This window comes from Lissotriton helveticus, chromosome 5_1 (genome assembly GCF_964261635.1).
Source record: "Lissotriton helveticus chromosome 5_1, aLisHel1.1, whole genome shotgun sequence".
Lineage (NCBI taxonomy): Eukaryota > Metazoa > Chordata > Amphibia > Caudata > Salamandridae > Lissotriton > Lissotriton helveticus.
The window spans coordinates 1,624,050,439-1,624,338,796 of record NC_136065.1 but is presented as its reverse complement, the minus strand read 5'-3'; the positions used below and the strand labels follow the sequence as shown (position 1 = coordinate 1,624,338,796).

General features: G+C 45.0%; 1 protein-coding gene across 1 annotated transcript; it reads right to left on the bottom strand.

Annotated features, from left to right (window-relative positions):
* Nucleotides 1-64,745: 64,745 nt before the first annotated feature.
* Nucleotides 64,746-275,349, bottom strand: LOC144755655 (granzyme-like protein 1). Its single transcript, XM_078644814.1, has 5 exons — nt 275,147-275,349; nt 234,552-234,702; nt 209,438-209,573; nt 109,889-110,143; nt 64,746-71,859 (listed from the first exon to the last, which is right to left on the bottom strand). The coding sequence occupies exons 1-5, from the start codon at nt 275,229-275,231 to the stop codon at nt 71,713-71,715; spliced, it is 774 nt and encodes a 257-aa protein (XP_078500940.1). The 5' UTR covers nt 275,232-275,349; the 3' UTR covers nt 64,746-71,712.
* Nucleotides 275,350-288,358: the final 13,009 nt, after the last annotated feature.

Genomic DNA, 288,358 nt, shown 5'->3' with positions numbered 1-288,358 from the left:
CGCCTGTGTCCCCTCGAAGTGTAGATTGTTTTTCAAAGTTCGGGAAGAAGTTCGAGACCTTGTTCAAAGTCTTGCCTGTCGCCTTCTTAGGCGGCATATGGATCAGGTACCCAGAGCATGCTACTCACCTGTGGGGGTCTCAAGGTGCTGGGGGGGGGGAAATGCAGCTCCGAATCACTCGAAACCGAAACACCAGGTCTTGAGGCTCTTCCTGGAGGTGTGCAGAGTGGGGGGGCATCTGATATTCCAGGTCTTTGCTGTGAAGTACGAGAAGGCACTTCCACTTGCTCTGGTTCTGAGGATGCGTGGGGTCTCTGCCAGGCCGAGGTCTGCGTAGCGGAGGTTCCTTTTCAGTATATGGAAGGAGACTCTTTCGTTGAGGTATTTGGGTCCGATGTTGTGGAGGGATTTGTAGGCATGGGGTCTTGCGGAGGATGCAGAGGGAGTTGAAGCAGGTGGAGGCAACGGCGTTGATCTGGCGGGTCAAGGTGAGGGAGAAGTCTAGTATGATGCCGAGGTTCTGGGCGTGGTCCGTCAGGGTGTGAAAGGCCCACCAGGAATTTTCCCATGCAGTGGCAGAGGGTCCAAGGACGAGGACCTCTGTCTTCTCCGAGTTCAGTTTTAGGCAGCTGTCGCTCATCCGGGCTACGATGTCTTTCATTCCTTCTTGGAAGATGAGTCTGGTGTCTTCGGGGTACTTCATGAGAGAGGATGAGGTGGGTATCGTCGGTGTAAGATACTATGCTGAGCCCATGCTGTCTGACGATGGCGGCGAGGGGGGCCATGTAGATGTTGAAGAGCGTGGGGCTGAGCGAGGATCCTTGTAGTACTCCACAGTCGATCTCTGTAGGTTCGGAGAGGAAGGAAGGAGTCTGATCCTTAAGGTTCTGCTGGAGAGAAAGAAGTGGATCCAGTCAAGGGTGGTTCCCCGTATACTGGCTTCATGATGCCTGGCTGCAAGAGTGCGGTGTGAGACGGTGTCGAAGGCTGCAGAGAGGTCTAGTAGTGTCACGACGTCAATGGTATATACCACTAACCTCTGAGAGATGTCAGCAGGAACGATGGATAGATGAAAAGCCCCCCTCCTCTCCAGAAAGCACAACACACAGTGTAAAGGGAAACACAACTATGTATAAATGCCCCCTGGGGAAAAGGGAAGTGGATAGAACAATAAAGGTTGTCCCAGAGAGGCTTCTGAAGATTTGCCAGTATGCCGTCCACCCACTCTCTCGCTGGTCTCTAAGAACCCCAGGTGGTATACTGCAAGTAAGGGAAGAACAAGAAACCATCAATTAGGAACCCAGCACTTCACAGGCATCCAAGAAACATCACAATTCCATATGGGTATATACTAACTGATGTGGTGGAATTCAGCTCCAGTATAACCCTCGGGGAATCAATCCATGAAACAGCAAAAATCCCAAGTGGAAACAATCAGCTTCCTCAAGATCCGCAGGAGAAACGATGGCAGTACAAAATCAGCAAGGAAGTTCCAACGAAACAAAATCAGCAAGGAGTAATAACCAAAGAAAAACAAAATCAGCAAGGAGTCTCCTTACTACAGCACGTACCGGTACCGGCACGCCAGGATTCACAAATAGTATTTCTCAGGAAAGAAGACCAGTGACGGAGACGACAACGCGCTCTTGCGCGGGTCTCACAAACGTCACCAAATATAGCGAGGCCGCCCGTCTTATAAATGCGGGGACTCGCTCACGTAACTGGAAGAAGAAATCGGTCTCTAGAAGTGCCGAATCCCAAAAACTTTCCGCTCGAGGCAAACAAGGTACCTGGAAATCAGCTCCGAGGAGCAGGCAAGGGCTCCGTCACTTTCTCACACAGGGTCCTGATTGACAAGCCCCGAGCCGTTACCTCGGAAGGCTTTTGACGACACAGCGCTTCCGCTTCCGTGTCTTCTGTGCCTCTGGGAAATGTAGTACCGCAAACGCCAGGCGCCCTCCAGTGGCGATATGCGGTTACTACAACGTCTGCCAAACACTGCAAGTGCCTTTCTGTTCCTGGCAACCCACGTAGTCGCTACAAGTAGGATGAGGCCGCAGTGTGGCCCTGGTCGAGTAGCATGCGGATGTCATAAGTGGCGGTGATGAGGGCGGTCTCAGTGCTGTGGTTGCTGCGAAACCTGGACTTGGTTGGTTCGAGGATAGCGTCCTCTTCGATGAAGGTGGTCAGTTGGGTGTTGATGATTCTCTCGGTGACTTTGGCTGTGAAGGGAAGGAGAGAGATGGGCCGGTAGTTCTTCAGGTCTGTCGGTTCGGCCGAGGGTTTCTTGAGGAGGGGCTTGACCTCTGTCTGCTTCCAGTCATTGGGGGAAGATGCCGGATTAGGGGGAGGAGTTGATGGTCTGGCCCAGTTTGAGTGCTATGGCGGTGGCAGCTCTCTGGTAGATGTGCGGTGGGCAGGTGTCCGTGGGAGCTCCTGATTGGGTGTTCTTCATGGTCATGGTGGTGTCTTCAGTGGTGGCAGGTTTCCAAGTAGTGATGGTCGGCTGGTTGTCGGTGGTGGAGAGTGGGGTGGTGTCCAGAGTCTGTTCGCTGAAGTTGTCGTCGAGGGCCTTGATTTTAAAGTGGAAGTAGGAGCTGAGCTTGTTGCAGAGGTCCTGAGATGGTGTGGCTTCCATAGCTTCGCTGGGGGGTTTGGTGAACTGCTGTATGACGTTGAATAGTTATTTTGCGTTACTTGCGTTGGTGTGGATTTTTTTCTTGATAAAGGCCTTCTTGGTGGCTCTCATGCATTGGTGGTATTCATTTATGGCATTCCTGTAGTTGTTCTGGTCTTCGGTGATTTTCCTGTTCTGCGAGAGTTTCTCGAGGCGTCTGCAGGAGCGCCTGGCTTCTTGGAGGTTGGTGGTGAACCAGGCATCCTTCACGGGGCGCTGTTTGATGGGGGCGGAGGGGTGCGAGCTTATCAGAACAGCTGGCGATCCAGTGGTATATTTATTTGGCTGCGAAGTTTGCATTGGGTGAGGCGGAAGGGGGTCGTGGAGGAGGGTGGTGTTGAGGTGTTCTTCTGTGATCTTGCTCCAGTTCCTTCGTGGTAGGCGTGGGCGGGTTTGGGTGCGGTGGTGGTGTTGAAGGTGAAGTGTATGCAGTGGTGGTCTGTACAGAGGGGCTGTGTGGTGTGGCTGAAGTGGATGTTTGTCCTTCCTGCGAAGATGGCGTCGAGGGTGTGTCCGGCTCTGTGGGTGGGGGTGGTGACGAGCTGCTTCAGTCCGAGGTTGGCTAGGTTGTCCAGGAGGGTGGTGGAGTCGGGGATCACTGCAGTTCTCGAGGTGGAAGTTCAGGTCTCCAATGAGAATGTAGTCCATTGAGGTGATGGCGTGGGATGCGACGAGGTCAGCAATGGTGGTGGCGGGAGAGGCGCAGGGTCTCAGGCGTTTGTAGACTTGGGTTCCGTGCAGCATGGTTCTGGGGCTGGTTTGGATCTGGAAGTGGAGGTGCTCTGTGTTGGAGAGGGGGTAGCTTGTGCTGGAGGTGGAGAGTCGGAGGGAGCTCTTGTGTACAATGGCGAGTCCTCCTCCTGTGCAGTGGGGGAGGTCCTTCCTTTGGATCTTGTATCCGTTGGGGATGGCGGTGGTGATGTTGGGGCGGAGGTGGCGTTGGTCCATGTTTCCGTCAAGAAGGTGACATCTGGCGAGAGGGTAGCGAGCAGGTCCCAGACCTCCGTGGCGTGTCTGTGGAGGGAGCGCATGTTGAGGAGGGTGCACGTCAGGGCTTCAGTGGTGCGGGAGTCAGGTATGGATTCATCTGTCGTGAGGGGGCTGTTGATGGTGAAGGTTTGCAGCAGTGTAGGCAGAAAAACTGGCCGTGGGTGGTGTTCGTCGTCGATCTCTGGCAGTTAATGTTTCTTCCGGGGTGGAGTGCGAGGAGTGCACTGGAGTTGTAGCAGTGGGGGGTTGTAGATCCAGGGTTCCTGGTGCAGGCCACGGTCGGGTAACTGACGGGTGCAGATGGGCTTTAGCGTCCACGCAGCGACCGCTATTAGGTAGGGGAGGGGGGTGGAAAGTGCAGCTGGGAAGCGAGAACCTGCAGGGGGAGAGGCCACAGGGGCAGCAGCGGCGGGAGGACACAGAGGCAGAAACGGGCACAAGAGAGACAGAGGAATAGAAAAAGGCACAAGGCAGACACGGGCACAAGAGGGACAGAAGCAACTGAAGAGGCACACAGAGAGACACGGGCACAGAGAAATAAACAGCTAGGTGGCACCAAGAGAAACAGAGACAACAGCGGCCAGAAGAAGAGCAAGGCTCTCCCACTGGACCACCAGGGTTGAGGCGCAGGCAGGAGCCTGCAGGTGGAGGAGGGCCTCAACCCCTACCTGGGCACTTGACATCGGAGCTGCGGGGGGAGAGCAGGTCTCTGATCAGGAGGTCAGGGGTCTTGCTCGCACTTCATCACAGCGCCCGGCATTAAGTAGGGGAGAGGGGAAAGCGCAGTTGGGAGGCCGGAACCGGCAGGGGGGAGGGGACACAGGGGCAGCAGCGGCAGGGAGGGCACAGAGGCAGAAACAGGCACAAGAGAGACAGAGGAATTGAAAAAGGCACGAGCCAGACACGGGCACAAGAGGGACAGAATAAACAGATTGGGCACAAAGACAGAAATGGGCACAGAGACATAAACAGCTAGGGGAAGATTGCGGTCGTTTGTGAGGAATTGGGAGAATCTAACCAATGAAGCACCCATTCTATAGGCACGGGCATCAACAGTTATGAATATCTCATGGCCCTCAACATAAGCTAGAAGTACTGGTGCTGTACTAATGTTTTGATGGATTAGCTCAAAGTTTTCTTATCAAACTGACATCCATAACAATTCTGCAGCTTCTTTCAATAATTCGTGAAACACTCACTGTGAGATCAAAAAGATTATTGATAAACTTCGAGTAAAATTCACAGACCAAAAAGTGAAATTAACTGATTTTTATCAACAGGATGAGGACCATTGACAATACCATCCACAATACTTCGCTTATGCTTCATATCTTCCCCTGAGAGCACATGACCTATATCCTCAATCTCATTCACACAAAATATATATATATATATATATATTCCACAAGTTGTTGCTCGGAGGGGTTCTGTACAACAAAGAGCCGACCCAAAAGAATGCTGGTGCAAATTCAAAATTTAATTCCGTGAAGCCAGCGCTGCCGCCATGACGCGTTTCGCCTCCAGGGAGGCTTGATCACATGACAAACTACACATGGTGTGTGAGGCTATTTAAAGTGACAGTGCAGTTAAATTTCATCATAGACATAGACAATAAACTATGAAATGAACACGCCGCTAATGTGCAAGCTGATCAAACAAATACCAATGGTACAACATAAAATGTATGTAGGGCTGACCGAAGCACAATCCATAAAGTCTAATAAAGCAGAGTTCATGGAGACAGAGCAGGTTAGTCGGGCAAAAGTACAAGTTAAACAAATAAAGTATTTACATGATAAGCAGTGTTATCCATGTAGCAACAATGTACATTTCCACAATATTTGTATAAAAAACCCTTAGACAAGATGCTCAAAGATAGATCATAGCAGCGTTTTTATCCGATGTCCTATGAAACTATTTCGCAAGAATAAAGCCCAAGTGGGCAAGTCACTTCAAGAGAACTTTAGATAGCCAACACAGTGCAAGAAACAATAGTGCAAATATTCATAAAGTGCTGATAGTGAAAGTATATAACAAGTGTTAAAATAGTTAAAAACAAATACCACAATGTTACAGTATGTAGTAGATTCAATTCATCAGTATATACAGTTTAGCAGTGCAGGAAGGGAGCATACCAAGATCAATGGAAAATTGCTATATCCGGACAGGTCTTAGACATTCTAAACTCCTTTCATTCTAAAGACAAGTGTAGAGATCCTCCCTATCATTGAGGCCATAGGGGTGCTTGGTGTTGAGCTCCAAGATGTATCTTGTCTCGAGGAGGCGGAGTTTGGCCTCGCGGTCACCTCCCCTCCTTGATGGCTCAACACAATCGATTAAGAAGAATAGGAGTTTGTCAGGGACACCGAGATGTTTCTCCTGAAAGTGCCTGGCAACCGGATAGTTCTGATCATGTCCCGACACTGCCCTTATGTGTTGGAGAATGCGTCTGTGGGCGGGCAGCTTAGTGCTGCCCACATATTGGAGCCCACAAGGGCACTCCAACACATAAATGGCGAACTCAGTTTTACAGTTCAACCATTTTGTGATGGCAGTGGGGTGTTGTTGAAAGGGACTTTGGAAGTGTGTTTTGTTGATGCCATAACGACAGGCCTTGCATTGAGGGCATGTTTTAAAGCCCTTCTTCAATGCCCCCCAAGTAGAGGAAACCTTGGGCTCTAAGGTGTTGCTCACCAGGGATTTGGACATAGATGGAGATTTCCTGAAAGTCAAGATTGGTTTTGTCCCTATTGAGTGGCCAATTATAGGGTCACTGCGGACCAAATTCCAATTCTTGTGTACAATCTTGCGTAAAGCACCCTGTTGGCGATTGAAGGCCAAAATAAGTCGCGGTGCACTCATTTCGCCCTTGTCCGTTGTTAAACCCGGATGGTTCCCTCTTTTGAAGTTGGGGATTAACGCTTCTTGCCTGCTTATGGAGTTGGAGCGTTTGATAGCCTTCATGATGGTTTCTAGAGAATAGCCCCTTGCGAGAAATCGTGCTTTGCATGCCTCTTGTGCGATGGCACATTCGGCATCAGTGCTGCAAATCCGCCGGATTCGAAGCATTTCCCCAAAGGGAATGCTTCGAATCAAATGGGCAGGATGTTGACTGTTGGAATGCAATATGGTATTGCCAGCACTGGGCTTACGATAAAGCCGAGTATTCAAGGCACCGTTATTCACAAATATCTCCACATCCAAAAAACAAATCATAGCAGAACTCAAATTAGCAGTGAAATTAAGATTGACATTATTTACATTGATCAAGTTCACAAAGGCCATGGCACTGTTCTGATTGCCTCTCCAAATAATAAAAACATCATCAATGTAGCGAAGATAGAGGGCGATATGCTTGTCTACCAATTCTTGGTGCTCTGTGGCGAGGACCTGCTCCTCCCACAGCCCGACGTGTAAACACGCGTAGCTGGGTGAGAAGCAGGCCCCCATAGCCACACCCCTTATCTGCTGGTAAATCACGCCATTGAAAAGAAAGAAATTCTGCTCTAAGCACATTTTAGTCATTTCAATCAACATCTTGTTGTGTGCTGTTGGATTAGGCAATTTGCTGTTAAGATAATGATCCAAGGCCTTGAGACCATCCACATGTCTGATAGAGGTATAGAGGGATGAGACATCCAAAGTCATGAGTACCATATCATCCTCCCATATGAAATTAGCGATTTTTTCAAGAAAATCAAACGTGTCTTGGACAAATGAAGACAAGTTCCTAACATGGGGCTGGAGAAAAAAATCAATGTACTTGGACATATGTTCCAAGGAACTGTCTATTGCCGAGATAATCGGGCGTCCCGGAGGTGTAATGAGGTCCTTATGAACTTTCGGAAGTAAGTAGAAGGAGGGAATTACTGGATGTTCTTTCTTGAGGTATCTGAATTCCTCATGTGTTAAAAGCCCTGCACTTCGCCAAATCTGGAGCTTGCCAATTTGCTCACTCCAAGTATTCTTCACGATCTGTATGTTACTTCTGCGATAGCATGATAAATCATTTAATTGCAGTTCCGCTTGTTCAAGATACATTGCTCTTGGCCAAAGGACGACATTGCCGCCCTTGTCGGCCTCTTTTACAATAACATTGTGATCACATTTCAGTTTCTTGATCAATTGGTAGTAACATTGATTTTGTTTTGAGATACAAAATTTCCTTTTGTTAGTGGCAGTGTATAGTTGTTTAATGTCACGCACTACAATCTCTTGGAAAGAATCCAAATTATCGTGGGCCATAATAGGCTGAAAAGTTGATTTGGGCTTGAAAGTTGTCATAAGTGTCCCAGGGGGGACGAGAGGGACTTCCCGTAAATTGCCTTCTAATGATTGTTGCTGTAGATCCCAGATAGTGTTGAAAGTGGCCTGGCTTTGTGTATTTGAGAAGGTGGGACTGGATACTGTAGTTGATAAGTTAGGATCTTTAGGATGTAGCTTAAAGAATTTCATGAGTTTCAATTTCCTTGTAAATTTATAAAGATCCATTCTAGTATCCGCATAGTTCATATTGCAGGGTGGGCAATATGAAAGACCCAAATTAAGTACAGATGTTTCTGCAGGCGTGAGCTTCAAGTTGGTGAGGTTAATTACTGATTTGATTTTGGTTTGCGATTGCGTTTTGGATTGCGTTTCCAATAGTTTTGTTTGCCCTGGTTGCTGTCGTTTGATGTTCCTGAACCAGCGTTTTCTACGTTGCCAGCGTTTGTGGTTTGCCCGCTGTTTTTTGGTGCGCGGGCTTTGTGTGATCTGAGTGTTTCTCGTCGATCCTGACACAGGCAATCCACCTCCTGTGCCAAGGAGAGTTTGGTAAACCCCAACGCTCCATCACGGTTGGGGTCCACTTCAGGATCACTTTCCACCGCTGAACTGAGGCTTGAAAAAGAAGTTGCAGGGAGAAGGGTATTGTCCCTTGCTTGTTGGTTGTTTAAATTAGAGCGTGTTTTGGCTTTCACTGCATCATACTTTTTGGCAAAAGTGAAAACTTGTCCATTTGCATAATCGGCTCTATCTCTTTCAAACTTGAAGGCTTTCCTTCTCTTGATAATTTCTTCTTCTTTGGCCAAGCGATTCATCATATCTGTTCGCATCTTGGCAATGACATCATCGGTTTCATGCTTGGCGATCTCATCCTCTAGTGCATCTATTTTGAGCTGGAGCTTAATGCGGTCGCTTTCGGCATATTTAACCAGAATGCGGAGATATACCTTAGAGCAGTCAAGGTTTGCCTCTGCCCATTCCGCTAACATTTCTGGGTCCGGGTCGTCGTAACTGGGGGCAATCGTGCTTCGCAACCCCCTTGGTACACGTCCCACCTCCAAGTAGCGGGAGAGAGATCGATGTTCCCACCACTTAGACTGTTCTGCACGCATTAACCGCTCCAGCTGTTTGAAGAGGTCCCTGACTGTGGATACTCCCGTTTCCTGCACTGCAGATGTGGCACTGATAGATCCCCCAGCCGGGGAATCGAGAAACATGGATGCTGCTGCCTGCGCACGATTGCGTAGTCTATCGGCGGCCATTGTATAAAGCGCTATAAGCTGTGGCTATTTCGTGGAAAGGCACCAAAAACGGCAAACGGGAAAAAGGAAATAAATGTCCTACCCGTTGCCGTGCAACTTCTCACTGCTCGTTCCAAAGTGTTCTCCAGGGTAGTCACGACTCGGCTCCGGTCCCGTAGCAGATGGGGGCACAGATTCCGGTCGACCACCAACCGAAACACATTAACGGCCAAGCAGGGGCACCGCGGCTTTCTCCTCGCCGGAGAACGTAATGGAGTCCCAGAAACCGGAACTACTGCTTCCTGCCGCTCGGCCCACGTCGAGAAGGGGTCACGCTCGTACCTGGAAAGCCTCGGTACCATGAATTCCACAAGTTGTTGCTCGGAGGGGTTCTGTACAACAAAGAGCCGACCCAAAAGAATGCTGGTGCAAATTCAAAATTTAATTCCGTGAAGCCAGCGCTGCCGCCATGACGCGTTTCGCCTCCAGGGAGGCTTGATCACATGACAAACTACACATGGTGTGTGAGGCTATTTAAAGTGACAGTGCAGTTAAATTTCATCATAGACATAGACAATAAACTATGAAATGAACACGCCGCTAATGTGCAAGCTGATCAAACCAATACCAATGGTACAACATAAAATGTATGTAGGGCTGACCGAAGCACAATCCATAAAGTCTAATAAAGCAGAGTTCATGGAGACAGAGCAGGTTAGTCGGGCAAAAGTACAAGTTAAACAAATAAAGTATTTACATGATAAGCAGTGTTATCCATGTAGCAACAATGTACATTTCCACAATATTTGTATAAAAAACCCTTAGACAAGATGCTCAAAGATAGATCATAGCAGCGTTTTTATCCGATGTCCTATGAAACTATTTCGCAAGAATAAATATATATATATATATATATATATATATATATATTACCTACTGGCAGTCGCCAGTAGGTATATATAGTTAGGATTTTTTCTCTATGGGATTTTTGAAAATTCTATGTCTAATAACTTTGGCGTTTGTGGACGGAATTGGCTGAAATTTTCAGGAAAATGGAACATTTTGTTTCTGAGCAGCCCCTGAAAATTTGGGGGGGTTTCGTCAAGGGGGGGCCGAGAAAAAAGGGGGGTCCCAAAACGTGTTTTTAACATTGAGTTTCCCATAGGGCGGTTGGCCTCACTTTTAGCCCGAACGGCTGAATGGATTTGCACGAAACTTGGCAAAATTGTAGGGACTGGTAGCCCGATGTGCCTTTGCTAGGTCTCAATATATGTGCTTCAGTGGATTTTGAGAAATTAAAGTTAAAAAAAAGATATATATCTGTAACAGCGGACCGGGCAGCGCTCCGGTTCGCGGACTTTTCGCGGTACGGAGCTTTGTGAAGCGAAGCTGATTGGTTCTCCGGCGTCTGTGAACATTCCAAACAGTCCGTAGCGGCCGCCATCTTGTCTCTCGGTAGGATCGAGAGACAAGAGGAGGCCAAAGCGAAGGGGCAAATGACCATAAGGGGGCATAGTAGATCCTTCCTGACCTCTTAGGTTTGATGTACCATTTTGCCAAGTTTGGTGTAAATCCGTTCAGCCAATCAGGCTGTAGACGTATCTAAATGTCCTATGGAAAATTGCATGGGAAAAACACATTTGAAAGTGTTGAAATTTAGAACCAATTAAAATGTTACTTTGGTTTTTTATTTGTGTGTGATGAAAGTTAATTGGTTATGTATATATCTCAAATGAGAGGAAACCACAGCCATTTTGTGATACTACTGTCTGAGGTACATTTGTGAGGAATTTTTGGTGGTGAATTTCTGGTGTTTGATTTACACAGTACTAACACTTCTCCTACTTTTAAAAAGGTGAGTTGTTAATTTGTAAATGTAAATGTAAATGTAGGTATACTTATATAGCGCAACCTGTCACCACAAAGGGCATCCTGGCGCTTGCCTAGGGAACCCGTCCTGGTATTCCCCTGTGAGAATCCCCGACAGGGTGTCCACAGGGTGAAAGTCAGGCATCCCGCCGCGAGGGGCAGTTGTGGAGATTAAGCAAGCTATTGCCCAGAGTCGCAGAGTGTGAACCCGTGAGTCGAGGAGGCACCGGGACGAGAATTATCGAGTCCGTGGAATTTTTAGCCCAAGACCCGCCGGGGCGGGGAATTGAACCCTGGTCCAGGACCGATCTCAGATTCCGGGTCTGCCGCCTCTAACCCCTGAGCCACACTTCTCTGTAAGGGGAACTATGTTGTACACTTGAAGATAATTTGAAAAATGTTTTCTGTTATTTATTTGCAGTCCTTCTGTTATACTAAATACTTGATAAAGTTAGTTTTATATTATGTATTACTAAAAACGATAAATGAAAGTGATAATTTTTTTCTGCAATTTACAGCAAGCAATTTCAAAATAAAATGGCTCACAATGAAGAGACCGTGGCAATTTCTTTTGAATTGTCCACTACATTGATTGAAATTGACAGCACCAATAATGAAATATTCTCACAAGGAGGAGATGACTTGAATGATTTTTTTGATCAATCTCTTGATGGCGAATTTATCGAATGTTTGGAGACCATAGAGTTACAAGAATCATCATTGCAGACTTTTCATGAGGAAATTCCTGATGAGAACATGTTACTAGTTCTTTCAAATTATGAAAATTCAGAAGATGTTGCCTGGGGGTGGGTCGTCAGTAGCAGTCTGTTGTGCGAATAGTTCGAAGGCAGCAGAACGCGCTGAAATCTAGATGGCACGAAGGTGATGTCTAGTAAGTTGCCGCCCAGCAAATAACGGCGTGGGGCGCCGCGGGGGTGAGTGAGTCCAGTAGGCACCACAGCTATTCTTACCGGCATTGCAGAATTACTGCTGGGGACAATGCCTGTGCTGTAGCAGGGTCACAGCAGAAACAAAAAGGATTCTGTTGAAGATGTTGTTGGTTTTCAATTTGAAAACAGTTCTGGTGTCAACTGCTATGCTAATGTAGTGGTTAATGTTTTGTTTTCTCTAGAAAATGTAAAAGAGGGGGAGGCAGTCCAAAGTTCTGGTAAAAGGGCAAAGGAAAGGATCGGTGGTTTGAACTATCAGTCAAAAAGGGGAGGGGGTGCAACAATTTTTCCTACCGGGTCACAGTGTGCTTTCACCGGAACTGAGGTTTGCAGGATTCTAGTAATTCAAAGTGAGGCTGGCGCCAGCATGGGAGCGCCGACGTCCCGCGGATACAGTTTCGTCACTCCACGGGCGATCATGGCAGTCATTCCCCATCGGGGGTGTCTGCGGGGGTCAGAGACTCCCGCGGCTCCTCTAGAATCTTCAAGGTCGTGGAGGACTACGGTGGTGGAGTCAACCAGTGACCGGGCCATTTCTTTATGCTGGGCCCGCTCTTGCCAGGTCGATCGCCATTTTGAGAGTTCGGTAGCTACTGGCGATCGCGGGGTCAAATGAGCGGACGGGCTCCACCCTGCCGGGCGAGACGTTGCAGCATCGCCACAGTGGAAGAACCCTTTTCCGGGCGCCTGGAGCGCTGAGGGTGCAGGTGGGAAGCCTCCACTGGGGAGGCGGGAGAGGCCTGTTCGCACCGTCTCTCCCTCCCAGTGCACCCCACGGCGTCTCGCTTGAGATTTGTTATGGCCGGACCGGGCGATGTGGACGAGGGGGGGGGGTCGGAGGCATGTGCAAGACATCCCCCCCAGTGTTGTCAAAGCCATTATTGAAGAAAGAAGAAATGTCCCGTCCGTCTTCGGGCCGGGCTTCCGGTGGATGTCGGCCGGACGCCCCTTGCTCTGGCCCCATGAACGGGTTCCTTGGTTTATCGGTTGCAGCCGGATCCCATCGGCCCCGGCCGTTGGTGGCCGGACTGGTAGAGAATGTGGCGGGACTACCTGCAACTCTCAAGGGCCACCGCGGCCGGACTGGGAGAGAGAGGGGAGGGTCGAGGACACGGACATTCCCCCCCCTGCAACTCTCCAGCGTTGTCAATCCCCCTGGCCGGGTCCCGCTGGCCTCGGCCTCTCCTCCGGCTACACCCTACGTGATGATCTCCTGGCCGAGGCATGGCAGCAGGACCCGCCTTATATGTGTTGCTTCCGGCTGGGCGTAGCCGAAAACCTGTTGCCCTTTGGAAGTTTCTAGAATGGGGCGGATGTCTGCTGACTTCTATCTTTCCCAGTTTGCCGTTATTTGGCCGTGGCAGGCGGTGGGACAGACACGTTTTGGGGCAGTGAGGGGCGATGTTTTCAGGTTTCTTATTACGGGCTTACTTCTAACGTTTCTTGTTTCTAGGACAATAATAGGTTTTATCATTACGTATTGTTATCGTTTCTTTGTTTGTTATTTAATAAAAAGTTCATCAGTGGCCTACTGATTTTCGTTTTCCTATTCTTTTCTTTCCAGGTTGTTTCATGCTAAAGTTTCTGTTAACAGGATACAGTGATCACTTCGTTATTATTGCATATGTCCTTTTCACTAGGGGTGCTCTCTTGTTGGGCCAGATGACCTATCTCTAGTAAATGGTCCGGGTGAAACAGGTGCATCAATCAGTGGGGAGTAGATAGGCATGACAGATTACAACGGGGGAGAAAGGTCCGCATTACCTACACTTTCACTACTTGCAAAGATTTTCCTACGTTTATTTGCAAACAGGGAATACCTCCAAAAAGAACTAATTCCCAAACAGTCAATGTTCGGACAATCAATCAATCAATGAGGAATGAAATAGGTACGACGTGTTAAAGGCTTGCGTTACCTACCCTTCACTATCTGCAAAGGGAGAGAGAATATTCCTATTCTTCCTCGTTTGCAGGCAGAGAAGATCCTTAAGAGAACCAACTTCGAACAATTCAATGCTCGATTCAAACAATCAACAAGGGGTACTGTGAACACAAATGAACGCCGCTTATGTACATACACATTGCTATTTTCAACAGGTTGTTCCTAATGTTTCTATTTTAGCGAGGTCAAAAAGAGATCCCATTAGTGGCCTACTGATTTTGCTCGATTCCTTTTGTTTTTTTACACGATTTTTCGCTATCTGCAAAGACTAAACAGAGTATTGCGACTCTGTGCTTGTTTGTAAATAGAGAATGAACCAAAGAGAACAATCAATCAAATGGAGAGAGAAGCAGGCACGACGGATTACAACGGGGGCAAAGGCCTGCGTTAACTACCCTTCACTATCTGCAAAGAGAGAGTACTCCTAATAGAAATGAGGGGTGGGGGGCAGCATTCAAAGCAGATCAGTGTGCATAAACACAAAAATGTTTTTACTTACCACGTACTTGACATTCGACAGCTTATGATATTTGCTATTAAAAAACCATTGAAATTCATTGAAAAAACCATAGGTTATAGACCATATATAGTTAGGAATTAGCATTTACAAAACCTTGAAAATTCACTGAAAAAACCATAGGTTATAGACCATATATAGTTAGGAATTAGCATTTACAAAACCTTGAAAATTCACTGAAAAAACCATAGGTTAGAGACCATATATAGTTAGCTGGACATTTTATTGACATAAAACCAATGAAATTCCATATATAGTTAGTTGCACTAACTATATATCGCGCACCCGCAATCCACTGCTGATGATGTCACATATTACATCATTCATGACATGGTCAGTGACATCACTGATGACATCACTGATGACATCTCAAATGACATCACTGATGACATCACTGATGACATCTCATTTGACATCAATGACCACATCACTGATGATATCATTCATGTGACAATACAATGCATCTCCTCACATTTTAATATAACCTCTGTTTCACCCAGTGTTAAATACAGAGTATAATTTTTGAAACCATTGACACACCAATACTAGTTACTACATACGCACTCACTGATTGCTACGTCTACACACACCTTCACTCATTCACCCATACAATCATTCATACATACAATCACTCATCTTTACAACACTATCATATGCACTCATACACCTATACAGGCACTCACAGTCTGCCACTCATCCATGGAGTTACTCACACACCTAGTCAGTCCTGTTCAGAATCAATGAGACTTCCATTTTCTTGTCTATACAGTTAAACATAGAGCACCTTACATTTTCAAACATATACTAACACATACTTACCTTCTTATACAATCATTGATACAAGTACACATTGATCTGCACAGAGTCACACACCTCCCAGCTAGCCACACACACACTCAGTCTCCCATACAAATACTTCGGCAATCAATCAATAACCCATATAGTTAGTCATATAGCTACTGATCAACACATGCAGCAGTTTACAGAACAACAGACATAATGATGCACAAATTAAGACAGTTTAGTCACTAACCCATGCACTCAGTGAGACACATTTAATCACTCACTCATACAGTCAGTCATGCACCTACTAAATCCTTCGTCCAGACACTTACACATCCACTCATTCTTCAATATGTAAGACATATTTAAACTTTACAGAAACAAAAAATCACTGGATGTTGTTATCAGTGATGTCATCAGTGATGTCATTTGAGATGTCATCAGTGATGTCATCAGTGATGTCACTGACCATGTCATGAATGATGTAATATGTGACATCATCAGCAGTGGATTGAGGGTGCGCGATATATAGTTAGTGCAACTAACTATATATGGAATTTCATTGGTTTTATGTCAATAAAATGTCCAGCTAACTATATATGGTCTCTAACCTATGGTTTTTTCAGTGAATTTTCAAGGTTTTGTAAATGCTAATTCCTAACTATATATGGTCTATAACCTATGGTTTTTTCAGTGAATATATATATATATATTACCTACTGGCGGTCGCCAGTAGGTATATATAGTTAGGATCGATTTCCATAGGGAAATCGCAACATTCTATTTGGAATAACTTTGGCGCCGGTTGAGCAATCAGGCTGAATTTATCAGCAACTTTGCCTCGCGGCTCTCCGCTCCTTCCCTGAAAGTTTGGGGGGGATTCGTCAAGCGGGGGCTGAGATAAAAGGGGGTCCCAAAACGTGTTTTCCCCATGTTAATTTCCATAGGGCGGTCTGTCGCAGTTTTAGATCGAACAGCTGAATGGATTTTCACCAAACTTGGCAAAATTGTAGGGACTGGTAGCCGATGTGCCTTTGCTATGTCTCAAGATATGTGCTCCAGTGGATTTTGAGTAATTTAGGTTTAAAAAAAATTATATATCTGTAAGCGCGCCCCAGTACGCGTACCGGGGAGCGCTCCGGGCGCGCCACGCGACTTGCGCACGGCAAGCTGATTGGTTCTCGGGTGTCTGTAAACATTCGAAACAGTCAGCAGCGGCCGCCATCTTGTGTCTCGGTAGGATTGAGATACAAGAGGTGGCAAAAATCAAAGGGGGAAATGAGCAAAAGGGGGCAGGGTACACCCCCCCTGACCCCCTAGGTTTGATGTGGGGGCCATAAAAGGGTCCCGTGGGACACATTTTTTTTTCTCGATTTTCACGGGGTGAGCGCCCATTACGCGCACCAGGGAGCGTACCAGGGAGCGTACTTAGGTGAAAAATAGTGAAAATATTAGTGTAAAATAATCATTTTGAGTGATTACAGGTAGGCTAGCTCTGAAAAGAGCTTTTGGGTTCTGTGGCTGTTTTAGGTACCTACAAGTGTGTCCCACACACACCCACATGCACACAACCCCACACCCACACACCCACACACTCCCCACACACACTTCACAAATGCACACTTCCACCCACAGTCAAACACCCCACACCCCCACATCGACACCTTACACATCCACAGCTACACCCACATCCCACAGACCCACACTCAAACACACACCTCACCCCCCTTCCACCACACACACACACACATGCACATACACACAAATATCTCACAGACACACCCCACACATCCCACACACACATCTCCCCCCAACACACACAGAGACAACTCACAGACACATCCACACATCTCATACATACATACACATCCTAAACACATACCTCCCACACCCACACACACCCCACACACACCTCACACACCCACACTCCCACCTACACTCAAACACCCCACACACCCACACCCACACACACACCTTACAAACCAATATCCCCACCCACATCCATATACCCCACACACCTATACACCTCATCCCCCCTAGACACACAGACACACACATACACACCTCACAGACACCCCCCGCACATCCCCCACACACACCTCCCCCACCGCCACACATGGGGAAAACTCAGTGAAACACTAAAATAATAATTTAAAGTGCTTAGAGGTAGGGTATCTCTGAATAGAGTTGTTGTGTTGTGTGGGTGATTTAAGTACCAACATGTAGGTACCAATGCAGAGTCTTAAATTCAATGTACACCGTTTACTCTGTAGATAATTTGCATGTTGTTATAGAAGTTATTGTGGTATATGGAATCCATACCATAGTCTGTCAGGAAAGCAGAAACAGATCCTTTAAGTACTCCCTGAGAAGACATACGGGATCATGGGTAGTCTACCCTGCTCCCTTATGATGTTTTAAAATTGCACAGTGTATTGTAAGTTTCACTTTATACTATAATATAAACATCATTATTTTGGTAGTACTTCATGAATTAGATATAAAAATGAATAATGTTTCAAACAATTTTTAATTATTAAATAAAAATTTATTGGTCAGAATTTTCATAGTTCAATAAAACTTCCAGCATTACATCATCTGGAATCTCCTCAAACATGCATGTTTCTATGTCTTGTAAACATTCAATAAATTGTTCATCCAAAGACTGATCCATAAAATCTTCATCCAAAAAATCTTCATTTAGAATCTCCTCAGATGTAATCTCGAAGGAAATATTGATATTTTCTTGCTTCCCTTCCATTTTTTTGCTGTAAATTGCATGAAAAATAACTATATCAGTAGATTTAGGGCAGTGTTGTGTTTAAGTTCAGACAGGTAGTTCTGTTTTTTTAACAGTTAAGTTAACTTTGGGTAGTGTATGGTAACAGGCAGGAAGAAGAAATAAAAAAAAGTGCTTGTGAAGAAGCGTAAGTAAATTCATATTTATAGCAGAGAAGCCTAAGTCAATCAATAAATATAACAGAGGAGCCTATCTCTATCTACAACTATAGCAGAGGGACAGTAAATAATTATCAGAAAACATTTTTACAAATTAACTTAAAGTGCCCCTTACAAATTATCAACTTACTTTAGAGAGAGGTGGAGAAGAAAAAATGCGAAAATCCTTTCAAGATGTACCTCAGGTAGTTGTAGTCAAAATGGCCGTGTTTCCCTCTCATTTTTCATTTATATTCATGTACATAACCAATCAAATGTCAGAAAAAAAAAAATAGAAAATGAAAGTAACATTTTAATTGGTTGTCAATTCTAACACTTCAGATGTGTTTTTGTTATGTAATTTACCTCAGGATATTTAGACAGGGCTACAGGCCAAATGGCTGAATGGAATTCCACCAAATTTGGGAAAATGGTAGGGACTGGTATGTAGTATTGCCTATTCTATATTTGGTGAATTTTTCTACAGAGGTTTTTATGTAAATTAACTTTTAAAAAAATTTGGGAGCGCTCACCGGTGCGCGCCCCGGTACGCGTACCGGCAGCGCTACGGGAGTCCTCCATTTTGTGTTTCGGTAGATTTCAGACAGAAAATGGAGGACAAACAACGTTGGGAATGGGTATAAGGGGGCATTGTAGGCACTGCTTGACCCTCTAAGTTTTTTAGGGGGTCTTAGCAGGCCGAAATAGACAAACAAGAAAAAAAAAGTTTTTATTTTTCGCGGGGGGAGCGCCCGGTATGCGCACCGGGAAGCATACCGGGGAGCGTACTATAGTGAAAAAAGTTAGAAAAAGATAATCATTTGAAGTGATCAGAGATAGGGTAGCCCTGAAAAGGGCTTTTGGGTTCTGTGGCTGATTTAGGTACCTACAAGTAGGTACCAATGCACAGTCTTAAATTCAGGAGGAATATTCTATTCCCTTCATCTGAGAAGTGCACACCATCTTCTCTGTAAATATCTTGCATGTTGTAACGCAAGTTGCTGTTGTATATTGAACCCATTCCATAGTCTCTCATGTAAGCAGAAACAGATTTATTCACATGTTTCCGTGCTTTTTCAAATTGTGGACAAAATTGGTTGGACCACTTCCATTTCTGCCTTTGGCATATATTGGATTATACCAAGGCAGTTTGTGGAAAAAGTGCCATCAATTGCTCAAAGGTGTCCTTTAAAAGCATTTCCAGACCTACCCCAGTCAAAGTGCCCAAGTCATTTCCTCCACAGTGCACAATTAACAGGTCAGGGTGTGGCAAATGCAAAAAGGTGTTCACCAATGGAATCAATTGGTGACATTTTAATCCTCTGTGGCCAATCCATTTTATGTTCACGTTTGATAAATCAAGGTTGTATAAATTTCTGGTACTAGCATACCTTTGAGCCCAGTGGATATAGCTATGTCCAATAATCCAGACAGAATACATGGTCAGAGGAGATTCTGGTGCAGTTAGATGAAGTGTGGAAAAGAAATGGCAGTTGGAATAATAGGAGTTTGCAAAAAAAAACCTGTGGAGTTTCAGTGCTCTTGAATCACAAGCAACGATTGGTAGAATGAGATAGGTGAAAACTGAAAGTTAGGGTGCATGGTTGTGTTCTGTGTAAGAAGTAATTTGAATGGTTAAAAAAAGTTATTTAAAGAAACCTTACACCAGATAAGCTGGTGTATTTGCAGGTCAAACATCCTTGCAGAGGTGATTTGCAACATTGTAGAATAAACTTTTAACCCTGGCAGCTCAGTGAGGAGGGAGTTGCTATGGTAACAGGTAGAAAGGGCTGAGGGGGGGAAGGGTGTTGGTTTGAATATAGAGAGGGAAGAGTTTTAATTGGTTAACAAAAAGGGATATCTGTGTAGAATTAGAGGCTTTCTGTGCCTTTATGGTTTGCAGTGCTTGGAGAACATACCTTTTGCTCTGCTAAAGAAATATTGGTGTGTGTATCTGACACTGTTGTGAATGTCATAAAGCATTTGTAAAGGTGAGTTATGATTCATTTAATATACATAGAGATTTGTATACTCTATGGAGAAGATTTGGAAGAAAATTGTGGTTTTTACATGTTGCTTTGTGTCATGCTTTTTGATAATGCTTGGTAAAAAGTTTTTACTGCATAGAGTAATTGTATTTTGTAAAATAGTGAATTTTTAGTCGTGACATGGAATGCTTCTACGTTGGACTTGTGCTGTGTTTTGTAAATGTGATGTAAAAAACGATTTTGGGGGAAAAAAATAGTTTTTACATTTTTTTTAAAAGGAATAAAAAATGTGTGCATGTTTAATAGAAATACATTTGACTCTTTACAATGATGTTACCTGTGTTAACTCAGTGTAGGAAACATATTAAGTTTGTTTGCATAGAGGAATTGTAATTTGTAAAATTGTGAAGCTTCATGTGAAAGCTTTTGCCTTAGTCTTATCCCTGCTGTGAGGCAGATGGTTGTACATAGGATCTGTGCTGTGTTTCCTAAATGTGATGTTAAAAACGATTTTGGGGAAATGAATGTTTTGTACATATTTGAGTATATTGTGGCACTGAGGTTTAAAAAGTGACGCATCTAATTACATGTGTCTCTTTTTAAATATGGTGCAAAAAGGTACATGTTTAGGTTTTCTTGGGGAGCGTATGTGGTGAGTCTTGTGTCTAAGAGTGCAGTGGACTAGGCTTCATGAAGCCTATCCCTGACTGCACTGTTAGACACAGGTGTGAATTTGACTCTTTACAATGATGTTACATGTGTTAACTCAGTGTAGGAAGCATATTGAGTTTGTTTGCATAGAGGAATTGTATTTTGTAAAATTGTGAAGCTTCATGTGAAAGCTTTTGCCTTAGTCTTATCCCTGCTGTGAGGCAGATGGTTGTACATAGGATCTGTGCTGTGTTTCCTAAATGTGATTTCAAAATCGATTTTGAGGAAATGAATGTTTTTTACATATTTGAGTATATTGTGACGCAGAGGTTTAAAACGTGACGCATCTAATTACATGTGTCTCTTTTTAAATATGGTGCAAAAAAGTACATGTTTGGGCTTTCCTGGGGAGCGTAGGTGGTGAGGCTTGTGTCTAAGAGTGCAGTGGACTAGACTTCATGAAGCCTATCCCTGACTGCACTGTTAGACACAGGTGTGAATTTGACTCTTTACAATGATGTTACATGTGTTAACTCAGTGTAGGAAGCATATTGAGTTTGTTTGCATAGAGGAATTGTAATTTGTAAAATTGTGAAGCTTCATGTGAAAGCTTTTGCCTTAGTCTTATCCCTGCTGTGAGGCAGATGGTTGTACATAGGATCTGTGCTGTGTTTCCTAAATGTGATGTCAAAAACGATTTTGGGGAAATGAATGTTTTTTACATATTTGAGTATATTGTGGCGCAGAGGTTTAAGACGTGACGCATCTAATTACATGTCTAACTTTTTAAATATGGTACAAAAAGGTACATGTTTGGGCTTTCCTGGGGAGCGTAGGTAGTGAGGCTTCTGTCTAAAAGTGCAGTGGACTAGGCTTCATGAAGCATAAAAATAGTTTTTAAATTTTTTGAAAGGAATAAAGAATGTGGGCATGTTTAATAGAAATACATTTGACTCTTTAGAATGATGTTAGCTGTGTTAACTCAGTGTAGGAAGCATATTGAGTTTGTTTGCATAGAGGAATTGTATTTTGTAAAATTGTGAAGCTTCATGTGCAAGATTTTGCCTCAGTCTTATCCCTGCTGTGAGGCAGATGGTTGTAAATATGATCTGTGCTGTGTTTCCTAAATGTGATGTCAAAAACGATTTTGGGGAAAATAAATGGATTTTACATTTTTGAGTATAATGTGGCGCAAAGGTTTAAAAAATGACGCATACATGCGTCACTTTTTAAATATGGGGAAAAAAGGTACATGTTTGGGCTTTCCTGGGGAGCCTAGGTGGTGAGGATTGTATCTAAGTGTGCAGTGGACTAGGCTTCATGAAGCATATCCCTGTCTGCATTCTTAGACACAGGTGTCAATTTGACTCTTTACAATGATGTTAGCTGTGTTTTAAAACAGTGTAGGAAGCTTATTGAGTTTGTTTGCATAGAGGAATTGTATTTTGTAAAATTGTGAAGCTCCATGAGAAATTGTTTGCCTCACTCTTATTCCTGTTGTGAGGCAGGTGCAAGATTTTGCCTCAGTCTTATCCCTGCTGTGAGGCAGATGATTGTAAATAGGATCTGTGCTGTGTTTCCTAAATGTAATGTCAAAAACGATTTTGGGGAAAATAAATGTTTTTTACATTTTTGAATATAATGTGGCACAGAGGTTTAAAAAGTGACGCATCTACCTACATGTGTCATTTTTTAAATATGGGGAAAAAAAAGGTACTTGTTTGGGCTTTCCTGGGGAGCATAGGTGTTGCGGCTTGTGTCTAAGAGTGCAGTGGATTAGGCTTTATGAAGCCTATCTCTGCTGCATTCTTAGACACAGGTGTTTTGAGGCAAAATCTTGCACTTGTCTCACAACAGGAATAAGAGTGAGGCAAACGCTTTCTCATGGAGCTTCACAATTTTACAAAATACAATTCCTCTATGTAAACAAACTCAATATGCTTCCTACACTGATTTAAAACACAGGTAACATCATTGTAAAGAGTCAAATTGACACCTGTCTCTAAGAATGCAGACAGGGATATGCTTCATGAAGCCTAGTCCACTGCACACTTAGATACAATCCTCACCACCTAGGCTCACCAGGAAAGCCCAAACATGTACCTTTTTTCCCCATATTTAAAAAGTGACGCATGTATGCGTCATTTTTTAAACCTTTGTGCCACATTATACTCAAAAATGTAAAATACATTTATTTTCCCCAAAATCGTTTTTCATATCAAATTTAGGAAACACAGCACAGATCATATTTACAATCATCTGCCTCACAACAGGGATAAGACTGAGGCAAAATCTTGCACCTGCCTCACAACAGGAATAAGACTGAGGCAAACGCTTTCACATGGAGCTTCACAATTTTACAAAATACAATTCCTCTATGCAAACAAACTCAATATGATTCCTACACTGATTTAAAACACAGCTAACATCACTGTAAAGAGTCAAATTGACACCTGCGTCTAAGAATGCAGACAGGTATATGCTTCATGAAGCCTAGTCCACTGCACTCTTAGACACAAGCTTCACCAACTACGCTCCCCAGGAAAACCCAAACAAGTACCTTTTTGCTCCATATTTAAAATTGATGCATGTAGGTAGATGCGTCACTTTTTAAACCTCTGCGCCACATTATAATCAAAAATGTAAAAACCAATAATTTTCTCCAAAATCGTTTTTGACATCACATTTAGGAAACACAGCACATATCCTATTTACAATCATCTGCCTCACAGCAGGGATAAGACTGAGGCAAAATCTTGCACGTGCCTCACAACAGGAATAAGACTGAGGCAAACGCTTTCTCATGGAGCTTCACAATTTTATAAAATACAATTTTATATAACTATATAACTCAATATTTTCTTGGGAAGCATAGGTGGTGAAGCCTGTGTATAAGAGTGCAGTGGAGTTAGACATAGGTCTGATCTTCTTTGTAGTTGTGGACAGAGCTGTCTTCCACTATATTTTTCAATACAGTCTTCACCTTTTGTGCACCACTGGAGAATCCTCACCTGATCTGAAACCCTGTATTGATCGTTTGCTTTTTGTCATTGCTTTGTTGTTTGGTAATAGTGGTCTATAATGTGCTACTGTTTTTCTTTAACACAGATTGAAATCGTTATTTGAAGAAAAAGCAAAGATGCCCACAAAGGAAAGGACAAAGAAACAACGTAACCGGGAAAAATCAAAAACAGCAACGGAATTACAGCATTCTTCCACAACAGATACTTCAAAAAACAGGAACAAAGCTCCTGGTAAGACAACTAAGTCTTTTATACGCAACATATGTACATCCAGAAAAAATAATGGACACCATGTAGAAAAAGAAAATGAGAGAGTAAAATTGAAAAGGAAGGAGAGAACTTCAAAGAATCCTAAAACTGGAGCAGGAGAGAATAATATGTATAGGAATAGAAGGCAGAATCAGTTTAGAGACATTCGTAGACGAATGTTTCGCAATAGGGTGGTTTTAAATTTGTTAAAAAACATTAGGAAAGGTAAACAGAGAGCTGCTTTTTATAAGAAAAAGAAAAGTGTAGAGAAGATTGTTGATCAGGCTTTTGAAGTTAAGAAAAAAATATTTATTTTAATAATCAATAGAATTAGGACACTTAACAAGACAATTGATGTTTTCAAATCAAACAGTAGATGGAAAAGAGTAATTAATCGGACTAATTTTTGTTAAGTTTTTTTCTGGAGAATGGATGCACAGTTCAAGTTGTGAGCCATTTTTTAATGAGGAGAGTTACTTCCAGGAGAATGATTTAGTGAATGCAGTTGACACCAGTGGTCGAGCGTATGAAGTGAAAGACGGTTGTCCGATTGAAAAAGAGAAACTTGTGCCTAGAGAACCAGAAGAGGTGTTATCTGATGGAGTTTTAGGGAGACGTACTAAGGGTCCAGTGTACACTTGGAAGTGTAGTAGTATTTGTAGTGTGCGACAGGAATCAATTGATTTGTGTAATTTCTTACGTACATATAGTAAGAAAAGTCTAAAGCAGAAAATTAAGTTGTTGCAAGACTTAGATCCTTGCAGAGTGAGAGGAATCACAGGTTTGCAAGGCCATTCACTGGCTTGTCTTTCTAGAAAAGTCTGTCAGAGTGTTTTTCATCATTTTAGGATGTTAGCAGTGCATCATACCAAAATGAGGAAATTAGTGAGAATGTTGTATTATGCAAAAAGTCCAGCACTTAAGCTTAAACAATTAAACAGTGCTCTTTTGCATGGAACAGAATTAGATGTGAAGAAGATTTGTGAAGAAATTGAGATTTGTTATTTTCGTGAGCAAGAGGACAGTGTAGAAATTGAGACAGCAATTTAAGGTAATGTGGAAGACAATGTACAGATTTTAAATACAGAAAAGTTTGAGAAGGAAATTACCAGGTTTAAGGTGAAATCAAGTGAAAGGCCGAATTTTACTTGTGTGTGTTGTCGACGGACTCATTATAAGATTCAGACTAGGTTAGTTGATTTATATGCAAAAAGTGAAAAGATGGATAATTATGAGTGGAAAGATTTAGCAACTTATTTGTGGGTGGAGAATTCTTTTGATTTGAGTTCTGATCAGCGTATTTGTAAATATTGTTATGACAAATTAATTCAAACCGGAATGCCTGCTAGAGCTGTTCATAATAATCTGGAGTTGATAGACATTCCCCGTGAATTGATAGATTTAAATACATATGAGTCTATTTTGATTCAATGTGTCCATCCTTTTCAGGCAATTGTTCGCATGGAGCCTAAGATAGGGAAATTGCCTCCTACAGATTTGCAGAGAGGATTAAAGGGAAGAGTTGTTTATTTGCCCCTAGATTTGAAAAAAAATATTGATACAATTGGTATAGAAAAAGTAGAAGAGGAACCTTTAGTCATTCTAGTTAATGGGGTTCCAACAAAGAGTTAAAAAAATCTGGCAAGATTTAGTGGATGTTAGGAAAGTCAAAAAGGCAACGTTGTATTTAGTCAAAAACAATGAGTACTACAAATATGTATGTGTTGCAGCAGAGGAAACAGCTACAGATGAAGACAGTGATTGTTCAGGCGGCCAAATTGAAAAAGTTGATGTGTCTAGAAGTGAAGAAATATATGAACATTATACTGTTCATCCTTTACATTCCAAAGAAGTAATGGGGAATGCAGTTGACTTGTTTCAAATGAAAACAGCAAAAGGAAGTCCCATTAGTGTATGGGAAGAAAGTTTGGAAGCTCGTTGTTTTCCACAGCTATTTCCAACAGGTCGAGGTGGACGATATGACGATCCACCACTTCAAATTCCTGCATCTGAATATCGAACTGTAAGATTATATGCTGAAGATGCAAGGTTTCGTCAATGCATTCCCTATTTGTTTCATCTACTGTATGAAAGTGACTTGTCTGGGCTTTCTTATGCAGTAAACCATATTCTGAAAAGTGGAGCACATCTACAAAATGTTTCGGCGAGGGACTTTATGGAGAAAGTGAATCTGCAAGATAATATTTTAGAATCTCATCTAATCAATCTCATGGCATGTCAGCGTGGTACAAATGAGTATTGGTACCGTCGCCATGGGGAATTGAAATGTATGCTAAGAAACTTAGGAACTCCTACATGGTTCCTCACTCTTAGCTGTGCCGAGTATGCATGGGAGGACTTACTTCAATTTCTACGAGAGGCCAATGCTAATATACAAAATATAGAATTCAAAACACCTGGAGAACTGTGCTCTTTGGATCCAGTGAATGTATGCAGATATTTTAATCATAGATTTGAAGCTATGATGTCTTTTATTACCAACAAAAAAAATCCTCCCCTTGGAGAGGTTTTGGATTTCTTTTGGAGAAAGGAGTATCAAGCGAGAGGTGCTCCTCACATACATATGTTGTTGTGGATTAAAGATGCACCCAAATTTGGAACAGATTCGGATGAGACAGTAATGAGTTTCATTGAAGAGTATTCAACATGTGCTGTTCCGAAAACTACGGAAGAAAACAGTTTAAGGCAACAAGTTTTACGCTTTCAATCCCATCGTTGTGGAAAGTACTGTCGTCAAAAATTCAGAAACAAGGACAAGTTCTACACAAAATGTTGTTTCAGCTTTCCACGACCAGTGATTTCTAAAGGAAGAGTAAATAATTTGATGTCTTCTCTGCGACATACTGTGATGAGGAAATCTCCAAAAAATACATACAATTTAAAAAGAGACGAAGAGTCCAAGTACATCAACGACTACAACCCAGTGATTTTGTCCATGTGGAATGCTAACTTGGATATTCAATTAGTTGCTGACAACTCTATTGCTGTGGCTCGATATGTGACGTCTTACATCACAAAAAAAGAAAAGACAGAACTAAAGGAAATGTAGGAGGACATTTCACATGAAAAGAGTCTAAGCAAGAAATTATACAGTTACAGTCTGAAGATGTTGTCGCATCGAGAAATTGGAGTGTATGAATGTTCTGATCGATTGTCATCAGCAAGTCTCTATGCCAAATCTAGAACCATCATTTGGGTGAGTCTAGGTCTTGCTGCAACACGAAATCGAGTTTTGAAATCTGTACAAGAGATAGAGTATTTGGCGGAGAAAAACCAGAAAGTACAGATATTTTGAAGACAAACATGTTGGATACATACTATCCAAATAGAAGTCATCACCTTGAGAACGCTTGTCTCTATGAAGTTCTGCAGAGATATATTTATAAGAGGAACATCAGAGAAGATATCAATAATGGAATATATGGAGTCATTGGATGTGAAGGATGTCTAGTGAAACAGAAAAAAGGTCATTTGATTAATCATCGCAAATTGAGTTGTGATAATCCAGATAAAAGAGAATTTTATTATTTGGCTCTTTTGCAACTGTTTAAACCATGGCGTGAAGAAGAGGAACTTCTTGGAGATTTTCTCTGTTATGAAGACTCCTTTAATGCAACGAAGGATACCATAGAAGTGTTTTTCCAAATTATCTGCAAATGTTGAATGAAGAAATAGAGCAAGAAGCCACAATTGCTGCAGAGATTGCGATAGACAGTTCTCAAGGCAGTCAGAGTTCTGCTTCATTGAGTCAGGATCCACTAGCAGGACCAATTATCCAAAATGAAGCTGCTACTGCCATGGATGAGGTGGAAAGAGCTATGGAACAAGGTCAAGATGATGAAGTTAACTTAGAAGATTTGGTGAAACAACTAAACCTTGAGCAGAAACAGATATATGTCGAAGTCACAGAACAGATTGAACATGGATTCAGTCATGAGAAAAAAGAGTGCCCATGTACATCATTTAAGCCTGTCCAACTGTACGTGAGTGGAGAAGCGGGAACTGGAAAAAGTTTTCTGATTAAAGCCATTGCAACTTATCTGCAGAAAAGGACTGAATCACCGCTGTGTAATGTTACTGCTCCAACTGGGCTGGCAGCACATAACATTAAAGGGATTACTTTACATCGTTTACTGATGCTGCCAGTGGAGCATGATAACAAATTGGAGTATCACAAGCTATCAGGAGATGCGTGTTCCGAAGTTTCGAGAGTCCTGAAGAAAATGAAACTTCTTATCATTGATGAAGTAAGCATGGTGTCAAATATCATGCTTGCTTTTGTGCATTTGAGAATGCAAGAAATTCTTAGAACAGACTATGATGTCTTATTTGGTGGAAAACATATTATTGTTTTTGGAGATCTTCTGCAGTTGACTCCAGTGAAAGGACAACCTGTGTTCAAAATGCTCACACATGAAGATACCAGGAAGTGCTTAGGGAGCATCGGAAACGTTAATATATGGTTAAACTTTAAATATGCAGAACTGCTTCAAAATATGCGGCAGGCAAATGATGAAGATTATAAAAATATTCTACAAGATGTAAGGATCGGAAAAGTAAGTCAGCAAGGGAAAGAAGCTTTACATGCACGATTAATTTCAAATTTGTACCCAAATGAAAACATTCTTCCAGAGAACATATTTAAGAAAATTAACGAGAAGAAATCTGGCATATGTTTGTTGCCAACTCTGAAAGAATGTTCCATGTTCAACAACAAAATGTTACAGTTAGAAAATGAAGAGATAGTGAAACTGGAAGCTATTGATAAAATAGTGCATATGGGAGCAACAATTATTTTGTCTGAAAATTTGAAATCAAAATTGGATTCATTAGAGAAGACTATATCTAAAACTGCTGGTTTTGAAAAGACTCTGAATGTGTGTTTGAATTGTCGTGTCATTTTAAGAAGGAATTTAAATGTTGAAAGAGGTCTAGTAAATGGAGCAATGGGTTATGTTGTTGGTTTTCTGAATTACAAAAATAGAGATGGAATTGAAATTTTAAAAATTAAATTTGATGACATTGATGAAATAGAACAAATTTGTCGTTGTTCAGCTAGATTTTTGCTCGTGAAAGACTTATATGTTCACCGAAAACAGTTTCCTATTTGTTTGGCATATGCGGTGACAATTCATAAGTCTCAAGGTTTAAGTGTAGATAGCGCTTTGGTGAACATTGGAAGTTCTGTGTTTAAAGAGGGTATGGCATATGTGGCATTATCACGAGTCAGAACTTTAGCAGGATTGTACTTGATTGAGTGTGATGAAACAAAGATTTGTGCAGATTTAGATTGTGTAAAAGAATACAATAGGTTAAGAAGAGAGTATGCTCCACATTTGCCTCAATATCCTCTGATTGAAAAATGTGTGGTAGGCCGAAAAAGAAGAAATGAGAGTAATTGCAGTGAGGTATCAGCAAAAAGGCATAAAGTAGATAAAAGTGTAATTGTAAAGAGAAACAAAAAGGATTCTGTTGAAGATGTTGTTGGATTTCAGTTTGAAAACAGTTCTGGTGTCAACTGCTACGCTAATGTAGTAGTTAATGTTGTTTTTTTTCTTCAAAATTTACAAAGACAGATTGTTGAAAATCGGGAACAAACATTGTGCTGTTTATTGAATTCTGTGTTAGAGAAATGTAGTAGTGATAGAGCTAAAATAGAAAGTGTTTCAGAAATTAGAAATCTTCTAGGTCAAAATCAATTTTCACAGAATATTCAGCAGGATTGTCAGGAATTTTTAATGTATATGTTTGATGTATTACAAGATGAAGGAGTAGATATAAAAAATTTATTTGGCCTTTCTTATCAATGGCAACATGACTGTGATAACTGTGCTTCATCAAGTACTACTAGAATAGACTCTGAAAGATTTATATATTTAACTTTACCAGACTGCAAATCAGTGTCTTTCAATAATCTAGTTAAAGCAGCGGATCACAATATGGTGTGTACCCAATGTAAGTCTGCAATGCGGTCCACATTATTTCTACAAAATTATGGTCACTATGTTATTTTAAGGTTCCAACGATGTAGACCTGATGGAACTAAATTGACAACTTCTATTAAAAATTTCGTGGCTTCTCAGTTATCGATATCAGGAAGAACCTTTGCAACTGTAGCTATTATTTTTCATGACGGTCCTTCTACAACATCAGGGCATTACACATGCTATTTAAAAAGTTGTAAAGGTTGGACCCAATGTAACGACAATCATTTGACTTTCAAACAACGTTTGGCTTTTGGCTTTATAAATTCATAGCTAGTGTTTTTACAGCCAACATTTAGGTAAAGGTAATTGGCCTATGAAGACGGGAGGAGTACTGATATATACTCATACATCTGACACTATTTGGCCAAATGGAAAGGTGCAGGAATGAGAAAAGAGTCATGACTGAAAAAAAGGAGTATATGAAAATATTGAAAATATATAAGATGTTCTTGGAGTTTTTCTTCTAGAAAGTCGATGAAATTGATTTTTTACTGAACAGCAAAGTACTTTGTAACGAGAAAAGAACCTCCATGATATACTATTTGGCCTCAAGGAAAAGTAAGTCAATCAAAGATTAGCGTACATTTGTCGTTTGTCAGTATGTAAGGTTTTTTTTAAAACACAATCTTTTAGATTGTGTTTTTTTTTCCCCGCTGTCATATGATGACTAATTTGAACTCACTGCTTTAAGTGAAATTCAATATATTCTGAGAACAGCAAAAATAAACTATGTAACATGCTGTAGAAATTATTCTATACTTTGGATTGTGTAAATTAAATTGTATTCCCATTCTCTGACATCCACTCTCCCTCGCTTATCTTTGTTTGCTTCTTACTTTTGACCTCTTCTCTCTATTTTTCGTTCACTACTTCTCTGTGCTCAGTGCCTCACTCTACTTGTGTTATTTTCACTTGTGTTTATCTACCTTCTATCACTTCTTTTACAACAACTTCACTGCTCCTCTCTCGTCGTTCTTCATCCCATTTCTTTTACTCTGGTTCCGTTACTATCCATCATTTCCTTTCTTTCAATGTCCTTCTCTTTACTTTCATCACCAAATTATTTTTTCTCAGTAGCACTGTTTTAGTCGTGTTCTCCTCTCTTTCCTTTTTTTGCTCACTTACTTTTTTCTTTTCTCACTCATTGCACTCCACCTCACTCTGTTTTTCTCTTAGTGTGTCTACCTTATAACTTCTTCAGTCCATTTCCTTAAATTGTTGTATATTATTCTGTCTCCCTTCATCCTTTCACTCTATGACTGTTCTTCACTTACTCTCAGTAATCTTCTATTCCTCATTCTTCTAAATGCATCATTAATTAGACTGTTTTCTGTCTCAGTCATTATCTTTTTACTTACTTGTGTTTCCTGATTTAGTTTTGCTAACTCACATTTTTTAGTATCTTTCTTACCTTCAGTTCATTTCTCTGTACTTCTCTCTCTTTTTCTTAGTGAATCTATATGCCTTACTCATTGTAATTTGCTCTCCTTCTATTTCTTTTTCCCTTTTTTTGTCCTTCTACCTTAGTTTATTTCTCTTTCTGTGTTCTTCACTCTCACTTTATTTCTAAATAGAGTGTTATGATGATTTTAGCTCTTCATTTGTATCTTTTAATTTAAAACATATGTTTTACTAATTATAACTTATATTTTTTTCTCTCTTTCACAGATACCAACTGTAATAAAAAAAATGATAGTTACATTTATTATATGGTAAGTATGACTAAAAAAATGTAGTTTGTTATCACCCTTTGCTTTAAGGTCACTAACATTTTCTCAATCTACCTCACTCCTGTGTTTTTACTCTGCTTCTCTCACTTATTTGTATTCTCCATGTTTACTCCCCTTTCATTATTTACCCTCTCATATTCAACTTCTTTTGATCCCTATTCTTTACTTCACTTACCCTCTGTTCCCTTCCTTTGCTTATTTACTCAATCTCTTTTTCTTAATTATTTACCTTACTCCTACACATATACCTCATCCCCCTCCCAACACATACACACACCTGTAACATACACCCCACACACACACCACACCTACACATCATACACACAAAAAAAACCTCCCACACACACTCCTCAAAAACACACACACATTCCATACACACACATACATCGAACACACATACACACCATACTCATACACTTCTCACACATATTTCACACACCCTCATCTCTACCCACACCAAAACACTCCACACAACCACACCCACAGACACACCTTACATACCCACACTTTGACCTACACCCACTAACTCCCTGTAAGTCATACACACTGCATTACTTATCTTTTTTTGCTGTTGTACTCAAGCCCATTCAGGTACTGTTCCCTTTACTCTCTTTGTCCTCTCTCTTTGTCACTCACCATGTGTTATCCTAATTCAATATTTCTCCCTCTATCACCCCTCTTTACTTTTACTATGAGTAGCGCACCGGGGAGCGTAACAAGGGGAAAACAAAGAGAAACAGTAAAATAATATTTTAGAGTGATTTGAGGTAGGGTAGCTGTTGTGTTGTGTGGGTGATTTACTTACTGCACTCCTTCCACTCCTTTTCTCAGTACCTCTGTTCTCACAGTTCTTCATTCCCTTTCACTAAGTCCGTCTATCTTACTGTAATTGTCTCTGTCTCTTCACTCTTTCACTACTTGTTCATTATGCTTTCTTCCTGAAGTTCAAGCACACTACGTTATTTACATTTCTTTGCTGCTTCAATTATTCCCTTTCTGTTACTTCTTCTTTTCTTCTTTTAGTTTTTTTCTCTGTCAATCCACATGTTTTAACTTTATTCGATGTTATCCATCTTATTTCATCCCTCTTTAGTTATGCACACTACTTTTTTCTCTCTCTCCCTTACCAGTGTTATTTAAATCTGGTTCCGTCATTACCTTTTATTTGTACATCATTTTTTCTCTTTCCTTTTACTCTTTACAGCCACTCACATTCTTCATGTGCCTCTGCTTTAGTATTCTTCTTCTCTCTTTCTTTGTTTCACAGCCTTATATTTTTTACATTTTCTCTCTTACACTTTGTTATATCTTTTACACTGTTTTACTATGTATTACACAGTACATCTGTGTTGCTCTCTCTTGCTGCCTGTCTCTTAACATTACTCTCTCTTTCTCTTTCTCTTTCTCTTATGCTCTCCTTCTCTTGTTCTTTTTTTTTTAATTGCGCTAACGGGGCGCTCTCCGGTGCGCGTACCGGGAAGCGCACCCATGAGAAAAATGAAGTGAAGAGTGCTAAAAATGTTAGTAATTTTTTAAAAATTGGAGGTAGTTCTGAAAAGAACTTTTTTTATGTTTTTGTTGTTTTATATTTTTTTTATTTTTCTGAACATTTTTTTTTTTTTATATTTTGAACAATTTTATGTTTTTTTGGTTTTTTTTGGGGGGAACAACGAAAAACAGGCATTAGAAAGGGCTCAACAGGAGCAAAAAAAAAAATTATTTCTTGGGGCGTTTTAAGCACTTGTGGTTTTCAAATGCTCTGTTTATCAAATTGATACTCATATTTGCACATGAAAGTAGGTCACCACAATAAAGGCACACTATCTTCATGTGCACAAAATTCTGTTGGATATTTGGGACCGTCTCCCTCGCCTCTGGTCCCGATAGAGATACCTGTGCCGATGTACTGGCCACAGGAGTTGGTGGGTTATCTCGGAGGTGACGCATCTCTGCAACGCTGTAATTGAGTGGATGCCACCTCTGCATATGGCGGTGCATAGTATAGTTACCATAACTATACTTTTTATCTGTACCTCTAGACAAAACATCTTTACAAATGAGGCATGTCACATGTCGGGCATTGACCTTTTTTTGGCCTTGAGGGTATGAATAAAATTGCCAAATAAAACTGTCTTTGTGGTGGGATTTCCGGGGCTCTTCACGTAAGAACTGCCTCCGCTCTACTTCCTCTTCCTCTTCTTCTTCCTCTTCCTCTAGATTTGGAAGGAACTGCGCAGGTGGTCCTTCCTTCCTAGGTGGTTGTGGTGGGGGTCCACCAGCTGCAGCTACTACAGATGCCATTATTTCAACAAGGAGAAACAGGTCTTCCTCTCACAAAGATGAAAGTCAGAGTGAGGAAAGAAGGAGGGGTTTTCATCATTTGGGAAAAAAAAAGTTCTAAACCAATGAAAAGTGTTATTTACAGGTCACATGACCTGTTACGCTTACGTTACGCGTCCCGCTCCGCGCCCGGAGCGCTTCCGGTCTGCTGCGCTTCGTGCCTCGTTCGCGCACCGGAGCACTTGCGAGTGCGCGAACGCGGCGCGTCATAAGACGCATTACGCGGTAACGCGATACGTCGCGCTTACGCGATGCGTCGCGATGTGTTCTCGAACACGGCAGTTGTGCAAACGGTACGTTTCCCGGTGCGCGGACCGGGTCGCGGCATAAAATTAAGCTAACGGGAAGCTACCCGGTGCGCGGACCGGTAGCGAAACTAAAAAAAATAATAATAATTATATACATAAAAAAATTATATTAAATACATATAAAATATATTTTTCCTTTAAAAGAAGAATACATTTAAAAGCTTTTAATATTTGCTATTAAAAAACCATTGAAATTCACTGAAAAAACCATAGGTTATAAATCATATATAGTTAGGAATTAGCATTTACAAAACCTTGAAAATTCACTGAAAAAACCATAGGTTATAGACCATATATAGTTAGGAATTAGCATTTATAAAACCTTATTTTACTCACACAAAACCATTGAAATTCGCATATATAGTTAGTTGCACTAACTATATATTTCGCGCACCCGCAATCCACTGCTGATGACGTCACATATTACATCATTCATGACATGGTCAGTGACATCACTGATGACATCACTGATGACATCTCAAATGACATCACTGATGACATCACTGATGACATCTCATTTGACATGACTGATCACATCACTGATGACATCATTCATGTGATAATACGATGAACTTCTTCAGACTCTAATATAACCTTATATACACTCAGTGTAAACGGACACTCACAGACTGTCACTCATCCATGGAGTTACTCACACACCTAGTCAGTCATGCAAAGAATCAATCACACCTCCATTTCCTCAACTATACAGTTATACACACCTTACTTATTCAAACAGTACTAACACATATTTACACTCTTATACAATCCCTGATACAATTTCATAATGATCCATACAGCCACTCACACATTCACTGGCTCTTATGCACAGTTATTTATATATGTCAACTCTCACATATACTCTGTTTTACATATGTCTTTACTTTGACATGTAGCACTGAGATATCCATTCACTCACCAATACACTCATGCACACAGTCAACCGCCCATACAGCTGTTTCCACATGCACTTTTGAACCCATACATCTAGTGAATCAACTGCTCACACATCTATGCACAGAGTCATACACCTCTCAACCACCCACACACACACTCAGTCTCCCATACAAATACTTGGGCAACTAATCAATAACCCATATAGTTACTCATATAGCTACTGATCAACACATGCAGCAGTTTACAGAACAACAGACATAATGATGCACAAATTAAGACAGTTTAGTCAGTAACCCATGCACTAAGTGAGACATATTTAATCACTCACTCATACAGTCAGTCATGCACCTACTAAATCCTTCATCCAGACACTTCTACATCCACTCATTCTTCAATATGTAAGACATATTTAAACTTTACAGAAACATAAAAACACTGGATGTTGTTTTCAGTGATGTCATCAGTGATGTCATTTGAGATGTCATCAGTGATGTCATCAGTGATGTCACTGACCATGTCATGAATGATGTAATATGTGACGTCATCAGCAGTGGATTGCGGGTGCGCGAAATATATAGTTAGTGCAACTAACTATATATGCGAATTTCAATGGTTTTGTGTGAGTAAAATAAGGTTTTATAAATGCTAATTCCTAACTATATATGGTCTATAACCTATGGTTTTTTCAGTGAATTGTCAAGGTTTTGTAAATGCTAATTCCTAACTATATATGATCTATAACCTATGGTTTTTTCAGTGAATATATATATATATATATATATATATATCCATCACACAGTTGTGCCTGCAATGAGGAGCCCACTCCGGTAAGTTGGATGGAGAAACGTCAATGTGCTTTTCAGACAAGTGAAGTTGTTAATTCGCAACCTACTAAGGAAATACTGATGTCACTAAGGTTCGTGCACGGAGGCTCACTTGAGGAACAATGCTCAGCACTACATTATCCATCAGGCCTCAGGAAGGCCACGCCCACATGGGCGGAGACACTTTGACTCATATGTAGGCTGAGGAACTTGCCGTGTATTGCAACTCATCAAAAGCCCGCTGTCCATGAGGAAGTGCGTTTGCACGAAACGCGTCGGACACGACTGGAATAAGGCGAAGCACTCATCCTGTTTGAAAAGCTGTTTCTACATTAAAGTGTTGGTTATTGAACTTACCGGAGTGGGCTCCTCATTGCAGGCACAACTGTGTGATATATATATATATATTCACTGAAAAAACCATAGGTTATAGACCATATATAGTTAGGAATTAGCATTTAAAAAACCTTATTTTACTCACACAAAACCATTGAAATTCCATATATAGTTAGTTGTAGTAACTATATATCGCGCACCCGCAATCCACTGCTGATGATGTCACATATTACATCATTCATGACATGGTCAGTGACATCACTGATGACATCACTGATGACATCTCAAATGACATCACTGATGACATCACTGATGACAACATCCAGTGACTGTATGTTTCTGTAAAGTTAAAATATGTCTTATATATTGAAGAATGAGTGGATGTATAAGTGTCTGGATGATGTATTTAGTAGGTGCATGACTGACTGTATAAGTGAGTGATTAAATGTGTCTCACTGAGTGCATGGGTTAGTGACTAAACTGTTTTAAATTGTGCACCATTGTGTCTGTTGTTTTGTAATCTGATGCAATTGTTGATCATTAGCTATATGACTAACTATATGGGTTATTGATTAGTTGGCCAAGTATTTGTATGGGAGACTGAGTGTGTGTGTGGGTGTCTGGGAGGTGTATGACTCTGTGCATAGATGTGTGAGCAGTTGATTCACTAGATGTATGGGTTCAAAAGTGCATGTGGAAACAGCTGTATGGGCGGTTTACTGTGTGCATTAGTGTATTGGTGAGTGAATGGATATCTCAGTGCTACATGTCAAAGTAAGTACATATGTAAAACACAGTACATGTGGTAGTTGACATATATAAATAACTGTGCATAAGAGCCAGTGAATGTGTGAGTGGCTGTATGGATTATTGTGAACTTGTATCAGGGATTGTATAACAGAGTAAATATGTGTTATTATATGTTTCAATAAGTAAGGTGTGTTTAACTATATAGTTGAGGAAATGGAGGTGTGATTGATTCTTTGCAAGACTGATTAGGTGTGTGAGTAACTCCATGGATGAGTGACAGTCTGTGAGTGTCTGTTTACACTGAGTGTATCTAAGGTTATATTAGAGTCTGAAGAGGTTCATCGTATCATCACATGAATGATGTCATGAGTAATGTCAAATGAGATGTCATCAGTGATGTCATCAGTGATGTCATTTGAGATGTCATCAGTGATGTCATCAGTGATGTCACTGACCATGTCATGAATGATGTAATATGTGACATCATCAGCAGTGGATTGCGGGTGCGCGATATATAGTTACTACAACTAACTATATATGGAATTTCAATGGTTTTGTGTGAGTAAAATAAGGTTTTTTAAATGCTAATTCCTAACTATATATGGTCTATAACCTATGGTTTTTTCAATGAATTTTCAAGGTTTTGTAAATGCTAATTCCTAACTATATATGGTCTATAACCTATGGTTTTTTCAGGGAATTTCATAGGTTTTTTAATAGCAAATCTTTATAAAAATAACACATTTTAAATCGAATTTTATATTTTATAATTTATTTTTTTTTTTATATTATTTTTGGTGCGCTCCCGGGGCGCGGACAGGTGAACGCACGGGTAAGCGCAATCTTGCGGCGCGCCCCGGGGCGCGTACTGATGCGCGTCCCGGAAGCGCTATTGCCGCGAACGAAAACAACATCGTGACGTATCGCGTAGCCGCCACGCCTTGCGTCATAAGACACGTATCGCGTAGCCGCGAGATGCGTCTTATGACGCACCGTGTAAGCGCACCCGGAAGCGCATACGATCGCGCAACGTAAGCGCCCCGATGCGCTTACGATACACGCCCGGGACACGCCCCGGGGCGCGTAGCGTAAGCGCGTCAAACCATGTGACTTTAAAATAACACTTTTCATTGGTTCAGAACTTTTTTATTTCCAAATTGTGTGAAACCCACCCATTTCTCTCACTATTGCTTTGTACTTGGAGAGAGCAAGAGCTGTTCTATCTACTCTATCTCCTACTTTTCTGATCTCCAGCAATGGCTGCAAGAGAGTCATCCAGCAGTGATTCAGATGGATTTTTAGATGAGGACCCTCCTCAGCAAAAGAAAAAAAAACATTTCATCTGGAAATTTTACGACATCCCTGAAGGACAGAAAAAAGTCAACGCTCCCAAAGTAACCTGCAAAATATGTGGGAGTAGTTTATCCAGAGGCAATCCTCTGAAAAAATATAGTTTTGGGAATTGTGGAAAAGTAAATTTTGCCATGTCATATGTGCCTACGTGTTCCCCATGTTATGTCATATGTGCATGATCGATATGCATGTATCCCCTTTCTGATCGATTAAAGACGCAATTACAGTTGTGTCCATCTCTAGTATGCCAGTTTCCAGTCTTCGTGAATACAACGAATATTAGGCCTATGTAAAGCTACGTTGCCACGTTTCACAGTGTGCACGTTAATTCATTGAATTGTCCCCGTTTCTAGGCCTCAAAAGGGCCCGGACTCAGATTCAGCTCCTGTCTCCTGAACCCTCTCCGAGGAGCGATACAGCCCCCACCTGTATCCCTGACCCTTCACTTACTTCATGCCTCGCAGTGCCCGGCCCGGCCTGGCTCTGCCTCCCAGTCTGCCAAGAGTATGTTATGATTCTAGTTATCAGTCCATCCCTCCTTCTCTGCATTCCTAAGCTACTGAATCACATCAATAGTTTCCGTCATGGTCTAGCCTTTATGTCTCCATGTAAGAGAAATACTGTATTAATATTCATAGAATATTCCTCGCACACGCACTACATATAGAATTATGTATGCACCAGTCTTAGTGTCTGTTAGCCTTTGCCCTGATAACTTTTGGATTCTATCAACATGTACTATAAACACCAGATACTAGATATGCCTAGGTACATGTCGCTCTGACCCTCCAGACTTTAGTCTCCTCTTCTAGGGCAGAAGTCATAGCCCCCAGTTCTCCCTGGTAACACGTCATTGCCAGTTTGCGCGCACCACTAGGTTAGAGGTCCCAGCTCCTCAGGTAGCCCCCTCCATGTTTCCGCCCCATTTCATGACACTTCTGTTACGTTCACATCACATGTCTATGTACACGCCTCTTGTTACACCCACTTTATGCCTTATCTTTCGCGACTGTTACAAACTCCGCCTACTGCTACGCCCCCTTTATTGAATGTAATGTATTTGTTTAACTATAAATATTGTGCACTGTTATTAAAAGTTACCCTTATGCTCCCAGATCCTGCCCCCGGCAGCTGCCATCCTATTCCCATGCAGGCTGTCCTGTTCCTGTCCTTTTATGATTAATTAAAGCCTGTATACTCCAGCTACCTCGTATCTTGACTCTTATTTATTGAGCTAACCGTTTATTGATTATAGTCAAAAATAGATCAGGTAATTAATTATTTATTTACCACATAATGGCGCCCGAACAGGAACTTGCCCTTTCCCCACGCGCCGGAGAAGCCACGCAGGCCCCCTGATCCTCTGCAGCCGTGACGGAACCATACCGGCCACGTGCAGATATTTCTGCTTCAAGTATCCCTCAGGCCCACGGAGGAGACGGAGGTTGCGGTCCAGCGTCCAGACGAGGCGGTGGAGGAACGCGGCGAGTCCCGACCAGAGCCCAAGCCGAGAGTCCAAGGTCCGAGGTATCCGGAGGCCCACCTGTAACTGAAGTCCGAAGTTCGTCCGTCCGTCGTCGTAGCAGTCCAGTCCAGTCCGAGGCCTTCCGTTCTTGCTGCCCGGTGAGTACCGTTGCTGGGGTAGTATCTAGACAGGGTCAATTAATTTGTCTCTGGTCCGTGGGTTTGGGTACACAGATCCAACACGAAGTGTCCACCTAGGTGGATGCGGGTCCTGACGTGTCTCTTTATGAGACCGGTAAGTTTTCGTACTGTTTTAGCAGTACATCTAGTCAGTCCAGTCAGTTCTGTTCTCGAGAAATTCATGTGTTTCTGTTTTCAGTATTTCAGGTAATATTCTGTCCGAACTGTTATTTTAAATGTTATTTCATGTGTTTTCAATGTCGTGGTATGAGTGATTTGTTTTCAAGTTATTATTGTGTTTATCGTGTATTGTATTGTGTTCAGACTCCAGCCTAGTTATGCCTCTGTTCTCAAGACTACGTCAGTTAAAAACTAGAAAAGGTCTGCTCGAAGAAGCAGTTCCTGTCCCGCCTAGGGACAGTCCAGGTCATTTTATGTATCATAAACATGGCATAAGTGCCATTTTATATCTAGAGTTATGGGTCGAGTATACTAAAGATCTAGAAGAGAAATATAGATGGCCTGTATCAGGTACATGGGATGCCGAGTGCATCATGCGAGTAGAAGAAGCATTATGGAAAAAGAAATCCAGACAGTCCCAGAAAGATGCCATCGAGTTATGGCGCAAAGAATCTCATAAAAGAACCGAAAAAGAATTCAGAAAAACAGAGTTAAGTAGGGAATCCTCAGAAAGAGCCCAAGAAAGGGAATTAATCGAAATAGGTGAACGAGTTAAAACCGAACAGTCAGACAGACAGAGAAATGCCCTTATTAAGGGTATGTATCCTCTTCTTGCCGAGGGCTTGCCAAAAGCAACCCCGGAAGCACCATGTAATTTTCCGCCGCCATTAGTTCCGATTAAGCTACGTCACAAACAGACCGCAGCTGATATTTTTCTCTCGTCCTATTTGGACGACACAGTCCCAGAATATGCAAATCCTGCTCCGCCAGCTCCTGTAAATAATGTAATTCCTGTTCCTCCAACCACCGGGGCACCTGTCACAGTACCTGTTACGGTACCCCCGGTCCAGCCCATAGTACAAGTTCCCGCTACATCGGTCACTCTGCCAGCACGAAGAGTATCAGTCGACGATTCTAGTATAGGGGCCGCGGGGGGAGGTCCTCCTCGTACCCCGCCCCAACACAAACGTGTAACGTTAGTCGAGTTACATGAACGTGCGTTACAGCGTACGCCTAAATTTCAGTCAGTTGCAGATATCAAGCGAGCTCTCACCGAATGCCGTTATGATCCAGTCCCAGGCGATGATAATATGGTTATATATTCATTGCGCGTAAGACGGGTGACCGAGTATTTGGACACCCTACCGAATATGAAAGAAGATCTAGACAGAGTATATCGTTTCATCCGTACAGGGGATGATCCAGAAAGTATTGGCGAAGCCATGTCTCTAAGGAAAGCTGAGACTCAGCTCATGCTATTAAAGTTTCTAGTTAATTGTTTAATAAGGGAACAAGATTATCCGACTAAAGATCCGACCGAAATGAGAGTTCTGACAAAGTGGAGTGATCATATAGCCGAGGGAAGACACAAGACACTCAGTAGTATAGAGAGTATGTACAAGAAAATTCGTAAGGAAATAATAAGGTTGCACGAGAAACGCAAAGCAGCACAAGTAAGCGAGAAAGAAGACGACTCTGATACTGAAGAGGTAGACGACGAGAATCCTACCAGAATAGCGTATGTAGGTAAAACTAGACTTCCCGACCGACATTCACGCCTAGAACACAAGAAAGTCTTTCCTCCTCCAACACCAGAACAAGGTTCTCTTGAACAAGTATTTCAAGCTATCGATCACATCCTGAAATCACGAATCGGTTATAGTGAACTTAGTACTATGCATGAACAAGAATTAGCCCGATCAGCAGTCCGATGGACTACTGATTCTACCACTTTTCCAGACGAAATAGTGGCACAAATGTTTCTGAAACTGCCCCCAGCCGAGCAGCGACTGGTGGGTATGTATATGATCCAGCACCTCATTACACTGTATGAGGGACAACACTCTGACCCAGGTCCGTTACACGATGTTCTGAACGAGTTACTCCAATATAGATGGAGAGGTTTAGGTACCGATTTAATTAGTATCATTCTAGAACAGCGCCACAAATATAGAACGTTTCTGAATCCGCATTTTGTTCATGTCTCACCTCCAGGAAGTAAACCATTCTACATAGATAGACAGCATCCGTTACGGGAAGTACACCCAGTTAGGACAGAGGGTGGTGAAATGCAACGAGTATTTGTTTACACCCCTATCACAAAGATGGAACTCTTAGAGATGAAGAAATTAATTCCCTGTCACGACAAAGATCCAGCAGGGTTCCATCGAGAATTAAAAGACATGCTCCGTATGGGAGAATACACGTATCCAGATATCATTAAAATGCTAAAGGTCCTGTTGCCCGCAGGGGTATATGAAAAACTCAAGGAAAAAGAATGGGAGGTGGAAGAGAAAAAGATAGATTGGACAGCTCTAGAAGCTGAAGATAATACACGTGTACCAGGTACCGGTCTTGGGGACAAATGTAAAGAATTGCCCGAGTTATTGATACAAGTTTTGCCAAGGTTACTAGCCACGAAAAAGGAAGATTGGGATGCAATCTCAGCATGCAAACAGAAACAGGATGAAGATACTAGTGATTTTTATTCTAGATTCGAGAAATGTTTCATTATTAACAGTGGTCTGAAAACAAGTAGCGAATCGTACCCTCATCTTTTTGTTACTAAACTAGTCGAGAATTCAAGTCCACAAGTTAAAAATCGAGTTTTGAAAGTCGAAAGTACCTGGCAAGCTAGTACCCCGTCACAAATGCTTCAGATGCTCCAGTATCACCAGAACAGAATCAGGGAAGAGCAAGAACACGAAAAGAGACGTATGAAAGACACGCAAATGAAAGTACTAGTTGCACAATCTGTTCCACAAGACAGTCAGAAGAGGGGTCCGAATCAAGCCAGTCATCCTGCAGCTCCCGTTAAAGGGACTTGCAATTATTGTAAACAGCCAGGTCATTTTATAAACGAGTGTGCAGTTCTGAAACACAACATAGCTACTGGTAAGACTAAAGAAAGACCACGTCCGCCTAGGCAAGAACAAGTTTCACAGACTTCTCAGTCACCACAGAATGCACAACAGACAGTTCCAGCACCGCAGCCTATCGCTGCAACACAGCATGTTACACAGCAGATGTACCAGTATGCTCAGTCAGAGTATCCAGAGTATCAACAGTATTCATGAAACAGCCTAGAGAGGGAGGTAGGCTTGCCTCTCATCGAGATACCTGTAGATCAAGAGGGTCCCTATGTACACAGTCAAGTATTAGGGAAAGACAGAAAGTTTTTGATTGATACAGGGGCAAGTAGGACTACTATCAGTCATGACGAGGTTCCAGGGGCTCCGCTCTCAGGCTATAGAAATGTTTCCCTTGGATTTTCAGGAAAGCCTATTGTGAACGAGATTTCAAAGGCAGTTTCTCTAGAAGTTGGTCCATTGTCCCGAACTACTGATTTGTTGCTTACGAAGTCATGTCCAGAAAATTTGTTAGGCATTAAGACGTTAAAAGAATTAGGTGCAGTTATATGCTGTTCCCCAGAAGGAGTCCGATTGTTTTTACGTGACTTCAAAGGTCACTATGTATTACGGGATTTTGATCCAAGATTGTCAAATGTACCGCAGCATTTATGGGCGCAAGGTCCAACTGATGTAGGTTTTATGCAAATCACACCCCATCGTGTGACTCTCAAACAAGGTATAGTCTTGCCACGAATCAGACAGTACAGATTGCCACCTGAGGCTGTAGCAGCCTTATCCAAAATTATTGACGAGCTTATTGCTCAAGGAGTGGTTGTAGAAACTGACTCCAATATATGTAATTCTCCTATCATTCCAGTCATGAAACGTACTGATCAAAATGCACCTCCAGTATATCGATTAGTGATTGACCTTCGAGAACTTAATAAATGTATCATACCCCAGTATCCAGTAGTCCCAGATATTTCATCCCTATTGACAGCCATTGATTCTGAAGCTACGTTTTTCACTGTTATCGACCTCAAGAACGCATTTTTCAGTGTCCCCATTCATCCAGACAGCCAGTACCTTTTCGGTTTTTGTTTAAATGGAAGGAGCTATAAATTCACACGAGCTCCTCAAGGTTTCACAGAAAGTCCTAGTATTTATAGTCAAGCACTTAAAAGACAGCTAGACAATATTCACATGCCAACTGACACTGCCCTGCTCCAGTATGTCGATGATCTATTGATCACAGCCCGTTCTGAACGTGACTGCGAGCATGCGTCACTTACAGTCCTGTATTTCCTAGCCGAGATGGGGCACAAGGTGTCCCCTTCCAAATTACAATTCTGTGTCCAGCAAGTGATCTACTTAGGCCACTTACTGTCCAAGTGGGGTAGGCAGTTGACACCAGATCGTATCCAGTTAATAGCGAGTCTTCCACAGCCCAAGACACAGAAGGAGGTACGAGCTTTTATTGGCCTCACTTCTTACTGCAGACAATGGATTCCTCAGTATGCATTTCTAGCTAAGCCACTGATACAGTTAACGACACAGGAGGCAGCCGTGTCGACTGTCCTCCCTTGGACATCTGAACATACACTTGCTTTTAATGAATTAAAGAAAGCCTTATGCCAAGCACCTGTTCTAGCAACACCGAACTACAGTAAGCCTTTTACACTTTTTGTCACAGAACGTGATGGTACTGCATTATCTGTTCTCACACAAGATCAAGCAGGACAATACAAGCCCTGTGCTTATTTTTCGAGCACACTAGATCCAGTAGCCCAGGCTCTGCCAGCGTGCCTCAAGTCAGTTGCAGCCACAGCTCTAGCTATCAGACAAAGTGATTCCATAGTATTAGGACACTCCCTGACAGTACAAGTTCCACATTCCGTGGAAGTTCTTTTAAACCGAACACAGACTCAGCACTTGACAATTGCACGTTTAACAGGTTATGAACTGACACTGTTCCAGCCACACATAGAAATCAGACGCTGCAACATTCTAAATCCTGCTACACTGTTACCGTCAGTTACTTCAAATCCTGCCACACATAACTGTGTGGAAGTCATTAACACTATGACTAAGCCAAGACAAGACCTGACAGACATTGCATTACCTAATCCCGACCTCACACTTTATGTGGATGGTTCATGTATGAGAACAAGTACAGGAGAACTAGTAGCGGCGTATGCAGTGACTACTGAAACTGAAGTTATTGAAACACACCGTATTGACACCCTTTCTGCTCAAGCAGCAGAGCTAGTTGCTCTGACCCAAGCCTGCATACGTGCCAAGAACCTGAAAGTAAACATATATACAGATTCACGTTACGCATTCGGAGTTGTACCCGACTTCGGAGTGCTCTGGCAGGAGAGAGGTTTCATGACTTCTCATGGAACCAAGATTCAGCATGGTCTCCTCATTCAAGCTCTGTTAGATGCAATACATTTACCGACAGCTATCGCTATCATGAAGTGCAAGGCACACACGAAAATTACTGACATTATTTCCCAAGGTAATGATCTAGCAGATCGAACAGCCAAGCTTACAGCTCAGACACCAGACATTCCAGTTAACAAGACACAGACATCCACTCCAGAACAGACTACTTGTATGACAGTTAAGGACCCTACACAAGATGTCATAGACATACAGTTACATGCTACTCCCGAAGAAATCAAGAAATGGTCTGAACAAGGAGGGGTCCAGACAGATCAGGGATGGGTGATGAAGGGAAAAGCCACATGGTTTCTCCCCGACTCTTTGGTTCAAGTCATTATTAATACCGCACATAGTCCAGCACATCTAGGAGAAAAAGCTATGTTAGACAGTATCCAGAACCTTTGGTTCAACAAGCACTTACGAGCTGCAGCCAAGCAGAAAGTCCGTACCTGTATGATATGTTGCCAGTTCAATCCAGGTAAAAGTGTCCCGGTGGAACAAGGTGGATTCCAACCCCCTGACCACCCTTTTGAAGTCCTCCAGATGGATTATATTCAGATGGAGCGATGTCGAGGTTTCAAGTATGTCCTCGTAGTTGTATGCGCTTTGTCCAGGTGGACAGAAGCATATCCAGTTCCAGATTACACCGCCGCGACCACTGCCAGGCAGTTGGTTCGTGAATTCTTTCCCCGCTATGGACTCCCTAGGGTCGTGTATTCTGATAACGGCCAGCCATTCTCATCCGAGCTAATGAAACATGTTTCCCTTCTGTTAGGGTACCAGTGGAAGTTCCATTGTGTGCGCCATCCTGAAGCAGCCGGTCTCGTAGAGAGACATAATCAAACTCTGAAAATCCGTATTGCGAAAGTTTGTAAAGAGAAAGGTGTAGACTGGCTAGTTGCCCTGCCAGTTGCATTATTTTATATGCGAATGGTTGCACATTCCAGATCAGGTCTGTCCCCTTATGAGGTCGTATTCGGCCGCCCCCCAAATATGTGGGGTACACCTAGACCCCGCAGTATTACAGATGTTTCCAGTAATATGTTGACAGATTACCTAGCTTCCTTGATGTCTGCCCTACACTCTTGTCGTTCGCAGGTTGCCGCTGCATTTCCAGACAATACTGAAGTGAAACCGCATGAGGTCATTCCAGGCGACCTCGTGTTGGTCAGGAACTTTGATCGTTCAAGTCCGCTGGAGCCTCGTTGGAAGGAGCCGCGACTTGTCCTTCTGACCACCCGCACGGCCGTGAAGTTGGAGGGCCGCAAGGGATGGGTCCATCTGTCCCACATCAAGAAATTCCATGGACTTCGTAAAAAGACATTCGAAAAGGACTGTTCTATTTCTAAAGACTGCCTAAAAACAGACTCGGAACTTAAAGTTCCCCTGTTAGAGAAAACTCCGCAACAGGAGTATAAACAGAAGCTTCGGTCTAGTAAATTAAGTCAGCCAGTTTAATTGTCTAAGTCCCTCTCGGGTGAAACGGTTAGACAGGTTTCTGACATGTATGAGATAGACCCCCATAGTGAGAGAGTTAGTCAAAACTCTATAAGATGTATCGTTTTTCTAAGTTTCTTATTGTTTCTAAGTTTAATGGTTACCTGCACAAGTTATGCATTACATTCATGTTTTCCAAGTTCACATGTAAATATGTTTTCTAATGCTACAGTAGAGCACACATTTAGTGATCTGCCTCCTCACGAGCTATCCTATCGTCTTGCTATGCGTAATAATACATTCACCTGAATGTTACACTATTCACACCAGACCAGCAATGCCACTAATTGTTGGGTGTGTGGTCGACTCCCCCCTTTCCAGACACCGAAGGGAGTTCTGCCACTCTTTCCTTATCCGTTTTCACATAATGGTTCGTGTGGAGCATGGTCCACGTTAACGTCATCCTCCAATGATATGTCCCTTCTGAATAGAACATGTTTTCCAGACAAGCAAGGTCTCTCCCATAGAACAGGGTTAGATCTAGAAAATGAAGTTTATAATTTAGGTAATTATTCTTCGAATTTTATGGTCCTGAATGTTCAGTCTGATACTACTCCAGACTTACCTGCTATTTCAGTACTACCAGTCAAAGGCAAATTATGTGTCAGAAAGAATGGTTCCGCACATGTAGGACATAGTGATTGTATTACTACTGTCGAGTATAGTGCCAGTGGGAAATCTATTTTCAAAGCCTCACGTCATTCTTATTTTGTTTGTGGTCAGACCGCATATGTTCGTCTGCCCCTCGATTGGGATGGAACATGTTACATTGCCTTCCTACTGCCACCAGTTTTTCTAGCCCCATCTGATTATCACAGAAACACACATCTAGTACACGTCAGACATAGAAGGGAGATCGAGTCCCCAATTGTCGATCAAACTGAAACTGCTCTAGAACAATATCAAGACTTCAATAAAGGTTTCTTCTTCTTTATAGGCCCTGTCCAGAATAGTAAGTTAATACGTAGGTTAACCAGAACCCTTGAAGCAGTAGTGAATGAGACTACTTCTGCTCTAGGTAACTTAACTGAAGAGCAATCTGCTATGAGATTTGTCGTGCTCCAAAATCGTCTCGTTCTTGACGTCATACTGGCCGATAGAGGAGGAGCATGTAGAGTCATCGGATCTAGTTGCTGCATTTTCATTCCTAATAACGCACCGTCTGTTTATTCAGCTATAACCAGACTTCATAAAATTGCCCATCAGTTACACCAGAATCCAGGCACCTGGACATGGTCCGGTTGGCTCTGGAGTATCATATCTGCCTGGGGATGGAAAGTATTGTCATTTCTAGGTATTGCAGTAATGATCATATTCAGTTGCTGCCTCTGTATACAATGTGGCCCTGCGATTTGCGGCATTTGTGCTACCTCTTGTATTCCCAGTCCTAAATCCCGTTCCAAGACAATTCGAGACGAACAAATGATGCTATACGAAATGATAGATGGTATCATGAATATAGATGTTTCCTGATGGAAACGTAGGGCACAAGGAGGGAATGTGGAAAAGTAAATTTTGCCATGTCATATGTGCCTACGTGTTCCCCATGTTATGTCATATGTGCATGATCGATATGCATGTATCCCCTTTCTGATCGATTAAAGACGCAATTACAGTTGTGTCCATCTCTAGTATGCCAGTTTCCAGTCTTCGTGAATACAACGAATATTAGGCCTATGTAAAGCTACGTTGCCACGTTTCACAGTGTGCACGTTAATTCATTGAATTGTCCCCGTTTCTAGGCCTCAAAAGGGCCCGGACTCAGATTCAGCTCCTGTCTCCTGAACCCTCTCCGAGGAGCGATACAGCCCCCACCTGTATCCCTGACCCTTCACTTACTTCATGCCTCGCAGTGCCCGGCCCGGCCTGGCTCTGCCTCCCAGTCTGCCAAGAGTATGTTATGATTCTAGTTATCAGTCCAGCCCTCCTTCTCTGCATTCCTAAGCTACTGAATCACATCAATAGTTTCCGTCATGGTCTAGCCTTTATGTCTCCATGTAAGAGAAATACTGTATTAATATTCATAGAATATTCCTCGCACACGCACTACATATAGAATTATGTATGCACCAGTCTTAGTGTCTGTTAGCCTTTGCCCTGATAACTTTTGGATTCTATCAACATGTACTATAAACACCAGATACTAGATATGCCTATGTACATGTCGCTCTGACCCTCCAGACTTTAGTCTCCTCTTCTAGGGCAGAAGTCATAGCCCCCAGTTCTCCCTGGTAACACGTCATTGCCAGTTTGCGCGCACCACTAGGTTAGAGGTCCCAGGTCCTCAGGTAGCCCCCTCCATGTTTCCGCCCCATTTCATGACACTTCTGTTACGTTCACATCACATGTCTATGTACACGCCTCTTGTTACACCCACTTTATGCCTTATCTTTCGCGACTGTTACAAACTCCGCCTACTGCTACGCCCCCTGTATTGAATGTAATGTATTTGTTTAACTATAAATATTGTGCACTGTTATTAAAAGTTACCCTTATGCTCCCAGATCCTGCCCCCGGCAGCTGCCATCCTATTCCCATGCAGGCTGTCCTGTTCCTGTCCTTTTATGATTAATTAAAGCCTGTATACTCCAGCTACCTCGTATCTTGACTCTTATTTATTGAGCTAACCGTTTATTGATTATAGTCAAAAATAGATCAGGTAATTAATTATTTATTTACCACAGAATGCTAATTTGATCAGGCATGTGAAAAGAAGACACCCTAACAACTTTGCCAGGGAGAGTGTCAGAGAGCTGGCACGGAATGTACCAACAGATGGCGGCAGCACCTTCACTGGTGGAGCAACACCTTCGGGACCACCCCGTGGAAGAATGGTCCCTAACATTCAGCCGGTGTTTGCAGGCATCAAATTTTTGTGCACGGAGTGTGACGAACTGCTCTGCTATGGGGAGCAGAGTGTTGAACTCATTGCCCTAAAGAAACAGCAACACCGCTGCTCTTCCAGTCCCTAAATTTTCTAATTTTTTTGCTCCTGTTGAGCAGTTTTGGAATCCTTGTTTTGTTTTTCCCTTGACAAAAATCCAAAAAAAATATAAAATTGTTTTAAAAAGTCTAAAAAAAATATAAAACAACAAAAACAAAAAAATATATATAAAACAACAAAATCAAAAAAAAAGTTCTTTTCAGAACTACCTCCAATTTATAAAAAGAAGCTTTTTTTTTTTTTAAAAAGTCTGTCATTTTTTATCTCCATGGTACGCTCCCCAGTACGCTCCCCGGTACGCGTACCGGGCGCTCCGCCCCGCGAAAATCGAATTTTTTTTTATTTTTTTTTCACCCGCGGGAGCCTTTTATGGCCCCCACATCAAAAGTAGAGGGTCAGGGGGGTGTACCCTGCCCCCTTTTGCTCATTTCCCCCCTTTGATTTTTGCCACCTCTTGTGTCTCAATCCTACCGAGACACAAGATGGCGGCCGCTGAGGACTGTTTCGAATGTTTACAGACACCCGAGAACCAATCAGCTTGCCGTGCGCAAAGTCGCGTGGCGCGCCCGAAGCGCTCCCCGGTACGCGTACCGGGCGCGGCTCTTGATATATATCTTTTTTTTAACCTAATTTACTCAAAATTCACAGGACCACATATCTTGAGACCTAGCAAAGGCACATCGGACAAACAATATCTACAATTTTGCCAAGTTTCGTGGAAATCCATTCAGCCGTTCGAGCTAAAAGTGAGGCCAACCGCCCTATGGAAAATTGCATTGTAAAAACTCGTTTTGGGACCCCCCTTTTTTCTCGGCCCCCCCTTGACGACCCCCCCCCCAAATTTTCAGGGGCTGCTCAGAAACAAAATGTTCCATTTTCCTGAAAATTGCAGCCAATTCCGTCCACAAACGCCAAAGTTATTAGACATAGAATTTTCAAAAATCCCATAGGAAAAAAATCCTAACTATATATACCTACTGGCTATCGCCAGTAGGTAATATATATATATATATATATATATATATATATATATATATATATATATATATATATATATATATATATATATATATATATATATATATATATATATATATATATATACACATTTGTCTCCTCCCTAATGGTAACTTCATTGGTTTGTAAAATTGATAAAACTCTCTCTATGGTACTATCATGTGCTTCTTGTGTATCAGCATAAATCAGTTTAGAAAACTATTTGGACTGACCTACAGCTGTGAACAAATCTTTAATGCTTGGTAAAGGATAATTCTCCACCCAGATGGCATTATTAAGAGATGCAAGATTAATACATTAACACAATTCACCCGATCTCTTCTTGGCTAAAACAATAGGTTAAAACCATAAAGTGGCATCTACAGGTTCAATAATGCCATCAATTTGCATTATTTTTCAAATGTGAGCCAATACACTTGAAAAATGGTTCCATCACACTTGTTTCGTAAGTATCAACATTATGCACAACAGTAGATTTAACTGGCTCAGTAGCATTAGGGTTCAGTACAATACTCAGTTCTTTTTGGTGGCCCCAACCGAGCAATTTGGAGCCTTGTTCTGTTAAATACACGTGGCCATACACTTTCCTCCTGCCAAAGCTTATTACCATCCACTTAAGGCCCAAGATATCGATGGTCTTACCACCATAACACACAGCCTTAATGTCGGGCTTGCCCCAAGACTCCATAGTACTCATGCTGCCCCATACCTTGAAATACATTTCTTTGGATAGCAATGTGTACAAACTCCTGTAATCTACTTACATTCTCACATTATTCATATCCATACTCATGATGCAGTGGGGTGTTTCTAATTTATCAGTGCTTTCTGTGGCAATACTACCATCCACAATATTGTTGCAGGATACCTCCTCGGGAATGCTAGAGCCATCCATGCACAACATAAATTCACAAATGTTCTCACAGGTGTCATCCATTTCTTGCACATATTGAGTTTTTGTCCTGCACACTTTTGCAAGGTGTCCCTTTCTGCCACATGCTCTACAAATCGCATTCCTAGCCATACATTTAGTGCTAGAAGCAATATGACCAGGAGCACCACATCGATTGATTGCGTGTACTCCGGCTCCAGGAGCAGTACTAGTACTAGCGGTGCGAGAAACTTCACTAATTTTGTTAAGGGGCTTAGATTGCAATTTCACAGCAGGCTTCATAGTTTTAGTCTCATCAATACATACATTGATTACATACCCTTTTTGACACCATTGAACTACTACACTTAACCATTTCTTTTATCCACACATCTGTATGTTCAAGTCCCTTAACTATCTGTATCCCCTCCTTAATGAAGAGTCCTTGATAAGTAACTTTTCACACACCCTCTTATTATTCATTCACCTCACTATCTGATCCCATATAAGGGAATCTCAAAGCCCTTCAAAATTACAAGTTAAAGAAAGCCCTCTCAGAGCAGCGACATAGGTCGCAATGTCTTTATCCACTTTTTGCGTACAGCAGACAAATGTATGCCTTTTTAGCACGACATAGACTTTAGTAACATACCTCATGTTCAACATCTGTCATGTCACAAACAATACTTGGTTGACCATTGCCCCTACCAAGAGAAATTTCAGGAAGATTCTCATTCAGGCGAAGTCGCTCAACACCCAAGTGGCGGAGCAATATGGCTTGCCTGAGCACAGGACCATACTTATCTGCACCAGTCGCTAGTATATACGTTAAGAACAGCTTTTTTCATTTCTTTCAAGGGATGGTAGGCTCACCAGGAGCAGGAAGAAAAGGAGGAGCAGCAACTAAGCCCTGATCAGCCATAACAAATACAATATAATGTAATATAATCAAGTATAGATGGTAACTAATGCAATCCGTGTTTGAAAAACTTCACTTGTAAGGAAACCAGTAGATATCTAAAGTTCAACCTGAAAGAAATGAATGTTAGTTTACAAAACAAACTAACATAATAAAGTAAAATAAAAACTCTGTATGTTGGAGCGAAGCTCAATCAATTCTAATAGTAGGTTGTGCAGTTGTTGAAGATCAAACAAACTTGTCGAGTGTATAATCCCCTTTGCAATGATTCTGATTGTGGTAATGGAGAATGTTGTAAATTCTGCATTTAACAAGGTGGCTTTCCCAACCTTTCAAAATGGCCGCCGGTGTACGCCTCTTGTGTTGGTTTTCTGCAGGAAGTTAGGCATGAAATTGACGTAGAAGTAGTCACAGCGTATTCGACTCAGCACGAGTCAAAAAGCACTGCACGAACGACAGACACTGCACGAGTCAATATGGTAAGGTTGCAATACCGTTGAAGATGCCAAGTTTATTTTCAAACAATTTATTATTAGGAATCACAGTGAACGGTAACACTGCAGTGTGTGCATACGCTTTACTTGTACAAATAGACTGCATTCATTGGAGGTGACCACAGTCACAAGGCAATAAGCGATGGGAGGCAGAGTGCAGTTCACGAACGTGACTACAGCACAGTAGAGAGCACATCAAAGTATGCCTCAAATATGGCAGGGCGTGACCACAGCACTGCAGAGAGCACAGGAAAGTGTGCCACAAATCTAGCAGTCAGTAGTGAAGGTGTAGAAAATAGAGACCTTGGTGGTTCACCACATGGCAGTCAGTAATGAAAAGCAGAGGAAAAACATTGGTAGGTTCACCACATGGCAGTTCATAAACACGATCACAGCACAGAAAAAAACACAGCAAAGTATAGTGCAGCAAAGTCAGTAGAGAGGACATAGATGAATGAAAATGTTGATGAGTCACAGCAGCAGCAACAGGTTGGCAAGTAGAAATGCACAGTAGAATAAGGTACTCACAACGAGGAGAGTGTACAGTTCCTTTTGGAGCTTTAACCAGGGGTGGAGGTACAGGTTGTCTGCCCCCTGCCCAGACTGGGTTCAGCTCATCGCCAGTGTAAAGATCCACTCCACGCAGGATGTGAAGAAATCTTTATTGTAGAAGATAACAGCAGGTACCTCCAGCCCTCTCTCTCTCTCCCAGCTTCACAGCTTTAAATCCTACCACTTCAAAGAGTAACATTCTATCCTAGCAACAAGTGTTACATTCTACCATTGCAAAAACTCCACACAAATCCTGCTAGGGCAGAGGATGTTCTCAATTCAGCCCACAGGATGACCATTCAAAGGCAGGGAAGCTTGAAAGAGTCCACCGCCTTTGGTATGCAAAACTGAATTCTCTCACAGGAGAGGATGCCAACCCCCTCTGTCCAGGGCACATTTGGCACCTAGACAGGCAGGAAAATTAGTAGTCAGACTGGCATGTTGACCTTCAGGCTAGTATCACCCCTAAGGTGAACTACCTGAAATAAACACAACTTTTCAACTTTGTGATGGCAAACTTAGGAACTGTGGGACAGGGATATGCTCACGTTTCACAGGAAGTAGTCATATAGGGGGCATAGTGACCCAATTGGTTAGTAGCCCATTGGCTACTACCCTACACTCTACTAACACTCCTAAATCTAGTATTTAGGGAAGCCCCTGGCACCAGAAAAGCGGATCCTGCTAACCTATAGAGAAGAATGATATTGAAGAGCTGCAAAGGCTTAAGATGGAACAACTGACTTGGCCCTAGCTCTGCCAGTCTGTCTTCTGTCCCAGTCAATTTGCGACAAAGTCATCTTGTCCTGCAAGCTGTTGTGCCTCCAACATCCTGGTAGGAGTGTCAGCCTTCAACAAAGGCACAGGGACTCCAGTGGATCAGGGAGATGCTCTCCTGCATCCGGCAGGCACCCAAGAAGAACCGTGAGGACTTCAGACCTGCCAAAACTAGAACCTCCCAGCCTGAGTCAAAATGGGCCAACAGTGTGAGCATGGCCCCCAAGCCCTAAATATATATAAAGATGTGTGTTATTTTTATAAATTGGTGTGGATCTCCTTCTTGAGTCATGTGCATCATTTATTGACTATTGTGTGTATTTATAAATGTCTAACACTCCTCTCTGATAAGCCGAAGGTTTCTTGACCACACTACCCCCTAGAAGAACTCTGTGGGATTGGTAGAACAAGCCACTGTCCACTCACAAGGGAATACTGGGACTCTTTGCACAGTATATCTCTTTTTGATATACTAGTTAGAGAGCCGGCTTCCTCTATTGGTGGTGCAGGGGTAGGATACAACCCTTGACATCTGCTGTACCACTTGGTTAATAAGTGATTCCACTAAGGAATTCAAAATTGTCATTATTTACCAGTATTTTACCGATTTCATTTTTTTCAAATTGTTTACAACCAAGCTGTTAGAGCCTCATGTAACGGTCCACAGTGAAACTTCTTCAGAATTTAAAAAGTATTTAAGTTACTTAGACCCTTTAGAAAGTACTTTTGTAGTTTTCTTAAAAGGTCCCAACTATTTAATTCCATATCTGAGGCTTGTCCTTCCCGGGAGCTGGAACTGGGGACCTACAGGAACCTTAAGTTTTCCCCACTTAAGTCCCTTCGCAAGGCCTGGAAAATTGCCATGGGTTCTAGACCTACAAAGGCTAATCTGCAAAAGTTACGTGCAGAGAATGCTAAGGCCCTGGCGGGAAAAGAATGAGGGGTAGAAGACCCGGAAGTGGATACATTCAATGATGATTCTAGCAGTCGTCCTTCTGATAACAACACCACTGGGAGTACTACTGGTAGTGCCTCGAAAGAATTAGAGAGTGAAGATGCTGATCTTCAAAAACTAGCCAATAGGACAGCCTTATAGGCTAAACTATTAGCTATTGAAAGGGTAAGATCTGAGATGGGCCTAGGACCCATCTCTGGTGACGGCAAAATAATAAATAGGGAGAAAGAAGAAGCTTTTGACCCTAAGATCCCCAAAGGGACTGTCCTCAAGTATGTAGAGGGTGACGATATCACCAAATGGTTTAAAACCTTTGAGAGGACTTGTAAAATGAGGAAACTCATCTGAAAGTTTTGGGGCTCTCTTCTCTGGGAGCTGTTTTCAGGAAAGTGTAGTTATTGGCTCCTGACACTGAATGAGGAAGATGCCTCAAGAAGGGTACCCTGACTTTGGACTCACCACTGAGGAATACAGGATCAGGTTCAGGGAAACTCGAACAACCCAGAGTCAAACCTGGGTAGATTTAGTAGACTTTTCCGTGAAAACACTAGGCAGTTGGTTGAAAGTTAACAAGATGCAAGACTATGATGGGCTTTATACTCTTAATATGAAAGAACATCTGTTGAGTATTACTGAGAAATTACATCAGTGCTTGGTAGACCTAGGTCCAATTTCTCCTCAAGAATTGGGGAAGAAGGCAGACCACTGGGTCAAGGCAAAGGTAACCAAGACCGCTCTTGGTGGGGGTGACCAAAAGAAAGGGGTTGCTAAACCCCTCAAGAGAAAGATGGTGACCAGTCTAAAAATAAAAACAAAGAGTCTTCTCAAGGCCCCCCAAAAATATTTTCAGGGGGTATGGCCCTAGCCAATACATAGTTTAAGGATGGGTACTATGGTAAGAACTGGAATCCCAAGAAGGCTTGGCGCTTTCATTACAAAGACAATGGGCGCTGAGCTGAAGCTGTCCCAACAAAAAGAATTTCCTTAGTGTACCTGAAGTAAATGAATTAGTAAGTCTCCAGATGGGATCCCAGGTAAGCCCTGACCATGTCAGAGAGCTCACTGAAGCACCTTTAGTCTCCGAGGGTGGGGTGGATGTAGCTGCCCTGACTCTGGCCCATTAACATGGTGAAATACAGACACCAGCCTCATATTAATGGGATCAGAGTTGAAGCACAAGGGATGCAGGTGTCACTATGGTGACTGATATCCCCAGGACTGTATCTGGATGGTGAGACTTTCACAGTCATCAATGCTGATAACCAAACTAAGGTCCTTATAAACTAATGGTGTCCATAGAATGGGGAGAGGTTACTGGCCAAATGACGGTGGTGGTATCCTTTGCAATTCCCTTAGTCTGTGTTCTGGGAAATGATCTTGAGTCCTCAGCATGGGCTCAGGTTGAAAGAAAGACCCATGGAGCTATACTGGGTATACCGGAATGGATGTGTATGCAACCAAGAGCACAATGCAAAGCCCAGGGTGAAAAAAAAGAGTCGGTGCCTGTAACAATGTCCCAACCCTCCAAGAGAAAAGGCAGGAAGACTAGGAAACCATCTTAAAATCAGCCACAGACTCAAGTCCCCTCTTCTCAGGGAGATGATCTGTCAACCTCAGAGGGTACTGAACCCCAGGGACTTGGGCCTTTCCTGTCAGAGCTCCTAGGTTCAAGGAGACCCTCTAGGCAAGAGCTGGGGCAGGGACAGATGACTTATCCCACTCTTGAAAGCCTGGGACACAAGATGCTGATCAAGTAAAGTGAGATGTCAGTGGCTCCCACAGAACCTACTCGGAGGAAGGACTCCTTTACACTGAGGCCAGAGACCCCAGACCTAGTGCCACAGATGTATAGAGAGTTCTTACTCACTTTATCCCATAACATCCCCTTAGCTGGGTGTCTTGGCTAGGCCAAAAACTGGAGTCAGTTAGTTTGCTCACTTCTACTGGTCAGCTGTGTCCCATAAGGTGAAGGAGCTTTGCAACTCCTGTGCCACCTGCTAAGCCAGTGGCAAAGCAGGTAGCAACCCAAGGTTTTTTTTAAAAATGTCAGTTCCAGGGGTTGGGGGTTCCCTTTGAAAGGGTAGGGGTTGATGTTGTTGGCTCCGTAGACCCTCCAGCAGAATCAGGGAACAGATCTGTACTGGTGGTAGTGGATCATGTCACTAGGTACCCTGAAGCTGTTGCCCTAAGAACTGTCACTGCTCCTGCAGTTGCCAGAGCCCTCATTAGTATTTTTCCTATAGTGGGTTTTCCTACGAAGGTGGTGTCAGACAGGGGCAGTAACTTCATGGCTGGCTATCTGAAAGCCATGTGGGCTGAATGTGGGGTGGCATACAAGATTACCACCCCGTATCACCCACAAATAGTTTAGTTGAGAGATTTAAGAAGACCAGAACTGTATGATTGGTGGAGTCCTGAAAAACTCGGAAGGAGATGGGATGTCTTACTGCCATTCTAGCTGTTTGTCTACAGAGAAGTACCACAGAAGGGAGCAGGTGTTTCCCCTTTGAACTTCTGTTTGGCCATCCGGTAAGGGGACCATTGTGTCTGGTGAAGGAAGGCTGGGAGAGACCTCTCAAAGAGCCTAAGCAAGACATAGTAAAATAGGTACTTGGCCTTCATTCAAGAATGGCTGAGTACATGGTGAAGCATCCAAAATCCTTGAAGCTAGCCAAGAGCTTCAGAAGCTCTGGTATGATCAAATGGCTGCACTGGTGGAGTACCAATCAGGGCAGAAGGTGTGGTGTTGGACCCTGTGGCTCCTAGGGACCTCCAGGACAAATAGAGTTGACCCTATTCTATCCTTGAGAGAAAAGGGAAGGACGCCTATCTGGTGGGCCTTGGCACTTGCAGAAACCCCAATTAGGCATTTCTATAAACCGCTTTAAACCCTATCATGACAGGGCTGATGTAGCCATGCTTATGGATCAGGAGAAAGAGAGTGAACCTCCTCTTGACCTCTCCTCTTACGATCCTAAAGGTGAGTCAATAGAAAGAGTTGGCTTTCAAGACTCCCTCTCTGCCCAACAGGAAGCTGACTGCAGGCAAGTCTTGCAACAGTTTGCTGAGCTCTTCTCTTTGACCCCTGGTCCGGTAAGCTGGTGTACATATGATGTGGACACTGGGGACAGCCTTCCTGTAAAATATAAGATCTACAGGCAGTCTGATCAAGTCAAAGAGTGTATCAAAGTTGAAGTTAGCAAGATGCTGGAATCAGGAGTCATTGAACCCTCTCAGAAGGCCTTGTGCCTGCCCAGTTATCTTACTCACCTCACACTGAGGGTGGTAAAACAGAGCTGAGGTTTTGGGGGAACTACAGGGGCCTCAATGCAGTAAATAAGACAGATACACACCCAATTCCTAGGGCTTACAAATTTATGGACATGTTCGAAGCAGCCAAATTTCTCAGTACTTTTGATTTGACATCAGGGTACTCGCAGATTGGTTAGACCACAGAAGCAAAATAGAAATCTGCATTCCAACCCCAGATGGGCAATATCAGCTCACTTTTATGCCTTTTGGACTAAAGAATGCCCCAGCTATCTTCCAAAGGCTCGTGAACAAAGTCCTTGCTGGGTTGGAGACTTATAGTGCAGCATATCTTGATGATATTCCTATCTATAGCTCCACTTGGGAGGATCACCTGAACCACCTTGGTAAAGTCCTTTAGGTTATGTGAAATGCAGACCTCACTATCAAGGCTAGGAAGAGCCAGATAGGGCAGGGATCTGTTGTAGATTAGGACACCTTGTAGGTGGAGGCCAAGTTCAACTGTTACAACCCAAGATCCAGACAATTGTGGACTGGGTAGCACCAACCACTCAGAGTGTAGTCAGAACATTCCTTGGCTTGACTGGGTACTACAGGAAGTTTGTGAAGGGGGTATTGTCCATTGTGGCCCCCTTCACAGAACTGACAAAGAAAGTAAACTGGACAGTGAGCTGTCCAATGGCTTTTGACACTCTGAAGGAAGCAATGCGCTCCACACCCATTCGAAAAGCTCCAGATTATTCTAAGCAGTTCATAGTGCAGATGCCACTGAACATGATTGGAGCGGTCCTATTCCAAACCAATAATATTAGCCATGACCAATATGTTGCTTTCATAAGCAAGAGGGTACTCTCCAGAGAGCAGCATTGGAGTCCCATTGAGAGGGGGGCCTTTGCTGTTGTTTTGTACCTGAAGATGTTGGAGCTATACTTGTTTGGCTCTCACTTCCTTGTTCAAACTGACCGCAGGCCTCTCAGATGGCTACTACAAATGTGAGGTAAAAACCCCAACCTGATATGGTGGTTCATATCACAGTGTGTCGACTTTACAGAGGAGCACAGACTGGGAATGGCCATGCCAATGCAGATGTCTCTTGGGAAAAGTTTGTCTCATTCTCTTTCGATGGAGGGAGAGGGTTATTTAGGAAAGTGCCCCGTTTTGACATGGTCACGCCCACTTTTTGCCTGGTATTTGATGTGATTCCTATTGGAAGTGCACTGGGTTCCTGCTAACCAGGGGTTCAGTCCCAGAGCTCTTTCCCAAAACTGTGCAATTGTTTTCCCAGTTGGCAATACCTTTAGTACCCTCTGTAAGTTCCTAGTAAATGGTACACCTGGTACCTAGGGCCTGAGGTACCAGTGAGAGTCTCTACGGTCTACAGCATGCATTGTGCCACACTAAGGGACCCCTCACCAAACACATGCAAGTCTGCCAGTGCAGGCTGCGTGTTTTGGTGCACACAGAAGTGAAAACATGACATGACACACATCCGTGTGCCATGTTCGCGAACACAGCATGTAATATTTGTAAGTCACCCCTACAGCAGGCCTTACAGTTGTAAGGCACAGTGCCTTATATTACATGTGAGGATATATCTGCATGAGCAGATATGCCCCTGTGCTGGTCAGTTGTATGACTACCAGTGCAAGTGAACAGGGAAGGTATTTTAAAACGTGTAATGGACACTGTTGAAAATGAGATCCCCCAACTACATGATGGCTTCACTGAAAATAGGGATATTTGGTATCAAACATTGTATTAGTAAACCCACACTGATTCCAGTGATAGATGCATCAAGAGGGCACCTTAGACTGGTGTGCTGACTGAATGGTTTTCGCTAACCTGCCACCAGAGACGAGTTTCTGACCCCAAGGGATAGAGTCTTTGATCTCAGGAAGTCAGAAACAAAGCCTGCTCAGGCAGAGAGTGTTTACATCCCCACCCAAAGGATGACCTGCATATTAGCATTCCAAGGCAGGGAAGCTTCAAAGAGACCACCACCTTTGGTGTGAGAATCAGGATTCTCTCACAGGAGACAATGGCAACCCTCTTTGCCCCATGCAGATTTGGCACCCCTGCAGGTGGGAAAACTGGTAGTCAGATAGGCATGTTTACTTTCAAGATAGTACCACCCCTAAGTTGGGGTACCTGTTATGAAAACAACTTTTCAGAGTCTGCCATCTTTGTAATTGCAAACTTGGGAACTCTGAGAGAGGGTTGTGCCCACCTACCACAGGAAGTGGTCATATAGTGAGAATAGTGTCTCCAGGGGTCAGTTGCCCATTGGCTACTACCCTACACTCCCCTAACACCCCTAAATCTAGTATTTAGGGGAACCCCTGGCACCAAAAGAGCACATCCTGCGACCTACAAAGAATGATGCTGAAGAGTCATGAAAGTAAAGACTGAAGGAGCAACTGACTTGACCCCAGCCCTGCCAGCCTGTCTGCTGTCCCTGTCGAATTGCTCCAAAATCATCTCGACCAGCCTAGGAGGACCACTTCCCTTCAGGAAAGACCCAGGGACTGCCGTGGAGCAGTAGAGCTGCTCTCCTGCAAGCACACAAGAAGAACCACAAGGACTCAGGACCCGCCAAAACCCGCCGCTGCCATGCACCACTGCATCCGAGCCCCCAGCCTGCATCAAAGTGGGCCAATGGTGTGAGCGTGGTCCCCCAGCCTTGGGAGACAGAGTCCACTCTGGTTTTTCCCCTCATGAACTCTCTGACGCCACCTGGAGCCTTTGTGTGTGGGCCTCTTCAACTGCAAGTGCCCCTTGATGAAGAAACGCGACACCTCAAAGACCCTCTACACCCAGCAGCTCCCGCCTGAGGAGAAGAGGCCCACTGGTGTCCCCACGTCACAAATTGAACTCACTATTTAGTTCAGCCTAACTGGTCCCCCAGTCCAAACCTGCAGCTTATTTTCACGCAGGCAGATCCCTATTGACTAACATTGGGCACCCGATGCTGTACTGCATCACTGAACCCGGCTACCCTAATGCTGCTGGAGGTTACCTGCTGGTACTGCCAGGAGATTGGCCTTGTAAGTACTCTACCTAAATGCCGTACTTGTTTTTCCTCCCACAGGATTAAATTGCAGCTTCTGAAAAATGCACTGTAGACTTTTTAAACATATAAGTATTTCTCTTGCAAAATGTACTTACCTGAGCATAATGATTCTGGTACATAACTATATATAAAGATATTTGTTATGTTTATAAATTGTTGTGTATTTTGAGTCGTGTGCATCATTTATTGACTATTGTGTATACATTTTCAAATGTCTAGCACTCCTCTCTAATAAGTTTAAGGCTGCTCGACCAACCTACCCCCCTAGAAGAGCACCTTGGGATCGTCAGAGCAAGCCCCTGTACACTCATAAGGGAATGTCTGAACTCTTTGCACAGTACATCTCTGTTTGATATACTTTATAAAGAGTCAGCTTCATAAAATGACAAATACATTTGCACAGACATTCCGTTTTGCTAATAAAGCTATGCAGTACACAAATGATAAACTGTGGAAATCAGATTTCAGCAAATATTTGCATTTGCACATCACCAAATATCACTAAATGTATAGATTTGTTTGTTCTAATAAAATCTTTAATTCCACCACACTTCACAATTACAATAAAATGTGCTCCATTTGTGCTTTCTTAGCTGCTAGTATATTCAGAATTCTTTTTACAGTTCATTTACAAGTATTTAAAAAATGACATCCTGCAGCCTTCATTTTTCACAATCCCTGTAGTCAGCAAGATTGTTGCATAGTCCATCCGACGCCGGGATCCAAGAGAAGGTCCTGGACCGGACCACCTCCTTCCTCTCCGGCAGAACACAGAGCGTCCGCCTCCCACCCTTCCGCTCCAAAGCCGCCAAGATCATCTGCGGCGTTCCCCAGTGCTCATCCCTCAGCCCAACGCGGTTTAGCATCTACATGGCACCGCTCGCCCATGTCGCCCGTCTGCATGACCTCAGCATCATCTCTTACGCCGATGACACCCAGCTGATCCTCTCCCTCACCAAGGACCCCCACACTGCCAAAACTAACCTCCATGAAGGAATGAAGGCAGTCGCCGAATGGATGAGGAACAGCCAGCTGAAGCTGGAGCTGAACGGAGGTCCTCATCCTTGGATCCACCCCCTCGGCCTGGGACGACTCCTGGTGGCAGACCGCACTGGGAACAGCTCCAACACCCACTGACAATGCATGCAACCTAGGGGTCATCCTCGACCCCACCCTCTCCATGACTAAGCAGGTCAACGCCGTCTCCTCTTCCTGCTTCAACACCCTCCGCATGCTTCGCAAGATCTACAAGTGGATTCCCACTGAAACGAGAAGAACGGTCACCCAGGCCCTCGTTAGCAGCAGGTTGGATTACGGAAATGCCCTCTACGCAGGAGCCTTGGCCAAACTCCTGGAACCGCTTCAACTCATACAGAACACCTCTGTACGCCTGATCCTCAACATCCCTCGCCGTAGCTACATCACACCCCACCTGAGAGACCTGCGCTGGCTCCCCGTCAACAAGAGGATAACCTTCAAGCTTCTCTCCAAGCACACAAGGCACACCACAACACCGGACCAGCGTACCTCAACAGACAACTCAGCTTCTAAAACCCCACCCACCAGCTCCGCTCCACCGCCCTCGCCACAGTCCCCCGCATCCGAAGAGCGACTGGCGGTGGCAGATCATTCTCCCACTTCACCGCCAAGACCTGGAACACCCTACCCACCCACTTACGGCAGACCCAAGACCTGCTGACCTTCAGAAGACTCCTCAAAACCTGGATTTTTGAGCAGTAGCAGCAGTCCCCACCCCCTAGTGACTTGAGACCTTCATGGGTAAGTAGTGCACTTTATAAATGCTATGATTGAATGATTGATTGACAGATCACTTTACAAAATCTTCTCATTTTGCAGTCAGAGAACTAAAGTAAACATCAACCTCAATTGTAAGAGAATAAACATAGTCTGACATTTGAGATCTGTCTTTGAATGTACAGCAAATGAAATCAAAATGTAAAGGGCTTTTTATGGCTCATTTGCCTTCTAATCTCCAGCATGGTCACAGGCATACTCATGAACTTGTAGTGCCAGAAATAGGTAGGATCAGTTATGTTGATTACAATACACCGAGTTGCAGCAGGAGTATCTCGTGGAAAAATTTCAAAAAGAGTTCCCGGGAAGTGAGCACTCAGCAAAGAATATAAGGAGGATCAGAGAAGTGGTTATGAGCCTGTGCTCCACGGTAGGGACAAATACATGTTGGATAGCCTAAAACAAAGTCAGTGAATAGAGTGCCAGCAAATGTGAGTTACAAGACACAACCAAGTGATGATCCATGGGAGAAATACATCCCTAGGTAGGCTTTCAGCATGTCTGCAATACGTTTTTTCAATAGACATCTCCACTGTCTGGTAATCCTAATTCTTGTTGTAGGGATACTGCGGAATATCACAACTATGCTTGGGATCAGAGAACCTTAGTAGGCATCCTACCACCTGAGTACCCAGGAGCCTAGACCGACTAGCTATAGTGTCTCACTTGCCCTCCTACTCACTCACAGAGGAACAAGTGATTAGACACCCGAGAACACAACCTTGTTGACCCTATCGGGAATCGCAGTTGCAGGACTCACCCGTTCGCTCCCACACTCATACTAATCTACAATAAGTTCTGACAGAGACACAAGGAAAGTATAACAATGTTTATTTTAACTATTGTGCTTTAGTATGCAGTATTTGTGCCACAATAACTAAGAAAATGCCTAACACAAATACGGTCAGCATAGTAAGTAGTCCATCAATCATAAAAGGAGCTGTTATTCTATAAGACAGGGTAGTCTAACCTCCCTTCCCTTCTACAGAATCAAAACGATTATATATCAGAAGATATCTGGGTGTTAGCAGCAAACCCCACACCTTAGCATACACAGATGAAAGTTCTACATCTCAGGTGCTGTCACGATCTTTTCTCTGAAAAGTTCTCTCTCCAAGTGTGTCTTGTTACATATCTGTGCATACCTATATGACAAAAGTATGTGTTCCCAAAAACCAGCAGCATCCGTGTGTTTTGTCTAGGTGCTAGGGCCTGACCAGAACACAATAACAAGGGGCATTTTTGTTTGACCTTGTCTATGGAGTTCAGACTAAATCCCAGGAAAGAACAGAACGCGAAAACAAAAGCTGGTTCTGTATGAAAGTACAATGAGGCACAAAGCAAAATAAGTTTGTAAAGTAACGTGCGCAAAGCAGAGGGCAGTCTGCAACGTGCTCATGCTAACATAGGGAAAATGACAATGGGCCTGGACCAGACATATGACATCCTAAAGATAGGTAGTCTGACACAGCTGCATTTTAACCAAATACTATTTTGTCAATAATTGCATAATTATTTTTAGCAGACAACAGCATCTTCACTCCCTACAATCAAACTGATGCCCTAACTGCTCACGCATGCCTAACACAGAGGTTTTTATGTGTCACGGTATTCAGTAATAAAATCAAAACATTACTTATTTGGGGTGCAAAAAGTTGTGCAAGCGATAAAGTACAGGGAGGCTTCAATGCCCCTATGACAGGAGAACACTCAAAAGCCGGTCCAACTTGGGTCATCTCAAATTACATCTTTCTAAACTATACAAATATGTATTTGCAGCCCTGCCAAGTACCACGCATCATGCCGTAGACCAACACATTTCAGTGTGATGGTCTGCATCACTAACTATAGCGCCTCCTCAGCTGTCAAGCTTAGCTGGAGCACTGCTAATGTGCCACTAACTGACAGAGTAAAGCTGAAGTGGCAGCGCGCGGTGCGCGCTGCTCAGGGCAGGCTCGGGGGCTCACTCGCTGTTGCTCGTAGCTCTAGCTAAGCTACTACGGGAAACAACCATTACAACGCAGTCATTAAAATGCACTACATTTACAACGCAGTCATTACAGCGCAACTGCCTTTACATCGCATGCCATCACTATGCAGCCATTGCATCACATTACACTACAACGCATGCCATTACAACGCATGTCACTACAACGCATGCCATTACAATGCATTACCTCTACACTATCCAACACTTACCCTACTGTTGCACTCATTGGAGTGGGAATAGTATTGTTTACCCCTAAACTATCCAACATTTACCCTACTGTTGCACTCACTGGAGTGAGAATAGTCATTTTTACCCCTACACTATCCAACACTTACCCTAATGTTGCACTCACTGGAGTGGGAATAGTAATTTTTACCCCTACACTATCCAACACTTACCCTACTGTTGCCCTAAAAGTATTATGTGTTGTAATGGTCTGTGTTGTAGTGGTATGCGTTGTAATGGAACACATTGTAAATGTTTCCAAAAATGTGTTGTGATGGCATGTGTTGTAAAATCATGCATTGTAATGGAGGTTGCAATGTAAAAACCGCATGCAAAGGCATGCGTTGTAAATATTTGCGCTGTAACGTGTCCTATTCAGGCTACTACAAATGATTCCGCTACAATGTAACATAGGAACCCTGATTGCCCAGACAGTGGCGCAGCATTACTGGTTACATCCACTGACATCACGAGGAATAAGTGCCCAGACAGCCAAGACACACAGAAGTGTGTGTCACAATTATAGGCGGGCCCGGCCACCCATGCGGGCAGATGAGGGTTTAGTTATGAATAAAGTTTGGCAGTGGCAGCCCAGTCCCACCGCTGCTCGCACTGTACAGGGGGATCCCAGCCGCTGCCTGAGTGGTGCCTCAGCAGCACAGGGCACTGCAGTCCACTGTGCAGCTAGCCTCAATGAATGCCCACTGCCACGCGGCGAGGAGTTGAGTTCGTGGACTGGACTGATGCCAGGGATGGATAGAGATAAAAAATTGGCCCGGGCACACCATTTACGTATTGCCTTTCGGCAAAACACTGCTTCAGCTGAGTTTTATGAAAAGAAAGGGGGTGGGGGCATGTTTTATTAACTTCACTTAGATAAAAAAAATGCACAGATTCGTTCACACTGCTGAGACATACATGAATACAAGTGAGACCACTTCTGCTCAGACCCCCTCCCCCACTTAATCAGTATACATTAATTGGCCAGCCCAACGAGAGAAAGGGAGTGCTACCTCCGCACATCTGCCTTGAGAAAGGCCACTCAGGCACCCACTGGCCACTGACGGCATCCTAATAGCACAGACAGCCCCCAGGCTACCCAAAAAAGCAGCCCACAGCTGGAACTCGGCTACCAGCCCTTCGGCCATTTCCATAGTGCCCGCGTTACCATGGCCACTGCCTGCTGGGTTCTGGTGGCCAGTGCATACCAGGCCCGTACCGAATTGGCGCTCGGTAGACAGAAGTGGATCACCTAGGGCCAGATGTAGGTGGCCAATTACCGGTCGGTAACGGCCGAATTCGGCCGTTACCGACTGGTAATTGGATTTTGAGATGTAGGGCCAGTCATTTTACAGAATCGGTAAATTTACCGATCGGTAAATTTACCGATTCTGTAAAATACCGAATCGGTATTTTTACCGATTCGGTAAATTTGATATGTAGGTGGGACTCTTCTGAGTCCCACAAGCCTTACTGAATCGGTATTTTACCATCAAATTCAATTTGATGGTAAAATACCGATTCCGGTGTGCATGCACATGTGTGCATGCACACCTGTGCCATATGACAGGCAGACCTGCCCTTAGGGCATGTATGCCTGCCACATGGCACCCGACCCTGTTATGGGGGTGCTAGAGGGTGTCAAAGTGACACCCCCTGCACCCTTGTGAAATGCGGTATTTACCGATTCGGTAAATACCGAATCGGTAATGCCCATTCATTCCTATGGGCTTCAAAGCCCATAGGAATGAATGGGCATTACCGGTCGGTATTTACCGAATCGGTAAATACCGAATATTACCGATTCGGTAAATGCACATCTGGATTTACCTACATCTCCCTCCTTCTATTTTACCGATTCATAAATACCGAATCGGTAAAATTCGGTATTTATGAGTCGGTAAAATAGATTTACCTACATCTGGCCCCTAATTCCTAATACAATTTGCCTTTTTGTAGGGCTCATGATCAGAATCATTCTGAGCTGCCTGTGTAAGTTACAGCTGACCACTGGAGTCACAGACTCTCTGCTCACTCTAAGTTGAGTTCAGCGTTATGCAGAGAGTTGCACTGACTTGTTTTAGGGTGAGCCTGGTGCTGGTCCAACTACTTTTACTTTCAGCACTGAGCGCCACTAAGTCAGCAGAGCCTCTAGCTCTGCGACTGGCTGCTGCTTAGTGCTCTGCCTGTGTTGCTAATTTTCTTGCAGGACTCCTGCCCCTCTGTCAGTGGGGAGCGAAGCGGGCGCGGTGCAGGAACCTGGATGATTATGTTTTTGATGTGGCCAGCACCACAGGGAAGTCAGGTGAGACACCTTTAACAACTTCGCTGCGGCGGCAATTCCGCCGCAGTGCTAGGGGGAAGGGGGGCCGCTCGGCGCTCCCATGCTCGTGACGTAACCGCTCCGTCACGAGCCTCGGGCGCGCTGTGCTTGTGACGGAGCGGTTCCGTCACGGCTCAGCCCGCTCAATAGAATGCGCCGTGCAGGTGCGAAATCTGCGCCGCACAGGCGCGAAATCAGCGCCGCACAGGCGCGCGGAGCGGGCCGTGACGGAACCGCTCCGTCACCAGCACAGCGCGACCGAGGCTGGTGACGGAGCGGTTCCGTCACCAGCATGGAAGAGGTTAACATGGCTCTCATGCTGCAGGCCCCCTTGCCCCAAAAACATAATAACGGTCTTTACCTGACGCTGCTGGCTGCCCTTATATGATATTGTTCACATTCAGAGAAGCTGAGAGCCCCCACGTACATACTGCTTGCAGGCTTTCAGATTTCCTACATGGATAAAAGTTAAATTTCACCCAGACGTGATCACCTTGGATTGTGGCTTGATTTTGATTGCAAGAAAGTGTCACTTATAGTCGTTGAAATGTCACTCATAATTACACTGAAATTATGAAAATGTCACACGTAGCAATTTGGCAGCTATGCACCGGGTTCTTGCTTGCCCTGCTAGTTGTTGTCCTATTACATCTGTTAGTGTCTTTTTTTGGCTACACCACAACCTACTCCCATAAGTGTTTGCATGGATGGTTGTTAAATATGTAAATATCTTTTTCTTAGACCTGTTAGGAACTATTGCCCATGATTGATAAAGCCTTCCAAAAGCATCAACTCTCAACAAACTATGTATGGACGCTAGTGTGCTCCCTGCAAAGCCAGTCCTGTGTGGGAAGATAAAGTTGGCTTTATCTGGTGTCCTCTGGATCACTGCCTCCTCTTCCTCTCTGGCCCTTTAGTCTGTGACTCCGTCTACCCATTATGAGAGCGATGGAACTATGAGCCATCTGGATCTGTCCAGGTGTAGAGGTGCACCATATGTGCTTTGTGTGTGCCTAGTCCAGCAAGAGCTGTGCCCCCAGGAAGCCAATGTTGCAGTGGTACATAAAGTCTCAGAGCCCTGGGCCAGTGACCCAATGTTAGTAACATCCCTGTGGAATGATAACAATTCACTTTTGTGCACTGGGGGTAGGAGGGCTGGGTGAGTGCAGTGTACTTAGGGCAGGACTATGACAACAGGTATGCTCCATTTTCCTGTCACAGTTACTCAGTTGAGTGAACGAAGCTCGCATTTCTGCTGCCTCTGGGTCCCTTTTCCGCCATGTCTAAGTGAAACATGGATTGTTGCTGAATAATGTGTACTTTTTTCTGTTTATGAGGGAAGATTTCAGTACTGCTGCTCATCTGCATCTATTGTTTGTTCAAGGGAAGCTTGTACTACTGCACTTGTCCTGTCCATTTTCTGTGCATAAGTAAAACTTGTTTTGTTGTGGAGGATTATGCTGCTATTCTCCATATTGTGCCTGATTTGTGCCTAAGGGTCCAATTTAAGTTTAGGCACGTGGGTCCACCATGGGGATGTAGTAAATTATTCTGTTACCCATGGTCGAGAGGCCACCCACCTAATTAATAAATGACCACCAAGCAGGCAGTCATTTATAAAGGCGTTGTCAGGAACCTGCGTCATGGCGGTTCCTGCCAATGCATTTTACTTTTTGCTACCGGGGCTGCGTCAGCCCTGTAGCAAACAGTATTCTTTTTCATTAAAAAATTAAAAGCCCCATACTGGATTTTCTTTTTGAAAATAAAAAAGCAATGCTCTCCATGCCAGGAGTCTTCTCCCATGACAGGGGGCAGGGGGAGGGGGGTTAGCATTATAATGTTTTTTATTCCTTATAGGAAGGTGAGAAACAGTAAAAAACGACTACATGGCCTCACATCTAAATTGGTCAGGGAACATGTAGCCGTTTGGCCACAGCGGAGATAGAGTAGCCTCTGCCTTGCCAAGCTTAAGGTCCACCCGCAATTACATTTGGCAGGTGAACCTATTTATTGGCAGGGAGGAAACTTTGTAACTGTGGCGATGGAGAACCCTCTCCGCCGGTACATAAATCAGGCCCAGAGTGAACCTTTCACTACTGTTGCTTGCGCCCCAAGGTTTCTATGTATAAGTGACACTTTCAATACTGCTACATGTGCTGTACATGCTTAGCTTGTACTGGTTGTGAAGCAAGTTTGCACTGCAGATTCTTGTGGCATCCTTTGATCGATGTCTTTGGACAAAGCCTTCCATGGGAGCCTTTGTTGGATGGCTCTGTAGTAGGCTACAGCGGGATCCATTGGTGTATGTCCTTGGGGGAAGACTTCAATGTAAGGCTTTGATAGGAGTTTTCGGAAGTGGTTTTCTATAGGTTCCTTTATTAGTTTGCCAGACGTCTTTAAGGGAAGCTTTTATTGAAATACATTAGTGGGTGCTTTGGAGGAGGGTCATTTGTAGAATGCCTTTGGTGGGTGAGTTTTCCAGACAAGAGATCAATTGCTTCCTGGATCTATTTGTTAAAGATGCATTAAACCCTTTAGCAAATGACTTTGGGGGAACCTTTAAAAATGTCTCCTGCGAATGTCTTCAGAGTAAGCTGTCAATGGAATACATTAGTGAATGCTTCTGGAAGAAGCCTTCCATGCCGTACTTTGTAGGATGTCTTTTGATAAAGTCCTTAATGGCAGACGTTTGTGGATGTCTTTTATGGAAGCCTTCAACTGAAGGGTATCATAAAAGCCTTTGTTTGGGAGTTTTAGGAAGAATGCCAGTAGCCGTTCGCAGAAACTATTTAGAAATCTCAAAATGTACATCTTTATAATGCCATGTCCGTCTGAAAGAAACCTGCAGGCCTATGCACCCCACTCAGAGATTTGCCCCATTCTGGTTTGTCATTTGGTAGATTGTGTCAAGAGGGGCACTATTAATACCTTATATTTACGAGCAGCCAAACGAAAAGGCAATTATCACTTTTTCAATGAAGAAATCATCATTCTCATTATTTTGAGCTTAGGCAGACTTGATTGGTCTTCTGGATGTTATATGATTTGCTTTTAGTTTCAATTTACTTTGCTTTTATCAAAACCCTGGTCTCTTATGGAAGCATAGAAAACTTGCAGACGCTTGTGCTTAAGGTAAGCATTTTTGAAAATTGTGCAGACAGCCAATAGCTTTGTTGTTCGAGCAATAGATGGTAGCATCTTGTTAGTGGTGGTTCGGAGATGGGCTGTACAAAGAATGCCCCTTCAGTCAGACTGTCTGAAGATCTTCTTTATCCAGGGTATGAAGTGGGAAATCTTTGTGAAGATTCTGGGCGGCCGTCCTGTGCTGAGCCCATGTGAGACGATACCCTGCAGTACATTCCGACAGATCAATGGTCCTCCAGAATCGCCCTACAAGGGAAAGGAGAGCAAATGTAAGGGAACAATATTTTGTTTCATTTAAAAATAATAGCAATTGCATCGCCATTTTTAGTCTCCTCCTATTGTTCTGGATGAGTTGCCCAGAAACACCATGGGTTTCTTTACAGAGTTTATTTCCAGACCTCCACTCTGTCACGGCACCCAGATACACCGACGGTTTATAGCACATAACTAATACTGGGGCCAAAATACTAATGTTTTGAATCTCACAAATCAGTTTCAAACTGATCTCCTAATGCAAAGTCACAATACTGAAATGCACTAAACTCTAAAAATGATGAAAAAGAAAAAATTGCAGAAAGCACCAAATACCTAAGTGTTATTTATGGAACATTTACGCCATTGTGATTACTAAAGAACGAGTAATGAATGCTATGTATCAGTAGCGGCCCGCATTGCTCGTGGGTGAGGGGGCTTGTGCGAGGGGTCTGGGGGGGGGGGGGGGTGTCGTGTGGGAGGGGGTAATGGGGAAATAAAAAAAAAAGAAATAAACGTACCTTTCCTCTGGGCCCCGCTTCTTCTGGGCTACTGCTCTCCTGCCTCCAAACAGGAACAGTAAATAGGCAGCTAGGCTCCCTCCCCTAAGCTAATCACAACACTGCATGCAGCGTTGTGATTGGTCGGGACACCCCCAGTCAGGGTCTAATGGGGTTGTCATGTTCTCCATGCAGCCTGCAATGAAGCCTGTATGGAAAAGTGCAGAGTGCGCATGACTGGTTTGGGCGGGCCCAGAGGGCAGGCCAAACAGTCTTTGCACACTCGGGAGTGGGCAAACCACTCCTCCCCTGCCCTGCTCAAAGAGCAGAGCGACCCCGCCCAAAGAGCAGAGCAACCCCGCCCATGTGCAAAGCAAACATAAAATGGTATTAACTTTTAGTTATTACCATTTTATGTCTTGGCTTTCTCGCTCTGCGAGAAAGCAGTGGGGCAACGCTCCTCCACCCTAGTGGAGTCGCACATGCTATGTACTTCCGACTCACAAATTGTGAATAGCTGCAAAAACTAAATTTTGCAGCAGCAAATTACCATCAAGTTTAACCAGTCGTCAAACAGGTGCAGACTAAAAACAGGGGCCCCAAATGTATCGATTTGTTACAAAACTGCATCTTTGTATGCAATGGTGAGGAGAATGATCATTGTTATTGGAGCACAGAAGAGGAGGCTTAAACAGGAAAGGATATTTAGAGGTAAAGTGACATCTTCTGGATACCGTGTATATTGAGTATTACCAATACCCACATAATCTTTCCTAGCACCCTTCAATAATTGCAGGACACCCATATGCATGTTCACAGAATTGCACATTTTCCTAAAGTAGTAGGTCGTGAAGATGAGACAGACATTCAGACTGCGCTTTATACAACAGACTAAATAAATAACCCGAATCTACACAGCCTAAATATACAGGTGGTGGTATGCAATGCTGGGTGCCAAATAACAGATATTATCACATATTCGCTAACAACGATTCGTACATTCTCAGACTTTGTAGACTAAACAACCGTTTTGCACAAGGAGAGTGTGGTGGAGGATGTTTATTGGGCAAATCACATGAATATTGTTAAAATAAACCATAAAGCTGGCATGGCGTCGTGAACACAGCTAACAAGAGGTTTTGTAATGTTATAGGTGACGGTGCATATACCATTTGCCCATGGTTTCTCACACCATATATCAAAGCCCAAACCCCAAGTGAAAGGAGATACAATGGTGCACACAGGCTCACACATTTGGTCTGCTTAAAGGTAGCTTCAGATGTCTACACAAGAGAGGGGTAGCAGTGCAATAGACTCCAGGGACATCATGTCAAATATATCCGAGCATGTTGTGCAATGTTGGATAAAGATAGGCTCTTAGTACTTGTTGATGAAGACTCTGATAAGTAAGTACTGCTACCCCCTCAAGCAAGGCAGGAGGCGGCCACTGCTGCACACAGTACACAGACATCACAACAAATCCTTTCTGAGATAAGTGCTCTTTATTTATGATGGTAATATGAATGACATAAATGCAGGCTTGAGTTTAGCCATTTGTTCCTGTTTGTTCATAGCTGTTGATGTATTCATACATTTCTTAACAATCTCGCATCTGGAATGACACAATGGTCATTAAAACCGAGAACCATTTTTAACACATAAAAAACGCAAATAATTAAGAATGGAAAATGTAATTTAATGATGCCTCCCTGCAAGGGTCCATGCCTCGTCTCCTTGACCATCACAGCTCTGGGTGTGGGGTACACTCCGTACCTCCTGAACAGAAAGACTACTGAGGCGTGACCTCACTTTCTGGAGTTGGAACTTGCTCCGCTCATCAAGAAGGGTTGTCATCAACTCCCCAGGGGCTGTGGTAACTTGAACTAACCCACCCACAACATCTCCACTATAATGTCACACCTCAACCTGGAGATTCATGGTCTGTCTTTTAAGGACATAAGTTGCATTATCCAACCGAGTCACTGACCTTACAAAACGTCCATTCTTGAAAAGACTTAGGGCCAGATGTAGGTAATCTCAATTTACCTATTCTTAAATACCGAATTTTACCGATTCGGTATTTAAGAATAGGTAAATGGGATGTAGATAATTTTTAGGTAACAATTACCGAATCGGTATTTACTGATTCAGTAATTGCCATTTATTCCTATGGGCCTGGAGGCCTATAGGAATGAATGGCAATTACTGAATCGGTAAATACTGATTCGGTAAAATGGGGGACACATTCAAGGGTGTCAGGGTGTCATTTGACACCCTGTTTCACCCCTGAATCGTGCTTGTGTGCAGATGTGGCACACATACATGCCCTAAGGGCATATATGTCTGCCACATGGCCCAGTTGAAAATGCACTGATTTGCATTTTCAAAGGTATTCCTTTTTTACCACCAACTTATAGTTGGTGGTAAATAACGAATCCTAAAATGGGAAAAGCATTCACTTGAGTGCTCACTACATTGTAAATTCGGTAATTTACCAATTCGGTTTTTTAAGGAATCGGTTATTTACCGATTCCTTAAAATACCGAATTGGTAAATTACAGAATTTGCAATTTAGGCCACCTACATCCCAAATGCCCAATACCGTTCGGTAACGGCCGAAATTCGGTAATTTCGGCCGTTACCTACCGGTATTGGGCTACCTACATCTGGCCCTTAGTGTTGTTTGGGCTTCTGTGACGCCTCATGCAATGCTGTACACAAGTCAGTGACTACCTTTTTAAGCGTTCCATGTGATTATTAATGGCTCTGTGCCCATTGTAGGGGAGTCGAGAGACCACTACACAGGGGGGCCTACCGGTGAGTACGTGCACATGTATGTAATAAGAGACCACACACTCGGATAGCTGCTCAGTTGGACCGGAAGCCTCGAGCGACCTCCGTCCATTTATTTATAGCCTTCTGCCACGCCTGGCCAGAAGGTGATACATTTTGTGTACGTGTTTCCGGGTCTCAGCCGAGACCCGCGAAACACTAGAACGTTACACCCATCATTCATTTATAGTGTTGCACAAACCTCTGTAACGTTCTTTGATTTCGTGCCAAGGCCAACTTTCTCACTGATGGCTCATAACACCTCTAATTTCTTGCGCTGTATACCCAACATGTGACGTTTCCGATTGCCTACATCTGAATGCTCTTGCCACACTACTGCCTATGCTTAAAGTTGGCTGGGTGGTTGTTGTGACAGCAGGTTAAGTGAGTGGCAGACGGCACTGACCAACATTTGTCCCTGTTGCTCTTTTTTTACAGGAATTCTCCTGGCACTTGCTTCACTGGCTCCAACATGCTTTTCCCATTCTTCTTCTTCCCTCCTTCCTGCTTCTTCCTCCTGGAGTAGTTTGAATTTTGAATTTGATTTGGATTTCTAAAGCGCGTAGCTACCCGTGGGCGTCCCAGCGCTGTGACTCGTCAGACTAGATCCAGGGCGGGGTGATTCAGGGGAACAGCCAGGTTTTCAATAGCTTACGGAAGACTAATACATAGTAGTGGTATGTTTGTAGGAAAATGAAGTGACTGCTATTTTTTCAGTAGCATGTCAAACGCAACACAACATTTCAAATTGTGCGCTTTAGATCGTATGTATGATGATATTCATTTACTTGAAAGTATGATTAAACGAACACAATTCTGAGTTTTAGAATAGTTTAGTGCATGTGTTGTGTAATCTGTGTGTTGCTGTTTTGAAACCACGTATCCCACAATGCAATCTTCTATCAGGAATACGGCAGGCATGGAGTTTCTGGGGTGGAAGCATGGATTTACAGCTGTACGGAAATTTCACTTTCACATTAAACATCAGCGTAGTGGGGCAAGACACTATTAATGAGTGTAGTAATAAGGAAGCGATATGGGTAGATAGTAACTCAAATTTATTAAGGTAAAAGCCTTAACGATGCCGCCTGCTTGTCCACACGAGACGCGAATGCTATCTCAACATTCGATAGCAGGCGCGAGCTGTCAGAACGGTCTGTACCAAAGTACTGGAGAGGTGAGGGGGGAACGGGGAAGGAGTGAAAGGTACAGTCTAAGTTACAACACATCATCCTCCTTAGGGGAAAGGAAGGAACAGGAAGGGGAAGAGTGGGAGCCGGAAGGACAAGGGGTAGAGGCAGGAAGAAAACACCCCACCCATTCTCCTGGCCCATGGTCTTTCGCAGAAGACCATATGTAACTCTAAAACACATTAAGTTCACATAGCAGATCACGATCTCATTATGTATTGTTTGTGCCAGTGTGGGGAGACCCTTAGCCTATCACTCTTCCTGTCCTGTCTAACCCCTCTGTTGATGTCTCCACCCTCCATCCTTCTTGTGCTTGACCTAGCTTCATCCCCCCCAGCTGGCACAACACGGTCATGGCTCCATAATTTTCCATCCTCCATGACCACAGTGTTCCTCTTCGGCATTCTGATGGTACTGGGGGCATAAAACTTGTCACCCCCTTTCCTTAGTCTCTCCGGTTTCCTGATGTAGACATTTTGTCCTCGCTGGAATTCTCTTTCCTTGACTCCCCACTTCTTGTCGTACCATTCTTTGTATTTCCATTGTTTGTTTTCGATCCTCCTCTTGATCTCTTCTGGATCTGTCTCCTCTATTTGCCCTCTTCCCATCCAATTGGGGGTCAGCTTCGATCCAGCTTTCCTCCCTCTAAGTAACTCGAATGGAGTGCGTCCAGTAGTGGACTTTGGAGTAGTGTGATATGCCCATAGCATGTCTCTTATTGCTTCCTCAATGTTCTCCCCAGCCTGATTGGCCAATTGCATGCACTCTTTCAACATGCGGTTTACTCTTTCCACCTTGCCGTTTGCCTTGGGGCAATACAGTGGCGTGCGGATATGAGCTATGGAGCAGTCTTTCAGAAATTCCTTCATCTCTTCAGAGACCAGTTGTACCCCATTGTCCGTAACCAGCGTTAATGGGATGCCTTCTCTCGAGAACACCTCTTTTAGAAACTCGATGATTGACTTTGTGTTCACATTTTGGACGATCTTGCAGGTTATCCAGCTTGAGTAGTAGTCCACCAGAACCAGTAAGTACCAATCCTGGGGCCCCTTGCCACGGATGGGCCCGGCTATGTCGAAACCTAACTTGTCCCATGGAACATTAGGACCTTCCACCGGTGACAATGGTGCTCGTTTAGTGACTTTAGACTTGTCACTTAGGCTGCATGCGTAGCAGTCCCGCACTTTGTCCTCCATCTCACTGTCCATTGCTGGAAACCAGTAATCCATACGTAGTCTAGCTTTGCACAAACTACGGCCTAGGTGTCCTTCATGCGCTAGTTCCACGATCTGACCCCTTAAGGCTTCCGGAGGGACCAGCTTCCCGGACTTGAGTATAAAGTTCCCTTCAACTGATAGATCTTCCCGCACATTCCAGTACGGTTGGATCTCGGTCTCCATATCCTTGCATTTCTTTGGCCATCCAGTAAGAATGTGTTTCTTCACTTTCTTCAGTACTTCATCTTGTTCCATCTGGGTTTCCCATTCATTCTTTTCCACCGCAGCTAGGCTCACCTCCAGGGTAGAGTCACCATTCAACTCTTCGACCTCCTCCCCACCTGCCGGTGCTCTCGATAGGAAATCTGCAACCCGATTTTGTTGCCCTGGAATGTAGGTCACTCTGAAGTTGTAGGCTTGCAGGCCCACAGCCCATTTAGCTATGCGGGGCGTCATGCTTTCCATGTCTTTCTTAGTAAAAAGTGAGACTAAGGGTTTATGGTCAGTCTGTACTTCGAAAGGAATTCCCCAGATGAAGAACTTGTAGTGTCGGATGGCCCAGTAGACTGCTAGTGCCTCTTTTTCAATGGTTGAATAGTTTGTTTCCGATGAAGTGAGGGTTCTTGATGCAAAAGCCACTACTTTGACTTTGTTCCCCTCTCTTTGTGCCAAGGTGGCCCCGATTCCTCTGTTGCTGGCATCAGTCGAGATGATGGTGGCTCCATTCGGGTCGAATTTACCAATAAACGGGGCTTCAATGATCGCCTTCTTTATGCTCTTCATGGACATCTCTTGTTCTTTCCCCGTGCAAAGACACTGTCTTTCTTGATCAACTCTCTAAGGGGCTGCGACACCATGGCAAAGTCCTTGATAAATTTCGCCATGTACTCAGCAAGTCCTAAGAACGATAGTATGTCCTCTTTGTTATTTGGTGTGGGTGCGTCTCTCACTGCTCTGACCAGGTCGCACTTTGGCTTGATGCCTTCCTCCGATAAGGTGTGTCCAAGGTAGTCCACCAAGCTTACACCTAGCTTGCACTTGCTTGGTTTGGTGGTGAACCCGACCTCTTTCAACTTCTCTAACACCTTCCTTGCCATCTCATTGTGTTCTCCATCACTTCCACCATAGATCAGAATGTCATCTTGAAAACATATCGTGTTCTTGCAGTCTTTCAGCACATGTTGCATGACTCGTTGGAAGGCCGCAGCCGCTGACGCCAAGCCGAATGGCATTCGCTGAAACTTGAAGTTGCCAAATGGGGGGGTGAATGCCGTTAGGATTTGCGAATCTGGATGTAGCTTAATTTGGTAGTATGCAGAGGACAGGTCCAATACACTAAAATACTTGGCCCCCCGGATTGTGCTTAACATTTCACTGATTCGGGGAAGGGGAAACCTGTCCACCAGGATATTGGCATTTAGATCTCTCAGGTCCACACAGAGTCTTATGCTGTTCCTTCCATCTTTTGCCGTGATCACGTTCGGGGCCAACCATGCTGAACTCTCAATATCCGTAATGACTCCCTGACTAACCAACCTGTGGAGTTCCTGCTGGAGAGGTTCTCTCATTCGCAATGGTATCGATCTAGTCTTGTGTACCATGGGTACTGCTCCTTCCTAAAGAATAATCCTGTGCATATAGATCTTAAATACACCCAACTTTTCGCTAAATACTTCCTTAAACTCTTCGGTGAGGTCCCCCGCTATGCCTGCAGGGTTGATAAGTAACACCTGCTCCTTGTTGTTCGGGTCTAATTTCATTGCCAACTCCTTCTGATGCTTCCAGCCCAATAGAGTCGAGCCGCTAGTGGATACATACACTTTCCCCACTGTGTGCCTGTCCTTAAATGAAATTCTCATTGTCACCATGCCCTCTAATGAGATTCTTCCCTTGTTGTACCCCTTCAGGCTGATATCAGCTTGCATCATTTTAACAGGATGATTAGCAAATTTTTCCTCAAACACACTTTTGTCTACCAACGTGTAGGGTGAGCATGAATCAGCATACATACTGAACTTTACCCCATCAAGTAAAACATCACATTTAGGATAGATATCATCATTATTTTCATTTTCCTCACCCACTTGGAAAATATATGATTTCTCCCCTGCCTCTTCCTGGGAAGACTCCTCTATGGCATGCACTGCTTTGCTGGGTGTCTTACACACCTTGGAGTAGTGCCCCCACCTGTTACACTTCCTGCATTGTAAATTTCTCGTCGGGCACTTCTAATTGTTGGCCAAGTGATTAGGACTACCACATTTAAAACACACCATGGTGGCTGTCTTACTGCGAACTATCTCCTTACTCTTGTCTCCTACTTTACAAATGGTATTTCCCTCAGTGTGGGTCTTGTTCTCTGCCCTCTCTTTGTTTGTCCCCTCCTGTGGTTTCATTTCCCTCATACACCGCGCGGTGTGTTCCAGGCCCTTTGCTATATTGACAGCTTCCTCTAAGTTTGGGTTCCTGGTGAGCAATTCCTCTTGTGTCTTTATATCGTTGGTGCATCTCACAAGTTGATCTCTAATCAACGAGTCTGTGAGTTGCCCAAATTCACAGGTGGCTGATAAGCCTCTCAACACTGCTATGTAAGCGCTCACCCTCTCCTCTCTCTTCTGCACCCTCTTAAAAAACTTATGTCTTTCCAGCACCACATTAGTTTTTTCCTTGAAGTGAGACTCCAACTCCCTTAACGTGCACTCATAGACATTGATTCCCTCCACTACTTCCTCTTGCTCATCCTCCACCAACCTCCCTGTAATATCTTCATAAATTTTCCTTCCATGTGTGCCTAAATTGTGAAGTAGTATGTGTTGCTTACGTATGTTTGAATAATTACTTCCTCCTATGGCAATGAGATAAGATTTAAATATGCCTTGCCACCTCTTCCAGGGAATAACCGGTTCTCCTAATTCATTCAGGAAAGGAGGAGGTTGACTCATGCCTGCTCCCGCCATTGCCATAAACTGCCCTTAAGTTCCCTATTCACTAATGAAAGGATAACCAAGTGGAGAGATAATTGCTAGATTCTGATAAGGATAACTTTCACCTATAAACCAGCCTGTAAAACTACAATGTTCCCTCAACAGGAGGAGAAATGACAATGTGATTCTACCCCCCGAGAGAAATGGGTTAAAATGTTATGTTATGTTATGTTATGTTAGACCAGGTTTATATAGCGCACGGCTACTCTAAAAGAGTGTCCCGGCGCTTTCCGCCATTTCACCGTTTCCTTGACCTAGGTATTTCTTCTGCTAACCCCTAAGTTGGTTCGATAGTCCCCTTTCTTTTACCACAGTTCTTAGTCAGAGGAACCAATAAGAATACAGCCCCCCACCCCTTGTTGGCGGGAACTTCCCGTGGAGGAGTCTCTGAGGAGAAAAGTTCCTGTCCGAGCGGAGCTGCTGGTGGGGAGATTCTTCCTTGGATCGCCGAGGAGGTAAAATCGTTCCGCTTCCTCCTTAATATTACTTTTTTTTTTTTTTGCAAAGTTCCGCCTAATTTCCTGTGGTGATTTCTGAGGCAGAATCGATAGGGGAAAGGACGTCGAGGAAAACGCTATGCCAACTGCAGGGAACCTGCTACAGTTCGCGCTGGTCTCGCGTAGCTGTTTCTCTAGAAGGACGAGTCTCCTGAGAGAGCAGAGACTGGGGACCTGAGCACCGTGAGGTGACGATGGCGCAGCGCATGAATGGAAAGATATTCCGACCAACTCCGCCAGCCAGCCCCTTGCCTCGCTGCTCTCCTAACGCTACAGTGCGCCGCCTCAGTCCATTTATTCCTTTCCCTCAACGCTGCACTCAAATCAATCAAATCCCCACCTGTGCCCGACCTGACACACGAGAAGACCTCCTTCCCCGCTAATCCTTCCGTACTTTCCACACAGCTCTCTCTCATTGACTCGCACTCTCCCGAGTGATAATATTCACGATCACCTTGTATTACTCCTTCACAAACTTCGTAAAATTAGTCGCGTACAATTCTGTTAGCGTCTCACCACGACAGTTGTTTCACTTTCAGCTCTCAACCGCTGTTTGCCGTGGGCACTCTCCTTCCTTTCTTCCTTCGACAAGCAATTAACTCCTTCCAGGGGGACGGCATCCACTGTCCCTGGCACAGTCTCCTCACCTCGTCGCCATTTAAATGTAGTAATAAGGAAGCGATATGGGTAGATAGTAACTCAAATTTATTAAGGTAAAAGCCTTAACGATGCCGCCTGCTTGTCCACACGAGACGCGTATGCTATCTCAACATTCGATAGCAGGCGCGAGCTGTCAGAACGGTCTGTACCAAAGTACTGGAGAGGTGAGGGGGGAACGGGGAAGGAGTGAAAGGTACAGTCTAAGTTACAACAATGAGATACAAGTGTTTTTGGGTAAAGTTAGTTACCTGTGGATGCTGGTGGTGGAGCCAAATTGCCTACTGTGCTCACTCCTGTGACTGCTTCAGGGCGAACTGAATTTGTCATCAAGTGTGAGTGGTTGTTGGGAGCAGGGCCTCCTCCACTATCACTGCCATCTTTCCTTCACCTTAGCTTCTACCTTGTTCGTGAGACAAGGCATACCATTGTTTCCTTATTTCATTGATGCTACGATGAGTAACTCCTACTGCGTTTACTATGAGTGTAGCAATGCAAAAAATGACACCTAGCCAGCTCTTGCTGGCTGGCAGAGCAGTTTTCGAACTGCTAACTCAACTTTGCCATTTAAAATAATGACAAAGCCCATACCTTCCTTTTTAATATATATATATATAACCCCAATGCAGGCCTATTGAGTCCTAAGGAAGGGTGCTATAAATTAAAAAGTGTAATGTGTGTTTTTATATGTTCTAATACTAAAAACACAGAAACTGTTCTTTTAAATGTAGAAAAGCTAGTAGCCCCATTGGTGAGTAGTCGGGAGTTATCCCCAGTTAAAAGGAACGGCTGGTTTTGCTGTAACACGATGCCAGTAGAACTATGGCAACAGTTTTTTGGCTGAACTTCAACCGGACTTTGAGGGACATCGAGCCCTGTGGCCAAAGTCGTCCCACAGTGATCGTTGACCGATGAGTAGCCCCAGGGAGTCCTCCACCACCGGATCAGCATCTTCAGCATTATCTATCCCTTGCATCAGGACCACTCTATTGAAGTCAATGGCAGTTCACCCAATCAACCTGGAGGAGCCAGACTAGAGTCTGCTTTGACTGTGAAGTTACTGCCCAAGTAAGTCTCATTGGCCCCAGTGGCTTGATCGCGGCCTGAGTTGATTGCCCAAATTGGGCTGAATTCTTATTTTACAATTTTACAAAACTTTTCAAAAAGTTTTCAGAATACCCGCAAACCAAGGTAGTTGTCAATGCTTGTTTGCAATTTAAATGAAAAGCAGCGAATTATTATTTGCTCAACAATTTATATCTTCTGAACCCTCCGGTTGATTTTGTTAATTTTGCTGTTTAAAAATTTATAAAACCAAGAGCCATTTTTTTATGTATCGGTGCTGGACTTCCTTTGTGTCGTGTATCTTTCCTATTCAACTGTTTCGGTACTTCTAGATGCTTTGCACTTGTTTTGTTTTATAAAGCCTGATTGCAAGAAGCCACACCTATTCAGTGTAGAGTTAAGGTTTTGCAAACAAGTCTGATTAGCCCCAAGATGGTTACTTGAGTTTATTACATGGGGAGGTCGCAAAACCAAACCATATAATAAACTGCTTTACTCACACTAGTTTATTGTTGCCCTGTGAGCCATGCATTGTTAGTATTACTTTATAAAGCTTGCGAACAATTCTTTCTTTTTGTCCTTTGCCTGTTTAAGCTCTTTTTCTCCTACTTACCTCTGGGTGTTCTTTGCCAACAGATGGGGAAGTTGATATTTTTTGCTGCTGTGCTCTCTGTTCTGTGCTGTTAACAGAGAGAAAGTAGCGGCCATTTTTTAGGTCGAGCCTGTCAGTGCATGCACTGTCTGCTAGACATTCTGTCAACAATAAAGCGACTGTATTCCCACCTCATGCCTGCAGTTGGTTAGTTCCTGCGCCACTCTTCCTTTCAGCCTCCAGTCTCGTTCCGCAGAAGATACATCACATCCTTTCAATGATGAGGAGCACTTGTAAAGTACAATGTACTTGCGCGTGCCTTCTTCATCTCCTGTTTCAAGGAATTCTTTTTTTTTATGCTTTCGGCACGTTGCTGCTTGTTTTGCCGTCCGCTTTCTCACTGCACTTTTCACCTTGTGTATGCTACAGCAAAGTGATATTTTGAGCACCGTACAAGAAATAGAATTGTTAGTCTACAAAATCGCGTCCCTCATGACTTACCTTTCAAGCTCTGTCTTCATGTAACTTTTAAAAACACCATACTTCTGCCATTTTAGCAGTCTCCACAGCCTCTGTTAGCTTTCCTTCAAGTCTCCTGTAAGGCTGCATGCTGATTTACTGAATGTCGTAAAATGTAATCGTCAGAAAAACTTGCATGCATTTGCTACTTTTATGGGGACAAGAACTGAGGCTCAGTGAAATAACTGTATAGGCATGAATTCAGTGGTCGGAAATCCCTACTCACATCCTCATTCATGCGCCGCATCCACCTCCTCCTCCCCTCACTCATTCCCTTCACTCTCCCCCTAATCATCCACGTGGGCTTCACTATGCTGACCTAGGCTATCTAAACCCCCCCCCAAGCCACATCCAGGATCCACCCTCCCCCCTACACCCATACCGTACAATAAACACACAACCCACACTGGACCCGACTTGATAAAATTATACTTGCATTGCAACAAGTCAAAGAAGACCTCCAACTCCTACAAGACCTGATTCTCCATTCACCGAACGTCATAAGGCAGGTTTGAGATTCTTCCTTATAAGTCCATAGTAACCGCCCCCCATATCTACACTTACCACACCAAATGCATCCACCTCCCATGATGTATCTGCCCCCAAGATGTAGAAATGTCCCTTACCCCAATGCCACAGCCTGACCTTTATGTATACTCATATACTCTCCCTACTCTGCTCTTAGGAGCTCCCTATCCCACCCAGAGCACAGAATGTTCAAACAACAACATAAATAAACTCTCCCTAATCCAAACCATCCCCTCTAATCCACATAGAGCCCCTAAACACAACCCTAGAGGAATATCCAACAACAATCTTATGCGAGGCACCCAGACACAAGAACATCAAACTAACATCAAGCCACAGCTCAAATGCATCCTACTCAACTGCAGATCAGCTTCAAGACATACAGCTGACATAGCAGCCCTTATACTCACTCATGAACCAGACCTCGTAATACTGACTGAAACCTGGTTAAATGAATCAGCTATGCCTATCCTAGACATTCTGGTCCCCCCAAATCACTACATCATCAGACTAAATAGATCTGATAGACCATGGGCGGTATTGCCTGCATTCACTGGAGCAGTCTACCAATCACATTCTCCATTACTAGCTAAATGTGAATACCTCTGCACGGACCTCACAAGAAACAACAAACCAGTCTGTTTATTGCACACATTCTATCACCCTCCAGGCGACAACCTCACTTTCGTGGAACAGTTCATGGATATTGTGATTCCAAACACTGGTCTACAGACTGCTGAAATATTCCTTGGAGATCTCAAACTTCACTGGACTGACCTCAATGACCCCAAAGTCAATAGCCTGAAGACTTTCTCACAGACCTAAACCTCACCCAAATCTGCAACAGCCCCACACATGACAAGGGCTCCATCCTAGACTTGGTCATCTCCAATACCGACTCCATTCAACTGAACGTGGTCCTCCCCTGTGATTGGTCCGATCACCATTGCATCTCATTCTTTATTAATAAATCAGTACAAATACAGTCACCCCAACCTACGAAACCCAAAATATGGAAAAAAAACCTAAAGAGTACGACCACGGACTTACTCTCATCATCTAGTGTCAACCTCTTGCTGCTCCCTGCCGACCTACTGGATGTCCAAGTGCTGACAAATCACTACTTTACCTCTGTGACCACGGTAATAGACACAATTGCCCTGCTACAATTGAAGAGAATATCCACAAAAGATTCCAAACCTTGGTATGACGGCAGACTCAATGAGGATAGAGTTTCCCTAAGACTAATCGAACGCCAATGGGTAAAAGCTACCAGAAACTCCTATTACAGAAATATCAGAAGATCAAAAGCTACAATTTTTATGAACCAATTAGAAAAAGACAAAAATAGACCCAAAAAACTATTTGTACCAATTAAAGCACAGTCTAAAGGCTTAGCTTACCCCACACACGTTAGTCCTAACTCCCAACATAGCTGCAAAGACTTCTGCGCCTTCTATACTGAGAAGACAGAAAACATAAAAACTGACCTTCTTAAGACCCGAGTAACTCTAAATGGCACTCACAAGAGCACCCCTCCTCCCACTCTTTTCTCTCCAAGCCCACTCTCTCCAAAGTTCGCCCAAAAAAATAACGCAGAAGGGTGATCCTTCAACCTTTACACAGAAGATGCAATATTAAAAATGATCACATCAGCAAACCCCTCTACCCACGTCATTGATCCTCTTTCTGCCAATTAGCCAAAAGAGTTCATACCACTGCTTTTGCCTCTATGGACCAAGATTATCAATACCTCTCTGCTTCAAGGTATCATTCCTGAAAGCCTTAAATCTGGGCAGGTATCATCCATCATAAAGAAACCAACGGCAGATCACACAGATCTAAATAACTATCTCCCAATCTCTAACATCCCAACTCCGGCCAAAATTCTAGAAAAATGTGTACACAGCCAGCTGGGAAACCACATTGCCCATTCATCCTCCTCAACCATATAGCAATCTGGCTTTTGCGCTAGGCACAGTACTGAATCGCCCATGACTCACATAATAGATAACGCACTAACAATCCTTGATCAAAACGAAGCCTGTCTGCTATTCCTTCTTGATCTCTCTTGGGTATTCAACACCGTCAAACATGATAATCTTCTGGACCATCTGAAATATAGAATGGGCCAAAAAGGATCAGTTCTAAATTGGTTCACCTCTTTCCTCCAAAATAGATCCCAAAGATTCAAGGTCAATCAATCCCTGTCTATGGCCATCCCAGTCACTCTAGGAGTACCACAGGGTTCATCCCTCTCGCCTACACTTTTCAACCATTTCATGGATCCTCTGACTGAAATTCTCACCTCCTCAAGCATCCACTATCATATGTACGCTGACGATACACAACTATACTTAAAGATCACCTCTCTGGACAATATCCCAACTCTCAATTCAACTCTTAAAAAACCTAGACCTGGCTGGTGGAAAACCACCTGAAACTAAACACCCTCAAGACTGAATTCCTCCTAATCGCTCCTCCCAACAAAACTACCAAAATTGCAGAATGGCTTAAACAACTTACAGCGCTCAACTGCTAACCTCATATTATTGATTCAGCAAAATCGCTGGGATTAATACTTGACAGAAATCTAAACATACATAAACATATTAGTGCTGCAACAAAAAGCTCAAATATTCAGATGAACAGCTTGAGAAAACTAAAACCATTCCTTCCCGCAAATTCAAACTGGCAGTGCAAGCATTAGTAATCCCAAGATTAGACTCTGCGGTCTTCCCAGAACATCAACAGCCCCTCTAAGAGCCCCGCTCAATTCAGCGGCTAGGCTCATCATGGGCTCAAAAAGAAATTGTCATATTAACCCTCGACATTAGAGCTCTTAACTGGCTTCCTCTCGAAGCTAGAATTCAACTAAAAAATCACTTGCATGACTTACAAAACCCTACATTACAATACTGCAAGATACTTTGCCCAGAAATGAGTGCTTTCTCGTGGTAACAGATCCTCCAGAAGTACCAGCAATCTTCTGCTGAAACCACAACGCTTTGCCAAAAAGAAAACATACAACCGTGCCTTCTCTAGAATCACTCCTAGGATTTGGAACGCACTGCCCCCACAAACCAGACGGAACTTTTCTTTTACCTATTTTAAAAAAGAAGTAAAATCCTTACTTTTAAGTAAATTCTTATGAAACATTGTACAGATGGCCCACAACAGATATCGGTATTAAAAGACTTTATTATGTATTCCTGTGTTCTTTTTTGTTTCCTACTCTCGACCCATGTAAAGGGCTCTGATACTCGCAAGTGTCATGTTAGCGCTATATAAACCTTCAAAATAAATAAATTAAAAAAAGGAACGTGGAAAAAGGGATTTCTCTAGCCTTAAAAAATTATGTTGCATGTTGCAGTACATGCCAGTAGCTGCGACAGTGATACACAAAGTTAAACAGCGTTACTGTAGTTGCACACCCGAGGTGCTTCTAAATCATGTTTCGGGGTAGTTTTTATTGAAATTATGAATGAAACCTGCACCTACTTCACCCGAGAGAGAAAGTTTCTGTTTTCTATTTTTCAAATTAATGTAATCTTTAAATGTTTTATGATACATATGGCATAATTGAAATTCTTACGCAGTTGATCTATGTGAAATTACAGTGACCAGTGAAGTTTTGAGTGATTTTGTGTGGCTCATGAATTTCATGATTATATGGCACAAACAAAAATATTTTAGTATACATCTTGCAGTGTTACATATATAAATAGCTAATTCGTTGAATCTCTTCTTCAACAACCCTCCACCTCACCCACGGCAACATTATTTTTCTTATGTGAGCTGAAATGCACATGGGCACTCTGATTTTCACTGTGTATTTAATTTATTAGCATTTTATACATTAAACTGTTGTATACTTTCACCTCTTGCTGCACCTGCAGGCATGTTGTGTTGTAATGTACCAGGAGTATAAGTGCTCTTTAATTAATTAAACTGTTACACTGACGTTAGTTTCCAATGTTTTAATATGCATGTATAAGTATTTTTATACTGGATGTCATTTACGTTACTCAATTGTAATGTATGCCCGTACGTATTGTTTTCAGCTAATCCACAACCACCTGCCCGACCTCCACTTTCATCGATTCCCATCAGAAGCTGCTGCTTCTTTCCCACATTTAGTTCTGGGAGTGACTGCAGCATCTGCATCTGCCCCAATGTCTTCACCGCCTGGCATTACTGCTGCGCCTTCAGGGGTCCAGGGGCCTCCCTACCCAGCCTACCCAGGGTAAACCTGAAACTTTACCTTTTAAATAACATGTCAGCTATTGTCGTGACTGTGAATCCTAGTACATGCTATTTACGTGTGCCCTGTCTTTTTCCGTGTTATTTGATACATTTCTATTCTCTCCATCTTTGTGTTATTCTAAGTCATAGCTGTATGGCATCTTCCTAGTTATCCCAGATATGCCTCTCCCCCGCTGTTGGCGCAGTATCCCTGTTAAAATCTCAATTTAATGATGTTGTTTTTAAAGCCCTTAGGTCCAGTAAAATTGAAATAATTATGGAGGATACAGCTGAAAGTAACATGCTGTTCAAACCACCATGTCTGGCAGATCTCATTTTCTGGCTTACTTAACTACTTCAAGTTCAGAACTCTTTCCTCCTGACCTTTATGATTCCTCATTATTGTGGTGACTCTGCTTTTAAATACCCCTAGTCCCCTCACCTATACCTGAAATGAACATTAACATTTTAGGATTTACTTTGTTTTTTAATTTATAAAGAGACACGCATCTTCATCTCAAGGTTGGTGTGGCTTAGTTAAGTACAAAGAAAAAGGCAAAAACCCCTATCGAATAACTAGTGCCACCGCCTCTAATCCGTAAATGCAATCACTTTGGGTGATAATAAACCATATGAAATAGCTAACTTGAGTATCTCCCACCTCTACCCCATGGTACATCCCAGTGGAGACAAAATGGACACACCAGTAATGTCTCAAATTAGAGCAGGATTAATGATTAATTTGATTTGTCAATAATCTAAGTTCATGTCTCAAAGGTGCCCCAACAATGTGAAGGAACCTTAAGTATTTGGCACTAGTGAATCCTTTAAACCCTGATGCCAGCACTAATTAACTCGATTGCCACACCAATTAAAATCCTCTCTCCTCCATTCCTGTCTGCCCCATCATGGTCGGTGATTGAGTATATATTCCTTTCCCGAGTAGCCCAGGATCTCCTGTTTAGCAGCACTTAGCAGAAGAGTAATCTGTCAACCTTTTTTGTACTTTAGTGAGTAACAGAGACAATCCACTATTCTAAAATGATGTATGATTGTATGTTATCAATTTAATGTCAAACATCTGATCAGAGTCATCGAGGACTTCTGTACAGTATCTCTTGAGCTTGGGGCCATTCCAAAGTACATGAAGGAGGGTCCTAAAGTTACCACCATTTCTCCAGCAAAAGTCACATATGCTATGGTCCCATGTATGTACTCTGTTAGGGCTGTAGTCTCAGTAGATTATAATACTGAGTGTCTCCCTCACAGCAATACCGAAGGCGCTCAGTCTTGGTCTCATTAATATCTTCCTGTACCCCCATTCCTTAGTTGTCACTGTAAACCTAAGCTCCAGTTCCCATCTCTGTTGCTCAGGAGTGCTAGCCTGGAAAGTATCACCATCAAGGGCCTTGTATATTTCAGACACTAGGTGTTTGTCGTCATCCTTAAGGGAAAACCATTTTTTAAACTAGGTCATTGGTCTAGTGGCCAATTGATCCGCATACTTATCTGTTACCCAGTGCCTTATGCCTTGCCTGAAAGTAGCGCAATCTTTCAGATTCAGGGAGGACAGAATCAAGCTTGACCAGTTCAAATGATTTGAGTCCTTGGTTGTCGAAGATTTTCCCTGCGTGTTTACAATTGATCCTCTGCCTTGCCAGATATTGGAAGTAGTTTATACTCAGAGTAAAGTTACGGTTGATAATGAAGGCAGGGTTAGGAGCCGAATAACTTGCTAATCCTTGACTATACATGACTGTTTCATAAGAAGACACTGTGGCTTTTGTAACTGGAGGAGTATAAGCCCCAAGAGCGATAAAGGTGCATAGCCAAGGTATCATCCAAATGTGCTCACCACTGATTATGAAACACCGGGCTTATCCAGTTGACAGCCTTTCCCTTTCGGCCATGTACCAAGCAGCATGATGGTAATTTAGAACATGGGGTAAAGACCCCACTTTTTAATAGATGCATAAATGGTGCGTTGGCACTCCCCCCAACACCCCCCCATCCTCTCCTATTAAAGTTATTCAAGGTGCTGTGAATTTCATCCAAAATCCCCGTTAGCAGTTGCAAAAAGAAGGTTAGTAACTGGTATAACAATCATTTACAATGCAAAGGGTTTCATATTTGCGAGATTTTGAGCTATTGGCATTGTACATGACAATGCCTTTTATTTATGTGTTTTGAAAATCTGCATGTGGTGCCTAAACACGCACTTTGTACTTATGGTCCTTGCTTATGAGAAGCAACGCTGACAGTTAAAGAAGCACAGTTACCGCCTGCCTTCCTTCTCGTAAGCAACAACTATAAGTGCAAAGTAAATGTTTATGGACCACTTGCAGGTTTTCAAAACACATAAATAAAAAGCATTGTCATTTACAATGCCAATAGCCCAAACTTTTGCAAATGTGAGGCCTATTGCATTGCAAATGCTTGTCCTCACCAGGATTCGCCCAGCTAAGGATGCCATTTTATGAGTGCACGCTCTAGCTATTTCCCACTTCCTAAATGTGCCACCAGGATACATCATATTTAGGGCCAAGGGTGTGCGGGCGTGCTGCAGGCGCACCAAAGGCAAGCTCATATGCTCCCTGACTGGGCTTAGGGCCCAACACTATTCCCAAATTGCTTCAAATACACTTATGAAAGATAATATTCTGACTATCCAGAAGGCTTCCCTAAGTGTCATTGAGCGCTTAGCAATCACTTAGCAATGATTTGACCTGGTAAAAGTGTACCCTTGTAAACTCTCCTCCAGTTGTGACTAGGGTGGGCACTCGCGTTTACCCAAGACCTCTACAATGAAAAAATATATATTATTACAGAAGTTTTGTTAAATTTGCTATTGAAATATGCTACAAAAATAACAGGCCTGCTGTAAGGCTCCAATATTGATATAGCTTTTATAGCGGAAACTTGAATTAATGGTGAGCCCGCAACTAATCTTGCTCTGGCCATCCCACCGGGGCATGTTGTTAGGATGGACAATCTTATTGGATGACGTGAGGGAGGTATAGCAGTAGTTCACAAAAAAGAACGGGCAGCCTCATCTTGGGCCTTAAACAAACTATTAGACCCTGAGGTTCTATCCCTTAATAGCCAACCAAATTCTGATGTAGCTATCAAGCTAATGCATATATGTAGACCTTCAGTCCCAAGGGGGAGTTTCCTAGCTTTGATCCATGAAAATATGGCCATGGCACATCTTGATGCTAGCAATGCCATTCTGCTTGGAGACTTTAATCTGCATGCTGAGGTGTTTGTAGCTCTATGCGATATTTGATCAATGTTATATGTGCCAGCATATACAGAAGTCCACACATCTTATACCATATATGGGCAGGTGAGAACTCAGTAAATATCAGCCACGTAGTAGAGCTGAGATGAACTTACCATAAGGATATCTTTTCTAGTATAATCTCCAGATATAGGCAGGCATTTTTATGAAAACCTTCTCAGTAACATATTGTCCTAAAGTAGGACTGGTCTAAAGTAGACCCAGGCCAAATAATTGCCTACCTAAGGATGTCAGCTCCTACTACACATGAAGATTTTAACTTTCACATGGAAGCCTGCAATCCTTGGCTTATTAATCATTAAATAAAATCTTACCTATTAAAACTTTCATATCGCATTGCTCCACTCTGCCAGCAATGTGGCATACGACTAAACCTTCTGAGACCAAGAGAAATTGTAAGCAACAAGAGAAGCTATTGCAACATAACAACAGTCCTGAAGAGAAACAGATCTATAAGCAAGTCCTTACAATTATACAATTCTTATTAAAGAAGCACAAGCAAACTACTATCAGCAAAGGAGCCTTAAGACCCGGACCCGAAATCCTTGCGCTTAGCAGCCTTTCTCCTGAGCACTGTGAATTTCGACACCTGAATATCTCAACAGAATGTAGAAACATCCTCTCTAAAGCTAGAGCGGATAGCACAAACAAAACCTACAAGATGAAGTGGAAGAGATTTTGTCTCTGGTGTCAGCGGAATAAGATCCATCCTCTGACTGCGGCACCTCATGAAATTATCCCATACATCTTACTGTTAGCCAAGTCTGGATTGGCTCATGCATCTCTAAAGGTGCATTTAGCCGCAATATCCCGCTACAGGAGGTCTGCCTCAGGTCCCTCCTTATGGTCATCGAGGATCATCAAACAATTTATGAAGGGATTATTCTGAGTTTTTCCTCCAATAAAGCCTCCACCACCGCTCTGGAATCTCAACATAGTGCTGTCACACTTGATGAAGCATCCTTTCAAGCCTATACACAGGGCGCACCTTAAATTCCTATCATGGAAGGTGGTGCTTCTCATTGCTCTAACTTCAGCGAGAAGAGCAGGAGAGCTGCAGGTTCTAACAATTCAAGATCCTTTTTTACAGTTTAAAGAAGACCGACTGATTCTTAGGACTAATCCTAAATTTATTCCTAAAATGCCAACTGACTTTCATTTGAATGAACCATTGGTTTTAAAACGTTTCTTTCCTTAACCAACAACGGCAGCGGAAAGAGTTTTACATTCACTAGAAATTCAAAGATGCCTCAAATTCTATTTGAAAGAGACAAAGAGTTTTCGCAAATCTCCACAGCTCTTCGTCGCTTTCAGCGCACCCAGGAAAGGTTTCCCTTTATCAAAACAAGGGATTGCCAGGTGGATTTCCAGTGTGATTGTCTACTGTCATCAGGCTGCTGGAAAACCTCTAAATGCACGAGTTCGTGCCCATTCGATGAGAGCAGTGTCCACATCCACTGCGTTATTTGGAGGAGTGCCAATCAGCAAATCTGCAGAGCAGCGACCTGGGCATCTACGTACACCTTCACCAGGCACTACTGCTTGGAAGCAGCTGCAGAGTCAGAGGCGGCGGTGGGAGAAGCGGTGCTGAGAAATATCATCCAGTGACGGTGAGCCTTTTTCTTTCCATCCCTCCATCCTTTTCTCTTGTTTGCAAAGACACATTTATTGTATTTTGCTATGCTTGATTATATTCATAATACATTGCATAATGAGGAAATGTAAGCAAAATGTGCTTTGTGATATCACTGCTCGCTATTCTGATTCAGGCATGTGAATCTATGAAAGTTCCAATACTGGAATAAGAAAACAAGTTACTTACCTGTAACTGTAGTTCTCCAGTATTGGAAGCTTTCATAGATTCACATGCACCCACCCTCTCCCCCTGAGAGGCTCACCTTGGATTTAGCACGAAAAGTGTTCTTTATGCACAAGTGTGCGAAAATCTGAGGGGCAAAAAGTTCTCCCAGGAGTGTTCTAGAGGGTGAGGAGTTCTGATTGGTTCAGGGAAAAGTTTGGGCATTTTTACATAACAAAGGTTATGGGTTGCAAAAGGGAAATGGGCTTAGGCCTCATTTCAGTTTGCTATACTGCTAAGCATTGCTTTTTTATGTACCGGAGACTCCCGTCTCGACGACGGGGAATGATTCAGGCATGTGAATCTATGAAAGCTTCCAATACTGGAGAACTACAGTTACAGGTAAGTAACTTGTTTTCTTACCAGTCGCTTCAACAACCATACAGAAAAGGTAGGAGTCAAAACGGTCATCAGCTGGATTCTAGAGGGACAACTTGAAGCAAGTGAATCCAAGATAAGGGAGCAGGACTATCCAGCCACAGAAACCAAACCTCCAGGGGTAGAAAAGAAGGTGACCCGGGACCGAATGGCATTCCACCTGCCCTGTTCAAAGCAAAGAGTGAAGAGTGGGCGGATATCCTGCAACCTCTCTTTTTGGAAATTAGGTTGTTAAACAGAATACCTGAATCCTGGAGGGGCTCGACAATAGTCCCAATTCACAAAAGACAAGGCAGAGCCAAACAACTACCGCCTAGTAGCTCTGATTGACAACAAAGCTAAATATTTTGCGGGCATCATACTAGAGGAGCTCACACTCCGTTGAATCAGATCGGCTTCCGCAAAATGACTGGAACACCTACAAATATCCTCGCAATCTCTCTAATAATTGACGCAGCAAAATCATCTAAGATACCTCTACACCTGTGTTACATTGACTTCAGTGCTGCCTTTGATAATGTAGAGAGAGGCAGATTGTGGGAAAAACTGGCGCAATGGGGCATTCCACAGACTACCCTAAATATTCTGATGCTTTTACACACGGATACCTGGGTTCAGGTGAAACTAGGCGGTGGTACCCACCTTTCCTCAAAAATACCCACAACAAAAGGACTGAAACAGGGTTGTGTTCTCGCCCCAACCCTGTTCAATCTATTCATGGCGGACGTCTCAAAGGTGCGTGCCACCTGTAACTCCCACTCTCCAAGGGTAGGAGGGAGAACTTTAACCAATCTTATGTACGCAGATGACGTAGTTCTGCTCAGTCATACTCACATCGGTCTTCAATGTCTACTGACGAAAATTCAGAAATACGCCACAGAAAATAACCTAAAAATAAACCTGAGCAAGACGAGGACATTGTCAATAAATAACAAAAAACCCCACAGAGGAACTGGTTCCTCTGCGGCATTAAAATGGACCCAACTTGTGAGTACAAGTATTCAGGAGTTACATTCGACAAGGAAGGGTCGTTTTGGCGACAGAAAGAGGAAATAAGAAGGAAAGGTCTACTGACTGCCATGACGAAGAAAAACCTTGCAAACCAACTGATGGGACCGACTTTGACCCCGCTACTAAAGGTAGTTCGGGCCAAACTGCTCCCCTTGATCACTTATGGTAGCGAGGCAATGCGGGGAAGAGATGCTAAAGAGCTGGATAGCAAGCAGGTTAAAGCTTATAGAACTATGTTCTGCCTCCCGCCTTATACATCACCCGCTCAAATAAGGCTGGAGTTTGGCCTTCAAAAACAAGTCTTAGCCAGGTATGCTAAACTATCTGCTGAGGCACGACATAGAACACAGGGAGTTCTCTTAGGCAAGAAACCACCCTCAGTTAGCCTTGGAATCCACCAAACTCTCTGATCTTTGGGATGCACAAACTCGGCCAACCCAACTTCAAAAAATTAGTCTGGAAAAACATAAAAACAATCTCCTTATTGGAGGACAAGGCGATCTTCTCGAAAAAATCTCACGCCTGGATGACCCTCAACTCCTACAAATCACTCATCCCACAACCATACTTTAACCAGGGCTATCCCAGAACCATAAAAATGAACTTCTTAAGGTACAGACTGGGGATTCTTCCATGTACCCAGCATCTACCACCATGGCTGAGGACAAATGGACAAAATACTTGCAGGCTGTGTAGCATCAACAATGGCGACATCCTTCATGTAATCTGCCTATGAGAAGAACTGCACCAAGCACGGCAACAGTTCCTCAAAGAACCATTTAAACAAAAAGGCATCCGCACCAGAATGCAAGCGGTCCTGGCCTGCTTAAACCCAACAAATATCCAGCGAAACTGCAGATTGGTAAAATTTCTGATGGTGGCTGAACAAAAATGCCAAAAATATCGAAAAATGCTCTACGAAGCCCGCCGCCTCAAGCTGACCAGCAGACAGGTAAAAGGACTTAGCCAAACCTTATTAAGGATACTTACCAGCAGCAGAGGGACAAATCTTGCAACAAGCAGAGTCCATTCGGATGATGCGACAAATGAGCAAGCAGGGCTGGAGTAAGGAAAATCTGAGAGACGCACATTCTAGCATCCAGCGAATTAATGATTTTTTATAATTAGCACAATTGAACAATGATTTTAAACTATAATGAATTTTCACTCTTTGGCTTTTTTATTGGATTTAAACATGGATGTTTTAGGAATTTTGTAATGGTATTCTTGCAACGGTTTTAATTAACTATGCAAAAATAAAATAAACTTGAAACTTGAAACTTGAAACAATCTGTAATGCCACTTTTGCCTCTGGACAAGTACCAGACTTTTGTACATTTGCAGCTACTATCCCTTTAATAAAGAAACTTGCCATAGACCCTCAAGTCTTAGCCAACTATCACCCAATTTCTCTCTTGCCCACTATGACCAAATGTATGGAGCATCAATACACCTTTATCTCGTCACAGTGCAAAAAGAGTGCTCAAGAGATTTCAGCCTAGCTTTCACCTTGGCTTTGGTACAGAGGCTGTCCTTATGGCCGCATCTAATGACATCAGGATGATCTTATACAATGGGGCTCAGTGACCCTCATCCTCTTTGATCTATCAGCGGCCTTGGGCATGGTCTCACATAATATTCTCCTTTTAAGACTTGGTGAGCTGGGCAGCCAGAGTTTCAGATGAAGGATCTGAGTTGTTTAGAAGCTTTTTTGTTGAAGAGGGCCCAAGCAGTTCATCTTCGCACTTTTTAATCTACTCGTTATCAGCGTTGTGGCATCCCACAGGACGTGTCTCCGAACACTAGTATGTACAACATATATGTGACGCCTCTAGCCAACCTTGTCACCTGTCTTAGGATTCAATTTCATTTATACACTGATGGCATCCAGAATATACTGCGGCTTATGAATGGCAACTCGTCCAAAAAAGACCATTTAAGATTTTGCCCCACATTAGTGGATGAATGCTAATTTCTTGTGGCTGAATACAGAGAAGATAAAAGCCCTGGTGTTTGGAAATCCTTCTATCTGGCACACCGTTAGTGCCTCAATGCCTGGGACACTGTTCAACACCATTTTCTGTTTGGTCCACTCTTTGCTCCTTCACCAGTTTCAGAGCAGCAAATAGTATCAATGTCATTGAGGGTCGGAGATGTTTGATATCTCTCCTAGTTTGTATTGCTCTCATCACAACCAGAGATCTTACTTAATTTGAGGTTGTCTATAGAACTACCAATGAATCTGAATATTAGCATTCAAAAGAACCTGCCATTCTGTTTCCTGATGTCTTAGTAAATAAATCACCAATCAGAGGATATTTCTTTACATTCAAGATTTTTAGGTTCCACCAAACTTTGGAATGCCTCTGTTACAATAACGTAAACATAATGTGCTGTTCTAGCACAGCCTCATTTAGAGTTCTCCTCAGATGCTGCAGCCTTTACTTATTTTAAATGTTCATACGCTGTAACCGATTATGCAAGAGGGTTCATGTAAGTCAAATGCTCATCATATTTACTCTGAATGCAGCAGTCATGCAGTTATCTTGCTTCCAGGTTTCTTGTGGTTACCTACCAGGGAAAAGCCCAACCAAAATGTGGAATCGGACAGAGAATTATTGATTGTTGGACTTGGCTCTTTTTCCATGGTTATCTCCAAACTCTTTGCTTCTTTTTCCTATTTTTCCTGACCTTTTGTTGTTGGCTATAGGACCCTGGGCACTTTACCACTGCTTTTCAGTGCTAAAGCGCAGATGCCCTCCATCTAAATTGTGTTTATGGATTGGTGTTTCCATGACTGGTATATTTGATTTACTGGTAAGTCCCTAGTAAAGTGCACTGAATGTGCCATGGCCTGTAAACCAAATGCTACTAGTGGGTCTACAACACTGGTTGTGCTGTCCACATGAGTAGCCCTGAAAAGGTATCTCAGACCTACCACTGCAGTGTGTGCACTCAGTTTTGAACTGCCATGTTGACCTAGCAATAGCACCCACTTGCCAGGCTCTACCTTCCCTTTTCTTACATGTAAGACCTCCCCCCCTCCGGTAGCCCCAAGGTACCCCCATGGGCAGGGTGCAGTGTATGTGAAAGGTAAGACATGTACTGGCGACTGTGACATGTCCTGATAGTTGAATACTGCTAATGTTGTTGTTTTTTTACTAATGAAGGGCTATCTGTCCTATAGGATAGCATGGGAGATACTTTGTAACATCTTACAAGTATAACTTCCCAGTGGGACAAGATCGAGGAATAAAGTTTAGGCTCTCTGAACTTAGAATTTAATAACACATATTTTAGTAAAGATGGTTTATAAATTGTGTGTTTGAAAATGCCACTTTTAGAAAGTAGGCATTTTCTTGTTTAACCTTTCGCTGCGCCTCTGCCTGTTTGTAGATTGACTGTCTGGTTTTGCAGTGACATGGGCTGCGATGTGCAATCCCTGTATACAGCAACTGGGGGGGTTGAAGGTGTGCCTTGCCCTTCCTGGATGACTCAGAGCTGAGCTGAATAGACCTTGGCTGCATTTAGAGTAGTGGGAGGAATTTTCCTGCACATGAATAAGGCCTGTATCCCTTGCACAATGCTATCGCCACCCCCTGTGGTCATGCTGCACCAGTTAGGACAGAACTGGTTTGAACTGGGCTCAGAGACCCTTGCACAAAGAGGAAGAAAAACAAAATGGGGTATAAGTAGTGGGCCTTAAACCCCAGCACTTTAGATTACTTCTGGAATCCAAGGAGAAGAGCTGGAAAGTTGTTAGGAAGAGTACTGCCCCTTTGCTGTGTGCTGTGTACTGTGTGCTGTGTGCTGTGTGATGTGTGCTGTGTGGGGTTGGCCTGCAGTGTTGCTTCAGCCAAAGAAAGGACAAAGGACTGAACTTTGTTGTGTATCCTGTTTATGAAGTTTCTCCAAGGGGTTGTGTGTGATTGCCTCCTGTTAAGAAGTCTCAGGGACACAAAAGATTTCTTGCAAATCTGCTGGTGCTGCTGGACTCTGCCATCTGTAAGTCCTACCCTTGCCTTAGGTGCCTCCTTCCTATTACAAGGCATCAGAAGATGGTATTCCAGCTAATCTCTGCAAGAACCAGCGCCAAGCATCACGAAACCATGCAAAGCCTTTCGTAGCTGACACCGGACAATGCGAAGCCTCGCCAAGTCCCGCCGCAAAGCTGAAAGCCTCTCATAACCAATGCTGGACAACGCAAAGCCTCGCTGAGATCTGCCAGGAAACACAAATCCTGCCCCAAAGCCCCCAGCACTGAGGCCGAATGACACAAAGCTTTGCAAAGCGATGCATCACCTCCGGTGTGTCATGCATCACACCTGTGCACCAAAATCGTCTTGGATTTTGATGCCTCACTTTCCCTCTGAAGTCCGGATTCGACGCATCTCTTCTCCTGCGTGCAGCAGAACTGTTGCCTCGCCTCCCTAAGGACGCAGGAACTGACGCATCGCTGTGTTTTCTAACGCTTCCTTTCTCTGCGGCTGTTTGGCCTTGTGAACTTTGACGCATCTGCAGGTACTTTGGTGTAAAATCACACATCTATAGTTTTCTATGGATGAAGTTGCTTGAAATCTTTTAAAAGTCACATCTTGATACATGCATGTTGGCTGTTGGTTTAGATAAACATACTTTATTTTTTTTAACTGGTGTGGTGTGCATTTGTGGTGTTTTCACTTTGATACTGTGTGTTTGGGTACACATACTTTAACCATTGCCTTTGGGATAAGCCTAGGGTGACCAACCGTCCGTAAATTTCACGGACAGTCCCTAATTTCGGCCGTCTGTCCGTTGTCCGTGAAGGATTCTTTAACGGACGCCATTTGTCCGTAATTTTAACCGGCCACAGCTTGCACCTCCCTTCTTCACTCCGATGCTGCACCAAAGCTCCTCAGATACTCAGCAGCATTGGAGAGGCACAGCGGGATGGCAACCCTCACACCTCCAGCCCTTGATGACCTGTTAAGAGGTGCTCGAAGGTGACGGAGAGGGAGGGGCTGCAGCTTCAGGAGCAGGGGCATCAATTCAGATGCAAACAACAGCCCTGAATGCGTCGGTCTCTGCAATTTAGAGGGGGCCTCACACATTCCATTTCTACCCAGGGCCCCAAACATCCTCGACTCGGCCAGGTTACACAGAGGCAGCACGTGGTTCTCTCTCGTCACAGAGCTTAATTACTGTCACTAAATTGTAAGCAAACCTCCGTTCTTCAAACATGCAGTCTATAATGTAATAAAATAAAGAAATGGCACAATCGCACCCACACTGATTAACAAAGTGTGGAGGACAATCAGTTCAATCAGTTCTCTTGGAGTATCTCCTGTAAGTACTGTACATCACAGTGGGGGATGGCATTTTGGACAGAGAGCCTGTCTTTTCGTTGTCTTGTGCAGGAGGGGGCGAGGAGCCCAAGATGATACTAGAATACTGCATGCCCACCCCTGTGCCCACCCTGGTGGATCCTGTTCCCTCTCCTGTGATGGCTCCTGCCCTCCCCTCAGTGATGGCTCCTGTCCCCCCATGTGTTGGCTCCAGTCCACCCCCCGCCTGTGATGACTCTTGTCCCCCCCTGTGGTGGATCCTGTCTCCGCCCTGGGTGGCTTCTGTCCCAGTCCTGGAACGGCCCCTGCAGCGAGGGTGACATTCTTGATGGGCCTCTTCTCAAAAGGGCTTAGCTCAAAATGAATATGAAAAGGTGGGCGAGTGAGTAAGTGAAGGGATGGGTGAATTGCTGGATGAATTAGTGAAAGGGTGAATGGATGAATGAAAGATTGAATAAATGGATAATGAGAGAGGATGGATGGATTGATGAGTGAGGGGAAGTATGGATGAGAGAAAATGTAAATAGCGGATGTGTGGGTGGAAGGGTACCTGGATGATGGATGAGGGGAAGGATGGATGAGGGGATGGATGGATGAGGGGAAGGAAGGATGGATGGGTGAGGGGAAGGATGGATGGATGCATGAGGGGATGGATGGATGGATGAGGGGATGGATGGATGGATGAGGGGAAGAATGGCTGGGGGAAGGATGGATGGATGAGGGGAAGGATGGATGGATGAGGGGATGGATGGGTGGGTGAAAGAATGGATGAATGGATGGATGTGTGGGTGAAAGAATGGATGGATGAATGGATGGATGGGTGGGTGAAAGGATGGATGGATGATGAGGGAAAAGGATGGATGGATGGATGATGAGGGGAAGGATGGATGGAAGGATGAATGGATGAGGGGAAGGATGGATGAGGGGGAGGATGGATGGATGAGGGGAAGGATGGATGAGGGGATGGATGGGTGGGTGAAAGAATGAATGGATGGATGGGTGGGTGAAAGAATGGATGGATGAATGGATGGATGGGTGGGTGAAAAGATGGATGGATGATGAGGGGAAGGATGGATGGATGGATGGATGATGAGGGGAAGGATGGATGGATGGATGATGAGGGAATGGATGGATGATGAGGGGGTGGGTGAAAGGATGGATGGATGATGAGGGAAAGGATGGATGGATGATGAGGGGAAGTATGGATGGATGATGAGGGGAAGGATGGATGATGGGTGGGTGGATGGATGGATGGATGATGAGTGGGTGGGTGAAAGGATGGATGGATGATGAGTGGATGGGTGAAAGGATGGATGGATGAGTTGGTGGGTGGGTGGATGGTGGGTGGGTGAAAGGATGGATGTGTGGATTGGATGGTGGGTGGGTGAAAGGATGGATGAGTGGGTGGGTGGATGGTGGGTGGATGGGTAGATGGATGGGTGGATGGGTGGATGATGGGTGGGTGGGTGGATGAGTGAAATGATGGATGGATTGATAAGTGCAAGGGTGAATGAATTGACGTATGAGTGAAAGGGTGGATATAAGGATGGATGAGTGAGTGAAAGGGAGGGTAGATGGACAAAAGGATGAATAGATGTGTGAAGGAGTGAAATGATAGATGGATGAGTGATAGGGTCAATGGATGGATTAATGAGTGGATGAGTAGATGGATGGATGGATGGGTGGGGGGATGGATGGATGGAAGGAAGGATGGCTAAGTGAAAGGGTCGATGGAGAGCGAAAGGGAGGATGGATGGATGACTAAAAGAGTGGATGGGTGGAAGGATTAGTAAGTGAAAGGATGGCTGGATTGGTGAAAGGGTAAATGGCTGGATGGATGAGTGAATGGATGGATGGGATGAAGAGTGGATGGATAAGTGTACAGATGGATAGGGTGAAAGGGTGGATGGATGGATGGATGGATAATGGAGGATGAGTGAAAGGATGGATGAAAGGATGGATGAAGGGATGGATGAGTGAAATGATAGATGGAAGGATACATGATGGATATGTTTGCAAATGGTTGAATATGTTTGGAAATGGCTGGGCTTACTTATATACTATTGCGCGACCTCTGATGTGTCTGTAAAACTTACCTATTGTCCTGAAGTTTTGTCCTGAATTTTGACCTCCTGTCCTGAATTTGTGTCCTGAATTTTGACCCTTTGTCCTGAATTTTTACACTCACTGTCCTGAATTTGCACCAATGCCAGTTTGTCACCCTAGATAAGCCTGTCTGCTTGTACCAAGCTATCAAGGGGGTGAGCAGGGCTTATCTAAAGTGTGTATCATCCTTACCCTGACTAAAAACAAGGGTCCCTACTTGGACAAAGGTACTTACCTCTAAAACTAGAGACTCCCATTTCTAAGATTGATGCTCAGCGGTGAGGATTGAACTTGTATTTGTACTTGACCCACAGTGATTGGTGTACATCACTAGTTTACTGCAAACCACTAGGCAAACCACTAGGCAGCCACATACTGTGTCCATTCTGTGTGCAGGCTTTTTTCCTGAGTGTCAAAAAATAAATAATATGTTTACTTTAAAGAAATCCATCACGTCAAGTCAGACATAAAATACAATCTTCCAAAATGGAAGGAGTCAGGTTCATCAAGCCTTAAATTGGACTGAAGTGGATAATGTGTGTGTAATAAATGCCCCCTTATGTATAGTCACCCCCAAGTTTTTCAACTAATGCTTCTGGTTGTACGACTCTGAAAGTGCACTTTGGCCTGCTGATCAGAACTCAGCGCTCAGGCCTGACCCTAAAGTTTATGTTGCATTGGCTGTACTCAATTGGAAATGGCTAACTCAGCTGTACGTCCCTAGTGTATGGTACGCTGGTATCCAGGAACTGCAAGTTAGAGGGGTACCCCAGGGCTTGCAGCACTGGTTGTCCACGCTGGAGGTCCCCCAAGGAAAATGAGTCCCCCGGTCTGCCACTACAGGCAGGCAGAGCAGTCCTGTACTGCTAGCCCAACTTTGTCATTAGAAGCAATGGCAAATTCACTATTTCCTCTGTACATCCATGTAAGTCACCTGTCTGGCAGGCCTTTCGAGTCGTAAGGCAGAGTGCCACATATGACACAGGCAGGACATGTAATTTACATGTCTTGACAATAGACATGCAAAAACACAATTTTTACTAGGGAAATACTTGGTTGCCCAATTGTTGAGTACAGGATTACATGCGGACCCCTCAGCTGAATGGTGCGACCTAAACGGGCACTCCATATTATCAAACAACTGAATACATTAAGCTTGAATTGTATCTCAAATTAATGTAACTTGCTGCAGTGTGCAGTTTTTACGAAGCTGCCAGTTTGTTCCCTTCAATTCTTATGTGTCTTCCCGGGCACACACAGAGTCTGTTCCACAAGACAGACTTCTGCTCTCCTTGAGAGGCATGCCCACAGTTCTCAGGAAGGAGAACAATGAGGAGTTGTTGGCCAGGGAGGTGTTACCTGAATCCTGCAGAAAGTCACTAAGCTGTTAGCCCCAAAAGGTACCCCTGATACTCAGACCACAGATCTCAAACAACTTGGAAGAAGATCCGAAGAAGGACTGCCCTGCGGGACATCAACCATGCAACCAGGACCCCTCACCATCTTAGTGGATAAAGCAATCCCTACAGGAAGACCCTGTTGATTACACCATGTTCACAGCATCCTTGGAGAATCTTCAGCATCCTTCATCCTTTGCATCACAGCCACTCCATAGGAATCCATTGCAAAGTGGATAAAGTGCGTGGAACTGCTGGAGGACTGCTTCCTCTGTGTAGGTAACTGTTCTTGAAATGAATGAAATGAAATGAAAGACATGTTTATATAGCGCATGGCTATCCGGGGGCATCCCTGCAGTGGGCAAGACTAGTGACCGATAGCAGAAGACTTAGGGAAGCAGTAGTGTCTTCAGCTGCTTGCGGAATTCCCTGTGTAGATACAATGGCAGTGTGTTCCAGAGTTTGGCTGCATTATACGAAAAAAGTCGGCCACCACTTCTGGCCTTTTTGATCCTTGGAACTTCGACCAGATGAAGCTCATCCGAGCGCAGTTTCCTGTTGGCCTTATAGGGGTGGATCATGGTCGAGTTTATCGGTGGTCCATTCCCTTGCACCTTGCAGGGACTTGTGGACAACACAGAGAGCCTTAAAGCTAATTATTTCTTTCACCAGTAGCCAATAAAGGGAGTGAAGTGCAGATTTTGCCGATAGGCGATTAGATACTCCCAACAGCAGTTTGGCTGCGCAGTTTGAACAGTTTGAAGTTTCGTAACTACTGCGGTTGGGGCCACCACGTATAATGCGTTTCCATAGTCTATCCTAGAGAGTATCAGTGATTGGATTAATATTTTTTGGGCCTGGGAAGGGAGAAGAGGAAGCACTTTGCGGGCTATCCTAAGCGGGCCATAACAAGTGGCCGCCGTCTTCCTAGCTTGCACCATGAGTGTCAAGTTCTGTTCTAACCAGATGCCAAAACTCTTTATCTCGGTCTTAGGGGCCAGGATTGGGCCCATACATGCTGGCCACATGGTGCTCCATGTAAAGCTTGAAGGATTGCCCAGGATCATGAGCTCAGTCGTTTTACCATTGAGCTTAAGGTGGGATGCCCCCATCCACCTAGAAACTTCCTCCAGACAAGAATTGAGGGCCTGGCTGCTCCCCCTGACTAGCTTCCTTCTGGAGTTGGGCACCCTAAGTAATTCTAATCAACAACATTGACACTTAACCAAGTATATTTGAAAAAGTTGCTAAGGCTTGTTCACGGTTAAGGGAAGTTTTTCGAATGTATTATTGCTTGCAAAATCAATATCTTTGGGGCCCTCCAGTTGATATGTTTTGTTCTAGTGTCTAAATTCTGAAAAATACAGTCTAGTTATATAAATTGGTGTCAGATTTCTTGAGTGTTGTGTCGATTTCTTCTTCAATTTATTTGGTGATGTGTAAATGCTTTACACTTTTTCCTTTGTGTAAGCCTTACTGCTCAGTGCCACAGCTACACAGGGTTGAGCTGAGCGTTTTACAGGCAAAACCTACTAGACCTTTAAAAAAATATATATATATTCTGTTTATTGAATTTTCTCAATGCATTACAAAATAGTACTGCCACGCAAGGTAGTATAAACTAAAGCAATAATAATCAAAAACAATAAAAATGGGGCGTGTCCAAGATGGCGACGGAGTAGGACGCCTTTCCAGGTCCCTCGGCGCCACGCAACATCAGCATTGTCCAGCACCCTCCCCGGGCACACAGCTTACCTTCGGACTGGCCTGGGGGCCCCCGTGAGGCGACCTGAACTCGAGCGACACCCTTCCGGTGTCTCTGGCTGCCCGGAGTGCGGCAGCGGCGGGAGCGGCGACTTTGCTCCCCTGAGCGCGAGGGCCTCTGAGCGGGCGGCTCTGCGATACCTCCGGAGCTCCGCCATCGCAACCCGCGACCCTTGCCCCGTGGTCTGCTGAGAGGCCCGCAGCCTTACGCGGAGACTGGCAGACGGGCTTCGCCGGTACCGGGACTCCCGCGGCTGGGGCGGTCTGAGCAGCGGAGCCGGCTGAGAGAGGTGGGTCCCGGCTGGTAACTTCACCCGAGGCCGGGGATTTGCGGCCTAGTCGCTGGGGGGCTCGCCCCAGGGAGCGCTAAAAGACTTGTCGCGCGGTCGCGGGGAGAGGCGGCCCCGGCTGCCGCTACTCCTGCACCTGTGCCGACCTGGCGTGACTGGCAGCACTCGGAGGGACCACCTCTGCGAACACGCGAGGCCGGGGATTTGCGGCCCAGTAGACGAAGGAACTGCCTTGCGAGGCATACTGGCGCATTAACGATTGGAGGAGATACTCTCATATCGGCGACCAGCACACCCCACTGAACGTGACAATAGGCCTGGGACGTGCCCCGGACGCGGCACGCGCCGAGAGTGACCTGGGTCTCCTGCTGCGGTGTCCCCTCGGGCCTGAGTCGAGGCTGGGTGCTATAGAGGTGGCCTTCAGCTCCGGGCTCGGTCCTGCCGGGTTCGTTTGGGCTGAAGGACTTCACGGTGCCAGAGAGAGCTGCCAACGCTTGGCTCCCCCCCTGCGGCCTGCTGCGGCCCGGTGACTTGTTGCCGACCGCGGTGACCGGTGGGGCTGCCAGTTTTGAGCCCCTCCCTTGCAGTGGTCGCATAGGGAGGCGCAGGGGGACCCCTCGTGGCGGTGGGCCTGTTGCCGGTGGCGAATTGGCTAACGGACTCCGCAAGGGAACCTTGCATTTTGCACTAAGATCGGAAGCTGAGCTTTGAAAGGGTGCGGCCTGACCGTCGGAAGGGTGGGAGACCCAGCGGCGCCGCCATGTCTACTACGCAGCGTAAAGGGAAGCCTGGTAAGTAAGCGCCCCAGAAGGGAGCCCAGCAGCCGGTGTCTCCTGGGCCCAGCGGATCGCCCAAGCCACAGGACGATGAGGCTCCCGCAACTGAGGCCTTCATGTCGGAACTTTTTGCTTCCATTAAAGAGGATATCTCTGACCTCCACTCTCAGCTGGCTTCGGACCTCCGCGAGGTGCGGAGAGATGTGGATGGCATCGGTGAGCGGGTGGCGACTCTGGAGGATCACGATCTGAGCATGGCGAGCGATGTGCACCAGCTGCAGCAAGACGTGATTCGACTCACGGAACAGAATCTGGACCTCCAGACGCATGCGGAGGACTTGGAGAACCGTTCCCGCCGGAACAACATCCGCATTCGAGCGGTGCCTTGTGACGGGGAAGCTGAAGACCTACGGGAATATGTGAGAGCGCTCTTCCTGCAGATCTTAATGATGAGGACGTGAGCGACATCAGAATGGACAGAGTCCACAGGGTCGGCCTGCCTAGGCGCGGGGGGGCGTCCCCCCCGATATTCTGGTCTGCGTCCACGACTTCCAACTGAAGGAGCGCATTCTCCGAAAGGCACGGGAGACCCCCTCATTGCAGTTTCGAGACCACCGCCCCCAGCTGTTTCAGGACTTGGCAGTTTCGACGCTCCAAAAGAGATGCGAGTTTCGCCCTATAACCGCCTTTATACGAGAACAGAATGTGTCCTACTCCTGGGGCCACCCCTTTCACCTCATTTTTCGATGGCAGAACAGATTGGTGCAGGTCCGATCTCTCCAGGCGGCGAGGGATCTCCTGGGCCTTGATGATGCGGCCCCCTCCCCCGGTGGCGGGGGCTCCCCAGTGCGGCGGAGGCGGCGGTCCCTGTCCTGGCATAGGGTGGGGCAGGAAACGACCTTGAGGAGACCTGACCATACGACCAGCTTGCAGGAGAGGGGGGCGGCGGTCGCCTCTGTCACATCTGTCACGGTGCCATCATCACAGGCTAGCTCCGGAGCAGCTTGAGCCTTGCAGCGGAACTTGCAGGGCGCCGGAGGGGCCCTTCTCCATAAGGTACTGTGGGTGCTTTTGTACTCTTGGGGAGACACCCCGGTCCGACACTCGGAGGGCACACCTACTGGTGCCCTTCCCCCGCCCCTTACAGGCGGCTACAACCGTCCACATGAGGGGACAGTTATGTTCACTGTTACTGTTTGTTTTACTTCTTTCCATTACCAACGAATTGATGGGAGCTTTTATGGCTTTTTGGGAGGAGCGGGCTCCGGGAGGGTATGTTGAGGGTGTGGGGAGGGGGGGACATGGGGAAGGACTTGGGGATACGTTAGGGGGTGGTGGTGACCGGAATGTGTGGTTTGGTGCGACTGTTACGTTTGTTTTTGTGCCGCCTGGGCGCCCTATCGGCTTGGGCCTCGACCGTGGGGCTACCTCTACTCCTGGTTCTGAGAGTGCTGGTCTAATCCAGCTGTTGACTGAGCCTCCGATGCCCCCTGGGGCCTGGATCTGGGACTTGCTCGGGCAGAGGGTGCGGCATGCCAGCAGCAGGAGATTTGGGGAAGAGGTGCGGGGGGGATTCAGGCGGGTGGGGAGGGAGGACGACTGGAGCCCATTGACATGGTGGGGGCAGCGAGAGTGGAATCCGGGTGTAGCTATGCCTGTTAGTATTGGTACTTGGAATGAGAAAGGTCTGAACTCCCCGCAAAAACGTCAGAAAATTTGGAAATACCTGATTGACCATCAACTAGATGTGGTGGGCCTCCAGGAAACCCACTTGGCACGCAAGGATGAGCTTCAACTACGACATAGACATTTCCCCCTCATTTACAGATCCTCTGCCTCCACTAAACACAGGGAGGTGGCCCTTCTGTTCCGAGCGTCCCTTCACTTTCAGCCTATGGGGGTGAGTTGCGATAAGGAAGGCCGCTGGTTGATGGTCAAGGGGATCCTGCATGGTAGGCTGTGCTCTTTTGTGGTGGTGTATGTCCCCAATGCGGGACAAAACAGCTTCCTCCAGGATCTGCTGCGCAGGGTTGGGGACTTTGTTGAGGGGCACTTGTTTCTTCTTGGAGATTTTAATTTGATCTGGGACAGGGACCTGGACAGCTCTCATGCTCAGAGATCTGGGGCTGGTCTGTTCTCTACTGATACCCAACGCATGGTGAGTGAGTTGGGACTGATTGATGGCTGGCGCTTTCTGCACCCCCATTCCCGGGATTATATGAGTGGTGATGCTAATGTGATCAGGGTACATGTAGAGATGTATATCAGGATATATGAAGATTAGTAAAAGCAAAAACGTATTACTTAGAAAAGAATACTTGAAACAAATACCAAGTCTACAATACTCACATATGTGCCTCTATTCACCATTACATGTAGAAAGTCATACTTATCTAGCAACACAGCTACAGAAAACATTTTGATTATGAGGCAATTTACCACTGTTACCTCATCAGAAAATGTGGCAAAGAAAAGGATTTTAATCTATCGCCCATATGTAAGTATGGGCTGTCCATAAAAACAATCTTGTTAATTTTCTCCATTTAGTCTGTGGTTTAGCAAATCAAATTAAGGAGGGATCTTTTAATGTGTATAAAAAAGAAATCTGTGTTTAACATATGTTGATGTTTACTTCTTGCAGACCACTACTGCTATAGACGTTTTTTGTGAATTGGATTTTTTTTAAACCAAGGACTAAGACTGATTTCACCAGTGTCTTTGATTCTGAATGTTTTTTCAGAAGAGGAGTAGTGATTGTGTGTTCATCAAAAAACAAACTAATTTGATGATTTTAATAATACAACAGGTAAATACAAAGATCAACACAGATCACTTACCTCTCAGTACAATAACAATTAGGTCCATATCTGTGCTGTTTTTTTTACGTTGTCAAGGTTTGCTACAGTCATAATTGGCACATACTGATCACTGTCCATTTGCGATATCATGTACATATCACTGGCAATATTTCCTCTTGATAAACAACACTTACTTTGAATGATGCCGCAACGTCGCGATCTCCAGCACAGATCATGGACTCTTCATCAAAGCCCTTGGAGAAATTCTTGCATGCTTTCCCAGGAACAACTTTCAAGTTCACTTCTTGCAGCTTGTCTGGATACGACTCGTTTAGTCCAGTTTTCCCCCAGCCTGCTACATTGCAATTATCAGCCACTTTTACCTTCCTACTGGCTGAGGGCAGTGGGATGGTCTTCACGTATTTGTTCAATTCAACTTTGCTCTTTAGCTGTGGCGGAGAAAGAGAGAATAGACGGTTTAAAACTTAAGGGAAAGCCTCTACTTCCAAAATTCTCTTATTATTTTGGGGGCCGTGAATGCAGTGGGCACAACATGCGCAATGGCACTAACAGATACAGGTTTGATATAGAGGGCTTGATTCACAAAGTCATTTGTGCATGTAAATTCAACACACAAGCGCCAATCATTTAAGAGTGATGAAACAAACATTTTAGCCAACACCTGGTAACTTACACGATTACATCTATTTATTAGCAGTTAATGTCACACAAGTAGGATGTACCTGAGAGTAATCTGCCGTAATTCTTCATTTCGGGAGGCACGTAGGCATTCCAGGGAGGGGATACTCTAGAACGTGTTTGCACATCTACAACACTGTGTTTTGTGGTTACTCAGTGACTTTTCTAAGTGCATTCAACCTGTATAAACAGTTGGAGGTTAACCCCAGGGAAAGACGCAGTAAATCCTTTTCTAGGATAGTTACATACAGAAAGCTGCCCCAAAATTAAAGGTGGTAAAGGAGGTGAAATATTTCCAAGTGGAAAAAAGATAGCAAGAGCACTTTTGGTAAACATTTAAACATGCATATTTGTAGCCCATGTGCAATTATGCATCAGTAACAACTTACACTTCTGTGTAATCGAGGAAAGGTGCCACTCTTCCACCATCACTAGAGTGCTACTAGAATGTGTTAACCTACACCTAAATGTAGGTGGGTATAAACCAACTGGTGTAGATTTTTTTTATGAATAGGGCCTCAAAGTTTTTTTTAACATGCTTATTAGCATTTTAACAAAGACAGCAAACACAGATTAGTAACTGTCAAATATTACATATCTCATCTCAGACAGCCTAGTTCTTGATACATTAATACTCTGTGATGCGTTAAACATAACTAATTTCCTCCCTCCCCGCCCCTCCCTATTCATACCCCATCTTTCCTTTCCAGGGGCCACACCACAGTCGTGTGTGGCAGTGGCCCACCGGTATGGGCTTATTGTAGTTCAACTGGTCAATAAAGCTGGCTATGGAGTCAGCCATGTTTGGCATCAACAGGGCTTCTTCAAGTTGAGGCTACTTTGGAACTGTATAGTTAGTGCATTTAAGGAGTCTTACTCCGAGCAACAGTAGGTATCCTTGCATAGCTGCACAGTGGGTAATCACAGCCAGATCAAATAAAGCCACGCGTAAGGTGCCTCCTTTCTATCGTTCAAGGTGGTCTATCTATGTTGCCTCTGCTTGTTTTAAACTTGTTGAGCACTTTGTCCCAGCGAATCTGATATCCACTTTGTACGAAGGCCCCTACGCTTTTCTCTCTGCAGCACCCTACCCTCTTGATCTGCCCAATACAACACATCGTTCCTCCAGGCATCTACTGAGGGAGATGTGTGTGCCTTCCACCTCTTAATAATGGCTCTTTTTGCCAGTAGCAATACCAGGTCCATGAATTTGAAGACACTTTATTCTTTTTGGACCGTGTGTGCATACCTACTAGACTGACCTTGATTGTCCTGTATTCTCTTTTCCCTACTATGCTACTCTGTAAACGACAACTGCCTGCCAGTAGCGGATCAGCAATGGGCAATCCTATAGCATACGCAGTATATTGGCTTCCTCATTCTCGCATCTGGGGTGCGTTGCTGGGGCACTGGGGTAGATCTGACTCAAATTGTGAGGTGTTAGATGAGCTCTTTGTAGTATATTGAACTGAGCATTTCTAAAGTGAGTATTTAGAAAAACTGTCCCCAGATTTTCAAATGCCCCCTGCCAGCCTTTGTTATTAAATACATGACCAACCTCATCATCGCACTTGTCCCTCAAGGGCTGTAGTGATACCCCTATTCTGGCTTTCTTGTTATTAAGCCAGGACACTATCCGCTTCTTTTGAGTCCCTAGTAAAGTGCTACTGTTGTGTGTCGATTTAGATACCGTATATAGGTTTCCCGATTTATGTGCTTATATAGGCACAACTCACATGGCCCTTATTTAGGCCTAGAAATCCAACCCTTATTTAGGCATTACCCATGCTAACCATATACAGGCATGGTCACCTACCTCTGTTCATCCACGTCACGAGTTCTTGGAAAACCAGACTCTTAAGCCTTTAGGACTTCCCCTGCTTGGAATATTGATTTCTCAAAGAACTCATTTATTATGCATGAACATCTATTCCTTAGGGGTTCATCCATGATGTTCCTCGGCCCGACTTTTACGTCAATACTGGCATTCCTAAACACCGTAGAGATATAATTATACCTTCACTTGCCATGGCAAGTCACGGCTGTATACTTGCACGGCTCGGCTACACAGCTCGCCACGGCAAGTTCGGAAGGAATTCGAGTCCCCACCTGATGCACTAAACAGACGCTGTCATCCTCCTCGCAGAGAATCCAGCTCAAGTGTTTCTGACTCCGTTCGCGGAGTGTTAGAGATGGAGACCCGGAAAGAGATTCCAAACTCTCTCATTCTAAGGTATGGAGCAGATTAGAACCTAGAGGGACTCTTGGCATCTCTTGGCAAAACCAAACTATAGCTAGCTATACTTCAGAAAACCGCACCTACTTCTTACCTCGTGCTACACTTAGGTTAGGTACACTGGGGTAGAACTATTTAGAAGCACCAGATGAGTATTTACATTTTAGCCTGTGTTATTTATGTATGTATTTGTATGAATATATGTCATAGCTACAAACCATGCTATTGCAGTATTATTTTCTTACTGCTAACGCTGTGCGTATTATACTTCGCCTTCTGTCTTACGATTGTAGCAGCTCATATCTCTTTCACAAGAAATATGACTATTCAATAAACCTTTTATTATTGAAACACCCATCTACCTATTTCTGTGTAACTCTGTAGAAACGCAGCATGCATGATTGACTGAGTGAAACTGTTATCTATTGTTTCCACAATTCTGAGAAGAACTGTTCCGATTCTAAGGGAAACAAAGTTGTTATGTTTATGCGGTTGTCAGAGACTAATCCCTTCTTGTTCATTCGAGAAGTTTCTAGTGACCTCTGAGCTAGCAGGCACACACAAGTTATTAAGTTTAATGTACTCGAAATACTGACCTCAGTCCTATGTCAAAACTATAGTGTATATTATACCAATGCGCCGAGCCTATAAGGGGTACAGGAACTACACTACACTACTACATGCACGCAAGGCCTGTAGATTAAATACTACTAGTGGGCCTGCAGCAAAAGTTGTGCCACCCACTTAGCTACAATTTTAAACAAGTCTCAGCCCTGCCACAGCAGCCTGTGTGTGCTGTATAAAGTGCCATTTCAACCTGGCAAAATAAACCCTTTGCCATGCCCAAAACTTCCTTTGTAATACATACAATTCCCCCATAGGGTAGGTCCTGAACAGCCTAGATGGTAGGATGCAGTGCATTTGAAAAGTAGAAAATGTACATTTAGGTTTTACATGTCCTGGTAAAGGAAAACTCCTATATTAATTTTTCACTGCTGGAAAGGCCTACCTCCCCCATAGGATAACATTGGAGTTACCTTTTTACATTTAACAAGCTGTAACTTCAAATTAGGAATAGGTGGAGGGGTTGAGTTTGGTGTCTAAAGATTTGTAATTAAAAGCCCTTGTTAATGGTAAAGTCTGATTTGTAATCACAATCTTGAAAAGGGCGAAATATGGCATTTTCTTGTCCTAACCATTTGGTGACTGCAGCCTGATCCTGGGTCACATGACTAGGTAGAATTGGCAGTTGGTCTTTGTGTGTGACAGTGAGACAAAGGAAGATAGGTGTTGGTAGGATGGTCCAATCTGAGTTGATGAGGGGGAGGGGCTATAGCCTACCACACTTGACCATCACAAAGGCTCTGCCTGAGCACTCTTACAAAGGTGTTATTACTAGTCTTTTGAGACCCTAGACAATCTGGGGCCATGACAGGGAGGATTGAGATTCCGGACACATCGGGAGAGGGAGGGTGATAACATCTGGAAGCTTCTTCCACTTAAAACCTGGGAACCAGGTATCAATATTGAACCCTTAGACACTTAGCCCCAACTCTTCAGTACTGCTCTGTACCTTAGGACTACACCAAGAAGGAGGACTGATGTGCTGTTAAAAATGACTGCTACTCTGCTGAACTGCTGTCCTAAAGGAATGCTGCCATACTGTGCTGACCTGTTGCCATGCTGCCCTCTTGTCTGGGTGAGAAGTACTGGGACTGTATCTCTAAACCCAGGACCCTAGAGGGCTAGTTGTTTGGCCTTCTGATGGGAAGCCTCAGGGACATAACAGGCTACCAACAACCTTGTACCCAGCACCTGGACTCTGCTAATACATGAGCCTTGCCCTCCCTAGTGGTGGCACCCAGTCCGGTACCCTTTGAAGTGGGCCTGAAGGTGCTCTGCCAGCCCATCTATGGATCCAGCAAAACCAACACATCACTTACATAGCACTGGGCATCTCCCGCAGAACTGGTTCATTGCCTCTGCAGCTAGACGCATCGCCTTCGAAACCTATGCATCGACTCTGATGTGTGGACTTCTGCAACACAGGGATTTGCATTGTCATTGTAGCCCCTCAGAACCGATGCATCCCAGCAAGGACTTCGACTCGCCCAACGGAGCCCATCGGAATTGCTGCTGAGTGATGCATCTCCAAGCAAGGATATCGTCAAGAATCTTCACAGCACTTTGGACTGCTAGATGATACCCTCTAAAGTCTGGGGCTCCCATGCTGCCTTTCTTGGTTGGCAATCTGAGCTTAGCCATGGTGCCCTCCGCCAGCCATTTCCGCAAACCAGTGACTCAAACAATGCAACCAGGTCCCTGAGTAGTGTACTTACCAGGGGAAATGGGATATTAGTTAAATAATACAACAAATGCGGTAGCATGACGATCTTGGCCACATCAATAATGCCTGCCACTGTAGTGGGCTAGACCAAAATGACACTTGGGCCCTCAGGGATCACACAGCCCTACCAAAATTAAGTCCAATTGGTCGCACACTGCTTGTCCTACCAGCGTGTTACCCCAAAGCATTGTGGTCCATGAAGTAAGCATCAGCGGGTGCGCCTCTGCCAGAGTCTTGAGCAAAAATCACTGTCGCGTTGGCCATCCCTGGTCATGTGTTTCGAGGTTGTTACCTCTCGTCAGCAGGGAATAGGCATGTATGTAGGGGTGCTGCGTAGGCTGCCAAAAAATATTCTCAGGTCCGGTACCGCTCGTGGCACGCAGGTGCGTAACCCGGGCTCGTCAGCCCCACCAGCTCAAGGGAGCCTGAATATAAAAGAAAGTCCAATTGGTGGCACACTGCTTGTCCTACCAGCGTGTTACCCCAAAGCATTGTGGTCCATGCAGTAAGCATCAGCGGGTGTGCCTCTGCCAGAGTCTTGAGCAAAACCTACCAAAATTCCCATCAATTAGATCATCTTTTTCATGGTATAGGTGTATGCTTAGGTAGCGAAGGATGAGTGGTTGCCTGCGTATTGTGTGTCCCGCTAAACTAACAGTTTATTGTCACTGCAAAAGAGCTAATGGATACACACAAGGCTTACTGTAGTTAACCCTTAGACTTTACAATCCTCCCATTGTCTTTCACTATGCATGCTAGGGGGTTAGGTCGACTTTCATGTCCTTTGTGTATAGCAGCATCTCATCTGCATAAAGTGGAATTACCTGTGCGGTGCCTCTCAGAGAGATTCCCCATCTCACACACTCCTGCCTTATTTGTATAGGCTAAGGGCTACATCACTAATGTAAAAAATATGGGCGATAATGGGCACCCTGCATGATCCCCTTTGCTATCGAATAGATATGTTCCAACATGTTTTCAGCCTGGCTGTGGGGGCACTGTAAGAGAATTGTATCCAAGAAATACACTGTGAACCCAGGCAGAAACGCTGGAGTACTTTATAGATATAATCCAAATGTATAGTATCAAAGGCCTTTTTGAGGTAAAGGACCAGACATGCTGAGTCAGGCCATGGGACTGGAGCCTCTTCTTGAATTTCATAGAATAATTTCAGATTGAGGGAGGTGTTCCTATGAGGAACAAATCCATTCTGGTCTATATGGATAACTTTAGGGATATGTAGGAGAAGTCTTTCCACTAGTACTTTTCTTACTTTTTCTTCGTACTGTGCTCAGGATACACAGTGGCCTGTATAAAGCCAATCCATGTCTATTGGATTTATGCCTGGTTTCTAAATAGATGTAACTTTTGCTACTTAGGTCGAAGGAGGCAAGCTGTGCTGCTGTTTAGATGCATTTTACATTATAAGTAATTTGGGCACCAGAAGAGATTGGTACATGGCACAGAATTTGATAGTCAGCCCGTCTGTCTGCGGCATTTTGCCCCTGAACTGCGCACTAACTGCTTGTTTAAGATCTTGCTCTGTGATAGAGACCCCAGAGCATGGCCGCACTTCCCAGTCAGCTGTGGAGATGACTGACATCTAAAAAATGCATGAACTCATTTTCAATTGGCGACCCCCTTTCTGAGTGGAAGTCAACATAGTAGTCCCTGAATGAAGTGTTTATCTCCCATTGGTAACAGACCAATACCTGGCTGCTATTGTGGAGGGAAGGGATCAGAATGGGTTATGGCTGTGGCTTAATCAGCCATACCAACAGGCGGCCTGCTATATCACCCTTTGTGTGAGGAAACTCAGCAAGACTCAGTCGGGTTGAGTGCTGAAGGTGCTGTAATCAATGAGCTCTTGGGCTTGGCCCACTCCCAGCGTCTTAGTGCCTGTTCTGACTGGCACAGACTAAGAGCCCTATTTATTAATGGCCTTTCGCCGCAGAAGTGTCACTTTTAATTCAGGGAAAAGTGACGTAACAGTGGTGCAAGGCCTTCATACATAAGGCCATAGGAGCCTTATTTACAATAAAGTGACGCAGCCCAGCACCAAAAGCCATTTTGCTGTGTAATGCTGCGTCACTTTCAAAGCACAGGAATGTATCATATCTAGAACAATATGACGCATCCCTGAAGTTTCCCCTGCCCTTGTGTACAATTAGCTGCCATGTGCCAAAGCAGGCACCCTTGTGCTGAGGTGCAAGGGTGCCTGCGTTTTAGGGGAGATTGTTTTTGTGCAGGAAGGGAGAGCTTCCTGCACAAAAACAATCATGCGAGATGTTTTCCTCTTTCTATGTGTGCTGCAGAATGCAGTGTGCCTCTACTGGGTTTGTAGATAGACGGTGTGACTTTGGAGTAACAGGGGCTGGGGATGTGTATTCTCTTCAGACAACCACTGGGTGGGGGGGAGTAGAGGTGTGTCCTGCCTTCCCTGGGTGAGCCAGGGCTGGGCCGAATAGACCTGAGCTGCATTTAGATTAGTGGGAGGAGATTTCCTTGCACCTGAATGGACCTGGTCTACTTTAGACAATCCTGTGTCCAGCTCCTCCCAGGAAGCTGGGCCAGAGAGGACCAAACTGGTTTGGACTAAGTACAGATACTCTTTCCCTAAGAGGACAAAGAGAAACTGAGTATAAATATTGGGGCGCAAACCTTTGAACTTTAGAACTAGCTGGAATCAAGGAAACATGCCAGGAAGAAGAGCTGGAAGAGCTGCCAGGAGGAGTACTGCCTCTTTGCTCTGTTGTTGCTTTGTTGAGTTGGCCTGCAGTTGCTTCTTCTGCTTTGAACAGTGAAAGGACTGGACTGAACTTTCTCAACTTGTTGCTGAGTATCTCCAAGAGCTTGAAGTAGAGCTTGCCTCCTGTTCTGAAGTCTCAGGGACCGCAAAGACTTCAACGACCGCTGGGAACCGCCTCTGGAACTGTGGTTTCAGTTGTCACAGAGGGGGAAAAGCAACCGACTTTGTCGCTGGCTCAGTGTCCTGAAGGCACCGCAGAGGGAACTGCCGCACCTCGCACCGCAATCCTGGTCTCATGCCAACAACGAACGCCGCTGCCACCAACCGCTGCTTGCACCTTGACCGGTGGGCATCGCACCTCGCACCACCTCACTTCACTTTGCCACCATGGTGTCACCGACGCCATCGCTCCCTACTGACTTTGACGCCTGTGATCGCCTCGTGGCTTGGTGGCACCGCTCGTAAGTCTCATGATACACCGCCTCGCCGCACACCACAGTCTGGGCCAACCGATGCCAGGTCCCACCAACCAGCTCTGTTGCTTGCACCGGGATCTGGCAGTACTGCAACGAGCACCGCCTCACTCTGCACCGTAGCCCTGGTCTCACTGATGCCACTGGACTACTGTCACCGAGCCGCTCCCTGCACCGCACCTTGAGGGCACCGCACGCTGCACCACTTTACATCACATTGCAACCGCAATGTTGTTTTCAGCACCACGGTAGCCCCGGAAAGAGCTACTGACTTCAAGGAACTGCATTTTTAAGGTTATTCTTGCAAACTGCATATTGTCTTGTTTTGAAATATAAAGTGTTGTACATTTTTCTAAACTGGTGTGGTGTCCATTTGTAGTGTTTTTACTGTATTACTGTTGGTGATGTGCAAATGCTTTACACACCACCTCTGAGATAAGCCTGACTGCTCGTGCCAAGGTACCAAGGGGGTGAGCAAGGATTATTTTAGTAGTGTATACCCATATCCTGGCTAGAAGTAAAGGTGCCTACTTGGATAAAGGTGCAAACCATTGCCATCTAGAGACAGCCATTTCTAACATTGGTTGTCAGCGATGAGACTTGTGTTTGCACTTGACCTGCAGTGATTGATGTGCACGACTACCATATTGCAGACCATTACGTAGCATATACTGTTTCTTTTGGCCTTTTTTTGATCCCATCATTTTAGGTGAAGCCTCGAGTCAGGGAGCAAGCGCCGCTCTAGGGACAATCTGTGGTAGTTCACTACGTGAGGGAAGCCCCGTCCCCTGCCAACCCCTTTTTTCATTGGCTTGTGTCTTTGTCCATCGTAAATAGTCTCTTCTGATTATGAAGCTTGTTAGTTCCTCCTTATTATGGGCATGTCGTCATTTGTACCTTTTCATGGCTACTGGCCCCTTTACTTTGAGTGTTACACAGTACAGTACATGTTATTTAGACTGTGAGCACTATTTTTTCTGTGCCTTTTTCACCCCAGCCCACACTCCCGTTGTCTGTGCCTTCTCACCCCCTTCTCCCCCTCCCCCCGCACTCCTGTTGTTAAAGCCTTCTCCCCCTCCCCCAACCGCTCTCCTGTTGTCTGTGCATTCTCTTCCCTCCCCCTGCTCGCACTCCAGTTGTCTGTGTTTCCCACCGTTGTCCGTGAAGCAAGCAATAGGTCTTGCGTAAATGCGAGTTCTATTGCATTGCTAATGCTTGTTTGTAAAGCAATCGTGTGAAGCTATTTGTTTGCAGGATAAATGTAATTGGAAGTAATCAACGAACCTTAGAGAGCGTACTTCCCTTTGCAGCCTTTGTTGACCTTGTGCTCTGAGGAGCTGTGTATTCATGGCTAATATATCTGTTTCTCAAAGCTCGCCAGCGTTCGGTCTGATTTCACTCTATAGCTGTGCATGGACACACACTGAAGGGGAGCTAATTATAATGTGCTTCCCTCTCGAGACGAGTGGTTGAAAAACACTTCAGAGTGACTGTTTCTATGGCATTAGTGGTGCCATCATTTTAGCACTGCATCTTTCACCTTCGATGGGCTACATAAACAAATGGAAGCGCCATGATCTAGTCAAAGAAATGTATGCTTTAGTTTATGATGCAGTGTTTCCTGTTTTTGTCGCGTGGCTGAAGCAGTGCAGAGTTTTTTAAGAGCTGTCTTAACCCAGTATCAGTCCATTATGTAAAAATGCATTTGTTGTCAAACCTGATTTTATTGATATAAAACCATTAAATAGGGTTATTCAAGAGAGGCTGTCACTGCCCAGGGTGCTCTCATAAAAGAACAGTAGCCCGCCTTAAACTAAATACAAAGGGTATGGAAACCTTTGATCAAAGTATTAAACTGTTCGACAACTTTTAAGCTCTTCGATATAATTCAAATGTATTTTCTTCAAAAAGGATGCATCTATTCGATTTAATCTCATTACGTATAATTCAACATAGTTGATATAGAACTACAGCTGCATCATAAATGTGATCAATATTTACTTGAAAAATATATATGCAATAATTTCAATACATTTGTATTTCATACAATATATTAAATTGTCAAATACACCCACTATTCACAAGTAGATACATTATCTTTGTGGAACCTTGGCCTGGTACCCGTGCGTATCTAATTTCAAGAATCTAGGTAATGGAACCACCCCTCAGCAGGTTGGTGGAAAAATGCGGACCCCTGTGCTGTTCACCTCATAAATCACCCACATTGATAGTACTGCATAGAAATGGGGTCCAGTTGGCACTCCGCAATTGCAGGGGCCAGCCACAGGCACTTGAATTATGCAAGCGCCCCTACTGCTAGGGTTATCTCAATATGGGGCATACCCTAAAGCTAAGCAGATCAATTATCAGAAGGAAATATTTTGAGGGAGAAATTCCCTTTACCAATTATTCATAATCAGGGCAGGTTATAACTGCAAGGTTGTAACTTTTTCTTTCATGAACCCCAAATGTTGGTGAGATGTGTGCAAACAATACTGAGGACACAATCTTTGGCAGACAATATTTGCTTCTTGGAAACACTTGTCTAAACGTATTATCCACGTAGCCCCTCCCCTGACCACTGTTGGTATTTAATTGAACTTCCGGTTTATCTCTGTGCACTGCTGCTCCTTGGTCAAACATGCACATTTCTGAGTTGATCAATGAACATGATGGATGTATGTCAGTACAACGCGATCATTTTGAACGTGGTACTTTACAACGCGGTTTTCACAACGCAAGTCATTACAACAACTTGCGTTGGAAGGCGCTGGATTGTGGATTAATTTAATTTTCTATTCCAACTCCAGCCCAAGTAACAGTAGGAAGGTGTTGGAATAGAAAATCAAACTATTCCTTAAGCAAGAGCGCCATCCAGCGCAAGTCGTAGTAATGAATTGCGTTGTAATGGCTGCTTCGTAAAGGTCGCGCGGTGTAAACACCGCGTTGGAAAGGATGTTTCCCGTCCAGAACATTACAGAATCGTAAGGCAAGATCGTAGTCGAGGGAGAGGAGATGGAATCGCCATCATTTAAAAAAAAATTATTGTTAATTGTCGCACTAAACCCTCAAATATTCCTGATTGTGAAGGCATAATGTTTTCTCTTACATTAACAGAGAAATATACCCCCCTGGCCCTGTGGTTTTCAAAAAAGGCTGACACTATCGCTCCTTTGTTATGAACTTTGCTAATTTCACCATCTTAAGTGATCTTAATATTCAATTTGCTGAGTTTAATAACGGTCTGTCTACTGCCTTATCTAAATATGTTTGTATCTTGGGCCTCAGTACATACTGCAACCCATTCTGCAGGGCATTCTCTCGACCTGTTTTTCTCTACAGATTACCAGGAACAACAATCCTTCCGAAGAAAAGGACGTTTATAAAACCACTGAGGCTCTATCTACCACAACCGTAATTTTCAAAATGCCACAATCAACTGTTAATATTACGCCAACCTTCACTCCATTATTAAAGGAGATATAGGAGCGGGCCGATGAGATGGGTTCCAGGGCCCAGCGGCATTCTGCAGGCATGATACAAAGTTAACCCTATCTTCTGGGCCAAGGTATTGACCTTGGTCTTTGACAGTGTCATACATCCTCCAATTATACCCGAATCTTGGAGGGGCTCAGTTATCAACCATATCTTCAAAGGAGAAGATTGACAGTGACCGGAAAACTACAGACTGATCGCCCTCCTTTACAATGAGGTTCAGTATTTTCTGCTCTAGTATTAAATAAACTACTGAAATGGGTAAAGGACAAAGCAATTATACCACAAAAACAAACAGTTTTCACCCGAGGCACGGGGATGACAACAAATATCCAGCCATTCTCTCTCCTAATAGATAAGACGAAATCAAACCATAAGTCTCACCACATTTGTTACATTGACTTTAAGTCAGCATTTGATTGTGTTCAAGGTAACCTTCTCTGGATGAAACTGACACATTGGGTATTCCGCCCACCTTATTTAAAGCAATATAACTTCTTTCCTCGTATACATGGGTGAGAATAAAAATAGGTGATGGTACCACCCTTTCAAGGAAGATCCACACCCAACAGGGTTTACAACAAGTTTGTGTACCAACCTAAGCTGAGATGTTCATGTATCTTAAACTTGGGCAAACTAAAGTCTTGCAGCTTCACATTGACAAATTATCAAGTTACGCAATAGAGAACTGTATGACCATTAACTAAAACAAGCATTTGCAACGCGATAGGTCTCGCATTTACGTGAATTTGAGCTATTGGCATTCTGCATAACAATGCCTTTTATTTATGTTTTGGTTTTTAAAACATAAATAAAAGGCATTGTCATTTACAATGCCAATAGCTTAAACTCTAGTAAATGCGAGACCTATTGCATTGCAAATGCTTGTTTTACTTGAACTTGCTATTGCATAATGCCTGAATCAACAGCATCTTCTGTTGCATCCTTGGTAGTGGCCTTTGAGGAGATGAGGTTAGAAACCTACAATGTCAAGGAGTTGAAGGCTATTTGCAAAAACCTCAAAGTCCAAATCAGTGGCCTCACAAAGAAAGAGGAGCTTCAAAAGGGGCAGAGGGCCTAGGTAGCAGCCAGGCATGCCAGTGGGCAGTCTGGAGAGCTCAGTGTGGAGGCAAATAAGCCTATTTCTAGGAGGTATGTGCTTTTGGGAGGGGGCCCTCCAGGACAGGCAGCAGTGGCCTGTCCCAGAGGAGCTGGAGGACAGGCAGGAGGCAAGGGCTCGAGAAGCTCTGTCAGGAGAATGACAGGGAAGGCAAAAGAATAGCCATGGAGAAAAGGAAAATGATCTTGTGTCATAAAAGTGGAATTATGAAGCTGGAGCTAAGAAGTAGGTCCAGCACAGATAGTGGCAGAAATTCTTCAGTGCAGGCAGTAATGTGTGCATCCCCCAAAATGTAGGCAAAGAATTCACGAAGGGAGATGACATACAAATGTGGTTTCAGGGGTTTGCAGCATCTATCCACATGAGTGGGGTCCCTGAGAAGAATTGGGGTGCAGGATTGTGGGCTCTTTTCCCAGAAGAGGAGAGGGACACTTTAGTGGCTTTGGGTAAGGGGTGTAACCTCACCTATGCTGACTTGAAGGAGTCTCTTCTTACCAGGTATGGTCACACCCCTGAGAAATACAGGGATCAGTTCAGGTCCAGTAGGAAAACTGATGCTCACACTCGGTTCAAATGTGTAGATTCTTTTTGCAGGTCACTGGATGGCTGAGTGAAGGGCAGTAATGTGACAGATTTTCAGGGGCCCTACAATTTAATTGCATGGGAACACTTGTCTAGTCTATGTTTTGTAGAGCTGTGCCAGCACTTCGTTGATAGTAAGCTGACTGACACCAGGAAGCTTGCTATGGAAGCGGACCGCTGGGTGAGTGCCAGGATCCAAAAGAGGGCATTTAGGGAAGATTCCACCAAAGGTGGGCAGGGTTCCTAGCAGAAGAGGTGGGGGGGGCAAGGGAAAAGCACAGGAGTTCTCTGAAGGGCCACAAAATAATACACAGGGTAAAGGTTCACATCCTCCTGGTGATAAGAAACAAAGGGTCTCTTCAGGAAAGTCTGCAGAGACCGGGCCCCACAAGTGTTATGCCTGTGAGCATGTGGGTCACTTGAAGGGGGACCCCAAGTGTCCCAAGAGGGCACAGCCACCCATTGGTGGGCAGACCAAGGTGTTGGCTAGTGAAGCACTTGGGGAGGAGGGGTACCCACAAGAAGGGGGGATCCCGTAGAAATGACCCTCGTCTCACTAGAGGACTGTGAGATAGTCCCAGGAAACCAGTTGCCTGCTAACACTAAAATATACAGCGCCTGGGTGACCATCAGTGGGAGAAGGGGAGAGGGTCTTGGAGATACTAAAGCCAGTGTGACCTCAGTCCGACGTCAACTGGTCTTTGAGGAGCAAGTAGTGCCCTGGGCATTCTGCTAAGTAGTTGCTGTGGAAAACTCAGAGCACCATTGTAAGGTGGAGAAGGTTCCCTTTAAATGGAGGGGGGTCTCAGGTCCCTTGAGGTTGTAAGCCCTATCATGCCTGTAGATTGTTTGCTAGGTAACGACCTGGAGCAGTCCTTGTAGAAGGATGTTGAGCTCAGGTCTTACTTGGAGATTTTTGGGTTGCCAGAGAGGGGGGGGGTGTGGGAAACCCGCCCCTGAGGTTCTCATGGTCTGGGAGGAGGCTGGTCTTGAGGGGGACACCCCAGTACCTACAGGGGAGCAGGTAGCTGAACTAGAGGACTTATCTGAGCTGACCCATTGGCAGCAAGAATGTTGTCCCACCAGGTAAGAATTCTGCAGGGAGCAGAAGGAATGTCCTTCTCTAGAGTGTTTGCAGAAGCAGACTGCACACCAGGCAGTTGGTGTTTAGTCTGGAACACACTTAATTTACTGGGAGAATGGTCTCCTATATAGCGAGCCTAAGGTCGCTGAGCATGGGTCAACCTGTGTGCGGGTGGTAGCCCTGTGCTATAGGACCTTCCTATTGGGTCTGGCTTACGACATGCCTTTGGCAGGACATTTGGGGGCAGGACATAACCTTTGACAGGCTTGTCACCCACTTTATTTGGCCCCAAATGAGAAGGCAGTCAGATGAACATTGCAGGTCTTGCCAAAATTGCCAGGCAAGTGGTACAAGTGGGAGGAAGTGTAAGTCTCCTCTCCCATATTTTCTAGTTGTTGGAACCCCTTATGAAAGCATTGGGATGGACATTGTGGGGCCACTGGATCCCTGACAGCCATGGGAAATATGTACATCCTGGTCTTGGTGGACCATGCCACCCGGTACCCAGAGTCAATCCTCTCAGGACACAGGGGGCACCAGTGGTGGGCCGGGCACTAATGTAGATCTTTTCCCTCGTGGGTTTGCCCAGAGAGGTGGTTTCTGACCATGGGACAAATTTCATGTTGAAGTATATGAAATCCCTGTGGGAGGAGTGTAATGTAACCTAAAAGGTCATTACTCCTAACCAGCCACAAGGTAATGTTTTGGTGGAGTGATTCAACCAAGCCTTAAAAAGGCATGATCAAGGGTCTAACAGAACCCATGAAGCATAAGTGGGACATCCTCTTATGCCTTCTCTTTGTACACAGGGAGGTACCACAGAAGTCCTTAGGGTTCCGTACCTTTGAGCTTCTGTATTGGCACTCTGTGAGAGGACTTCTAAGTTTGGTCAAGGAAGGTTGGGAGACCGCTCCCAGGAAGGCTCTCCAGAATGTATTTAGCTAAATGCTGGCTTTCAGACACCTAATTGCCCACTCAGGCAAACCTGGAAGCAAGCCAGGAGCACATAAAGCGCTGTACAACCATAATGCCACTCTGGTAGAGTATCAGCCTGGCCAGAAAGTGTGGGTCATGGCCCCAGCTGAACCTTGTACCTTGCAGGACAAGTGGACTGGGCCTTTTGAGTTTGTGGAGCGCAAAAGTAATTTCACCTACCTGGTAAATTTGTAGACTCCCAGGAACCCTTTGATGGTCCTTCATGTGAACCGCCTCAAGCCTCACTCTGAGAGGTCCAAGGTGAGCAAGCTCTTGATGGCAGATGATGAGGTGGAAGAGGAGAGTGAACCTCTCTCTGACCTCCTGCCTACCAAGGAGCATGATGGTCAGTGGAAGGTGTGATCGTCGCCCCTACACCGACCTCAGAGCAGCAGAGAGACTGTCACCAGTTGTTGGGGCAGTTCGACACTCTATTCTCTCTGACCCCAGGTGTTACTCACTGGTCTACCCATGACGGGGACACTGGTGGTAGCCCTCCAGTGAAACACAAGATTTACTGGTTGACTGACTGGGTCAGGGCCAGCATCAAAGAGGAAGCCTTAAGCTGCCGGTGTTAGAGGTGATAGAGCCCTCCAACAATCCTTGGGCCAGCCCAGTGGTCTTGGTCCCAAAGGCTGCTGACCCGGTGTCACTCCTGAACTGCGGTTTTGTGTAGACTACTGTGAGTTCAACACCATCATGAGGACTGACGTGCACCCCATTCCCCGAGCTAATGAGCTCATATTGATTGGTTGGGAGCCGCTAAGTGCCTCAGCACGTTTGGCTTGATGTCTCTGTACTAGCAGATTGCCTTAACCGAGAGGGCAAAGGTGAGATCAGCATTTTCAACCCCAGAAGGACACTACCAGTTTCGGGTGATGCCCTTGGGTTGAAGATTGCCCCTGCCATCTTTCAGATGTTGTTTAACCAGGTGTTGGCTGGGCTGGAGGATTTCAGTGCTGCCTACCTGGACGACATTGCAGTATTCAGTTCGAGCTGGGAAGAAAACTTGCAGCACCTTTGGGAAGTATTGAAGGCCCTGTAGAGGACAGGCCTCACGGTCAAGGCCAGTCAGTGTCAGATCGGGCAAGGCTCTAGTGTACTTAGAGCACCAGGTAGGTAGGGGACAAGTGGCGCCCCTACAGGCCAAAATTTACACCATTCTGGCTTGGGAGCCGCCTAGGCCCAAACATTGTTGAGAGCCTTTTTAGGTCTCACCAGCTACTACAGGAGATTTGTCAAGGGCTATGGCGCCATTGTTGCCCCCTTGACAGAGTTGACTTCCAGGAAGCAGCCCAGGAGGGTGATCTGGATGGATGCCTACCAGAACTCTTTTGATGCCCTGAAGGCAGCCATGTGCATGACGCCCATGTTTAAGGCACCAGAATTCTCCAAGGAATTCGTAGTGCAGACTGACGCTTCAGAGCATATTGTGAGAGCAGTTCTCTCACAACTGAACAATGATAGCCTAAACCAGCTTGTAGTCTTCCTTAGCAGGTGACTACTCCCCAGGTAACAGAGGTTGGGTGCCATAGAAAGGGAAGCATTTGCTGTGGTCTGGGCACTGAAGAAGCTAAGACCCTACCTTTTTGTGACAGACCACAGGCCCCTCAGATAGTTGATGCAAATGAATGTTGAGAACCCATTCCGGGGATGGACTTTATGATGGAACACCGTCCTGGCACAGAACACGCCAACGCTGAAGGTCTGTACAGCATCTTCTGCCTTAGTGAAGAGAACTCCAAGGAGCTTGGGTAGTTCTCCCTAATTTCAGCTGGAGGGGACATGTGTTAGACCTGGCATCTTTTGGCGTGTTTCCCCTGTCTTTTTGCTTTCTGACCTCCCGATTTTGACTCTGTTTTTGCTGGTTTAGTCTCTCTGCGTACTTTTTCACTGCTGTTCAGTGTTAAAGTGCAAGTGCTCCTGTTGTAATTTGTATTAGGGATTGGTGTTTCCATGATTGGCATATTTGATTTACTAGTAAGTCCCTAGTAAAGTTCACTGAGAGTGCCAGGGCCTGTAAATCCAATGCTACTAGTGGGCCAGCGGCACTGATTGTGCCACCCACACAAGCAGCCCTGTAAATTTTTCTCAGACCTGCCACTGCAGTGTCTGTGCGCAGTTTGTAACAGTCATGTCGACCTTGCAAGTGCACCCACTTGCCAGGCCCTAATCTTCCCTGTTCTGACATATGTCATCCCTAAGGTAGGCCAAAGGTACCCCTGTGGGCAGGGTGCTGTGTATGTTAAAGGTAGGACATGTACTGGTGTGCGACATGTCCTGATAGTGAATTACAGTTTATTTCGTTTTTCAGTATTGAAAGACAATCAGTCCCATAGGATTGAACGGGAGGTTACTTATAACATCTTATAAGTCTAACTTCCCATTGGCACATGATCGTGAAATGGAGTTTAGTATGCCTAGACTCAGAAAGTAAAAATGCATATTTTAGTAAAGATGATTTTTATGTTCTGTGTTTGAAAATACCACTTTTTGAAAGTAGATATTTTCTTAATTATCTATCCTGTGTGCCTCCACTGGGTTTGTGGATTGACTGTCTGGCTTAGGAGTGACAGGGGCTGGGGATGTGCATTCTCTTCAGACAGCCACTGGGGGGGTCGAGGTGTGTCCTGCCTTTCCTGGACGAGCAAGAGCTGTGTTGAATAGACCTGGGCTGCATTTATAGTAGCGGGAGGGGATTTCCTTGCACCAGAATGGGCCTTTAGACATTGCTGTCTCCACCTGCTGCCGGGAAGCTGGGCGAGAGATTACCAAACTGGTTTAGACTATGTATAGACACTCTCTGCCTATGAGAACAACGAGAAACTGAGTATAAATATTGGGGCCCAAACCCCAGAACTTCAGAACTCGCTGAAATCAAGGAAACCTGTCAGGAAGAAGAGCTAGAAGAGCTGCCAAGAGGAGTACTGCCCCTTTGTTGTGTTGTTGCTTTGTTGGGTTGGCCTGCAGTTGCTGCTTCTGCCTTGGGCAGTGAAAGGACTGGGCTGAGCTTTCTCAACTTGTTGTTGAGTATCTCCTAGAGCTTGAAGTAGAGCTTGCCTCCTGTTCTGAAGTCTCAGAGACTGCAAAGACTTAAACAACCTCAGGGAACTGCCTCTGGAACCATGGTTTCAGTTGCCACTGAGGGGGAAAAGCAACCAACTCAGTCGCTGGCTCCGTGTCCTGAAGGCACCGCAGAGAGCATTGCCGCATCTCGCACCGCAACCCTGCTCTCACCGACGACGACAACTGACGCAGTCGGCACCGAGCAGCTGCTTGCACTGTTGTCAAGTTCTTTCGGCTGGTCCTGTCATGTATACCCCTTTTTACATTACATTGTCCAATCCACATGACAATAACAGTTCTGAAACAGCGAACCTTTTACCTAGTGGCTTGCTCCTGTCTCTTTGACATCAGCTCTTAGTATTCTATCCTAATCCCTGTACCCGCCGTACATAAAAATGTACTTAGGCACAGCATACTTACTCTGTATGAGGGTCACCACTTTTTTTCATACTTGGCCAACAGCCAGCTGTTCATGATAACATTTGTTTAGAAAAGCAATTATGATTGTTTTCAAAGCATTGATGATTGTTTTCAAAACATTTGTGATTGTTTCAAAACTTATCGATTATAGACGAAACCCTGGAGTGACCACTTTAGTATAGAAGACTCTTATTCCCACCTGCAAATTAGAGGAAAATTCCTTCCAAGCTTACACAGGGGCCTGTATGCTAAATCTTCGACACGCAGCGGTCTGACATCCCTTGCAGAGTATCATCCTTGAAGCATAGACGGTGTCCTTCATTCTCAACCATCAGGTGAAGGAGCTGGTTCATCCCTAGGGGATGTATAGCTAGATAAATACAGATACGCATATACATGCTAAACATACATATCTAGGCTAGGTACATTTAGGCAAATTACATAGGGCACGTATTATAGGATCTTGCAAACGCTACTATTATATTTGAACTGTATATGTTCATCTTTTTAGCATTATGGTAGAAATGTATATACTATTTACCATATTAGAACTTGCGGTCACTTTTGTATGCTTCTGTCCCCTGGTTGTCGTAGCTAGTGTGTTTTATACACGACTTACGCTGGACCAATAAATGCTTATTGAAAACTTCCTGATTGCCCCCTTGTGTATTTTCTGAGAATAGGTAGGCACGAGCGAAAAGTACTGTACTTTCCCTGAGGAATCAGGATTCTAATGTTCAGAGGTTGCCAGAAACTACCTACACCACTTTAGAATACAGGTGGGTGGTAGTGCCACGGTAGAGCTAACTGGTCTAATGGCTGACATATCCTGTGGGGGTGTCCGGAATCAGTTTGGACACCAAGCCCTCAGTTTTGGTCAACCAAAACGCACAGGTCCTGGGGATTCCTAGGAACTACAGCAGTTCAGTCATGCTTTTCTCAAAAAGCGTAACTCACACCTTTCAGAGACATCTGAAGTGGGAAGGGATATCCGCCTCAGCTGAGCAGATATACTCTGTGTATTGCATTCCTAGATCTGTCGATCTATGTCACTACTGCAGGATTGCAGAGTTAACTGTATAAGAAATCTATGGCGCGGAACTCACTCCTCCTTTACGAGAGTTACCACCCGAAGTCCCTGCGCCAGAATCTACCATATGGCAAGTTCCTACGGGTTCGTAGGAACTGCTCCAATAGAGAGGACTTTGAGGTGCATGCTAGGAATCTCTGTGGACAATTACGGGACAGACACTATCCAAATCCACTCATAAAAAGATCAAAAAAGAAAGCGGTTAACAACAATAGGGAGGCCCTCCTGGAAGCTCCAATCCCTAAACCACCTCTGACTAGACTCACTTTCGTGAGCACCTTCAATACTAGAAGCAATGCCATCCAGAAGATTGTCAAAAGACACTGGCGCCTTCTGAACCATGGGAGAGAGAAAATCGCGCAACCCTTGTTTGCGTTCAAAAGGGCAAGCAGCATTCGGGATCGACTTGTTCACACACGCCCAAAAGAGCTCCTTAGGAAACTTGGTGAAACACTGTGGAACCTTCCACCAGCTGTCGGGCATCACCCTTGCGGCACTTGCTCAGTCTGCCCTCAGACCAAACACACGAAGGAGATAGATATAGGCACCACGAGACCTTGGTTGCAGAGTAACTATAGTAATTGCAATAGTACCAATCTGATTTATATGCTGACATGTCCTTGCTCCACACGATATGTGGGTATGACGACCCGCAAAGTCCGTACCAGGATGTTGGAACACAAGAGTTCTTTTCGTTGTAAGAAAAACAACACTAAACTTACGAGACATTTCCTGGAGCGTGCACATCTAGAAACGGACTTCCAATGGACTGTCCTGGAGAAGCCATATATACCCAGTCACATAAGTGATGTGTCGGGTTACCTTTTTAGAAAAGAGCAAAAATTGATTTATAAACTTCGGACTGATACAGGAGGATTAAATGATGATATTCCTTGGACCTCCCTGTAGCCTTGGCACTAGTGAGCAATAACTGGGATATACTGACTGTAATAGGGTGTGTCTATATAAACATGTTGTACATATTGATTCATGCCTGAATTACTTTGCTCAGACTCTTCTCATAATATCACAAATAGGTTTGATTATGGGAGTTTTCTGACATACACTGGAGGGTGACATATAGCTATGCACAATCATTAGGATGGTTCCCACATTGTAAGATTTTGGAGCATCTGCATAGTTATGCCCATTGAATATACTCTAAGGCCACTCATGGCACACTACTCAGAGCACTTGCGTTCCCAAAAACAACATTGGAATATCACGGACCAATAGGTTGCAGTCATCGCACTCCAAAGATGTCCGAAATGACATCATTGGGCAGCTGTGATTGCCCAATGACTGGTACTTTTTTCAAAAACAACACATGGTCAATCGTGATTCTATGATATACAGGTTGGAGCCTTCAGAACTACAAAGATGGCCGATATGATGTCATCGGGTAGTTCTGAGCGCATCTTCCCACGTGATTTCGAGCGCTAAGTAGTGCGCTCTTGTTCCTAAGAAAACAAGCTCAACTAGGCTTACTTTGTAGAAAAATAGGCAGTGACTCACAACACTGGGGGCATTCTAACATCATATGCACGTGAGGAATAATCATGGTCTGATTACCAGATTATAGTGTTAGGAACTACAAAGATGGCCGATATGACATCATATGGTAGTTCTGAGCACGTCCTCTCGCGAGATCTCGCGAGATTTCGAGCGTAAAGTAGTGCGCTTAGTTTTCTTATGAAAATAAAGACCAATAAGGCTTACTTCATAATAAATGTCTGATAATAGTGTCCTTGCCACTAATATATACCAATTGAAGGGACACATGATAAGATTGCCACTATCTAGTATACATCTTAAAGGTGGAGGGATACTTCACTAACAAACCCTCACTAGACTACTTATACTAGCATCTCCTACAGATCGGTGCCTCCCCCAAGTCTCAGATGGGAGCTTGAGGTACCGACGGAAAGGTGAGCAGCTACCACAGAAAACTTTTAGCGATACTATGTTGTAAACTTTAGCAAATCACAGGTTTTGAAGATCAGAATGTTGTAAAATTCCTGAATAAGCATACAAAGGAGTTTTAATCTTCCTTAAAGTTTGGTGTCTTAGTCGAGTTTCTGGGTCATTTTGAGGCTTAGTACACTGAGTTTGGGGTGTTTATCTACCTCACATGTTTTGCCTCTAGATATAGGGCATTTGGTTATAGGAATGATTATAGGCAGGGTGTAAAGCGAAAAAATTTCTTTACAGTACTTTGCCACATTCTTTTGTTTTCCCTATATCTTTGTAGTGCGGGGCCTCTTAGTACCTGAGCAGTGTCCAGGTGAGGTGAGGTCTATTGCCCTACCACAAATGGTAAGCATAAAAATTAATTTTCTGACACACATTATTGGTTGGCTTGGTGACACACTATGCACATGAGACTGATGCATCGAATACAGTACTAATGATATAACGTTTTCCTTCACAGAATTCACAGTAACCATTGTGAATCGGAGGGTTAATGTCCATGGTTGTTACAGGTTGTACCGTTTCTAACCAGTTTTAATACAATTTGTTTTGGTGATGGTGGTGAATTCTATATTTCACTATTAGGAGTGCAACTATTATACGAGCAGAGGCCCTGACGAATGCCAAGGGATTAAATACCCGTTAGGCAGAAACATGTTGGCCCTTATGTAGACAGATAATTGTCACTGTCTTCTCTTGCACTGTTCTATTTTTTAATTAGGAGGCGTGTCCAGTCCGCAGAATAAAGTATTTAGAAGGAGGACATTCCATCCTATTTTAAATCACTTTCTTGTTCGTTGCACTATTTCTTCTTACTTTACCATCAAAAGATCAGTCATCATGGACGGTTTGTGTATTTGGTGGACCAAATCCTGATACAACAATAAGGTGCGGAGCTGAGTGTCCCACTGATCAGGGGACCAGACTCCTTTGCACATGGGTTTGGCCAAATGATAGGACTGATCATTGAGTCTAATTTGATGGAAACCCTTTACAATCTGTTGTGGATTAATCAGCCATTTTACGAATAATCGATGATGTACCGGTCTCCTCTATGCATGTAGTGTTAGCCTTTTTTCCTTCTTTATCCTTATTAATACGTTATGTGTGTGCGATAAAGATATTTTGAGATCTTGTTGACTCAGTATCGACAGTGTAGCCTCTCAATTTGGCTGTTAGACCCCCTGTGTTTCGTGTGTTATATATACTCTGTGTATTGCCTGAAGGTTTAAACAAGTTTGTAAGGAAAAAAGGTTCCCAAATTGTGCAAAACTCTAGCTCTTAACTTTTCTCTTCTACTTTAAGAATGACTGAGTCCACAAGTAGTGGTTCAGGTATGGGGAAATACGAATTTGCTAAGGATCTCAACATTACAGAAAACTGCAGGCATGCAGTAACTATGAAATTGTTAGAACATGTTGTACCAGGAACAGGTGGCTGTGTTACCTTCACGATTGAGGCACACAAGGTGTTGGGATCAGAGGTATTCTATTCTTGAGTTCAGTTCCCACCTGCACATCCAAAGATTAAATTGTTTCACACATACATTGTAGTTGAACCACCGGATGACTACGTTCCATATGAAGACTTTGAAGTTCGTTAACGTACTGAAAACACAGAAACTGGTTTAGAGGCGCCCTCTGACACACATCTGTCATGAGACTCGGTCCACTCAGCAGATAAGGAGCAACTTGGCCGTTCTTAGTGACATACACTCTACATCCCGAGATAGATACACTACCAGCAGATGAAGACCGTGCAATATACAAAGACATAGTCAGGATATATAGACATATTGTCCAGTTTGTCATGCGAACATTGACAGTCCAACCTGCGAGAAATGCTCCAGCTGGTCCATATCAGGCAGTACCAACAATTAGACCACAAACACTGAAATAAGTAATAGGGACATTACCTTCCAAACAGGAGAAAATTCCGTTCTGGATAGCACAAAAAATTGCACAACTGGAAGCAGTATTTCCCCATACGGGTCCGCAGGAAAAACATAGAATGCTAACCATTTGCTTGCCAGTGGGGATGGTTCCCTCGATCGAGGATTGTACCACACGGGGAACAGTCTTTGCTGCTGTTTACATCAGAGTACACAGTACTCCTTTCTCAGCAGTTATTCCTGATCTATTGAAACAGATACAGAATGAGTATGGGCAGGGCCTTCCCTGTACTTGGAGATGAAACTGATGGGTAACTTTGCTCAAGTCTCTGCAATCATGCTGAGCAACATAAAGGGGGAGGCAGCAGCAGTGGCCATACACAGCCACCTAAGGGAATCAGCTCCTATAAATAGGGAGTGAGAATTACCCAAAATTATCAAAGAAACCTATGCTGCATTAGGTAGAGATAATTTGGGAACCAAAGCCGGGAATCCACAAATGGCGGATATTCCAGCAAGGACAACTCAAAGCAAGCACCCTCTTCTTCTAAAAAGAAGTGGTATAACAAACAAACCAAAAATAACAATACAGACGACAAATCACAATCAAAGGGGTCGGTTTCCCCAAAGGGAGTCCTCTGAAAAAAGGTACAACCTTAGGAATCATGATAACATTAGTAAACCTGATAGGTATTAGGACATTGATACACGTTCCTTTTTTTCCTTCCAGGGTTCAGCAAAAAACTCGGAGAGGGACGGGCGATCAGGACAAAAGACTGAAGATCGACCAAAGACAAAAAGGTAAACACATTGCACTTCAGATTATATTATCAAACAGGAATAGCAGCCTAAAGCAAAACCTCATTTCAAAAAGAAGAAAGTAGCCGTCTTAAAAATTAGACATGTCCCGGTTACTGAGGACTCAGCTTCTGAACGGGGAATGGGCTCTGACGGTGCAAGAAAGCGCAGCAGATGTAACAATAGGTCGCCAGAACCTGAAGGATTTTCTGGTGACAGCAGTACTGAATGAGCACATCAAGGTGGAGACACCTGATACCAGAGCTAGTGTCTCACATAGTATGTACGAAAGTACATTACAAATAGAGGGGGACATCGCAAGAAAAATTAAATGTCTCTTTTGGGAGAATTTAACATATAGATATGACATTCTGTTAGCAGAAAAAGATTGGTCGCCTGAGTTTGTGATGGAGTGCCCAAAAGGTGAAAGCGTCATTTTGCATGCTTTCTCAAACCTTGTTCCAGTATCTTAAAAACAATCATACGTGCAGGAGTGGGTGATAGCACTAGCTCCGGCATTATACAACAACCGTGTGGGGTGGGGCGTGGAGTCTACTCAACACGAAATCCCATTAAAATCTACTCCAAATCCACAAAGACAGTACCCTATTAAGAATGATGCAAAAAGATAGGTGAAAGAAATCTTAGACCAAGTTGAATACCAAGTTGTGATTGAGACTTGCACCTCCCCAATGAACAATCCTTCATTTCCCGTAATGAAACCTGACAATTCACATTGTCTAGTTTTAGATTACAGACATTTAAACACATGCACACGAATATTTGCAGTTCAAAATGCACATAGTGCCGCATTAATAAATAACATTGTGCAGAAAAAATGCAAGACAACATTAGATATCTTGAATGGATTCTTCTGCCAGACTATAGCTCCAGAAAGCAGATATTTGACAGCATTTTCTGCCCACAGCAGTCAGCGAAATTTCCGTCATTTGCCCCAGGTGTATAAGAACAGCCCCCGGGCTGTTCTTGGCAAGAGTGTCAGAAATATTTCAAACATGCAATGAGGAGGCAGTGTCCTATTTAGATGACATCTATCTGACGGACGATGAATTACTTGAATAGGTGTGCAGGGTAAACTACATAAATGTGAGATTCACCAATTTGGGCTTCAAATTTAAGTTCTAAAAACCTAAAATTGCGAACATCAATGTCCTATTTTTTGGATATAAGCTGTCAATTAAAGGCAAGAACCTGGCAGCCAACTTTTTAGAAAAGTGTATGCTGTTCCAACCTCCAAAAAATCTTAAAAGTTTGCAATCCATCTGAGAATTTCTGAATTTTGGCAGAACATACATTCTGGATTACGCAGAAAAAGTAAAACCTTTCTACGACTTAATCAAACCTGATATCACAGCACATTAGTGGACACAGCATCACACAGATACTTTACTTTTAGTTCTGGCTGACATGATAGCATCAAAACATTTACACACACGTGTGAATGCTACCAACTTGGTGATCCGGGTGGTCCCGAGTTTTTCAGGACATACATACATCACTTTCAATGATGGTGAAACAGTCCCAATTGCATACAAATCACATTTGTACACACATGCAGAAATGCACTTGCAGCCACAGAAAAAATTCTGACAGTGAGAGAAAGAGCTCTAGCACAGGGGAAAGGCGTTATCGTTATAAGCCCTATACCAACTTTAGAAGCAGATGTAGATTACAAATGCGATTCTACATTGAAAACAGAAGTGTTCCTGCAGTACAAACAGGAATACTCTCTCCCAAATGAAACCTTGCCTCTAGAGAAATTTGAATACATCATTTATATTGATGGATCAGCTCAACCTGCCTCAGGAAGTAAACAGCAATATAGTGCAGCATGTGCTACAGTGAAGAGTCATATACAGGAATTGTAAGGAAATTGTACTGCGCACCTGTCAGAACTAAAAGCCCCGATACTGGCAATACAGTATGCGGATTGGGAATTCCAAACACTGATAGTGTGCGATTCGTTTTACTGTGTGCAGTCCTACGATGAATATCTTTCATTACTGGAGCCAGAATGGGTTTAGAGACTCAAAGGGCTGCACAATTAAGCATAAATTGTCATGGGAACAAGTGGCAAAGCTGAAAGCATACCTGCCACGGGCTCAAGTTATTCACACTTTGAGTAACCAGCGTGTTGGCATACATGTTGAAGGGAATTCCCTGGCTGATGAAGCCGCCAAGGCGACAGTACAAACTGCTGCCGTTCCTGCAATCACTCGTTCCTGCACAAGGATAGACGGATACATAATGATAGCAGTAAATGCCTAAAAGAATGGCTCTGCCATCCCCGAGGACTTTCAATCAAATATTCCTATAAATTAGCAGCGCAAAACACACCATATGCTCAAATTCCAGGAGTGGGGGATAGAGTTATACCAAACATGGATCTCAGATTAGGTTTAATTCTAGCTGCACACAAGGGTCTGTGCTCAGCACACGCAGGAGTGATGCTACAATTCCATTACTGAAGCGGCGATTCTGGTGGCCAGGTTTGTCTTAACAAACCAAGGCTGATGTCCTAAAGTGCAACATCTGCCAGCAGATGAAAGGTTCCATCGTAGCACTGCCACCACAAACACCATTACTTATTTCAGGCAGACCACTTGCATGTGTCTATTTGAATCACTGCGGCCCCTTAAATTGCGATTGGGCTACAAGTCCATCTTGGTGGTGGTAGATTCATGCTCTAGATTTCTACAGGTTCGACCAGAGTGCGCGGCTAACGCATGAACTGTCATAAAGGATTTGCGAGTCTTTATCAGCACATACAAAATTGGCACGTTACATTCCGTCCGTGGCCCTGCGGTTAGCTCTCAAGCTTACAAGGAAGCCATGCAAAGTATGGGCGTAGTCTTACGGTACTCCTACCCCTACGATCCAGTGGGAAATTTTGTGGTGGAGAGGAAAAAACAAAACCTAAAGCAATCCTTAACAGCAAGGGTATTAGGTGCAGGCGGTAGTTGAGTCAATCACCTATATGGGGTTCAAAGGGCACTAAACAACATGCCAAGAAGTTCCTTGGGAGGACGTACATGGAACAAGAATGTGGGTACCAGACCTTCGATTGTGCCAGCACAGTGGTAGATGTAAAACCATTTGAATTGAATGATCATTTGGCTGTTTTACAGGAACTTATTGAATTACGGGCATTACAAAGCAACGTGCAAGTAAAATGTACTGCCTCTAGGGAAGTGAAAACGGTTCCGGCAAGACCTGTCTGGGTCCAGAAGGATGGGGACCTGGTGAGAGAAAAGATTGTGGACAAGACCAAATGTACCTGTCCTGGCAGTTAAAGGAACAAGAACAATACTTTTTCCGCCTCTTGCAGGCAAAAAAGAAAAAAGATTTGTCTCTATTGATCTGATCAAACCAAACTATGTGGCCAATTCTCAACAGCAGACCACGTGAAATCCTGAGTAGCCACAGATCTCCTCTCGCTACTATACAGGAAGTTCAGATGGAAAGACTAATACAATTCCTAGTTTCCTCTGTGCAAGATGCATGAGTATCAAATAACGGAGTACAAATTACACCAGTTGAAGATGACAAATGTCCTAATGCAAATGAAACGCAAATTGCAATTCGGCCCTATAATGACATCTACATCAATGTGCCTTCACAAGAAGCGACTGCCACTTCTACAAACACTGCTGAGCTACCAACGATAGTTCGAACTGCGTCTGGCTATTTCATCAACTTCTATGACTTCTCGTCCGTTCCAAGTGAACCAGAGCAAATGCCATCTATTTCCAAAAAAGAAAAATTTCGACAATTTTATAGCTGGCTGAAAAAGACTTACTTAGTGTAGCCTCATACCATTCCAGATAATATTCCTGAACAGAACAGTGCAACAGACTATCTGCTATGGGTTTGCAAAAATAAAAGATCTGAAAACACCATGCATTACCTTGCCAACACCTATTGAAGGTATATTAAATGGCACACTGATAAATGAGGAGATGCTGAGTACAATAATACAGAATGGTACACACAATTTCTCAACTCCCAATTTGAAAGGATGGTTGGTTTGGCCTATCGACACAAATAGGTGTCAGTCAAGATTCAAGGGCCACCGGAGGGTTTAGTATCCATAGGCCTGACCCATGCTATGTACAGTAGGAGTAGTGACTACTTATAGTTTTGGGAAGTTGTGCCTAGGATGGTTAAAAAACTCAACACAATTACGGGTGAAACACTTGTCCCTTCTATCAGACAACATGGATCTTAGGGATTTCTTGCTAGGTCCCAAGACACCACTTAAGAAACACCTCTTATATGCCATCTACAATGAACTGTTGAAAGTCTCCCAACAGGATGCTTCTGAGAGATTATGTGTGATTGATAGAATTAACCTTGAAAAGGCCCTGGCTGTTGTGGACAATGGTATGACCACACATTCTTCACATATGTATTCACTGAGCAACATTGTGTCCTTGACATAATGGAACAAGATTTGTCCACACTACAATATGGGCAATCTCAATTGCGCTCAGTTTTGCTTTTAAGCTGGACGCTTCAATCTTTGCATTCTGGCCATGTGCCATGGCTGTACATTAACAGCACAAATGTATTCAAAGATTATAATCTGACCGACAGACAATTGACCAAGGTACACAGAGATGCATAGTACATCATACTGCTCATTGAAAAATTTGAGAAGTTACCTTTTACAGTAGCTGAGCTACCAAATACAGAATGGTTAATTTATTGCTATATCACACTGCCAAACACGACATTCCAGTTCCAATACTGCCTCAAACATCCAAGCAGGCAGGTATGAGGCGTTAGGTGAATGGTACATACAGGAAACATGGGAGTTACTGTATACATATAGGCGCAGAAATAAGGACACTGAGGTTTTCTTAAGTGGTACTGACTGCAGGAAGGCTTTAAGTGGGTCTTTTGTGTGCAAAGAAGTGTCGCCTCATGGAGCGTGTAATGTGTCAAAAGCAAACTGTTAGAACTGGAGGACTCTAGTTGGCAATGGCTTGCACTTTTGTCCAAATAGGGACCCTTGCTTCTAGTCAGAGTAAGGGGGCTACACTCCTAAATAACCCCTGATCAACCCTGTGGTAGCTTGGCACGAGCAGGAAGGCTTATCTCAGAGGCAGTGTGTAAAGCATTTGTGAACATATACAGTAATACAGTGAAAACACTACAGATGGACACAACACAGGTTTTATAAAAATAAGTATTCTTTATATAGACTTAACACAAGATCCAAACAACAAAAATCCACAATACACTATTAAGAAAATGACATTAAGATGGTAGAAATTGCTTATTTCACTTTAGATGGTAAATGTGACACGTTTCTCACAAAGTACCTTCGGATTCGTCACGCAAGATAAACAAAAGGTTCGCAGGGAGAACGATGCATCGGTTCCTTGCTTCGGGAGAGGTGACGCGTCTGTTCCTCAGTGCTTGCGCAAAGTAGGCGATACGTCTGTTCCTTACCGGAGAGGAGGTGATGCGACGATCTCGTGGTGCGTCCCGGTTGCGATGTGACAAGATGGCACCTCAATGCGATGCAACGATCCGGTACGATGCGAGAAGATGGCATCCTTGATGCGATGCGAGGACGTGAAGATGATGCACGCATGCCCGACGGCGTCTCTGTAACTTTGGAGCCGCGAAAGGCCCTTCGACACGCTGCTCCAGTGATGCAACTGCGACCCTTGCAGTGGCGACACGATTTTCCGGGGATGCGACGACAAACAGCTGCGATGAAGACACGCTTCTCCAGTGATACGACGCTGACCCTTGGGGTGGTGACACGCTTCTCCAATGATATAACTGCAACAGCTGCGGATGCAACATACTTCTTCTCATTGAGTCGCGCTTCCAGCTCCCAACAACAGGCAGGCTTCTGCAGACAAAATTCCCAGCAAGGAAATTCAGGGGGGAGCTGGTGGTGAAGTCTTGTATCCCTGAGACTTCAGCCGGGGGCAAGCACAATTAAAGCTCTTGGAGATTCTTCTTCAAGATGAGGAAAGTTGCAAATTAAAGTCTTTCTCCTTTCCTTGGCAATAAAGAAACCTGCAGACCAACCCCAGAAAGCAACACACTGGCACAGGGTAAGTGAAAAACTCTTGCAGATTCACTGGTTCTTCTCCTTGGCAAAATGTCCGTCTTGATGTCCAGAAGTGATCTAAAATTCTGGGGTCTAGGTCCCCTTTTTATCAAAGAGCGGACACATTTGTGTTCTCACTTGATGAAACTCATAGGATTTACTCTCTAATTGAGGAAACAACAAACGTCAGTCAAAGCACAGGATCTGCCCAGTCTAACATAAAGCAACTATTATATATCTCAAGGAAAACCATAAGTCAACGACTACATGCTAGGACGCTCATCAAATATCAAAAAGTGCAAAGATACCGAGGGGACTGCAGATCTCTCTAACATCTACATTATGCAAGCACAACAGTAAATTCACCGAAAAATGGCAAGCCATTTTAAACAAATGCTCATTAGACCTGATCTTGTTAATAGTGGAATAATTGGAAAAAGTATTGGAAGACCTCAATAAAGAAACTTTACAATTGAAACAAGAATTGAGTGACATAATGTCAAAAGAGGAGATGGATAAAATGCCGGAGGATATCAACCAAAAATTAGATACATACACTAAGGAAATTAATGAGAGGAAAATCAGAAAATGTCGGCGTGACACCATGGATTATAAATTAGGGGAGGTACACAGATGGGCAGACATACACGCCCAGAGACGCCAACAAAAAACTACAAAGATTTTCAGACACGGACGCTTCTTCGTCAGACGACACGCAACAAGGTGATTACTGACCGAAAGAAAGACAACAAAGTGTACAACAACTGAATGATACAAATACAGTCACCACTGAGGGGGGAGGTCAATCCACTTCATGTGCTACTACAGACAGTGCTTAATTTGAGCAGGTGCTTTCAGGTGCTCAGCATCGGCACTTTTTTCACAGGGCCGGGGCTACAATTTCTGACCCTGCAGGTGGTGGTCTCAATATTAATTGTTCAAATTCAAAATAAAAAGAATAACATACATTGCATGGTGACTGGCTGGTAAATGTTCATAGACAGGCCAGCATACGCCTGTCCAGGCAGGCATGATTTTGTATCACCACGTTAGTGATGATGTCATCAGGCCGATCACAAATTCAAGAACTCATCGATAAACTCTGTCTTGCATTCTATTCCCCGAGTCTGCTGCACCCTGCCACTTATCGGCTAAGACAAGGGGTACACGATTTCACGTAGGAGTGTTGAACCACACAAACCCTAATTATCAAAGGGGGACCAGAATCTGGATATTCGGTTCGAAAGGGATAGAGATCATCAATAATCATCCGCTTTTGCTTAGCAAGGCTGGCTATTTTCAGAATCAGTGACTGGGCCAGCAACCTTGTATGCCACGATTGATAGAGTGAGTGGCGCCCTCTTTAATTATCAGCCCTAACCAGAAGAATCTATCTTCACCTTCCATCACCAGGCCGAAGGATCCTTTTAGATTCAGCTAACCATCCTCCTGCTTGTACAATGATGCAGAGTATACAACGCAATCTCAGTAAAGGAATAGGAAGCTTTTGATCCCTCCTGCCCGAGAAGCATATGCTCAGGGTCATATTAGTCCTCAACGTTGCCATAGAAAGGTTTCCAATTGATTACATGTGTATTATGTTCTTATCTTATACATTCTGTTGAGAGTCTACAAAATTCTTTTTCTTGATAAAGATGGCGATATAGGAGTCCATCGAAACGCGTTGACGCTTTACTGAAAAGTACACAATCTGTCAGGTGGCTAGACCAAAGATTATTTTATAAATTGGACAATACCTGGCACTAGCCCTGCAAAGTCTTTTCTTACTGATGTGTACGCCACTGATGACATAGGGTAGTGTGTCTTGTGATATGTACTCTCTCTCCTTTTTATTTTATTTTTTATTATTGGTTTTTATAAGATGTAATTAGGCCTGTCTTAATATTTTGACACAGTTGTATGTTAGATATAGATGATTTGATGCATAATTGTCATTTAGACTATATGTATATTTTAACTCATTTTTATCAATAAATTGATTTTGTACTCTTCTACATCTGATGTTGTGAGGATTATCTAGGAGGAATATATGGTCTCACTTCCAATGAATGCGGATGATATGAGTGACTAAGAATGAGTGGAACGGGGGTTCCTCTTAATTGTTAAATAAATATGCACCCTGCCACTGCCTAAGCCTAAGGATAATTGTAGCTGGGGGCTGGCTCATGACAGAGTTGAGGCAAGGAAGCTGCGAGAGCGCATTTGGAACTTGGGAGTGAGGGCTCTTGAGGAAGAATAAACAAAAGTAAGTGTGGACTTTCTACTTGCTGTGTAGCCAGAGTAGCATATCCTGCAGCCCTGCATTGCTGCTATCCTCAACATGCACGATGCGGCTGTGGCCCAACACAACTTTTGTGTGCCATGGCGTCACCAGTAGAATCTGTGTGCTGCACCCCAGCATGGTAATTGCTGAGCGTGCGTGAGTCCAGTAGGCACCACAGCTATACGTACCGGCATTGGCAGTATTACGGCTGGGGACAATGCCTGTGCTGTAGCAAGCAGGGTCACAGCAAGCTGATTAGTGGATGCTGATGCCGTCGCCATCACTAGCAGAACGCAACTGGAAATCCACCCCATCAGCTATGCACCTCAAGACTCTGAAGAAAAAAAGAAATGCTTACTTCAGGAAAATTAAACGAACGAAAGCAGTCTTCTTTAGCCATCAACTAAACCAAGCAATAAATCGACCAAAAAAGCTATTTGAGCTAATCAAATCTCAATCCAAAGATGAACCACAGCGAGTGCTTAGCTCAATCAGCACTCTTCCATCATGTGAAGAATTCTCCACCTTCTTCAACCTAAAAACAGTCAACATCAAGAAGGATCTCATCGCGGACCTAAACCTTTATTCCAACCCCATCAGCAAAACACCCATCAAACTCAAAAAACAATGCTACCTGGGCATCCTTTGATACATTAATGGAAGAATCTATTGGCAAGATCCTAAGTACCCTGAAGCCCTCCAACCACCTCTCGGATCCTCGACCTGCAAACGCCGTAAAGGACTTTAGCCCATGGCTCCTACCGCTCTGGACAAAAATCATTAATAGTTCTCTTCTACAAGGATCTATACCAGACTCCCTCAAAGTGGGACAAGTATCACCCATACTTAAGAAACCCACAGCTGACCCTACCGACCTAAACAACTATCGCCCCATCTCTAATATTCCTACCTTAGCAAAACTGTTAGAAAAATGTGTTCACCTACAACTGACTAAACACATCAATCATTTTGACCTCCTTAACCAACACCAATCCGGCTTCCGTGCAGGTCACAGCACAGAATCAGCCATGACCCACATAATTGACGACGCACTCCAAATTCTAGACCAAAACGGCACCTGCCTCCTCATTTTACTCGACCTATCATCTACATTCGATATAGTCAAACATGAGAATCTACTCGATCTGTTGAATATCAGAATGGGCATCTCTGGGACAGTACTTAAGTGGTTCACCTCCTTCCTTCATAACCAGACTCAGAAGTTCAAAACTAATAACATGTCCACGCCTTTCCCAGTTATACTAGGTGTCCCACAAGGTTCCTCCCTATCATCGACCCTGTTCAACCTAGTCATGGAGCCACTCACCGCATTGCTTCAGGCCTCGAATGTGCAATTCCACATGTATGCGGAAGACACCCAACTTTACCTCAAATTACAATCCCCTGCAGACCTCAAACGTCTCAATTCAACACTTAAGGACACACAAACATGGCTGGCAGAGAACCATCTCAAACTCAATGCTCTAAAAACAGAATTCCTCCTTGTAGCACCCCCCTCCAAAATCCTCATCGCTCAGGACCGGCTGAAACACCTCACTGCATTCAATGTCCAACCTATCATTGTAGACTCAGCTAAATCTCTAGGTTTCACCCTCGACTCCAACCTCACTATGCAACAACATATTAGCAATGCAACCAAGGGTGCTAATTTCCAAATCAATATCTTGAGAAAGTTGAAACCCTTCCTCCCAGCCAACGACTTTAGAACTGCAGTTCAAGCACTAGTTATACCTCGGATTGACTATGGTAGTACTGCCCTCTGTGGTCTCCCTCTTTCAACAACCGCTCCATTAAGAGCTTCCATCAATGCTGCAGCAAGGCTCATACCTGGATTAAAAAAACGCTCACACATCTCTCCGGACTTAAAATCTCTGAATTGGCTTCCGCTCGAAGCCAGAATACACCTGAAAATCACATGCATTACGCACAAAGCCTTACATCACAGCAGGCCCAGCTACATTGCTCAGAAACTGATACTCTCAGGAGGCTCAAGATCCACAAGAAGCACAGAAACTCTCCTTTTGAAACCACAAAGATTCCACAAGAAAAAACTTACAAGTGTTCCTTCTCAGGGATGGCCCCCAGGATCTGGAATGCCCTCCCGCCAGAAACGAGACTCATCTCATCCACTGCCTCCTTCAAAAAAGAAGTCAAATCTATCCTTATGGCTAAATTCACTTGAACGTTAAATACGCATTTACTGTATGCCTATTTGCCTCCCCCTTCTATCTCAATACCGTAATTGACCACACAATCATTCTCGACTACCTGACATTGTATGCTCCATGCACGTATTGCTTTATTAAGTTCTCTTCTACGTTTGCCGCTCATTTGTACTATGATCTCTGTATTGCGTTCTTCTCTCATATGTATGTAAAGCGCTCTGATATCTGCAAGGATCTAGATCGCGCTATACAAAACTCTGAAAATAAAATAAATTAATAACATCATGGTTTTACTACACATTACCACTGAGAGGGAGTAATTTAGGTATCCCAGCTAGCAGATCAATTTAAGTATCCCAGCAGTAGAAGTCAAACTGGAGGACATGTCACCAAACAGATCTTGCTTTAAATTTCGATTAATTTTAACCCTGGACTGGTGCTTACAATCTCCTTTCATGGTGCAATTGGAGAAAGAAAAGAAAGGGTAGAAACCACAGGAAAGTAATACGGTTAAGCAAAGCAAGGAATTTACTTGTGATGCGCAAAAGACAAATATCCACTGGAACTGGATTATGACACAATACTGGTTCAATAGAGTTGCATCAATAACACGGCGTGAGGTGCAAACTTAGTGGCCAGTTAACAGAAATGAGCTCTCAGCAAAACGAGTGTGTGTCACAGAACGCTTCACTTAAAGTTAGAGACTGCCTGCCCTATGGCCGTTACAGCCAGGTGGTGTAGGAGTGGGTGCCCTGGAAAGAAGGCAAGGTTCTCAAGGTGTTGGGAACACATGTTTAGAGGACAATGGCTGACAAAGTTTATTGAAAGCAATTCACATTTCCATAATTTATGAGAGGGCAGGCAAGGTGTTAGCATTCCGTTACCCAGCGTTGTCTCCAGCACAAAGTTTTCTTGCTTTTCTGCATCCTGGCATTTTCTGTATCAGAATTCGGGTGCTGGGCAAACACCACCAGGGTGGGTGCATCCGTATGGCAACACAGCATCCATCAAAACACTGGGGGACATGATAACAACTGGTTAAGTTTGGGTAGAGCTAGGCCTCAAGCATAAAACGGAGGTAAGCTAGTAAAGATAATTTAATTTTGTTGACAACAATGACTTATTAACAAATATACTTATGCCTTAGAGGTGATCATCAAAATGTAGCAGAAAACAGTAGGGGCGTATCCCCACACCACAAGTTAGTAATCCACTTTGATGGTATGCGGTTTGCATATAGTTACCAGTGTACCCCCTATCCAGAAAGGCACAACTTGGCACACAGGGCATCTTAGGAACATCCTACAGAACTTTGGTTAAAGAAGAGAAAAGTAGTTCCCAACTGTTCTCTATGGGCCCGCCGATTAAGCGGCAAATAGCAGTAACTGAATGGAGTAGACAACAGGCGATAATTTATTAAGAGTAATTCCCAACTGGTCCCGAGGGGCTCACTGATGAAGCTGCAAACGGCAGTAATTGGGTGAAGATAACTGAATGGTGTGGACCACAGGTGATAATAAAAAAAATGTAAAAAAGAGGGCACCATAGGGACACCACATGGAACTGATTAACTGGTTAAAGAAGAGAACAGCATTTCCCAACTTCGGCGAGGCCATTGAACATTCCTACAGAAGGGTTAATAAAGCCATGTACAAGCTCACCAAAAAGGAGGACTTGGCTCAACTCAAATTCAAAATCAAATAAAATAAGACGGGCTCGGTAAATTAGGCGTGGCCTCATTAGTGCAAACACCACATGTGTCCCGGATTGGGACAGGCATGTTTGGCAGAGGTAGATAGGGAATTGGTCCGCCTAGAAGGGCTGGTAACTGAAGGTTGCAAGAGGTTAAGGAGCCTACCATGGTGGGGGGCCCAGATATGACGGCGGCCACATCAGGGCATTGGTGGAGTTACATAGGGGTACCCTCTTCAGGGGCACAACAGGGGTTCCCTATGCTAAATCCCAGGAACCTTTACGGCCGGAACCTGGATGAAAACGTCAGTGCACCGATAGTCCTTCCGGCAGTTGTAAGCCTGAGCAAATGGGGGCTTGCCTTGCAATGCTCCACCCCTAAAAAGGCGTGAGTTAAGTCATGGACTGGTGGTCCACGGTAATTAAGGGGGAAATCCCCCAGAAAAGGGTAGCACTGATTGGGTCGGCCAAGGTGCTGTTTGGCCCATCAGGCAGGCGGCAGCTTATGTTCCTCACCGCTGCCTTCTCTTGGATTGCCATTAAATTCCATTAGCATACTTCATGTATGAAAATATAACTGTTTCCCAAATAACTGGTGTCGACTGATTATTTATTGCAGCGCGACTATTTACTGTTAAGCGATATCGGCACTATGGGTGGGAGCACTGCCAATCAGCAATGTTGCTCCTGCTATGCTAAACTGTAAATAAGGCCCAACAACATCATAAGTCATTGGTTACTGCATTCATATAATTTGTTGCTGTAAATTGTCATCCTTTTTGAGTGCCATTTTGACACATGTGAGGTGCTATGGCGTTTTTAGCTGTGTTTTTGTACACTGGATGTGCCTGCTTGCTGCAAAAACAACAATTGATGGACCGAATGCAGAACAATGTCATACATTCACCCCAGGACAGAGACCTGGGCCTAAATCCATCGTTTTTTTGCACTCCACACCACCCCAGGTCAGACATGGTTGCTTGCTGTCAATGTAGTACTCGATTTGTGAACTATGAGTGTGAAAAAGGTTAACGTAATCTGCATAATTCCTGTTTATATTTCACTCCATTATTAAATCTTGCATTCCATAAAAGTGTTCACTTTTTCACGATGATATGTTACAATCTTTTTTTCGGGAACAGGGTTAAATTGGAATTAAAAATTGGCTCGGACACCCTATATAAATGTAGCCCACATTTGCAGATGACGCCTATTTGCAAAAAAACTACTTCAGTTTTTTGAGTATAATGAAAAGAAGGGCAGGGGGAGTTCTCTAAAAGAGGCATGTTTTCTTATCTTTCGCTGACATAAAATAAATGCAAATGTTACCAGGACTCTTTATGCACGTAATAGTTCACAGTCGTGAACCACCCCTGAATATAAGTGAGGTCACTTCTGCTCAGGTCCCCTAACCCCTGCTCAATCTGCGTACATTAATGTGCCAGCCCAGCGAGAGACTGGGAATGAAACCTCTGCCCTGTTAGTAAAAGGGAGGTATTAGAGGCCCACCTGCCTCCGGAAAGATCGCTCAGGCCGTTCTGAGACGCTGGCAGCATCTGAACAGCCCAGACAAAGCCTAAATCGGTCACCATGCTGGGCAAAAAAGCGGCCCGCAGCTGCAACTCAGATACCGGCCTATTTCCCATTGCCTGAGTTCCCCCTTACCAATCTGACCCTGCTCTTGTATAGTGAATCATTTGAACTAAGTCAATCCCAGCTGTTTATAAGGGGCCACCATTGAGAGCTAGAGAGTTAAGGCTAGACGCAGTACAGTGCAGGTCAGAAAGATGTTCAGAATACATGGTCACCCCATCCTGGCCTCTCAGCAGAGCATACAAAGCAATGGTCAGTGAGCCAGTTCCAGTTGTGCTTCTATACATGCAAATGTGTGGAAAGGAGGTACACAGATGTCAAAATATTGAGAAGGCAAAATTAAAAGAAAATTCAGGGCTTAGAGGTGAGGTGTACATTGTGTGGGGGGTGAAGTAAAGGAGATGGAAGGAAGTACATGCAGGAGAGAATGAAAAGAGGGAGCTGAAGTATAAATAGCTGAGATGTGCAGATAGAGGATTTCAGAAAGGTGTGGAGAGAAAAAAAATCAAATTTCTAACGTAGACTGCAGGGGAAAGTGGTGTGAAGGTACACACTTTAGTGACTGACACTCTAAAGACAATTACCCCACACAGTAAGTAATATTTAATTTAAGTCTCATAATTTCAGAAATGAAACCTTTTTAGTATTATTTATAACAAAACCATTGTTGTTTCCAATTTATCTTAAACAGCTAAAAACCACTGGCAAAGTCAATAGTCCTGGATTATTTCAGGTGTGTGTCAGTCATGCGATATATCTAGATGCAATAGCAGAAAGTTCAGACAGGCACCAAAATATCAGTTTGTTGGCACTCTATGGAAAGCATAGATTTTAGTGTACATATCTAAGCCACACCCTTATTTACATAGGCCACACACTCTTTAGAGACCCACCCCTCCCCACTTTTTTCATCCCACTTAAAGCCCTGTGCAAAATGATCCGGACTACAAATGCCTAACTTTCACATGTGAAATCAAAAATGACTAGATATCACAGTATCACTCCCCGCCCCCAAATTTCTGGCAAAAGAATTCACATTACATACGAATAATACTGTTGTACTAGGTGATTCAGACTCCTTATTTGATGCTCCAATGTGCAGCAATGCAGTCTAAAGCAGTCGTGTAAGTATATACATGCTTAACCCCAGTGACACATGTGGTGGGTTACCTGTTGGATTCTATTTGCAGTAGTAGCTTGGTCATTGTAGGCGAGCCAATATACCTAATATGGATTCACCACTATGCTATTACTTTTCAGAATTTCCATATCTGTTCTATTTATAGATGCTCTTCCTCAATTCACCAAAGCAGTTAAAAGTTGGAAAGAGTTTGACCCTGAATAAATTGCTGTTTAGGTCTACTCAGCATTCAACTTGCAGCAGTTACCAGTCTCATCATACCACCCCAAAAGCATTGTAGAAGGCTCGAATTAATGGTTGAAGGATGGATGCAATTAAAATGAACCGTTGCCATTGCAAGATTGTAAGTAAAGAGGTGATCTCGACCCAAAATATAATCCATGGTTTTCAACAGATCTGGGTTAACTCAAGCTTAAGCTAAAAGTTAGGGATAAAAAGAGAGAAAATAGAGGCAATCTGATGATCGTACCCTTTAAACATCTTACATATACCTTGCAAAGCCAAGCAAGCAAGAGATTAAAATGGATGAGAAGCTGTATTATTCTTATTGCATAGATAATGCTCCTAATCTTGCCAAAGAGGTCTATTGAATAATGGAAGAAGATAATTGCCGGTTGACTACTCATACAATGATTACTGCTTCTAATGAGGATCTCTTCACTTTTTAGGTCGATCCTGGGCAGCGATATGCGCTGCTCTGCGAGGCATGCTATAATCTAGACTGTGGCTTGAAGTGCCTTACATATTTTCGATGTGTTTCTTTTTGTGCCCTTCATAAATACCTGCTTTTGGTTGGTTAGCATGCTTAATTAGTCCAGCCTTTTTGTGTTTTAAACCTTCCCAGGAGACTCCCCCTCTTACATGTGGTCAAACGCTTTTTTTAAATTTAGGTTCCATTTGGCACACTATTTTTTTTGTTTGCCTCGGGTTGTGTATCAGCGAAGCGCCCGCTTCGCAGACACTATGCTTCATATTTCAGTCAGTATTTGCATCACAGGTTTAATTATTGTTTTACTTTGGAGGCCGTGCGCCTTTTAACGATGTGCACACTTTCATTTTCACCAATTGGTCTTGTTTCCTGCTCGTGGCAACCTGCACGCCCTGTGCCGACTCTCCCTATCCCTTCAACTGGCCTCCACCACCCCTCCGAGATCACTGCTTTTATTTTAAGTAATTTCCCCAAAATCACAGGATGTTGAGCCAACACTGAGACTTGAACTCCTGAGTTGGCAGCTCTGACTGCACACCCTTCACAGCATGTTTGCTGCTGTTTCATTGCAGTTTTTAAAATGTTGCCAGATGGAGCCATGTATAAGCTTAAATGCTGTTCCAGTCACATTGTGTGCAGTTTTGCCCCACCCCACCCCTCACCGCTTTTCATTTTCACCATTGCGTCTTGTTTCCTGCTCGCCCTGTACCATCTCTCCCTATTCCTTCACCCCACAACCACCACCCCTTCTAGATCGCTGATTATATTTTAAGTGATTTGCCCAAAATCACAGCACACCACTTTAATTTTCACCATTGAGTCTTGTTTCCTGCTCGCCCTGTACTATCTCTCCCTATCCCTTCACCTGGCCCCCACCACCCCTCTGAGATCTATGCTTGTATTTTCACCAGGCAGGTTGCTCCCCTCGCCACCACACAGCCCCTCCTGTGTGCCCTGAGCCTGCTGCTGCCGCTCGCATTGGTTTGTGCCCGTTATTCCTGACTGTTGGATTTTATGCTGTCTTTGAGCTGTCTTTATTAATACTGTGTTAGCATTAATGTGTTTTTTTCTCCCCTCTGTGGACTGCGTTAGCATTATTGTATTTTCCCCTCTGTGCCCTCCACTTTGCCTTCTGTATCCCCCGCCCGCTCCCCCCCTTCGTTTTTTCCCGCCGCTGTGTCCCCAGCGTCCCCGCCCTCCTGATATCCCATTTGCCGCCCCACTCCCGACTCCCAGCTGCTCCTCCCTCCCACATCCCCTCATATGGATACCGTGCAGCGGCCATGCCTTAGGCACGCCAAAGGCATGCCCGTCTGCGCCCGTCCGCGGCTGGACTGCACCCAGCGCCAGGACCCCTGGCCCCTGCGAATGCCACGACGCCCGCCTTTGCTACGACTCCAGCACCCTCCACGCACTCAACGCCGGACGATCATGCACCTGCTGCCTGGCCACCCTGAGGCGCACCCAAGGACCCTTCTCCTGCCGGAACTGCAGCTTCACCAGCATCCGGCCTGCCAACCCACCTACCGAAGAACCCAACTTCCTCAGATGCATCCTGCTCAACACCCGCTCTGCCCGCAAACACGCCGTTGAACTCTGGGACCTACTTGACACCAACGCCCCAGATGTCGCCTTCCTGACGGAGACCTGGCTAAACCCCTCCTCGGCACCCGACATCGCCATAGCCATCCCGGAAGGCTACAAGTCGACCAGCAAGGACCGCACCAACGGAGTAGGAGGAGGAATTGCCATCGTCTACAGGAACACTCTCAAAATCTTGACATGCACCAACGACACCCTCAGCTACGCTGAATACCTGCACTTTCAGATCCACACCGACCCCAGCAGCACCCTCAGAGGTACACTCGTCTACAGACTCCCCGGACCCCGAACGCAGTTCAGCGACTCCATCGCCGACTTCATCAGCACACGCCCTCGCCTCCACGGACTACATCCTCCTCGGGGACCTGAACTTCCACCTCGAGAACAACAACGACTCCAACTCTTCCACCCTGATTGACAACCTCACCAACCTCGGACTCAGACAACTCATCACAACACCCACCCACTCTGCCGGCCACACGCTTGACCCCATCTTCTCAGCAAGCTCCCACGTCTTCTTCAGCTGCACTACGAACTCCACTTGACCGACCACCGCTGCATCCACTTCACCTTCCGAAAACCCACCATGCACCACCAGACCCAGCAGATGCCTCGCCGCCGCTGGAGCAAAGTCACCGAAGACCAGCTAACCACCACCCTCACCCAGAGTCCACCCGTAGACCTGACCGACCCAGATGCCGCAGCCCGTAACCTCAGACAGTGGATCAACGAATGCGCCAACACCCTCGCCCCGCTCAAGAAGCCCTCCAACACCCACACCAGCAAGAAAGCCAGCTGGTTCACCGAAGAGCTCCAGGCCTCCAAGCGAACCTGCCAAAAACTAAAAAAAACCTGGATCCGTGAACGAACACCGGAAAGCTACACAGCCCACAAGAACGCCACCGGCAGACACCACCACCTCATCAGATCCACCAAAAGGACCTCCTTCAAAGACCGCTTAGACAACAGCAAAGAGCTCTTCAACACTGTGAAGGAACTCTCAAACCCCAGCTCCAACACCAAAGACATCCCACCTTCACAAGACCTGTGCGACTCGCTGGCCACCTTCTTCCACCACAAGATTGCAGACATCCACGACCGCTTCGATGCCGTCACCACCCTGGCAACCGCTGAGACCCCCTCTCCCACGACCACCAACCGCCTGCTCTTCTGGACCAACATCAACGATGACACCATAAAGATCATGATCACCATCCACTCCGGATCCCCAGAAGACCTCTGCCCACACCACATCTTCAACAAATCCAGTAGCACCAACGCACCCCATCTCCGGAAAACCATCAACATCTCCTTTGAGACAGCGACCTTCCCGGAAAGCTGGAAGCACGCAGAGATCACCGCCTTTCTCAAGAAACCCAAGGCGGAACCCAAGCACCTCAAGAACTTCCGACCCATCTCCCTGCTCCCGTTCCTGGCGAAGGACATTGAAAAGGCCGTCAACAATCAACTGGCTGGGTTCTGCAGCAACCACAGCACCGAAACTGCCCTCATCGCCGCCACCGATGACATCAGGACCCTGCTTAACAACGGAGAAACCAGGGCCCTCAATCCTCCTTGATGTTTCAGCCACCTACAATATGGTCTGCCATCGCACCCTACGAACACACCTCTACGACGCCGGAATCCAAGAGAAGGCCCTGGACTGGACCACATCCTTCCTCTACGGCAGAACACAGAGCGTCCACCTCCCCCCCCCTTCCGCTCCAAAGCCACCAGGATCATCTGCGGCGTAGCCAAAGGCTCATCCCCCAGCGCAACGTTGTTCAACATCCACATGGCACCACTCGCCCACTTCGCATGACGGCATGACCTCAACATCATCTCCTAGACCGATGACACCCAGCTGATCCTCTCCCTCACCAAAGACCCCCACACCACCAAAACCAACCTCCACAAAGGAATGAAGGCCGTCGCCGACTGGATGAGAAACAGCCGAATGAAGCTGAACTGGTACAAGACGGAGGTCCTCATCCTCGGATTCACCCCCTCGGCCTGGGATGATTCCTGGTGGCCGACTGCACTAGGAGCACCCCCTACACCCACCGACCATGCACGCAACCTAGAGGTCATCCTCGACTCCACCCTTTCCATGACAAAGCAGGTCAAATGTCTCCTCCTTCTGCTTCAACACCCTCTGCATGCTTCACAGGATCTTCAAGTGGATACCCACCGAAACAAGGACAGTCACCCAGGCCCTCGTTGGCAGTAGACTGGACTACGGAAATTCACTCTACGCAGGAGCCCCAGCCAAACTCCTGAAACGGCTCCAGCGCATCCAGAACGCCTCCGCATGCCTGATCCTCGACATCCCTCACCGCAGCCACATCAGACCCCACCTGAGAGACCAGCACTGGCTCCCTATCAACAAGAGGATAACCTTCAAACTTCTCACCCACGCACACAAGGCACTCCACAACACCGGACCAGCGTACCTCAACAGCTGACTCAGCCTCTACACCCCCACCCGCCGGCTCTGCTTCGCAAACCGCGCCCTCGCCACTGTCGCCACCACCACCCCAAAGAGTGACCGCCGACGGCAGATTATTCTCCCACCTCACCGCCAAGACAGGGAACACCCTCCCCATCAGCCTGCGGCAGACCGAAGACCTTCTTACCTTCAGGAGTCTTCTCAAGACCTGGCTCTTCGAACAGTAGTAGCTCCACCCTCCCCCCAAGGCCTTGAGACCCTCACGGGTATGTAGTGCGCTTTATAAATGCTATGATTGATTGATTGATTAAATTTGATCTCGTATGGGCCTTCATTATGAGTGACCCAGGATATCTGCTCATATTACCCCAACACCGGAGCTACGGACATCTGGGGTATCCTAAACTCCAATGGTGGGTAAAATCCATCCCGTTATATACCAGTCTGTCAGAAATTACTGAGGGAGTCAATAATTCTGGGTCTGAATCCCTGAATAATTCTTCATTGTGGTCCAGGACCTGCTGATTTTCAGTCCAATTAGCAGCCAAAATCCATGAGTGAAAGTAAACAGATCCATTGTGATCCTACAGAACTCATGATTCTAATGGTGTTGGTAACTGCTGTTACTGGCCCCAACGTAAATACATGGCATCTCGTAATAAAGGCCGTTGCCCCCTAGCGAGAATACAGTTCTGTTTTTAGATCTGGACTAAATACAACTTGTCTTGATGTCCTTATGTAATTAAAAAAAACATTTTAAAATACATACATATATACATCCAGGTGTTTTTGGGTGGTTTAACAGTCTTAAATATTTTTCTTCTGCCCACCACAACATATAGCATGGGGCAATGGGTCAGCCCTCTTCAGCCTCTGGATTTCCTACACTGTGAGTGACAGTATTTAGCCTTATCAGGTGCACATCCACCTAAAATAAGTATACGTCAGTACCTCTCTGGTGAGTCAATAATTTATTTTTCCAATTGTTTATCCTTCCATTCTTTATACCTCTTTTATTTTCTTGGTAACATATCTCTTCGTCTGTATATGACAACATTTATGCTGGTCACATGTCAAAATTAACCTAAAAAGCAGTGCATGTGAATGACAGAGTGGTGGGATAATAATTCCCCTCGGAAATTGTGAGAAAATGGGTTGTGGGTTGAGAGAGGTATGGGCCCTTCTCAAGCAACAAACACAGTCCTTTTCAGGTTCAACCACAAACGTTGCGAAATTAACCTGTGCTTAACCCTCTGGTAGCCTAGCACAAAGCAGACAGACTTAAGTTAGAGGCAATGTGTAAAGTACTGATGCTGCACACAAACAGTTATATAGTGAAAACTCACGCAAGAAAAATACCACACCTATTTAGAAAAAATAGAGTAAAGTGCATTATGTGAGATGAAAACGTCAAAAATACAATTAGTAGTACCAAAGATATGAAATTTTTCAGATTTTAGGTAAGTATAGCCTCTAAAAGCACATAGTGCCACCTGCAGTTATATGATCCTTTGAGACTGGATGAATGTCACAAGTTCAGGCCGACCACAATGGAACACGGTCCGGATACCGGGGCCAGGTTAGTCCCACTAAAAAGTTACCTTCTAAAGTCCAGCACAAACAGTCTAGTTTGTGGAAGAGGCTGTGAGGAGCAAAGAGAGCGTTGTAGATGGCCGTTGCTGTAGCGCGAAGAGCAGTCTAGGTCATTGCTGGAGCGTCGCATTGGCAGCCACCATGGCCTGACAATGGTGTTGCGCGAAGTTCATATCTTTCTTTGCCTGCCACTTCTGAGGGTCGCTATAGTGCAGGAGTTTGGTTCACTGGAGCTTCGCATTGGCATTCGGCGTGGGTGGCAGGACCTTGACATGAAAGAGCCCATCGGTGGTTGCAAAGAGCTTAAAACTTCAGGATTTCTCCTTTTTTTCTAGAAGGAGCTCAACTGATGCCACACAAAGGGTCCATGGCATGCAAGGCAGTGACATAACATTAGCCCGCCCCCAGCTTCTGTGCGGGGGCCCTGAGCTCCAGGGGGCACCGTCCAGCAATTTGCATGGGCGATGGGCCCTTGGCCTGAGAGCTGCTGACTAGGTCCAATAGTGGGGAGCCTCCTCCATGTATTTTGCAGGTGGGCCCCTAAAGTTTTGTTACGCCACTGATGAAAGGTACCACTTGGAGATCAGGACCTCACTCCAGCTGTGGCTAGCAGGGCTCAGGTAGGTAGAGTTGCAGATTCAGGCAGGTCCAGTGCAGCAGGGCAATTGCAGAGAGGCCTCTGGGGCTTTTTGCGTTTCTTCAGCTCAGAACAGTAGGTCACTCAGCTGACCCTTGGAGTCACTTCAGCCTGAGATGAAGGGTGCAAGTCCAGTCTTCCTTCTCAGACAACAGGCAGCGGATGTATGACGTTACAACGCATGCTTTTACCACGCATGCTTTTACAACGCAGTTTTTACTACGCATAGCGCTTTGGGGTGCTGGATAGTTAATAGTTTAATTTACTATTCCAACTCCAGTCCCCGTGGACACTAGGGAAGGTGTTGGATAGTAAATTAAATCTATTCCCTATCCTAGAGCGCCCCCCCCAGCGCAATGCGGTGTAATGGGTTTTGTTGTAAAACCTGCGTTGTAATAGCACTGCGTGGTAAAAGTTGCGTTGTAAAGGATGTTTCCCCAGGCAGCAAGCAGCAGGGAAGCAGGGTAGTCCTTCTATAGTATCCACAGGTCAAGGAGTGTATTGGAGAGTGGGCTAGAGGGTCCCCTCTTTGTACCTGGTGGCCATGTTAAAGTGGAAGAAGCTTCTGGAATGTTCCCCCCACAGAAGTGTCTTGAATTTCTTGCCTCCCTACTCTGGTACCAGTCTGTCTGGTCAACAGGCTAGTGTGAGGTCCTTTGTGTGTGAGCTGAGGCAGTGCCTTTGATGTGCAAGTGAGATAGGTGACAGCTCCATCCCTCTCAATTCAGGATGTCCCATCCTGCTATTACCCAGACCGTCCATTGTGTGGCTGTCTGAGACGAATAAACAAAGGCCATCTGCCAACTATACCTAGTCATCTGACTCAGGAAACAGGCTGCAGGTACCAAATGGTCAGCACAAGAAAATACCAACTTTCTAAAAGTGACATACTAGGGGGTTGGGCCCTTTTACATTCAGCCAAATTGGACCTCTCGAAAATTTCACAAAACAGAAAGAAATGGTTGTGATTATTAGTCATAGTCATAGTGGTTGTGATTATTCAAATTTCTTCTTTAGACAAACCAGGTTAAGTAACTCTATTTTCTTGGCCCGTGTATTTATTTCTCGATTAACTCAATAAAACTTTCAAAAAACATATTATGAACTATCATTCTGTCATGAAAAAGAACATTTCTCAACTTTTTCATTGATCAAATATACCCCACAGGACAAGACAGTTCAATTATGATACCAAACAGAACAAAACACGAACATAACAAATGTCTGTGAATTGGTGCATCAAAACAATAAACATCAACCTAAATGGTGAATCCATTTACATAAACATTGTGCACCTAGACCTGAATAAAATAATCAGAACCAGTCAAACAATTCAAAGCCAGAAGTGACTATCACAGTTGTCCTGAAAGATGTGACCCTCTTGGAAGGAACTTAAGGATTTCAAAGTTACTTAAGAGGCGTGGAATTTTTGTTCAGATTGTTTTCCGACTGTCCAAGCTGATTTTAACCCATTAAGTGCTGCCGTCGGCCGTTGAACGTTCGGAACACTACCTGGCTGGTGCTGCACACGTTCAATGGCCGACGCAGCCCCGCCCGCTCTTTAAAACGGCCGCACTGCCGCGAGAAAACGGCCGCGGTTAACGGTTTAATGAAGGAGTTCCCAAGGTTTTATCGTTGACGCGTTTCAAACCACAAAGAGTTTAGGGTTCTCATCAGGACCTTGACTGGTTAATTTCATACATCCTCTGTGGCGGATATATTCAATAAGTTGTTTGTGAATTCTTTATATCTTCTTGTCAGCAATCATTCCACTTTTATTTGCTAGCCTCTGATTTTAGATTTATTGCAGTTTTTCAAGCTGTCATCTCTGCCGCCATTGCATAATGCGTGTACCTACAACTCAAAGTGGAATGCTATGTAAAATAGAAGGGTCACAATAAGGTCTGCTGGAATAGTGTCTGAGTGTCCAGTGAGGTCATTTTGGTCTGCAAGTGTTAGAACCAGCTGATTCAGGTGTATGCATTTAGGTATCCCAAAGCATGCCAGCAGTACCAATTGGCCAATTGGCTAAAGGGCCGATTTGGAGTGCTTAATGTCCAGCTGAGAGTTGGGAAGAATTGGTTCTCTGAGAGCACGTTTGTATTTTCTAATGGTATGCTGGGAGTGTCTGAGAGAACACCTAATTTGTGTCAATACCTAATGATGGTGTCTGCAGGCAAACTGAAAGACAGCTGGATATGTCTAAGGGACAACAAGAGTTATCTAAGCGGCGGGCTGACAGCCTGCTGGAGGTTTCTGAGAGGTGATTGGGGGTTTCTGGAAGTGGTCTGCATGTGTCTAATGTCTGGCTGAGGCTCCCAAAAGCTCTATTGGGAACGCCTGCAGGCAGGCTGAGGATAAAACTAAGAATGTTTCTTGTGAGCCTTCTTCACACACCTGTCCCTTTCACCCCCTTTCGCTGACAGCACCAAGCGCAGTCTTGGATATGTTCAGAACTGTTGATGGAGAAAGAGACTGGATGGCACCGCATCGTTCCAATAGCAGCATTGTGATCTGCAGGTTAGTGGTGGCTTGAGGTGACAGCTATCTAGCTGTCATAGGGCAAACTGGAGGTCGTGTACTGATCAACAGGGTTGTTAGAATGCTGGCCAAAGGTCTCTGCAGGCCTATTGCAGGTATGCTGAGCATCTCTGTGGGACATCTGGTGAGGGTCATCTGATGGTAGCTGGGGTGACTGAATATGGATTGTAGACTGCCCGAAGTATTAATGACCAAATGTAGGTGTCTGAAGGCTCGCTAAGCTGTAATTTCTCTCAGTGGAAACTGATAATTGCTAAGCGTTTGTCTGGAGTGTTGCAGTGGGCCTGATGTGTTTCTATGCTTGTCTGAAGTGAAACACAGTTAGTAGGGCATTCCAGGGAGTTATCCAAACTCCTTCTGGAAGTGCCAGTGTATATATGTCAAAGGTCCCGGATATTGATCGGCCATATGGGTGTAGCTGATAGTGAAGGGCCTCGAATAGCGAGATGATGGCCCCTAAGGGCTATGCGAAGGTGGCCGAGAATCTGTCACGGATATTTGAACACCTTTGGAGGGACACAGGTGGTGTTTAAGGAGCACTCTGGGGAGCCTCAAGCATTCCCTTTACAAAGGTGTAAAGCCAGATCATTTTTCCATAGGCCCAGCACGTCTGAGTTCCCCACATCTATAACTTAATATACAGATAGTAGACCATCAAAGGGTTAAAAATCTAAAGGTTCCTTTCTCCACAGCTAGGTACATGTTGACACAGAATGTGCCATAAAAGGATAAATGTTGCTTTCAATATGTCTCTGTGCTAGGTTTCAATTGAAGCCTCTGTGCCTTGAGTTTCCCTTCTCCTACTCAGTACTATGCAGAAGACTCGATTGCCGGAAGCTCCACAGAAATACCTCTGGCACGCTTGTTATACATTTATACGGTTCCCAAAGTTAGTTTCATAATATGTCATTTTATTTTTAGGTCTCGCCTAGCGCAGCACACATGCGCTACACTAAGCACAGGGCCTCTTGGAAACACTACAGACTTCTCCAGACTTTCACTGAACTCATGCGTGTGGCTTTTTATTTCCCACACTTTCTATTGGCATTTGCGTGTAGCTTTCAGCAAGCAATTGGCCAAAGGCGGGTGCATGTCCAACCTTCTCTGTAAATGTGCACTCCCACGGCCTACTGCTGTCCGGAGCAAGCATTGGCGCCATCTGTTGTGGATCAGGTTACTTCTTTGTCTGGGGAAGCCCATTCATTGCACTAAAACCAGCATGCGCTGCCTCCCTGCCCCAGCGGTCTTGTGCACCCTCTCAGCAGGCATCCGCAGACCCTGAGCCCTCCCCCTCTCTCATTCACCAGCCCCCCATCCCCTCTCTCTCCCCACCCCCCTGGCCCTGATCCAGCGCTCTCACCAAAATATTGCACAAATGACACTATCTACTACCAACAAAACTTACACTACAACACTAGGCCCATAACAACAATAGAGCGCTTGAATCATGAGGCGATAAGATCTAAATATAGTTGTTTAAACCATCTGCAATAATCAAGACCAGCTTGTCATTTTAGAAAGTTTATTTTAACACATCTAGAAAAACTTAGGTTTTGGTATTTTATTAAACAAGCATTAGAAAATGTCATAAAGAAAGAATTATTCAGTATTAATAAAAAGAGCATAAATCAAGAATTATTATTCATTAGCAGTAATAAGTAAAATTAAGCATTTCCCAAAATCCTAACTATATCTCTGTCTCTACCCTCATCACCTAGTAATAAAGTTATTAATAAAAACTCCTGTCCTCACGTGTAAAGTCCATCAGCATAACATCGTCCTCCAAAATTCTCGAGCGTAAGCCAACTATGTGTTCTCTGAACCTATTCTTATACCCTAATTTTAGCTGAGCTAACTATTTTTCACATTCCAGCAGACGAATTCTAGTTCTTCATTGGCTGAGCCACCTCGTACCACAGTAAACTGTGACACCTCCTTCTTACATGCCCGGGCAAATTCACTAGTCCATTGTTCATTTAGAAGTCTTGGCAGCTTCTCCTTAGGCTGCTACATTTTGTAGCGACAGCTTCCTTTTAACCTTGAGCTAGTCAGCTCTGAACTCCCGTGGCACGTTAGCAAACGTTAGCAAATTTCTCCAAAAAGTCATCTTTTTAGCAGTTCAATCCAAAACCTTTCAAAATAAAAGCTCAGAGGCCTTTTCCATCCTTTCAGAATTATTTTCACTTGAGCCATTTTCATCATTAGGCCTCTTTCAGAAAGCGTCAATTTTCTGCGCCACTGTCCCTGCGCCACTTTTAAAAGGGTACTATTTTCCTGCAGCCATCTCTAAACTTCATTTGTAAAACTATTATATAAACAAACACAAAGAATAATTAATGCAAGAAATACAATTTGTTCTGTTGCCTCCCATCATTGCTAATAATTAACCCATTAGTCTAAATTACCTAGCAGTAAAGCACAAATAAAGCAGCATTTTATATCTACCAGTCTTCATGAATCCAGCAGGGTTCTTTATGCACCTATAAAGAATATAGTGACACCACATAGACAAGGGAAGCAAAATAAGCACATGCCATTATTTTAAAAACAGCTGCTATTAGTTATGACATGACAATAGACAAGATTAATTTATTATTTTCCACATACATAAGAATGCAACATAATGCACATTTATGAGCACACACGTTAGTTTCCCACGTGTTCTGTGAAAATGCAACTTTAAACTAGGTTGAATTATTATACACACAGCACAAATTGTTAGCATTATTAATTTATTTATGGAAGTGTGACTTCACGGGTTTAAACAGATTTCTGTTTTCTATCCCGCTCCATCAACTCCCTCATCTGGTGATTAACAAATCACCACACCACCACCCAATATTTTAGCAAAGATTTTATCTAAGATGAACATGATTCAATTTCACCTGTGTTAGTATTTCTAAAGACTTATCTCATCAGTTTATCTACAATTCTCATATTGAGTTTTAAGAAACCCCTCTAGTTCTATTTCTTTCTCTTGTGTAACATACAACTAAGCTTCAATAAAAGTGTTGCAAAAACTATAACTAATAAAATGTCAGTATCTTGCTTGTCATATTGACCTTAAACTTCTCTTTAATAATTTCTAAAAGAACAATAACCTAAATTAACCAAAGCAGAATTATATTTTCATTAAGCTTGCAAAGAAAAATAAAACAAAAATTTAAAAAATTTTACCTAAATTTTCTAAAAATTTCTAACACCCCCCTTTTTCAAAAAATGTTTTTACATTTTTTTTTTTTTTTTTTTTTATACTCTTTAAACCTTCTAACAGTTTTTCTTCGACCTAATGTCACAAATTAATTTTTCAGCTAACAGAATTTCTTCGACCTTGTGTCATCTAACAAGATTTTCTTCAGCCTTATGCCAAAAACAGAAACCTAAAATTTAACAGGTATGTACTTCAATCATTGTCACTATTCTTTTCAATCTCTTCCTGACTGCAATCCATTACAGGTATCACTTTCATTTTCTTTCCTGTCTCACTTTTCTTTTCAGAATCTTTTTGACTTGATATTTCATCAATCTGTTCTTTTGATCTGTATCTCAATTTGAATTTTAGGCCTTCATTTTCTTCTGACCAGTTATCACTTTTTCTTAGTGATTTCTTCTTTTGCTTGGTCACATTACATTCTGTTCTCCAAGCTCCTTTTCTGAATTTTCTTATTTCAGAATCTTCATCATTCTCATCAGTTTCAGTGTCAGAAATTTCAACTTCAGACTCAGGTACTTCTTTACTCTGCAGCTTCACTCCGTTAGGAACGTCATCTTTGTAGCTGGTACTTGGCAATTCATTTTCTTCTTCAATTACCTTCAACTTCCCAGTTTCAGAATTCCTGTTCCTGCTTTCAGAGCTACTCTTCTGCTTTTCAATACTCTCCTGGTCTTGAATCACAATCTGATCACATTCTTCTTCTGCTTCTTTTTCTAGCAGATCTCCATCATTTTCTGAGTCTTCAGTCACAATTTTCAAGTCTTCTTCAATCAAGGCTTGTTTTCTATTCATGTTCTCCAGATGTCGACCAACTTGTCGATCTTCAAGATCTGGATTCTCTTCAGGCTCTTCTTCAGAATCTGAATCATCAGTTGTGACACTATCCTCATCAGGATTTTCAGGTGTAGATACACGAAAAGTATGGCCAGTGTCAATCCACCTCTTCAGTCTTTTGCACTTCTCTGCATTTATTGTGACAAGACTGACTAGCCTCCTTTTCTGCCACCTTGGCACTAGACAATTTCTTTTTAGACGAACCTTTTTCCTGATTCTTTTACCTGGTAACAATTCAAATACTTCCTCTTTTTCTCTTGTTTGCACTTCAGTTTCATCTTCATCAAACACAGAAATCATTTCATCTGATAAAATCCTGTAGTTCTCCAATTTGATGTTATCATTGATAATCATCATTCTTTTCTCTGGTATAAATGTCTGTCTCATGACCTTGTCCATCATAATCTCACGTAGACTTAAATCTGTCTTTTTATCAGTAGTGTTTCTCATAAACATCAAAACAAGTGGAAGAATATCTGTCCACTTTGTACCTGCAGCTAGGCACATTTTTGCATCTCTGTCTTTTATAATAACATTCTCATGCTCCTCAACATCTGAAATTTCCAGTCTATCTGTACAATGGAGCAGTCTGTTTTCAATATGTCTTTTGCCATCTGATAATTTTTTAACAGTAATTTTATCATCATGTCGCATCTGAAATGTTTCAATCCATTTTGTAATCAAACAGAAAATCACAAAATTGTAGCACAGTTTGTCATTCAGTGACATCTCACAGAAATCCATTTGTAATCTGGTCAATGAACCACTCTCCTGTAATTCTGTTTCCAATCTCACAATTGTTCTCTTAATTGTGTTCACTTGCTGACAAGTCAGACACCTCTGGTAAAGAAATTCTACAAATCTATGGTACATTCTGTCCATGTCAGTAATCATGCTATTTGGTAAAACTACTCTACCATCTTTGTGTGACAAAATCTCATCCTCATCTCGCTGTCTAAATTCTACACTCAACCATGTGTTTTTCTCCTCATGAGTTGCATCATCTTGAAAGTCTTTGATTACCTGCCATGTTTCAACTACAGATGTTAGTATTAGTGAACTCAAAGCATGTTCATCATTCATTTTGTATGCTGTACATATCACGACAGCAAACCTTTCTGCCAATTGAATATCATCAATCAATCTTTTAATTAAATTTGCATTTCTGAAAAGTGAACCTGTAAAAGTCAATGTTTTAATCTGTTGATCAATTGTATCTTTTACTTTGATGTCTTCACTCAAAAGAACATCATTTTCATACCAATATTCTGGAAGTGCATCTAATCCTTTTGGACTGTTTTCCTGTTCTTTATTTAATCCTGTATCTATTTTGTCTGTTTGTTCATTTACAAAAATGTGTAATGGCAGTGAAGCCATCTCAATCTCTTGAATTATTACTTGTCGCTGTAATTGTAGCTGTTCATTCAACTCATTTATCTCAATCTCTTTTTTCTTTGACAATAATTTTGACTCGTCTGACTGTGTCAATTCAATTAGGTCAATGTCAGACTTCTCACTTACCAGAACTGAAGTCATCTCTGTTCCTTGCTCGGTTGCAATCCCTACTAATTCAATTTCAAGTACAATAGAATAAACCTTTTCAGTTAATGGGACTTTTAAAATTGCGGAATTAATTTCATCTTTTCCCAGCACAGGGACTGTCACTGTTTCCATATATTTCATGGACCGTATCAAATTATTTGATGAATTTACATGATCAGGAATATTAATTCCAGATGTACTCGGTATTTCATCATGTTTTTCTATCGCATCAATTTTAGTAGAAGTCTGAGCTGGCACTCTATCAATCTGATCTGGCATTTTTGGCGTTGCATCAATCTGTTCTAGGGGTCTTCGTGAATTTCTGTTCTGATCCATATTTACAACATCAATTGTACACGGATCAACATTTTCTACACTGACACCTTTATTATTTACATTCACTAATTTGGGAATCTTTAATTTACTCTCGCATTTGGCTACTACCTTTTTCATTTTCTTATACAAGGAAGACATTTTCTTTAATTAATGTGGTAAATGTACTCTCTTAATTTGCCTTGCAGCGTTTGCTGATCAATTAATTAATTAATTTAACACTATCAGGTGTAGAAAACCTTATAATTTGGTCAATCTAATATATCTCCTAATTTGCCTGTATCATTAATTTTTATAAACCTGTAAAGGAAAATATCAATTTGCAAAAACAGTAGTAACGCAAATTTTTTATTTATAACAATAATACCAACATTTAATCACATGTGTTTTAATTGTACTTATTTTTCACTTACACACCTTCTGCAACATATACCTGTGGAAAAAGAAAACCTAACTTGTTTTGCCTTAATTTACATATAATTTGTTTTACTGCTTTATTAATTATCTTATTGAACCAAACATTGTCTTGTTCTCACACTGATAAAGAACTCCAGGAAAGGACAGTAAGTTGCCTCAGGATTTTAATTTTACCAGACACTATGTTCTCAGAACGCAAGCGCTACATCAGAAACTGAGACAGTCACAGGCTTTAAGGCTCAGTCTTATTATTATAAGAGGGACGTGTTCTTAAAACAAAGGGTAGCACACTTGCAGTCTCTCCTTTATGAAATTAGCTCACCAAACTTGAAATGAGGAGCACATCCATTCACATCAATGAGGCACCATCTCTAACATAGCATGCAACACTCGCTGGTGGCTATACACAAATCAGCTGTGTCATGCAACAATTCAGCTGTGACACACTTCTTTTCTTTTATAAACTAATTTGCGCAACTGAAACTAGGACAGAAATCATTCTGGGAACACTCACAATATGTAAAAATCCACAATTGCGCTTCATTCAATCACTGCACTGCTTCTCTGGACTATTAAGCTAATCAGTACATGGTAACTTTGACTTAAATACAATGCGCAATATTTCCTAGCCGCTCCAAAACCAAAACATGTATCAACTGTGACACACCCCCTACACTTCAGTCAATCATAGCCTTTGTTTGGAATGTTCTAGCCGATCACACTCTCCCTTCGCTGAAACACACTGCCCACTGCAATCTCTCTTTTCTCAGCTCGTCATACATCAGCTATGACACGACCAATAGCGCGGCTAAAGGGAAAAATCTAAAGCGGCAATATTTACAATTTATAATGCATTTGGCATTTACTTTAAATCAATAGCGCGCCTCAGCCAATTGGAGTACGGCCTCACTCTAACACTCCTGAGACTTCAACCAACCAGCGCACAGCGGCTTCGAAATTTACAGCCACTGCAGCCTCTTTCCTTTATAATTTACACGCAACGCTTGTCACACATTAGTTGTGACATTAACAGTACAGCCTTAGAAGACTCCTGCAAATATTTTAATGGGTAACCTGCCTCAGCCAATCATGGCGCCATTAACGATGTTCCAACCAATTACAGGGTGGCTTCGCTGTCATTTGCTGAACCTTCCAGCCAATCAGAGCGCTCCCTCGCCCCGATACTCCAGACACTGCAATCAATCGAAGCACAGCTTTACCTGACACTCCGGATGCTCCAACAAATCAGAGCGCGGTCGCTCTGACAAATACTGCTATTGCTTTTCTAAGTTCCCTGTGCTCTGCCTCTCTTTTGGGAAATCAATTTGAATACAGCGCGTAGTCGCTTTTAATTTATTTTGTCTATGCAAATTTTATTTAAAGTGCACTTGCTCATCTACTACAGGCTTCTCTCTTTATAACATCAAGCGTCGAGGAAAAAGATGCTAAAGCGGTATTTTAATTTTATTTTAAGACACCTATACTGTCACAGAGCCTCGCCCAATCAGAGCGCAGCTCACGGAGCCTTAACCAATAAGGTCACGGCCCTTGTATGACGCTGCGCGTCAATAGCCAATGGGTGCGCGGCCTTTTCTGTGACGAGACGGGACTTCCACAAATGGAAACCCGGCTCCCTCGTGAAGATACTTTCTCTCCTCGCGCTTCAAAAAGATTCACAATAGCGCGATAAGGACAGAAATCAAAACGGGCACTTAATTTTATTTAGAATGTGTGTTCATTTAAACTTTGGAACACCTGTAAAATATCACGGACAATCTATTTTTAAACATTAAAACGCTGTCAGCCAATCACAGCGTTACTCTTTTATGACGCGACGACATTTTAACCAATCAGGAGCGCGGCGGCTGACGTAGACAGCCGCTGCAGCTCGCAGCTCTCCCCTTCGCTCCTCTCTCTCGGCAAACAGCCCCTCCCTCACAAAATTTGATTTTTAATAGCGCGCTACGCTTTTCACACGCACTAGCTTTACCAGCATTAATATTCCTCTTTTAACAACAGTATTATTATAGTGAGGGAAACGCTTATACCACAGTCTATGTCTCCTCACGCTTATGTATCACGCTTCGTTTTTTATTATATCGCAATTCAGGGATGAAATTAAATTGGGGATTTTTAAATTTATAAAAATTTTTATTGGTTATGGTGACGTACATCAATTATTAAAGCGCAATTTTTCTTAACAATTTGAAACTCTCTTCACAGTAATTTAGCTGACGCTCCAGCCCAATCAGAGCACAGCTTTGCTCAGACACTCCTGACACCTTTAACTAATCAGAGCGTCTTCTCCCTATGACGAGCCTTAAGTTTCAGCGAATCAGAGCGCGGTTGATCTGACGTAAGCAGCTGCTGCAGCTGCAGGCTCTCTCCCTACACGCTCTCACTCGCAAAACCAGCCCCTCCCTTACAATTTTCGATCGGGGCACTTTTCAATGGTTTTAAAATAGCGCGCAGTGCTTTTAAGTTTATTTAAACAACGCACAATACTTTTAGAAAGTCTTAGAATGGTACAGACTTTATCCTGAACTTTCCTAAGTACCTAAGAATTACTTTTGGTACTATTTAGTAAATACATAAAACGAAACTCATCTGTCTGCTTCTCTAATTAGGATAGTTTACATACATTCAAGTATCCACACTTCGGAATAGTCGGCGCTATTCACACTAAGGATAATTTCCATTTGCCAGTAGAGCAACTCTTACCCTACCCTTCTAACACGTAAGAATATGAACTCATTTTCCTCTGAACGCACCGCGAAGTGACAGTATCTAAGAGTTCCACTTGAACATACCTTACAAAACAATCACGCACTTTCACACTGAAAATTCCCTAACTTCAGACACACATGAAATCCGTACAGGACTCTCACCTGTTTATAGAAATCATGCACCGTTAGCAAAATAACACCGTTATCCGTACAGGGCTCTCACCTGTTTATAGATATAAAACATGTACCCGTACAGGACTCTAACCTGTTTATAGATAATCATGCACCGACATTACCCTGCCCTTCACTCAAGCTTGAATATAACTAATACTCTTATCACAGTGAGTTTTATGGAAGGCGCTTTGTCCCTATTCTCATGCTGCTCTAATTTCTTAGAAAACCCTCACTATTACAAGATTCACACCTAGCCCTAAAACTGTGTTGCACGGCGACAACACTGTATTGCACGGCGACAATACTTCTGGTACACGGCGATACCAACAGTGATACTCGGCGATATCACAGAAACAGATCAGATATTCTGCATGACTACCTTCTCATCACACAGTTTTTGTACCGGTACACACATAGCACAAAATAAACAAACTCAACATGTGTTAAAACTTAATCCTATGAATTTACCAACATATATGTATCATGCATGTAACATGTATGTCAAAAACAACATATATAAACCGTCCGATGGCTACCAGAAATTGATCCAGCGCTCTCACCAAAATATTGCACAAATGACACTATCTACTACCAACAAAACTTACACTACAACACTAGGCCCATAACAACAATAGAGCGCTTGAATCATGAGGCGATAAGATCTAAATATAGTTGTTTAAACCATCTGCAATAATCAAGACCAGCTTGTCATTTTAGAAAGTTTATTTTAACACATCTAGAAAAACTTGGTTTTTGGTATTTTATTAAACAAGCATTAGAAAATGTCATAAAGAAAGAATTATTCAGTATTAATAAAAAGAGCATAAATCAAGAATTATTATTCATTAGCAGTAATAAGTAAAATTAAGCATTTCCCAAAATCCTAACTATATCTCTGTCTCTACCCTCATCACCTAGTAATAAAGTTATTAATAAAAACTCCTGTCCTCACGTGTAAAGTCCATCAGCATAACATCGTCCTCCAAAATTCTCGAGCGTAAGCCAACTATGTGTTCTCTGAACCTATTCTTATACCCTAATTTTAGCTGAGCTAACTATTTTTCACATTCCAGCAGACGAATTCTAGTTCTTCATTGGCTGAGCCACCTCGTACCACAGTAAACTGTGACACCTCCTTCTTACATGCCCGGGCAAATTCACTAGTCCATTGTTCATTTAGAAGTCTTGGCAGCTTCTCCTTAGGCTGCTACATTTTGTAGCGACAGCTTCCTTTTAACCTTGAGCTAGTCAGCTCTGAACTCCCGTGGCACGTTAGCAAACGTTAGCAAATTTCTCCAAAAAGTCATCTTTTTAGCAGTTCAATCCAAAACCTTTCAAAATAAAAGCTCAGAGGCCTTTTCCATCCTTTCAGAATTATTTTCACTTGAGCCATTTTCATCATTAGGCCTCTTTCAGAAAGCGTCAATTTTCTGCGCCACTGTCCCTGCGCCACTTTTAAAAGGGTACTATTTTCCTGCAGCCATCTCTAAACTTCATTTGTAAAACTATTATATAAACAAACACAAAGAATAATTAATGCAAGAAATACAATTTGTTCTGTTGCCTCCCATCATTGCTAATAATTAACCCATTAGTCTAAATTACCTAGCAGTAAAGCACAAATAAAGCAGCATTTTATATCTACCAGTCTTCATGAATCCAGCAGGGTTCTTTATGCACCTATAAAGAATATAGTGACACCACATAGACAAGGGAAGCAAAATAAGCACATGCCATTATTTTAAAAACAGCTGCTATTAGTTATGACATGACAATAGACAAGATTAATTTATTATTTTCCACATACATAAGAATGCAACATAATGCACATTTATGAGCACACACGTTAGTTTCCCACGTGTTCTGTGAAAATGCAACTTTAAACTAGGTTGAATTATTATACACACAGCACAAATTGTTAGCATTATTAATTTATTTATGGAAGTGTGACTTCACGGGTTTAAACAGATTTCTGTTTTCTATCCCGCTCCATCAGCCCCTCACTCAGCGCACTGCCAGGGACTTGGCGTGGTCTCTGTTGCTTAAATGGTTGATTTGGAACTTGGTCTCTGAAGTTGGCAGTGTGTGTTTTATCTTCATTCCATTTTATTTCTTTAACCAGCGCAGCACAAACGGGGGCCGCGCTTTTCATTAGTTCGTTGTTTATATTTTGGACAGTGCACCTTCATAGTAGCATACATACTGCGCTTAATAAGTAAAATTGAGACTGCGCTTTTGTTTTCTATTGCGGCTCACCAAAAACAACTTTACAAACATGAATTCATTACTTTTAAACAACGCACCATACTGCGCTTTTACTTTCATAGTAGTGAATGCGCTGGATACTTTAAATGGCGGCCGCGCTTTTGCCACAAACAATTTTAGAAACATACATTTCTTACTTTTGAACAGCATGCCATACCCGCTCTCACTTTCATAGTAGCAGGCGTGCTGTCACCGGACTGCCTGACACCACCTCTCCCCGCCCCCACTACTCAGCAGGAGCAGCGGTGCCACCGAGTCACAAACGCCGTCTTGCAGGAAGAACAGTAATCGGGAGAGGCAACGTAACTGGCAGGGCCGGATTGGCCATAGCGGGCACCGGGCGTTTCTCTGGTAGGCCGCAAGGGTGGGGGCTTGTTTTGGGCCCCTGGGGGCCGGTTTTGTCACTGGGGTTCGGCATTATCCGCCCCCGTAACAAAATCGGCCGAAACCGACCCTCACAAACTGCTCAGCTGCACTCCCCCTCAACCCAGGGTGGGGGCCAGCTGAGCAGTTTGCCAGGGCCGGTTTCTGTTCCCAGTCCGCCCTGGTAACTGGTACAGGATCATCTAAATGCCCATTAAATGCAGCGTGTGCTCTTGAAAAAGCATTTCTTCACCTTGCTGTATACATGTTGGTTTCCACTCTAGTTCTAGAATGTTCCAAGTAATGTGCAAATTCAACAGATACTAATCTTGAGAGTTAATTCCAGCCACGCCAGGCAAACACTCAACCTCAAGCGGCAAAACGCTTCCAGAGGAGCACATTTTCTCTGCCAGCAAATATTAAATAACATTACTTCGATAACAACAGAGGAATAAAGAAAAATATTAGGCGCACTAGTTTCAGTCCCAGCGCAAACCACCACTCTTCTTCAGAGGTTCATCCTACCATTGAGACTGTTCTTTTTTTTGTTTTCATTGTCCCATATTTCAAGGCACCTTCCTGTCTCTGTGCCTCCGCACTCCACGTATACACGTGTCTCCTCGGAAGTAATAATCCCTTGTGCACGCTGCCCACCTAATTTCATGACCCCTTGTGCACTTCTGTTATGCTTACATGTTATAAACATTAGGCACACGGGCGCGAGTCCCAGCAAAAACCGACACTCTTCTCCACAGCTTCATCCTGCCATTTAGACTGTTCTTTCTTTTTGTTTTGAAGATCCCATATTTAAAGACTCCTGCCTCTCTCTGCACTTCCGCACCCTGCGTATGTATCCACGCGTGTCTCCTTGGAAGTGATGATCCTGTGTGCACACTGCCTACTGAAAGTAGGGGATGTAGTTTATTTGTAAATAACAGCAACATTCCCGGTGGTTAATTTGCCAACCCCTCAGGGTTTCTCTTATGGCCCCAGAAGCTAAATCATGAATACATGAGCCCCCCACCCCACGCTCCTTCCTTCTCTCTCATCTCTAGCTTCCCGCGGTTCCCTGGGGTCTTCTCCAACAGCCTCAGTCTCTCTTCTTCTCACCATCCCTCCCACCCAATGCACTACTTTTACGGTATGCCCCAGAGCACAGCTTCTCTTTTCACTGAACAGATAGCAGTGCATACTTTCCTTGTGTTGCACAGACAAGAGAGCAAGTTTCATTTGCGCTGGAATGATGGCATTCAAGGGTCATGAGGATAGTGAGCACTGCTAGTTTCACTTAAGCAGGACAGGTACCCTCCCAAGCTTCCGTTACACAGGAGACACAGTAGTGGGAAATGTCCTCTTCTTGGACAGACAACAATGGAAGTTTCCCTTCTGACAGCAATGGAAGCTTCCCTTACACAGGACAACAGTGCAGCCTTCCATTACACAGGACAGACAGCAGGGCTTTAAGTGGGATGAAAAAAGTGGGGGGTCTCCCAAAGGGGCGTGGCTGATTTAATGAAGGGCTTGGCTTAAAAACACATATGCAAAACATCTGTGCTTAGCATTATGTTGCCCACGACTGGTATTTCACTGCTTCTGTCCTTCCAGATATAAAATACAAGAAGTAACATTACACCTACAACAAATCGGGACTGTTGGCTTTGCCAATGGTTGTTAGTAGCGTAAGATAAATAAGTAACAACTTTGGCTTTGTTGTATATAACATTGAAAATGCTTCAGTTCTGAAATTGTGAAAGAACTATAACGAGTCTCTTAGACGTTACATCAAAGGCAGTGAAGGGTGGTACTGCTGCAGAGTTAAGATCTGTTTTTCACCCTGAGTGTGAAGGCAAAAAAGGACCCATCTCAGTACCTGCTTTTAAGAACTGCCGGTGCTCAGCTCCTGTAGGACCCGGCCCACTAAAAGCCCTGACAGACAACATGGCAAGCTAACCTAACACAGTACAGACAGCAGAGCAAGCTTCCATTAGACAGGACACATAGCAGTGCAACCTTCCAGTACGCATGTCTAGGAGCTTTAGAAGCTTTCCTTGCAGAGGCAGTCAGCACTACAATCCCCCCTTTTACAAGTCAGACTGCTGTATACACTTTACTTCCGTAGGAGAGGCAGCAGTCGGTGGTTCCACTGTGCAAGACAGATGTCACTGCAATCTGCCCTTTAACTAGACAAACAGCAATAAAAGATTGCATACAGTTTTTAAAGTTTTAAGTCGTCTTGTTTCATGTAGGTTCGTCAATGTATAATTCATTATGAGATGTTCATCATTTAGTGAGGCATCTTTTCTAAGCAGGCATGTTTTCCATCTTTTTTATACTGTGCTGGGTGTGATATTTTTGTAAACCCTTTTTAGGTCTCGCAGACCTAGAGTGCGCTCCTCGCTCAGCAAGGCTTATTGTCATCAGTACAGGGCTTTGAAAAGCTCACTACACGCTTGTGCGTGTGGTTTTGTTTCTCTGACAGGCTATTGGCTTTTATGTGCATCTTTCTAAGAAAGACAGCACGCAATTGGGCAAACGCGGGGGCATGTTCCACCTTTGCTCCGCCCACGGCCTATTGCTTGCGGTTACCCAAGTAGGCCACAATTATCGTGCACAGACGCCTGGGCTAAAACTGAAAACAGATTGCTCGCTGTTGCGCGCACGCGCGCACCACTCGTTTGCTTTTTAATTTTTTTTAACTTTCAGCGTGTTTTCACACGCGCATTCCTTGTTTTCCTTAACTGGTGTCTGAACTCGAAAACTGTTAGGTGCCGAGTTGTGTGACCAGTCTCTCTCTGCTTAAATGCCGAAGACCAAGTTTTGTATGAAGAGAAACTTGTACATTTCCTTTGAATGTTCACGAGTGCCTGGATCCTGCAAAGCGCATTTGGTCTCCAGTGCTGCATAATAACGGTGCATATAGAGACTGTGTGTAGTCTGTAAACATACGGCGCTATCTGCAGGGTGTTGCGAAGCAGGCGCTGAAGTTTAGAACGAGCAGCTGACATGCTGAAGGGCCTCAGAACATAAGAATGCAGCCACTGGGAAAACCCATACACAGAAGTGACAGCCTGGCCATGCTTTAAGGGCTTCAAGGGCTGGGTGTTTAGAAGCTATTTTCAACCAGAGAGGATTTCCAGGGGACAGTTTTCACAGGGCAAGAGCATGCTACTCGAATGAAAATATAAACATCAGACCAGACTGTTTTTAAGTACAGTAGCATTTCAACACATAAACATGTACTGTACCCATATTTGCCATGGCCAGCAGTAAACACGTATGTGAACAGTATTCTAATGGGAACTGTAGAGTATCTGCACAAAAGTAACTACACAGGAGAAAAAGACTGAATACAAGAACACTGCTGTAATTAAAAAGCAAGTCAAAAAATTAATTTAAAAAAAATGTAATTTATGAGATTTTGTGTACATACAATACAGGCGAGAGTTGTTATGTGGGCTACCCGCCTCTGAGAATACGAGGTATAGAGTTAGTGGCATACATCTCGGCCGGTTACCCCTTGACTGGTTATAAGTTGGTGGTAGGATACATGATAGAAAATATTAGAAGAGAGTTATGAATAAGTTTAGGAGAAGGAAAGGACAGGAATAAATCAGACATTACAGTTCGGTTTGACCGTGCTGATATTAGCCTACACCGCTGTCAACTTTGGGGTATACTCCCATTCCGCTGCCCGTAATTTAGAGTGGTTCATATGGGATTAGGTTCTTGTCCAGAGTTTCCCACAGGTTCCTAGAGGAGACTTTCCAAGGCGAGTAGCGTAGTGCCAGGCTGTCTGCTCCTCTTAGGTGGGTGACCCAGTTGAGCCACCCTTTGTATAAACACCATGTTCCAATCCCCAAGAGCTACAATTTGCTCAGCAAATTTGCTCTTCCTTTATCCTCTCCTCTACCTAGAGTGACTGGATCATTGGGTTCAATATGGAAGGAACTCGTGGATTTGCAGTTTACTGTTTGCACCACACAGCTTCTCACAAGCTGGCTGCAATGCCAAGAAACTGAGGTGGGGCTGTTGTGAGACTTGATGTGCTTTGTGCATCACTGACTGGACAATTTGCATGAAAACCTTGCGTTTCTTTGCAACAAATCCCATTACATCCGATTGATCGCAATCCAGCCGTGGCCGGTGGTACCCGTTCAATTTTCGCTTACATTCCTCGGAAAATAGACAAAGCATTGGCATAGCCAATAGGTCTCGCATTTGGGACCTTATAAAAAGTATTTAGTAATGCACTATCCTTTTTTTACTGATTGATTGATTGAAAAAGCTTTATTCGAGTTGTACACTCATAAAAGCACACACATATAAATTACATACATTTCTTAAAACAGCAACATTCTATAACAATTATTTTATAATTAAAAATACATAATACACAAACATAAAAATCATTTATCATTGGGAGTTAAAATAAGCTTTTTCAAGATATGCGGTAACTAAATGCAAATGTAGAAACCTCCGCGTTACGTACCATTCCCAAATTTGCACAATAAAAATTGATGCCATACATGTTACTCGCATTTTAAAGTTAAAATTCATATGAGTCTCCCAGTTGCTATCTGTTTGGGCATATCGTACGTAGAATATTAGGGGTACATAAGGTTCAAAACACATTAGTAGATAGAGCCCTCCTCCTTAGGGACCACGCCCAACCCAAATATTTGGCAGTTCCAATTACAATTTGCATTTCAGTGGACGAACAAATTATTCTTAGCCCCTCGACACCAGTTAAGACACCAAGATTCCTACAAACTGGAGCCAACCAAAATTTCCTTGGATTTGCATAAGCCACACATGCAAAAAGAAAATGTGCAAGGTTTTCATTTGGGGCCCCACAAGACGGACAACACGCACTACCTCCAGTTTTCCACCTGGACGTCATACACTTCAAGGGGAGGGAGCCTGCCCTTAGCTGGAAAAATAATTTCCTATCCATTGGGACAGTTATACTGTCCCAATACTTTTCTAAGGATGGCTTTTGTTTAATTTCCATGAATCTACCCCCCAAGGAGTCTGAGGTTACGCTCCTCCAAAGTTTTTGCTCAATGTGGTTCCAGTATAGTTCTTTAATACTAGATTTGTTAGGGAATATTTCCCCAAGGGGATTTTCCCACAATTTGGAGAGCCCAAGCTCCACTAGGACATCCCTTAAGGTTTTCAGCCATGTGATTTTATGGAAAACATCAAGTTTGACTAGTGCTAGAAACCCCTCCGCATAGTGTCTTATTTCCATGGTTGTCCATAGGCGTCTCCAGTAGAGGATAGGCCTCAGTCGGGCGCGGTCGCTAAGCGATCTTCTACCCAAATCCAGACCAAGCGGTATGAGTGGGGTACTTTGGGGAAGACTAGTTATCCCTCTCACAAACCTGTTCTCAGATCTTTGTAGGGTAGTAAGACTCTCAAAGCCCCAGACTTCAGCCCCATAAAGGGTTGCGCCCAGGGCTTTTGCGTCATAAACCATGAGAACAGGTTTTATGGGCCTGGTTTTGGATTTAGCTTGCTCGACCCTGAGTGCTCCAGAGATCTGCTGGTGTTTCAACACCGCCTTCTCTATATGACGTGACCAACCCTGTTTACTTGATATCTCGACCCCAAGGTACGTAAAAACATTTACCAACTCTAGGTTGATTTTGTTCAAAGATACATTGGGTCGAGAGTGACACTTTTGCCCAAAGGCCATCAACTTGGTTTTATTTACGTTAACCTCAAGACCCCGTTCTTTGCAGAAGGAGTCAAAAATATTCAAGGCGCGCTGAAGGCCAGACGGGGTTTTGGACACGATCAAGGTGTCGTCAGCGAACATCAGAATTGGAACTCTGATGCCCGCTAACGAAGGTGCATCGACCGGTGCGTCCAATATCCTTTCTACAATGCCATTAATGAACAGGGAGAACAGCAGGGGTGCCATGGCACATCCCTGCCGGACCCCCCGCTCGACTGGGAAGTTAATGGTGGATTCCCCATTCCTCCCCCACTGAACCTTTGCATAGTTACTTTCATGCAGACGCATTATCAGCGTAAGCAAATCCGGAGGGACCCCTATTTTATGGAGGACCTCCCACAACGTGCTCCTGGGCACCAGATCAAAGGCGGCCCTAAGATCTACAAATGCTACATAGAGCCTGCCTTTGCCCAGGAGTACAGTCCCCCACCGTAGCATGGTGAAACGAAAAATTTGGTCGACCGTACTAGTTGCACGTCTGAAGCCTGCCTGGAAGGGGGATAAAGCATTGTTGTCATCTACCCAAGCCATAAGTTTGTCAACCAGCATCTTCCCCACCACTTTCTGCATGATTGCCAACAAACTTATTGGTCTATAATTTGCCGGGAGTGACCGATCGCCTTTCTTAAAGATCGGTATTATTATTGCCCCCTTCCATATATTTGGGATTTTAGCCCCTCTCGCTAGACCATTCCCCAACAAAGTCGCATATTTTGCCCACTGGGCTTTTTCGTGTTTGAAAATATCTGAAGGGATTCCATCTAACCCCGGGGCTTTCCCCCCCTGCAAACTTGCTATTACGACATCCGCGTCCTTGCATGAAAATAAATCGCCCTTGCAGAATACCATAGGGATTGGTTCTCTAGCCGTTAGATCCCTACTCTCAGCATACTGGGGTTTGAAATACTCGACCCACAAGGCCTCATCGACATAGTTGTCGGGTTTGTTGGGGGCGCCCCCTCTTCCCCATTTCACAATTTTCCAGAATAGTCTGGAATCCTTCTGCCCTGAAGCTTCGAGTAGCTCCTCCCAATATTCCTCTTCCCACGACTTCTTGGCCATACGGATACTATCATTATACTGTTTCCTACAAGCGCTAATCGAGGCCTTAACTCTGCTCTTAAGTGCTTTGCCCAACTCCAGTCTGGCAACCCTGCACTGTTTATTAAACCAGGTCGCCATAGTGATTGGTGCTTTTCTGTTCGACCTTAATAACTTAGTAAAATGCGGTTTTATCACAGTAAAGAAGGTGTCATGGATATCTGTTAGTTGGACAGAGTCGGGTGTTACCGGCTCAGCTTTTGTCATGGCATCGATGGCATTATCTGTCTCCAATTTAATGGACTCCAAAGTGGACGAATTGGCCAGAACATGTGGCCATCTCACCCGTCTTAAGTCGTTACTCATAACAGGTGTGCTACCACTACCTGATACTGGGTTAGTTCGTGCGGCCCTCCACCATGAGTGGGAGACACAGAGGGGGTTATGATCGCTTTCTAATCTCCCCACAATTTTCATGTCACCCACGCCACACCATAATTCAAGACTACAGATGACGTAATCAATCCTACTTTTGTTATGTCCATTATCGAATGTACAGTTGCCACCATAATCACTTTTTGTCCTGCCATTGAGAGCCCTCAAACCATACTCTAGACATAACGCATTCAGCAATAGAATGTCTTTTGACCACCGCTTTACAGGTACAAGGTTTAACTTTGGGATGCCCCAAAGGGCATCTTCCTCCATTCCTATTGGATATGCAGTGTTTTCTAGTGGCTCGAAAGTCCTATTCAAATCACCAGCCAAAATTACTCTGTTGCCAAGTGACTGGGATTCAAGAGAAGCAGATAAAACCTCTAGGGTAGTAGAATTACCAATACTCATGCCCCTGGCATATATATTATAAATGTCTATACTGCCACCCTTTCCCACAGATAGTCTTAATAGTTGTATATCTTTGCACCCTAGATCAATCATTTTTATTTTGACCTTTGAATTTTGTTTGATCCAAATTGCGAGGCCTCCCATGGGTCTACCCCTGGGGCCTCTCGTTGCGGGTATACAAAAATTTAAGTAACCTGGGCAAAATATTGGGTCGCAAGCCCACGTCTCTTGAAAAAGGCACATTTCGAACCCACTTACAAAATCAATCCATTGCTGTGACAATAATCTAGCCCCCAGCCCTGCCACATTCCATGACAGAAATCTCTCTGGTGTATTTTCAACACAGGACCCCACTTCAATGGATACGATGGGCAACAAATCCTCCAGCATCCTAGAATCGCAAACCTCTCCTATAACAGTGTTTGTACAATTAACAGTTAATCCCTCAATGCTGCAAATAGTGGATGGGATAACTAGTTCGCCCACAAGACCCACTGGGCTAGCAATAAAACTCCCATCGCTCACATTCACTATTACCGATGTTGAACTCATTTCGTCCTTGTTATTTAGCACTTTTCCACCAGGGTTACTTCCCCTTACCATTTCCCCCTCCCGATGAAATTGCTCGTCGGAACTCTGTCAATATCCCCACCTCATCTGGCCCTGCCCATTCTGTGGGAAGAATGCCGGCATATAACAATTGTTTGATCTTGCAGTGGGCCCAGCAGTGGGACCAACCTCTACCCCAGCACAGGAACTAGAACACAATAGTTCCCTACAACCCCCTAACTGAGTAACAGATCTCGGATAGAAGAAGGTTAGGTCCACGACCCCAATCCCTCCAATGCTAATATTCCAACCAGGTCCCGTTATCAGGCCCACCACCCTTGGGTCCTGAAAGTTGATTATAATACACTCACCCCCCTGTTTTTTTAGGGTATTCCCTATCCAATTGACTCTTCTTGCCCCTATTATCAGGCCGTCCACTCCCCCTGGCAGAGGTCTATTGACACGAAGCCAATGCATGGCTTTATTTTTTAACATGTCAAATGATTCTCTTTGGCCCTCCATTAGGGGTGGAACATTGGTAAGTACGGCCACGTATGGGTAGGAGTCCGGGGTGAGCTGTACTGGAGGGATCCTAGTCGGAGATTTGGTTATATGTGATTTTATGGGTGCTTGGTCTGGGGGAGCACGGCAGTGCGTGAGGGTGTTTTTCACTGCCACAACAGTATTAGACCCAGTCCCGTTGCTAGGGGCATCCCTCGTGGAACCACCACCCCCTACTATATTTGTCCTAGACCCCACCTTATTCCCAATAGCATTACTAGGAGGGATTTTATCATTTCCAGGCCTTTTGGCCATAGGTTTCCCCGGCCCAGTCGGCAAAGGCGTAGTTTTTATTGGTGGGTTTTTTACACTAACCTTACAACCCCTATCAATGTTATTAGCGGAATTAGTATTCCCACTGGTACTAGTAGTTTTTGGTACATTCGTACAGTTATCCCCTTTAGTTGTCTGGGCAGAAGTAACGTTTGCAGGCGGGGGTTGCAGATCGACCAGCAAGACTCCCTGATCGTTGTTAGCTATCTGCATTAGCTTCCCGTTGTCTCCCAATCTATTGTTAGACTTAATTAAAGATTTGATAATAAAAAAATTATCTAGGCTAGCTTGTTCGAGATGGTCAAGTTGATCAGCTAGCTTTTGCAGTCTAAGTTCTACGGGGTGCAGAAGGGAGCGCATTATTTTCCCCACTTCAATCAGGAAATCCTGGTTTGAAGAAAGTAAGCCCGGGAGTTCTACAAGAGATGAATCATTGGCTGGAACTGCCAATGTTGATGGAGACACCAAAACTATTTGGTCTACTTCTAGTTGTACTGCTGTATCATCCCCCATCGGTGTTGCTACATCATTCGTTACAGGGACATTAGTTACAAGTATTTTTGCACCCAACTTCCTATGCTTTCTCAGCGGTTTTTGTAGATGTATTTTTTTAGTGGTAGCCCCCCATTTCCTTTTAACACCAGGCTTGGATTTGGGCACTTCCGAATCTACACATGGTTTTACTAAAGCTCCATTTTCTTTTGATGGTTGACGGGTTCCGCCAGAATGCTCAACAGACAAACCAGTTCCCACAGTAGCTAGTGGAAAAATATCAACTAGCTCCGCGTGGGGAGGTATAACAAAGAGGGAGTCCTGGGTAGCTGGTAAAACAATAGATGACAATGGTGTAACCAGCGCAGGAAAGTTCAAACCTTGATTTTTCTCAGGGGGATTTTTCAAAAGCTCAATCGAGAGCCTACGCCCAGCTCGTCTTTCCGCCAGGGCAATCTCTTTGTCAATATCCTGCGGGAGGCGTTTAAAATAAGAATCAAGAGGGCCCATAACAGCCGGTTCTGACTCTGCCATTAAAGGCAGCAGCGTAGAAGTGCCCGATGTAGAAGCCATAAAGTGGAAAACCCCCCTTCAGCCCCACAATGTAACCACAAGTCACAAATCAATTTGTGTGTCCAACGAAGGAGCAGTACCTGAGCTGGGAATGTTAGTAGGGTGGCCCGGCCCGGCCTCCAGCGGCCCCGGACGGCCACAGACGGTCCCGCCCTTGTCCCGGGCTTCTCCCGGCGCCCTCCCGCGCGCTCCCGCGCAGCGGGGATGACACTCCTCTTTTGTTGCTGACTGGTTGGACTCTAGGGGCGGAGCCGGCAGGGAGAGCAGCCCAGGTGACCACGGGCGCGCGGGGGCTCCTGGAAGGTGGAGTCCCCCGCTGTGGCTCGCAGCCCTGCCGGTTGAAGAAATAGCACACCTGCTTGCCTTTAAGGACGCTCCTGGCCGCGAAGCGGGACCCGCGAAGCGGGTCCGGCGAGGGGCAGCGGCGGGAGCAGGCAACAGGCAACACAGGCAGCAACGACCGCCCTCAGCTCCTTCCTGGTCACTGGAGCAGTAGGTCCGTGGTTTGCCAAATGAAATCCGCAGTCTCTGGTATTGAGCGCAGCTTTAAGTGTCCTGGTGGGGGCGGAGCCGGCAGGGAGAGCAGCCCAGGTGACCACGGGCGCGCGGGGGCTCCTGGAAGGTGGAGTCCCCCGCTGTGGCTCGCAGCCCTGCCGGTTGAAGAAATAGCACACCTGCTTGCCTTTAAGGACGCTCCTGGCCGCGAAGCGGGACCCGCGAAGCGGGTCCGGCGAGGGGCAGCGGCGGGAGCAGGCAACAGGCAACACAGGCAGCAACGACCGCCCTCAGCTCCTTCCTGGTCACTGGAGCAGTAGGTCCGTGGTTTGCCAAATGAAAATAGACAAGCATTGGCATAGCCAATAGGTCTCGCATTTGGGACCTTATAAAAAGTATTTAGTAATGCACTATCCTTTTTTTACAGTATTGCTCCTTTCTGGTTATAAACCACCTCTTTAAAATAGTTTTCATTAAGTTTTTTCTCCAGCATTTCTGTTGTCTTCATGCTTCCCAGGACCCTTGCTTTGCTGTAAACCTTTTTACAAGGTCCCTACGTGTCCTCTGCCTCAACATCAGTTGGAGCCAGTACTATTTAATGGCTGTCTTCAGTGGCCCTGTGGAGTTGTAAAGGCATGTCTATTAGCCACATAAGGTACTTGTGCCTTAATGTAATCTTTGTCTTTATAATTGCATTAAGGGTGCAGTACCTTTTAAGGCTAAACGAGGTGCCTTTATAACTCCCCTGGGACACCTAGTAACAGTCTATAGTACTGCACCCTTTGATTGCTTCATGCCTTTTCTTTGGTAACACAATCCACACAAATACACTCCAAGTCATGCCACATAATTCCAAACAGCATCATTTCACTTAACGTCACATAATTCCACGCCACACAATTCAACTCTACACATTTCCATTCCACACCACATAATTCGAAAACAAACCCCATTTTTCAAGTCAGCAACATAATTGCACAACACACCAAATACATCGAATCCACACCAAGAAATTCTACATCATGCCGCAAAATTTAACAGCGCACCACATAAATAAAACCCACAACATACCACTCCACAACACAAAATGCCATTCCGCATAATTACACTGTATGACACACAACCCCACTCCACATAATTCCAGTACACTGAATACCACGTAATTACTATCCACATATTTCCACTGCACACCATGCCACATAATTTCATTACACAAAACCCACTCCACACCGCACAATTCCACAGATAACAATTCCAATCCAGCCCACATAATTCTACTCCTCATCGCATACATCCACTCCACTCCAATCCAAAACACATGGGTAAAATACTCATTTACAACACTAATACCTCTAACTTTATTAAATGCGAGACCAATTTGCATTGCAAATGCTTGTTTATAGGTGGTGTCGGATTTTAGGGACAGGCTGGATTGTGCAGATGTGTGTTTGTTATGTAGGTAAATGTTTCATATATAAGTAAATCCTTTGTTGCTGTAAACATAAAAATCGACAACACAAAATACCATTCCACATAGTTACACTACATAACACACAATACCACTGCACATAATTCCAAGATTCCAACACACTCACTACCACATAATTACTATGAAAATCATTTCACAGTACACCAGGCCACATAATTCCACTCCACAAATTCACTTCACGCCACACAATTCTAAGACTAACTAATCTAAACCACATAACTTTTTCATTGATCAAATATACCCCACAGGACAAGACAGTTCAATTATGATACCAAACAGAACAAAACACGAACATAACAAATGTCTGTGAATTGGTGCATCAAAACAATAAACATCAACCTAAATGGTGAATCCATTTACATAAACATTGTGCACCTAGACCTGAATAAAATAATCAGAACCAGTCAAACAATTCAAAGCCAGAAGTGACTATCACAGTTGTCCTGAAAGATGTGACCCTCTTGGAAGGAACTTAAGGATTTCAAAGTTACTTAAGAGGCGTGGAATTTTTGTTCAGATTGTTTTCCGACTGTCCAAGCTGATTTTAACCCATTAAGTGCTGCCGTCGGCCGTTGAACGTTCGGAACACTACCTGGCTGGTGCTGCACACGTTCAATGGCCGACGCAGCCCCGCCCGCTCTTTAAAACGGCCGCACTGCCGCGAGAAAACGGCCGCGGTTAACGGTTTAATGAAGGAGTTCCCAAGGTTTTATCGTTGACGCGTTTCAAACCACAAAGAGTTTAGGGTTCTCATCAGGACCTTGACTGGTTAATTTCATACATCCTCTGTGGCGGATATATTCAATAAGTTGTTTGTGAATTCTTTATATCTTCTTGTCAGCAATCATTCCACTTTTATTTGCTAGCCTCTGATTTTAGATTTATTGCAGTTTTTCAAGCTGTCATCTCTGCCGCCATTGCATAATGCGTGTACCTACAACTCAAAGTGGAATGCTATGTAAAATAGAAGGGTCACAATAAGGTCTGCTGGAATAGTGTCTGAGTGCCCAGTGAGGTCATTTTGGTCTGCAAGTGTTAGAACCAGCTGATTCAGGTGTATGCATTTAGGTATCCCAAAGCATGCCAGCAGTACCAATTGGCCAATTGGCTAAAGGGCCGATTTGGAGTGCTTAATGTCCAGCTGAGAGTTGGGAAGAATTGGTTCTCTGAGAGCACGTTTGTATTTTCTAATGGTATGCTGGGAGTGTCTGAGAGAACACCTAATTTGTGTCAATACCTAATGATGGTGTCTGCAGGCAAACTGAAAGACAGCTGGATATGTCTAAGGGACAACAAGAGTTATCTAAGCGGCGGGCTGACAGCCTGCTGGAGGTTTCTGAGAGGTGATTGGGGGTTTCTGGAAGTGGTCTGCATGTGTCTAATGTCTGGCTGAGGCTCCCAAAAGCTCTATTGGGAACGCCTGCAGGCAGGCTGAGGATAAAACTAAGAATGTTTCTTGTGAGCCTTCTTCACACACCTGTCCCTTTCACCCCCTTTCGCTGACAGCACCAAGCGCAGTCTTGGATATGTTCAGAACTGTTGATGGAGAAAGAGACTGGATGGCACCGCATCGTTCCAATAGCAGCATTGTGATCTGCAGGTTAGTGGTGGCTTGAGGTGACAGCTATCTAGCTGTCATAGGGCAAACTGGAGGTCGTGTACTGATCAACAGGGTTGTTAGAATGCTGGCCAAAGGTCTCTGCAGGCCTATTGCAGGTATGCTGAGCATCTCTGTGGGACATCTGGTGAGGGTCATCTGATGGTAGCTGGGGTGACTGAATATGGATTGTAGACTGCCTGAAGTATTAATGACCAAATGTAGGTGTCTGAAGGCTCGCTAAGCTGTAATTTCTCTCAGTGGAAACTGATAATTGCTAAGCGTTTGTCTGGAGTGTTGCAGTGGGCCTGATGTGTTTCTATGCTTGTCTGAAGTGAAACACAGTTAGTAGGGCATTCCAGGGAGTTATCCAAACTCCTTCTGGAAGTGCCAGTGTATATATGTCAAAGGTCCCGGATATTGATCGGCCATATGGGTGTAGCTGATAGTGAAGGGCCTCGAATAGCGAGATGATGGCCCCTAAGGGCTATGCGAAGGTGGCCGAGAATCTGTCACGGATATTTGAACACCTTTGGAGGGACACAGGTGGTGTTTAAGGAGCACTCTGGGGAGCCTCAAGCATTCCCTTTACAAAGGTGTAAAGCCAGATCATTTTTCCATAGGCCCAGCACGTCTGAGTTCCCCACATCTATAACTTAATATACAGATAGTAGACCATCAAAGGGTTAAAAATCTAAAGGTTCCTTTCTCCACAGCTAGGTACATGTTGACACAGAATGTGCCATAAAAGGATAAATGTTGCTTTCAATATGTCTCTGTGCTAGGTTTCAATTGAAGCCTCTGTGCCTTGAGTTTCCCTTCTCCTACTCAGTACTATGCAGAAGACTCGATTGCCGGAAGCTCCACAGAAACACCTCTGGCACGCTTGTTATACATTTATACGGTTCCCAAAGTTAGTTTCATAATATGTCATTTTATTTTTAGGTCTCGCCTAGCGCAGCACGCATGCGCTACACTAAGCACAGGGCCTCTTGGAAACACTACAGACTTCTCCAGACTTTCACTGAACTCATGCGTGTGGCTTTTTATTTCCCACACTTTCTATTGGCATTTGCGTGTAGCTTTCAGCAAGCAATTGGCCAAAGGCGGGTGCATGTCCAACCTTCTCTGTAAATGTGCACTCCCACGGCCTACTGCTGTCCGGAGCAAGCATTGGCGCCATCTGTTGTGGATCAGGTTACTTCTTTGTCTGGGGAAGCCCATTCATTGCACTAAAACCAGCATGCGCTGCCTCCCTGCCCCAGCGGTCTTGTGCACCCTCTCAGCAGGCATCCGCAGACCCTGAGCCCTCCCCCTCTCTCATTCACCAGCCCCCCATCCCCTCTCTCTCCCCACCCCCCTGGCCCCTCACTCAGCGCACTGCCAGGGACTTGGCGTGGTCTCTGTTGCTTAAATGGTTGATTTGGAACTTGGTCTCTGAAGTTGGCAGTGTGTGTTTTATCTTCATTCCATTTTATTTCTTTAACCAGCGCAGCACAAACGGGGGCCGCGCTTTTCATTAGTTCGTTGTTTATATTTTGGACAGTGCACCTTCATAGTAGCATACATACTGCGCTTAATAAGTAAAATTGAGACTGCGCTTTTGTTTTCTATTGCGGCTCACCAAAAACAACTTTACAAACATGAATTCATTACTTTTAAACAACGCACCATACTGCGCTTTTACTTTCATAGTAGTGAATGCGCTGGATACTTTAAATGGCGGCCGCGCTTTTGCCACAAACAATTTTAGAAACATACATTTCTTACTTTTGAACAGCATGCCATACCCGCTCTCACTTTCATAGTAGCAGGCGTGCTGTCACCGGACTGCCTGACACCACCTCTCCCCGCCCCCACTACTCAGCAGGAGCAGCGGTGCCACCGATTCACAAACGCCGTCTTGCAGGAAGAACAGTGATCGGTAGAGGCAACGTAACTGGCAGGGCCGGATTGGCCATAGCGGGCACCGGGCGTTTCTCTGGTAGGCCGCAAGGGTGGGGGCTTGTTTTGGGCCCCTGGGGGCCGGTTTTGTCACTGGGGTTCGGCATTATCCGCCCCCGTAACAAAATCGGCCGAAACCGACCCTCACAAACTGCTCAGCTGCACTCCCCCTCAACCCAGGGTGGGGGCCAGCTGAGCAGTTTGCCAGGGCCGGTTTCTGTTCCCAGTCCGCCCTGGTAACTGGTACAGGATCATCTAAATGCCCATTAAATGCAGCGTGTGCTCTTGAAAAAGCATTTCTTCACCTTGCTGTATACATGTTGGTTTCCACTCTAGTTCTAGAATGTTCCAAGTAATGTGCAAATTCAACAGATACTAATCTTGAGAGTTAATTCCAGCCACGCCAGGCAAACACTCAACCTCAAGCGGCAAAACGCTTCCAGAGGAGCACATTTTCTCTGCCAGCAAATATTAAATAACATTACTTCGATAACAACAGAGGAATAAAGAAAAATATTAGGCGCACTAGTTTCAGTCCCAGCGCAAACCACCACTCTTCTTCAGAGGTTCATCCTGCCATTGAGACTGTTCTTTTTTTTGTTTTCATTGTCCCATATTTCAAGGCACCTTCCTGTCTCTGTGCCTCCGCACTCCACGTATACACGTGTCTCCTCGGAAGTAATAATCCCTTGTGCACGCTGCCCACCTAATTTCATGACCCCTTGTGCACTTCTGTTATGCTTACATGTTATAAACATTAGGCACACGGGCGCGAGTCCCAGCAAAAACCGACACTCTTCTCCACAGCTTCATCCTGCCATTTAGACTGTTCTTTCTTTTTGTTTTGAAGATCCCATATTTAAAGACTCCTGCCTCTCTCTGCACTTCCGCACCCTGCGTATGTATCCACGCGTGTCTCCTTGGAAGTGATGATCCTGTGTGCACACTGCCTACTGAAAGTAGGGGATGTAGTTTATTTGTAAATAACAGAAACATTCCCGGTGGTTAATTTGCCATCCCCTCAGAGTTTCTCTTATGGCCCCAGAAGCTAAATCATGAATACATGAGCCCCCCACCCCACGCTCCTTCCTTCTCTCTCATCTCTAGCTTCCCGCGGTTCCCTGGGGTCTTCTCCAACAGCCTCAGTCTCTCTTCTTCTCACCATCCCTCCCACCCAATGCACTACTTTTACGGTATGCCCCAGAGCACAGCTTCTCTTTTCACTGAACAGATAGCAGTGCATACTTTCCTTGTGTTGCACAGACAAGAGAGCAAGTTTCATTTGCGCTGGAATGATGGCATTCAAGGGTCATGAGGATAGTGAGCACTGCTAGTTTCACTTAAGCAGGACAGGTACCCTCCCAAGCTTCCGTTACACAGGAGACACAGTAGTGGGAAATGTCCTCTTCTTGGACAGACAACAATGGAAGTTTCCCTTCTGACAGCAATGGAAGCTTCCCTTACACAGGACAACAGTGCAGCCTTCCATTACACAGGACAGACAGCAGGGCTTTAAGTGGAATGAAAAAAGTGGGGGGTCTCCCAAAGGGGCGTGGCCGATTTAATGAAGGGCTTGGCTTAAAAACACATATGCAAAACATCTGTGCTTAGCATAGTGTTGCCCACGACTGGTATTTCACTGCTTCTGTCCTTCCAGATATAAAATACAAGAAGTAACATTACACCTACAACAAACCGGGACTGTTGGCTTTGCCAATGGTTGTTAGTAGCGTAAGATAAATAAGTAACAACTTTGGCTTTGTTGTATATAACATTGAAAATGCTTCAGTTCTGAAATTGTGAAAGAACTATAACGAGTCTCTTAGACGTTACATCAAAGGCAGTGAAGGGTGGTACTGCTGCAGAGTTAAGATCTGTTTTTCACCCTGAGTGTGAAGGCAAAAAAGGACCCATCTCAGTACCTGCTTTTAAGAACTGCCGGTGCTCAGCTCCTGTAGGACCCGGCCCACTTAAAGCCCTGACAGACAACATGGCAAGCTAACCTAACACAGTACAGACAGCAGAGCAAGCTTCCATTAGACAGGACACATAGCAGTGCAACCTTCCAGTACGCATGTCTAGGAGCTTTAGAAGCTTTCCTTGCAGAGGCAGTCAGCACTACAATCCCCCCTTTTACAAGTCAGACTGCTGTATACACTTTACTTCCGTAGGAGAGGCAGCAGTGGATGGTTCCACTGTGCAAGACAGATGTCACTGCAATCTGCCCTTTAACTAGACAAACAGCAATAAAAGATTGCATACAGTTTTTAAAGTTTTAAGTCGTCTTGTTTCATGTAGGTTCGTCAATGTATAATTCATTATGAGATGTTCATCATTTAGTGAGGCATCTTTTCTAAGCAGGCATGTTTTCCATCTTTTTTATACTGTGCTGGGTGTGATATTTTTGTAAACCCTTTTTAGGTCTCGCAGACCTAGAGTGCGCTCCTCGCTCAGCAAGGCTTATTGTCATCAGTACAGGGCTTTGAAAAGCTCACTACACGCTTGTGCGTGTGGTTTTGTTTCTCTGACAGGCTATTGGCTTTTATGTGCATCTTTCTAAGAAAGACAGCACGCAATTGGGCAAACGCGGGGGCATGTTCCACCTTTGCTCCGCCCACGGCCTATTGCTTGCGGTTACCCAAGCAGGCCACAATTATCGTGCACAGACGCCTGGGCTAAAACTGAAAACAGATTGCTCGCTGTTGCGCGCACGCGCGCACCACTCGTTTGCTTTTTAATTTTTTTTAACTTTCAGCGTGTTTTCACACGCGCATTCCTTGTTTTCCTTTACTGGTGTCTGAACTCGAAAACTGTTAGGTGCCGAGTTGTGTGACCAGTCTCTCTCTGCTTAAATGCCGAAGACCAAGTTTTGTATGAAGAGAAACTTGTACATTTCCTTTGAATGTTCACGAGTGCCTGGATCCTGCAAAGCGCATTTGGTCTCCAGTGCTACATAATAACGGTGCATATAGAGACTGTGTGTAGTCTGTAAACATACGGCGCTATCTGCAGGGTGTTGCGAAGCAGGCGCTGAAGTTTAGAACGAGCAGCTGACATGCTGAAGGGCCTCAGAACATAAGAATGCAGCCACTGGGAAAACCCATACACAGAAGTGACAGCCTGGCCATGCTTTAAGGGTTTCAAGGGCTGGGTGTTTAGAAGCTATTTTCAACCAGAGAGGATTTCCAGGGGACAGTTTTCACAGGGCAAGAGCATGCTACTCGAATGAAAATATAAACATCAGACCAGACTGTTTTTAAGTACAGTAGCATTTCAACACATAAACATGTACTGTACCCATATTGGCCATGGCCAGCAGTAAACACGTACGTGAACAGTATTCTAATGGGAACTGTAGAGTATCTGCACAAAAGTAACTACACAGGAGAAAAAGACTGAATACAAGAACACTGCTGTAATTAAAAAGCGAGTCAAAAAATTAATTTAAAAAAAATGTAATTTATGAGATTTTGTGTACATACAATACAGGCGAGAGTTGTTATGTGGGCTACCCGCCTCTGAGAATACGAGGTATAGAGTTAGTGGCATACATCTCGGCCGGTTACCCCTTGACTGGTTATAAGTTGGTGGTAGGATACATGATAGAAAATATTAGAAGAGAGTTATGAATAAGTTTAGGAGAAGGAAAGGACAGGAATAAATCAGACATTACAGTTCGGTTTGACCGTGCTGATATTAGCCTACACCGCTGTCAACTTTGGGGTATACTCCCATTCCGCTGCCCGTTATTTAGAGTGGTTCATATGGGATTAGGTTCTTGTCCAGAGTTTCCCACAGGTTCCTAGAGGAGACTTTCCAAGGCGAGTAGCGTAGTGCCAGGCTGTCTGCTCCTCTTAGGTGGGTGACCCAGTTGAGCCACCCTTTGTATAAACACCATGTTCCAATCCCCAAGAGCTACAATTTGCTCAGCAAATTTGCTCTTCCTTTATCCTCTCCTCTACCTAGAGTGACTGGATCATTGGGTTCAATATGGAAGGAACTCGTGGATTTGCAGTTTACTGTTTGCACCACACAGCTTCTCACAAGCTGGCTGCAATGCTAAGAAACTGAGGTGGGGCTGTTGTGAGACTTGATGTGCTTTGTGCATCACTGACTGGACAATTTGCATGAAAACCTTGCGTTTCTTTGCAACAAATCCCATTACATCCGATTGACTGCATTATCGCAATCCAGCCGTGGCCGGTGGTACCCGTTCAATTTTCGCTTACATTCCTCAGAAAATAGACAAGCATTGGCATAGCCAATAGGTCTCGCATTTGGGACCTTATAAAAAGTATTTAGTAATGCACTATCCTTTTTTTACAGTATTGCTCCTTTCTGGTTATAAACCACCTCTTTAAAATAGTTTTCATTAAGTTTTTTCTCCAGCATTTCTGTTGTCTTCATGCTTCCCAGGACCCTTGCTTTGCTGTAAACCTTTTTACAAGGTCCCTACGTGTCCTCTGCCTCAACATCAGTTGGAGCCAGTACTATTTAATGGCTGTCTTCAGTGGCCCTGTGGAGTTGTAAAGGCATGTCTATTAGCCACATAAGGTACTTGTGCCTTAATGTAATCTTTGTCTTTATAATTGCATTAAGGGTGCAGTACCTTTTAAGGCTAAAAGAGGTGCCTTTATAACTCCCCTGGGACACCTAGTAACAGTCTATAGTACTGCACCCTTTGATTGCTTCATGCCTTTTCTTTGGTAACACAATCCACACAAATACACTCCAAGTCATGCCACATAATTCCAAACAGCATCATTTCACTTAACGTCACATAATTCCACGCCACACAATTCAACTCTACACATTTCCATTCCACACCACATAATTCGACAACAAACCCCATTTTTCAAGTCAGCAACATAATTGCACAACACACCAAATACATCGAATCCACACCAAGAAATTCTACATCATGCCGCAAAATTTAACAGCGCACCACATAAATAAAACCCACAACATACCACTCCACAACACAAAATGCCATTCCACATAATTACACTGTATGACACACAACCCCACTCCACATAATTCCAGTACACTGAATACCACGTAATTACTATCCACATATTTCCACTGCACACCATGCCACATAATTTCATTACACAAAACCCACTCCACACCGCACAATTCCACAGATAACAATTCCAATCCAGCCCACATAATTCTACTCCTCATCGCATACATCCACTCCACTCCAATCCAAAACACATGGGTAAAATACTCATTTACAACACTAATACCTCTAACTTTATTAAATGCGAGACCAATTTGCATTGCAAATGCTTGTTTATAGGTGGTGTCGGATTTTAGGGACAGGCTGGATTGTGCAGATGTGTGTTTGTTATGTAGGTAAATGTTTCATATATAAGTAAATCCTTTGTTGCTGTAAACATAAAAATCCACAACACAAAATACCATTCCACATAGTTACACTACATAACACACAATACCACTGCACATAATTCCAAGATTCCAACACACTCACTACCACATAATTACTATGAAAATCATTTCACAGTACACCAGGCCACATAATTCCACTCCACAAATTCACTTCACACCACACAATTCTAAGACTAACTAATCTAAACCACATAATTCCAATACACACAACATACATACACTCCAGTGGCGAACAAAACTTGTGGGGCCCCCCTGCAAAGTACAAGGAGGCCCTTCCCCCCATTCTCCACGTCAGTCTAGAGCTCTCATGCCAGCGACCTGCCATACAGGCAGTGGCTCACCCCAGCCATAAAAAACAGATTCTGGTTCCTCCATTGGTCACATCCGTCCTTTCATTGGGCGATTTACATATATTAGTAAATACTGCTGCTGCATCCTCCAGCAAAGTTGCATACCACTGCCTCCAGCCGGCCCACCAAACACATCGTCCTACTTGATGACCCCACTTCAAGCGAAGCCCGCTCAGTTAACCACCTCCAAACACAGACCACTGCCTTCGTGCCTGCTACTAACGCATCCATTAACTCTATTATCACCCCTACGAAACGCGCAGTTATGCTTTTCTGCCCGCCTTTAAAACCACCACTCGGATGTCACTGCAAACCTGTGACCGCCGCCCACTGCTACCCTGTCCACCACTGACAAGACTGATGGCCGGTCCCCATCAACCCACTGCCTACCAGTAAAGACAGAACCTTTCAGCGCTGCTGCCCTCCCTAATGCCACTGTAGTAGTTTAAAACATTTCAAACAATCTCTTCAACTGACCACCCCAAAACAGTTCTTCCTGCTAGCCTCTACGGCATCAAAGCTGTTCCTGCTACTTTTCATACTCTGCATGATGCACACAATAATATGAACTGTACAAAGGGTCCGATTTTTGTTTCCTCACGCTAACACTAATTTATACTATGTACTTCAATAAACCATACCTCCTGTCAAAGGCAAACCTGATCCCATGTGTAACACCAGTTAGCAAGTACCCCAAGGACAAACACCAGAGAGAATGGGTGATTCATGTAATTATACTTATAGTGACAACCTAGCATTTCCCCACCCACTGTCAGCCCAGCGAAGTCTGCAACCGCACAGTAGCCATCAATCCTGGCAACATCTTAAGCGCATTTCCACTTCCTTTCAATGGCAGGTCCTGATACATAAACCTATGACTTCTGGGCGGCATCTACCACAGACCACAGCATTCTTTGTCTCCATAAGACTAACTGAATGCTGTCAGTGAACGCTTCTCTTCCCCCTTCCTTACTAATAACTAATGGAGGATAATGAAAAAACTATATACTATTTTCTTATGCAAATGGCGTATCAAGCACTTGCTGCCCGCAGTCCTCACCAGATCCACATGTATCAATATTCTGCTATTGCACCTTCCTGTCAACCCTATTATTATCTGGAGATGTTTTTTATCCCTTCCGTGAACTGGGAAAAGCAATACTTTGCACGAAAACAAGTCCCTTTAAAACCTTTGCTACTTATACAGGCTCACAAAGCACTTGTTTTACTAACGGTAATTGTAAAGCAAACAGGTAACTCATTCTAGGATTGGAATTACTGCTTAGAAGTGTGGAAGTTAATACTGAGACATAGGATGATTTTTTGTATGGTTGTCAGACACTTGTTCTTCCCTGCATGCGCACACAATGCAACAATACAATTTAGCTTAACAAATTGTTCAGAAATGTACCAGAAGGTAAAGAAACAGCGCATATTATTTTTACAAAGAAAATTGGACAAACGTCCCTGTTATACCCAATGACATAAAAGCCCTAGCGTGCACAGCTTGTCCAAATTCACGGAAATCTAATTCAGCCCTGCCAAGTACCATGCATCTGGCGTTAGATGAACGCATTTAAGTGTGGTGATCCACATCACCGCACAGAAATACAAAATCATGCATAACAGTCATCGCGCCTCCTCGGGTACCAGTGCTGCTAATCAATGCTGGTGTAGTATTATTTCCATGTGGCCGCCGTCTGTTTTCTGGTGCTTAGCCTGTCTCCTGAGCACGATGTGGTAAATTTCGTTATGCAGTACAGCTGCCTGTGTAGTAGTCCTGTAATGAATGTCCCTTTTCTATGCCTACAACATATTGTCGTATTTTTGTAGTATGTCCATAAAGTTAGGTCTCGTGAGGATTTGTTGCAGGCGCGCGCCATGCACCGGCAGCACTACGATGTCAGCCGTTTCAAGTGCGACATATGCAAGGACTGATTCCTGACGGGAGCTAGGGGCTTGAGAAGGGCACCGGAGCTCAGGAATAGGTGATGTGACCCAGGATAACCTCCGCCTCCCTGCGGGGAGAAATGTGCAAAAACAGCCGCTCTGCATGGAGGAGCCGGGATCTAAGATTTGAATGCGATGACACGACAGCGCTGAAGTGCCCAGTTTCATTGCTGTTTTCTTGTTGGGGGAACGGAAATAACAATGATTAAGTATTAAAGGTATAACATGCGGGAGTCTGTTTCCAGGCTGATTCCTACTTGTTCTCTTCAAAACTTTCACATGGCGGTAATAGCTACTTTCAGCAGCAGACATACCGGAATGAAAAACAAAAACGTTAATTGTGAAGGTCCCGTAACTCCTGTGACCTAGGTGTATTGCTAACTCTTACCTGTGCCAGAGCGTTGATTTCTTCAGATGCAAGATAGATATAGCTACAGTGGTTAGGGGTGTAACAATGAGTAATTGCTAAATGAGTGACAATGGTTTTCGAAAGCGTTACTGTACCCAGATGACATTGTATTGGTACCGCACAATACACTCTTGGAGTGTATAGACAATAACCTCTCCTCCCCTTACTGCCATGGAATATTGCTCTTCAGAGGGTTAGTGCCTCCAGTCATCTCTCGTAGTTCCACCTGTTACTGTGGTCAGTCACCTCGCAGCCATCCAACGCCTGTTGGCCCTCCCGTGGTCCTCAATGCTCCTCTTTTGACTGGAGTACATCGAGAAGCATGCTCTAACAGTCTACTATATTGCCTCATCCAGCCTCTCAATTTCTGGTCTCTGCCTGCTGGTCGCAGGCCTGTGAGGACCAATTTACACACACCCAGAAGACGCCTCAGGTTCCCTTCCTTCCAGCAGGTGTTGTATTAATGCACCTTAAGCCCTTTCTCCGCAGTTGAGCTGATTGTGCCGAGGGTCTAGGTGCCTACCCTGGTGCAGGGAGCTGTGGTCTACCTCTAGTCTGGGAGCATCAGAGGCACCGCTGCACATACTGCTTCAGGCTCGGATCTCCCCTCCTCACACTTCTGGCTAAATGGACGAAACACTTCAGACCAGGGCTGTCTAGACCACATAGTCCTAAAACATGTTAGATCCCAGTTGCACCCTACATCAGACAGAAGATCACTGAGGAGGCACTTGAGGGTAAGTCACTGGGTCTTACTGTGTGTTAGCATCCCAGAAATGGACTGATTACTCATAGATGAAAACAGCTCTTTTTCGAAGGTTTAATCTGAACACAGATTAGGATTAAAAAAAACTTTGCAGCATTTCTACACAGAGTAACTAGACATTATGGGAAGCCTGACTGGACCTGGAATGAACTGCCACTTTTAAAGTACTAGAGTAAGTGTAACCTGGCACAGGCAAACCTGTGCCAGGGTTTATTATGTAGAGTTACATTAACTTGTGGCTGATGGAAAACTGCTTGGCGCTTGCAGGTTTGCAAAGACACCTGGCAGGCTGGTTACCATGATGGTGCAGAGGAATACACCTCAATTTTGAGCACATTTTCACACTGATACACTCATAGATGCCAAGGTTTCAGATTGGTAAGTGTGACGTTTTCGTATGTAACTGTAATAATGGGTGACATTCATGTAGTCTGACTCTGCTCAGTTTTCAGTAGCCTGCTGTTAGCGCTCTTCAGTTCAGTGACTTTCTCAGAGTTTCTAGTTGCTCAAATGGTGTAATTTCTGATGTATAGGTTTCTCTCCTTCATTGCTTGATTTTGCTAATGAGAAAGTGTCACTCATCACTACACTGAAATTATGAAAATGTCACACATTGCAATCTGAAACCTCGGCAGCTATGCTAAGTCTACCACACGCAGCACATTTGAACATCTCATAATTCCATGCCACACAATTCAACTATAAATAATTTAACCCTACAACATTCCACACCACATAATTACAAGCCTAAAAATTAAAAAAACACATTTTTTCACTTCACTCCATACCACATAATTCCAAAACACATAATACCATTCCACACAACTTAATACTACTCCAAACCACATAGTTACGCTCCACACAACACAAATCAACTACACATAATTCCAACCAATATAATTATACTTCACACAACATATTTTCAGTCCACTCTAAACACATAATTACCCTTCTCAAAATACAACTCTGCAACATGCTGCATAATTCCATTCTGCACAATTATATCCCACACCATGCCACATAATTCCTCACGTTACACAATTCCACAATATATCCCCACACAATTCATCACACAACATAATTACACTCCACATAATACCACCGAGCACCACATGATTTACCTCCACATAATTATGCTCTACTCCATAATGCATAAATACACTCCACATAAATCCAGTCTGTGCCACGTAGCAACATTTCACATAACTACCATGCCTCATAATATCACTCAACATAATTTTCACTCTACACATTTCCATTCCACAACACATAATTCAACAACAAACTACATAATTCAAACCAACAACACAATTACACAACACACCTCATACATCCAATCTACACCACAAAATTCCACATCATGCTACAATATTTAACAGCACACGACATAAGTAAACTCCACTACATGCCAGTCCACAACACAAAATAGGGATCACTGACATAATATAGAATGCCAAAATATCGACCTACCAAAATATCGAGGTAAAAATATAGAATACCAAAATATCGACCTCCTATCTCCAAACAGGTAAGTACAAAAATATCGAATCAAAAATATCGATGTAAAAAATATAGTTAGTCAAAATATCGAATTTTTTAAAATGCTTTAAATTAATTAAAAATTAATGAAATAATCAATATAATTAAATTAAACATACTTAAAATACTTAAATAACCTTAAAATTAATGAATAATTAATGTAAGTAAAAAAACATACAAATTGATTTGTTATTACATATATATATATAAACGTAATATTAATAAAACATTTACAATATTTTTACCGTAAGATAGCGGAAAGGGTAACATTTACTATTACCACTCCAGTGAGTGCAACAGTAGGGAAAGCGTTGGATAGCGTAGGGGTAAAAATTACTATTCCCACTCCAGAGAGTGCAACAGTAGGGAAAGCGCTGGATAGCGTAGGGGTAAAAATTACTATTCCCACTCCAGAGAGTGCAACAGTAGGGAAAGCGCTGGATAGCGTAGGGGTAAAAATTACTATTCCAACTCCAGAGAGTGCAACAGTAGGGAAAGCGCTGGATAGCATGGGGGTAAAAATTTCTATTCCCACTCCAGAGAGTGCAACAGTAGGGAAAGCGTTGGATAGCGTAGGGGTAAAAATTACTATTCCCACTCCAGAGAGTGCAACAGTAGGGAAAGCGTTGGATAGCGTAGGGGAAAAAATTACTATTCCCACTCCAGAGAGTGCAACAGTAGGGAAAGCATTGGATAGCGTAGGGGTAAAAATTACTATTCCCACTCCAGAGAGTGCAACAGTAGGGAAAGGGTTGGATAGCGTAGGGGTAAAAATTACTATTCCCACTCCAGTGAGTGCAACAGTAGGGAAAGCGTTGGATAGCAGGAGGGTAAAAATTACTATTCCCGCTCCAGTGAGTGCAACAGTAGGGAAAGTAAATACTTCATATATAAATAAAAATAAAATAAATATTAATACCAATTACAAATTAATTAAAATAAATAACACTTTTATATAATATATTAATTAATCAATTAAAAATAAAAATAAAAAATTATTAAAAATAATTACCTACTAATACAAATTATTTACCAATTAACAATAAATTAACAATTCAAAAATAATTAAAAATTAGATAAAAAAAGATTAAAAAAATAGAATTACTTACAATTAAATTACTCCGCACCCTATTCCCCTATAAACCCACAACCCACAACAGAAAATAAATTACAAAAATTAACATATTTATCAATTAATCAATTAATTAAAATTAATTACCAATTATATTTTAATTAATTACCAATTAATAATTAATTAACAATTAATTCAAAATAAATACCAATAAATAAATTAACATATTTAATTACTTATAATTAAATTACTTCCCACCCTATTCCCCTATAAACCCACAACCCGCTACAGATAATAAATTACTAAAATTAACATATTTATCAATTGATCAATTAATTAAAATTAATTACCAATTAATAATTAATTAACAATTATTTCAAAATACCAATAAATAAATTAACATATTCAATTAATTATAATTAAATTACTTCCCATCCTATTCCCCTATAAACCCACAACCCGCTACAGAATTATACTACGCAAAAACTAAATACCATAAAATAATTAATTAATATAAATAATATAATAAATATACACTTTTCAAACATATACTAACATAAAAAACACTTTAAACATTGATATTAACTTACTTACCTCAAATTCGATATTTTTGTAGTCTACATTGTTAAGTTATGTTATGTTAATAGGGGTACTTTTATAGCGCACGGCTACTCCGAAGAGTGTCCCGGCGCTAAAGACCATCATGACCCAGAGTAGAAGGCAATACGGGAGGGGGACTGAGAACAGAGTGAGCTGAATTACTGCGTGAACAGCAGGGTCTTCAGATACTTCCTGAAAGCCAATAGATTGGTGTTGGATCTGAGAGACAGAGGGAGAGCATTCCATAACCAGGGGGCAAGATGTTTAAAAGACCGCCCCTCACAGCGCACGCGACGGATCACCGGGGTGACAACCCTGGCCTGGGTCGCAGACCGCAGAGATCTAGAGGGAAAGTAGAAGCTGATCCGTTTCCGAAGATAACAAGGACCAGTACCATGAAGGGCTTTAAAGGCAATGGTCAAGGCCTTAAAGGTGATTCGCTTCTTAATGGGCAGCCAGTGAAGGGTTCTGAGAAGATCACTGGCCCTAGCTCTCCTAGTAAGCCCAAAGATGGCCCGGGCCGCGGAGTTTTGCACAACCTGGAGACGCGCTAAAAGGAAGTCCGGAAGGCCTAGATATAGTATGTTAGAATAGTCTAGGCGAGAGCCTATCAGGGCCTGAACCGTGATCTTTCTATGCTCTAGCGAAAGAAGAGGCAGAAACTTCCTCAGCATCTTCAAGATCGCAAAACACTTGCCGGCCAAACCAGCCACCTGAGTTTTAAAAGAGAGGCTGTTGTCGATCTGGATGCCCAGATTTGTGGCAACCCCCAAATCGCTGGCGGGAGGGAACATGGCAGGAGGCCACCACTCCTTCCATCTGGGGCCCATGGGACAGCCGAAGAAGAGTACTTCGGACTTATCGGAGTTGCACTTGAGGCTGCTGTGACTAAACCAGTCAAACACTGCCCCAAGGCAACCCCGGATGGACGTCCCGTCAAAATCGCAACCCTTGTCGCAGGTGAACAAAAGTTGTGTATCGTCCGCGTACGACATGATCTGGGCTCCACAATCTTCCGCTAATGCCGCCAAAGGGGTCATATAGATGTTAAAGCGCGAAGGGCTCAAAATTGAGCCCTGCGGTACTCCGACCTCCAAAGTCGGCATAGCGGCAGAGTAAGGGGGGGCCCGGACCGTTTGCTGGCGGTTCGAGAGAAAAGACCTAAACCACCGGAACACCGCCCCCTAAGACCAATCTCCCAGAGTCTAGAAAGGAGACGGTCGTGGGGGACGGTGTCGAAGGCCGCAGAGAGGTCAAGCATGACCAACATGTCCTTGCCTCCTCTATCCAAGATTTCCTTTATGGCCTCGGTGACCTCGAGCAGCGCTGTTTCCGTACTAAGATTGGAGCGGAAACCGGACTGTGACTTATGGAGTAAATCGTTCGTCTCAAGAAAGTGGGACAGGGTAGTATGAACATGCTTCTCAACCACTTTCGCGAGCGCTGGTAGGAGGGAAATTGGTCTGTAATTGGCGTGAGAATCCGGATTCAGGTTGGATTTCTTTAGTAGTGGCAGAATAAGAGCCTGTTTCCACGGTTGGGGAAACTCACCAGTACTAAGGGAGAGATTGAGTATCGGGTTGATAAGATGGTTGAGAGTAGGGGCCATTAGCGCCAGGAATTTAGCCGGACAACGGTCTAAGGGGGAGCCAGATTTCAATTTGGAAAGAAGGTCCAGGGAAGCCTGTAAGGTCAGCGGTGGAAAGTTCCAGAGGGCAGGCCCACAAAGATCGAACCTGGGGGAGGAGCCTGCCAATTAAAGATAGTAAGCGTGTCCGCCTTTTCGAAGGAATCCTGGATAGTCCGAATCTTGCTGGCAAAAAAGTCCGCCAGTTCGGAGATCCAAGACTCTGAATGCGTGGAACTAGGAGTACACCATGGGGGGGAAATAAAGTCCTTAACTATCCTGAAGATTTCGTTGCAGGAACTGGAGGCACCTTCAATCCTACTGGCCAGATAGGACTTTTTGCCAGCTGTAATGTCCCGATGGTAGTCTCTGACCATAGCCCTATAGGTTTCCTTTGAGCTGACGTCATAGTGCTTACGCCACACCCTTTCGGCTTTTTTACATTGCCGTCGCTTATCGGCAAGTGCCAACGAAAACCAAGGGGCGGAACTCTTAACAGAAACTGTTCTAGGGGGCCGTGGGGCGGCTAAGACGGCTAACCGTTGAGTCAGCCAGAGCTGTAAGAGCTCAATGTCTGACCATTCTATATTTTTGTAGTCTATATTCTGTCCAGTCGATATTGTGTCCATTCTATATTTTTTTAATCGATATTAATGCATATCGATATTAAAAACTCGATATTCTGACTCTATACCGTTCCAGTACACTCAATACTACACAATTACTACACAAATAATTACACTGCACACCATGATACCATGACGCTTATTCACTAAAACAGACGTACCTGGCCAGATTCACGAGGCACAGCAGTGCATCAGACTTCCAGCTCTCTCCTCCAGCCCACTTCTCGCCGCACCCGCTTCGCGGGTGCCGCCTCGTCAGCAGGTGCTGGACGCTACACCACCTGGGAGTATTAACATCGGACCAAGGCGGAAAGGCGGTAAGGGGCGTGAGGCACCAGCGGGGCTGCGAGCGTGCGGGGACTTCATTTCCCAGAAGTCCCTGCAAGACCGACGTATAGCTTCCGGTCCGCTCTCCCTGCTGGCCCGCCCCCCGCCCATCAAAGGCATTTAAGAGCGTTCCTGCCCTGTAGCGAGCGGGACGCTTATTCACTAAAACAGACGTACCTGGCCAGATTCACGAGGCACAGCAGTGCATCAGACTTCCAGCTCTCTCCTCCAGCCCACTTCTCGCCACACCCGCTTCGCGGGTGCCGCCTCGTCAGCAGGTGCTGGACGCTACACCACCTGGGAGTATTAACATCGGACCAAGGCGGAAAGACGGTAAGGGGCGTGAGGCACCAGCGGGGCTGCGAGCGTGCGGGGACTTCATTTCCCAGAAGTCCCTGCAAGACCGACGTATAGCTTCCAGTCCGCTCTCCCTGCTGGCCCGCCCCCCGCCCATCAAAGGCATTTAAGAGCGTTCCTGCCCTGTAGCGAGCGGGACGCTTATTCACTAAAACAGACGTACCTGGCCAGATTCACGAGGCACAGCAGTGCATCAGACTTCCAGCTCTCTCCTCCAGCCCACTTCTCGCCACACCCGCTTCGCGGGTGCCGCCTCGTCAGCAGGTGCTGGACGCTACACCACCTGGGAGTATTAACATCGGACCAAGGCGGAAAGGCGGTAAGGGGCGTGAGGCACCAGCGGGGCTGCGAGCGTGCGGGGACTTCATTTCCCAGAAGTCCCTGCAAGACCGACGTATAGCTTCCGGTCCGCTCTCCCTGCTGGCCCGCCCCCCGCCCATCAAAGGCATTTAAGAGCGTTCCTGCCCTGTAGCGAGCGGGACGCTTATTCACTAAAACAGACGTACCTGGCCAGATTCACGAGGCACAGCAGTGCATCAGACTTCCAGCTCTCTCCTCCAGCCCACTTCTCGCCGCACCCGCTTTGCGGGTGCCGCCTCGTCAGCAGGTGCTGGACGCTACACCACCTGGGAGTATTAACATCGGACCAAGGCGGAAAGGCGGTAAGGGGCGTGAGGCACCAGCGGGGCTGCGAGCGTGCGGGGACTTCATTTCCCAGAAGTCCCTGCAAGACCGACGTATAGCTTCCGGTCCGCTCTCCCTGCTGGCCCGCCCCCCGCCCTTTACGCCCCCTACTTAACAACATCCTACTCCCGCAGCGCGGGACGCAGCCCGGGCGAAGACTGGGCAAAGACAGGGCCGTTTGAGGCCGTTCGAGGACGGCAGACGACGGCCTCGGCACAGAACCCTAGCATCCTTTTCCTCTCCATTACACGTAAGGTAGGCGGACCAGTGATTCTCATCTCACATTATAACATAGAGTGGCTACCCACAGGAATTATTGCCTACCTCCTGTCAGGCCCACGTCGCAGCATTTTGCTTCCAATTGCAGATGTCCACCATGCGTACTAGAACTAGAAGCAATACTAAAAAAGCCACATCCGTGGCACAAGTGACCGGTCCCATAGATCACTTCATCTCCCGGGTAAATGAAACCATTGACAAGAGCATTATTTTGCTGGAAAAAAGAGTCTCCCTGGATCTCATGAACGCTAAACGCTCATCTCTGGGCTCTATTGCAACTGCAAGCTCCCCCTCCCACCAGACCGCTAATAATTGTTCTCTACCCTTACCCTTAACGGCTGTCCCCACATTGACTGTCCCGAGCGCTGTTGACCTATCTGTGACTCATTCAGATTTCGATCTGTCATACGTTGACCTTGAGGCTACACCAGATTTAGAAGCATGCCAAGCACCTGATAAGTTAGAGCAGAGTGCACTTAGCTATCCCCATATACCTGATACAGGAATGATTCCAAAACTGATAGAATCAGGGAGAGGCACCACCACTTCCATCAAGGCTGTGCCCAAGACTAAGGAAAAACCTAAAGCAAAAGTAAAAAATCACAACTTGATCTCACCTATCCCCAACTCTGTGTCAGGCATACCTTGCTGGGTTGAAAACATGGTAATTGACCTTAAATCTGATCTCGAAGCCACTATAGCTGCAGAAATCAAGCCTTTAATATCCAAGCTTGACAGACTTACGTCACTTATTAATCTGAAATGTGGTACCAAGTCAAGCGGGATTGGGCCTTCACAACTGCACGGGGCTAAAGAAGTACTTCCCAAAAACACACCCCGTACCAATCAGGTAACAGACACATTGATCAAGTCCAATATCTCACTAGTTACCAAGGTACCAGCTGTCCACCTTCAAACCCAAAAAGGGAATAATTTAGATCATTCCCCATCCACCCCCGTTCCCGCAGGCTCAGCTCCAGCAACTCAAACAGCCCCGAAAACTTCTACAGGTCCAACCAAAACAGACAACCACCAAGTTAAGGGTATAAATGGTTACACCACCACTCCAGCAGCACTTTCCTCCTTAGATAATCCTCAAGAACTTAAGACAAAGCAGGTTCGCTCTAAAATAATCAACCTGCCGCCGGAAGCTTCCCCCTTCGTGGTCGTTTTAACGGCCGTACCTCCACTGAAGGAGGATGTCAGAGAAACTTTCGCAGAGCTAAGGAATAAATGTGCGCAGTGGCTTCAACTGCATAAACCCTTACCCACTCATATTAGTGGTCAGATCTTTTCTGTACGTAGAGGCGATTGGGTGGGCAGGAACACGAAGACCATAGCGGGTGATGTTATCACCATCAAATTTAGGGAGATAGGGGCAGCAAATTATATCTGCAACACACCCAGCAGTGGACCTGCCACCCAAATAAACCCACTTCCCTTGTGTTATTTTCTACCCACACCCCCAAGACAAAACTTTTCCAGTTCCATCTTCCCAGCAAATAGGGGGTTGTCACATCCCTCAGAATACACCACGTATCAGTGGCAGCAACCCCCACATACCTTACGATTACCACAAATACCACAACACACAACTTTCCAGTGGCAACAACCATCTCAACCTCTACAACCCTCCTATCCTTTTTCCCAACAGTGGCAGCACCCTCCTCAACCCACACATTATTCCACTCACCAGTGGCAGCAACCGTGGCAAGGACGGCCCCCTCCTTTCAACCCACTAGGTCTTAATCATCAAGGCAGAGAAAGGGACGTATGGAGAGGACAAGAACAGTGGAGAAATCACAGCGACCCCCCACGTTGGGATGGTTGGAACGGCCTTCTCCTAACAAATAAGTATAGTGCTCTAGAGTGTGTCGATTGACCACCACAGCCAGAAGAACAGTCTTTAAATAGCACTGACCCAATGGTATCTTTGGACCCTTCTCTAACCCCTGTAGACCCAGAGATTTGTAAAGGACTTCAAAAAGTTAAAATCACTAAAAATAAACCAGCAACTTTAAGCCTGATCTCCTGGAATGTCGCAGGGTTAAGGACAAAGGTGGAGGATGGGACAATCATGTACCATGCGCACAGACATCAAATAATCTGCCTACAGGAGACGTGGTCACAACTAGAACAGCATTTACAGGGGTATAAGACATACTTTTCCCCTGCGTCAGTTGGACAGAGGGGTAGACCAAAGGGTGGACTAATCATCTATGTAGCTAACACTATTCAAAACACCAAAATAAATATCATTGAACTGGGTTCTAACTTCCAGATCCTCTGTCTCTCCTCACTGAAAAAAGAGTTCGTAGTCATTATTAATTTTTATAATAACCTGGACGAACCAGACTTGCAGAGAATTCTGGTTCACCTCCACAAAAAACTAACTACCCTTAGACAGAAACAAGGAGCAAGAGGTGCGGTAGCTATAATATGGGTAGGCGATTTTAACCTACATGCATGCACCCAACCCAAGCAAAAATGTCCGGGTATGGTGACAGAGGAAGGTCTTTCTCTTATCCACTTCTCACATAACACCATGGGCAGAATAATGAATGATCTCCTATCAGACCTGGACCTCCAAGTAGCAAATACTTTGGATTATGGAAGCAACTCACTAGCACCAACCTATATAGGAAGAGGTTTCAGCACTACGGTCGCCTTCATAGTAATATCAGCTACCCTACAATCCAGAGTAAAAAACTTTGAAGTAATACCGAACTCCCAAAGTGACCACGCCATATTAAAAATGGAAGTGATAATAAACCATCTACAGTCTCCTCCTATGATAATAGCTAGTGCTCTGATACAGGAAAATATAAGCATGGATAAACTAAACGGGTATTCAATAAAGTGGGGCAAGATAAATCCAGAGGAACTCACTAAAGATCTGATAGAGTCAGTGTATCCCCAAATTAAGAACTGCCTGGATATGTCGATAGAAGATGAGGAACTTCTAAACAACTTTGCTCAAATAATGGCCAAAATAAAGGTTCTACTCACCGCAAAACATAAAGCTGGACCACATCGATTAAAAGGTTGGTTTAACCAAGAGTGTACCAAGGCCCACACAAAACTTAAACTAGCCCTAAACAAAGACGAAAGGGACCCTCGTACTATATCTATCCTAAGAAGGGAATACCATAAAACCAGAAAAAAGAGAAAAGAGGAACTTAAGCAAACCCTTTGGAATGAACTCCATGTCAGTGCACAGGAGAAAAACACTCAAGCCTTCTGGAGAATACTAAGAACTCCCTTTCTGGCTGATGACACGCTCCCAAAAATTGAAGTTGCAATAGAGGCAGCAGAATGGGTAGCTCATTTTACTAAAATCTTTCAAAAATCATTCTCCGACGAAGAAACAGAAGAGGAAAAAGAAATACCTCCAATATACCCTATAGATTTAAACTTTGAAATTTCCGAGATCCTTCTGGCACTGAATTCAGCCAAAAATGGAAAAGCTCCAGGCCCAGATGGAGTCCCGGCTGACTTTTTTAAACACAAAATAGATCTTTGGGCCCCGATCATCACAAGGGTGTGCACTGCAACTGCAAAGAAAGGAATCCTGGACTCTTGGACAACTTCCATTATGGTACCGATATTTAAGAAAGGTAACCGCCAGGATCCCGGTTGCTACCGCCCAATTTCTTTGCTGGATTCATTGGGGAAGATGGTAGACAGAGTGATCCTGGAACGACTTCAGGATTGGGTGGAGGAGAGAAGTATATTATCTGACCTACAATTCGGTTTTAGAGAGGGACTAGGAACCGTGGAACAAGCCCTGAACCTCTCGGTTATTTTTGGAAAATATGTGCAAGCCAAAAAAGAAAAACTTTACATGATTTACGTGGACTTGTCCGCGGCATTTGACTGTGTCTCTCATACTAAGCTATGGTCCCTTTTAGCCCAAATGGGGGTAGATCCCCCACTGTTGAATTTTTTAAGGGAACTGTATTCCAATCCTTCCGCAAGAATTCGATACGGCACAAAGGGAGAACTGACAGCGTCTTTCAGAGTGGAGCGTGGGGTCAGACAAGGATGCGTCCTGGCGCCCTTCCTTTTCTCCCTCTACACTAACAACCTGGAGGTAGAGCTTCTGAAGGGCGCCCGGGATCTCCCACAGGCCAAACATCGCCCGATCCCCGCTCTGCTCTAGGCGGATGACGCTGTCCTTCTGGCACGAACTCCTTGCGAACTTCAAAAGTCCCTAAACAGATACTCCCAATTTATGAGAACCCTAGATCTTCACATAAATGTGAAAAAGACTTTCGTGATGTCAGCCGGGGTCGGGAGAAAACATCAGAAAACCATTATTTTAAACACCCAAAAAATAGACCCCACAACCGAATACTGCTACCTAGGAGTTACAATAGACAATAAACTCTCCTGGAAAAAGGCAGTGGAAGCCAGGAAACACTGCTTTAAAAGAGCATTAGCAGCATTGGTGACGTTTACACAAAAATTGGGAAAACGACCACCCATGGAATTGTTGACAATATACAAAGCTAAATGTCAATCAACAGCTCTATATGGAGCAGGCTTATGGGGTCACACGGACGTCACCTCCCTGCAAGTAGCAGAAAATAACTTTTTTAGATTTCTCCTGTCAGCCCCAAAGCGATCTTCGATCTATGCCTGCCATACAGAACTGGGCGTCCCACACATCGAAGATCTTGCAAAAATACAACCATTACTCCTATGGCGCCGCATTTGGGTTTCAGAAAAGAACGAACTCACCAAGGCGATCCTGGCTGATGCAATGTCCTTGGACCATGCTTTAAAAATTAAATGGCTGGCCTACATTAGGAACTTCTTCACCGACCTCGGAGTAGAGCAATACTACCTAAATCCTGAAAAAATCGCAGAACTCACAAAGAATAACCTAAAAACATTAGCTCTGGGACACTTGGAAAATTTAAGATTACAATCTGAAGTAGGGAAACAGTCCGTTCAACACGCAATAACGATTCAATCCACCTTTTTAATTCAGCCCTACTTAACCCTCAACATTGGTACTTTTGATCGCTACCTTCTGATAAGATTCAGACTAAACATATTTCATAAGCTGGTAGCCTTTCCAACCCCAAACGTCTGGGATTCAAATCCATCTTTATGTCCATGTGACGAAAAATCATTACAAACCACCCTTCATACCGTCTTGTTCTGCAAATTTTATCAGGAATTCCGTAAAGTTTGGCTACTGACTCTCCTAAAATCTTGGGGTCTTAGACAATGTCGACCAGCCATGTTGAGCCTGCAGCTCTTGGACACTGAAGCCACCTGCTACCATGTTCTCAACTTCTTGAAGTGTATATACAGACACAGAAAAAATCTCTAAATTAACAGTATTGAACAAATGAATTGATTTTTTAAAAATTAGATATGTCATTTTTCATGTTATCTGTAATCTATTTTGCACTGTATATTTTATTATGTACCGCTTTTATGGATTTCCAAATAATCCGAATAAAGTTTATTATTATTATTAATTCACTACACAGATCCATTCCACACAACACAATTCCACAACTAACAATTCCAATCCAAACCATATATGACTTGCATATATGCAAATGCATATATTGCAAAACCATATATTGCAAATGCTTGTTTACCTTCCAATGCGTCCCAACAGATCCTGTTCCTGGAGCAGCAATCGTTCTCCTGTTCCTGTCAGGTATGTGCTGCCTCGTCCCTTCTCAGAGGCTGTGCCCTGTGGAGAATGCTGTCTCTGAGGGCCCCCCACCCCCATCCTTTTTCCAGGCCTGGCTTGTGGCTCTAACTGAAGAGAACCAATGTAACTTGTCACTTTGTTTCTCTTCAGTCCTGGGTCAGTGGCAGGAGTTCAGAGCAGACTGCAGCTGCTTTAGAGCAAGAGACATACAGCTCTCTACCGATTAGCTGTGAGGGCCCCCTTCACATACTGAAGACTGGGCCCCCCCGCACCACGGGGGCTGCTGGGGTGTTTGTTACGCCCCTGATACACTCCATAACCCGCAGGTAAAAGACATTAACATTTACAATGCCAATAGCTCTAACTCAAACAAATGCGAGACCAATTCCATTTCCACTGTCGCTGCTATCCTCCTAACTTTTCTGTCACTGCTGTACTGCTAACTCTGCTGTCACTGCTATCCTGATACTTCTGCTGTCACTGCTCATCTGCTATTAATGATGTTACTGTTGTACTGCTAACTCTGCATAGCCAATAGGTCTTGCTTTTGGGACCTTATAAGTATTTAGTTATGCAGCACAATATCCTTGGTGCAACAACATCAACTGTTGCGTGGCTAAATACTTATAAGGTCCCAAAGGCGAGACCTATTGGCTATGCCAATGCTTGTTTAACAGAGGACTGATTCAGCGAGGCAACAGTGACAGCACCTGTGCATTGGTCTGTTATTTAAATTTGTATTAATTCTGTAGGATTTAAAACATAGCCGGTACACCACTTAACACTCGACTTTCATAATCTGATAACGTGATCTGTTTTTTCCTTGCATTTTCTAGTGAATCCGTTTGATATGGCTCATTTTATATTAAAACTCTCCTACATTCAGTGAGACACCCCCTATTCTTAAAGCTAAAATAATGTTACTTGTTCTGTGTCCCAGTTTGATATTGAAGAAGTATCTCTGGGTCCCAAAAATTGAGTCCCGGTGCTGACCACCTGCAGCCAACCACACTAATTAAGCACTGCTCACCCAGGCCAAGTATGTGCCGAAGCCTTTATAACAACAACGCTCATCGGTACCTGAAGAAGCATGATGTCATTCGCAAATGTCCTCGGGTTGTACTCTGGGTGAAGAAATTTGTTAAGTATCTTGACTCTTTGCTGCGACTCCTCCTCCTTTTTAATGTTGTGCGCTCCGAGGATGATCTCCAGGTTTCTGAAAAGGAAAGAAAAACCGCAATGGATGTTTGGACTTCAGAATTGTTCAGAGAGCTATGTAAGTATATTTCTGACAAGGCCCTCAAAACCACACTCTGAACATGCCCTGTCTTGGGATTTTACTTTGAAATTCACTTTGATTAAGAGCCAGAATATAATATTTTTTCAAGAATCGGGTATTAGAGAACTGCAAATTTATATATAAGTTTTATATAGCGCTGGCTAGATCCCGGGGTATCAGAGCAATTTACAGATTCAAGAGCAAGGCTACAATCCAATCACTAAGTATATGACACTCAACAATCTTAAAAGTACGAACAACAATAAATACACATAAAAATATTAGGCAATGCGGGTGGAATACAATGTGTACACAGAACAGAAGTTCGGCCCTGAGGGCGGTTACTGATTGTGGGCAAGTCACAAAGTAGATTCTGCACAGGGTTTTGGGGTAGCAGGTAAGTGGTGCTCAGGCAGGTAGCCTTAACAGGAAATAACTAGGTAGTGAAGAAAATAAGCATGTGGTGCCACCAGGACAGGGGGAGACCCGAAACCCCTGAATGAGCGAGGAGCTAAAAGCCCATCTCTCAGCAAAAATGAACAAAGACCTGGGCACACGTATTATGATCAACAGTTGATACAATATTATAAATATGATACAGTCGACACTGGTGGTTTTCTTATTGGTTGTTTATGCAAAGATGTTCATGGGAAAGAGTGCCTGTGACTCTTCAGGGCTGGGAACAAGGTAATATGAGAAAATACATTATGTATAAAACACAGATATCGTTGGGCACACTGGCAAGCGAATGGTAGCATAAGAAGTGACTTAAGTGGGGTGACTAATAGAGCACCAAAATGAGCGTGAAACCCTTACATGAGAGACCTGTAACAAACAAAAGCAAAAGCAAAGTAACAATGGTAGATGCTGAGAACAGTCCTAATGGTCCACTAGGAACAAACAATAAACACTGAAAGCAAACTGCCCTTTAGCGTGTCCACAAGAAAAATAAGCAATACACAAGTGTGGGTGAAATTCGCTTGGAAATCTTAGACACGTAGTCGTTCTCAAGGAATGAGGTGGATATGAAAAGACCAAAAGAGAACAGGCGCATGATTCGCTTGGAGAGCATAAAACTAGTAGTTCCTCTCAAGGAATGGATGGAAATAAGGAAAATGATCTACACATCGTACATGAATTGATTTGACAAAAGGCGAAAGAAATGTCTCTAAAAAATGCTCATGACTATGTGTATTAGTGCGAACACGAGTGCAGCAAGGTGAAACACAGAGGTATGGAAAAGATCACTGTTATAATTGTAAGTGTCAGACTATTTTAGCTAAAGTTAGTAGTGATGTAGCTCCTCCCACCTTGTTGACCAAGCAATTCTATCTTGACCATATATATACATGTAACTATTCTTGTGAACACTTGTACCGCCTCCTTTTGCGCTTCTATGCTTACACTGCAGATATTTCGGTATAAAGGCGCCACGGTCTTTGTATTCCATGTGTTGCCTCTTACATTGTTGAGGGTTGTGTATAGACGTAGTTCCACCTCATGAGGTTTAATACATACTTTGTTTACTATTGCAGCTTCCGTGCCAATTTCTTCCTTGATAGTCTGATGGACTAGTGCGATAAGAAGGGCGAACCCCTGCACCAGTGGGCCTACTAAAGCCCATCCCACATATTGGCACCCAACGTGGGGCTCATCGGCGACTCGGATGCCCGAAGGAGTTGTCTTGACGGAACTTTGGCATCTCGCTGAGGATGTACACTGCATGAGGAGGCCCTTGTCTTTGCAGGCCAACGCGCTTTTCCACTTTTCCCGATATGACCCTCCGGATGGTGATGGTCCTCAACTGAGATCCCTTCTGGCGTTTGTCTTGCAGTGACCACTTGGTCGATTTAGAACTTGGCAGTTAGAGGTTGGAGAACTCTTGCTTGGTAAGGTCGTTGATTGCAACACTTTTGACTTGTTTGTTTGGCCAAAGATTTTGGAACTTGGATATATATACATTGCAATTTATATAGGCAGGTAATGAGGAGATTTTTCTCTAACTTTGAAAACTTGAAAGGTGCACTTTGAGCTAAGCACATTTTGGTATAATATTATATATGCTATAATATTTTTGGCATGTTTCAAGCACGCTCCGAAGGATGTGTTGCTTTCTTAGAGGTACCAATATGGATTTAGAGTGCAATCAGCCGGCTCCCCCGAGGGTACACCAAATAGAGATATGCACATTAAGCATGGTATTTATTCTATAACGTACAGTGCGCTGTGGAATAAATATACTAGGAAGGATCCTGATTTACGATGGGCAATACATGGGTCATTTGATGTTAGAAAAATTCAGTATGTGGAACAGTGTATGTTTGTGTGCGAATGTGGGAGAAAGTGGCCTCATGAGAGAATGAAACGAGAACAAGTACTAGTGGCAAAAGAACAGCGCAAAAATATTTATGCGAAGGCGCTTGAATTGAAAAATAAGGTAATGAAAGAACTACAAGAGAAAGAGGATAGGGAGCATCGTTAACAGGTAAATGGCCAATACCCTCTTCAGCACCCCCTTTATCCTCTGCTAAATAAACCTCAGGATGATTTCATTTTACTAGATCGATCCCCACCTCCATATCACTTCCCATCTGCCCACAAGGTTGATTCAGATGATGGTGAATCTGGCCTAGGACAGAAAGAGACAGATGAAGGCTCCAAACAAAATACTCACTCGCTTTTATCTGCTGACCTATCAGCCTCTCTTAGATCTGCTGCTCGTAAAGCAGCTTTCGATAATACTCCTGCTCTAGAGATTATAGCTGATGTTAAGCAATGGGCGGACGTGGAGCAGTTATGCTTTACAGAGGAATTTATTGGAGCAACAATTGCAAAATTTAGAAAACATGCCAATGAATTAGAGCCTCCTTATAAAAAGCGTGATCATAAACAACTGAGTGATGGTCTTTTTCTCCCTTTCCAGGTGGCCGACTTAATTAGACACATGGTCAAAATATGAGATGAGGCTTTCCGTTTGTTAGCAGAGAAAAAGGCAGCTGCTGCACCTGTACAAACAACTCAGACCCCTGTGTTGCAGGGGACAGACTCAGAGGCGGATAAGGATAATGTGGTTCATGGGAAACCTATGCGTGAAGCTGTGCCTTTATATGTCCCTCCTAGGGGTGCGGGAACTGATGATAATAAATTATCAACTGATGCGAAGGGATACATTATTTATAATTGGCTTTATACTCCTTGGAGTAGAGCAGATGTTGTGGCTCTTAAAGCTCCTTTGCCTGATCCGCGGTAAAATCCGGCTGGCACTATATGTATTCCTATCATTCCGAGGATTCCCTACGGCAATAATCTATGTCCCATCTAGGAGGATGCACCCACGTTAGTCATCCCCCCAGCTATCTTCCCACTCTTTGGCCTATGGTTGTGTTCCCATGTAGTGAAGAGTGGGCCCCATACCCGGGGAGATCAGTCATTGTCATCAGTCTGGTTTCTAAGAAGATCCACCATCGCCACCCAGGCTCTTGCCGTGTCCCATAATCTGTCATTGTCAGTTCTCTGGGCCAGCTGAAACCAGAGGGTCCCCTCGCAGTCAGCCCACCCGATAAATTCCCGCAGCCAGCGCGCAACGTTGGGGGCTGTGACCGCCTTCCAATGGCTAGTAATTTCTCGTTTGGCTAGGACTAACCCCAAGTACAGGAATTTACTGGTGGTTTTGTTGCGGGCATCGTGGGGGAACCAGTGTAACAGGCAAACAGGCAAACACCTGGAGTAGGCTGCAGTTCACTTTCCGTCACCTCCGTCAGCTTGGCCAGAACCTCCCCCCAGAGCCCTCGGAGCAATGGACAATCCCAGAACATGTGCATAAACGCTGCATTTTCCAATCTGCATCGCGGGCAAGCAGTGTGGGAGCCAAAGAATTCATTGATTTTGTAAGGAGTGAGGTACGCCCGATGAGACACATAGAATTGTATTAGCTGGAATCTCGCATTTCAAGAGCATTTCAATGCTCATTCCAGCAGCATCTCCCAGGGTTTTGCCTCTATAGGCGTTCCCAGGTCCGTCTCCCATTTAGTGCACAGCTCCTCTAAAGGAGCTCTTAATCCCTGCGGAGACCTAGTATACATGATAAGAATAGTACAGCATATTTTCTATGTTGTCATGCCTTGATTATGCCAATGTATTCAAAATTGAAGTCTCTAGGAATTCATTGGTCAAACTACATCAAATGGTGCAGTCAAGCTCTCCGTTGCAAGAGGACTCTCCTTGAAAGTCCTTTAAATTGCACACTGGGTTGTCCACAGGACCATTATTATTACAATCTAAACTCAGACAGTATAGTCAGAAAAGAAGTCTCAGATCAAGAAGAGCAACGCTAAAATGTGTTGTGTGAATTCTTTCTCTGTACAGGCATCTGAGCTGTGAAATCCATTCCCAACAGTGAAATAAGGATCAACACAAGCAATCTAGAAATCAGAAAAAGAATGAAAATCTAGCTCTTTCCAAAAACCCCACTCGTGTGACTGTTGGACTAATTCAGACTGGTCTGTCATTTGTATATGAAGCACGCAAACCTATTGCTCATATTCCCTTTCTCTACTACCCCATGTGTAAGGTGTAGCTATGTGCTGCTTTCTCCCTTGCCATGAAACCTCTGGCGGCTCTACTGCGAGAAAATGGAGCAGACTGGGGTATACCCCTGGAAGATGGTCTCCACACGGTGTCCCTATATGCTGATGACCTTTTGTTGTACATGAGAGACTTACATGATATACCGCCAGCTATATCTAACATATTTCGTAGGTTTGAGGAAGTCTCAGGCCTTAAGGTAAATTGGGCCAAGTCGGGCGCTTATTCTTTTAGTGAGAATGTGGACGCAACTGACATAACAATCAACGGCACAGCGCTTGCCTGGTACGCAAAAATGTTTAGATATCTGGGCACATATATCTACAGATCTCCTGGGGACATACTGGAGGGCAACCTGGTGCACGCCATCTCCTCCATACGCGTGCAGATACAATTTTGGAAGACTCTGCCACTCATTGTGATGAGTCGCATCACCCTGACTAAAAAGATAGTGCTACCCAGGCTATTGTATTATTTTGCAAATCTGCCGGTGTATGTCTCAGTGCGGCTGTTTAGGGAGCTGGAGGGGTTAATCAGAGGTCTAATATGAAATACAGGACGGCCCAGAAAAGTGCTGCAGAAACTGTATGCATCACCGGAGTGCAGGGGCTTGGCAGTTCCTCATCTAGAATCGTATTATTTAGCTGCGCAGTTGCAGTGGGTTGCAAAGTGGCTAAGCGGCAAGAACCTGGCAGATACTGCCACTGAGTCGTGTTCATGAACACAGACACAGATCTATAGCTTATTCCACCCACTGGCGAAATCTCCCCGCCCGACACAGTTACATATTGAGATGGCCCACAGATGCTACCGTAGGAGCCTACAACTTACAAAATACACCATTCCCTATGCCCCAATACTACCACTGGTCGGTACGCCCCGAGGCAGAGACTTTGTAGTGGACGTAGCGCTGACGCCTTGGACTTAGGCAGGAGTGGAGACGCTAGAAGATCTATATGCGGATGGTACCTTGTTGCCCTTTGCAACCTTGACAGCGGATACTGGCCTGCTGGTGGATCAGTTCCTCCTAGATGCAGCCATCATACGGACATTGACACTGAAATGGGGGGGTTTGACAATTGAGCCACAAACATATCAGTTGCAACACATGTGTAAGTAAGTAATTCTTTATTGTTTAGGTTAATAAAAACTGTTACAAAAAGTGCATTAAAAACAATCTCATAAGAAATTTAAAAGGCCTTAAAAACATAAATTCGGAATTGATCGAATAGTAAAGATAAAAAACAGTAAAACCCCGCGGGGAAAATTGTTCGAGGCACTTGGTCCTGTCCCGGGTTTCCACTTAGCCAAGTGCCTGGGTTATTTGTTTCCGTTTTGCTAGTTTCAGAAATTTCACTAGCTTCCTGTTTAGTGGGGGAAAACAGGGATCAAAACAGGCGAGGACAGCTTGTCTGCGCGAGCGGACTCCTAGTTCGTTGAAAGCTGTTTTCAACAGTGATACTCTTTCATAGTTCAGCCTCGGGCAAGTGCACAGTAAATGTTCCAAGTCTTTGATTCCTGTTCCGCAGAGCCGGCATTCGGTCCCGTAGTTCTGCCTCAACCATGGTGGTAGGTAAGGAATGGCGGGTAGAATCCCTAGCCTATGTTTGAAAAAGGCCTCTTTTATTTTCCAGCCATACCCCAGACCAAAATATGCCTGGAGCCCCGGTGTTTTGTATGTGCACAAGGTCATCCAGGCATGGCGCCTATGGGAGAGCAAAGCTTTGTCCTCCACATGCGAGTGTCTCTATAAACTCTTGTTAACTATGCGCTTGAATTGCGCATGTGATAGAGGAGTCTCCCATAGGTCTTTCAATCCTGTAATGGACAGGGACTCCTCTAGGTATTTTTTCGCCGGCATCCGCAATGAGGTGATCATGTCTTGCCAGAGCTGTCGGTTCAAGGTGTTTTCTGGAGAATTCTTTAATTTGTGCCAGCACTTGATGTATGAGCCTCTTTGAGCAAGTGTTTGGCACGTCAGCCCAAATTCCAACCGAATCTGGGCCTGCGAAGTATAGAATGGCAGATTAAAGAGAAGTCTATAGGCCTTTGAGATGGTTGTGTCCAGAAGTTTTGCGTCAAATCCTCTTAGGGCCTCACTGCCATACGTGATTGATGACTCTATTTTGATTTTAGCTACTCGTAATAGTGGAAGTAGAGTCTCGCCGGTCAGGTTGGTCTTTAGCTGTTTAAGTGTCACAGCTATTAGCATGCCTTTGCTCTTGATGGTCTCTAGTTGGTTTTGGTAGCGGCCACCGTTATTGACTTGGATCCCAAGATATTTGTATTCAGAGCAGTTTGAAATTGCTTCTGAGCCGAGCATCCAAGTGTATGACTTTTTGCTCCTAGTTATAGAAAGAACTTTTGTTTTACTAGTGTTCACTTCTAGTAGGTTTTTGACGGCATAACCATAAAGCGTGTTAATAAGGTTTTGAAGACCAACTTTCGTGTGACTGACCAGGACCACGTCGTCTGCATAGGAGATACTGGACAGCCCTTTCCCTCCTAACCACGGAGCATGAGAATTGCAGGCATCTAAGGCGGGTGGCAGGTCAGCTGTAAAGAGATTGAAAAGAGTAGGAGCTAACACGCACCCCTGCTTTAGGCCCTTTGTGGTAGGAATACGCCTAGAGAGGTGCGAGCCGTTCCCAAGCTTTACCTGGACCCACGTGTTTGTGTGCAACTCAATCAGGAGGCTTAATAGAGGCGGGGGAATCCCCCAGGAGGCCAGTTTTCGCCAGAGGATTTCTCGGTTGACGTTATCAAAGGCCGCCTTAAAGTCCACAAAGCAGAGGTGGAGAGCCTGCTTGGTTGCTCTAGCCTTATCAATGAGCATCGAGATGGCGATCAAGTTGGTTGTTGTCCCCATGTCTTTGCAGAACCCCGTTTGGCTAGATGGTATTAAGCTTTGGTTTGCGGCCCATTCTCGTAGTTGGATCAAAAGGAGTCCTGCAAAGTATTTGGCCTCAACGTCGAGGAGTGCAATCAGTCGGTAGTTTTTTGGAAGGAGTCTATCCCCCGCCTTATAAATCGGTGAGATGATCGAGCCCCTCCATGAGACGGGAAGGCACCCAGAGTTGGTGACGGATGAATAGAGGGGGATCAATATGTGGGCCCAATAATCAGGTTCAAGTTTGAAAAGGGCCGGGGGAATACCATTTGGTCCAGCTGCCCCGTCTTTTCTACCTTTGGAGATTAATTTCCTGGTTTGGGCCGCGGAGGGTACTAGATTGACATCTTCTCTTGGTGAGCAAATTTGCAGTTGTCGGCCATCCAGAAGATTAAGAAGCTCCCTTGTTTTGCTGTCCTGGTGATTAAAATGTTCGTCAAGAAATAATTCCCAAGATGATTTCGATATGTGTGATGTTATACTACTAATTTTTGGGTTTAGCAATTTGTTTATGATCGACCAGAACTGGGCGCTGTTGTTGCCCTTGGATGCGTGATGAAGTTTGGCCCAGAAGTCAGCGTTGTTAGCTCTTTTGATTACCCCATTCAGTTTTTTTAGATCCGCTCGGTGCTTGCGGATCTGTGCTAGCAGCATTCCATCCCCTTGGCTTTTCTTCAGTGATCTTAAAGATTTATTAATCGCTTTTTTGTAGGATTTCATTGCCAGTTTCTGGGTGCCCGAGATCTTTCTTATAGCACCATATGCTGGTGGTCGAAAGTGCCGTACAGTTGTTGAGTAGTTGCTTGCAAACTCCTTCGTAAAATGTTCCCAGCCTGCCACTGTGTTGCCGGAAGGATAGTTTGAAGTGCTCGGTTGAGTTTTTGCAGCTAGAAGCACCTCCGCAGTATTTGCTACTGACGTTTTAATACGCTTGAGGTTGATGGTGTAACTGTCCTGCGGCCCAGTTGTGTTTAAGAGGATATCTTCAGGAAGGGCTCCTAAACTGACTTCTTGAGGGTGATGGTCGCTTTCACCCTTGTCACCTAAGCTTGTAGCCCAAAACGTGATGAAATAGCGTGAGGGAGACTAGCGTATAATCAATAAAAGAGGTAGTAGTGCCTGAGATGAATGAGGGCACGGATGGTGAATCCTTTGCGACCCTCAGTCCCATGTGTTCAAGGTCTTCCAATAGTGCCTTTGCAGCCTTTGAGGCCTTGCAATGACCGCTAAATGATTGGTTCGGGATATCCCAATAATAAGACTGTGCCTGAATATCATTGTTTGCTGAAGTCCCCAGGATGCACTGATTAAAGTCTCCAGACAGAATTACATTTGGGGATGTTCGGGTGTTCATTACGTTGTATAAGTGGTCTGTTAGAATTTTCCCCTCCTTTCCCTTGTTTTTAGGGTTGATGTAGGTGTTGGTCAGCTGTACCTCTTTCTTCTTACCCCCGAAGTTAAGTAGTACCTCCACTGTGTTTGTAGCCAAGGAGGTTGTGCTGAGTGCCCGAGCGTAACCAATCGTTGATATTTTGAGATAGGTTGCTAGGCCTCCTGACAGACGACCAAACTTGCTTTTCCTTGTGGCTGGGGAATGATGGCAGGTATAACCCTCCAGATGAATTGGCTCTTCCAGCCATGTTTCCTGGAGGAGGATGATGTCAAACGATTTGACATATTGTAGGAAATCAGTATCCGCTACTTTATTATAAAGCCCGTTGATGTTCCAGGAGCATAGGTCCATGTGCGGTGCCTCCATGCACGGATCTCTCTCTGTTCGATGACCTTGTCATTGAGAATTTCTTTGTGAATTGCATATCCTGATGAGCCGATGTTCAATTGTGCGATACCTGTTGGTAAGCCTTGAGGTATTTTCGGTGGGTATCGCCTGCAGTGCTGTAGTGGTAGAGCGACCCAGTGCAACCCTCAGCACGGACCTAGTCGTTGAGATTGTGTCTGGTCGCTGCCGGGGCAGCACGGACCTAGTCGTTGAGATTGTGTTTGGTCGCTGCCGGGGCAACGGACCTAGTCGTTGAGATTGTGTCTGGTCGCTGCCATGTGATTCACTGGCTAGTGCAGGCCCAACTTACACACGTGTTAAAACCACCACAGAGACTCCGGGCGCGATGGGCTGAAGACAAAGGTCAGGCCTGGACAGAAAAAGACTGGGAACGTGTCCTGGCCAGTGTCACACGCATACCGTGCAACTCACGTTTCAAACTCATACAAACGTATATAATACACAGGGCGTATCTCTCGTCAGACAAGATTAATAAATATTTTAACATCCCCACCACTGCTTGCCCAAGATGCCATCTACTAGACGCAGACCTACTACACATTCTGTGGTCCTGCCCCCTACTTCACACTTCTTGGCGCACAATAACGGCAACTCTCACCAGTAGCATTAACACTTAAGTGCCACACACATGGGAGGTTTGCATCCTGGGGTTATACAAGCGTACGAAAGTCAACAAAGTAAGCTCTAGATTCTGTGACCTAGGTTTAATCACTGCAAAACGGCTGATAACCAAGAGAGGGAAACATAAAGGAGGAGTCTGAGCCCACCTGTGCCCCAGATTGCAGTGAGCCGAGTCCAGGAAGTGGTAAAGAGGCAGCCTAGTGCTGTCTCTTCCCCAAAACAAAGAGTTTAAAAACATTGATTTTCCTTTTCTGTGATTGCTGTCTTTGCCTGCGGTTGTTACAGTTTAAAATTGTAGTTTTAACCTGCCTGTGATTGCATATTTTATCACCTGTTTTGTGTTTTAAACTTGTGGTTTTTCCTACCCATGATTGCTTCCATTTAACGTGTTGAATTGTGGGCTTTGCAGTCCAAACTCTGTAGTTTTTCCCTCTCATTCCTGGTGACTATTCAGTTTTCCCTCCAAATTTCTCCTGTGCTCTGTGCTAAGGCCTGTGTGTTAAAACAGTGCACCCCAGCCACCATTTTTTGTTCACAAGCCACTGAAACCAGCCCCCCCATCAGAGGGTGCTTCTGTGAGCTGTTTAAATTGTGTTTACTAGGGACTGTGCACTTCGTTTTTTGGCCAGGAGTAAAGTTCTATTCAAACAGTATTGTCAGATTTCAAGTTAGTGAGGCCTTTACCTGCAGAAGTCCAAAGTGTGCATTGAGTCTGTCTGTCTCCTAGGAGATTCTGATTGAACAGGAGAAGCAGCTTCAAACTCCCTGGCCAGCAAACATTGTCTGAGGTCTCTGGGACCTTATATGGTCTGCTAGTGGTTGGTACATGTATACACTGATTGGTGGTTCTATCTGATGTTTCTATTGGATTAGGGTTAGTGTTCTCATTGGTTGGGTATTTGAGTGTTCTGATTGGTTTCTGGGTCTGTGATTCAATCGCTGTAGGGTTGGGACTAGGGCTAGGGTTTGGATTTCTATTGGAAGTAGGGACTAGGGTTTCCTGTGTTATTGGTTGTTGAGACTAGGGTGGGACTAGGGCTAGGGTTAGACCTTTTATTGGAAGTAGTGATTAGGGCTTCTGGTGTGATTGGTTGCTGGACTAGTTGTGGGACTAAGAGTAGGGTTAGGCTTTCTATTGGAAGTAGGGACTAAGGCTGCCTGTGCCATTGGTTGCTTGGACTTGGGTTGGGACTACTGGTAGGGCTGTGGAAAATGACAAAATGTATATGTACATAAGCGGCGTTCATTTGTGTTCACCCTCGCCACTGTTGAAGGTAAAGAAAGTCACGAAACAGTGGCCCCGCCATCTTGTTCCCTTTTAGGCTCCATCACGAACATAGATAGTAGCCATCTTTGTGTCATGACCTCTCTGCCCATTGCCGATAGCCATCTCTCTCTCTCTCTCTCTCGCTCTCTCTCTCTCTCCAGCCCCGCAAGCACCCCACGCCCGACAGCCCCCGGTCTCTCCTGTTCGGGCCACAAACGCACCGCTAAACACAACCTTGTCACCACTCTGGACCCCTGCCCCCTCGCTCTTTCATCCTACTCATAGAACGGGCCCTTTTTGGTAACCTCTTCCTTCCTGTCCGGTTGCCCGGCCTGATCCCGGGCCATCACCTAGCCCAACAGATGCAGTTTATTGCTTCCTACAGTAGGACCTCGCCTCACATCAGAGGAACGGTGATTAATCAAGGCCTTCACACCCCTAGATCTGACCGACACCCCCGCATCCCTCCCAGGAACACCCTTCCTCTCTTCTGATGGCCCCCCCCCGGCTACACCTGGCCTCTCGACCCAGTCCCACATCATAATACTAGGTCTCGTGGATGTACCCCTCCGGCCCCGCATAGCGAAACATGATCTTATCGCCTGCCCAACCTTAGATCTGACCACCCCCTCCTGCCCTCGTGCCCTGTTGGAATGTCCGGCTGCAGATTACAATCACATGTCACATTTGGGAGGGGAAAACAACTTCAGAGCGGTCAGTATGGGAATGGGCCTGGAGCTGGGGTCCCAAACATGCCCTTTTTTGTACTTCAAAGTGTCTTTATTGCAATAAGGAATGTTTGTACATCATAAACCTGTGTATAAAAGACAGAGCCGTAGAGAAACTTGTTAGAGCACCTCGAGAAGATACCCTGTTGTCTGATTTGACGTGTTCCGTTCCGTCGGAAATAAACTCCTGTTTCCTGCCTTCCAATCTCCAGCGCCTGCCTCTTTATTTGGTAAATCGTGAGTTGGGTGAGAAGCGGCTAACGCCGGGCAAACCTAGAAAAGGGGTAAAACGACCTGATCTGCCTGAACCCTTTTTCATCAATGCTAGGGCCTCTATTGGACGCAGAGATCAGGGTTTTTAAACTGATTGGGTGCATGGACCAGGGCTAAGATTGGCTGTAAGGTCCTGGTCTCCTATTGGTTCTACATTTTTAGGGCTAGTGTTGTGATTGGATAGTGTAGGGCTAGGGTTTACATTGGCTGAAGGGGTCACCTGATTACTAGGGCTATAAAAGGCCAGTGTTAGGGTGTCCCAGCCAAGGGCGGAGAGGACAAGGACAGTTGCCTGTTTGAGCCTGTTCGAGACTGACCAGGACCAAGGCCAGGGCCAGAAATGCTACCCAATATACATACCTCCTTTATGCATCTATATACGTTCAGTGTACTTATGGATCTATATATGTATCACTTTCTTCTAATTTAGCATTTCCAATGCACTTCCCTATTGCTCAACCTATACTTTGCTCCATATATCTTCTAGCCCAACCTTCTGACTCATCTCAAACTTCTTTCTACTACTCTTTCCCATGCACTACCCTATCTCTCATCCTATGCATCTATCAATATATTCTCTACATCCACTCTTTCATTTATCTCAAACCCCATACCACTACTATGACCCCCAAAATAACCCTTTCTAGACTCTCTCCTACTCTACCCCTCCTTGCATCATCTGACACCTCTTTTACTATAACAATCCCCCAAAACAAACCTTTCTAAACTCTCCCCTCTTTTCTACCCCTCCCCAACCCTTCTCAATCCAAATAATTGACTAACATATCCACCACTAAAAGTACTTTCACGTTTCACCATACTAATTCAACACTAATCCTGATGGGTTCCAGAGGAGGGTGCTACTTGCGCTTCAAAACCCCATCAGGGGTAGCAAGCGCTATAAAAATACAAACCTCTTTCCCTTCACTATCCCGCAACCTACCCTTCTCTACCCAAATAACTCAATAACATATCCACTACTCAAATTACTTCATATTTTACTATACTAATTTTCAACACTAAACCTTTATGGGTTTCGGAGTGGCGTGCTACTCGCCAGAAAAGTGCTTCAACATCCTTCAGGGGTAACAAGTGCTATATGAATGCAAATCTTTCTTCCCCTTTTATCCCTCCGCTATCCCTCTCACTTCAGATAACTGACTAATATCCACCACTGAAATACTTTCATATTTCACCATATTAATTAACCACTAATCTTTTATGGGCCTCCTGAATAGCGTGCTTCAACACCCCATCAGGGGTAACAAGCGCTATATAAGTACAAACCTTTTTCCTCCTCTATCCTTCTGCTATCATTCCAAATCCAAATAACTGACTAACCTATCCACCACTTAAAATGTACTTGCATGTTTCACTATACTAATTCAACACTAATCCTCTATGGGTCCCGGAGTAGCGTGCTACTCGCCGAAAAAGCGCTTCGACGCCTTGTCAGGGGTAGTAAGCGCTATATAAATGCAATTACAATACAATACAATACAATGTGTCGAGAAGTACTGTTGCTAGAACATGCTTATAAATAACCCTTGTTTAACCAATCAGGAGCTAAAATGTCAGGAGCATAAGTTATCCACCTGGCTAGTGTTTTGTAGTCACTTTTCTTTTAGCTCGTGTTCACTGCAGTCTGGGCAATATATCCTTTCCCCGTTAGTAAACGTAGCAGTTCCGTGGAAAAACGTGTACTCAAAACTGGCTTTAGCGTCCATGTCACTTGCCTGAAGCATACATTTTACTGGAACGAGAAGTAGCCTGCTGCATCTTTAAATCTGTAGGGTTCTATGCGTAGATAAGACCGGTTGGCATTTCAGTTAAAAACGCATATGATCTGACCCACTGCTCAGTTGCTTTTTTTCTAGTTAACATACCCCCTTTCTTAATTCAAATTCAAGATGTGCGAGGCCATACCACCTTATTAAATATTTATTCCAAGATGGTCTGTCCTAGTTTTTTATAGAGGGCCGGTAAATTGGATTAGATTTAGAAGTACAGAGAGCCCTTTATCGTTTATCGTTTAACATTTAACATTCTAGTTTTTTAAAGAATGGCATTTTATGTTGCTGAAGGCAACTGATCATGCATGTTTTATGCAGTATCTGGATGATTTGCAGGCAGATGTATATACGTGAGCAAAGCGTTTTCTCTAGTTGGTTTCTTTAGTCACTTTCATATGTTTGGGCTATAGCTGTACATCTTAAAGGTGAAGTCTGTGTAGCCTTGGTGTCACAGACTTTAATACTGCCATGATCACACATTGGTCATCCTACCAACGCTGTTAGAGCCATAGGGCAGTTAAAAGGAGCTTAAATCATCTAGCATAGTAGTGCTGTCTGTGGAGGACTTTAGGATCTTGTGAAAGGTATCCCATGTACATGTACATAATTCTTAAATTCGTCCTTTTAGGAGTCGAATCCATTGTATAAGCCTTGTGTGTTTTTTCGCCCGTCTGGAAACTAAAACTCTGTTACGTTACATGTCTTAATTACTGGACTGAAAATAGAATGCAACCCTGGTACAATGCCCTCCGAGTCACTGCCTCATTCAGAACAGGAAGGATTTTCACTAATCAGCAACTATGCTCTAGGAATAAAGCAGTATTGGTAACCAAATGTATTGCTTTTACTAAGTGATTTTATTTATTTCTCCACATAGTTGAAGTCTGTTTCAGAGCTTTCACAAATATAACAGCAGGTACATAGGTGTTCGTACAGTGCGTGAGGTAGCCCCTCTGCGGTGGCTACCACATAGTGCCAGTATATGGAGCCCTTTCCCAGTACTTAGTTATATTAGGTACTAAATGTTCGAAAGGCAGGTAATATCAACCATTAAAGCAATGTGCACACACGTTCTGCCCCGCCATCCCTCTAAAGTTTGTATTCACACACCGTCGCCTTTGAAAGTATGAAATGATTAGCAAAGAGAGTGCGGAAGGAGTGCCTGTGTGACAGGGAGAATCAATTAGTCCGTGCCATTAGAAATATGTGATTCTGAGCCTGCACGGTTTTCCTCATAACTGTGTATTTGCTGCATCTACCACATAATCCATCACATGATGCATAATCTGCAGGTTTTAACAAAAAAAGTGTTTCTAGCTCAAGCAGGTCAAAAGTTACTTAAAACGTTGCAACGTATTCCTTCGCACAAGTTAACAGGTCATTTCTCAGTTGCTAATTGCTCCATTTGGTTACTAAGCAGGTACTATCGAGGTGAAATATTTTCCCATACAGTGTTACGATGAGTAAAAGTTTCAAAATAATGAAATAATACCAACACAAAGAGAGCTGCTTTATCCTACATAATTTGCCTATTCTTGCTGCATAATTTTGTCCTCACCAGCTGCATAATTTTGTCCTCACCTGCTGCATAATTCCAGTAGCCCTTCCATTAGGTTAAAGTACAACCCATAAACAGAATTCTGCTAATCTTACTAGTGCATTTTATAATTAATTGAATTACTGCTCCTGTCTCAAAAAATTCTGAGCCTTAGAGAACATATCAGAAATAATGGTTACGTTGTCAATTGTAACACCAAGCGCATATCGTTTTTATTCATTTCTTTACTAGTTTACCAAATTGTGAGATGCGGGATAAATCTCTCTGCATCTCTGTTCCCTTATCTGCGAAAATGTTGAGTAATTAAGTGTAGGCTAAATATCAGCATTACGTTCCATTTAAAACCTTACCATTATTCAGCTTTGATATTGCCTACATGTTAGGTTGGAAAAATGATTGGATGTCAAGTTGTGTGGCATTCTATGTAGTACTGTTAATCTGTGTTGGCAAAAACATAATGCTCCAATCTACCCTCATACACCAAGAATGATGAGCAAAATAACTTTTACATGTTAAAAAAGCATTGGCATAGCCAATAGGTCTTGTCTTTGGGACCTTATAGTTGTTTAGTTATCCACACAATACCCTTGGTGCAACAACATCAAGTGTTGCATGGCTATACACTTATTCGGTCCCAAAGGCGAGACCTATTGGCTATGCCAATGCTTGTTTGTAATGTGCCTAGCTGTTGATTTTGGGCCCTAGCTCCGCCGGCACCTACGGAATACTAGTAAGCCGGTACATTTTGAAAAAATTTAAACCCTCGGGAATCTAGGATGGGGTGACTTGTGTGACTCTCACCAGATTCTGTTGCCCAGAATCCCCTGGAACCCTCAATATTTGTAAAAAAAAAAAATCCACAGAAAACTGACCCTTTTAGTTTTTTGCAATGTTCCCAGCTATGGATTCTGGGCCCTAGCTTAGCCGGCACCTAGGGAAACGTAGCAAACCTGTACATATTTGAAAACTGGTCACCCACGGATATCCGGGATGGGATGACTTGTGTAGCTCTCACAGGGTTCTGTTACTCAGAATCCCTTGCATTCCTTACACTGTAAAAAGTAACACATTTTCCTCACATTTCTGTGATGAAAAGTTCTGGAATCTGCAGGAAGCCACAGAACTGCCACACACCCAGCATTCCCCAAAGCCTCACGATTAAATTGGTAACCCAGTTTTGTGGGTAGACCTAGTGCCTGCAACAGGAAATGGCCCCAAACGCAACATGGACACATCAAATTTTTCCACTGAAAACTGACCCTGTTCTTTGCACTGTGTGCCTAGCTGTGGATTTTGGGCTGTAGGTCAGGCGGTACCTAGGGAAACCTAGCAAACCTATACTTTTTTTAAAACTAGATACATAGGGGAATCTTGGATGGGGTAACTTGTGCGGATCTCAACACTTGCAAACATCAAAATTTGTATGAAAAAAACACATTTTCCTCACATTTCTGTGATGGAAATTTCAGGAATCTGTAGGGAGCCACAGACTTCCACTCAGCCAGCATTCCACCTAAGCATGTCCATAAGTACAGATTTTTGAAATGAGTTTTTATGTTGACTCTGCTTTGGGCACCCACAGAAGTGAGGTGTCATTTTTATCAGGAGATCAAGGGGAATGCTGGGTGGTAGGACATTTTTACCAGCTCAGTGAACCTTAAACTTTTCCACACAGACATATGAGGGAAATGCTTTGAGGTTTACTGAGGATTCTAGGTAAGAAAACTCTGGGGGATCCACGCAAGCCACAAAGCCAGCCAAGCGACAGTCCACACACACAACTAGCCAAGTGCCAGTCCACGCACACCACCAGTCAAGCGCCATCCATGCACACTCCCAGCCAAGCACGATCCAAAGCACACTATCAGTCAAGCGCCATCCAAAGCACACCACCAGCCAAGCACCTTCCAAAGCACACCGCCTGCCTTGGTGGCAGATGAGCCTAAAAATGAGCCCACAAATATCACTGATTGCTCCCAAGGGGGTCAGAAACAAAAATGTATGCCTAAAAAAGGGAGAGCATCCTTTGACTATGGGGCCACTCCCTGACATGCCCATAAACATACCCCTGGTGCCTAGTGGGTTCTCTGCTCCCACCCGGTAGGGGGGCTGATCGAGTATATTAACCCCCATCTGCCCCAACAAGGTGGACAGAAAGCCTCTGCCCTTTTTTGTGGGGCAATGGGGGCATCAGAAGGCCCCTTCAGGACAGCCCCATCTGTGCACAAAATAAAATAGTCCCTGGTGCCTAGTGGGCTTTTGGCCGATCGGGGGCTGTTGCTCTGATAAGCCCCATAGAGGCAGAAAGACTGTGCCAATATTTTGGGGAGGTAGGGGCATTAGCATGCCCATTCTGGGCAGCCCCAACCCCTCTTTTATTTAAAATAAATACATGGGTCTAGTGGGGTTTCTGCCCCCCCCCAGGAGGGCAGATCAGAGGTAATAACCCCATCTGACCCTTATGGGGGGGCGCAGAAAGACTGTACCATTTTTGATTGGGCGAGTGGGGCATTGGCATGCCCATTTTGGGCAGCCCCCACCCCTATATATTCAAAACAAAGAATCCCTGGTGCCTATTGGGCTTTCGGCCCCCCGGGGGGCGAAAAGTCTCTGGTTGCAATTTATTATGGGTGGGAGTATGGTCTTGCCCATTGTGGGCAGTCCTACCCCTCTTTTGTAAAAAAAAAATCCTTTGTCCAGTGGGCTTCATGCCCCACTAGCGGGCAGATCAGGGGTAATAATTCCTCCCATCTGACTTCCAGGAGGGCAGAAAGACTGTCCCTTTTGTGTTGCGGGAGGTTGGGGAATTGGCATACCCCTTATGGACAGCTATCACCCCTAGGTATTAGAAAAAAAAGAATCCCTGTGGGTACTGCCCCTTCTGCCCCCAAGGGGGAGCAGAAAGACTGTACATGTCCGTAAAATGTTCGAGGGAAGCAAAGACCGTTGCACAGGGGGCCGCTCCCCCTCCCAGGTATCTAGCAGTGGATCCTTGCTTGAGGATCACCCACCTGCGGCAATCCCCAAGCATGGTTCCACTAGGGAAGGATTCCATTGAAAGGGGATATTCTCACCTTTCCAATTATACCTCGTGTGTGCGTTTCAGTGTATGAAGTCTGAGATAGCTCTGCAAGAACCGAAGCAGTAAAACTGAAAGCTGATCGGCTCATTTTACTTTCACTTTCAATGTAATGGTGTCAGCATGCCAGGCGCGCCGATCGTCATTACACTGAATTAAAAAAATGCCTCGGGCTGCTCAGGAAGCTGTTCCCTAGCACCAGAGGCTGAAAATTAAAAAATGAAACCCTCCTGCTGTAAACAGCCGAGGGATTTCCTGGTCATGTGCAGAGGGCGGAATGGTCCCGTCCTCAGCACACGATCACCGTGGCTGAGGAAGGATGCATTCCGTCCTCAACACGGAACCAGTTAAATCATTTACAAGTACCAAACAGGTAAACATAGAACACACAGCAAAATACTAATCCTAGTCCATTTTATAAAATAGAGAATAATTTAAGGAACAAAATGACATCAAAATGACAAAAATCCAACAAGGGGAAATGTAGATGTTAATTTTTAAAGTTTTAAATAAAAATAGCACCAAGAAGCATTATGCTCCAAACTTTGTCACCTGGTTTGCGCTTGGGTATGTCCCAGTAAAAATGTTACCTTCTGACTTGGGGCCTTCTTACGAGTACGGCGGTCCACAGGCGGTTGGACTGCCATAGGACCACCAAGTCTGCCGGGATTCCAGAATCCCTAGACGGTGGTGCAATGGTCAGGGGCAGTAATATGCTGGTGATGCTGCTCCGGTACCGCCAAGCATATTAGGAGTTGCCTATCCACCAACCATTTCATGGCGGTGAGCCTGCAGTGAAAAAGGTGGCAGACAGGCAACTGGTCCCCTGCCGCGCCTGGGCCTGGAAGCGCAAGCAGGGGGCAACATGTTGTGCCTCCCTGGAATTGTACCCCATTCCTGCATGTTATGTCATGCACAGCCTGGTGCATGACACACTGTGCAGGAACATGCTACAGACACTGTCATGGTGGCGGTCTGCTTTTTAGGCTCCCCTATCAGCCTAAAACCGCTGCCATGAGACCGCCACAGCACTGCCCGCCCACCCTGGATTTCACTCATAATACGGTGGGTGGGTGCAGGGCAGGCTTGGCGGGCCTCCAGTTGGTTTGGTGGTGGTGTGCCGACAGGAGGAAGGCCAAACTCGTAATAAAGCCCTATGTCTCAGAAATGGAAGTCAAAAGTCCTCAGTGGAGCAAGGCAGCAGGCTGTAGCCAAGAAGTCTCCAAGAGGATGGATAGCCATCGGACTAGTTCCCTGTGAAACCGTTGACTTTTGACAGAAAGCTGGAGAAATTCAAAGTTCATACATCAGGTAGATCCATTGCCTGACAGGTCCTTTTGCATCTACATCTGGTGAAGATTTCTACATGTGTATTTAGTTGCTTTTATGGGGCTCAGATTCCTCCAGCCGGCCAAAGCTGCAAACTGTACCCAAAATGGGCTCCACGAAGCTGATACCTTCTATGCGACATTGAGCTGAAAAATATTTGCTGCTGCTGAAAAGTTCAGTGTGAGAGCAACCTGAATCTTTGGCTCAGCGGCAAGGCACCTTCACCAGATTGACTTAGCAGGTTTGCCCCCATCATCCTGAATTTTTTGGAGTCAAAACGTTTCTAAGTCACAGGTTTTTCAAGATAGTAAGATGAGTATTCTTTTACACAGCCAAAATCCCCAGAGCCTTAAGAACACCACTTGAGAGTCAAGACCCACTCCAGCAGAAGCCACCAGCTGGGTCAAGGGCAAGTCCAGTTGGCATTGGTATGTGGGGCTCTTTCACAAAAGAGCCTCTAGCAGTGTGTTGTACCCCTGAACCTTAACAGGAGATCAGCTGACTCACCCTAGAGTCCAGGTCCTCGTCCTGGGTACAAGTAAGAGCATGTTCAGCCTTTCAGGTCTCCTCACAGGTCGCAACAGCTAGTGCAGTCCTTCTTCTATCTTCCACAAGTCCAGTAAGTTTCTGAAAAGTGTGCCCAGGGAAGCCTCATTTATGCTTGGCATTAGCCTGTGCTTGGGAGTGACTCTTGGCCCTTTGCTAGCAAACATAAAAACAGTTCCCAGTTGTAACCTCACCCTGCAGCACCCTTGCACTTTGCAACAGTTCCTGTATGCCATACTGCAGACAATTCTACAGTGTCCCTATCTACCTAAATTCAACATTGTAGAACCTTTCTTCCTCTGTGCAGCTATGTGGCCAGGGAAATGAGCAACCCCTGCTCTGTGGTCACTCAAAACTGGTTCTGGGGGCAGCTTCTCTACCACTGGGATTGGTGCCTTTCTGACTAAAGGAACAGAGGAGAGGGCAGGGCCAGGTGTTAGATACCTCCACCTGTGACAAGGTAGGCACCTTTGAAGTTAATTAATTGCCTGGTCACAGCACAGATGGCTACCTTGCCCAAAGAACAGGTCACCTTCCCTCACCCAAGGCATTTGTTGCAGTTCTGGGAGCCAGGTCACACCTCATCAAGGTAAATAACAAGGATCCTCTGCAATACATTCAAATTCCTAGGGCAGGGAAAATATACAATTGAAGAAAATACCCCTAGGCAACTAAAGGCTAATGGCAATTAACAAATCAAATAAACAATTGAAGAAAAAAACCCTAGGCAACTAAAGGTCTATGGCAATTAACAGATCAAATATACAATTGTAGAACCGGTCAGCTGGCACACAAGAGCTGTTTGTCGTTTCTCCTTTCTTAACATTGCGGTCAGGACCATCTTTGTTCTTTCATCTGCTGTATGAATAGGATACACTTAAAAGTTATCCTTTGGAACTCAACACTAAAACTAATCCTTTGTGATTCATCGCTATATATACATATCCAGACGCTATTCACATACAGTACTTATCAGATTATTTTTATCTGTGTATGAGCCCTATATCATCCATGTGATCATCACTGAGGCTATGATATTTGTATCCCTCACCCAGGACTTCGTGACCCACTCCCTTTGATTTGGGTTCAGACAATTCCTTCTTTGTTGATCTCGTTTTATGACCACTTGTCGGGAAATTCTGTGGCTTTCCTGATGAAGAAGTAGCATTCGCCGAAACCTGTGTAGACGATCCATCTACTAGCCACTTTTTGTTTGTTATTTATGTGTATGTTTTTCCAGGTTTATATCAATCTTTGACATCTGTTGAATGTACTAACTGTCTTTATTAGTTTTTTGATTAATGCCCACATGTATTCTCTGTATGGTGCTGTTTTTTGTGAATTATGTAATGACATCAGAATAAGTATATAATCAGTTACCTTTAGGGTATATGTCTTGAAATGTTAAATTATTTTGAATTAAAGAAATGATTTTTTTAACAGTATTGTTGTTTACACTGATTTCTCTATATCATGTTGTTAGTCTACATGGTCTGTCAATTGCCATAGACCTATAGTTGCCTAGGGTTTTTTCTTCAATTGCACACCTCATCAAGGGCTAGTTGTAGCAACATTGCCTTTTGCGTATCCATAACAGTGAATTTTACCGATTCCCTATTATGGTTTTGCAAAATAAATTGCGATTCCCACCCATTCCTTATTTGTGAGTCGAAAATTGTGAGTCTCAAATAAGGAATGGCTTCCAATTCATTCCTATGGGCCTAAAGGCCCATAGGAATGATTGGGAATTGCATGCGCAATTTGTGAGTACCCAAAAGGTACTAGCAAATTGCGCATGCAATTTCAAGGGTGCCAAATGGACACCCTGTTGTACCCCTGAAATATGCATGTGTGCACATGTGGCGCACATACATGCCCTAAGGACATGTATGTACGCCACATGTCACCTAGAAAAATGCAAAAAAGTGAATTTTTCACTTTGAATTTGCAGGTTTTGGGGTCTTGCCACTGTAAGGACATGTTTAACATTCATTTTTTACACAACCTACTTTGAAATACCATGCACTCTGCCTTATCGGCCCTTCGTCCTACTTAGGGGTGACTTGTTCAAATTTAGAGGGAGGGTTTAGGCCTCTTAAGAGGGTTTATTTTGACAGGTCGATTATGCAATTTTAAACCTGCACAGACAAGCTACTGTGGTAGACCTCAAGTCATGTTTAGATTGTCACGGTAGTTCGTTGCACAATAGGTGTTGCAGTCCACTGGTGATATTTAATATGCAGGCCATGTGTGCACTTTGTACTATATACTATGAACTTATAGGTAAGCTAAATATACCAACTAAGAGTATAGCCAATTGCAACGTGGTGTAGGGGTCAGAGCACATGCACAGGTGTTTGGTTAGCAGAGTCCCAGACCACAGAGGTGAAAAACAGCAACATCAGTCAAAAGAAAAATGTGAGCGTTCATGCAAAAAGGCATCTTGCTTCACTACCACCCAATCCCGAAACTCAAAATATAATATATAAAATAACTTATTTTTATGACACACTCGTATCGTCTTATGTTAAATTTGAAACATGATACCACCATTGGTCAATGGGGAAATCTTCGGTGCCCTAAACCAAATCTACACTTACTTGCACTTGGTGACTTCTAGAGTCACACTTATTATGATTCACACTCAAAACTAAATATTTCAGGCCAATTCATAAAGAAAATAATTCATGCTTGAAAATTGTGACAAGGTGTAGGTCAGGCTTATGAGTGGTCATAATTTATGAGTGTTTGAGGTGATTTAAAAACCTTTTTAATCTGCACTTTTGTAAATAAGGATTGTCATAGTTTTCTATGTGACATTCCAGCACATTGATGAATGCGCCTATTGTGCCTGGCAAAACATGTCTGTATTCCAAGAATCACTTACAGTATAAGTATGTGGACAGGGCCGGCTTTGGGCCAGTGCCACTGGTGCGGCCGCACTGGGCACTGACCTGCGGAGGGGGCGCTGACCTCATGGGCGGTGGCACTTGTTTAGCAATAACTTATGATTGGAGAGATGAGGGGCACTTATGCCTGGTGGTACTGAAAGAATCTAGGAGGTGGTCATAGGGTGTGGGGGCACCATAAGTGATTCTCGCACCGGGCACCACCAGAGCTAAAGCCGGCCCTGTATGTGGACATAGGGAAAAGATGGAGTTTCGTTTTCCAGAATGATTTTGTTTCAATTAAAATGTTTTTGGGTTAATTTCTCCCTTTTTGGGACAACGAGTCAAGTGCATGCACATTCTCACACTTACGTTTCTGCATTAAGGTGACAGTTAGATGTAAACGCAGAAGATGCATTGCACAGTGTTTGAGTACATTTTTCTCTCAAATGTCTGTGTGGGTGTACACCGGGTTGCATTTCTTTACCTACTTCTCTGACAACATCTAAAGATCACACACTAGACATATTTGTCTTAGGAGCTATGGGTTCCAAATGTTCAGATCTCATCAACATGTATGCATTTGACACGTTGTTCATCACACATTTGAACATCACACATATATTGTTTCATCCGGTCATAAATAGATTTACACTTACATAAAGAAGTGTAGATTTTCCCAGCAGTGTCCAATGTCTGATCTCCCTTAGAATCCAGACTGTCAGCTTAGGAACAGGCCCTTCGTGAGTTGTTTTGTATTGTTAGCACTGATCAGAACACAAAAGCTTGAGCTTCACAATCTGCATTTTTCGCCGGGAAGGAAGGAACTGCTAAAAGAACTAAGGGCCGGATTAGGATGTCAGCGTGAATGCCACTGACTGGCCGCCGGTGGCAGTCCCACCATCATCCAGCAAATCGGTCCCACTGCCATAGAAAGGCTGTCAGAAAGGACCTTGGGGGACCCTAGCAGGGCCCCTGTACACCCTGGGACTCCGCTATGTGGCCCTGGAGTATCCGTGTTGCCCCGGAAACATCCACGCACCTTTTGCCAAGCACCACATGGTACCTGGCACACGATGTGAGGCTGTTTCTAAACAATTCTTTTTGCATTGAGGCTTGTGCTACGATCCGCAGCACAAGCCTCAATGCAAAAAGGCATGTTTCCGACCACTTACACAGCAGTTGGATCCTAATTCGGAGATCCGGACCGCCGCCTGCTTGTCGGGCAGTCCCGATCCTGAAATAATGGTGGTCGGACGCTCATGCAACCTTCATCATAATCAGCCTCTAAGCGACAAGGTATAAGGTGAAGAGGAAAGGTTTCCAGTGGGACACAGTTGAAAGAGGCTACAGAGAGGGTTCTGGACATGTGATGACTTTGACACACTACTGCATTGAGTTGGCCTCGTTGGACCACATGAGTACACCTCATCACCTGATGGTAACTCAAACGAGTACAGTTGGGGTTTATCATTCAGAATGTATTTTTAGACATTAGGAAGATTCAACACATCAATGAACACATGATCAAGGGGGTAGCATCCAGCACAGTTCTTACTTGTTTTTGCAGTGTGCTGCGGTCATGACAAAATCCTTCCGCACCAGGAATCCCCCACATGTGAATTTGTTTCTGACGATTAGAGCGGCCATATAGGGTCTGGAATGACTTCGGGCCTCATGCCCCCCAATGATGGCATCTTGCAGAACACCTTTGAAAATCATAATAAGTTGCAGGATTATAACATTGAACGTGCACCTCTTTACCAGACTTTTACAAGTACAGAGAATGAAATGCTGATGTACCTCTACCCCAGCCCACATTCCAACAAGCTTCTTACCTCTTATATTTAGTAAATGAAGTATTGTATTGGATATGTTAAAACATACCAGTGTACATGCATATCACCCTGCTTTACTAATTTGTAATCAAGCATTTGATCTATAAGTTTCTGAATATTTCTCCCTGAGCTCCTGCTAAGAAACTACATATCTCCTGCAGACACTCTGTGAAGGTGAGGGACACTCCAGATAACTCTATGGGCACCTTCCGCAGTCCCTGCAGGCCTCACATTGAGCTGCGCACTTGCTTGAACTCATGCTCGCCCTGCAAGCATCACGTGGAACTCATTCAGCACCCCTTCAGAAGAAAACAGCATTTGCAATGCAATCGATCTCGCATTTGTGAAAGTTTTAGTTTTTGGCATTGTCATTTTTTTCTTTTATTTGTGTTTAGTTTTTTTGTAATTTGTTTCTTGTAAATGAGTATCAGCGGTGGCCAGCACAGAGACCTGTGATGTGAGAACGGGGCATCCAGAGGAAATGGAACTGTGATGTAGCATATTGTTTACACTACAATAATCGGCACCAGACATAACTGTCATGTAGTTCGCATATTACCCATACAGGACCAGCGCGTTCGGATAACATAAACTGTGGGGTTGGTGGCAGACTGATTCTGAGCACCCCCACTGAGAAATGGTAGCCTGTTTGCATTAGCTATCTGACAGTGCCACTAGTGTCTCCTTTTATTGGGGATAGAATATGTTCTGGCAACCTTAGAACATGACAACCTTGATCCCTCAGGATCGTGGAAACAATGTACTACATTTCGCTCACTGCTACTCACTTATTCTGTCTTAGAGAGTTACACAGAAGAAACAGTCAGGTATGTTAGAATAAGTATTTATTGCACAGTTGTTCTTGTAGTGTAAAATAGATAGGCTGCAATAACCGTTAGACAGTAGCAGATATCTATTATCAGCAGTGCAATGAATATAAATGGATAGTACAGTTCTACCATTTTGCAATAAGCATGAATAAATACAAATACATGGATATAAAATGCATGATAAAAGAAAGCGTGTGTACTCCAACGATGCCTATCTTGATGTACCTAAGTGTACCTAGCATGTGAGTAGGGGTGAAACCAAGAATCCCTCTAGGTTTTAGTCGAACCCTATTACCTGAAGTGTGAAAATGTAGGAGCCCTTTTTGGTCTTGAGTTGGACACCCTGCAAGTGATGTTCAGACCAATGTCAGCTGAAGCGTCTGCATGCAGGTGCCTCAGCGTCTCTGGTCAGTGTGTAGGCCTGGAAGTCTCGGTTCCCTCTGCCTAACACTAGCAAGATGTGTCATATTTATGCAGAAAATATCTAGGGCTTGTTTGTACCTTGTCTCATGTATTAGCCATTGTTGGATTTGAGGATGACGTATGGGATGAACCTTGTACGTAGATATGGTGGGGGAGGTGGTGTAGCCCCTGCCTGGTTTTCAAGAACCCTTATGAATATTCATTCATAATGTGTGAGTCTATTGATGAAGTTATAGGACTCTTTTGTTTAGGAGAACCCCTCCTTCTGCACCCAGGACTAGAACTAGGTAAAGGTTCAATCCTAAATGCTTGTTACTGTGTAGTATAAGGGAGATAATGTAGGTGACGGTGTATGATATTACCCGGGCCCATATTAGCGTACCTATATGAAACAAAACAGAACCTCTTTTCTGTAAATGAGAGGTAAATGCGACTCCCACACTGCCCACATTTCCACATAAGCACTAACTTGATTTCCTTGTGCATGTTAAACTATGGCATGAGAGATTTAAATATATACAAACAATCTTTCAACCTGTACCGAAGAGTTGTTGGACTGGGCCCTTTTGGCGGGTTCACCCCTAAACTTTTTGCCTGTCTCCTAGCCTTTTTCCTGTGCAGTGTTGGTGGTTTTAGGCCTCTATGCACTTTATCACTGTTGTCCAGTATAAAGTGTGTGCGCTCTGTGTTACATTTAGTGTGATTGGCCTGCCCACCCATAGGAATGCATGGGGGATTCCCTGATGAATGTGTGTCAGTGGTAAATCCTGATATGAGAGGTGCAGTGTGGTCAAGTCTGGTATGTGTGAAATGGTATTAATAAATGCTGCTCAATGGTGTGCGCAGATGTATTGTGGTTATTTTAGTAATGCCACTTTTAGAAGTTGGCATTTCTGTGTGCTATGTGTCTGCTTGCCTGATGTGAATTGCATGTCTGGCTTTTGAGTGACAGGGGCTGGTGAGGTGTGGGTGGCTCCAGGAGGGGCAGGATGAGTCAGCGCTAGGCTGAATGGGACATCTATATTTTGAGTAGTGGGAGGAGAAGTCCCTGGCCCCTGAATAGGAGAGTGCCTGCCTTTGTTAATGCTGGTTCCACCCCCCTGTGGTGTGTCTGATGATGAGCCCCCACCTAACAATAGGGAAGAGGAGCCTGGTAAATAGAGTGCTCCAAAACCAGTTGCATCTGGTTTCCCACACCCTGTGTTGTGACACAAAGGGAAATGTCCTATAAATGAAGGGGCTGTGACCCCATGAATAGTGTGCTTGTTCTGACGCTGGGGGCTGCTGCAGCTGGGCTCCAGGATGAACCGCCACAAGTGACTGCCTCTTGGTGGAGGTCCCTGTGTGCTGGCCTGCTTGAGCGCAGCCTTGGGCCCCCTGACCTTTGCCTTGGACCTAGCGCCTCGTGGGGCGCTAACTTATTACTACTGAGGAGAACACCTCTATTTTTGATCTTGATTTTGACAGAACTGCAGCTTGCTTCAAGGAAATCCCGACATGGGGATTCCCCCACCTGGATGCTGGGAGAAGCAGGAGCCCACCCCGCAGTTTGTGCACTCCTGTAGCGGGAGCCTACCCCGCTTTATACATAATTAGGCAGCGGGTGCCCACCCCGCAATTGCAGGAATCGGAGCAGGTGCCCACCCTGCATTTCTGTGCACCGAGCGTGTGCCCCCCGCATCTTTGCTGTTTATTCCACATTTTTATACACATAGCGGGTGCCCACCCCGCAAGTGTCTTCTTTTTAAGCAGGACCCCACCCCGCAATTGCAGACAGAGAAGGAGGAAAGAAATTGCCGCTGGCTCCACGAGCAGCAACCTAGAGAAGAATGCGTTATTGCCTGCTTGTGGGCGGGGCTTGGCCAGGAAGCAGGAAGGGAAGGAAGGTCTTGAAGGCATGGCTCCCGCAGTGTGAGCCCAGCATGTGGTGCCGGACGTCTCCAGCGGGAGCCTACCCCGCATTGAGGAGCCTTCCCAATGAGGTTCCCGAGGCAGCCATGGGAGGAGCAGAGTCCCCCGGAGAAGAGCCAGCCGCCAGACTCCTGCTCCTGCCTACAACAGAAGAGCCCGGTGAATGGGGCCTCCCCCTGCTAGAGGGAGTAACCAAAGAGCCTGGTGAGAGAGGCCGGGAGGAGAGCAGCATTGGGGCCAGAGTGGCACCAGAAACGCCAGTGGTTTGTGGTTGCCCCATTTTGTCAGTGGGCAGCTGCAACATTTGGGGCTGCCCTTAGAGCACAGTGAGTGCTCCGACCCCTTTTGGACTCAGCGGTACCGCATATGCGGGCCGCTGCAACGATTGGGTCAGTGGAAATTCTGAGTCCCGGAGTGGTGCTCAGGCTCATTGTCACAGCTGCCCAGCATTTAGTGGGTAGCTGCCATGTTTAGGCTGTGCACCTGTGCACTTTGCTTTGCTGCTTTTGCAGCCAGCCCTGACATTGTTGGACAAAGGGCATTTGAGCCCCTGAGAGAGGCCAGTTGGCCTGGGGCCAGTTCTAGTGGGTGGGGACCCCGATTGGGGCACACTGTGTGTATGTGTAACGGGGATGGCTGGAAGGACTACGAACATTGTGCTTGGTGGGAGCCTGCTCCCATGTTACCTGCTACGTTTCCCTCTCCACAGCGACCGGATCCCTGGTGGAACAACGAGCCATTATACAACTGGCCGCCTACGGACGAAGACAGCGATACCTTTAAGACTCCACAGTGGGTGGACGTGGCCCCGCCCCTCGACGACCCGGATGGACGGTCAAAAGAGAGCGTAGCGAAAGAGGCGACGGACAACTCCCAGGAAGAGGAAGACGCCGGAGAACTGACGGAGCAGGAAGAGAGCCGAAAGCGAGAGGGAGAAGACCGACGGAGCGACGAGAAGTCCGGACCTGAGACGCAGCCAGGAGGCCACCGGTACCACGATTCGCCCTGCCACGCATCCCCGGGAGGGGCGTGGCTCCAACAGGTACGGGGGCGTGTAGCGGGTTGGGTGTCTCAAAGGGTCCAACCTACGGACCGAGAGTGAGAGCGAGTATCAGTGGATGTATGCTTCCCTGCACACCTACCCTCCCACACGAGCACCGTCTGCCCGGAGTGTACTAAGTTCTCCCTCACTGGTGTCCCTCACCCCCGGCCCCTATCACGAGTGTACAACCGACGGCCTGACAAGTTCTCTCTTTTCCCTTGTTTGCATGTCCCGAGAGGAGAGAAGACGAGACGAAGACCGTTCCTGCTGCACTCTAAGGCATCCTGGATATCCCGAAGAAGCCCCCATATGACTCTGCCGCCTTTGCTCGTGAAAGGTTAACGAGCCGCCAGAGACGTTCCTACATTAAAATAAAGCCTTCTTTACGTTCCCTCATCAAGGACTCTGTATCTTCTTTGTCCGCCTCCCCCTGGGAACAAGCAGAAACCACCGAGCCCAGCATAGCTGACGCCCCCCTGGGACAGTATGCTAATGTGATGCCCAATGTGTTTATAGGATGGTGCTCATGCTTACAGGTATGGCATATTGTACTGATGCCTACTATAATGCCTATCGCATAATGTGTTATGCTAACGAGGTTTGGGCGTAATGTAGTTTATGCCTAATGTGATTCATGTGCAAGGTGATTTGTGCATCCCTTGTTTTATGTTACCGGATCTAGTTCTCAGTGCAGTATTATACCAGTAGTTACTGGTTGTGATATACTCTTATTATAAGTTTTACATTTACTCTTTCCACTTTGTGATAGTCCTGACAGTGGCAAATTGGCCCTGTCAGGTGTATATAGTCCCCTGTGAATATTGCCTAGTGCCAGTTGGCACAGTGTATATTATGTGATTATGTTTCTAATGTATTTATGACAATACAAAGGCTATTTTTTATATAACCTTGTGTGGAGTTCCATTTGTGGTGTGCCTAGGGTGTTGCTGCTGTGTGCGTGTGTTGCGCAAACGCTTTCCACATTGCCACCGGGATAAGCCTGACTGCTCGTGCCAAGCTACCAAGGGGGTGAGCGGGGTTTATCTGTGGCATGTAACTCCCTTGCCCTGACTAGAGTGGTGGTCTCTGCCTGGTTTTGGCACAAGCCTTAGCCAACCAGAGATCCCATCTAACAGGAGTGGTGAGATTTGCCTGTAGAAAAGAGCCTGAATGTTCCCACTCTTCTACATAACGACATGGATGGCCATATCACTGCTGTGGTTTTTACAAAACATGGAAGTCGAGTCCAACTACATTATTTTAATTTTTGAATCATGAGGCTAAGTGGTGCTTTGGAGTAATTACTGAAATAACTGACTGGTTTTGTTACTTGTGCTCAAATTTCACAGGCGCGCCGCGGTGTTTAAAAAATAAATAGGTTGTGGTAGAGTGTATCCTGACTGCAACAGCAGGCAGAAGAACATCATTTAAGAAAATAGTGCTCACAGACTGTAATTAAAACATTCAGAGTAACAACACATGTAACAGTGGGAGTCCTCATGGGAGGTTACTACAGGTGAAAAGGAGGTACTAAGGAGGAACCACTAAGCCTATTGGTGAAATAAAAGCCACCATTTACAAAGGACAGGAGCCAAATGAAAAGATGGGCGGAAAATGGGCAGAGCTTAAAGTCCATACCTCAATACAGCATGTCTTGAAGAGACAGCATAAGCACTGCCTAGGTGAGACTTAAAATAGGGGATGAGAAAGAAAGAAATAGATTATCTAGCTAGAGAAAGGAAGGGAGCAATTCAGATAAAATTGGCCAGGGAGCATAAGAACGGGAGGAGTGAGGTGAAATAAACTAAGAATGGAGTGTTTGACAAGTACGTACAAAGGGTTGGAAAAGAAGGGAGGGAAAGCGGGGAGATAAAAGAGAAGAACAGGAGAGAACAGTAATGAAAAGATTGGAAGCATGAGGGGGAAATAGGAAAGTGCAGAGGAAGGAGATGGGAGGAGAGAGGAGGAGGGAAACAGGATTTTTTTTTATAGATAAACAGTGAAAAGTAGAGAGGGCCTCTGGAGATAGAGAGACAAGGGCTGAGAGAACAGGAAGTAGAGGAAGACAGAGGCTGTGAGAATGAAAGAGAGATTGGGACATATATGAAGCACAAGGGAGTTAGGACCGAAGAAAAACAAAGCATACAAAAAAGCAACTAAGAAGGGAAGGAAAATATGTGCGGTTAGGCATTGAAGGAAGTGGAAAAGAGCCATAGAATTTATAATGAAAGAAAGAAGTGTGAGTTGGGAATCGACATGCACTGTGTCAGTGTTGGAGTTGGCCCTTTTTGCAGGGTCATCCCAGAACATTCTGCCTGGTTTAGGTGCATACCCTAGCCAACCAGAAACCCTATTTCTAACAGCCAGCTTCAGAGTCTCTGGGAGCATTTTCAACAGCGCTCTGCTAGTCCTGGTACCCCAGCTTGACCTACTGGGTCAAATCGCCTCAAAGCACCGAGGCATACAATGAGCAACAGACAACAAGGACAGCTTGCTTTATTAATTTTGCAGGTCTTTAAGGTTTTCAAATTAAGTCACCTGCACGACTGTAGCTTTGCAAACCCCATCTTAGAGTTACAACAATGACCAGTGTGATGCTGAAATTGGTGATTCAGACGCTGCTCTCAACATGCATGACGAAGATAAGGGCAGTCTACTTTTATGCTCAAATCAAACCAAATAAAGCATAAATATTGTGGGAGGCAGCCTAAGCCGGAATGCGGTCACATGGCTCAGACCTCAATTCCTGTTAGTTGTGTGCCTGCTTACACCAATGATGTGTGTCACCAGAGCATTAGTAAATGCGTATATATATATATGTCCTGAGAGCGTGCTTTACGAACTTTGGTAAAGAAAGCAGAAAATTGTCGGCTTTACTCCGCCGACGTGCACGCCACCTCTCACGGGTCGGAGGAGATCCAGAAGGAGTTGGTTGTTTCGTGGAATATATATATATATATATATATATATATATATATATATATATATATATATATATATATATATATATATATATATATATATGTATGTATCAGTTCAGTTCAGTTAGTTTTTATTTCGACAATTAAAAATCATCATAAAAATACATATTAACAATACATTGTGACAATTCATTTAGCCCTAAAATGTCATTAAATTACATTTCTGAACTTTACACTAGTATTTAAAAAACAGTTAAATAAAATTAAGCACCAGCAGCAGGACATATAAATCACAGATAGGGGCAGACATGAGTTCCTATTCACAGTTGGATCAATTTCTTGTATTTCTGAGTCTAACAGCTACTTTAAAAAAACTTGAGATCGCACACAAGGTATACATATCATTAGCTTTCTGAAGGAATAGCAGGGCCGCTTTCGCATGGCGTAGTTTCTGTTTCTAAGAATGTGGACCAGGAATCGGCGCCTAGGCAGTTGATAAAATGAACATAAAAGTACAAAATGAAGGGTGTCCTGCGGAGACCTATTGTCGCAGCCGCAGGCCCCCTTCTGCTCAATCGTTGTAGTAAAACCAGAAGGATAGGCTAAAATATTAGGTAAAAGATTGAGCCTAAAACGACACATTAAAAATCTTGCCTGTTGGTTATGGATCAGGAACAAATACGGTTCCATGCCCACCCCATTGGCCACTAAACCATGTGCAATTACTGACGTCTTGGCCTTTGCCGAGTTTGCTCTGGTTGTTGCAAACTTTTCTAGAAGCAATTTCTTTATGGTCATTTTACAATTATTTGTAATTGGCGACAGGTCGTAAAAGACATGCGACTGGTCAATATTTATCAAGGTATTTTTAACATATTTTAACCAAGGGATTTGCATGGCATTGTCCCTTTGCAGACAGTCTTTGGTGATTTCCCTGCTCAATTCAACCTCTGGGTTAGTCCATATTCTGATCCAGGCAGTGATTGGCCTAATCTTCACGTGATCCAAGATGTATTGGATCCCCAGTTCTGAGTGGGCAATATCAGCCGCAGTGGAAGGTGGAGTTTTCAGAATTCTACGAAGAAACTTGTTTTCTTCAGTTTGCAGCTTTTCCGCATCCCTGAATCCCCACACCTCTGCACCATAAAGGGCCTTTGGCATTGTGACTGATCTGTACAGAGTCATTATTTGTTCAGGGCACCAACGTCCCAATCTGTGCGCAAAGCTTAAAATTGCCCCATTAGAAGACACCAGTTTAGAACAGTGTTCCTCGACCAACGGTTTAAAATGCATATCGCTGTCCAGCAGGAGACCCAAATAGGGGAAAGTATTAACTATTTCCAATGTGTGTGTCCCTATTTTAAACACAGGCTTCTTAGCTGGTTTCTTGCCGGCCACCATAACAAAGGATTTTTTTAGATTTACCGACAGGTCCAGGTCGGCCATGAACTTAACAAAGCCATTTACCAGTTGTTGTAGGCTGCTCGATGTGCGGGCCAGGAGGACCGCGTCATCCGCATATAGCAGTACTGGGATCTGACGCGATCCTACTCTCGGGCAATCCACGGCAAGGGAAGTGAGGTTGCTTTCAAGGCCATTGATATACAGTGAAAAGAGAAAAGGCGCAAGGATGCATCCTTGCCTTACGCCTCCTGAACAAGGGAAAGGCTCAGTTCGCCCCCCCCTCTGTGCTGAAGCGCACCCTGGACGTGGTGTTCCAATGGAGCTCTTTTAGGATGTTGATGAGCTCCACCTCCATTCCCATGTTGTACATCATGGCCCATAATTTGCTTCTATTAACATTGTCAAAAGCAGCAGCCAAATCCATGAACCCCATAAAAATCGTGCCACTGCTAGCTTTGGTGTATTTGGCCGTTAAGAGATACAGGTTCAAACACTGGTCACTAGTAGATCTGCCCATTCTGAAACCATACTGGGTATCCACTATAGTATGGCGTTCCTCCGTCCAGTCCATTAGTCGTTTCAAGATCACCCGCCCTAATAATTTCGCAGAGACATCGATTAAAGAAATCGGCCTATAACATTTGGGATCTTCTCTGCTTCCTTTCTTGAAAATCGGCACAATAAGTGCGGTGGACCAAGAACGTGGTAGGCCGGACCTAATAGCTGCATTAATGACCATTGTTAAAATTGGTGCCCAGAGATCTATATTGCTTCTATAAAGGTCTGGGGGTGTTCCATCAGGTCCTGGTGCTTTATTGGGGGTAAGACCTCGAATCGCCGTTTTTAACTCCTCCATAGTGAAAGTTACTTCTACACTCCTATCGCCCTCCCATTCACCCTCCTGCACGCTTGTCTTAGTGTTATTGTACATATGTATATATATTTCCACTGAAAAAAACATAGGTTTTAGGCACGTTATAGTTAGAAATTAGCATTTAAAAAACTTAGAAATTCACTGAAAAAACCATAGGTTTCAGGGGCGTTATAATTAGTTGGACATTTCACTCGTACAAAACCATAGAAATTCCCCCCCGTTATAGTTAGTTCAGCTAATTATAACTCGTGCCCCCACAATGCACTGCTGATGACGTCACATATTACATCATTCATGACATGGTCAGTGACATCACTCATGACATCACTGATGACATCACCCAGTTAATGTGTGTTTTTGTGAAATTTAAATATATTTTATATATGTATATGTCGAGGTCGATAGAAGAATAAGTGGGAAGATAAGTGTCTAAATGTATGATTTTGTTTGTGTGAAACTGATTGTATAACTGACTGATTAAGTGTATCTTAGTGAATACATGGGTTCGTGAGTAATCTTTAAATGTGTAAATATCTGTGTCAGTCTCTCACTTTGTGTATAAACGGCAGCATGGGTTGGTGAGTAGCTACATGAGTGTCTATATGGGTTATTAGTTGTTTTTTTTAGTATCAGTATGAGTGTCTGAAAGTCTGTGTGGTTCATTGGGGAATTACTTTGTGCATAGATGCATGAATGAGTGAGTCACTCTGTGTTAAAGACAGCATGTGTGCAGGACTGTATGGGTGGATGAGGGTGTGAATGGGTGTGTTGGTGAGTGAATGACTATCTCAGTAGTGTCGTTATGAGTAACTACATATGTTTTAAAGTAGTATATGTGACTATTGGTGTATGTAAGTGAGTATATGTGAGAGTGAGAGATTGGAAGAGTACCTGTATAAATGAGTATGTGTTTCTATAAGTGATTGTTTAAGAGAGTAAGTATGTTTTTGTAGAAGTGAGTGCAGTGGTGTGTGTATAACTGTATATACAAGTAAATGGATGTTTGGTACTTTCTTTGCAGCATGTGTGACTATGTGTGTGAGTAACTCTATGGATGAGTGGCGGTATGTAAGTGTATGTATAGGTGTATGAGTACATATGATGAGTGAGTGCATATCTGAGTGACTGTATAGGACTTTTGGTTAATGAGTGGATGTGTGTGTAGATCTTGTAATTAGTGATTCGGTATGTTGTAACTGGTATTGGTTTGTCCATTGTTTTGAGAGGTCTGCCACTCTATCACATGGATGATGTAATCAGTGATGTCATTTGAGATGTCATCAGTGATGTCATGAGTGATGTCACTGACCATGTCATGAGTGATGTAATATGTGACGTCGTCAGCAGTGCATTGCAGGGACGCGAGTTATAGTTAGCTGAACTAACTATAACGGGGGAATTTCTATGGTTTTGTATGAGTGAAATGTCCAACTAACTATAACACACCTGAAACCTATGGGTTTTTCATCTAATTTCTAAGGTTTTTTAAATGCTAATTTCTAACTATAACGTGCCTGAAACCTGTGGTTTTTTCAGTTAATTTCAAAGGTTTTTGAAATGCTACTTTCTATCTATGCCTACAGAGGTAGGACGTGTGAAGAAAGAAAACAAAAGCACAGAAAGAAAGCAAAAGAAAAGCAGAAAGAAGCAGCAGAAGTCCACAAAGACAAAGAAAAGTGCTGGAAGAAGCAAGAAGTGTGCAGAAAGAACCAACAGAGGAGCAGAGGAGGCTTTGTTGCAAAATCATCCTGTGCCCACAACTTTTTCTGACGGGTACTAGTGGTAACTGCCTGACTAACCAGGCCTAGGGCCAGTACTATGCTAAAAGACACTTAGAGTACAGTGAAAACACCTACATACACTAGGGAACACTATGCGTTCGGGTACCCCTGTGATTAGCATGACCTCCTCTGTAAGCCCCTAGTACATAATAGGGCAGGCGGATTAAAATTACATCTAAGTCAGAGGAGCAGAAATATGCTACTTTAACTAGTAGTCATGTTTGCATAGGGGTGGAGAAAGGGTGTTGGGCGTCCAACCAGCGCTCAGGAATTCCGCTGCATAGGACTTACAGGAGATACCACGAGGGATTCTTGGTCCCCAAAATCCCTCAGGACTAAATTGGACTTCATCTCCCATCCCGTAGTCTGCCACGAGGCACGTTTGCAGAGTAGTAGAGAAAGGGGGCCATGGCCTCCGAAGACGTCTTAGCAAACCCACTGTGTGGGACTTACTGTAGGTAACAAGAGCGGTAGTTGGCCCCCAAGGACATCCTTGGGGCCAACTTCCCAACCTATTTCCTGCAGTCAGTCCCCACACAGCAGCATTGTTAAGTACTCATACCAGGCCACACCCACTTTGCCCACCACACTACAAACGCACTCCCTGGCACGCTATTGGATGGGGATTGACGTCCCCTTCACTGCTGGGGGTCCTTTAGGGGCCAACTAGCCTCCTTTAAACTCCAGTAAGCCCCACGCAGTGGGATTGGTGAGAGGTAGACAAAGGCCATGCCCCCTTTCTCCACCACCTCGAAGCGCTTGCAGGTAACAAGCGCTGAGACTTACCCCATTCCCCGAAGGGTGATTAATTCCCAGGGCGCTTGTGCAAAGAAATATGTGTATTTGACACAAAATCACTTCAGCTTGATTTAATTCCAAACTAACGTTTTTACATGTAAATGTCTGTATACGAAGCAGACCTGGGCCCAGCAGACGTTTGTCAGGCACTTTTCAACACAGCAGATAGTTGAAATTAAATTAACTGTAACATGTGCAACATTGCCTCTCTCTTTGGAGAAGGAAAAATCATTTTGATGTTGAGTTGAAAGTAGTCCCAAATGTGTATGTCTCTAATGATGCTAAGCATTCACTTTGTGACTTGGACATGCCAGGTGAGTATTTATATTCTATTTATAAATCAGTGCACTTGTCACAACTGCCACGAAGTTTCTATGATTCATGGATTTTAATATTTTCCTTTCGCAGAAAAAAAGGAGATTGGTGTAGCTGCATTTTCGGATTAAGAGCAGTGTGAAGAAATAAAAGACAAACACTTTAAATACAGCAAATTAATCTCGGGGAATTCCTTCTTCTGCCCACAAAGGCACATGGTTGTGGACGCCTGCTTAGGTCCCAGGGGCACCGGACAGTGCACAAATGGCACAGGAGCACACAGCCACACCTGGCCAGGGCGGCAACTGAGCTCTTCGGTAACTGGTGTGCAACATTCTTCAATGGAAAGAACGAACACACAGCATAATAAACAGATCAGGCAAGCCACCCAAATGAAATATTTACCTGCCATTTCCAGCTAATATTACCCCATTTAACAAGGCTATCCTCACTGCTTAAATCAATTCCCCTTCCAGGGCGGGACTGGCCGTAGCGTGCACCGGGCGTATCCCCGGTAGACCGCTAGGGTGGGGGACGATTTTGGGCCCCTGGGAGCCGTTTTTGTTATAGCGCCATTTTTACAGCATAGCTGCAAAGTCAGCCCCTGCAACAAAATCGGTCTAAACCGGCCCTCGCAAAAAGCTTGGCAGCTCCCAAGGGGGCTGGCTGAGCTCTTTGCCAGGGCCAGTTTTGGTTCCCAGTCTGGCTCTGTCCCCTTCGCTCAATGTACGGGAGCTTGAGCGTAAGCCCTGCACTGGCGTAGAGGTGGCAATAATGCACTCTCCTCATGTGATACTCGCCTGGGGGAGGGAGCAAGCAGTGCGAAGCTGCAATAAGTAACACAAGACGGAAAGTAAAACAAACAAGCATTGGCAATGCCAATTGGTCTCTGCATATTAATGAGTTTAGTGGTGTAGTTGCTATTATAAATAGATTAATATACTATGTTTAGTATCAGATGAATAAGTTAGCAGGTTAGCAATGACTTCAGATGTAGCAAAATAGTAATGCAGCAGTTTTAGTAGTAAAGCAGTTACAGCATGAGCAGCGGAAGTGTTAGTTAATGTAGGGTGGTGAGATTCTCTAGTTAAGTAAAACAGACTTTAAACACGTCTTACAAACTTTAAGCAGATAACGAACTTCACCAGCACTGAGAAGAGACCTAGAGAGCAGTTACCAACACTGGGGCCTTCCTGAGACGAGAGCTCACCAGTACATTATCAATTCGTGAAGGTACGTATGGTACATACAAAGGGCCCGGCCGGTCACGAGATCCTAAACTACATTTACCTTTTACATTTCAATTTCTTTCTCCTTTGATGAGTTTATTTTCGAGATTCTCGACACAGTGTTCCGTCCTATTAGTATCCTGTCAAAAGAGCCTACAGAGCCTGGTCCCCAGACAACAAAATGTCGTGGACAAAATCAAAATGCACATATGCCTTTTAAACTCGTCTTTTTGTGTGCATACTGAATAAGCTTCCACTTCCCTAGAGGGGAACCAAGGAAGCTTGTAGAAGTGAGACCAGTCAAAAGGCTTTCTTTTCTCTGGGGATTACTTCACTCCTCTGAAGAGGTTAAAAGTCAACGAGCCACTGTCAAGGAATATAAGCAATACCCTGAATCATATATTAAAGTCATATGCAGATTTCCTGCTTGCTCTATTCTCATTCTTTGCATTTTTTCAATAATAATTCAGTACATACATATAAACTGTAGCAGAAGAATCCTATTTGAGATGCAGGGTTTGACTCAATCTGTAAGTACCCTGTGACGTGTTCCACACTTCTGCTGAACGTTTTTGGGCAACATTATAAATGGGTCAACATCTGGAAAATGTAATAAAGGGTGAGGGTATTTGCAGGATCTGCAAAGATACACAAATGTGACACAATTGAGGACTACCACTGAAGGGTACTCTAAACTAAGCATAGTGCTGTTCAGTAGTGCTGCACTCATTGAGAACCACATTGGCATATGAACCACTGATGTTCACTTTCTTTCGTATTTAGTGATGGTGCTGAAACAAATAGTTGTCACGGGCTTAATGCAGTGTAATGCACACAACTTCAGCTGTATCAATTCAAAATGTTTTAAGGTGCAGTAAAAATACTGTAGGAGGTTTTTGCACACCGATTGCTTTGCAGCCTCACCTACACTTTGGTCTGCAAATGAGCTGCTTATCAGTCTCTGAACAAGATGCATAATCGCAGGTTATTTGCAGAAAACCCAGGGTTATTGTCAGTCATAATGCAGGGTCCCTAGCGCAACTCCCAGTGAATTTCTCCAAATGCAGGTCTGTGAGGGAAAGTACATTCCATAATTTGCGTGGGACGTAATGACACTACCTCCGAAGGACCCAACTCCTTCAGGCCATCAGAGGAAACATTTGCTGACAAAGCCAGCGTGTGCATCATGGGAGAAAGCTGACAGCCCTAAATAGGGCAAACTCATAATCACCACTTAGCCCTTCTCCTTAAATGCAAATGTTTCAGTCACCTTTCTTTGGTCCTCCTCTATCCCTAATGTATTTCCACTACAGTCTCTGCTACTTACTCAATTTGTATCCACACAACTAGCTCCAATTTCTGTTTCACTATCATGTTGACAATAATTAGAGAATAGAAGTATACCCATCTGCGCTTTGCTACAACAATAATATTTTCACAAATATGTCCTCCTTTTTCAAGTCCACAACCCGAGATGTATAACATATGTCATGAAAAATTAGTAAAGGGATTTGGTCTGACTTTAGGAATTCTCAATAAAAGCAATGTAACACAAGCCTTGGCATTACCAATAGATCTCGCCTTTAGGACATTGTTAGTGTTTAGCCATACACCAGTTGATGTTGCACCAAGGATATTGTGCTGCATAATTAAATACTTATAAGGTCCCAAAGGAGAGACCTATTGGCTATGCCAATGCTTGTTTTCCCATGCAAGTAGGCTACCTCGCCAAATCCAAATGTAGTGAGTTTTCTACATCCCAGCTGAAGACCTGAAACCAAACAGGATTAGCACAGCTCAGAACCAGCTCCCAGACCACTGACCTCAGCGCTCTGAAGTCACTGTTAAGTTACATATGAGCGCTGGAAAATACATGGTTCCAAACGGCCCCTGGCAAAATCCTGAGCATATCCTAGCATGGAGCTCATGTGCTCATCTTCGCTTGTACAGATAGCATTTGCTGACAGTATTTTTGATTCCATGCCCGAGTGGTGACTGGAGGCAGAGAGAGGACTTCCATCAAATGTACTGCAGTTTCTAAATGGCAGCGACCTGACAGCCGCATGATAAACTAGAAAATTAATTCTCAGCTACCTTTACCTGTGATGGTTGCCCAATGGAGTCAGAGATGAAGCCTTGACTACCTGGCGGTATCTGGTGGCTGCCCAAGTTAAAAACTGAGCGGGTCTAAGTGCTGAAACATGCATTCCAATGCAGGAAAAGCCAGAGGCACAGAATCAAGTTCGTCTGTAGGGTGTTAAAGAACTGTGTAGCTCTATGCCTTCATCAATCTCTTAAGTGAGGAAGAGGCAGAGACTACAGCTCATTTAAGCATGTTCCAAGTCTCACCAGAGGGGAATTTGGACACTGGTTTAACAAGGGGGTAGATGGGCTGCTTATGAATTCAAAGTAAATATAAATGATTACATGCAGGCAGTTTTTCCATCTCCATCAAAGGATCTTCTGTAATATTCAAACAGTGAAGCAGACAAATAGGTTCATTTATCAAACGGCAATGAGTGTTCGGCAAAGCACAGACTTCATAGAGAAGCTGGGCCAAACAAAGAGCCAAAGTGTCAAAATGAAGTAAAGCCAGGCATATCTGTGAACTAACTTCTTGGTGGGGCCTCTCTTCAAACCTCACTTTTGCACGGGTGTTTTTCATTAGACCAACTGAGCACCAGTAGAGCCAGCCTTGCTAATGCCATTAGAGAATGATTTTGTTTGGAGAGCGCGAAGGAGCAACAACGTGTTTGCATTAATTAGTGAGACTTTCTTTAAAGGCATGGAGAATATTACGGAGTACTTTGTGTCACTACATAAAAGAAACAATCAAATTAAGAATTTCTTGTGGTCCTGTAAAGGAGTTAAAAATGCATTACAGACAGAGAATACACTTATTAACAGATGTTCACCAGCAATAATAATTAGGAGTATTTTCTTGGAGATGGGTATGCTTGGCCTTATCTACATGAATATTTTCATATACTGTGCTTCCTACATTTAGAAAGTGTTCTGGTACCCTAGCTGAAGTTCAAGACAGTGCGATATAAAAAAAACACAAAGATAATACAAAAGGAACACTAAATAGTGCGCAGAATTAAACGCATCCTGATGTAATCGAAAAGATAATTATAGCAAACTTCAGGAAGTATCGCGCAACGCAGACAATAAAATACACAACCGCTCCAGGCAAGCCTAGGAAAGGACTTTGGCAACACACGACACGTGCAGCCCCTTCCCGCTCTCACCCTACTCTTGGCTTCGTGTTAATGCACCCTTCTACTCCAACCACCTCTGTCATTTTTGAGGGACTGCTTGCTTAATCGCGCCCAGCGTTAGAGACACATCATGCTTGCCGTACTTTCATGACATAGTCATACCCGTATACAGAAGGACGGGAAACTCGTTTTACTATAGAAATCGAAGTGGGAATGGCACAGCTGGGTAACGAGCATGCACAAACCATCAGGAAGCACTTTTCATTTGCTGGGTTACTCGAGGATGTGCAACTGGTTTTGTTGCTAGAGAGTATAATAAGGTAAACAGGCCCCTTTATGTCACTTTCAAGTTGGTGTTTAAAAGAACGTGCGTTCGTAATTTACAAACACGCTGCCTCCTGTTAGCTGCGTAGGGCCAGTGCCCCAGCTGCTTTACCCCCACTCCACTGTGCCCCCTCACCAAGAATATTAGGCAGAGCAGACAGCATTAAAACAATGAAAAGGAATTAAGGACTCAAGATAATCCCGCAAGAGGCAAAGCTGAAGATGAAGAAACTGAAAAAACGCAAAATGTGAGCAAAATTACAGACAAGGTTATTCAACCCACGCCACCCGTGACTTTTCTCTGATTTGATGCAAAGGAGTTTATGGTGTATTAATAATGTGTTTTTTATGGGACAACGGATCATATACTGCTTCTTCTCTTTTCTGTTTGGAAAAAACGTTAATAAGAAATGAAATAATTACAAAGAAATAGGTTTCATTTTTAAGCTAAAGAATAAAGCTTTTGTAGCGACCTCAGAAGGATGAAAGGCAGGGTTGAATGTTGAATTTCAAATCTGTAGCCTGCAGGTTACGGAGAGATTCCTGCGGCGAGCTCTTTCCATCAATCTCACACGTCATTAACCCACCGGGCTGTCTTATTGGTGATGCCATCAGAGGCAGTGGGTGCTAGCGGTAGCACCTGTACAGGGTCTCTCAGCTGCATCCTTCATCCATCTATTAGCCCTCCAGTCAGGGCCGGAATGGCTACCGGGCAGTTTGGAATGCTGCTGAGCTTGGGGTATTTTTCGTTGATGGGGACCTGCGTGTACTAAACGAAATTCGTTTTGCATTTATTATTTCGAATCACACGCAGGTCTGCATTAACGAAATCAGCCCCCACTGCAATAAAATCAGCCAGTAGCTCGGCAGCATTCCAAACGGCCCGGTAGTCAGTCTTGGACTCCCGCCTTCTCGCGGAGCGCTGATTGTGTTGAGCAGCTCTCATCGGCGTGAATAAAATGCCCGATTACAGTGACGCGCAAGGGCACCGGGGGTATGTCATCGTTCACGCCCCACAGCCGCGCCAGGTCGGGCGCCAAGACTGCGCCCATGTAATAAATGTATGGCTAGCACGGAGCGCTTAGGTGCCCAAGAGGTGGATGTGCCCGGCGCCTGGGTATGGAAAGCACTTGTGTATTAAACTGCCCTTATTTCTGGCTTCTCAATCAATCAATCATTACATTTATAAAGCGCGCTACATACCCGTGAGGGTCTCAAGGCGCTGGGGGGGGGGGGCGCCGGGGGCCGCTACTTATCGAAGAGCCAGGTCTTGAGGAGTCTTCTGAAGGCCAGCAGGTCCTGAGTCTGTCGTAGGTTGGTTGGGAGAGTGTTCCAGGTCTTGGTGGCGAGGTAGGAGAAGGATCTTCCGCCGGCTGTGGTATTCCGGATACGAGGGACTGTGGCGAGGGCGAGGTTAGCTGAGCGGAGGCTTCAGGTGGGGGTGTGGAAGCTGAGTCGGTTGTTGAGGTAAGTGGGTCCGGTGTTGTGTAGTGTTGTGTAGTGCTTTGTGTGTGTGGATGAGGAGTTTGAAGGTGATCCTCTTGTTGACGGGGAGCCAGTGCAGGCCTCTCAGGTGGGGTCTGATGTGGCTGCGGCGGGGGACGTTGAGGATCAGTCGAGCCGAGGCGTTCTGGATTCGCTGTAGTCGTCTCAGGAGCTTGTTTGTAGTTCCTGAGTAGAGGGCGTTCCCGTAGTCTAGTCTGCTGGTGATGAGGGCCTGGGTGACGGTTTTTCTAGTGTCGATAGGGATCCATTTGAAGATTCTGCGGAGCATTCGGAGGGTGTTGAAGCAGGACGCAGAGACGGCGTTGACTTGCCTGGTCATGAAGAGGGTGGAGTTGAGGATGACCCCCAGGTTGCGTGCGTGGTCCGTGGGTTTCGGGGATGTGCCTAGCTAGGTGGGCCACCAGGAGTCGTCTGAGAATGAGGACCTCCGTCTTGTCTGAGTTCAGCTTCAGTCTGCTGTCCTTCATCCAGTCGGCTACGACCCTCATTCCTCTGTGGAGATTGGCTTTGGCGGTGCAGGGGTCTTCGGTAAGGGATATGATCAGCTGGGTGTCGTCGGCATAGGAGATGATGTTGAGGTTATGTTGTTGCGCGACGTGGGCGAGAGGAGCCATGTCGATATTGAACAGCGTCGGGCTGAGGGAGGATCCCTGTGGGATGCCGCAGATGATCTCGGTGGTTTTTGAGCGAAAGGGTGGGAGGCAGACGCTCTGGGTTCTGCTGGAGAGGAAGGATGTGGTCCAGGCCAGGGCCTTCTCTTGAATACCGGCATCATGGAGGCGTGTTGATAGGGTGCAGTGGCAAACTGTGTCAAAGGCTGCTGATAGGTCTAGGAGGATGAGGACGGCTGTTTCTACTTTGTCCATCATGGTCACGATGTCATCAGTGGCGGCGATGAGGGCGGTCTCGGTGCTGTGGTTGCTCCGAAAGCCGGATTGGGAAGGGTCCAGGATATTGTTGTCTTCGAGGTAGCGGGTTAGCTGTTTTTTGACAATCTTCTCTGTCACTTTTGCCGGGAACGGGAGCAGGGAGATGGGCCGGAAGTTCTTGAGGTCCTTGGGGTCCGCCTTGGGCTTCTTCAGAAGGGCGTTGATCTCGGCGTGCTTCCAGCTTTCCGGGAAGGTGGATGTCTCGAAGGAGCAGTTGATAGTTTTCCGGAGGTGGGGCGCAATGGTTGCGCTGGCCTTGTTGAAGATGTGGTGAGGGCAGGGGTCCGATGGGGATCCAGAGTGGATCGAGTTCATGGTTTTGATGGTGTCTTCGTCGCTGACGCTGGACCAGGTGATCAGGCAGCTGGTGCGGGTGGCAGTCGCGGGGGTGGTGGACTCGGTGGTGGGTGTGGGGGGTTGGAGTTGAAGCTGTCGTGGATGTCGGTGATCTTGCGGTGAAAGAAGGCAGCCAGGGAGTCGCACAGGTCTTGTGATGGTGGGATGTCGTTGGTGTTGGAGCTGGGGTTGGAGAGTTCTTTCACGATGCTGAAGAGCTCTTTGGTGTTGTGCGCGTTGTGGTCTAGGCGGTCCTTGAAGGCGGTCCTCTTGGTGGTCCTGATGAGTTGGTGGTTTCTGCGGGTGGCGCTCTTGAGGGTTGTATGGCTGTCTGGTGTTCGGTCGTGGAGCCATTTCTTCTCCAGCTTCCGACAGGTGTGCTTGGAGATCCGGAGGTCTTCGGTGAACCAGGTGGCTTTCTTGTTGGTGTGGTTGGTTGTGGAGGTCTTGAGAGGAGCGAGGGTGTTGGCGCAGTCGTTGATCCACTGTGTGAGGTTGGTTGCGGCGGTGTCTGGGTCGGTGGGGTCGGTGGGTGGTCTCCGGGCAAGGGTGGTCGTCAGTTGGTCCTCGTGACCTTGCCCCAGCAGTGGTGCGGCAGCTGTTGGGTGCAGTGGTGTGTGGGGGGTTTCCTGAAGGTGAAATGGACGCATCTGTGGTCGGTCCAGTGGGGTTCGGAGGTGTAGTTGAAGGAGACGTGGGGACTTGCGGAGAAAATGGGGTCAAATGTGTGTCCAGCGGCGTGGTTGGGTGTTGTCATGAGCTGTTTATGTCTGAGGTTGGGGAGGTTGTCGATCAGGGCGGTGGAGTTGGCGTCATCGTTGCTCTCGAGGTGGAAGTTCAGGTCCCCGAGGAGGATGTAGTCCGTGAAGGCGAGGGCGTGGGTGCTGATGAGGTCGGTGATGGTGTCGCTGAACTGTGGTCGGAGTCCGGGAGGTCTGTAGATGAGTGTTCCTCTGAGGGTCGTGTTGGTGTCGGTGTGGATCTGGAAGTGCATGTGCTCGGCGGTGGTGAGGGTGTCGTCGGTGTTAGTTGAGATTCTGATGGAGTCTTTGTGGACGATGCCGATTCCACCTCCCACTCCGTTGGCGCAGTCTCTGCGGGAGATCTTGTAGCCCTGTGGGATGGCTATTGCGATGTCTGGTGCTGAGGTGGCGTTCAGCCAGGTCTCCGTCAGGAAGGCGACGTCGTGGGCGGTGGAGTCTAGGAGGTCCCAGAGTTCGATGGCGTGTTTGCGAGCGGAGCGAGTGTTGATGAGGATGCAGCGGAGGTGGTTGGGTTCTTTGGCTGGTGTTTTGGTGGGCTGGATGCTGGTGTAGCCGCAGTTGCGGCAGGTGAAGGGTCCTTGGGTGCGATTCGTGGTGGCCCGGTAGCAGGGGTGGGCTCGTCCGGTGTTGAGTGCGCAGAGGGTGCTGGAGTTGTAGTGCAGTCTGGCGTAGCGGGGGGCGCGGGGTCCAGGGGTTCTGGCACTGGGCGCGGTTCAGGGGCGGACGGGCGTGGACGGGCGCAGACGGTCTTGCCTTTGGTGCGCCTTCGGCGCACCATCGACGAGCCCGCTGCACGCGTCCGCTGCGCTTCCGAGCGGTGTCCTCCATAAATGGCGAAGTGGGAGGGAGGAGCAGCTGGGAGGCGGGAGCGGGGTGGCCACTGAGCGACAGAGGGAGCGTGGCATACAAGGAAAAGGGGCTGGGCCGCAGGGGAGCAGCGGTGGGAAGCAGGGGGGCACAGAAGCGGGAAACAGTCACGGAGAGCACAAAATAAACAAAATGAACTGGCAACAGGCACTAAACAGGGCACAATGCAGGAGAAAAAACACGGGCAGTCAGCAACAATACTTCACGAGTGCAGGTGCAGCGGCGGGCTCGTGGCAGCAGCGGTGAGGGCGCGAGTCCTGGTCACACACGGGAGGGAGCCGTGCGGTGTGTGGAGCGACCGGCCCTGCGAGCAGGGTCAAGGGTCACCTGTGCTTCTGTGCTCAACGACACAACAGGACACCCCCAACACTATGGAAAACAAGCAATTCTTCTCTACAGCCACACATCTGCGTCCTTTCTGGACAGACACCCCGATATTCTCAAACAAAAGGGGTAAGCGGCCTCCCTGCTCAGAAGCACCGCCTCAGAGTTCATTAGTAGCGCCTCGAACAGCTAAACATTTCCCTTTTCACACTCACAACAAGTTCAGCCTAAGGTTCAAGCGGGAGTAAGCTTCCTCTATGTTCCCCCAACCCACTGGCCACTGGGAAAGTGCACTGTGGGTAATTCTGCCAGATCAGGGGGTGGCGAGAATGACATGGTAATGCAGCAGCGCCAGGCATGTCATGCAAGAGAGTGAGTTAGCAAGAAACTAAGTGCAGCGCTGATTGCTGTAAAGAAAATCTTTCGGAGCACCCAAGGGTTCGTTTCCGGTACCGGGGCCTGCCTCTAAATGACTGCGCTCTACTTTCAAACAAGTATTTGCAATGCAATATGACTTTTGCATTAAAAATAGGAGTGCGGTAGTTTAAGAAGGCACAAATGCGAGTGGGGGGGTGAGGGTGTGGTGAAAAGTGCCGAATTGTGCGAGGGTGCGGCGGGGAGGACAAAGGACAGAAAATAGTTTTTGAGTAAAGGGGCCAATAGCCTCCGAAGGAGAAAAATGACGACATAGTCGTCAGGAGGCGGGACTAACAAGGCAAACACCAATCAGAGTGCAGATTTTATGAATGAAGCCAATCAAAAAGATGGGCGGAAAGTGGGTGGAGCTTCCCCCACTATGGTGTATACAGCATCTCACCACAGGACAGCGCATGCGCTGCCTAGCCAAGACCTAAAAGAGTGTGCCTGAACTAACAGATAAGGCCACCAGTGTATGGCTACTGAGTAGTTAAGCACTGCACCATGGGCAGTAACTAAATTGAGAAAGACGGGATAAGGAGGGGTAACAAACTAGTAGAAACAAAGATATTTTGAAGAGCAATCGAAGTAGCAAATAGAAAGAAAAGGTGGAGTTAAACCCCCAAAAACCTGAATACAAGAGGTCTCGTAGAGACAGCGCAAGCGCTGCCCAGGCTCGACCTAAATATGATGAAATAATGAAGATATACTATTAGATAATGTGCCACATTATGACGCATGAATTGCCTTCTCTTGCCACATAATTTGGGCCTCTCCTACCGCATGATTCCAGTGGCCCTGACAGTAACCTAAGACCAGGGTTTTAAGTGGGATGAAAATATGTGGGATCTCTAAAGGGGTGTGGCCTAAGTAATTAAGGGCATGACTTAAACAGGTAAACTACCTTTCTGTGATTCACAGGGTGAGCCACCCAAAAAGTGTTTTGGTTTCTAGCTGTGCTTTCTGTTATTGCATCCAGAAATATAACACAACAACTGACATACACAAAAGACCTGCTACAACAAATGATAGACGGAATGCTGAATAAATCAAATGTTCACCTCAGTCAAGAGATCAGGGTTAAATCAGTTGTTCTTTTGCTCACTTCTCTACTCCAGTTTAGAACCAGCCATATGATAATCAGTCTTGACCTGTGCCTCATAGGAACAGTCCAGCTCAAACTGCCAATATAGGTCCTCCATGGACCAGAAACAAGCATCCTGGGACCAGTTTCAGGGTGTCACCTCTCATCAGCCAGAATAGCTTGAATACAGTGGCACAGCAAGGAAGGAACAGACGTCACTCTGGCTGATGAGGGATGATACCCCGAAAACGGTCCCAGGATGCTTGTTTCCGGTCCAGGGAGGACCTGGCCTGGCAGTTCGGGATAGGGTCAAGACTGATTCGCATATGGCTGGGTCCAAACTGGAATGGTATGGTGAGCAAACAATTGTGGATTTAGGCCACATTTCTGTACTGGGGATGAATGTTTAAATTGTTCAGCATTCCGTTTGTCAATTGTTCCTTTTGCATACACTTAAACCAGCAAGGAAAAAAGGCTTTGCCAATGGTTACTCGCTGTATAAAGTGAATGATTCTAAATAATTAATGTAAAAAAAAATTTAATTCTGAAATTGTGAGACTGTGAATTAAATATTATTGCGGCCTGTGGAAGGGAGAGCGGTTTACAGAATGTCTCAATCTCTCCTGTTATGTTCACTCTTTGTTAGATACGTACACCCTCTTTTAGGTCTCGTATTTGGCAGCGCATGCGCTGCCTGCGCTATCTCAGCGAGACTTAAAGTAATCTGTATATTAGCTTCACCTCCGTGTAATTTCTCCTGCCCCTCGTGATTGGTTTAAGTTTGGCATTGCTGTTGTTTTCTTGATTTCTATTGGCTGTTGGCCCTATGGTCACTTCCGTGTAGCCCCGAGGCAGCGGTGCCTAACTACAGTTTTCATCCGCTTCTCGGCTCGCACTTAATTGCCTGATGGACGTGTCAGACCCTGCTGACAAATGGTTGGGGGTGTGGTGCCCCTCCTCTCTCTCATCACCTTGTTTATGACACACTTTCTATTCTTGCCGGTTTATGCGTAATGGGAGATTTATTCCTGTGCTGTCTAAACTGAAATGAACGCATTTGTTTAAAAGGGATTTTTTATAGTTCTTCTCTACTTGTTTTCAAAAGGAAGGCTTTGGAGCTGTTATCTGCGGATGAACTCTTTCAAGCGAAGAGATGGCAGTACATTTCCCTCTTTATGGACGTTTTGCAGCGCTGTAATCCATTTTCTGTTTGACTCGGATGTAAAATCTGAAACACAGCAAATCATGCACGTCCGGCGTCAATAGTGTGAAGAGAAGCTGCGCACTCATTAAAAAGTGCTTACTGGCCAGAGGATCACAAGTAATGGAGCCGGCTCGAGTGATAGCATAGAAGGGCCGGGCCGCGATCTGTGTATCACTTTCTGAATGGTGGCTTTTCTGTCCCTTTAAACAGGAGCCCTGGCTCACAAGGCTGGGCACTAAGAGCTTCTGAGAGACGTGAGGCTGTTGAACCGCACTTATAGCAGGGAGTGGAAGAGTGGAATTAAGGACTTGCCTTTACATTTACTGGTCCAAAGGGGTCTTTCTTCTCCAGAGGGGCAGCTGCCATAGTGCCCCACTCAAGATAGTTTTAGGGATGGGGTAAAGATGAGCAGGCGCGCAACTTCTACTGGCCTAAAAGGGAGTTTCAGCTGTGACCCCCACACCCTTGCACACCACACGCGACTTCTGTAGGACGCACACAATTCTTTAGCTGATGTGTGCTTGGCTGCCATGGAATGGAGCCCGGGGGCAGGGCTTGAGACGTGGCTAAAAAGAATAAATTATTCAGCAACGTTTGGCCTTAAAGTAAAAATAAATACAAATTAAAGTACTCTGTAGGAAAGTTTAGTTGGTTAATTCACTCACTGCAGCTGTTTGTGTGTGTGTGTGTTCCAGACAGGGGAGGTTCCTGCGTGTTGGCGTTGACCCACTCAGATTTTGGACGCATTGACCCCCGTTTTATGTGCAACCATTTCAGTAAACCTAGTAAACGTCTATCACAAAACACAGCATCTGCAGTATTAATTTTATTTTCCCACGGCAGATAGCAGTCAGCCTTTAGTTGCGGGCCATACAACTAACAGATGTCAATTTGTCAAGATGCCATTTTGTGGCACTCTATTTACCCATTTTGGAAGAATCAAAGGCAGAGGTAATGATTTTGTATAGCGCAATTGTGTGTTTCATTTCAGTGCCTTTGATACAATTTTTAGCCATTGCAGTCTGTACCCATAATGCCCTTAAATCCTGATCAATTAGGTGAGTGACAGTGATTAAGTGCAGCTACATAGAATAGAGTAAGAAGTAATGTTTTTATGGCTGCTTAGTCAAGGTCGTGTGCATGAAATATTTATGATTCTTTTGGCCAGTCTTAGTGGAAACATTTCTACCATCTTCAAACCATCTTTTGCCTTTGGAAACATTGTCTTTCGGTCCAGGGCCATCGCCAGTTTACAGATGTGGTCATTTGGGCCTAGAGATGTGCTGGCAAAAGGTTCTTCTAGGCGCTTTTGGATGTCGGCCAACTAGGGCTCTTCAATCACACGTTTCCTGCAGGCAAGTCTTGTTGGGGCGTGACACACTCTGCAGACACTGATGTGAGACAAACAGACTGCGCCAGCAGAAGAACAACATGCAAAGAAACAAATCACTACAGAAACCTGGCTACGCCGAGTAGCACAGTGCCACCGGGTGGAGGGGTGGGGGCAACCATGGGCACATATGAGACGAGGAGCACATTGGGTGCTCCAGGGCAATGGCGGCCTCTCGGGCAGTGCCCCCTTTGTTGCTGGGGGTTGGCCCATCAAAAGATGACTTCTGGCAGACACTGCGGGGTTGTGGGAGTTGCGCGGGCTGGGCGGCTGTTGGTAAGGCCTGGCCACCTTTTAAGGCGGAGGTTAATGATCTTGCAATCTCTTTTGCTGCTCACTCACAGCCGCCCTTTGAACAATGCGGTCCCACGGCTAGACTGCCGACTTTAGAGCTGAGAAGCCAAGGTTCGAGCCTCTGGGTTGACTCCACATCATGTGATTCTGGGCAAATCACGTCATCTACCCGTGCCTACCAGCATGCAAAAAAAAAAGAATGTGTTCTTGTGTAACGTAACTGGTGCTCATGTATGGGGCCATGTGTTCAGCCGCGGCCGGTAGTGGGAGTACCGGCCGGGCGGTGACGTGGGGAGGGGGAGGGGTATGGTGGGGGTAGTAATGTATGGATTACGGACTTTAAAAGGTAAGTAAACAAAAATAAATAACACACATTTCGTTGCACACACTGCATCACCAAATGCGATGCAGTGGGTGCATCGAAATTCGTTTTATGTCTACTTACCTTTTAAAGTCCATAATCCATACATTACTACTCCCCACCCTGCCCATCCCCCTCCCCACGTCCCCGCCCACCCGGTAGTCCATAACATGCCAGCCGCGGCTGTGCACACGGACACCATCAAAGCCTCTGCAGGCAGATGACAGAAAAATCATTGGCTGCAGATTTGAGAATAACGTTGTGCGTTTCGCAGATTTAATCTTAGTTGATCAATTCTTGTAGGAGAGTAGGGTCTGCAATCCTATGATCACCCAGATTTTTGCTTTTTGCTGCACTGGTTTACGACTTTCCCTGGCTGTGGGCCTGCTAATCAGACCCACAGCCTAGCTGTTCTCTCTATCCAAATTGTACTCAGGTACTGAATTGGCACTGGGCCCTCTCCAAGTCCCTGTACCCAGGGCTGAGGTGTACCCAGAAGTCTCCCAGGGGCTGAAGCATGTATTATGCCACCCCTGGGCTGACTAACTAAACTGACACAACTGGCTGCACGACAGCTGGGGCAAGGTGGTGTACTCACCCTTTGCTTTAGATATAGTATACCTATATCTAACCCTAAAATGGACACACAGATCTCCTATCAGTCACTCCTATGGCAGGCCTTAACAATCCTGAAGGCAGAGTGCTTGGAATCGTGTGAGATAGTGCTCTGGCATGAGCTGAGCCTGTCTGCGGCTTTCGGGATCTATCCCTTAGCCGTTTCCATGATATCGCATACCATATACTCTTAAGTGCATTATAATCCTCGCGGTTATATGCCAACTCTGGTATCGCTTTATCAAAACATGTCGAGTAAGGTGTCATACGAATTGGAATACTAACCCCTCGCCAATTCTGGCGACGGGGTTAGCATTCCACCCTTCTAGAGGGACACGACATGTATGTAACCCCTAACCCCGGTTAAAGTCAAACAGAGCCTCAGCTCCACAAAATGGATGCTGCCACCGAGACACAAGTCTGCCCTCCTGCTGCTGGGAGTCCTCCCAGAGCAGGAGATAAGGACAAAGGGTTTCCTGCCAGGGGCGGTGCCAGCAACGTCCCAGACAGGGTTTTGTGTATTGTAGGTAGGCAGGGCTTTAGAGGAAGGTGACTGCACGTGGCACCCCGGTGCTCACTGTGCATAGGCTGGCTGGAACCAGTTCCAGGGTCACTCCAGACCCTGTGCTGGGGAAAAGCCCGCCAAGGAAGTGGGTGTAACCACCCCCCTCCTAGTCCCACCCCTAGGGCAGGACTTAGTCGCGTGCCAGCCCCTTTTTACAGGATAAAGGTAGGAACTGGCCCCCTTCCAAATCAGATCATCTTTGAATCCTGAAACTACTTTCCACGAAAGGAACTCAAGACTTCTTCCTAAGATTTCTCCCTTGTGACTAAGGAGTAGTCACCCTGCATCCGCAGGCACCATCTTAAGAACACTGCGGTCTGCTGCAAGTCTCTCCTCCGGATCAAGACTGCCCAGCTCGACGAGAACCGGCTTCCCTGGCACCTCTGACCTCTACCTGCATCATCAGTCACGCTGAGATTCGTGGGTGTGACGAGACCTCGAGGGACCGGCCATCTTCAAGACTGCACGACTTCTTTCCAGCAAGCCCGCCGAGTAATTTCCTGGTGAGTGCTTTGGGGTCCGAGAAGCCCCGACCCTGAGCAGCTCCAGCACCGAAGTACAGCCTCCCAGCATCTCCACGATCTGCGTGGGGCCCTTCTGCTTTTTGCTGCTCACCGCGTTGTTTGGCTACTAGCCCGCTGGCTTGTGGCCTTCTGAACGACGCCCGACGACATTTCTGCTGCTGGTCTGGTTGCTCCAGGCTGGCCCTTGCTCCCTTCCAAAAGAGGAGCACCCCGGACCCTCCTGGTCCACTCAAGACGCCATTTTGAGTCCACCGCGTGGGCTTGAATTAGCCAAGGCTTGTTGCCCAATCCTGGGTAACTTCGACGCCGACAGCTTCATCCATCGTGGGACAGCTCGCCTCTCCATCCTGGTCGCCGACAACGCCTCCTGGTCCGTGAGATCTGCAGAGCCAGCGTCGCCCACTCACCTGACTGCGGTGACTTCGCCCGGTGCCATCCTGGTGCCCACTTAATCACTGGCTAGTGATTCAAGAACTTGGTCCCCTCTGCTTTCAGGTTTCTTCTTCCTTGATCCAGGCTTGGATCCAACGAACTTTCCTTCACTGGTCGCCTGCCAGCAACTTCCTTCTTCCAGGCTCCTGGTCTGGCAACGAGATCCCCGACGTCTTTTCAGACCTATGCAGCTGCGGCCCCTGGGCTAGGTAACTTCGGCACTTCGGTGTCCCAGCATAGCCTCACTATCCTAGGGTCAGGATCCACTGTCGTTTTCTTCCTACCAGGTCGGGTTCGCCCGTGAACACTAACTTTGCCTTTACTAGCTTCCATAGACTTTGTCCCGCATCCCGCGTGAGAGTGCACACTCTGCACCCGAGTCCCCTAGGCCTCCTAGAAGTAATCTAACGATTCTATAGTCAAGTCCTAGCGAGTCCAAAGCCTATTAGTACTGTACTTACCTGCTAGTAATTTCGCATTCCACTTTTTAAGTATATGGTTTTTCGTGCCCCTCGGGCATTTGTGTATAACGTGCTAACTTAAGTATTTTCGTAAGAGTTTTGTTGTGTGCCTAGCACCCTGTCCTCATAAAGAGTACAGGGTTGTTGTGATTCTAATAAATACACTGTTTATTTTCATAACACTTGTGTGGTGTCCTTTCACTGGGTGTTCAAGGGGTAATGTGATGGTAAAACAGCTGGCTTAACACGCCCTCTAGAGTCTTAGCCTTAGACTGCTCGTATCCATGCTACTAGGATAGCTGGTCTATAAGGTTGACTTACAACCAATCATCAATAAGGGTTGTTTGGACTGATATATAGTGATCACTAGAATAGTGAACACTGCACATCAGGCCAACTTCTCACATTGGTGAGCAGCGGTTGGGATTTGAGCTTGCTGTTGTTTTACCACACATGCCCTAAGAATATCTTGTGAAAGATCACATAAGTACTAAAGGTACATATAACTTAGCTTAGAATACTCTGAGTTCTACTGAACCAGCTGTTGTAGCTCCTAGGGCCTAGCACACCCTAAACTACAACTCTAGCAAGGGATCAGTAGGCAAACACATAGTGTAGGTAAGTGCACCACTTACACCTCACTAGAAAAGCATGTCTACCCAGGGAGAATCTACTGAGACTCCCCTGGTCAGTGTTGACCCTCCACAGGTCACTTCAAGATATGCAGCTCTCAGTTTTCAGGAGATGAGACAAATCTGTGTCTCCAGAAAACTGAAGCAGGGGTCTAACCCCACCATTCCCTTTTTAATAGGTCTCTTAGAGACTTATGATGCGAGAAAGCTTTCTCAGCTAGATGGGAATATGCCAGCCTTAGAGGGAACCTCTGGGGATCCAGACCTCCCCAACACTGCTACTGCAGTTGAGGAGGAGGAGGATCAGGAGGAACTCTCTGGGGATGAGGTAGACAAAGGTCTTGAGGTAGTCAGAAGGCTAACCAGGACCAACTTAGACTTACTTGGGCTAGGATCTGGGGGACCCCCAGTACTAACCCGAAGTGGGCCTAACCTTGGAGCTAGGAGAGATAGATCTCTTTCTAGGGACTCCAATAGATCTCTGCACTCTAATGCCTCTTCTCAGGGGAGAAGGAATCCTCCACAGAGGAGATTTACTTCCCCTCAGAGAAGAGAGCATGAAGCTAGGATGAGACAAGCTGAACTGAGGATTGAAAGGGAAGAAATTGCCCTAGCCAAAGAGAAGCTTGCCCTGGCAAGAGAGCAGCAGATGAGTGGGTTAGCTCCCACTGGTGGCAGCAATCTCCCAAGAGATAGAGAGAAGGGTTTAGATACTAAACACCTGACTAAAATAGTGCCCCCCTTTAAGCAAGGGGATGATATCCAGAAATGGATGGCTGCTCTGGAGAGGGCCTGCACTGTGCAGTGCATTCCCCAGAGTCAGTGGGCAGCTATACTGTGGCTCTCCTTTGATGGTAAAGGTAGAGATAAGCTCCTCACTACAAGAGTAGAGGATGCTAACAATTACCAGGTCCTGAAGAATACACTGGTTGATGGGTTTGGTTTAACCACTGAGCAGTACAGGTTGCTGTTCAGAGACACCCAGAAAACTCAGTCTCAGGACTGGTCTGACTTTGTGGATTGTGCCACTAAGGCTTTGGAGGGCTGGTTGCTGGGTAGCAAGGTTACAGATTACACAGGATTGTATAATCTAATGATGAGAGAACAAATTTTAAACAATTGTCAGAACCAGTTGTTGCACCAGCACCTTGTTGATTCAGATCTGACCTCTCCCCAAGAATTGGGAAAGAAGGCAGACAAATGGGTCAGGACAAGGATCAAGCAGAACCAGAACCAGAACCAGGGTGGTCAGAAGAAAGCAGACCAGAAGGGTAATGTTAAGAATGAGCAAAATGACCAGAAGTCTTCACCAGGTCCCCAACAAACCAAAGAGGGTGGGGGTCAGGCTTCCCAGAAGAAGAAGACTCAAGAAGGCCAGTCGAAAAGGTGGTGCCAGTACTGTAAAAGTAAATCTCACTGGTTTAGTGAGTGCACCAAAAGAGGAGGACAAACTCCTGCCACTACAGCCCCTAAGGCAACTGCACCCCCTAGTACAGTCAGTAGTGGTAGTGTACCTCCCAAGGCATTAGTTGGGTTAACCTTGGGTACTGAGGGGTCTGACAACTTAGTTGGCACACTCACTCAGGCTGTCCTTGTCTGTACAGGGGATATGGATATGTCCCCTGAAATAAGTCCCAATACTTTGGGCAAATACAGGCAGACACCTTTGATTAATGGCAAAATGGCTCAGGCCTATAGGGACACTTGTGCCAGTGTCACCATGGTGACACCTAACTTTGTGGACCCTGGACAGATCATGCCAGGTACTGATTTTCTGGTGACCAATGCCAGCAATGTCACTACTAGTCATAGTGTGGCAATTGTGGCTTTCTCCTGGGGTGGAGTGAAGGGACAAAAGAAAGTTGTAGTCAGTTCAGACCTCCCAGTTGATTGTTTGTTGGGCAATGATTTGGAGTCATCACAATGGTCAGAAGTGGAGCAGAGGACTCACATGGAAATGTTAGGCTTGCCAGCACATGTGCTTGCTGTGACTAGGTCACAGGCCAGGAAATGCCCCACTGAACAGGTGCTGGATCCTGAAATGATGGACCAGACACCTTCCAAGAAGAAGAGCAGTAAGGGTAAGGCTTTGCCTTCCCCCTTGCCCCAGGTTGAGGATCAAGTCTCTGAGGAGGCTGATCTGAGAGAACTGAGGGAAACTGAGCCTAAAGAGCTTGAACTTGATCAAGTTGAGTTTCTGGGCTCAGGGGGACCCTCCAGAGCAGACCTGGGGAAGGAACAGTTGAGCTGCCCTTTCCTTGAACCCCTCAGACAGCAGGCTGCTGCTGAGGCTGCAGGGAATGCCACAGGTGCCCACAGGGTATACTGGGAAGATGGACTCCTGTACTCTGAGTCAAGAGACCCCAAGCCTGGTGCAACCAGGAGGCTGGTCATCCCCTTGTCTCTGAGAGGTTTCCTTCTCACCTTGGCCCATGAGATTCCCCTTGCAGGTCACTTAGGCCAGACAAAGACTTGGGACAGGCTTGTCTCACACTTTCACTGGCCCCATATGAATGAGAATACCAAGGAGTTTTGTCGCTCCTGTGTCACTTGCCAAGCCAGTGGTAAGTCAGATGGCACAACAAAGGCCCCCCTCATACCACTACCTGTGGTGGGGGTTCCCTTTCAAAGAGTGGGGATTGACATTGTTGGTCCAATGGAACCCCAGACAGCATCAGGGCACAAGTTTATACTGGTGGTAGTGGATCATGCCACCAGGTATCCTGAAGCTATTCCCCTTAGGACCACTACAGCACCTGTAGTGGCAAGAGCCCTAGTTGGAGTGTTCTCCAGAGTGGGTTTCCCTAAGGAGGTCGTTTCTGACAGAGGTACAAACTTCATGTCAGGATATCTGACTGCAATGTGGAAGGAGTGTGGTGTGAACTACAAGTTCACCACACCCTACCACCCACAATGCAATGGGCTTGTTGAGAGATTCAACAGGACCCTGAAAGGGATGATTCATGGACTACCTGAAACTCTTAGGAGAAGATGGGATGTCCTGATCCCCTGCCTCTTGTTTGCTTACAGAGAGGTCTCACAGAAGGGGGTTGGCTACAGCCCTTTTGAGCTTCTGTATGGGCATCCTGTAAGAGGACCCCTGTGTTTGGTGAAGGAAGGATGGGAGAGACCTCTCAAAAAGCCTGCAACCAACATAGTGGACTATGTACTTGGTCTCCGCTCCTGGATGGCTGAGTATATGGAAAAGGCATCCAAAAACCTTGAGGCCAGCCAAGAACTTCAAAAAGCTTGGCATGACCAAAAGGCTGTTCTGACTGTGTACCAGCCAGGGCAGAAGGTGTGGGTGCTGGAGCCAGTGGCCCCAGCAGCTCTGAAAGACAAATGGTCTGGGCCCCACACCATCATTGAGCAAAAGGGAGAGGTTACCTACTTGGTGGACCTTGGAACTCCCAGGAGCCCTCTCAGAGTGCTCCATGTTAACAGGCTCAAGGCATATGTTGACAGGAAGGACATGAGCTTGCTCATGGCCACAGATGAGGGACAGGAGGAAGAGAGTGACCCTCTCCCAGACCTGCTCACTCAGAATCCTGATGATGGATCAGTTGATGGTGTTGTCTTTTGTGGCAGCCTCACTGAACATCAGCAACAGGATTGCAGGCAAGTCTTGCAATCCTTCAGACATATGTTCTCTCTGACACCCAGCCAAACTGATTGGTGTACCCATGATGTTGACACTGGAGACAATCTGCCTGTCAAGAGTAAAATCTACAGACAGCCTGATCATGTTAGAGACTGCATCAAAACTGAAGTGCAGAAAATGTTGGAGCTGGGAGTCATTGAGCCCTCAGATAGCCCTTGGGCTAGCCCAGTAGTTCTAGTGCCAAAGCCTCACACCCAGGGTGGTAAGAGAGAGATGAGGTTTTGCGTAGACTACAGAGGCCTCAATGCAGTCACTAAGACTGATGCCCACCCAATACCAAGAGCAGATGAACTTATAGATAAATTGGCTGCTGCCAACTTCTTAAGTACATTTGATTTGACAGCTGGGTATTGGCAAATCAGGTTAGCTGAGGAGGCCAAACCCAAGACAGCATTTTCTACCCCTGGAGGGCATTATCAATTTGTGGTAATGCCCTTTGGACTGAAAAATGCACCTGCCACCTTCCAAAGGTTGGTGAATCAAGTCCTCACTGGGCTGGATGACTTCTGTGCAGCTTATCTTGATGATATTGCTGTCTTTAGCTCCACCTGGGAGGATCACCTGGTCCACCTGAGGAAAGTGTTGGAGGCCCTGCAAAAGGCAGGCCTCACTATCAAGGCCACAAAGTGCCAGATAGGGCAGACACAGGTTGTATACCTGGGCCACCTTGTAGGTGGAGGCCAGGTTCAGCCACTGGAGAGTAAGATACAGGCCATCAAGGACTGGACTCCTCCAATCACCCAGACTCAGGTTCGAGCTTTCTTGGGCCTGACTGGGTACTATAGGAAGTTTGTCAGAAATTATGGGTCCATAGTGACCCCTCTTAATGACCTGACAAGCAAAAAGATGCCAAAGAAAGTTCAGTGGACAGCAAGCTGTCAGAAAGCATTCAATGACCTAAAGCAGGCCATGTGCACAGCACCTATCCTAAAGAGTCCAGATTACTCCAAGCCATTCATTGTCCAAACAGATGCTTCTGAGTTGGGTGTGGGGGCTGTTCTGTCTCAACTGAATTTTGATGGTAATGATCAGCCTATTGCTTTCATTAGTAGGAGGTTGACACCCAGAGAGAAAAATTGGTCAGCTATTGAGAGGGAGGCCTTTGCTGTGGTCTGGGCCCTGAAGAAGCTGAGGGCCTACTTGTTTGGCACTCACTTCACCATTCAGACAGACCATAAGCCCCTCTTGTGGCTAAATCAGATGAAGGGTGAAAACCCCAAACTGCTTAGGTGGTCCATTTCCCTACAGGGGATGGATTTTACAGTGGAGCATAGACCTGGTACTGATCACAGCAATGCTGATGGGCTCTCCAGGTATTTCCACTTAGAGCAAGAAGACTCACCTGGTCAAGGTTAGTTTATTGTCCCAAAGTTTGGGGGGGGGGTCATGTAGGAGAGTAGGGTCTGCAATCCTATGATCACCCAGATTTTTGCTTTTTGCTGCACTGGTTTACGACTTTCCCTGGCTGTGGGCCTGCTAATCAGACCCACAGCCTAGCTGTTCTCTCTATCCAAATTGTACTCAGGTACTGAATTGGCACTGGGCCCTCTCCAAGTCCCTGTACCCAGGGCTGAGGTGTACCCAGAAGTCTCCCAGGGGCTGAAGCATGTATTATGCCACCCCTGGGCTGACTAACTAAACTGACACAACTGGCTGCACGACAGCTGGGGCAAGGTGGTGTACTCACCCTTTGCTTTAGATATAGTATACCTATATCTAACCCTAAAATGGACACACAGATCTCCTATCAGTCACTCCTGTGGCAGGCCTTAACAATCCTGAAGGCAGAGTGCTTGGAATCGTGTGAGATAGTGCTCTGGCATGAGCTGAGCCTGTCTGCGGCTTTCGGGATCTATCCCTTAGCCGTTTCCATGATATCGCATACCATATACTCTTAAGTGCATTATAATCCTCGCGGTTATATGCCAACTCTGGTATCGCTTTATCAAAACATGTCGAGTAAGGTGTCATACGAATTGGAATACTAACCCCTCGCCAATTCTGGCGACGGGGTTAGCATTCCACCCTTCTAGAGGGACACGACATGTATGTAACCCCTAACCCCGGTTAAAGTCAAACAGAGCCTCAGCTCCACAAAATGGATGCTGCCACTGAGACACAAGTCTGCCCTCCTGCTGCTGGGAGTCCTCCCAGAGCAGGAGATAAGGACAAAGGGTTTCCTGCCAGGGGCGGTGCCAGCACCGTCCCAGACAGGGTTTTGTGTATTGTAGGTAGGCAGGGCTTTAGAGGAAGGTGACTGCACGTGGCACCCCGGTGCTCACTGTGCATAGGCTGGCTGGAACCAGTTCCAGGGTCACTCCAGACCCTGTGCTGGGGAAAAGCCCGCCAAGGAAGTGGGTGTAACCACCCCCCTCCTAGTCCCACCCCTAGGGCAGGACTTAGTCGCGTGCCAGCCCCTTTTTACAGGATAAAGGTAGGAACTGGCCCCCTTCCAAATCAGATCATCTTTGAATCCTGAAACTACTTTCCACGAAAGGAACTCAAGACTTCTTCCTAAGATTTCTCCCTTGTGACTAAGGAGTAGTCACCCTGCATCCGCAGGCACCATCTTAAGAACACTGCGGTCTGCTGCAAGTCTCTCCTCCGGATCAAGACTGCCCAGCTCGACGAGAACCGGCTTCCCTGGCACCTCTGACCTCTACCTGCATCATCAGTCACGCTGAGATTCGTGGGTGTGACGAGACCTCGAGGGACCGGCCATCTTCAAGACTGCACGACTTCTTTCCAGCAAGCCCGCCGAGTAAGTTCCTGGTGAGTGCTTTGGGGTCCGAGAAGCCCCGACCCTGAGCAGCTCCAGCACCGAAGTACAGCCTCCCAGCATCTCCACGATCTGCGTGGGGCCCTTCTGCTTTTTGCTGCTCACCGCGTTGTTTGGCTACTAGCCCGCTGGCTTGTGGCCTTCTGAACGACGCCCGACGACATTTCTGCTGCTGGTCTGGTTGCTCCAGGCTGGCCCTTGCTCCCTTCCAAAAGAGGAGCACCCCGGACCCTCCTGGTCCACTCAAGACGCCATTTTGAGTCCACCGCGTGGGCTTGAATTAGCCAAGGCTTGTTGCCCAATCCTGGGTAACTTCGACGCCGACAGCTTCATCCATCGTGGGACAGCTCGCCTCTCCATCCTGGTCGCCGACAACGCCTCCTGGTCCGTGAGATCTGCAGAGCCAGCGTCGCCCACTCACCTGACTGCGGTGACTTCGCCCGGTGCCATCCTGGTGCCCACTTAATCACTGGCTAGTGATTCAAGAACTTGGTCCCCTCTGCTTTCAGGTTTCTTCTTCCTTGATCCAGGCTTGGATCCAACGAACTTTCCTTCACTGGTCGCCTGCCAGCAACTTCCTTCTTCCAGGCTCCTGGTCCGGCAACGAGATCCCCGACGTCTTTTCAGACCTATGCAGCTGCAGCCCCTGGGCTAGGTAACTTCGGCACTTCGGTGTCCCAGCATAGCCTCACTATCCTAGGGTCAGGATCCACTGTCGTTTTCTTCCTACCAGGTCGGGTTCGCCCGTGAACACTAACTTTGCCTTTACTAGCTTCCATAGACTTTGTCCCGCATCCCGCGTGAGAGTGCACACTCTGCACCCGAGTCCCCTAGGCCTCATAGAAGTAATCTAACGATTCTATAGTCAAGTCCTAGCGAGTCCAAAGCCTATTAGTACTGTACTTACCTGCTAGTAATTTCGCATTCCACTTTTTAAGTATATGGTTTTTCGTGCCCCTCGGGCATTTGTGTATAACGTGCTAACTTAAGTATTTTCGTAAGAGTTTTGTTGTGTGCCTAGCACCCTGTCCTCATAAAGAGTACAGGGTTGTTGTGATTCTAATAAATACACTGTTTATTTTCATAACACTTGTGTGGTGTCCTTTCACTGGGTGTTCAAGGGGTAATGTGATGGTAAAACAGCTGGCTTAACACGCCCTCTAGAGTCTTAGCCTTAGACTGCTCGTATCCATGCTACTAGGATAGCTGGTCTATAAGGTTGACTTACAACCAATCATCAATAAGGGTTGTTTGGACTGATATATAGTGATCACTAGAATAGTGAACACTGCACATCAGGCCAACTTCTCACAATTCTTATCAGCAAGTAAAGTCAAGTCAGCATTTTGTGTTATAAAGCAGGTGTAGCGACCACACAAACACAACTCAGTGTTTTCTAACACATACAGAATAATCCAATATTGCACAAATATGTAAGAAACGAGTCCGAGCTCGAAGCAAGGCAGTCAGTCTTAAACCCATCGCCTCACTATTAAACTAAACCCTTAAAATAACGGAGATGTAAGTTCATTGTAAATAGAACCCAAATATATCAGTTCCAGACTTTATGTAGAGGAGAAAAACTATCCCGACCCTTGCACTTGGCTTTGAAAGGGGGTGCAGGTAGACCACAGTGATGTAGGACTTGGTGCAGTGCCTGGCAGAACTGCATTTTCTTCCCCTTGACTTCAACAGGTAAAACATTGGGACACACAGATTTATCGGGGTGGTGTACAGCACAAGCTCAGTTTTGCCACAACATTTTTTTGCCATGGTAGCACGACTTAAGGGCCACTGTTAGCAGATAGAACAAGCATTGGCATAGCCAATAGGTCTCGCTTTTGGGACCTTATAAGTCTTTAGCCATGCAACAGTTGTTGCACCAAGAATATTGTGCTGCATAACTAAATACTTATAAGGTCCCAAAAGCAAGACCTATTGGCTATGCCAATAATTGTTTATCCAATGTCTTTCTGCATTTTTTACTGAAATGTGCTACTCGCCCCGGTTTCCATTATGAAAGGGGCGTCTGAAACGGAAACCGGGGTGTCAAGCAAATCTCAGTGCTAACAAGCATTAAAAATGCAATAGGTGTTGCCTTTCATTAAGTTAAAGCCATTTGCTTTGCTATACAATACCAATAGCAAAGCAAATGGCTTTAACGTAATCAAAGGCGAGACCTACTGCATTTTCAATGCTTGTCTACCCATATGTCCTCCATTTCAAGATCACACAGTGCAGCTTTCCTCTTCAGCACCATCTTTTCACTGTCTCCTGAATTCACTTACTTGCTTCTCCTTCACTTCACCACCCCATACAGACAAGACACCTACTCACCTGTAAGCACTGAGTTTTCTTTGACTTTAGCCTTGTTATTATTTTGACAACTGTGTACCTCCTTCACACACATCTGAACAGAATCACAATTGCAACTAAATTACTTGGCCATTGCTGTGCAGACTCGCTAAGGATTGGTTTACCATTCCAAACACCTCTCTGATCCACTGGCCTCACGTCCAGAGCGCTCATTCGTGGCTCGATATACATTTATGGCAGCAACTCATTTCAAGTATGCACTATACAAGTGTAATATGCTAAATGAAAAAACAAATGTAGAAAACAACATCATGGAAACAGCTAACAGTTCTAGAGAATATAATATTAGGTAAACTTGAAATCTAGGCAGAAACCAAATTGCAGACCTGGATTATTTAAACGTTTTTTACGTTCATTATTCAAATATAGATCAGTTTTTTTTTTCATTGCAGTCAAGGACATGATTACAGAGACTGACAGAGACCCGTTTCAAGGTCTGTTTCTATTTACTTGCGGGTCTGAGACTCGGAGGACCCGGCTCATTTAAAGCACCTCCTAAAACATTTGTAATAGGCGGACGATATGCATCACGTTTGTGACAGAGTAACCAGTCCCCAAAACTCTAGATGAAGCCCAGGGTTCGAAAGAGACAGTCAGTCAGAAACCATATGGTACTTTCCAAGGTTCTGGCCATGTTTTGTTTGGAAGAGTATACCTGCAACATATAGATTATACATGGATTGCATAGCTGGTTAGGTTAATGTGCCTGCTGCAGAAAGAAGTCTGTAACCAGAGGTAGGTACAGGTTTAAATCTGGATGAGGCAAATTTGCTTCGAGGACGATGCAATGAGTAGAGTACCGCATGGCAGCAGTGGCATTTATTATCACAATTCCTTAATGCACAAAGTGTTAGGAGATCTTAAAAATCTACAGGATTGTGTTTTTGAAGCGATGTGTCGAGCCAGAGAGTTAATGTGGCAAGCCGAGGCAATGGTCCAACTTGGCCCTAAGAGCTGAGCCGGAAAATGGCCATGTGGGTAGCCTCTTGCTTTCTCTCAAGCCCCTCAAGTCAATTCAAAATACTTTAATTCCAAGAAATAAAATATTATTGAAATATTACACACGTTACCCAATTTATAGAAATAGACCATTTTAAATAGCCTAAAACAACAATACCTACTCAAACCCCTCCATCTTGCTACTGCTTTATATTTCTTCCTTTCAACTCTTGTAACCTCTCACTCTCTACCACCTTGTCTCTTTGTTTATTTTTCTCTCGTACTCTAGCCTCTGTTCTTTCTGCAAAAAAAATCGGTCTTCGTTACCGTTTTTCTTCCTTCTCCAGCTCTCTCTTTATCTCTTCTCTAGTACCATCCCTCGCTTTTTTCTCTCACTACTTATGCACCTCTACGTCTTGCGACCCTCTCACCACCCCTCTCCTTCTCTATGATTCTCCTTCTGTGTTTCTTGCTCTCACTTTATCTCTCCGTCCAAACTACTGGGATATCAGCCCTCCTGCACGAAGTCCCTTTCATCCCATTGGTTGAGGCAGCAGAGGTTATGGCCTGCTCCGCTGGCACCCATGGGGCTTGTGGAATGAGGCACATGAAAAGGATGCAGAGGGAATGCATAGGAGGCAGAATATGCAGTTTCTCCTCTCAGCTCGGTTTCGGCTCCTAGTGGTCCATGGGCTACCTTAGAGCCAGACATTCTGGCTCGACCAAACTCGAGCCCTCAGCTGCTCGCCAATCTTTAATTTACTATACTGATCTCAACTCACCTCCATGTGCTTGGGAGAGGAGACCGATCCACGCAAGAGCCAGCGACAATAGCATCCTGGCCTCCTCCGCAGCAAAGCCCTGCATCTTTCTCCAGGAAGGCAGGGGACCTTTCCCTTTAAATATGAGGACCTGAGAGCTCGATACCAGCAGATGCACGGCCAGGAGCTCGGCCCTCTCAGATATAAGAGGTCCGACCCGTGGAATAGGAAACGGAAGTGATGCAGCAGCGATTTCTTAGAAGCTTTCGAGACCTGTCCCGTACACGTGCGGCTTGTGGCTTCCTAGCTTCAGATCCCTGGCGCCGACACAAAGGTCGTGGGCACAGAGACAGAGCTCGAGTCGTGTGAAGTGGTGACCAGTTTCCCACAGTGGTCGGCTGCCGATGAGCTGCCCTGAAGGCTAAAACCACAGCTGCCTGGTTTTCAGATCGCTTCTATGTGACTTTTCGATGGTTTCAGCTCACTTTTGAGTAACATTCAATGACCAAAAGTGTGTCATTTAGATTAACACTTTTTCGCAAGTAAAACTAAGCAATGAATTATTTAGAAATAGGTAAATATCAGAAATAACTCCCTTTTCAGCAACAAGAAGCCCTAAAACGGCCGTATATGACTTGAAATGGACGGTCACCGATCTCCTGCCCCTTTGTAAGCTGATTGTATTGTAAAATCTGGTGAGGGTCTGATGGAGTCACATGAACCTTCATGGCGGTGACAAATATGTATTCTTTATGATTGGTAATGTAAGGGTATGTTACCAGCCGAGTTCTGGAGTGCCTCATTTTAACAGACACTTAATACAGGGCTCGCATTGGTTGTACTCTGACAGCGTATTAACAAAACTATAACTCTTTAACCACTTGGTTTCTATTACACTCTATCACTGCACAATCCCTGCACATTTTGTGCACCAATCTTATACTGTAAGTAAGACTTCCTTATTAACAGCGCTTTCTGTTAGAGACTGGTACCCTGTAGCGCTATAAAAAAAATACAAGCCACTATTCCCTTTGAGCCTGCATTTTCTCTCTGGTTCCGGACAGACATCTTAAATGATTGCATTAACCAGGGCATGTTCTCACTGGCCGATCATGATCAAGGTCAGCCGCAGCTTGCAGCTTTATAAATGAAAGTACTGTATTGAGGAAACAGACTGCAATCCCCTTCAAGAAAGAATATGCCTGGACATGTTCACAAGTCGTGTTTTCTTTAACCAGGTGTAGGTTGCATGCTGGGATTTGTATGCCCATACTGTGTGATAGGAAAGAGAAAACTACGAGGCTTAGCATACAAAGTCAGACGTACTCACAGTATTACAAATCATTTGAAGCACACAACAGGCAGCTGCTGGGGATCGCCCATATCACACTCCGTGGTGCTTTGTGACACTCAGAGCCACACTCTGACACAAATGTAATCTCATGAGTAACTTAAGGCCTCCTTTCCAACAGAGTGATAAGCTCCAGGGCTGGACGGGCCACTCTACCGCCTGGGCTAGCATGGTCTTGGACTGCCGGCCACCTCCCCCCTTAACAACACTGACTGAATTACCCAACTCAACCAGTCGACACATGGGGGTCTTTGGAAGTCAAGGGGGGGTACGGGGCCCCCCCCCCTGGCCGTATTTATTAAAATATAAAAATAAATCAAAAATTTTAATCAAATAAACATTTCTGACAATTATTAAAATGCACACTTTTCAGAAGATTAGATTGACATCCGTTTCGACATGGTATGATGGGCTAACCTTAACAAATAGCTAGTACAGCGTGTTTCCTAACGTAATCTAATCATCCTGAAAATTAAACTGCATTCCAATATTTTTAATAAAGTCCTACGGCAAGGTCGCCAACCGGTGTCAGATCCTTTTACAGCTGCGCTCTCACGTTGAAGATGCGCATGCGCAACCCAGGGTACGTTACACCCACGTGCGCTCCCTGAACTCCATTTAACCATAACAGGAGGGCCCAGACACTCGCGCACCTTAGTGACGTCATAGTGTTGTGAGGGGTGGCTACCAGCCTGAGGAAAGCGTAGACTCCCTCCCCCGCACCCTTTAAAACGGGATATCATATCCTGCCCCTGAAGTTCTGAGAGAGACCAATGGCCCCTCCCGCGGGCGGCCCCTTTCGTGAATGGGTCCGCCCCCCCGTAAGGACCTTAAAATGCTGCTCACCGATTAATGACCTTACCGCCAGACACACATAATAAATACGACATTGCTATTCTAAAAGGAAAAAGGCCTAAGGAGAAAATTGTTAATACACAGCAAAGCACAAAACATATACATATACAGATACTCCTGTAAGCGGGAAAAAGGCCTAAGGAGAGAATTAGTTAAATATCACGGCACTGCACAAAATATTTACATCTGTTCTACCTTCCAGTAAACGGGAAATTCAAGGCCTACTGGATCAAACCCCCTAAACCTATAGTCCGGCACATTGACAAACCTGATTCTTACCATTTGCCAGGCCCCAAGGTCTGCTAACAAGGGATGGAGGGTGGGGAAAATTACACGGCCCCACGGTGGGGCGAGGAGCGAGCCTGGGAGCGCGGGCACAAAGAGGCCGCTTCCCGCGCTCCCCAGGCTTTTAACCCTTTCGCCGCCGCGACCCCGCCCCCTCGCCCCGGAAGCACACCAGTACCTCCGGGGCGAGGGCGCGGGGCAAGCGGCCCCGAAAGGGACGGGGTGTGGGAGGGGCCGGGCCCCGCCATGCTTGCGTGGGGGCCTATTGGCCCCCCCTTGTATCATGGTCTTGGACTGCCGGCCACCTCCCCCCTTAACAACACTGACTGAATTACCCAACTCAACCAGTCGACACATGGGGGTCTTTGAAAGTCAAGGGGGGGTACGGGGCCCCCCCCCTGGCCGTATTTATTAAAATATAAAAATAAATCAAAAATTTTAATCAAATAAACATTTCTGACAAATATTAAAATGCACACTTTTCAGAAGATTAGATTGACATCCGTTTCGACATGGTATGATGGGCTAACCTTAACAAATAGCTAGTACAGCGTGTTTCCTAACGTAATCTAATCATCCTGAAAATTAAACTGCATTCCAATATTTTTAATAAAGTCCTACGGCAAGGTCGCCAACCGGTGTCAGATCCTTTTACAGCTGCGCTCTCACGTTGAAGATGCGCATGCGCAACCCAGGGTACGTTACACCCACGTGCGCTCCCTGAACTCCATTTAACCATAACAGGAGGGCCCAGACACTCGCGCACCTTAGTGACGTCATAGTGTTGTGAGGGGTGGCTACCAGCCTGAGGAAAGCGTAGACTCCCTCCCCCGCACCCTTTAAAACGGGATATCATATCCTGCCCCTGAAGTTCTGAGAGAGACCAATGGCCCCTCCCGCGGGCGGCCCCTTTCGTGAATGGGTCCGCCCCCCCGTAAGGACCTTAAAATGCTGCTCACCGATTAATGACCTTACCGCCACAGGCCAGGTAGTTTACCGACTATCTGGCCCCCCCCCCCAAACCGCCTACACTGACAGGTCATAACTTCCTAATCCAAAAAACCCTCTACCCCTGCTAATTAGTTCCCTATCCCTAGGGCATCCCCGACTCTGTCCACTGGACCCCCCACCCTGTGAGTAGAGCCTCTAATAAACGTCAACCCCTCATTATCGGCCGACTGTTAGTCTACTTGGTCCCGAGATGACCCCCTGTGGGATATTCTGCGATTAATGTTTATGAAATAGTTTCTCAAACCAAGTGTTGATCCTCTTTATCGAGTGATTCTTCACCGAGTGACTCCTTGCACTCGCCTCGTCCCCCCCCCCCTTTTACGTGCAGCCTGGGGAAAACTGAGCCCCCCCTATGGTGCAGTCTGGGTCCTATCATCGTTACCCCATGTCCTAAAATGAATGAGGGTGTGGGGGCACGCCTCTCGAGGCTCCCTGCAGATGCTATGACCGGAGGTATCCTGGTACTACCATTCTACCCTTCCCACTGGCATACTGTACAGTCTGCTAACCATCCACACCTAGCCACTACGCTCTGGAAAGTGTTAAGTGTATGGTACTACTTTTACTATGGAAGTCCCCACTTCCTGAACAGGGGAAATGAGGCGTTGTATAGGCCTATCCTTCCTGGGGTTGCCGAGGCTAGGAATGCACACCCTTGTGTACTGTCCCATCTCTACCGTTGTCACTACCAATTGTTGTTCTATGCATATACCATGCTGACACTGGTGGCCCTGCGTGCACAGGCGCCGTTACTGTAGGTATACAATTTCCTGTTAAGGCAAATACTGCCATTTTTTGTGAAGCAACATCCTGCTACATTACTGCGACCAGCCCAATCAAGGGTTTACACACCATACACAATCAAATCAGTGCTGGCACCTCCTGCGTCTTTTGATCGCTCGCCCATCACGCTTGTGTTGTTGCTTGTCATCCTCTACCTGACGTAAGCATCCCTTGGGCTGTCCACCCGTAGCCGCTGTTGTGATGTGGAGCACTCCAGATATCCACCATGGACCCGGCCATACATAAATGGAAAAGATAAACACAAACCATTAGTGTTTCTGGCGATAACTGCTGTACAGGTGCTAGTCTTACATTGCCATCACTTGCTAAGTTTGAGATACTGTTAGCGTCAGATGCATACTCATACACACTTCCGACTAAGTGTTAAGCATAGCCTCAGTTTGCGTCCACTGTAGCGTGACTGGATTAGTGTTACGAAGAGTGCCCTGTAAAAATGGCCTTCATTAACGAATACTACCCAGTGTGCAGTTCAGTGACACAAAGCATGGAGTCCCCAGTGAATACCATAGCGCCCTCATGACTCCTTAAGGATGATTAGGCTATCAGTTTCAAAGGAACAGTTGTTTGCCAATGCCGCATCCAAGTCTTTAAGCATAGGATTAGCCCCCACCCAACCACAACTTGATGCTATATATGTATACTAAGTATAGAACCCCTCGCGCCTGACTCTACTATAGTGAGTCCTTTGCGTGCTACATGTCCTCTGGTAAAATTACCTGAAACTAACAGGCATACTATGGAATGGCAATTTCCTGGCTGACATTTGGTACGGCTGACTTACTTAGGCAATAAAACAGGTGGGGAAGAATTTTGTGCCAAATGCTGTTACATAGACACGCAAGTGCACACAAGTGACCCATAACTAGTATTGTCAATATTCCCGATAGATATATCCCTTACATGGCCACTTCACCATGTTACCGTTGGTAAGTAGCACTACCTTGGTCCGGGGGCGCCAACGGGTTTTTTACCACTGTAACCAGGCTTAAGTCGCACTGTGCCTGGTAACTTGCGCTACACATTTCATAGCTTTGTCCTGTCATCGAAGCGAGGCCTACCACCTAGGCAAGTACGCACGCAAGTGTAACTTGAATCAGCAAGCCCACCGGTCACCCTGAACTAGTATTTGTCGATTACGTAGACCATTCTGCCATGTTACCGTTGTAAGTAACATTAGCTTGGTCTGGGGGCGGATACCCAGGTGAAGCGGACCCACAATATTGTTTACTAAGATCACTCCTGTTGAACCAGCCAGGATCTATTACTTTATGAACAGCGAGGACGTTCTGAAACAACAAAAAATTCCCGCACCCAGAGAGAAATATTGTGGGGTGGCGGGGTCAGTGCAAGGAGGGTGTTAAACAGGGATCATATTACAGTGCCCGCCCAGCAATTTATGGTTACATTGTCTATTTACCCAACAAATAGCAACCACGACTGTCTTGTCGCTGAGTCAGCAAGGAAAAACAAGGGCACAGTAATTGTCATCCTACTGTCACAGCATTTCACCCCAATGTGGGCAGCTTTTCATGCTCCTTGCACTCAACCAATCTGAAAATGATAGTCTAAGATGTTCTTGCCGAAATGTAGGTATACAATGGGCAGCATCTCTGAGATTATAATTAACATATCGAATGCATCTAGATACAGTGCATCTCCATATCACACATTTTAAAGCGTGTTGATTATCCTGTAAATCTGTCCTGGATACCGCCCTCCTGGGCCTACATTGGACATTCTTGCTTTAAAGCAAGAGATAAAGATCTTCCAATTTCAGCAGGCAATTATTTGTGGCCCTGAACCCCACTTTTGATTAATTTATGCGCTAAACGCCCCACTGCCTTATTGCTATCCCCAGTAGCAGGTGGCACCCTGGCCAACTATTTACTGAACCAACTTGCTTGTAAACAGGTCTGATAGGATGTGGGATAGTACTATACCTACCCACACTAACCTACTTAAAAAATTCCACTGCCTTATTTCTATCCCCAGTATCAGGTGGTCACCCTGGTCAACAATTCATTGGACCTACATGATTGTAAACAGGTGTGATAGGATGTGGAATAGTACTTTTCCTGCCCCACTATTCTACGTAAGTGAAAATTCGTGAACCTCAGAGGCTGGCAGTTGCTGGTATCTTGAGCCCACACCCGCCAAGACGGGGAATTGACTCCTGGTCCCGGGCTCGACCTCTGCATCAGGGTCTGTCACTCCAACCATTTGAGCCACACTTCACCAAACTGGAGCCAAACATTACTTGATATAACGTGTAAACATTAATACATCCACTTTGGGCATTCGAAATTGAACTGGACTGATCACGTCACTTCTAGCATCAAATATTATCCCACTGTGGCTCTTTATACAGAAAGGAGTTGAGCCTATCATTTTTCTTCAGCTTTCGTTGGCTATCCACCACTACCTGTATAATAGCAAAATGAACTGTTTAGAGGAATTCTGCGAACTTTTGATTTGGCGCCACTGAACCCTTCAACTCATGCGCTGTTGTCTGCAAAAAAGGGGTAGCTACGCTCGCGTCTCAAGAGAGCAGGATGAACACATTCTTCGGATTAATTTAACTTTCGTATTTAGTACAGAAACTGTTTTTTAACTTGTACGAACCTATAGGAACACCACTACCTATGTACTAGCAACCTTAACTGTTTAGAGGAATTCTGACAACTTTTGACTTGGCGCCACTGCACCTACTGCACCATTCAACTCATGCCCTGTTTTCTGCAAGCTACCAGTACTCGTAACTGCCTGTTCAGTAGTAAAATAAAGCAATATTAGGTGCTTGGCGGAGTTCCAGAACTTTGGGCCCCTGTGTCACTGCACCTGTTGCACCATTAAAAACATGAACCTTGCGGCGCACCGGGCCCTTGCAGAGACAATTTAGTTTTAAACAATTATAAGCGCAGTGTTATGAGCCACAAAAAAAATCCGGACTGGCATCATTAACCCCAGGGACGGTTTCCAGAGTGACTAATATCTATTTATGCGTTTTTTTTTTTGTTTTTTTTATAGCGCTGTTCTTCATCCAAAGGTGTCAGCGCGCTTCACCATAGAACCAGTTACCTTACCCAAGGACTTGAGTACATGGAGTTATATACGATGCCAAACAGATACACGAGTCTACCCAAAAGGGGAACGTTACAGAGGGGTAGCCCCCCCCCCTCTGGCCCCCTCCCCCACACGCCAGTGAGCCCCCAGAGTAATGTGTACCCATGTGCAGCCATGTTTTCTTTTCCGTGTGCAGCGCCCATTACAACATTTTCGAGGGCTGCTCTGCGTGCCCAGCCCCGCCTGCGGTGGGGGCTGCTGTGAGAACGGAAAGAACAATGTTTAAAACGTCACAAATAGCAACCTGAAACCCTGGCAGCTAATGCTTAATATAGCGCGAACATGCATCCTGAATCAGAGCGCCTTACATTACATAAAGACACCTTCATTTTAGGAGATAAAGTGATTTTGCAATGACTCACAGGGTGTTTAGCGTCGATACCGAGGCTCAAACCCGCATCCCCGGTTCGTATAGCTGAACATGAAACCTGAATCAGAGCGCCTTATATAGCACCAGTTACATTACATCTTTCCTTTTTATTTCACATCCCCCAGGTGACCTACCAGAGGACTGTTCGGGCTTCATTACCAACTAAGCCACAGCGCCGTTCCTGATGCATGGTATTGTTAAAATTGTGTGTTAATTATTTTACCGGCAGAATTATTTCCCATTAAGACGTGGCAATCACCAGTTACATTACGTCTTTATCCTTCATTTCAAATCTCCCAGGGTTAAATAAACCACATTAGTAGTTTTTTCAGAATCACAGGATGTTTGGGCCGGTGCCAGGACTCGAACCCTGTTACACGGGAAATCCATGCAAGCCAGAACTGGAGTTCGGAGAGTACGCAAGTCACTTAAATTACGCCTACACTTTCTGTAAAATTGATTTTTAAGGGAACTTGTTCTACTGTGCCTGTGTATCACTCGAGAGATACCAAACGCGCAAAGCCACAAAATAGCACAGCTGGCTTTTCTGCCTATTTTAGCACATGGTCAGCGACTAGCTGCCGCCCCCCCCCTAATCCGGCACCAAACACCAAGGAACGTGGACACGAGACGTGTTTACTCTTTGGAAGGCGGGCGCTAGTCGCCCGGCCGTATTTATTAAAGTATGAAATTAAAAAAAAGGGTTTTAATTGCATAATCAACAATGAAATACAAAAATCAGCAGGACATTCAGTTGTACAATCGTTATCAACAAGTTTGAGAGCCTGACCTTAACAAAACTCTAATACAAGTAGTTCCTAGCTTAACTAAACATCCTATCTTGATTTTTGTACATTTCTGGCCATATGGCAGGGTCACTACCGGTGTCAGGTCCTACAAGCGGCGCCTTCCCCTTAGAAGTGCGCATGCGCAGTGTTACCCCGGGAATTGCCCGGTCTACGCCCCAAACTCCATTTACCCACTAAAGGAGGGCCCTTACTCTGCGCCGGTGGCGTCATGAGTCCACGCGCGCGGGGTGGCTACCAGCCTAAGGAAAGCGTGAACTACTCCTACCCGCGCTCCTTTGCATATTACCTTGCCCCTGGAGTACTGGGAGTGGCCCGCAGGCTCCTCCCCCTGGGCGGGAACCTCCATAGGATGATGCCCGCCCCCTCAGACCTCAAATATGTGCTCACCGATAATGACCTTACCGCATGCCCCATACCTAATAAATACGACGACCTATGGAAAAAAGTCTAAAGGACAACTACACTGGCTAATAAAGAACAGTATCAACGCATAGCTAAAAGGGGAAAAAAGGCCTAACGACACATGGCATAAAATTACAATTCGGTTCACGCATGTTGCTCATAATCACAATAACTACGTATATCTACAAAGGGAAAAAAGGCCTAAAGACACACATCTTCAATTCTAGTTCACTTCACACATCAATTTTCTACAAAGGGAAAAAAGGTCCTGACAACAGATCACAAAGTACCACAACAACCTACTCTCTCCCGCGGTCTATACCTATGAAACTTACCATGAGACCGGACCTAACGCTGCTTAAACTTTGTACCAAGGGATGGTGGGTGGGAAACAAAGAAGCCCCGAACGCGGGGCACAACGTTCAGCGAGGGAGCGTCCAGGGACAAGGGAGTCTCCTGGGCGCTCCCTACCTCTTATTCCCGAGGGGCCGGGTGGCCCCTCCTCACGCCCGCCCCCCCCGACCCGGAACCAGTCCATTGATTCCGGGTCAGGAGGGGCGCCGGCCAATCGGCGGTGGGCCGCGCCCCCAGGGCACGCCCCCACCGTCGAAGGACCCGAGGGGAGAAGGGGTGAGGCGGTCGCCGCGCCGCCATGCGTGCGGGGGGGCCGAGGGCCCCCCCTTTTCACATGGTCAGCGACTAGCTGCCGCCCCCCCCCTAATCCGGCACCAAACACCAAGGAACGTGGACACGAGACGTGTTTACTCTTTGGAAGGCGGGCGCTAGTCGCCCGGCCGTATTTATTAAAGTATGAAATTAAAAAAAAGGGTTTTAATTGCATAATCAACAATGAAATACAAAAATCAGCAGGACATTCAGTTGTACAATCGTTATCAACAAGTTTGAGAGCCTGACCTTAACAAAACTCTAATACAAGTAGTTCCTAGCTTAACTAAACATCCTATCTTGATTTTTGTACATTTCTGGCCATATGGCAGGGTCACTACCGGTGTCAGGTCCTACAAGCGGCGCCTTCCCCTTAGAAGTGCGCATGCGCAGTGTTACCCCGGGAATTGCCCGGTCTACGCCCCAAACTCCATTTACCCACTAAAGGAGGGCCCTTACTCTGCGCCGGTGGCGTCATGAGTTCACGCGCGCGGGGTGGCTACCAGCCTAAGGAAAGCGTGAACTACTCCTACCCGCGCTCCTTTGCATATTACCTTGCCCCTGGAGTACTGGGAGTGGCCCGCAGGCTCCTCCCCCTGGGCGGGAACCTCCATAGGATGATGCCCGCCCCCTCAGACCTCAAATATGTGCTCACCGATAATGACCTTACCGCCACAGGCCAGTATTGTTAACCGACGATCTGGCCTCCCCCTCTAGCCCCTATCTAAGGACACATCCTCCTACCCCAGCCCTCCAGCCAAGCCCAGATATTGTCAGCCCATAGGACATTACCCTCTTCTGTCAGATGAACCCCGTCTTTCAAGTAATACTTTTGACCCCAGATGCACCCATGAGGTATTGACTGTAACACGGGTGTTCGGAACAACCTATCCAGCCGTGTGTTGATCCTCTTTACCGAGTGATTCAACGCCCTGACTGAATCGCCCCCCCGCCACTGAAGTCGAGGTATTAGTTGTGACCATACTAGTGTACACCCGGGGCAGGTCCTAGCTATCCAACCCGCTGTTGAGATAATCTCCTCAATCAAGGTGCGCCTGCCCAGTGTTGCCAAATCGTTCTCCCCAAGGTGAAGTATCACCACTGACGGTGGAGCCCGCTGGCGTGCTAACAGCCCTTGGAAGAATCCCCTAAACTCGTGAAGACACAACCCTCCTCTGCCAAAGAAGGTGATATTCAACCCTAGTTGTGCCGCCCTTTCTTTCTTGCCACCTGACAGGAAAACACATTCCGCTCGCTTAACATATGAATGACCAACAATCCAGACATTGTTCTTTGTTGTTTCCTGGTCGCCGCTCCGTGCCGATGAATATTGGCGGTGCCCGACGACAAATTCCTCCCCTGCGTAACAGGTCTGAGAAACTGTAAGAGAGCGGAAAAGAGACCAAGCGTGAGAGACAGGTAATCATAGCATGTCAATCCGAACATAACGTTTATAGCAGTCTGACGACCACCTCCCAATTGTCTTCACTCTTTCCACTGGGAGGCCCCCCGCCACCGCCTCAGTTGCTGCCCCAATCCTGAAGGAATGAGATCCAAAATCTCTAGGATCAAGACCCGCTTTTGTAACCCCTATTTCGAACACTCTCCTGAATTGATACCTGGTCAGGGGGCTCCCGTCGGCGTGACAGAGCAACGCCCTGCCTACTGAACCGACCAATAATCCCATGAGTGATTCCACGTGCCTCACCGGGCAGCACGGGTTGGCGGGGGCCCGTCGCAGAACTATGGTGTGACCCCTAGCTTCTTGATCGGTCTTTGATTTCTGGATAATCACCCACATGGTGTCACCCCTTATCGTCACCCCAGCCTTCTGCAAGCCACCTAGTATGTCAGCCTTAGATCCCGCCACAAGTTCACTAATTCTCAGTGCCCCATAAAATGCCAGGGAAAATGCCGCCCTAAAAAGAAGCACTTCCCACTCTGAGTTACAAACAATCTCCAGCGTGCCCAGTAAGGCTGTTAGCCGGGCCAACCCCATGGGCTTCCTTTTATCCTTCTGGTGTCCTTGAATACGGCGCCATCCCCTTAAAGCCTTGCGTATCATAAAGGTATTGGTGGGATCCCGGAAGCCCCTAGCTTGAGCGAAGAATGACACTGCTGCCCTATGTCTGGTTGCCGCTGCTACTGAGCGCCCCTCTTTGTGCATCCATTCTAAATAGGCTGCAAACCCATCCTCCTTCGCCCAAAGCACTTCCCACTGTGGCCCCAAAAAAGAACAATAAGACAGAAACGCCCCTTCGTAAGCCGTCTTGGTCCTGGGGGCTAGGCTAGCGACCACGAGGTCTTGTAATCTGGGGCACCAATCTGCCAAAGTACTGCTGGGAAGTGTGCTGGCGAGGGGTCTGCTGTGGGGAGATGTTCCCTGAAAACCTGCATTTTGAAGCGAGAAAGGGCGTCAGCAGCATTGTTTAAAACACCAGGGACATGTTTGGCTCTAAAATTAGCATTCAGTTTAAGGCAACGCAGAACAATTTCTTTGATCAAACGAAGTATGAAAGGACACCGCGCCCCCTGCTGATTGATACATTCCACCACTGTCATGTTATGTGACCAAAACACCACTGATTGGTTACATAGGTGTTCGGGCCAAACCATCAGTGCCACCCATATTGGAAAAAGTTCCAGGAAGCCAATGTTGCCGAGCAAACCCCATGTGTTCCATTCTTCTGGCCATTGTTGAGCGACCCACCTATCCCCTAGGATGGCACCAAAGCCCACACTACCGGCCGCATCGGTCCATAGTCCTAACTCCGCTGATGTAGTGAGCGGGCCGGGCCAGACCACCCTACCGTTAAAATCCCCCAGGAATGCCATCCAAATAAGCATGTCCTGGCGAATTTCAGACGATAGGCGCGTGCGGTGGTGTTTTTCCCTCAGCCCCTGCATCGCGTGCGCGATGGAGCGAGAGAAGGGGCGAGCCATTGGGATGATTCTTAGTGCGAAATTCAGTTGCCCTACCACCTCCTGTAATTGCTGCAAAGTGACCTTCTCCTTCCGGAGGCATAACTGAAGCGACGTCTTGAATTTGCGCACCTTGTCCTTAGGTAGTCTAAAACATTTCTCCATCGAGTCAATCTCGATGCCCAGAAATTCCAAGCAGGTGGTCGGGCCCACCGTCTTCCCAGGCGCAAGCGGGACCCCAAAAGCCCGCATGAGCACGCAAAATTCCTGCAATGCTAGTGCGCACTCCTGAGAACCCGCTGTACCGAGGAAGAGGAAATCATCTAAGTAATGCATGACCCTTCGGTGGCCTGTCACCTGTCTCATGGCCCATTCAAGAAACGAACTAAACATCTCAAAGTAGGCGCAAGAAATAGAACAACCCATAGGCATGCATTTGTCCATGTAGAAGCTATCCCTAAAGGTGAAACCTAAAAGATGTTGGTCCGCCGGGTGGACTGGGAGGAGGCGGAAGGCGGACTCTATGTCCGATTTCGCCATCAGCGCCCCGGGTCCAGTGGCCTGTAATAGGGTCACAGCCTGATCAAAAGAGGCGTACTTAACACTACAGATACCTTCGTCAATGGCATCATTCA

What these genes read in the sequence shown, in the direction of transcription:
- LOC144755655 (XM_078644814.1), bottom strand. Translation starts at nt 275,231, where the DNA reads ATGCAGGGCTTTGCTGCGGAGGAGGCCAGGATGCTATTGTCGCTGGCT. An exon ending in GCAGCACACTGCAAAAACAA is followed by an intron (nt 209,574 to 234,551) that starts GTAAGAACTGTG and finishes TTTCCTTTTCAG; the next exon opens with AAACCTGGAGATCATCCTCG. An exon ending in ACGTTGCGGCATCATTCAAA is followed by an intron (nt 71,860 to 109,888) that starts GTAAGTGTTGTT and finishes TTTCCCTTGTAG; the next exon opens with GGCGATTCTGGAGGACCATT.